We start from the raw sequence: 288358 nt of genomic DNA, 5'->3' as shown, positions 1-288358 counted from the left end.
ACCTGAACTCATAAAACCCCGGGCACACCTCAATAAAATATTCCATTTGCACCTCTACCTTGACTCCGAACCCATCCGTGCTGTGTCACGGCCCCATCCCCCCTCAGACCGTGCCACCAAATCATTCTGTAATTCTATGATCCTATAAGCACTTCTCACTCTGAAGGTGTCTGTATCAATCAGCCCCTGTGCTCTGAGGTGTGGGGAAAGTGAATTTGTATTGAGAATTTATGGTCAGCAGCTTCTATATCAGTGGCTTGTTATTAGAATTCAAGGTTTAATTGGTGAATAGCCTGCCAGTCACATTTACAAAATGCACAGGAGGTACTTTTAAATTCTTGCATTTTTGAAACACTTGTGATCTTTTTCATTTATCTTTTAGCCTCTCTCTCCTATTACTTGAATAAAAGAAGTGGGAGGATGAAAAAGAGAACAGCAAGGGCTCAAGGATTGTGTTATAAATATACAGAGCATCATCTGTAGATGGTGATAAAAAAATTACAAGAGATGTTCCTCTCTCTTACTGTATATAGGTATGCCTGGTCAGGAATATAACCACATTGCTGAACATCATTATCTTTCTTTCTCCAAAAGTTTCATTAATAATGGCTTTCAATTCCTTAAGTCTTTCTGAGTGTTTTTGGTTGTCTCAAGAACTAATTTATCAATTTCTGACTTTTGCAATCACATGCTCATTACAGCTAAAATTGCACTGAAAAGTTGTTGTCTGAGTTACTTTATCTGTATTTTAGTTCTTCTCTCTGCATATCAGTAAATCTGAATTGTGAGCCGTTGTTTGCTTTAAATGCAGCCACCTGAATGGTTTTGGTCTCATTCTTCTCATCTGGTTTTTCAGACCACTGTGAAATTTTCCGACCCTGTTTCTCATTTTTAGGGATTTTTGTCTGTTTTTTTTCATTTGCCTTATCAATTTGGTGACATTTTATGTTCAGGAATAAGCAAAAAAAACTTAGCACTCCAAACAGAATTTCACTAGAACATCAAGTAAGTACCAGAATAAATCCATTAAAGTGTTTTACCAGTACTGAAATGTTCAACTCTCAGTTCAAATACAAGAAACCTTTTTCTATCTCTTTAAGAATATCCAGAAGAATATAGGACTGCCTGGAAAGGCATTTTTGCAATGAGGTATTGATTTTGAGGAAGTTTTTACGATAGGTTTATGAGATCCAAGGCACTCTAGTAACTTCTGATAGCAGATAGGAACAGAGATCTGAAATGAAAACCTGATATTGATCTAAAAAAGACGGTTTTGGTAGGGTGCCATTTTTGAAACCAAGAGGTAGTGTACTGTTCCAATGCAAAATACAAACCAATTTCCAGACCTTAAGAGCTCATGAAATTACCTGACTGTTAGTTGCATGTCAAGAGAGACTCTCATGGTTTTCAAGATTAGATGCTTTTTAATTATTTTTCATATTAGAGTGTGTTCTCTGAAGAGGGGAATCCCTAAATGGCAAGAAGCAGTGGTTTCATCTCTTCACAGTTTTTACACAAGAAGGCTAGGGATGCATTATTCTTATTCTCTAGTCAATGGCACCTTGAAGGCAGTGGAAGATTCAATTATCTACTAAAAGCATTCTGAAGTTCAAGACTGGCTATGAGCCTGGGCAAAATGTGCTTCTCTGCAGGAGAACAGGTTGTTGGGGCATCAGTGTAGCACAGGCACTGCTGCCTATTCTCCCATTTCTGAACCCTGGAAAACCAGGCTGGATGCTACTGCTACCTCTGCAAATGCATGGAATGTGCAAAATAGGCTGTCCTTGGAGGAGGGTGGGGACACAGGATGGGAGCACACTCTTCCAGCAGCACCAGCAGTTGCTGTGTCTACCTCCCTGCCAAGGGTCTGGAAAGGACAGGACCAGCAAGATGGATTTCTCAGGGCTCTCACATTCCCTCTGGCTCCCTCAGCTTTTCCTGTGCCAGGAGCAGAAGCATCAGAGCTTTGTTTTAGGTCAATCAAATTCAACTTTCTGTGCTTTCCTGAGAAGCCATAGGCAGCTCTGATAAATGCCTATCATCATCATTAGAGACAAAAATATTGTGGTGGATTGACCCCAGCTAGCAGGTAAGCTTCCACCCAGTTGCTCACTCACTCCCCCACAGCAGGATGGGGGAGAGAATCACAGGGCCAAAGTGTGGAAAACTCATGGGCTGAGATAAAAAAAGTTTGATAAGTGAAGCAAAAAAAAAAAAAAAGAAAACAAAAGCAAGTGATACAAAGGCAATCACTCACCAGCTCTCACCAGCAGACTGGTGCTCCCCAGTCTCAGGCAATGGCTAAATCCCTGGGCTGTAATGCTGAGCATGATGCTATATGGGATGGAACATCTCTTTTGTCAGTTTGGGTCATCTGTCCTGGATGAGTCCCCTCCCAAACACCTGTGCACCCTCAGCCTACAACAGCTAAACCCCTGGTGTGTTATCTGGTCACAAACCTAAAACACAGTACTCCATGGTCTGTTATGAAGACGGTTAATCCCATCCCAGTACACTTAGGCGCTGCAAGGGGAATTTTCAGGGAGGCATTTATCAAGGCTAGGAAGTAGAAAAAAACAGTAGTTTAGCCCAAAAGCTTAAAATGGGGTTAAAATAAAATTGAAACATGATATGGTCTTAGATTCATGTTTCAATGTGGTTTTCACTACATTTGGCAATACTGAGTGCTTCTTATGGATCAGAATGTCACAAAGTATTTTCTTAAATTTTTTTCTTTGTAAGGTTTGAATGCACTGAAATATACTTCTGTTGACAGTTGGGAATTGGACTAGCAAGGACCAAAATTTGTGAGCTTAATTTAGTGTTCAAAATATTTATGTTTCCTGGTGTGCAAATATTTATTTTGTTTCCCTTACTGACATGGCAGATTTTACAACCTTTATGTCCTGTATATCTAAAAATAAAAAGATAATCAGTAATAAAGATCCTTTTATCTTTTTTCACGTGGTTATTTCAAATTTTTCTTTATATATTTTTGATTAATATGATAAAACATTTGGAAAACTTATTTTTTCTCACTTCTGAGATTTTTTGATGTGTGCTTTTCTTGAGGTTTACATCTTTCTCCAAAACACATAGTGTGGACATACATCATAGCAAATAAATGAACAAACTCTTTGCATCAGGCAATTAACATCACAACCCGCTCACTTGTCTCTTGAAAAATTCACCAACAGCATCACTGACATCATTATTTGCTATTTCCCTTTCCTGGTAAATATTTAAGAAGGGTTCTGAAAAAAGAATTCTGGTTTTTCTTACACAAAGGAAAGGTGTTAAAAAAATTTCCAAGCCCCCAACAGGCATTAGCCCCTTTATTTCAAGCCTGTGTAAGTGGCATTATTCTCAAAGTAAGGCTTTTATTCTTCAAAATATGTTTGAACAGGAGCTCTCTTCAGGGACCATTTTAAAGAGATGAAACCAAGTTAAGTCTTGACAACAACTTAGCTAAGTATGGATGGGCACATCCCAGGGACAAAGGCAATTCTGCTTAGTCTATCTTTTGAAGCTCTCTCTTCTTCTAATCTTCTGGCAATACTCTAGCTGTCGCCCTTGAGTAAATCTTGCAAAGATTTTTCCCCATAATAGAAATAAAACCTGATGTTCCCTAGGAGTGGAGAAATACTATGCAGGTAGGCAGCTAGCAGGAGCTGGCATTGTTCCTGACCGTGCTTTGCCTCAACTGAGGGATGCTGTTGCTCAGAGACTGTCAGTACAACTTCTCCTAGGAGCTTTAAATTGCTTAAGGTCTCTTAAAATCTAATTGGAGGTGCTAATTGTCTTCTGTTTGAGTGTGCAAGCTGAAACAAAGCACATAACCTCTGTTGAAGGCGCAGCTAAGTTCTTAGCTTCAAATCCTAACAATTCTGTGCGGCAGACTTAAACAGAAATGCCACTCAAGATAATTTGTAAAAATTATACCCATTTGAAAAACTTGGATCCTTCCAAATACTTAAATGTAGGATAAAACTTTGTCTGATTAACCTTCTGCTTTATGAGGTTCTGAATCTCATCCCATGTAATTTCATATCTTACCAGTACATAGTTTTGTAGAAATCTCTTGGGGAAAATCCAGCCTGTTATCAAGTCTGTAAGGGTCCATAGAAATTTTTCCTATTTTTGCAATGACTTCAGTAGAAAAGGTATTTCACCTCTCTTTTTATATATAATAAGTAACTATTCTGAGGATGATTAATCTATTTTGCCAATGAAGTTTCAACTGTCTTATTTTAATGAGCATTAATAACATATGTTTGTGTTGTTACTTGAGACCTAAGAAACTTTTTATTATTTGTCATAGAGTCCAATCAAGCTATTTTAGTCATCACGAACAACCGACTTAGCTGTGGAAAAGAGTATGCTTTTAAAAATCTGATGGTGTATTAGCACACGTGGAAGCACACCAAGGATGTTGTATTGAGAAATAACTTTTTCATGCTTTAAAGCAAAGCCAAGATACTATCTATAACATGTACCTAATGGAACAAAGCATGTTTATTTTTTACGTAAATTCTTCCAACTTAAAGTATTTCCTCAAAATGGCTGTTATGGACCACGCAGTAGAAGAAGAAAATGAGCGAAAGGGATCACATTTCTTTTCATAGCTCTGGGAGAAGACATGTAAAGGTAAAAGGTGGAAGTGTCATTTTGGATGACATACCTGAGGAATAAGAGAGGTGAAGGAAATGAACAAATTTGTGCACTCAGCAGTTTTCTTTGTCCTATGAACATTGGACTATCTAAGAATTGCTATATGGTTCATCCATCCCGGTGTCTAGCCACTAAGAGGAGTTGAGTGAAGGGCATAGGAACAAATCTGTGGGAGCCATCCCTTTCCTATTTCTGGTAGTCACTGGTTTAACACTTATTTATGAGACTTAAAATAGTGTCTCCTCTTTATACATGATGTAAAAGGCTTCAAAATTGATAGATGCTTTATAAGTGTTGCTTTTCATATGAAGGCACAAAGTTCATTGCAATTGCAATTCTGGTGCTGGTGGATTTGTTTAATTAGTTTGAAAAAAACTAAACAAAACACAACTATTAACTCTACTCTTTTTTATTTTCTGATAATGGGCTATTTGAGTGAAATATTAGTAATTTTCATCTTCATCAGTATATAATGAACAATTAGGTTTGGGTTTTTTTGCTTTCTTGTTTGCCCCACCTCCCAGTAAATGCCTTACAGAACTTTCCTAATAAGGGAGGCTGAGAATTTAAAATGTCTCTGTAAGCACAAATCTTTCTATATGCTCCCTATTACAGATTTATTTTCTTTTCATTTTTATTCTGATACTAGTTTGACCACTCTGTTCTTGTGCTGTATGATGTTACTGAGTTACCAGTGAGACCTGCAACATCAATGAAATGGGGTAAACGACAAAAAAAATTCTGTTCCTACAGAGAAAAAATTTCATCTGCAAAACATCAGATCCCCAAAGACTCTGAATATACACAAGCTACCCTGGAATGGTGGTTTTGCATGTACAATACAATTACCACACCAGCTTGTCACGTTTCATTTACTATAGCTAGCATTTACGATTTAGACTGTGGCAGTGCTTAGTCTACAGAGGCATTCTGCTAGCACAGGGTAGAGTAATACTGCAAAAAAATTTAAAACAAGTCGAGAAAAACAATCAGTTGTATTATAAATGCAGATGACACACAGCAAATGTAAGTCTGGAACAATATTATTTTTGTTAGGAATTAAAGCAATATTCCATGTCTAAAACATGAATTTCACCCCGGCTACTTCATTTTCCAGAATCACTTGGTATGACTTGAGAGCAATTTTCCATCCAAATGAATGCTTTATTATGTTCTTTTCCATATACCTGTAGGACTTGCTTATCATATCTCTTTTAAAATATCAGTTGCTGTGTCTTACAGGTCTCTGGTCAGATTTGCCAGCTTACTTGGCCCTCAGCACTCATGGTGCTGTAAGAATAGTTGTGGCTCCCACTGTTTCTGCCAAGTGGACTTGCATTTGGGATGACCACAGGTTTTTAGGGATATCTAACCAGCAGTCTAATCAGCCTACAGCCTGCAGGAAGATGGGTGCTGCTGCTGCTTCTTTTTGAAATCAAAACCTTCTTTAGCTTCTTCAAGTTAACATTCTGAAGTGCATTTTTAATTAAAATACATACAAACACTTGCATATTTCAAACAACATTATACTAGGTTGATTTCTTTCCATAACCATTTAATTTATTTTCCTAAATATTCTTCTCTAAATGTTCATATTATAAACATGAAAATTACAACCCCCTAACCACAGCATCACTACCAGCCACTCTGTGTTAAATATTGACTTACTGAAGGTTCACAGAGTGATTTTTCTGAAGCCTTTGCAATGTATCAAAGCTTTTTGCAAAAAATTATCTTATCTGAACAAGACTTTAAATGGGAAGAGAGTAGATTCTTTACAGTGAGGGTGGTGAGGCATAGGAACAGTTTGTCTGGAGAAGTTGTGGATGCCCCATCCCTGGAAGTGTTCAAGGCCAGGTTGGATGGGACTTTGAGCAACCTGGTTTAGTGGAAGGTGTCCCTGTCCATGGCAGGGGAGTTGGAACTAAATGATCTTCAAGGTCCCTTCCAACCTAAACCAATCTATGACTTTATGATTTATTTTTATTGCAATTCTAAAGGACTTGGAGTAAAACAAAGAGAAAAGTTTCTCTTCAATGTGTTGCAAAACTCAATGTTGTGTGGGGTTTTTTTAAATTATTTTGATTATGGAACGGAAGAATATTTTTCAAGATCTCCATATTTACCTGGAGAATTATTTAAGTTTAACATCTATTAGAAATAGAAAAAATGTGATTTCTGAAAATGCACCTTTCTATCTGGTTCATAGGTTTCTAGCCATTATCATTAATATTATTCATGGAATAAGAGTATAATTCATAGAGTAATATTTTTGGAAATATTATTAATGGAATAGGAACAACTGGTGTGCAATTGTTTTTGCTCGTTCAAGGAAAAATGTCTTTCTGATTAGATCCCAAACTCTGTTACATATTTGCATAATGGTGCATAACAAGGCCACATTAGAGACTTGCTGAAAGTAGACAGAAGGCAGTGTCTTATTTACTCTAGCATTTGATTCAGTGGCAGGTTTATCATTTTAAGGTTAAGCTAGAGAGATACACGCAAATATTCTGCGATTCTTAATTCGCTTGCCAAACTATCCTTTTCTCATTTTGTTTAAAATCTGGCAAAGTTGTGCAGGAAAAAACTAGGGGACCTTCTTGGTAACCAGCTGATTATGAGTGAGCAAAGTGCCCTTGCAACAAAAGCCAACAGCCTTTTGGGCTGCATGACAAGGGAAGCATTGCCATCAGGTGGAGGTGATCTTTTTCCTCTACTAAGCACTGGTAAAACACATCTGTCATGCTGAGTCCAGTTCTGACCTCTCAAGTAAAAGAGAAACGTAAACATACTGGAACAAGTCAGTAACAGGTTGGTAAAATGATGGAGTGTTTGAGCAAGAGGAGGCTGAGACCACTGGAACTATTGAACACCTATGGCACTGTGACTCTCAGTTAAGAGAGAATGTGTCTCTTTGGGCTAATTTGGGAATACGCCCTTACATTGATGCTTCTTTCTACAGCTCTCATGACCTTTCTTTTAACCCTTCTAATATTTCCACAAAAAGGATCATATTCAAAGAAGTTACAGAGACTAATGTGTGTGGAGGAAGAATTTTTTTAACAGGGATGCTCCTGATTGCAGTATTGCAACTAATGAACAGATGATCCCTGATTCACTTCTCTGAGACAAGAAGCTGCCTTCTTTCAGCATGAAAATACCTTTGTTTTACATAGAATATAACATTCATTGTGTCCCTACCCTCATAAATTCCCTGATATTCTTCCTAGCTTTCTGAGATTTATTTATATACTTTATCATGTGGAAGTCCTTTTGACTTCTGCTTAATGAACTCATCATCAATGTTCTCTGGCCCTGATGCCAAATTATATAGGCCAAATGTGTCACATTTGTCTCTAGGCCTCTTCTTGGGCCCTTCCAGGCCTACAATGTGTGATCTGACTTTATCAGTTGTGAAGGGAGTTATTTTATTTTATTTTATGTGATGCTAGGATTTTGTTGCAGCCCTTTGTAGAAACGTTGGTTAATGTATTACATCTAGGTCATGGCTGAAGACTGCATGGATCTTTGGTGGTGATAAACTTCCTGGAGTAGTGCTGGAGGACTGTGTAGGGTGGAAAATAGGACAAGAGGCAACGGGCAGAAACTGGCACAGGAACTTCCACCTGAACATGAAGAAGAACATCGGTACTGTGTGGGTGACTGAGCACTGGAACAGGTTGCCTGGAGAAGTTGTAGAGTCTCCTTCTCTGGAGATATTCAGAAGCTGTCTTGACACAATACTGAGTAACATGCTCTAGGGGACCCTAGAGGCAAGGAGGTTGGACTAGATGACCTCCAGTGCTCTCTTCCAAACTTACCCACTGCACCCACTGAAACCCATTGCAGCTCTTGGTGCCTACCGTAAATAGTTCTTGATGCTTTGTGTCCCCCAAACTATGCCTAGCACTGCACAGATATTGCTAGTCAGCCTAGATCAAAACTGCCATGATGCAGGAGAACAAGCCTTCTGGACAATCAGTAATTTGGAGTCACTCCCCAACCTTGTTTTTATTGTCAGCAAAGAAGGTATGTCAATAAATGGAGCTTGTACTGTAGTATGAGAAAAAGGATCTTTTAAAATTAGTGTTTCCAAAGGTCTCCTGTAGTAAAAGGGCCTACCGACTTTTCCCATTGCTTCTTAAAGACTCTGAAGGTTTGACATGTAACTCCTGTGAGCTTCAGATTAATTTCCTATTCAAGCTGTAAACTGAAACAGTCTCAGGCTGATTTTTAGCTGCACTCCAGTGGTGCAGGTAGAACTCGGATGTTGACTGCTGTTGCAATTAAAATTACTTTTTCATCATTTATCACTATGGGTTTTATAATCGATTATACATAAGAATGAAGATAAATAAGTCATGGAAAATTAGTTACATCTGAATAAAAATATAAAAAAATAAAAAAAGAGTAAAACATAGATCTAAACTCAAAACCAGTGACTGGAGATATTTCTAAACTAAAAGGTACTGACAGTACTCAGTATTTATCTCAGCTGAATTTGATTTTCCTATAAAATTGCTCCACTGAGTTTAGAGATTGGCTTTAGACCAAAATCTGAAACCATGTCCATTTTATAGATTTTCCTTTCAAATTGTTGTTTCTGGATAGATTTAATTGTTGAATATTTGATGGACAGGTTTTGCTTCTAGTTTGTGGGTTTTTTTAATATAATTTTAATTTCCTTTTTAACAATTTGAAATGTTATCTGATGTATTTATTGTGATAAAAAATAAGAAACTAGTTATTGAATAAAAAGGGAAAGAAAAGTAAGCATTTACGTAGCACACCTATATAAACTAACTTGCTTTATCATGTTGACTAGCATCTTTGGAATTCAGACGAAAGAAATTAATAAATTTCATGGTTTACATTTGTGATGACAGCTTTATTTTGAAACATAAAGGATCAAATTTGAGGCTCTCTTAGTCATGCCTTCAAAATGAGAGAATCACTTGTTTAGTAAAAAATTTATGGTTACACTCTGATACTCCTGGGCTTAAAACTGCTCTTGGAACACTTTTTCAGCCTGTGTTCTCCTACCAATAAATTGATCTTTGTACAGGAAATTAGGTAGTTTTAAGTGTGATCACCTCATTACACTATGTAAATGTTAGTTTCTTTTCTTGCAAAGAGATGTTATCTGCTCACTCTGCAGTTTCAGCAAGACTGGAGTGGAAAGCTTGTACTGCTGAGTATCAGCAAGGTTGTCCAAATACTGGACTTGGAAAATGCTTTTATTCTGCTTAGAGCTCTGGCAAGCAGTCAAAGCACCTACGGAAAAATCATATCCCAGACTTTAGCTGTTGCATAAAGGGGCTGAGTTCAGATAAGAGTAAGGGAATAACAGACAAGAAAAAGTGATAAGAATTCTACAGGCTTTAATTTCCTTTCAATTTTATTTATTTTTTTTTGTCCAAACTGTTGCTAAATTTAAAGTTCATTGAATTCCAACCTAGAGCAAGGGCCTGGTAGATATGCCTACATTGTATTGTTTGAGTCTTCAAGAACCAATCTGGAACAAGCACTCTAGTAAAGAAGTATAATTTATATTGTCAGAAGGAGGACCAATAGTATGTGTACTGGAGACATCCAGTATGTGTATGTGTACTTGGAGACAAGGTCCAATCCTTGCAAAGCTCTTGTGAAAAAAAAAGATTTGGTGCCAGACTTCTGGAATTCTTTCAGAGTATTCAGAAGGGTGATATTTACTTTATAAACAGATGGGGGGAAATAAGGGAGACATTTCATACTCTGTTGGTTACTGCTCTCCCACAGAGACTGTCTTTGTGACTGTATTTAAGTTGCTGGGTTAGAGCCAGACTGGCAGATCATGCCTAACTTGTCAAAACCCTGATGTGTCTGCCTCTTCAAGATCTGTACAACTCTAGTCACCAGTGTTTAGGAAAGGTGAATTCAGACCAAGACAGTATAGAGACAGGTTATTATGATGCTTGGGTAAATAGGAAGCTTAAGGAAAAATGGTAATAGTAGAAGAGCTTGAATTATGCAATCAAGGAAAAGAAAGACTGAAAGGATGTGCTTTTTTTCCATAAATGCACTGAGAAAGACACTAGGGAAGGAAAAGAGCTACTTAAGGACATTTTCAGACAAGAATATTTATATGTTTAAAAGAACCATGAATAGATTTAAGTGGGAAGTTCAATGGACATTCCTAATTATCAGAGTATTGTGATGCAGGAACAACCTTTCACTTTGAGAAGCTGTGCAAAAAAACTAATCCATTTTAGATTGGAGTTTGATCAGTTTATGAAAAGGATTGTGCAATGTAGTTTCCTGAAAATCTGTCTTCAGGCACTGACAAAAACAGTAGGCAGTTACTTAGCTTATCAGATTTATTTACAGGGATTAGGAAGAAGAAAATTTGGCTCCAGACCTTATGAGGTACTAAACCCCTAATGCATCCTTGTCTTGGCTTTTGGCTTTTTATGGCCTTAAACACTAAACGCTTCCTGACAAACAGAAAAAACAAACTAGTGCTTTAATACCTACCACCAGTTTTGCTCTCAGCGGTGTCTGACAAGACCTCCAGGGTGGATCAGTGTCATATCACAGCATCTCCAACATACACCCCAGCTTCCTCTTCCCTCACTGCCATGATTTTCACACAAAACTCAAAGATATGCACAGTCTTGCCACTCAGACCTCAGAGGGGTCTATTGAGATCAATGGTAAAGTCTGCCTAAGAGAAGCTGTGTGCATATGCACATGCATTTCTTCTTGTTGTCTCAAGTTTAAGGGCATCTTACTTGAGGAATGACAACTCTTCACTTCTCCAGCAAAATCGGTTTATCAGCCTGAGTGACACAATCATGGGATCCAGCAAGGGCCAACTTGAGCTGTAGTTGCCAGTGTGCATGCCCACAGAGCAACAGTTTTGTTGTGAAAGAAGATGACATTAATTAAGCAAATTAGACTGCTGACAAAGATGGAAGATGTTCCTGCCCCCATCACAGATCATTTCTGTTTTCCATTACTTTAATGCAGTCTCATGCGAAGTAGCAACTCAGGCATCACCTCAAGGAGTTCACCACCATCATGACTTGATAACATGAGTTGTTTTTCCAGTCAAGGATTTCCAAATAGTTTGGAAAAAAATTAATTCCCTGTGAGTTTCTCTTCTCCTATAGAATGAATTAAAACCTATTTTGTATTATTTCTGTTGAGGGAAATTCCCCAATAATACTAAAGTATTCCAACATGAAGGGCCATGAGGGGAAGCCATAAGAGGAGGAGCTGAGGTCACTTGGTCTGGTCAGCCTGGAGAAGAGGAGACTGAGGGGAGACCTCATTGCAGTTACAACTTCCTCGTGACAGGAAGAGGAGGGACAGGCACTGATCTCTTCTCTGTGGTTCCCAATGACAGGACCCAAGGGAACGGCCTCCCCTAAGGGGAGGCTTAGGTTGGATACTACAGAAAGGTTCTTCACCCGAAGGGTGGTTGGGTACTGGAACAGGCTCCCCAGGGAATTGGTCAAAGCACAAAGCCCGACAGAGTTTAAGAAGTGTTTGGACAATGCTCTCAGGCACATGGTCTGACTCTTGGAGCTGTCCAGTACAGGCCAGGAGTTGAACTCAATGATCCTTGTGGGTCCCTTCCAACTCAGAATATTCTGTGATTCTGTAATGTGGTAGCATTTGAAATGTGAGTATGAGTACTGAAGGGTGCTTGTCTGTAGGCATTTCTTTTTGGTAGGAGAGCTAGTTTTTGCAAAAGTTTGGTCCTTGGTCTCTAGCTCTTGTTCACATGTTTTCAATTTACACTGGCCTAACTGCTGAGAGGTTGCACAGTGAGTCACACTGGGGTCCGGGCAGGGTCAGAAAGAGCATGCGAAAATGTGAATGCATTTGCTAAACTGTTTCACTGTGTGGCTGCACAAAAAGCTGGAGTAGAAACAAGTGAAAGAAGGAACAATAGCTGCTTAAATGAGACTACTGTTTAAAGAATTGCTTGTTAAGCTACAGCTTGAGGTGTAACTGAACTGTTCTGTAGGAAGATTGTCTGTGGGCTGAGAGAGCAGTAGAGCAGGACAGTCTGCAGAAAAATCCTTATTTATGGGGAAAAGGGTGTGATAGAGGTTAGTTAAGAGCTATGTTGGCAGCAAATGAAGCAAATGGTGCTCTAAACAGTGAGTAAAGAAAATTCCAATGAAATATTAAATTGTTGCCAGAAAATAGGATGCATCAGTGTACACAGTATTTATGGCACAGGTAAATTATATATCCTTCTAGAAAATAGAATGAAAAAGTAGCAATTGAAAGATGCCTTGAGGATTCCAGATACAGATACTGTCAGTAGAATTTGGCTAGTATGTTGTGTATGGATAATTGGCATCAATGCATTTCACACAGAAGCACATTTACTGTTAATCATATAACGAATGTCTCTGGCATTCAGTTGTATCTATTTCTTCATTTGCTTGAGAATTATTTACAAAGTACAGGCTGGTATTTCATGCAGAGGCTGAAGATGACAGGAGTTTCAGTACTGGGCTTGGTATGAGCAAGACACAAGATTTCTTTAAAACAATTAATCAAGAAGCCAGGGAACAGTTATCAGATTCACTGTCCCTTAAAAATAACAATTCTGTGAATAATGCTTAAAATCATCCTTTATAAAACAGTCACTTCTTTTGGGTAAACAGTTCTGTGAGTCCAACTGCATGTAATTCACCAGTAGATACATAATTATAACTATACATCCCACAGTGACTTCATGTGTGGTAAATGTCATGCAGGAAATGAACAAAGAAATAGGATTATATTAGAAATGAAGTGTAACTACAGCATCTTAAAATCACTTCTTGAAATTATGACTCCCTGGTCTGTACATTGCAGAAGTTTGACAGTCCAGGTTATAACTTGGAAAATTATTTCTACGCCTCTGTTTTATGTAAATTACATCCTCTTCTGGGCTCAGTAGTTTTGGCGCATTTTATCACCCTGAGTAGGTTGGAGTTTGTTAGTTTTCTTTGCTTAAACTGGAGGCTGGAGTTTTTTTATGAGTACTCCAGTAGTACATTAGGCATTTTTTTTTCTGCTCATTTTAAAATGATTTTTCATAACGAAGATAGAAGTGAGGTAGGTCTCTTGTAACTGTGCAAGGACCCTGCAGGACTAGAATATTTTATCAAATAGCTTCTGACAGTCTGATACATTGTCAATAACAAAGAAGCAGCATGAACCAGTGCCATATCCAAGGACCTAATTGTTTAGTATTTAGAGGCATTAACTAGTTTGGTGCACTGAGGTTCAATTCATACTACAGGTTCTGGCTTTGAACAGTGGAGAATGTTTTAAATATATACCTTCAGGAAATCAGTGCTTCAGACAGCAAACACCGTAAGCTAGGTAGCCAGGTACAAAATGGTAGTCCCTTTAGAGACAATGTTAGGCTTGTGGGGGAACATTTTGGAAGTCATTTGTAGCCTACTGATAATAGGGAAAGCCTTCAAAAGCACAAGTTAGGAGTTAACATAAAGGAATAACCCTTTTTAGTGGTTACATTATTCATTCGCAAGTCCTTCTTAACCAGTCTTCGCAGAAAGAAGCTGGTTTGGGTGAGGGATGTGTTGTTTCAAGGATGGAATGCAGTTTACATACCCTTCCACTAATTCCTGGAAAGGATGAACTTTGACAGCCTTGTAGAAGTACAAGAACTGCCTGAAAATGTGGTGACGTCTCCAGTAATAAATAAAGCAGGCCAAAGGCTGCTCTCTGTCCCTGAGGCTACCTGGCACTGAGACCACAGGACTGAATTCTCTTACATCCCAAAACAAAGAGGCAGCATCAATACTGCAGGATACGGTCACCTGCTCATTGTAAACCTAAGATCATACCTAGGAGAAATGTCAGCTGGGCTGGGGCAAAGCCACAGAGCATTCTAACAAATTAATGGTGTTAACAACTACATGTCAACATGTAGACAGATCCTCTGGCCCTGTTTGTATATTAGTACAGACTCAGTCAAAGACTACAGTGGAGCAGATGCCTGGGAACAGTAGAAACACAGACCACAAAGAGGGCATCTGAGGCAGTAGAAATATTTAGGTTTGGGCTGGATAAATCACTTCCACATGGAGGTTTAGGCATAAGTTTAAGGTTTGAAAGAAAACAGGGTTCAAACCTTAAATGATGTTCATGAGATCTTAGAAAAGCAGGTAAACTCCAAGTGTTCAGACATATTTTCCTTTTTAATGAGAAGGATTGATTTTGCAAAGTGTTAATGACATTTAAAGTGACAGATGACTGCTACGTTTTCTTTCTTGTCTCCTACTGAATATCTGCTGAGATTTATGGTATATAATTGGCATATATCTTCTAAAAGCAAGGTGATAAACTAATATCTGTGAATCACCAACCCACATACAACCTATCAACAGGATAGTGCTGCATCAGAGCATTTTTCAAAACCTACTGTACTTCACGGACATCAAATGATCATGACACCTTAAGGCTGAAAAAAGGTTTGTCCAAGGTTGTGGCAAGTTTCAAATGTGTCTTTTGCTTCAAAGGTTGTCTTTTCAAGTTTTATTTTACATCCTTATTATAATATTACTGTATGTTACTGTAAATTAATAAAGCCTGTGGAAAGACCAGTCTATAAATGGAATCTTGATATCTATGCTCCAACAAATATTTATGGGGTTTAGCAGGAGAGTCACAGGTGATGGTCTGCTCATATGATGTTCCTAAAGAATTTGACCAGACTTTGTCATAAATAATGAATATTCTGCATGGAATGCTTGAGAGCAAATCTAAGAAATGTTAAACAATTTATTATTAGAGTAGCCAATGTTAGTTTGTATTTAAAGTGCTACTGAACTTCATTACAATGTTGTTAAAAGAGCAGAGTTCAAAAGCAGACATTTTGTGAAAGCCAAAAACTTTCTGTTGTCGCAGAATAAGAAATACATCTCTAGCGGTGAAACAGTTCCTTTAATTAATTAACAGTTCCTTTAATTAACTTTTCTAAAAAAAAAAAAAAAAAGACCACTTGAAGATTATATTTGTTTATTTAAGAATTTATACATTTAAATGTTTGCTGGTCAAAATCAAATCTGAGAGTGGCACGAACTTCTGCAATAGATCAAATCTTAAACTCATCGTGGCATTGAAGTGGGGGTTTGTGCCTTATGCCAGAATGAAATCCAGACTGATGTGTTTAGTTACCCAGAGAAATGTTGTATCTGGAAGACAGTCATTCAGACTTCTTTGCAGTGCCCAAGATATAAATTCTCTTTCTATTGCTTTCATTGAATTACTGCCTTATAAGAAAAGTTCATATGTCTTCCTGTGCTGAGTATCTTAATGGCTCTAGTATGCAAAAATTATGATCATCAATGAATTTTATATAGCTTTCAAAAAAGAGTCTGTTCTATTATCTACATCATTTCCAAATATGATTGATGGATAGAAATAAATCTCCCAGTACACCTCCTCATAAGCATGTGCTATGAGTTGTTTATTGAACAAAGTTCTTTGTATTGCTGAGCTTCAGCTATTAAGAAGGACAACACTACTCAAATTGGCATAGCATCTGTTGGGTTGTGCAAAACCCTACATACTTTTATTTTTGTCATAGAGCTGCCTGCAAAATGTTGATTTTCTTTGCATATAAAACCCTGACAAGTGCTGTTTCATGAAGTGGTCATCTTTTTAATATTGATTTGTATTCTTCTGCCTGTGTGAATTGTGTGTGTGTGAGTAGGTTATTGAAGACATGTTAAATTAAAGGATACATATACTAAATATATATATATATATCACAAAAACACAGAAAGCTGTGGCTAGGTCTGCTAGGACAACAAAGCACTGTGTTCTGTTTTGCTTTAGATGGAAGCTGCCATATTTTTGGTACTTTTTCAACAGAACTATCCAGCAAAATTGCGTTCAGAGACATTCAAAGAGTAAGGCTACCTCCACAAGCTGAGGGCAAATTCCTGGGAGATAGTTTAGCAGCACATACCTGTTTGGTATGTTTGGTCTGCTCACCAGCTGTCCAGCACAAGTAAGAGAGTGCAAGGAAGGTGATGCATCTTAACTTATAAATCAGAGCAAGCAGTAACAGCATACTCTGAACATTGGCTTCACCAGAAACCTTTTATAACTGATCAGATATTTCAAATGTTTTGAGTGTGGAAAGATACAGTTTATTTCTAGAAGATCTAATTTCTTTCTTATTATTATATTTTTAATGTAATTGCTAGTATCTAGTGAATAAAATGAGCCTATTTTAACAATACTTATATTTCAAAGTTATCTCTAAAATAAATAATTCAATCCAGTACGCTAGGTTTTGGGTTGTTTCCAATAGATAGTTTAGACAGATACAGTAAGATTTGTTAATAGCAATTTCCAGCTATGAAAAATTACTAGTTTATAAAATACTATCTTTGAGTTTTGCCAGGTATAAATATTGAACTGCTATCAACTTTACAAAATTACAGATTTTTAAAAAAAATTTATTATTTTAAGCCCAGTACTGTCAAAAAGTGCAGAGAATTTATTTGCTTTCCCAAACACTAAAGAATTTGAAAAACTGTCAGTGGAAGGCCCAGTGCAAGCTTTGCTGTGTACACATCTTTATTTCTTTACAAATGAAAAGAATTCTAAAATTTACTTCTAAGAGAAAGTAATCAGTAACAGTTTCTCATGTACATTATTCAAAATAATGTTACTCCTAACATGCAAGCAAACTCATACTTTGGGAACAGATACAACATGCAGTTCTTTTGGTACATGGATAGGTGACATTCCAGTATTGCAGAATAGAAGGTGATTCCTTTCTGAACTGTTACAGACTGAGCTTTGCAGAGGGATTCCTCTCCAAAAATCCCTGAAGGGAAATGAAATCTCTCAGTCACCTTGAGTCACGTGCTGTTTGTCAGGCCAATAACCTCCCTTTCCCTCAGTGTTAAGGATCATCATGTGACACATTAATGCTCCAACTGTTATACTGATCTGCAAGCCTGATTTGCACAGTCCAGATTTGATTTCAGTCTCAGTGTGGTTTTATGCTGTGTGGTTTTATGCTGTTGAATCTCCTCATTCTCTTGATGACACTGGAATGACTCTGAGCTCACATTAGATTATGCCAGTAAATAAAAACAAATGTTTAGTCATCTTCTGCTCACAGAGGACATGTTGTGAACCTAGGATTGATCCAGTATAACCCTCACTTCATTAAAAGAGTGACCTTGTTATTAATGTTCATACATGTACATATGTGAGACATCTAACAGTCAGTGCTGTAGTTCTATCAATTTTTTAATTGTACTTCTATTCAATTATTATTCTTATACCAGTTGCAAACTGCTAAGGTGTAGGTAGTGTTGTAATCTTGTTAATCTTCCTTGTGCAATATTAATACTCCTTGAATCTTTGAGATTTATCTCTTATTCTGCGATTCATTGTAAATTAATACCAGAGGTCTTTTCAGGTTACTGGATGATTCAACACTTTCAGGGATTTGGCTAATTTTATACTTTTTATCTCCAAAAGATGTTTCTCACTGTTCTTGACAGAAAATATTACATTATCATTCTCTGGCAGAGAAGAATTTAATACAGGGCTTTGGGTCATCACAAAAACCTGACCACACATCAAAACTAGGCATAAGGATTGAATCTGTTGGTGGAGTTGATTGTAGCAGGTTCTGCTTCAGCTGCTGCAGCTTACTGAATGGGTGGAGTCTGTCCAGGAGCCTGAATGGTGGTTTCTTCCACATACGTTGAATAAAAGGGAGTCCCACCAGACATTCTTGCTCTTTTGTGTGTCTCTTAGAACCAGATGTGTGTCTATTAGAGCCACATGTCTGCTCTTCTCTAGGAGTTTCAGTCTGTTTTCTGTCATCAGGTTCATTTTTCTGTCCCTGGAATGTCTGAACACCAGTTTCATGGAGAAAAAGCAAGAGGAAGTAGCAGTATGAACATATTTCAAAGTTATGACTTAATAGACCTAATAAAGACCTGATGGGATGATTCATCTAGCAGAAACAATAGTATAAACAGTAGAATTTGTTCAGGACAGATAGACAAAGATGTAGGTGTTACCTTATGTATTATTGTACGTGCAGGCATCACTTGCTCTGAGGTTAAGAATAAAAAGGGTCACAGACTGCCTCATAATTTCTGAGACCAATATAAAGGAGAAGAAGTGTTGACATTCTGATGGGAGTCAATAGGTAGCCACCTATCAAGAAAATCATATGATGACTCTTTTTTAAGCAAAATTATCCAAACCCCAGTCCTCAGTGCCATCAGCATACTTTGATTTCAAAAATCTTCACATTGGGGAAATAATATAGCTGCCCTCAGGCATTCTGGCTAATTTTCCAAAAGATCTAGTGGAAATTTTCTATATGAAAGTTGGAGAATGCAAAGAGAGGTGGCATTTAATAAATATGATTCTCCTAATTTGGTAGAGCGTAAAGGAAAAAGTAACAGTTAAAAGAAACTCGGGCACTTCATGAGTGATCATGAAGCAGCAGAATTCATGACAAACAGGAAGAGCTGCAACGTGTATCAGCAGAGCAGATTATAGAAATTCAGAGAACTGGTAAGTGAGATCCTGTGGGAGACAATTCTGAGAGAGAGTTAAGCACAGTAGGCAGATCTTTAAAGGAACTATGTTAAATGCAAGTTTATGCAAAACTATGCAAAAGAAAACTATGCAAAATTGCAAGTTATGACAGTGCGGAGGAAGGATAGGAGCTGTAGATCACTCACCAAGGAAAAGAATTTAAAGAAAGATGAATGGATGAAAATATGAGGCCAAAGAGAGAAAGTCAAAAGCAGGGATACCATTGGTGCATAGGTGATGTTTCCTTCTCAGCATGTCAGTGCACCAACAGGTAGAGGAAGCTAAGGAGATTTGGTTCACTTCTCTGCAGAGTGAAGGGCTTGTGAGCAGATGGTATCATGACAAAAAGGGCAAGAACTTAAAAGGAGAAAGAAAACACTTGAAGTTATGCAAGTGAACGAGCTATTTTGTGATCAGCTAGTCCAAAACGTCATTCTGAAAATCTAGAATAGATTATCTTATCTTAAAAAAAAAAAAAAAAAAAAAAAAAGAGAGAGAGGGGTTAAAATTGTGACCCAGAGAGTTAATTTCAATTCCTGAAGAAATAGTGGAAAAAATAACTAACCTACTGGTTGTGAACATTTAGAAAATAGCACAAAAAGAGAAAGGAGTGATCAATAAAGACCATGTCAAGCCAAAATAATACCATTCTGTTACAGGATAATGTTTCATGTGGCTCCATAAAAACAGTTTATGTCACATCTTGATTTTAGTGAGCCTCTGGACATGGTCTCCTAGAAAACTCTCATAAGTAAGCTAGGAACATATGGTCTAAACGAAAAGGCTGAAAAGGAAAGATATTAAACTACAGCAATACATTGAGTGGGTTTTTTTTCAGGAATCTGTCCTTGTTCCAGAATTAGTTGATATTTTCTTCAATGACTTGGTTGATGCAAAAGTAAGGGGGCTTATTATACTTGTAAACGATACCTGGTTAGGAGGAAATGGAGGTAGAGGATTAAAACTCAAAATAGTTGTGATAATTTAGAAAAGAGATCTCAGGAAAACCAGGATGTAATTCAATAAGAAAAAGAATGTGAATCTGTACCTGTACAACAATAGCCATCTATCCAAGCACAGGCACAAGACTGGTCATGTAGCTGTTGTATGCTTTTTCAGAAAAGGAGCGAGGACCTCATAAAAAATTATGAGATGAACGTGAATTGGTAAAACCATGCATCCGTGGAAAAGCACTTGCCATCTGCACTGTGGTGATAACTTTGGAGGAAAGGAAATCAGTTTACAGATCTCTGGCCTCCCTGCCTGCCCTGGTTTTACCCAACCTCCTGCTGCCCCTTGCAGTTTGGTGTTGGGTGGTGGTGAGCTCCTGTGACACCTCAGGCTGCAGGTATCCTCATGAGCAACCTATGCATTACCTCCTTTTGCTTCTGATCTACTAAAGTCCTGAACTTTTTAAATTTAGATCTGTTAATCAATTGGAAAACATGCCATTCTATATTTATGCAGTAGTGTAGTCCTACATACAAGTGGTCGCATCCTGTAATTGTCCTACTGGGTAGCAACATCACTAGTGTGTATTACAAAAAGGGCTTTAGAACTGCATTCAGATTTGCTAAAAAGCCCACAGCATTTTGTAAAAAGTGTATCATTTCACTTTTAGAGCTACTTAAAACTTTTTGTAATGCTCTTTTTTTTCTTTTTAAGACTTGTCCTTGAGCAGTTATTTACCCTCACTTTCCACAGCTATATTCATTATCCAGACCTGCTCTTTATGTAGTTTCAGGGACCACATTCTGGCTTGAAGACTATTTTCAGGCATTTCAATCTCCAAAACACCACCACGGCTCAATGTTATTTTCAGGGAGAGGGTGGGAGAACTGATAATAGAGAGTGTCACAGTGCAATTCAGTAACAGCTGAGCCGTCACTAGGGCAGACTGCTCCAAATTCTAGCAAAGCCTTTCACCAGGTAGATACACTTAAAAAATATGAGAGCTTTTGAAGGATGCTGCCACTGTCATTTCCCATCTATATCATAGTAACAGAAGTGAGATAAGGTTTCACAGTACCGTTGATATCTGAAGGGTTACTGTACCACACCAGATTGGAGCATGTTCTGTTTGTGAAATATAATGTACAGCAAATGTTTTCAGGAAAGTTTTGGAGGTATTTATGAATTAAATTGGAATTATTTTGTATTTCTTTTGCTTCTCTCAAAAATATGGTTTAATAGCAGCACAGCTAAACAAGTCTGTCTCTGAAGGGGAAATAATGTGTTGTAATGGGAGAAAGCACTTCTGCTATGTGAGCAAGTCACTGTATAATGCATTACCTTATCCACCCTGGACCTTAAAACTCAGAGCTAAGGCCTATTACAGAAATGGATTTGGCTTCTAAGTTCTGAGGAAGTAAGGCCTTACAAATGGATTTAGCATTAATAAATCACATTAAATCATTCATTTCAAGTCCTCAAGCTGATGTCATGTCTTTGGAAAAAATCATATATTTGATAAGAAAATGAGAAATACATTTTCTGGCAAATTACTCCTCTATAATTGTTTTATTATTATCATATTAAATCTGAAAGCATTTGGATGCTGCTTAAGAGGTTGAGAAGTTAAATTAATCAGAGATGACAGATTGGTGGGCAGACGAGATCAAGTGCTAACATGAATTGATGTCATGTAACCCTGAAATTTAAGGTACTGTCAAATTGTGTAGTCAGTAGATCGAAAAGACATTTACAAATCAGTATCTCCAAAGGAAGCAGATGTTTTAATACCATTTTCTTCTTTATTTTGATGTTCTGTTTGTAGAATGGGAATCAAAAGCATTCAGTAACTGTATGAAAGACTTAGAGGAAATCTATACATTTTTCATGACTGTGAAAATCTATTTATTATTTCAGCAGGTGCTTGAAAGCAGCACACCCACCAAAACCTTCCTGACTTCCAAGAGTCTACAACCTGCCAGGCTGGTCACTGCATAGTGGAGTCCATATAATGAACTGCCACCTAGGGCCAGCATAAAGATTTGTGCAACAGGCTTGAATCTTCCACTTTTCCCCAGTGTATTTCTCCAACTAGAAGGATAATTAATAAATAGACCTGGTGTATGGGACTGAACTAACTTGCTTAAGGAAAAAGACTACACTGAGATATTTTTACATTTTGAGACAGGTTGCCAATAGCTAAACCCAATAAAAAGTAATATGTTTTTATTCCAGTGATGATAAAAGTTACAACAACAATTTCATTTTTCATGGGAGGTCTGACTATTTTTTTTCCCTTTAGATAAAGATGAATAAGAACTAGAGTTACACGTTTTATTAAATAGAGAAACATAATTGTTTTGTTCTCTGGTTTAGGAGGACAGATGGAATGTAAAACAGGGCAGGTGAAGGAGGCTTGAACACAAATTTGTAACAATAACTTAAAAGTCATATTCCAACCTGTAAGTACGAGCTACGTGATAGAAACAAATGATAGCTGTGTGGCACATTTGAGCTAGATATTGGATATAAAATAGCAATCAAATGTCTGCAGAGCAGCTGCTTGCCTGTCTATAAGACATCTGGCTCTTTTCCTCAGCTCAGGAAGAATTTGCTGCTGCAGCCAACTGTTGTGTTTCAGAGACCTGTTTTATTTTCTAGCATTAAATATAAGTGCAATATGACACAAAGCAATTTCCCCTTTTAAATTGCTTAGAATTTCTAGGTTACTTTTCTGTGGAGCTCGACTGCAGAAACCTCTGCTTCTTCAGCTGCCCTTCCTATTTACCCTGATCTGCTAGTCAGGCATGATTGTTGTAATTGGCACAGGTTTCCTGCCTTTAAAAGGCCTGATACTTTGTCTTAATGGTGCTTTCATTATTTAACACAGGACAGGGAAAGATCACGTTAAATGTTCCTTTATGAGCCAAATACAGCTGCCTGAATGCTGCGGAGTCAGGAGGCTGTAGCTACTGATGTGTGCACTGCTCTGACTGTCAGTGCTGTCCCCTGGTGCCCTCCCTATCGCCTCAAGCTATAGGGCAGTTTTCTTTATACCTTTGCTCATTTCTCACCCTCCCGAGGAATGGTGAAGTGTCGAGAAAGACAACACAGAGGCATCCTTTTTTGAGAGATACACAGAGAAACAAAGCTACAACAAAGCTATAGCTCACAGGTTAAAATCAGATTTTTTCCCCAAGAAAATATAAAATTTGATTTACTTTTTAATATGAGGTGAATGGAATTCACTTCTGTCTTTCTGAAAACCACTGAGCTAGCTAGCTGGAAAGTCAAAAAGCCTTCCACTTCTATTTTCTATTTTCCATTTTCCTTTTCCTGTTTTCAAATGTTTCATGAAGCACCCCTTCAGAGAAAATGAAGTAGGATTGTTCCGGGGTGGTTGGTATATATAGGTTAACTTTTTTTTTTGAAGTTTTAGGAGTTAGCTGAGGTATAATCTGGCATTCTGTGTATCTATGTAAAAATCATAGAGTTTTATGCGTTAGGGCGTGGGTTTTCTTTCTTTTTCTTTCTTTCAGAAAAAGAAGTGGGAACTCATTCATTGTCATCTACTGATGACTTTTTACCTTAAGACATGATCCTTAATACAGTCTTTTACACTTGCTGTCCACTTTTATACATTTTGATTTAAGTACAACATGGATAAGCAGATTATATGTTTGCAAAGCAATACTTTGGGGATATGTCACAGAACATGCACCAAAATCACTTTTAGTACTGCTGAAATGAAGACCTTAGTAAATTCACTCCTAAGTTGCTTTAAATTTTCCACTAAGTTATAATAGCAAATTAATTCAGAAAATGAGGTAACAGACTATATGAGGAGTTACTCAACTCTGTTTTGTTAGTCTATAAGGCTTCCTTTAGTATGAGAGAGAAGCTGTAGCTATAGCAGAAAAAAGTTTCCCCTTTCACAGCATTTGGTCTGAAGCCTGTTTATTTTGGAAATTTTCACCTTGATTGTGGTGCAATGAGAGGAGTTTTCACAGAGGGTAATTAATTTTAATCAAAACCATCATCTATTTTAGCCAAAAAATAGGTATGTTTAAGTAGTTTTGAAGAAAGTGTGTACCCTTTTGTCCTTTAGAAATACATAATTTGATTTGTCAGGGGGCATTTGTGGTGTCTCTGTAGTAGATTTTCTATTAAATTTATTTAAATACTCCCATCCTTGAGAAAATAAGCTAGATGATTTGGTTTGAGACATTCATTAAAACCTACTCCAAAATATGTTTTATATGAAAAATGGCTTTGCTACTGAGAATGATTGGTATGTCAAGAATTTCATTTCAGGCAACATTTTTGTTATTAGAACAAGCTTCTGTTGTCTACACAGGGGTTTTGTTCAGAAAGATATAAGGCAAGATATGAAAAAAGCATTCTTCCAGTGTTCTTATCTACTATGCAATACTTCTATTGTAAGCATAGATAATAACAATTCCAATATTTTTTTCATTTCCTTGGGTACTGCTTCTTACTCACATCTTATAATGGTCCTCCTGATTTTACTGCTGCTTCTCTGGGGGCTAAAAAAATAATCAAAGCTTGTTTTTCAGTGTGCAGTGTACTTGTTTATTGAAACCTTAGAATTGGACAACTTAAAGGTGATCTTTTAAATCCCTTTTTGCCTTTTTGTATTTCCTGTGTAAAATACAAAGACTATCACATTAACACATGTTTTTCTTATTGTTTTCTGCGTCATTAAATCTTGACAGGACCATTTCTCTTCCGCTTCCTTTTGAAAGAATACCAGTTTCTGAAAAGAGTGGAAGGAGGGAGGCTTGAAGTAGGTCACAGTCTTTGGTGACATAATCATACCAGTCCTTTCAAACTATCCCAAGAGCCAAATCATCTATAGATTGGAAGGAATATGAGAATCCAATTAAAGCCAAAATAAACAGACTGATAGTTTGTTCAGTAGGTTTCTGTGGTTTCTGTTGTGTTTTGTTCTTGTTTATAACCTGTCCCACCCTTGCCCTTCTGGAAACTTGATTATTTCTCTTTTTTGTACACTGATAAGCAAGTTTTAAAATTCTCTCAAATCAGTACAACTCTGCAGCAATCAACTGTGTAGGACCATAGGTTTCTCTGGGTAGCAGAAACATGTTTCTCTCCACCTTGGAAGACATCTACCCTACTTCTTTACTACAGTGACTATTTTTACACAACTGTTGCTTCCTGAACAGCAACCACGTTCCCAGAGACTGTTTGCATATGTCAGCAACAGATAAAGTTAACAAAACTGAAGAGACTAAGGAATGCTGGTAATGCACTGGATGGTGCTTGCTCTCTCATTTCTATTTTTGGTTGATTTTTTTAAAGTTGTCCTACCCCATCCTGACAAAAACAAACAAACAAAACCTGACTAAAACCTAAAATAAAAGTGTGTGATGCTTGTTGGGAGATAAAACATCTGATTATTGTATGTTTCGTCCGGCAATGGGCTGAGGAGGCAGTGATCATCAAAACTTCATCACAGCAACTGGAAGAGAAGCACCATGTTTCACCACCTGATCACAGGAACTTTCTGGATCTACTGTGAAACCATCATATGGTAGCCCACAGCAACAAGTGTTTTTCTTAATGCATTTTTTGTCTTGTCTAGTGTAGAATGTATAAAGTACAGTGCAGCCAATAGCAGGCAAAATACCTGGAGCTTCTTCAAACCCAGCAATTGTTTGGACATCGTTAGACAAGGCATCCTAGAAGCAAAGGACACAAAAAAATGATGAAAGGGGAAGCAGGGATGACATTGCAAGGCAGTGTCTCCTCTCAGGTCAATGTTAAACACAGCAGGGAAGGGAATAGAGACCAACTACTGATACTCTGCACGTCAGCTGAGTTGGATATTGTGTTCTGAGGGTACATCTGGGAGCATGTTTTAAATATTCCTCTACCCTATCTCTAACCAACAGGATCCTGTAATTTTCAACCACTTCCCTGCTTGCCTGTCACTGAATGTCAACAGTAAGTACAGTTGGCACACACAGAAGTTGAAGCATTTAAGGGATGTTCTGGAAGTTTATTATAATTTGCAGTTGAACTTGATTATTTAAAGGTCATTTCTCTTCTGTACAAAATCAGTTTTCCTTGCTCCTATTTTTACTTTAACATTTGTCAAACTAAAATAATTAAGGAGGTATTAAGTATGGGGAAAGAAATTATTTTCATGCATCAACAATCACAGATATAGTAGGAATCAGCTGAGGTCAGAAGGGACCTCTGGAAATCATGTGGTCCAACCCTCTTCTCAACCAGGTTCACCTAGAGCAGGTTGCCCAGGACCATGACCAGACAGCTTTTGGATATCTCCGAGGATGGAGACTCAAAAACATCTCAGGGCAACCTGTGCCAGTGATCAGTCACTCTCACAGTGAAAAAGTGTTTCCTGATGTTTAGATGAAATCTTCTTTATTGTAGTTTGTGCCTATTGCCTGTCAGTTAAAGATAATGTAATATCATGCAGTGAACCAAGTAGATGGAAACTAATTCATGTATTTCATTGTAGTGTCCAACTGAAGTATGTAGGACACAAGAGTCTGGCAAAATCACTGGTTCATTTCTGGAAAAGAAATGAAATTGCACAATGAAACCTCCTCAGAACTGTCAGCCACTCCTGGATGCAAGAAATGTTTTGGCGTTGGAAATATCTTTAATTTGAAAACAGTGACATATTACCTTCAGTCAACCTGACAAGCATTGTTATTTCAGCATTCAGTCTTCAAACCCACAAATCTCAGCAGCAAGTACCCCATAAATCTTTAAAAATGAGCAGTAGGTAGGACCTGCTGCTTTTAATTCTCTTTCAACCTTTGCTGAGCTGCTGTCCTTTTCATTGCTGCTACAGCTATTTAATTTTCCTCCATTGCATAACCAGTTGTTCAGGTTTTATTATGATGATTATTCCTCAGTTTTTTCTTCTCTCTTGAAAGGTGGAATATAATAGTCATGTCATAGCGATGCAGCACTAACTCCAGACACCACCCTTTCAATGTCATGACTGAATCACTGCAGGTAGAATGCTGGTGGTGGCTGTGCCACAGGCGGAGTAGGTGACATGGGAAGCCCATGATGGATATAAAAAGGGCTGCAACAGCCTGGGTTGGCAGGGGCTGGTGCCCATGGCAATGGGGAGTGGCCGCTTCTCCTGTCTAACACACCTGGATGCCCGGAAAGGTATTGAACCAGACCATATGAGATTCCTGTCCTCTCCCTCCTCTGCCACTCAGGTGGAGAATGTTGTAAGTTTCTGAAAAAACATGGACATAAGGATAAGAAAAAACAAACAGCCCCAGTCTGTACACTATCAGGGCCCTACAGGGTCTTTACGACCCTGGACAAAGGGAACTTCACACCATTGTCACTCTTTGTACCCATTGTGATCTTACAAGGAGCTGGAAGGTCCCCAGAGCCACAATTAATGAAGCTCCCCAGCACACACCTTTTCTGAGTCAAACTTACTGTAAAGTTTCTGAGTCATGAAACCATTGGGTGCTTTTGGTTTGTGCTGTCTTTTTATGGGAAAACCTCTAAGGCTTTTCCTTTTGCATAGCGATTGCTAAAAGATGCCCCACCATCAGGTTTTTCCATATAGACCAGGTCCTCAAGGGTAAGGACTCCCCTTTCATATCTTTCACCCAATTCCTATTCTCCTTTTTGGTCATATCTCTCCAATTGTAAAGAGCAACTTTATCTGATAGCAAAATTGTCCTTTTTTTTTCCCCCCATAAAGTCAAAGTGTCTTGCCATTCCCTTTGTTACATGCTCTTTGTTAACGAGAAAGGGCAGATTAGGGACTCTGACCTGAGTAATTCAAGGTTAATTTTGGAAAACCTGCTAAGACAGAAAATAGGCAGGCTATTTTGTTCTTCTTGCATGAATCCAGACCAAAAATTGCTTTCTTATATGAGAAAGTACTGTAGTGGAACTGAAGATCACTTAGAATACAGTTGTACCACAGGGAAGTTTTTTCTCATTTGTTAAAGAAGGGTGTTTGATAAATAGCAGGTAGCATAACAGAAAAATGATGCTGTAACAGAGGCAGGGATCCCAGATTTCCTTGGAGATCTAAAGTATGGCATAGTGACTTGACCTTATTGCTATTGTAGTTTAATCATCCTTATTTGTTTTTATGACTATTCCAATAATATCTGGACATTCCAAACAAGGTTAGGGTTTCATAGTTTTTTATATACAAAAAGAATAAAATAAGATTGACCCTTCTCACTCATTGAAAGTTTATATGGTCATTAAACACAGCACTGATATTAATGGTAATATCACAGAAAGGTGTTCACATTCGGTAGTCCTTAAAACCAACACCTACCATAGAACACTACAGTCTTAATTTTGGTGGAAGAAGTTGGCTCTAAAGAATAAACAATCTTTATGCAAACCTATCATTGTACTAAATTAACCAAGATTCCTACCTGTAAACACAGAGGTCTTGGCCTACTTTTTTCTTTGGGAAGCTACCACCAGGAGTAACATATAGTCCAAGATATAGAATTAGAAGAAATACATCAGTAAAAATATTTGAAATATAAGACTTTTATTTCACCAATACTGATAAATCCTTCTGTCTTTATGCATTTATGCGAAGAAAGGTTTATAAAAACAAATCATTCAGTGTTATTCAGATGGTGTTAGGAAGATAATAATTACCTTTTTAGGGAAGAAAATGAATACAGTTAATTTAGATAGACTAAAGCTGCTGTCATCTTTCGCCCTTGTAGCCTTGCTTTTTTGAAACCAAAGCAATAAAAATCTATGCACAAAAAGAAAAGAAAAAATATCTGCAAAGGAAGACAATGTAGCCCAACTTTTCTATTGTCTCAGAGGGAATATCTGTATTGAAAAAATTCTTAGGCTACCTCTAACCAGCCAGCACAGGATGCTGGAAATGCTTTAATTGCATTAGCATGGTACTCACTTAGGTCTGTTCACCTGCCTGAGGAGTACCATTAGCCCAGGAAAAGCACCTTATTAATACAACTGTATTTCTTCAGTGCTTGAGCCAGCCTGTTTACACTTAGCTGATATATTACACAATCTAGGCTTAGACTGACTTTGACTTGCTGTCAGAGAAGAAGTGCAGAGCAGTACAGACATTCATGGATTTTGGCATAGGGTAAATAGGTGGGAAAAACAAAACAAATTTCATAAACAAGCAGGCCGGTTGCAATCTGAGTGATAATGAATCTCTGTTGCAAGGATTCCTCCAGCAGCACCTTTAATTGGATCAAGAGGCACTCTCCAAACTGCTGTTCTGTCCAGTTGTTATAGCTGGCTGAACCATGGTCCTGAGTGGCCTCTCCAGTATATGCACAATCCATCACTATCGAGTACCTTAAACTAAATAAAAAACACATCCTAGATATTCTAAGTATCTGCATAAGATTTTCCTACACATCATTTCAACAGCTGAAGGAACACTTTCTACTGACTATTTTCAAGTACCTTATCTTTTACAGTTTGATCAGTTCTACATCAAGAACCACCTGGGGAGTCTTTGGGATGGGCAGATTCTTCACACAAGATATTAACCTGCACACTAAAGATGTGTGCAGACTAACAAAATGGTTATTACAAATGGCTGCTACCATCTGAGTATTTTAGTTCTCAGTTTGTCTGTTGATCCTCTCATACTACTCTAAGTTTCATCATATCTTATCCAAAATACATCTTGGTCCTACAGGCACTGCCAGAAGCGATATTCTACCCTCTGGATGGCTTTATAAAAATGCTTAAAAAAAAAAAAAGTTTTTAAATCTTAAATTTGGGTAGTACTACATATGTGTCTTTAATTTCTATTGGGTCTGACAATTTTATGTAGCAAGCTGTGCTATGGTCTAAGTTGTCTATGACCATACAGCTCAGGTCTCTGCTTAACAGTATTTACTGTACCTTACCCTGATTCCTGTGTGATAGAAATGATCTATGTATCTGAATATGAACATCTAATTTAGAAAAGTAGTAGTATTTAGTAGTCAAACAAGGAAGTGGGAAAATGGGTCTCAACACTTCCTTTGCTTGAGTGACTGAATAGAGCAACAAGATATCATGTTCAAAAATCAGTTGCCTGTCAACTGTATTCCACTTGCACTCTGGTCAGAGGGAATCTGCTCGGTTGTTAGTTTTTAATTTTCTGTTATGTCTTGCTTTTCATAAACCTATTTAAATTCAGAGATTTACTTCTTAGCTTTGATATGGATTCATGATATCTTCATTGTGGCAAACTTTATAGGAGAATAATTTTCCTCTTACCAATTTAATTGACATATATTTGATGAAAGTGTTTTGACAATCCACAGTGAAACACCTGCACTATATTGAAATGGCCTTGGAAAATATGAAAATAACCTGTAAGGTGCTCTTTCCCCTATGCTTCTACCTGGGACATACTCATAATGTTATTTTAAATAATATATATAATATATAATATATAAATAATATATAATAGCATAGTTAACTCAATTTGAATGACAAATGTATATCACACACTGTCACAGAATGGGCAAGGTTGGAAGGGACCACTGGACATCACCTAGTCAAGCAGGGTCCCCTAGAGCACCTTACTCAGTATTGTATCTAGAGAGCTTTTGACTGTCTCCAGAGAAGGCTCCACAACTTCTCTGGGCAACCTGCTCCAGTGCTCAGTCACCCTCACAGCAAAGAATTTCTTCCTCATGTTTGGGTGGAACTTCCTGTGATCTGGTTTCTACCCGTTGCCTCTCATCCTTATTGCTCAGGACCACTGAGAAGAGCCTGGCTTGACCCTCTTGGCACCTTCCTTTAGATACTTATAGACCTTGATAAGATCCCCTCTCAATCTTCTCCTCTCTAGGTTAAAAGAAAATATGGAACACTTCATGAATTTGCGTGTCATATCATATCACTAATGTTACTTTTTCTTACTCCTGATTTATTGTCACCTTGCCCTGAAAGAACAAGATGGTTACAGGCTCTACATAACTGGCATTTCGGTTGAGAAGTCCCAGCTGGATCCTCCCTAGTCTTTTCATTTTTTCTGTCACATGACAGTAGATGTGGTTGGTGTCCAGCTGAGATTAAAATTACCTTTACTTATACAGTGAATCACTCAGTACCTCTATTTAATGCGCAGAATTGTCGTTAAAGAATATTAACTATGCGATGTGCCTATGCAGAATTTCAGAAGATAATCTACCTCCTGTCAATTCTAAAAATGAAAAGAACATTTGATACTTCCGTGTCCACTGTTTTACTAATCTATGCTAGTAAAACTACTAATATACTACATATCCATATATGGTAGAAATCAGACATGAACAAATATACAGAAGAGCTTTATCTGTAGTTGCCTTTCAAATCTAATCCTAGACAAAATTATATTTAGAATCATTTTAGGACATCCTTCCTACCTTCTTGCTCCAGAAAGACAGAAGTCTCCCACAGGTCTTATATTATCTGGTAAACTATGTGCAGGTGTCTCAGATACTCCAGAATGTCTAAAATGCCACTAAAGGCCTATGAATTCAACTCCAAGTATCCCTTGCACTCTTGGCATCATACTACAACATAATAAAGTTTTAATTGAAATTTAAGTTAAAATAATGACATTGGTTATATTTTTAATTTTTGTCTCCATTTTCACATATTTTGTTATTTTAAATTTCTTGAGAGACAATATTTGGGGGAAAAAAGATTTGTGTATACTGCTGAGGCAGAAGAGACTGGTGTGTAAAGCCCACAAAGCCAGGGTGTCATACTGGCAGCACTTTCAGCAGACCGTGCATGTCTAACCTCTTACAGTAGTCATTGTTGAACTTGGTTTTGTTCAACAAACTTCAAACATCAAGATGTGTTTGAAAAGGCCTATTGCAGTTTTTCAAGAAGCTTTAAACATTTTTTATCATACCCTTTCAGATTTGCTTCCTTGAACTGCTTGTCTTTTTTCCCAAGCAGGTAAATGAGGACATAGGATCTTACTGGCTTATGCTGTACCCAGTCTACTGACTTGGACTCACTCTCTTTACAAAATGACGTCAATACCAAATAGTGAAGTCTTAATAACAACCTCCAATAAGGTTCTGTCCATCCAAATAAGCCAGCAGTTACCTTTCCTTGACTTGCCCATAGTGGGTCAGTGTCTGGAAGAAGAAGGGATATCCAGCTGCTCAGAATTTCTTTAACTCTTTATCATTGTTGAGCAGCTTCCTGTGGTTCTTGAGGAAGAACAAAATGAGACATCTAATTGCAATGTAGAATTCATTATCCACTCTTTCTTCAGAGCACCACAAATTAGCCATGATAGGCCAATGCCAAATCATCTGGGGAACCCAGCAGAACACCAAGAGTAAGAACAATTACCTGACTTAAAGTAATCGGTAAGAACTTTGCTAAATGAGGAATGTGTTACCTTAAATCAATTGCAATACTCTTTTCTGTAGACAGAATTTTAGGTAGTACTGCTGAGTGCATATAGTCCCAAAACAATGATTTCAAATTAATTTCACTTATTTCTATTTGAGGTTCTGCACAAACTGCCAAGAAAAGAGAATTTTCCTGCAGGATTTTTTAGTTGCTCCTAAAATGTGAGTATGCTCTGGTGTGTGCAAGTATTGCATATAAATTAGAAACCACATCTAAAAGCAGTGGAGTGATAGAGGGCCTTTTAAAAAGTGATATTTATTTTATCAGCAAATATTATCTCAATTGTGAATAAGTTCATATTTTTACTAAAAAAATTATCTTTGATGTATTTTTTCATACTTTTTGCAGAGGCAAACCGAAAAAAGATTTTTTTTCATACATCCAAGATGGATCCATTTTAAATAGAAACAAGGCTAAGAGCATACATCTTTTGCCAAAAGCATGTTTCTGTTTTATTGACTTTTTTTTTCCCCAGACAACCACAGAAGCAAAGAAGAGTGCTGGAACTGAACAGATGTAAATGCATTTGGGATTGTCCAGGAGAACAAACTCGCAACTGTGCTTTCGCTGTTGGATTATTTGGCAGATGCTGTTGATATGCTCAAAGTGCTCGGCTACATGGGTGGATGTGGCGTGATCCTGAGCGTGGTGCTGGCCTGCTCAGCACACCCTTATGCAAAACCTGTGTATCCGCATTTACCATTGTGTCTTCTGATAGCACCTCACACGTCTACCTGTGTGTCACACGGACAAGCTCACAACAGCCCAGCTATCAGAGTGGTGGGAAAATGTGAAGGTCTGTCTGGAACAGAGGTTTAACACATGGAGAGAAGGATGGTCTATGGCTTTAGTCTTCTTCACAAGGCTCAGGAGAAAAAAATAGGCACGTGATCAGCAGAGAGTGCAGGCAACCTGAGTTAGTATAGGTCAAGTAACAAATGACAAGACATGAATTTGCCTGTCAGCACGTGCACAGTTTGGGCAGGCCATTCAGCCTTGCTGAACATCACCCTGCTAAGCAAGCACATAGCAGATCAAAATCGTGTCCTGGGATGTGGCATGTAGTAATTGCAAAAGGGTGAATAAAAGGGCTACATTTATGTGTCTTCTATGCCGTACAGATCTGTATATTTACAAGCTGCCCTTTTCTATGGGAATCTTATTTTCAGTTCATATATAAGCACTACATGAGTAAGCAGTAGGCACAGTTAAACTTGTAAATCTATTTAAATTTGAATAACATTGTAAAACATCAAAGGAAATATTTCATGAGTAAAGTTTGTCATGGTTTAAAGCAGGACAAGCACTCTACATTAAGATTTCCAATTTGATTGTTTTGCTTTCAATCATCAGAATACATGAGTTTTTCAACTTGTAGAGCAGTCTTAAAATCAATGTGCTATGAAAGTAAAATGACTTTTTTAAATTTTGCATGCTTTTCTTCCTTATCCAAGAGCCTTCTGACAGCCACCTAATATCAGCTACATTTTCAAGTGTCCCTTCTTCTCCTTATTGCAGATAATTGGAAGCATCTGCTCCCTTGTCAAAATGTGCATTCTTGTGTTTATAGCTGAAAACTGTGATCTCAGCATATACAAACATCTCTTCATCTTCCAAGCTTCAAGACCATTTTCTAGCTCTGATCATGTCCTGGTGTAAGGAGTTGGTTATTTCAAGTAGTCATTCCTTGATTTATATCTATTTGAAGAAATTGCAGAACTGCTGTAATTTTCAAGTCAATTCTTTTGCCTCATGCCACCTGTGAACTAAAAAGGATGTGCTTTCCGAAAGAGATTCAGTGGCTGGTGCTCAGTGGTAGGTTTGTTGTCCTTTCCTGAAATTTTCTAAGTTTTGCATCTTGGCTGATACACCAGCAGCAGTTCTGTGGCACAGAAGGTGCTGAGTGTCAGAGGTCTGGTTATGGAAACTATTAAATAGTCTGGGCATGCCATTCCCTTTGATTTGTAAGGATTCTCTAAGGCTGACTGCCCTATATACAATCAAAGAAAAAGAGATTCTTATGCATTGAACGGATGCAGTAGGTTTATATCTAGTACTTCTTTTTTCAGCTCTTGTTGGTTACAAGGGCCAAGAGTCTGACTGCAGACACTGTCTCCATGAGTATACTCAGCTTGTGACAAGTTTAGTAAAGGTGGGAGAGAGTGAAAGAGGGTCTGCAAGTCTTCAGCAGAGGCTGTTATTCTTGTTTGTCTGTGAAGGAGACTGCATTTGCCCAAAGGTGGTAGTTCCTACAAAAAATATATGGGTTGCTGGTGCATGGCAGCATCGCACAAAGAAGACAGAGATAAAAGAACTTGGAGACTACCATAGCTCTTGCTTTCCTACTTTTGATAAGTGTTGCAGACATTCTAACAGATTTCAACATCCTCCAAGAAATAAATATCTTGCATCTAACCTGATAACGCATTTTTTACATTAAGAATCATTAAGATCTTTATATCTACAAGAAAATTAGGTATTCAGTGTCCCATAGAAAAACCAGTCTCCTAGAAAACCAACTAGTCTAGCTCTCTCCACTGACCCTGAAGAGAACTCAGACACCTGTATCTGAAATCATAATACCTATAAGTAGATGGCTAGGATGGGTTGTCTTGAGTTGCAAACTGAACAACTCCCTGAATCATGGCAGTGAAAGGGATATGCTTTTTTAGGAGTTAATGGTGCTGCACATGAGTGCTTGGAGTACTCTTGTGCAAAGTAGGGAACACTGTAGGACTTCTAAACCCTTCTTTGTGCTACTGGTCACTTATTTATGAAGCAAAGAAGATGAAAATGCCTTTTCCTTTCTCTTTCCCATGATCCTGTTGCAACACACAACTCTTCTTTACCATCCCGTCTTTCTCTTTAAATCACCATCATTTTGAAGCTGCTAGTACACAGTTATTTTCCCTGGTTTGCTTATGAACTTGTGTGTTGTAAATTACAATTTAAAGAGTCAATGGTCCCCAAACAGATGGCAAGCATCCAAGCTTGGCCTCCAATCCCTCTACATTTCTGAAGGTCCTCACCGCTTCCCCAACAGCTTTTGTGCTATCTCCCTTCAACTTTCTCTTTCAGCTTACACACTTCCACCATTCCCTTCATGAGTACCACAAGCCTTTGAATCCCATAACCCTTAACGTCCTTCCCTTGTAGCCAGAATTTACTGACATAATTTTTCTTTTCCTTGAAAATAGCCTGACCCCTTTTGTGAACTTCTTCCTGAAGAGAACAGTTCTGCAAAATATTTGTTAAAAGTTTCAACCAGCTGACAGATCATAGCAAGTAACTTCCTTCTGGGAGATTTTTGCCAACAGTCAGTCATGCCTGGTGCTGGGCACAGCTGACTCAATGACTGCTGTACATAACCAAGAACTGCACAGTTCATGTCAATCGGGCAAGACAAAATGCTTTCTGGTGAGAAAGGATATGTCTATACAAGCAGATGCCTACAGGTGCAGTGCATCTCTAGTCTGAAAGCCTTGTGTCTTAGAAAGGCCTGACATCATATCAGCTTGGCTATTTGATGTCCACTAAAGGAAGGGGTTTCTGTCAAAAGAAACTACATCAGTCTACACAATGAATAGAGAAAATTACATCCATCTATCAGTTTTATTTCATGTTCCCTTTGTATTACCTAAGTGTGCTGTTGTCCATCTCCAACTCTTGCTTTTCTTGCTGGACATACAATAAAATTTTCCATTCTGAATTTTCTCTGCTATTGGATGCTTTTTCTTTGTAAAAAAGAATAAGCAGGTCTAGCAGTCACTCTTCTGAGAAGTAGGCTAGCACTTATTTAAGGTACTTTAAACTTCAGTGCACCAGAGTTTCTAATAGCTTCTGCAATTTGAATATAGAAGTGGTTAAGACAAGATACCAGGCTAATGTGGACCCCCTATCAGATCTGTTCAAATGTGATGAAAAAAAAGTGAAGAGTTAGAAGATCCAGAATTGCAGTCCTTACCTATCTCCAAGCCTGCTAATCACTCCCAGTATCTTTTTTCACAGCCTTTGTCTTCACTAGTGGTTGGCAATATCAGAACACTGGTCTTAGTTTGAAGAAAATGTTAGCATAACTCAAGCAAAGCATTTAATAGCTAAATGGCTTTTCTTGAGTAACAACTCACATTTGTAAATTAATCATGCTGCAACAGTCTTACTCCAGGCTAACTCAACATACCAATTTAACTCATTTTCCTTGTTCTGAATACGGAAACATTAAATCTAGGTCAATATTTTCAGTAAATTCAATAAATTATTCACTGAGTCAATTATTTTCTCGAGATATTTTGTACCACAAATTTTCTACTTTATGCCACAGAACCATTTTAGCATTCAAGAAATAAACCATTCTGATCTGCAAAGGAACTGTGCAGTCATGCATCCTAATTCAGAATTTAACATCACTAGGTATAGCATAGCAGGAGGGAAGTGAATTTCACCCCGCCACACACTTGATTATCTTCAGACTGAGATGTACTTGTGTCTATATCAGCTTATTCATGAAGTCAAGAAGGTGAAAATCCTCCATTAATGCAATGAAAATTGTATATTCCTAGAAGCAAGTCATTAAGCAATTTGTCTAACATGGGCTGGAAAGTGTAACATAGCTTCAGATTACTTGCCTGATCTTGTAAATCAAAATGTACTCATGATTTAACAAATTCCATTTTTTAGCTTACTTCCATTTTGATTTTTTGCACTTTGCATGTAATGTTAGCAAAAACACATCAAAGTAAAAATTGGAAGTAAAAATTAGAAGTAAGAAATCAACAATAGTCACCTGTCTTTATAAGGTTTAGAGGTTTTTGAGAGAACTGAACTGCAAGAAAAAGTTGAATGAAAGATATGGACATCTGACATGCAAAGGTGAATAAGCAGTTCTGAAATAAGGGGTGGGCAGATGAAAGAAAGGCAACAATGCAAGCAGGATGCAAAGACCTGGTTTGCAGGGCACATTGGGAATCCTGCCAACACGGGGAGGGGTGGATTTAGACACACTGTCATAAAAGATTCACAGAACTCAACCGTAGTCGATCAAAAGTTAAAGGAAATCTTCCAGTAAAATCCTGTCAAAACTGACATACTCAGCATTCTACTCTTTACAAAGCCAACCCCCCAGCTGTACTGGTAATGAATGGTTCAAACCGAGATGCTGCCGCAGAAGTTTCTGTCGTGTTGGCCAAATGATGCTCATCGGCGGTGGCAGATGGTGTTGAAACTGGCAAGGGTGTCCCACTGTGTCCGTCAAATTTACCTTCCCTTCTCCCTTAAGAGTTCCTTTGATTTTCATCACTGTCACAGCCATGCTCCAAAACAGGTCCTCTTCCTCAGTTGCATTCTCAGAGAAAACTCAAGAGTGTCAGGCACTGCAGGACCACACAGTCAGAATCTTTGCTCCCACTCACTTCCAAAACTTAAACCTTTCTCCCTCTCTGCAGCCTTGACCTGCTAATTGTGGTGGTGGGAGGAGTAAACTGTTAGTGCTGCTCCACTGAGTTTGGATTTTAAATGTTCAGCATGCCATTCATTAAAGCTGTAATTATTAATAGGTATTTTTTAAAAAGGCATTGGTGTCATGCTTTATTTTTTTCCACAGCTTTAGTTCTGATGACTAAGGAACTGCCAGAAACAGAAAGACTGTTTTCACAGTGGAAAGCATTTCGATGGGTTTGACTAGAACTTTTTATCTTCGAGTTGAACGAGCAATTCCAAAGAACCTTGCATTTAATGGATTTTCCAGTTATATTGACTAATGTACAGAGAAGAGAGGGCAAGTAAGAACTATATCCAAATAAAGTTAAATTCTGATGAAATTGGAATCTATGACTTTTTTAATTCTGAGCCTTTTTCCCCAAGCCATTAACTCTCAGAGGTTATCTAATTATAGAACATTTTACACAATAAATGCAAGCATTGTGCTTTTTTGGTATATGTTATATCTCTACTAGAAGAAGCTAATTAGACTATATTTTTCATGTTCAGGGTGAATATGCACTATCTGAACCCAGATACATGAATGTTATGGTGATCAACAGCAGTTCAATGTACAATTAGATATTTTGGATTTGAATTTCCTTGGTAACAACACTAATGGTGTACAATGTTTTCCATTAACCCATTGAGGTTTTGGGGCAGTGAACCATTATTAACTCAAAGGTATTTCCTTTCTGAGGACCTAAGGGGATGAGTACATCCACAAATCCCAGCGAGGCCTCATTCTTGACGGTCATCCAAGTGTTTCCATAACACAAACATTAATCTCTAAAACTAATCAGCAGATGCATCATGTACCAATTCTTCCTGAAGCATGGACACATCATGAACCACATGGCAAATACTTAATAGAGTTTCAAGCACATTTGCAAAGCAGGCTGTTAAAAGCATTTGTTGCATTTAAATGGCATGAAAGGTTGAGTTTATTCTAAGCTCTATATTATGTGTGACATTTGGAATTTAACGCAAAACAACACGAACAACCTAGAAGATAGCTCTGGTACCTATTTTTAGCTGCAAGAAGTCCTTAATACACTGAAGCTTACATGACAGGGCCATTTCCTGTTGCAGGACACTCCCATCAATAACGAGAAAGAGATTGGGAAAGCCAGGGATGAGAAATTAAATCCCCAAAACACTTCTTCTGGAGAGCAGGACAGGAAGTGGTGAGAACATTTATTTTTATTCTGCGTGTCTCGGTTCTAGGGAAATGAGAAAAAGCAGTGAGAGTTGTATTGGCAAGCGGTGAGTCATTGATCCATTTTGTTGATAAAACTACGGAAAAAGTATCCCTCAAGAAGGAAATAAACTGTTGAATTTGGAGCTTTACCTGCAGCAGGAGCAAAATTCTTTTTCTGCAGCTCTCCTGTTGCACCTGTTCATGTGAAACACTGCAAAAATTACAAATTTAAATACAAAATGGAAAAAACATGGTCAAGGAATGACAGTTAATTCACTCTATTTCCCCTGTAGCCCCTTTTATTTTATCTTTGTGATGCCTGATTTGGTGTTTTTAGTAAATGGCAGTACATGGTGTATCCCAGTTTCACTCGCTCATTCTTCTGAGTGCTGTAAATATTTGCGGAGTACTTTACATTTTAGAAACATATAAAATCTATAGGCACAGTTCCCCACTGGCATGACTGGCACATAAAGAGATGCCTATTACATGTGTTTTCTTGCCATTACTTGAATCTCTTACAGCTCCCTACTATCCTAGTGTAATGCTTCCTACCCAAGAAGCTTAACTGTTGGCCTGCTGATTAAAAAGTTTATGGGCAAAAGAAGGAATATCAGGATGCAATCTACTCCCTAATGCCATGAGTTTGCACCAAGGAGCCCTGGAAAAGGAGAGGTACCGCTGCAGCTGGTGTTTCCTAGAGAACCAGGGAAAGGGGAGTATCAAACTGCACCATTGACTCCCTGACTACCTCTTGGACCTGTGTGGTAATCCCTTCCTCCAGGTGGCTGAAAAGGGAATGTGCTAGCTCTGTCACCACAGCCTAGGGTCCCACTAGCATTTCATTAACCTTATTTACAGCCTTGAAATCCAGACCAGGCCGTTTGATTATCAAATTTAACCTTTCTCAGGTGATCAAAACAAGAGAAAAAAAAAATTGGTTTCTGGCCAAACTCAGGCTGAGTCACGTGTTACTTTTCTACGTCACATCAAAGTTTTCTAAGCAATTCAGGACTCAAAATTTAATATGGGTGTTATGTCTTCTTCAAAAAAGTATTTAATGTTGATGTTTAAGCCTTTGCCACAGAAAAATAGTGAAAGAGTAATTAGAAACAGGCAAAAAGAAAAAAACAAATCCTGGAGAGAATGAGAGAGAGAGAGAGAAGGAGCATATGAGGAAAGGGAAATATCAGTATGAGCACTGCAGAAGTGGAGCTGTTCCAAGCCTGTATCAGGGAAATTGGTCATTCATTTGAACTTGGATTTGTCAGGAGCACAGAGCCTAAACCATCATTCACTGAGAATACACCATTCCTCCTCCACTGACCACATTTTTAGAAAAGTCAGCATTTTCCTTAAGAAAACTTTTACAGATACTCTTGGCTATTAAAGAATATCAGCCTTACCAAAAGAGGAGCCTTAGGTTTCTTGTTATTTCCAGCCTCTGACTCCTCAAAGTGTCATCTTTTATCCTTCAACTAATTTTTTTTTGTCAGAATGTGACTTTTTTATTAGGGTTTTTTCCTCTTCTGTCCAGTTGCTTTTACATTTTTATCCTTCATATTGAAAGAAAAAGTTTTATCTTATAACACCACAGTTCCCTTTATGTTTTGCTTTCTATTTCAGCAGTATGTTGTATTTAATAGGACATATTTCCAAAAGGGCTGTGGGTCAGACTTTCAAGTTTGCACTTAACGGCTGTGTATGTTTGAACTGAACATCCATTCAAATAGCTATAAAGGTTCCCTTCAGCAGTGCATTGCTGCCTTGTAGATTTCTGAAGAAAATCCTAGTGAGCAGGAGCAGCCATTTGAGACTCAAAATCAGGATTTCTGTGTCAGTCTCTGGGCAATATGATCATGTCCCTCCCAGAGCAATTCGGGTCAGTGTTGCACTGACACAGTCGCGTTGTCCCTTCCAGGTGGGGAACTTGACTTATGTCTTGACTTAATGCTGGCATGGAAGGAGCACTTTTTCTTCTAGCTTGCTGCACATTTTGAAAGAGTGTGATTTTTGTAACAAAGTTCACTTTCCAATCTCTCATTCTAGTCTTGAAGGGTCTACGGCAGCTGTGGTCTCTAAACGTGCCTGATCAGCTGTTTAGGCACAGTTTCTCTTAGATGTGACTGGAGTGTCTGTTAAAGGTCACTGTGCTTCAACAGCAGCCTAATTCAAAATTCCCAGTTCATAGTTCTTGGCTACTTTTATTATTACTATCTTGCTTAGGACCGAAACTGAGAAATTCTACTGGCTGACCAGACTCAAACTCACTACCTGTAAAATAAACAGACATTTCGAGCCCAAATTCAATGTCTGAATGAAGTTCTCCTCTGGGAAGTTTTCTTTGCCATTTCCTGAATAATATGCCAAGTCTCTTGTATGTTTTGCAGTGGACACCCTTGTTCATGACAGATTTGTTATCACATATTCTGAATATTTCTGCATTTTTGCTGCCACCCATGTAAAACGATCAACTTATTTTTCACAATGTGTCCACAAATAAAAGCAAAATCTAAGCATTTTATAAATCATCTGATATTCCAACAGTGTGCTGTTTTCCGACTTCAGATGACTCATCGTCATATTCGTTAGCTTGTTCATCTATTAAATGTAACACGCTCTATGAAAAGTGACCCATTTAATTTTCAATTCTAATTATGCCTTTTTGGAGCCTCCTAGTTCAATGTTTTTCTAGTCTGAGTGCCAAAGGTTAATATCTTAAAATTAGATATCTAAACAGAAGTGGGCCATAGTCAATGCTAAATGAGTAAAGCAATTATAATTGTGTAGCTTTGAGCACTTCTTCTACTAACTTTCTATAAATAAAAACTTTCCTCAAAGGTCTCAGCACAGATCAACTATAAAAGTTGTTGCCAGATTCAACTAATTCTGGAGTTATGAGTAACAAGACAATTACCATGGAACTTTATAGAAATGCAAATTCTTTAGATATTTTGCTCCAATTAGAATACCTGACACAGGTATTCTACATATACAGGCACAGAATATAAGCACAAAGCACATTTTTGTATCAGATATTCTTGCTGATTGGTACATCTTGATTAGCACATATTGATGGAATGCGATCACTGATGCTATTACAAAACATACACTTTAATAGTGTTCAAGATTGTTGATGTCTAGCAAGGTCTATAATTGCTTTAATATTTTATAGTAATAGTATTGCACTGATTTATTTTACGTATTTTTCTATTCATTATCAAGCTTGTGGATCTACTACAGGTTCTTTACTATTTCTGCCCAGCACCTTTCAAGATCTATGTGCCTTTCCTCTAATTCTACACATCTGGGTTTCAGCTCTTCCACCTCTCATCCAAGGCCAGTGTAAATAAATGATTTCTGAGGCCATAAAGGCTGTGTAAAATGTCTGAATGACAAAGTAATGAACACTCTTTGTGACTGGAGTCAGCACAAGTATTTATTGCTAAGCAACAAAGACTGATGTCAATGAGTTTTGCCAAATGCAGATGGTGAGTAGGTTTGTTGAAAAAATGAAATCACTCTAACACAACTCTTTACAGCAGATTCTAATATAATAGAAATAAAATGCACTCAACTGGTTGAAGCAAAGGGCTCCACAGAGAGGAATGAGGTTAATTTAATAACAGTTCCTGTTTGCTTGGCCTGTATATTATGGAGTTGCTCACATATGAGAATATTCCTAAACTATCTCAGAAAGACTTAAGGAAAGAAAAACATCTGCAAAACTTTCCTAAAGTGCCTACCCTCTCCAGAGTTGTTGTTCAGAATGTTATTGTAAACAAAGGAAGGACACAATACATCATACCTGGTTGGTGGGGAGGTGGTGTTTGGAATATGCAAATACAACCCTACCGGACGCCTTAGTCCCTCATAGGATAAATTACTTTTGGTCCTGTTCAGCAAATGCCTTTGTGTTGTCTCTCTGAACAACTCACCAGGTGTGACTGATGGGCTGAGATCGATGACTATGTCACTGCAAAGCTGAACCTGTGCCCTGCAGGGAATGTCCACCAAATTCCTTTTATCCTTGTTTGAGACCAGATCTGCCACAGTGGAGAACACACTCATTTATCTGCTTTGAGCACCTTGATGAAAACATGGTAATCTTTATGCACACCCTTTAAGCAGAGCTCAATGTCAAAATCAGATGCAGATTTTTCTTCTTCCCATAGAGAGTGGACAAAAGCAGACCCTAGTCCCAAGCTCTGAGAAGTCCTCCCTCTCTGCCAGGGCAGTGTGCTTGATCTGAAGAACATGAAACCAAATGGGTGTTGCCTAGTACTTAAAGACTATGCAGGGCATTCTGTTCTGGCTTGGTCAAACTGCTAAAATAATTTACCACAACTCACTTCTAGTGTAAGCTGCTCTAGGCAGTTACCTGCTTCCCTGGAAACCTGCATACCCTCCTCACCCTCCTAGAAACAACCTGCTTGTACTCAGAAGAACAGTTCTGCTGCCAGACTCCCAGATGCTACTCATGTTCTGTGTGAAGAGATGCTATGTTCAGCCTAGAATTCCTGCTCCTTTTCCTTAAACTGGATGATACGGAAAGACAAGCACATTCCCATGTTCTCAGCCCCCACGGCAAGTGAGTCACCCTTACTGGTCTGTATCAATTGTTATGTTGGTGCAGAGACTGGAATAGTATCTGGTAGTAGGATACGTACTCCCAACAGTGTGATGGTGGCAATAAAGTAAACACACACACACACACACACAAAACCAACTCTACATGTTGTTATAGAAAGTGGCTTAATTTGCTTCAAAGTAAAGATGTTGCACCTCAGGCAACTCATTAAATAAGTCTCTTGCGTCTGAATGAAAAATGTAATGTGCATGAAAATTACTATCTTAACTTGAGTGAAAGAAAGATCAGCCAGAGCTCATGTGGAACTCAGCTGGGAAAACAATATTTTACTTGAAGCTATTTTTATTTCTTTTAGCTGTGTTAGACAACCAGCCATATTGTATCATACAGCTACAACAGAGAGACATGAGTAGCTGCTTAAAAATAGGTAAATTCACCTAATGAAGACATTAATCCATCTTGAACAGTGATTGCATTTGGGAAAAAAATTAGGAAATGTTGCAATTTTTTTGCCACATGCTTCACTGCTTTTATCTGTTGTCAGTGTCTTGGGCTTTTTGAGGGGTTTGGATCTACTTGTTCAGGGTCAATTGCTCTGCTTGTAAATGTTCATAAGCTAGAGAGAATAAATGACTTTTGAAGACTTGAGTTATTCACAAATTTTTCCCTTTTGCAGTTCACTACTGGTTATTTGCCCACGTGGTATGTTTCTGGTGTCTGATCAGGCAAGCAAAAATGGTGAACTGGTGAAAGTGGTAGTGACAAATGTATACTAACTCAAACAATCTCTGAATTGATTTCTTGTTTTTAGGGGCTTTGAAGATATTTTCAGGAACACTGAGACATTCAAATATTCAGGATATAGTGTGGAATATCAACTGAGCAATGCAAATTTAATTTGAATTTCAGCTGTTTAATTACATATTTCTTTATGAATTTGTTTGGATTGACGAGAAACCCCTGGTTTTTCAAGCAGTCCTAGCCATTGTGCTTTTTCTCTTGATCACCAGGTATGTACATAAAGCCAGAAAATTCTGTTTTCCCCATCTCTAATGCACTGTTGAGACATCTAGCACTCATGTAATTTAGTCTTAAAAGCTATTAATGCACTTGGTAAAGATGAAAAGTGAAATCAGAAATCTTGTCAAGCCTACTGAAAGCTGTAGTCAGTCTTTTTTAATAAATGTTTTTTGGCAGCTCAGTTTTGTCTATGATAAATGTACTTTTCCAAATGTAGCACTGTAGATTTAGTACTTAGAAAAATTTGTTGACAGCTCCTGGATTCTGAACTTTTTATTTATCTGCAAAACATCCAGACTACATGCAAAGGCAGCATAAACTTTTCAAGCCCATCAAAGTTCTTTGCCCTTGAACTGGTCAGACAACCTAGAGATGTGAGAGGACACTGATTTTTCCATGTCCATTCTGCTGAGCCTGGCAACAAGGGCTTGAATTAGTGTCAAAATATGACAGTGGGTATTAAATATTTAGCATTGCTGGTTTGGATGTTGAGTTCCCGCATGCCACCTGAGTGGCTAGACTATAGAGTGTCCTTTGACCCAACAACTGGGTGCTAGTTGTTCATAACTAAAGGAATGACTCCACCAAGCCAGGCCTGGAGACACCCACTGTCCAGCCACCAGCAACCCTCGGTGTCTCCACTTGGTTGGGGTAGGGAACATATCCTCACAACCCTGAAACAGGCAGAACTTCCTTGGCCTGAGCATCCACTTCCTAAACTGCAGACAATTTCTGTAGCCATTGGGCTCCTTGAAATGCTTGGGTTTCTCACCTAGCATATCCAGTGTGGCCTCTGGTTTCAGCTTCCTCTCACTGTGGGGAATGGGGGCTGCAGGCAAATGGGACACCCAGCTTTGCAGCAAAGGGATTATGAAGTCTGTGGTCACACAGGGTGCCCAATAATGTCCCACTGAGTATAGTCCTTCTCTAAAATAAGTTTATTGCAGTAAGTTCAGAGTATTTTACTCTACCTTTTTTCCCAGGCACATTCTCCTATAATTTGAAGCCTGCATCTCATGAATCTTGGTTGTAAGGAACATGAAATTCATCCTCACGTTTAGGAGAACATTATCTAGCCAGTTTGCCCCTTAATTTTGATTGTAGTAACCTGAATTAAAACATTAAAAGACTTTAAGAACTTTATAGAATATAGATATTTGCTGTCGTTGTGCTCTGAATTCTCAAATAATGGGCCTCATTTCAGCTTTTTCGAAGGCAGTCCTCAGGAAAACCTAAAAATTTAAATGACTATATTATTATTATTATATTTTAAATGGACTTCAGAAATCAAGATATAAGTTGAGATTAATAACCAGTCTCAATTTACTAGCTTTCCTGTGGTTATCCAAACCTAGCATAGAATCAAGGTCTATTAAATTGCAACCACCCATAGTGTTAGTTGCAGTTTGAGCTACACCATAGGTCAGGCCATCCTTGTCTAATCAAATCCTTTTATATTTGTGGGACAATATTGCCCCACAGCTATTGATGCCTGAGCAGACAATATAACTCGCTTTCAACCAAAAAGCAAACATTGTAAAGGCCATTTGAAAATCAAATCTCTCCCTCAATGTAAGGGAGAATCTGGAAAATCCCACTGAGTATGGAAAGAGCAAATTGCAGGGAACATCTTTCTTACATGTTAATTGAGAACAATGTTAGTATATTATAGTACCCTTAAAATAATCTAATATATTAAAAGACATTAAAATATTATGAGCTATTAAACTCTGACGCTGATTTGGTGTAAGTACCTTTTGGCTGCCAGCCAGAATTTTTGAAATGCTGTGAAATTATTCTGTTCTGGTGTGAAGATGGAAAAGTTTGAAAGCTTTATTTTATTCTTATTCTTTTTGATGTGTCTTACTCCCTATAACATTAATAAGGGAGTGGAATGCGAACTGTAGGGCCATAAAACGTGAATACATTTCTCCCTTGGAGAAAACAGGAGATCATTTGAGAATAAAACTGTTAGCTGCTCCTGGCTGTGGCCCCAGAAGTCTTCTGGTAAACCTGACTTCAAAATTCAAACTTTCAGCTATGTCGAGATGTATCAAATGAAGTACATTTATTTGGTTCCTTGGATGTGCTGTATATTGTACCGTCTGGTAACTCACTAACAAATTCATATCTTGTCTTTTTAGAGAGATGTAGGAAAATAACGGGCCTCAAAGGAACTACCTCTCAGAACAAACATGTTTTCCCAGTGTTTTCTTAGAGAAGGAAACAAGGAAAATTAAGTAGAAGCAAATGGCATTTTATGTCAGAAAAACATCTCACAGAATCATGTCATCTAAAAACTCAATAACTCAGTTACTTGTCTGCTACGGAATTTATGTTTGCTATTAGGATCACGAGCTCCCATACCTATTGCTGTGAAAGTTTTGAGGGAAATGAAGTCAGAATGTCACACAAAAATCAGTGATATCTAATAATTCATCACAACAAATATTTTCCACCATTTCTTATTGAAATCTTGTTTGATAGAGACCTAGAGATCTTCTTTGACACTCAAGTCAGCTTCTGGAGGAAATAAAATACCATAAACAGAGAAGGACAGCAGTATTGATCTTTATGGTGATGAGAATTAGGATACTGAAATGCCAAATATGCTGAAATGCCAAAATTTTGATTGACTTTAAAAAACAAATTCTGGGACTTTAAAACTTTTTAATTCATTCACATAAAAAGGTCAACAGAATTTAGTTGCTCTTTAAAAAAAAAAAAGGACAAAAAATGTCAATGGCTCTTTTATACCTCCACAATATGCAGCCTTTAAAACTACGCTCCTTGCTTAATAATTAGGCAGCTATATCATACTTTTATAAGTCATCTGTATCCTGAGAGATACAAATGGGCTTAAAGTTGATCTGTGTGTGTGTATGATTTTTCTGTGTCTTCTCTACTTTTTCCATACCCAGAACTTGGTCCCTTTGAAGGCGAGGCACAGGTCCACCCTTGCTGCAAGAAGCAGAGAGTGAAGAGCCAGGAAGGAGGTTCCATGACATCACCACCAGCCCTTCCCTGGTGCAGTAATTGGTGATTTTGCAAAACATAAAGACAGGTGAAAGGGGCAGATGGGCCATGGCTGTTTGGCTAATCTGGCACTGGCTGCTCTGCCTATAGTTGAAGTGGTCCAGGCAGCTTGATTCTGCTAGTTCATGCAGAAATTGCTTCAGTGCTTTGTGAAGAACAAAGACAAATATTCCATTGTTGTGCTACCTACATTGCAAAAGTTGGTAAGACTACAAAGAAACAACCTAAGAAGCTTTGGCTCAGGAAAGATGCAGAGAAAACTGAGGTGATGGTAATTTGTTATCCAAAAAGAGCACATGTGAATACTGATGCACTAGTGTACACAGTTTGTTCGGAAAGGATCTATGTTTTTTCCACTGATGTTAGAAAAAAAATCTGGAGAAAACTCCCAGAATCTTAATATTGCTTTAATAATCTGAACTTCAGTATAAAAATACCACATGGACACCAGAAGAGTACATAGACGATGGTACAAAGCTCTTAACGATGTTACGGAACTACCAGCACAAAAAGCCCGAGCAACTCTATTAACAATAAGCACTATTCAGCGCAATAGTTCCGGTAACACATTTACTCAATTGTATGCCTGCTAATTATGAAAAACATCTCCATATGAAACAAGAATAAGACGTAACATAAAGTACACAGTTTATTCCAAAGATTTTACAGAGGATGCACTGCTTCTATGCATGCCTGAAATTGTCTCAGCTAACAAAGCTTGGCAAGATGCTATAATGCTGGTTTCTTAGACTGGCTATGGCTTACATAATGATATAACCTTATTTCTGATTTTTCTACTCTGTTTATGGTGTCTCAATAGCTAGTTATCTGCCTTCACAGAGTCACCAAAGTACCGAAACCTCTGGAGTCCATTATCACTCTCTATCCTCCTTGGAAGTAACTGTGCAACGGGAGACTGCTACATACGCTTAGTAAGAAGGTTGTTGGGGTCACATCATCCCAAAGTGATTAATCACCATTGTGTCTGCTTTCAGTCCTGAGCCTACTTATCGTGGTTAGATATTTGTTTTGGACATGTTTGACGTATACCTGACGTTAGAGGATATAAAGTAAGTTTACAATAATTTCACCATGTCAGAGTTAAGAAGGGGGGAGGAATAGGGAGAACTTTTCCCACTCAAGGAGTTATTAATTAGCTAGTCAAGGACTTCGCTCTAGCAAGAGACATTTGCAACTCCAAGGAACTGAAGTAAAAATACTTATTTTATTGAGAAGAATGATCAGATTTTCTCTCAGATAATGAAGTAAAAGAATAAGTTTCAGGATGATTAGGTCTATCTGGGCTCCCTATAATATTTCAAAGGAGAAATTTCCTGTAAGAGATAAAACTTTGTCCTAAGGGAGGAAAAATGTAAGTATACACCACAGGACTAGCTCATTCCTCAGGGTATGCTACAGGCCTGCTCTGCTGGGTATGCCCTGGCCATGTTTCAGCTCTAGATACTACCTTGTTCCCCCTGGGAGTTGTGGGCATGTCCCCTTATGCTCAGACAGATTAAGTTGCTTCTGAAGACAGCACAGAAAAGGTCACCAAAAAGGCAATGGCACCAGAGACATTAGAATTCACATGCTTAAGACCATGTAAAACCACCATATTTCTGCCTCTCTTGAGAAAAAGAAATCATTTGTGGCATAAAAAATACTGTTGGGGTGAGAAAAAGCCCATTTCCTGAGCAGCAGTTACCAGCTCCATTCTTCCTGTCCCTCAGCAGTAGGAGCAGCAACAGGAACAAACGCCGGAGCTGTCTTGCTACTGCTGCTCAGGCTCCACTTGACTTTCCCAGTGGAAGAAACCAGGCTTTACGCACTCAGACTTAGGATGCAAAATTAACGTCTGCCTACTCCACTAATGAGCCTTGAGCTGGCGATGCGAAATGTATTGGCATCCCTCGTTTCTCATTAAAAAGGCTGCTTTTGCAGATTTGAAACCATTTATGCAACTATTGAATTTTCTTCAGTTCTCCACCATGCTTTTGAAGAACAGGCAGTCTTCCAGTAGCAGCATCACTAATTCTGCAGGCAAGGTCTTTACTGCCTCTCTGTCCCTTCTCTGATTGTATAACCAAAGAGACTTTGCCTTCACCTTAAAAGAGTATTAACCCCATTTTGTATGGATTCAGACAGGGCAGTCATGCTTATTTTGATAATTTATTCATATCACTTTCTTAAGTGCCACCTCAGTCTGTGTGTGGATATGTCCTATTTAAAAAGTCTTTTGTATTTGTTTTGTTCTTCTGGTGAAGCCAATGCTGCCAATCCCCCCTACCAGAGGGACAAACATTGCAGAAGGAAGACCAAAGCAGTGCAAACACTCAGCAGCTTCAAAGTGGAGCTGGCTGGCTCCACAACATCTATACCTGCTACAGAGATTGTTCCAGAGTCCATTAGAACAACAGTTCTAATGCACTATAGTGCTGCTTACTAGCTACAGTATGGTCAAGAACTGCACCCCATCTAAACAAAAATACAACCATTTATAGTGGAGGCAAGAATATGAACTGCGGCAAGAATTCTCTTTATTTGTAGTTATATAAATAGCTAAGAGATAAAACACTAAGAGGTAGAGCTTGAGAATATGGTTCTTAGGGCTAAGAACCAGCTAATGAAGCTTGTACACCGCAAACAGTGCTGCCTGTGGAGATCTTTGTATCAGCTTCAATGCTTCCTCTGGAAGCTGAGAGGTGCTCCAGAATATCTCAGGAGTCAAAAGCAGAGAAAAGGTAACAAAGCAGGGGGGAGGACAGAGATGGTTAAAAGCAATTAGGAACTTCCCCCCATTCAGGAACTTGACAAGAGTTTCTTGGAGCACAGCAAAACTCCCAGTAGGAACTGCTCTTTTCTAGCTGGGAATGGATTTCTGAAAAGTTGAACAGCTCTGTAAAGGTGGCTTCACAAAGTCAGAGGAATAAGAGATATCTCTAAGTAAAGCCTTGACGTTCTGTCTTATCTTTACTTACCATATTTTGTGCTCAGGCAGTGTTTTCCCAAAACACTGCATGACAATCCTAGAAAAGCATCTCTGAAGCCCATAGGAAGGATGTCCTTTTGGAGCTCTACTGACACATGTTGAATTCAGCATCTGCAGATAGCTTTCCCCCCAGCTAATTATCCATGAATTCTAAATTCACCATCAAATATTTCCATATTCTGATCAGCTCTCCTTCAAAACAATTTAAATTAAAAATGATCCTAAATATGTACACCTGGGACCGGGGCAGGTGTCCTCCTACAGAACTGGCTTAAGAATAACCTTCCTTGGTGATTTAAGCTGACCCAGATGACTTTCTGATGAAATAGTCGCTCACATTGTCCATTCTAGCATCTTGACTTTAGGGGAATCAACTTTACCTGAGGGCAGTACTTCCTATAGTGCTTCAAAAAGATCCCCAATAGAAATGCCTCACTGAGTCTTCTCATACAAGACATAGCCTTTTCACAATCAGCCACTGTTTAAATGAAAAATCACATTTTAAAGAAAAAATCAAGCAAACAAAAAAGTAAACAAAAAGCTCTGAAAAGTCTTGCATCTAGATCCTGAAACACTGGACCTAAGGGCCAAAAGCACACATAGGATCAGACAATCCAGTAATTCAAAATCTGTACTTGTAAAATATTTGGCCTGAAAGATGGGTTCTTCAAGAACAGTATTTTAATCCCTCTAAATCTGGTTTTGTCTTTGTTAAGGATGCTTCAAATATTATCAGCTTCAGCTATAAACTTGGTTTGTTCCAGTGAAACAGACACACAAATACTCTTGTTCCTTTAAATCAGAAACAAGGTTGGACCATTTATATCATTATAGACATGATTCTATGGAGATATGCAGGGAATTGGTTATTACATGGATAACAGATTGATTTAGGATGCCAGTTGCCCTTTGTGGTTTGTGTTGGGTCAGAGTTAATGGAGTATATGAAGTTGGCATCCAGTTTCCAATTCACTTCATTGCTCCTCCTTATGCACTCACAGCACATTTGGACATCAGGCAGGATGCCAGATTGTGTTTAGAAACACTGGCGAAAAAGATGTGCAAGGAATCCCCATAAAGAGTCAAACAAAACAGCAGTCCAGGTTGTAATCCTCCACAGGAACTGTACAGGAATAGGCACCATGTGATGCCCTTTCCATCTTTCTTCAGTCTCCTGATGCTGTGGCCCAGATGATCATGTTGTAGGTCTGTGTTGCCTGTCCCAGTAGATGCAGTTGGCAGGCAATGTAAGCCATCCCCAAAGAGAAAGAATAACAATATGTTCACCTCCTTGGTAGGCAGAAGTTGCAAGAGGAACACCACCTCTTTGTATAGACTCGGGCTGATCAGTCACTAAGCTGTAGATTCCTGTAGCTGTGTTGATTACTTCTAAAGATTTCACAATATTTAAGAATTATTTAAAAAAGACAATCTTGTTGCCAATACATTTAAACTTGGTATACAAAAATCAGAAAAATTGTAGTGTCTCCACTCAAAAAAAAACCCAATAAAAAACCATCTGAGAATCACTGAGCTAGGACTCCTCTCAGGGCAGAAAAGCATTTCATTCTTTCATGACTTCAATTCAAAAAGAAGAAAACGTATTTCAATTTTCCTGACACTACTGAACTTTCTGAACAAGCGATCAATAGGGTTTCAGACAGCTTCCCTGTCAATCTGACGCCACTGGGGAAGGAGGAAGAACTGCTGTTCCCACAGGCCTTTGACCCTCTGCTGAAGTTCAGGAGCATGAGGATTGAGTCTGTTTTTCCCATTCCCAGAGCATTCTCTGCCTCAGAACAAGTTGGTTCCCTTCTGTGCACTGCTCCTCTGTAATCCCTCTGGCTCTCTGCAGAGGAGAGGAATGCACCTTCAGACAGGGAGCAAAGGGAAGCATGGCCAGTTTGCAGCCTTATTAGAGGCCTTGCAGATATGTCCATCACCCATCATTGAGGCCACATCTAGAAGGTGACACTGGTGAAATGATCTAACAGAACATGACAGACTGAATATTTATTTTGAAAAGAACAGTGAAATGTCTTTGTAATTTTTTGAGGCTACTCTGTGCAGATGACAGCACATATGGATACAAGGTAGACCGTTTTTTGAGGTACAAGGTAGATTTTTGGTAGCCTTACTATTAGGTGTATTAAAGCAGTATATAAGATTTCCATTTAAGAGACATACATGCATAAGGAAAGAGACCTTTTCCAAACAAGCATATGTGCAACAGAGACAGGACAGATAAGAAAAAGTGCTGTTGTCTCCATGCTTTAGTCTCTTTCATCTTAGGAAAACTCACTCTTTACTCCAACATTTTCATCTCTAGTGGTCCACATCTTTCAGTGCTGTGTACAATATCTACATGAGATTCCTCCTCCCTGCAAATTAATTTGTGCCTTTTGTATTCCCCTCAAATTCTTTTAAGACAACCTCTAATCATTTTCTTGATCAAATGGCAAAACTAGTGTTTAACCCATCCTATTACTGTCTTCTCAGCAGCAGCAGAATATTCTCACTTAATGTCTATAAACTGATCTTCATCCAGTTAACCTTCTCCCTCTGCAATTGCTCCTGTAGCAGAGCTCTGAAGGAGCTTATTCATCTTCTCCATGACCCCACACTCAGCAGAAACATTACAGTCTTATTCCCTCTATGCTTTTTGCCCATAAATAAGCCATACTGGTAAATAAAAAATCATCTATCATTTTAGGTCAGTCACCAACAGATTTATTACCCATTGACAGATATGTCTCATTTAATTCAAACTAAACTAATAGTCTGCTGTTATGACATTTCCTCTTAGTGCTCTGACTCAAGACTTTAAGCTTAAGTGCAAAATGTTCAAAGCCAAATCCTGTCTTTCTTTCCATTACCTTTAGCTTTACCCACAAAGACTTATGATTGGGAATAATCTTAGATGTGACCTCCTTATCCCTGCCTACTTTTCAGTTCTCACTGCATAACATTTCTTCACAGCTGAAACTTACAACCACATCACTCACTATCTCATTACTTGCTTCCCACAATATTCTTTTCTCTGGCTTTGACAAATACCATCTTGCCTTGCTTCTAGCCTGTCAGCAGCAAAGTTAGTTTTCTTAGCTTATTGTTTTGACTGTACCATTCTTCTCCTTGTATTCTGTAACAACAAACATAAGCTGCTCAGAGTGCTTTCAAGGCTTCGTGACTGATCTATCCTCTCTCATTTACTGCATTATCACATTTAAAGGCCACCTTCATGCTAACAACTTTCCCTCAGATTCCCACCCCGCCACACCTAAATAGATCAATTTCGATTATCCATTGGTAACTGCAGCCAGCTTGCTAGCAACCAAACCCAGCTTGCTTCTTTGGTCTTTACCACCAAAGCGTGAAAACATCTTTTCCATCTGAGCTACAAGACACTTGCTAGCAGACTGGTCAAGCCAAAGGCTGCAATGAGGATTATTAATGAATGATATGAATGCTTCAGTAGGTCAGTCATTGAAAAAAATTGCTTATCTCAAAAAAAAAAAAAAACCAACCAAAAAAACACCCCACACGTGTTCTTGACATTTCCAGCTGTGATATATACTTTCTTGCTGTTGCCCAAAGAAGAGTCAGACATATTCTTACCTGAGAAATCTACTTTGTACCGCGCGAATGAGAGTTTCACCATTTACCCCAATAGGACTACGAAGTGCTTATGTATTTTTTACTTGGTTTATGTATTTTTAACTTGGTTTAAGATTAATATGCATACCACAGAACACTGTGCAAGAAGGGGCAGCCTTTCTGCTAGAATTGGGACTGCCTGACATTGACAAGTCTTGATCACCCTTTTACTGACATTTCCTATTGTGTGACACACGGTAGCTGTCACATTCAATTCCTCGGGGTATAGAGGTCCAGACCTCTCCCAGAGCCAATAACCATCAGACTGTCCAACACTTTAAGTCTTATTATTTGTCTTCATTGGAACAAATTCATTCCAGTCTTCAGAATTCCACTCCTCTCCACCAGCTATCAATTTTCAGTATTTTTCCTGGTTTAAGCACATGGTGTCTTTCCAGTGATACAAATCAAGCCTTCCATTGACTCAGTGGGAACAGCTGTTTCTCTAGCAGATAATCACGAAACCAAATGTTGAATGCAAACATGAGACAAAAAGTTAAAATAGTCTTATTATTAGGTAGAAAAAATATAAGAAAAGCAAGAGTTCAACTGAAACAGGGCTATTTATTAATAAGTATGGTTTAGAACAAAATTGACGTACGGGAAGATTTAATTTAAGGACTGTACAAAGATAGAAAGAAAGGACTGGCTAGGGCTAAATTGAATCAAAGAGACATCAGAGAAAAAAGTAAACCATAGGTATTGATACTAAAAAATAACCCCAACAAAACTGTATAAGCCACCTGTTGCTTGCACCTACTCAGAGTTTGACTCATAGGCAGAAGTACATTCAGGCAAATGTTGTCACTCTTTCCTCTCTGTATCATGCTCTTCTACAACATGAATTCTTCACTACAGATTTCTTAACTTTCATAGAAATTCTATAGTAGTTTTTGAGGGGAGTGTAGCAGCTAGCAAAATCTGAGTGCTATTAATGGTAGCAGCAAACCAAGATGTTTTACTCACTGATAAAGTATTTTCTCTTTGGTTTTGGTGTGTGTCTGCAGTCTGGCTGCAATATGTTGTTGTCCAAGTAATTATTTCAGATAACATCCTGAATGATTTTTAAACTGTCGTTTATTCTTTTTTCCTTACCAAAAGGTATCAAATATCTTCTTTTTTTATTTTTCAACTCTCTTACTCTGCATAGGTTGTTATTAACACTGCTCATCTATCAGTGAAAAGGTAAGGGCCTCTTGACTTCTTTCTGTAGCTCGAGATTAATCAGTTTGTCTCTTTCGAAGAATGCACAGTGTGCACCCAGCTGACAACAGACATGTGGCCATGCAAGTTGTGCAGTCAGGGGGATCTAAATATGATTCTGGCTGTCACTACTCACTGCAAAAACTGGCACACCAGATCAACAACATTTCAATGGATGGACCGTTGACCTTATACTATTGTGGCCCTTAATATCTCCACCTGAAATTCGGTCCCCAGCTGGGGTAATCTCTGTGATAATGTACAGAAGAGGATGGGACACATGAAAAGATTTTGCAGTCATAATAAATAAAGTGTAGGAGAAAAAGAAGACATATAGAGATCAAAGACAACATTGACTTAGAGTATTCTCAAAGGTGAGATGTGGTGCACAGTTAATCCCAAATGCATCATTGCACCAAGGTTACAGATTACTGTCATGTCTGGTCTCAGTTAAAAGCCATTAAGGAGTCCACCAGTCACATTCTTTTTACTGCTGGTCAGAGAAATTCACTTGTCATCATTGGTCCCAAGAAGATATTTCTTCTTCTCCTAAATCTGGTGACAAATTGCCACAGAATATCCACAGGGATTTATCCTACTACTCTTTAGATAAGAGCAACACAATGTACTGGATAACTCAGCAATTTTTAAAGGTGCCCTATGCCACAGTTTTCAGATTTGTAACCAGCTGGGGTAAGAAATGCTTTGCTATATGTTAGATGACTAAGCAGATTTATTGCTAGACATGATTAGAGATAAAAAGTTACTTGAGAAACATAGGGTTTCAGTCATGAAATACAGTCACAGAAGATAAAATTACAATGGCATTGTTACGATTACATTTAACAAAACATTCTCCCTGAGTGAATTCAACAGCAGCTATGCTGTCCCTCGTTTTCTCTTAGGTTTAATTGAAAACTTAGCTGTCGCTATTGAGTTAAGATGGGATGATTTGGTCATGATGGCTCTTGCATCTGCCACAGACCTGCCTTCCCCACATTCACATCCACTTGGACATGAAAGAGCACAGGAAAAAGGCTAAGAATCCCTTTTTGACTCATCTCAAAGCCAAATTGTCTCATCTCTGAACAAAAGTTTTCCTCCTCTTTACTTGTGAGTGATGCCACACAACACTGAGGAACTGGGGATTACTTTACTCTCTCCCCACCTCTTCTCCCAAAGATTCCATGAAGATTGTCACTGTATCTCTTAATTAGCACATTCAGCCTGTCTGTTTAACAGCCATTTTAAAATACATATGTAAACCAATGAATGTAGGAAATATTTATAGATACTATTTATTTTTAGTTCTATTAGTCTTATTCTAAATAAATAAAAGCAGGTAACTTTTAGGTTAGGTAATTTGAGTAACAGATCCAGCTTTATGCTTTAGGTTGCATAAATTTTCTTCTACCATGTGAATGATATTTGTATTGCTATGTACAGTATGATGGTTAACATACATAATTGTTGAAAAAGTAAGGATCAGTGGATGAAAAGGCTTCCTTCTCTAGACTACCCTATTGAATAGGAGTACTCTTAGTGGATTAATGATGGACTAGCAATGTGAACTGTCTTTACTTACCATCAAGACCAAGCAAAGAACTACACCAGCTCAACACCCAAAGGCAAATAATGTTTCCAAAGCCAGAGGGAACAGATAACAGCTTTGTTAGGAATAACACGGGAGTCAGGACTCTTTCTTGGCTGAGTTTAGAATGAAGTAACTGCTGGGAATGACAGGCATTTGCCTAACTCAGACCTGAATGCAGAGTTCAGATCTGTGTCTGGAATACAAAGAAAAAGTGGGACCTGACCCTTCTGGCATTTGACAAAAGACAAGTGGATCCCAGCCCACAGCAAGGATAGTTATGAGTCTGCTGGCTGAAATGTGCAGGGTAAGGAAGAATGTTAAAACCAGTGACAGGGAGCTATAAGTGTGGAGTTATTGCACTTCTGCACACATGCACTTTTGCAAAACTTCTTTCACTCTGTTATCTAATATTGGTATATGTATAAAAATACTTCTGTTAAAATAGAATTGACTCACAGGGTTTAAAATGTAACTTTAATGGTAACACATTTTATGCATCCAGCTTTAACTGGACACATCACACAGCTGGTACAATCCAGACCAGAAGATTCCTAAAAACCCTGGATGGCAACTTAATGGAACAGGTCATAAGGGACTGATTCATAAAGACAGCCTCCTTGATCTGCTGCTTGTCAGCAGAGTGAACCTCATCAGCCAATTGGAGATTGGTGGCTTCTTGGCCACAGCAACCACAAAATGACCAAGTTTAAAATCTCTGTTAACAGGAGGAAAAGTGCCAGCAAAACCTCAACTCTGGACATGAGGAGAGCAGACTTCAGGCTGCTCAGGGAATTAGTAAGTAAGGTCCCCTGGGAAAATGTTTTTGCAAGTGCTGGGGTCCATCAGTGCTGGTTGCTTTTCAAACATCACCTCGTGAGGGTACAGAAGCTGGCAAATGTCGGAATTCAAGCAGGTGAGACAGAAGGTTGGCTTGGCTGAACAGGGATCTCCTCTTGGAAATAAGGCAAAAAAGGAAGGTGTATGCCCAGTGGACGCAAGGTCAGGGTGACACAGGAAGAATTCAGAGATGTTGCTTGCTGCTGTAGGGAGAAAATTTGTGTGGCCAAAGCTCGACTGGAGTTGAAACTGGCCAGAAATGTGGGGCACAATAAAAAGAGTTTTTTCAAATATATAATGGTAATAGGCAGTATAGAAATATCATTGGCCTGTTACAAGATGAGGACGGTCATCTCACAAACAAGGACAGAGACAAGGCAAAGGGGTTTTATGCCTCTGTCTTCAACACGGATGACACACCAAGGTCTCAGTGCCCTGAGCTGGAGGACCATGATTGTGAGAATGATCAACTCCCAGTCCACCCTGAAATTGTGCAGGATCTGCTGATCCAGCTGGATCCCTATAAATCTATGTGGCCTGATGGGATTCATCCCAGAATCCTCAAAGAGCTCTTTGACGTCATCACAAAACCTCTCTCAATGATTTTTTAATGGTCTTGGGAATCTGGAGAGGTCACTGCTGACTGGAAGCTCATGAACATTGTCCCAGTTTTCAAGAAGGGCAAAAAGGAGGACCCTGGAAACTACAGGCCTGTCAGTCTCACTTCAGTGCCTGGTAAAGTTATGGAGAAGATTATTCTGGGAAATACTGAGAAACACCTGAAAGACAATGCAGTCATTGGTCACAGCCAGCACAGCTTCATAAGAGGAAAGTCCTGCTTATCAAACTTGATTTCCTGTTATGATAAGGTAATCCACTTAGTTGATCAAGGGAAGCCAGTTGACATAAGAGTTCTGGATTTCAGTAAAGCATCCTTCTGGACAAAATGTCCAGCACACAGCTGGATAAACACATCACAACACGTGAGCAATTGGCTTATGGGTGGAACACAGAGGGTAATAGGGAATGAGGTAACATCAGACTGGTGACCTGTCACTAGTGGGGTTCCACAGGCCTCCATCTTAGGCTCTGTGCTCTTCAACATCTTCATAAATGACTTGGAGGCAGGACTGGAAAGGATATTAGGGGTGGGGGGAAGGTGTTGCCATTGTTGCCAGATAGCTCCCCAGAAGATAACTCCCCAAGCATAACAAGGCCATTAGTGTAAAACCAAAGCACAGAACTATTGTTTATATTAGCATGTTCCCAAAACTTAGCAAAATAAAGTGACAAGCAGTGCAGCCAGCAAACTCCGTGTCCCACACAGGAGCTTGCTATTCAATAGCTACTATTACTATAGCATGCAACATATATATATAACTGCCTTTATCATGCCCTACGTTGGGCACCAGAAAGGACTGTGGTGGGTTGACCTTGGCTGGATGCCAGGTGTCCACTCAGCTGCTCTATCACTCCTCTTCCCAGTAAAACAGGAGAGAGAGTACGGTGGGGAAAAAAAAAACAACTTGTGCGTTGGGATAAGACAGTTTATTTAAAGCAAAAAGTAAAGCAAAGCTTGCACGCGCAGAAGCGAAAGATAACAGGTTTTATTCTCTACTTCCCATCAGCAGTGATGGTCGGCCACTCCCGAGAAGCAGGGCTTCGGTACGCGTGACGGTTTCTCGGCAGGCAGCCATTGGAGACAGTGAATGCCTGCCTTTCTGCTCCTTGCCTTAGCTTTTATATCTGAGCTAATGTCATGTGGTCTGGAATATCCCTTTGGTCAATTTGGGTCAGCTGGCCTACTTGGGTCCCCTCCCAGGATCTTGCCCTCAACTGAGGAAGGACTGTTACAATGCTGATGCTGTGCTCAGCAGTAGCCAAACCACCGGTGTGTTATCAACACCTTTCTAGCTACCAATGCAAAGCACAGCACTGTGAGGGCCACTGTGGGTAAATGAACTCCAGCTCAGCCAGACCCAATACAGCAAGTTTGCAGATAACACAAAATTGGGAGGAGCTGTTCACTCCTTCAAAGGCAGGGAGGCCCTGCAGAGAGACCTTGACAAGTCCTCCTTAGAGGACTGGGCAAACACCAACCATAGGAAGTTCAACAAGGGAAAGTACTGGATTCTGCACCTGGGATGGGGCAACCCCAGATGCACATACAGACTGGGGAATGAGATGCTGGAAAGCAGTGCCACAGAAAGGGACCTGGGGGTCCTGGTCAACAGCAGGTTAAATATGAGTCAACAGTGCCCTGGCAGCCAGGAGGGCCAACTGTGTCCTGGGGGGCATCAGACAAAGCATCACCAGCCAAGTGAGGGAGGGGATTGTCCTGCTCTGCTCTGCACTGGTGCAGCCTCACCTTGAATATTGTGTGCAGTTTTGGGCACTGCAATATAAGAAAGATATTAAGCACTTAGAGAGCATCCAAAGGAGGGCAGTGAAGGTGATGAAGGGTCTTGAGGGGAAGTTGTATGAGGAGTGGCTGAGGTCACTTGGTCTGTTCAACCTGGAGAAGAGGAGACTGAGGGGAGACCTCATTGCAGTCTACAACTTCCTTGTGAGGGAAAGAGGAGGGGCAGGCACTGATCTCTTCTCTGCGGTGACCAGTGACAGGACTTGAGGGAATGGCCTGAAGTTGTGTCAGGGGAGATTTAGGTTGGATATTAGAAAAAGGTTCTTCAATCAGAGGGTGGATGGGCACTGGAACAGGTTCCCCAGGGAAGCTGCCACAGTGCTAAGTCTGAGAGTTCAAGACGCATTTAGATTACACTCTCAGGCACATGGTGTGACTCTTGGAGATGGTCCTGTGCAGGGCTAAGGGTTAGACTCAATGATCCTTGTGGGTTCCTTCCAACTCAGCATATTCTGTGATTCTGTGATTACTCAAAATCAGGCTTCTGAGATACTTTACGGATGATCTGAGAGCTTATAACAGAGAAAACATAGTTAAGAAAGCTCTGTAGCATCCAAAAAGGTAGAGGAGAATATGCACAGATCCTAGAAGTTCTAAGAAGCATGTGGTACTCACACCTCAAGATCAGGGGCATTGCTGTGGAGTTGCAAGCTAGACGACTAGTGGACTGTTCTGCCTGGCTGAACTTTCCATCCCTTTCTGCATTAAAGACAGATTTCTCTATTCAGGTTTGGGTTTTGATATCACCTGCATTTTGCTATTTCTCTAGTAGATTTTAGGTAAATGACAGCTAGTCTCAGCATCATTTTGCATTGCATGCTGAAACATGGAAAAAGGTAGCTCAGGGCAGAAAAGTGGCTTTGAGGTACAGAGAAGAGGGATGTGACAAGAACTGAAAGGAGCACTGTGGGTTCTGAACCTTTAGGTCTGCCCTGGAATGTGACAGAAAACAACATCATCTGATTAAAAATCTCATCTGTCATCTTATATCACATTTTCTGGAACTGTGGGTGGGGTGGGAGGCTGCATCTCATCATTTTTGTTTCTGAAACACCAAGGGCCAAATCATGTGAGTACTCTGATGAATTCATACTCCTTTGGAAAACAGCTTTCCTAGGACTGACACAAACATGTTCTTTAAAGTATAGGATGACAATAATGCTTATTTCACCAAAGGAAGAAGATTGGTATCATTGGCTCCCTTAAGAGAGGAGATCTAAGGCACAGAGTTACTCAGGGACACTTTGCAGATCAAAACCAACCCAGTCTTTCTTCTGTTTCCATGTTTACTTGAAAGTCATCCCTGGGCAGCACACTGCTACAGGGTCTCAAGGCATCCACAGCATGGTGCAGTACCCATGAGGTGGGTGCTGTGGTGAGTGATGCAGCCTTGGTGCAGGGGAAGAGCCCTGCAAAATACAGCTTGGGCAACAATGGGGCTAGCAAAGACTTGGGTTTCCTTGGGAAGGTGAAGAGTGAAAAAACATGGGGAGCAGAACAAAAATTATTTTCCCTGTGGTACGTGATCTCAGCAGTTATGTTGAGAGATTGCCTCACACTGAATTTCAGCATTTCAAGGAAAAATGAAATTCATTAAGCACCTTCTTATATACAGTGAGGATGGGAAAGTCAACTGTTAAGCTACTCACAGAAGTCAGGCAATACAAAAGTACATATCTATCTATTGTTTCTTTTGATCATAACATCGTTAAGCAAGTGTCCAGACACTCAAATACAACGCTTGTTTGTACTAAACATCAGCTGTCCTTCCGACAGGCCCCCTGCCCTGTCTCTGCCAGATGTCGACTCAATAAATGAAAAAAGCACTTTACCTTCCCTATTCTTGGGCTGCTTGCCAGGTCCTTTTCCAAATCCTTGTGACCGCCTCTCAAGAAATGGGAGCTGGTTGTACCTCTTCCCCAGAAGCAGCAGGAGCCATCTCAGGCACCCCTGTTGACCCAAGACAGGATGCTATGGCAGGGGGCAGGAGGGCAGCCCCCTCAGTCCCAGTCATGCCCCCGCCGGCATCTCATAGGACCTTCCCAACCTTGCACGAGGCTGCCTGACTCTGTGGACCAGATGCTGGACTCCATTAGTCCCGCTCAGCAAAGTGAGGTGCCTGTCTGAGCACCTCCGAAGTGTGTAACGTACAGCCCAAGGGCAGCTGATTGGAGGTATGACTGCATTTACTCCTGAAAGCCCATGGCTTTCTGGACAGAGAGCTGACTGATTTACAGCTGTAATATCACTGTCTACTGGCAGTCAGGGGTCTAAAATCCTTCCCAAGTAGCAATGCTTGGTCACTAATGGGGGCCGTGCTCCCTCAGTCAAAGGGAGTGGTATGTCCTCCATTGACTCCAGCAGCCTTTTATACTGTACATGAAAGTAAAGGTGCAGTACTCTCAGATATTAAAGGAAATAAATATGTGCCAACATGAACTCTACAGCAGTACTGAACAACTGTGCTTTACTAATACAGTGGACCAGAAAATATGAAGTTTTTAGCTAAACGAGCCATTTAGCCCCGAAAGTTTTCCTTGGGACTTAGAAGCACTCATGTTGGTTAATTCAAGTTCTGTAGATAAAGAGCTGCTGTCACATTCAGGTAATCTTTTAGAGAAGATATCATTTTACTCGCCAGTATGGATTCTCCTTTTTGATATTCCTTTCTCATAATTTTCAGTTTTGTAAATAATATTTTTTTTAGGAATACGTAAGACATTTGGAAAGGGAAGGATATGAAGCTTGGGTTTGAAAAAGGTAGGTTCAAAACCACCAACTTTTCAAACAACTGAAAAGAACACACGATCACTTTAAAGATATTAAAAATCTCCACTTTTTTCTTATAAAACTATCTGCAAATATAGAAACCCCAGTGGTGCTCCTCTGTTTAGGAACAGCTGTTTCATTAAACACAAGAGGAAACACTGCATCATTCTTTCTACTGTCTTTTTAATGATGGGTCTGGATTCTTACCTTTTAAGCAGGAGTACTGTCTCCAGCCAATTTCAGGATTTAATCCACATATATTACTCAGGTAAGAATCACATATGTAAAGGAAGTAGAAAGAATGTAAAGAACCTCCTTCTATTAAATGAACTAGTAACCGTGCAGCTTGGAAAAAGCCTGGAGGAATCCCTTTAGGATCTTACCCTATGCCTGATTAAAGGAACTCAATTATGTCTGCTGACGAACCTCTCAGAATATTTTGTGAACTGTAACTGAAGTGTGACTGAAACTTGTCATTCAGGCAGAAATCAATTCACTGTTCCTATGGCAAAATGTAAAACTCCCAGTACTAGTAACTCTGATTTAATTGAAATAAATAACCATGATTTTAAAGACTAGTTGGGCAAGAGTATCCTACAGGGTGTTGACATCCAACTTCCTTCTGTGGAAGCTGAGTTATCGCATTGCCCATTTATGACCTAGTGAGAAAATCTGCAATTTAATTAAAAACAGAAGAGATAAAATCCTTCCTTCATAAATGAAAGCTAATGCCCTCTAATTGTTTATAGATGAGGAAGAATACAGAGGAGCATATGTGAGCCTTCTTTCCTTGCAATACCCTGGAGTCTCCAGTTCTGGGAAATTGCATGATGATTTTTTTTTTCAAATATTTTATTCTTATGTTTATGTAGAGACCCACTTAATAATCCAGAGCATCAGGAACTGGGGCCTGACTTTTCAAAGCAGTCTACCAGTTCCAGAAACCTCATTTGTTGGATGCCCATCCTGAAAAACCTGAGGTGATGCTTCCTTTGAATGAAATCATTATTGTACCATCCAGTGTCCATTTTTAGCTGCAACTTAACATATAATAGAGGAGTCATGCCCAGAAAACTGTCAGAATAGTCAAGCGTCTTAATTCCTCTCCACCTAATGCAGAAGCAAGGTCGGATGGGCTGGGGAATCAGCATTCATCAGTACAACTTGAGACAAGAAAGGCATCAGAAATGCTCCCTGGGGATTTTCAGGCACAGTGGAATCAGACCAAGCAGAATTGCATTTAGAAATTTGTTTCCCATAATAATGGTTGTACTCCGAATGCACTTTCCCTTGCATTGCTGTTGAGTTCTCCTTGTATGGTACAAAGAGGAAGCCTCAAGGACCATCTCAGCTATTTTGGTAGCTAGGGTGCAGGATTGCTCGTGTCCAAATGAGGCTTCAGGCACACGCTGATGATACTGTTTGTTTTCCTAAATGTTTTCTATTCTACTATATTATTTCTGAGGCAGGCTTGACCTTCTTGTAGTATGCAGGATATAGGATGCAAGAATTTACAAGGTGAAGCAATGCTGCCTTCTGCCTTGTTTTCTACATGCAATCTTTGGTTTGCTCTTTTGACTGTAGTTGTTTTCGCAGAAAAGTGCCACCAGAGTGCCTAAAAGAAGTCTTTTCACTGTGCATTCGTAAGTGGAATTTTTTACCCCATATTACATTATTCTGCCCTTCTCAACATTACTCACCTTTGCTCACTGATTTTCCAAGCCTCTCTAGTGAAAATGTTCAATACTGTATGTCTCTTATACATCTGTCGGACTTGGCTGTTGTCAAAATGCAGGACATAGACTCTCCCCAAGGTTCCTTGAGGCCCCAAATCACATATTTAAGAGATCGTCTCTTACTCCTATTTGAAAATGAGGAAGTTCTTGGTGTCTTGATTTAGTTGCATGTAAATATACCGCTCACAAGTATATTTAAGTATGTCAGTACACTGCCCAGGCACCTATATTTGTCCAGTGCCTTACTGGTAATCTCATAAGAAACTGAGGGTAGGTCCTGCTAATATTTTAGCCAAAGCACAAGTATATAAAAATGAAAGAGACTGATTAATATATCATGATGACTACTTCAATTATCTTTTCCATTAGTGTGGAATTCATCAAAGTACATAACGTTTGCACAAATGCACTTCAGATCTAGCTGTCTGATATGTAAGATCTAAACTTGGGATATGAAAAATCTGTTTCTGACCTGACACACAAAGACCATTAGTTTTCAAGATCCCAAAACAAAGACTAGCTATGAAATACTCGTTTGTGAGCTGGCCATCTAAGATTGCTTAGTGGTCATCTAAATAATCACACTTTGCCTATGGTGTCTATACATTCATTCTGCATGAAGACTTCACGAAAGGTTTTTTTTATTTTGGTAGGTAGTTTCTGACATCCTAATTAGTTCAAATTAAATTAGACATTTAGTCTTCCGACATCTGGAACAGTGCCTGCCAGCTATTTTCCTTCTCATTTTTTCCTGAAAGAGATAAAATCTTAGGTTGTGTGCTAAAAAGCTCATCTGCATGCCTACAAAGGAGCATAGAGATGATGGCAGGTGGGGGAAGCCAAATAATACCCTCCCTAAACTCCCCCCAAGACCCATCATGGAGGGGTCAAAGGGCCACAAAAGGCCCATCTCCACATGCCCAGGAGAGCACAGGGGCACAATGGCAGGTGGTTCTGGGGGACACAAGCCCCTGTATCCAGACATAAAGCCCATCACAACGAGTCAACAGGAGTACCTTTAGGACTGGAGCAAATTACCGTCTAAGGATATGGGATGCATTATGAGAGCCAAGGGAAGAGCATTTGGGCATAGCACAAGATTTAGAGTGTGATGTTTGGCAGAGAAACCAAAGGTGGGAAAAGGGAGGGTTCAAAAACATTTGGGGACAAACAAGTGTAGGAACAAATGACATAATGAGTGACAAGAGGATAAAAGGGACTGGCCCTGTGTAAACAAGGGCTGGTTCGTATCCATTGCCTGGTCATACCCTGTTCCTGATCAGTGCAGTCTGGCATGTCTTCTAATGATCTGTTTCTAACTCTTTTCCTACCACAGCATCTCTATCTCACGTGCATGTGCATGGCTGGAGGTCTAAAAGCCAATGGCTCAACTCCTCAGTGGGAGGAGCTGTGTGTCTGCAGTGCAAAAAGTGGCAAGACCAGCAAGAGTGAGTGTGTGATCACTCGCAAAGATCAAGCCAGAGTAGCCGAAGAGTGGGTGAAGTGCCCTGGGAGTCAGGTGCATGTGTGTGTGCCTGAATGCGTGCCCGTGGCATCCTTAATGGGTGTATGTGCACACACACATGTATGTGTGCATGTGTGTGTACATGCAGAGATCTGTACCAACAGCTTGAGTGGGGCTACAGCATGACAGATTCATATGTCCAGGTGAAAAAAACTGGGATCCAGTGTTTTAGTCCAGCTGCTGGAGGGATCCACCTTACATATCTGCATATATATATATATATATATATATATATGCATATAACTATTACTAGTGGACCTCCAACTTGATTAGCCAGAGAGGTGAGGGTCCTCTATGAGGCCATGGGTGCTGTCTGTCTTGGTGTGAGCACTAAGCGCCTCCACCTGTGCTCATGCGTGTGGTTTGCAATGTGTATACATATAGATGTGTTGCACATATATACAAGTATGCATGTAGCTGGGAAACATGCTCAGCCTGATGACTGATTGGACCTAAGACATGGAGCTGTGCAGCTTCGCCTCTACGAGGCTACTGGATTTGGCTCCCCCAACATGGTTCTCGCAGTAGTCTGATCCATGGCCAGGCAGCTCCTGCATCAGAGCTGCCCCGAGCCAGGGCCAAACAGACCCACAGGAGACAGAGCCTGTGGGGCCTCCAGGGAAAACATGTTTCTTCACCGCCTCTCACCTATATACACTACTCCTTAGAATCTTTCTGGACTCAAATAAATGCAGAGTTTTGGTATGTCCCTTGTGGGTCAGAGAGACCCATCCCAATACAAACTTAGCACCGATGCTTTGCTTCTGCTGCCCAAACACCTGGCTGTTCTCTGTATCTGCACTGGTTTATGGTCCAGAGTCTGTCATATCTGCATCCTTCAAATCCACCTTAGGTTTTTCTCGGAACCAAGTTCAAGGAAGGACAGTCCTCTCCTGTAGATAAGAAACAGGAACATTGCTTGCTTTTGTACTAATTCTCCTAAAAGTACTGATCCTAATATTCCCTTTGAATACAATGTTTCTCATAGAGACTGAATTTTAGAGGGCTGGATTCAAATGAGATTTATGTTCTAAACAGAGCACACAAGCAGGAAAGAGCACAAATTGCAATTTGAAATCTACAGGAAAAGAGTGAATGAGCTTGGGAAGTGTATGCCTTAATATAAAAGTGGATGTGAATGTATTAAAAAATGTTAATTTGAACATATTTGGGAATATAAAGATTTTTAGAAACGGTACTATATAACTAATATTAGGATAGTGGGACCCCTGAGGTATATGGATGGAAGGAAACTTCTAATCTAATTTCAACGTCTCTGAATTCTGGAAATGTTTTGGGGGGTTTTTTGCCCCATCTTACACTAAACATGTTCCTGAAATCTGATGTAACATCAATAATGCCTTAATTTTCCAGACTGTGTTTTTTCCTATTGTTCTCATTTTTGCCTTGCTTCTGGATAAGGAAAGAAATACCAAAAAGGGGTTGTTTTACATAATCATCACCTGTTCCCATCTTTCTTCTTTTTCTACGACCGTTCAGCCTAAAAGACAGAACATATGATTACTCAGTGAAAGCCCTGCAGCCGTGAACTCCATCTGATTTGTAGCCTTCAAAGTATTATTTGTATAAAGACAATAAAAAAGTCTTGTTCCTTTATAGGGATGACTGCAAGGAGTTTGATCTCTGAAAGGAACAGCAAAGATTTTCTTTCTCTGGCTCTTGAAAATGACTCAGTAAGAGATTTTGATCTCTATATTGTAAATTCGATATCCTGTGGATCTCCTCTTCACCTCACCTATTGAGTTGCCTGTTATATTACATTTTTCAAGCTTAATACACGATTGATTAAAAATCTTCATTTCTTCTTGCTTTTCTATATTATTCTGCACTTAAATGTTTCAAGGTCATTATCAGTCAGACTCATTGCTGTAGGAGAGTTCACTTAAACTGCTTCTGTGTTCTGTCTTAGCTATTAACTGCTGAAATGTAAAAAAACTCTTAACACAAACCACTAACCTTTCTGTCCTGATGTAGGCAGGTTTTTAAGGATGTATCTCAAATATGTGTAGTCCCCCTAAAGACAAAAGGGTTCCCAACACACGAAGAGGAGTTGGTACCTACTTTATTGCATAAATGCACACCTTTTATTTTCCTACACGCCTCTGGGTATGGTTCTTCTCTCTGAAACTGTCTGCTCACCTATCTACTGGACTCCTGAGACACAGAGTAGTAACTTTGGGTTTTTCTCCTTATACTCTGGTCAAAGCTTGAAGATTTTGGACTATTTCCTTGACCTCTTTCTTTGCTACAGGCTCTCTGGTGGAGAAATCTGTTCTTCAATCTGTGCTACACTTAAAAGGAATTTTACCATTTGCCTACAGAACTGCTCTCAGCCATGCTGCTCAGCCTTAGCTGCTGTTACAAATCGCAATGCTTGTTCTCCAGTGTTACTACTACTTGTCTTTTTCACTTTGCTCCCTGAAAGAATAGCTTTAGACTGAACTGGATTTTCAAGTTAAAGATCTGACAATATCCAATTCTTATGGACCAAGAGAACACAGGAGTAGCACCTTTGACTCAGAAAATGCATGGAGTGCTCTGCTAACGGAAGGCAAATTGGCTTTTTGCAGGAAGCGGCAGAAGAGGGTGGAAATCAGCTGCTCCAAATGGAGTCATCCCTCCTGTACATGGCCCTGCTGGAAGCTGAAGGTCAGGCCAGTTTCCTCAAACACTCTGGCAGTGAATATGGTATAGATGTGCAGACAATTAGTTTAAATCTCTTTTGTCCCATGGAGCCTTGGCACATTAGTCTTTTTTTCTTTCTTATGCATGGAGAAAAGGTAGACCTTTGTAGGCTGCTGCACAGCTGTATGAAGGTTCATTGCAAGTGATTTCCCCTCTCAATTTCTATATTCTATCTCTGTTTTATTAATTGGAAGAGTGAGAAATGCCTCTTAAATAGAATTGAGGAATAGTAGGAAAACAGTGCAGCTATGGGGCTGCAATCAGCTGCTCCCACAATGGCAGCTACAGTTGAGCTGTCATATGCCTCACAGCGCTTGCAGTCAGCAACACTATCACACACGTATCCCTTGCCATGAAACGTGGGAAGCACAAGGCTTGCAAATGTGTGTCCAACTTCAAACCTCAGTGCCTAAGAGACATTTGTCTTAAAAGCATCATCTGACTGTGTGAACTGAAGGCAAGAAATATAAGAGAAAGGCATGCTACTTCTGTAATGAAAGACGAGACAGCATGAGCTTAAGCACCTTTAGAGTTTACCTGCAGGGTCATGAAGAGGTTCCTGTGACAAAACCACGAAGAGGCAGGGTCGTCTGAGCCATTTCCATGGGAAGACATACATGAGGTGGACAGAAAGGATAGCCTCTCCTGCCACCCTTCAAAAGGCAGAGCACTGCACCCAGGCACAGCAAGGGAGCAGAGAACCAGGACAGCAATATCCTCAGACCTTCAGAGAAAGTCTTAACTTTACTGCCAACATCCTGAGCATCTTTTAAAACCTAGGTTCAACCAGGACACACTCTGACAGTCACAGAGAAGTGAAGCACACACAGGACACTCTACCCGCCCTAAAACACTCTATGCGAATCCTGGAACACGTTTTACATATTTATATTTTCTGGCACTGAGCAACATTTGCCCTACATTTCTTCTCCTTCACTGCGAACCGATGCATGTCCTCACTCTACCTATCTCCCTGGGGGAATGGTTTTCTGAACAAGATGCTGCTGCTCCAGTAGCACAAGGCCTTTAACGAGCAGGTATCTCAGCAGGGCTCCACTCAGCCTCCTCTCCTCTGGCCCCAAGTTACTCAGTGCAGCTTCCACACCGTCTTCCCAGCAGTGAGCACGGCTGTCTGAAGTGCTTACTTGTGCACAAAGTTCAGAGCCTCAGCATAAACTTAGAAGGATAATTTCTTGACGAATTAGTTTCTCAGCAAAATCCTTACATCACAACAGAGAGCTGGGAGTATTTGCTGCCAGTTGCTGAAGATGAAGGTATATTAAACAGTGTGAAGAACACAAAGCCCAACTCCTAAACCTCGCTGCTCTCCAAGTCCCATAACTTTGTAAAACTGAGAGAAGACTCGAGCCTCTGGAAATGCTGAAAATATTCATTTTACAGTTTCATTTTCCATTTTTTACACGTACGAGAAGCCTGGTGAGAAGGAACTTGGGGTAAACAAAATTCATTCTACATGACCAGAAAATGACAGATGAAAATAGGTTAAGCACTGTTTTATGTTTTCATCCTATAGATGCAAAAAAAAAATTAAACTTAAAAGGAATACAAGCATTTCAATCAAAGAAGATAGTGTTTTAGAAAATTCCTCTAATCACATCTGTCTTTAATAATTTAAGAGGGTACTTTCTTGAAGCATACTATAGTAGGTCTCTTTTTTGAGGTATGCAATTTTAAGGAAAGTTTTCTGTATTTCTTTAAGTTACTGAAAATGCTTAATTTCCACTGCTTTAATTTGTATCTTAGACACTTCTTTCTGCCCATGACCAGTTCAGAAGCACAGAGGGTCAAGGTTCTTTCTTTACTAGTCAGTTAGGTAAATAAATCCTTATTACTTGAATGACTCTCTGAAGAATAGCAGGTAGACAAATCAGGTAAGATTTTTTCAGTCTTGTAACAGCCCACATTTAGAATATGTACATAGAGTTTTAAAAGAACATTGCCTACAGTATCCACCAAGTGCTAAAATAAGTTTTGTTTGCTTTTAAAGGAGTAAGAAAAATATTGTTTAAAAAATCCTAAAAATTTTATTCTGACACTACATGAAAACAGTAAGTATTATACCTAACTAGTTACAACTAGTACTAGTTACAATTAAAGCTGCCTGTTAAAAAATTAACTACTGATTGAAGATCATAATTTCAACTTCCATCAATTGCTTTCTCGAGTGACTCATCAAATCAGTGTTACCTAAAAAGTCAATACTGAGAAACCAGATAAACCAATAAATACTTCTTTCAATCACACAATTGCTACCACTCTTGAGAACACAGTCAAGCGTTTTATTGTTTATACTCATTTTCATTTACACATAAGAGAAACAATCAATGCAGTTCTATCTCAGCAGGTGGACCATATCCTGAAACTCTGCTGAGTATGTATAGACCTGTCTTAAGGTCCAAGGGGGGGGGGGTAGACAGGGGGGAAAAAAAAAGAAAATAAAAAATGAGGGAAATAGGGAGGAAAGAAATTTCACTAACATCAGTTAATTCATGATTCATGGGTATTTATTTTGCAGGTGAAATTGCTCTTCTGAAAGGGCAAACTGCTTCACTTCTTTACAAAATACACTTAATAATATAAGTACTTAGAGAATTATAAATTTTGCAGTGGTTCATGCGGTAAGGGTGTGCAACCAACACAAAATGGAAAACATGGTTACAACATCAAACTGCTACTTCTATTCCCAGCTGGTTTATGGAAAAAGTCATTGGACTTCTTGATTTCTGCTCTTGAGTAACGGAGTAGAATCAAGAAGCATTTACTTTATAAAGTCAACTATGAGGACAGACTACAGGTATGCAGTGCAATTGAAGAGGTCTACAACTTTTGTTTCTAGAGCATTTGCTATTGTTTTGAAATACAAATATAACTTTTGCACACTGTCACTTCTCACACATCTTCAGCTAAAGGAGTCATTTACAGAATTTACTGCGACGCTCCTATTTCAAAAGCTGTTTTTTATTCCTTTTGGCCTCCTAAGTGAAGGAAGCAACTCTTTCCACTGAAAGAAATTACAGATGTGCAGAAGTACAACTACGCTACCAACACGGACAGAGACAACTGTGCTCTTGTGCACACCCCTACAACCGGTTGGAGAACAAATTAAGAAGTTAAGCCTGCAAAATAAATGGAGTTTACTCTCAAACTTTTTTCTTCATTCCAGATGAATTATAAACCTTGATTCGAGGCTGCCCTCTTTTTTTGCAACTGATCTGCGTGCCTATTGGAACAGCATCTCTGCCAGAGTCATTACACTGAAACGCAGAGCTGAGCAGTTTGGTGGCAGTATGTATTGACGTTTTTGCAGCATCATGAGTCTGGCAACTGGGCTTGGGGAAGTTTCAAGCAGTGGGTCTTTACAATAGCAACTTGATTCTGCAGACAAAAAGCAAAAGATTGGCAGAATTATTAAAGTATCACAATAACGGCATGTATGCATTCTGCAGAACCTGGCGCCCTGTTTAGCGATGAGCTGGCAGCCACTGCTGTCCGAGGCGCGGAAAGGCAGAGCCCCTCCGCGTGTGAAGAGACACACCGAGGTGACGGGTGTCACGGAGGCTAAGGGGCAGCTTTCCCCTCGGGACGCCTGCTCGCGGCCGGCTCCGCTCCCGCAGGAGCAGACGGAGCCGTGAGGAGGCCGGAAAGAAGTAGGGCTCGACTTCGCCAGTAGCCTTCATCTGGGGCCTGTCCTCGCAAAAAAACAAAAAACCCAAAAAGCGACACGCCGCGGGCACCGGGGCTGCACGACTGTTTGCCAAGGGGGCTGCACTCCCAGCTGCCCATCGGCCCGGGAGGCGGCACCGGGAGCGACGCCGCGGGGACCGGCCCGGCCCCGGCGCTCTCCAGGGAGCTCGGCTGCCGGGGGCTCGAAAAGCAAGTACCGTTTAGCACTAATTGGCCCAAACATGGGCATTGGCATGCGAAATGGCGGCAGACTGGTTTAATAGGTGGAGTAAAAAGCAGATTGTCGTTGAGTCACTCCCTACGAGCTGGGGGGCGGGGGGCACACACGACACACACACACACACAGTGAAATGTCAGGAGCGTGCAGCATCCCCGCTGCTCGCCGCCACTAGCAAAGGGTCTGAACACCAGCTATTTGTAGGGTCGCACCCCCTCTCTCCCCCTTCCCGCCCCCCCCAGCTCTTCCCGTCCCGAGCACCGCGGCTCTCCAGGGAGGAGGCGGCGGAGCGCGGACCTACCTGTGGCGCCGGGCGCGGGCGTGCATGGGGGCTGCCCCGGAGAACACATCGCATTCAACATCTCAACCTGTGTATCGGAAACGTATGAGTTTGTGAAAAGCTTGTTTGAAGTCTTCGTTAGACATAGTATAGATGACGGGGTTGATGAGGGAGTTGAGATATCCAAGCCACGTGAAAAAGTCAAAGATGGCCATGTGGAACCAGCAAGCGTCCTTGCAAATAGGCAATACCAGGCTGATGATGAAAAAAGGCAGCCAACAGACGATAAAGGCTCCTAAAATAATCCCTAAAGTCTTTGTAGCTTTCCGCTCTCTAGCGGCCGTCAGCTTCTTTTTCTCCAGCAGGGCATCCGAGACCTTCACCTTCACCTGGTTCATGTACACGGGGGAGCCCGTTTCGCTGGATCCCTCGGGAGCCTTGGAGTTTATGGACGTGACGGAGGAGGTCGACCCCGGGGAGTCCGTGATTAACTGAGCCCGCGTTAGTCTTTTACCTGCTTTCTTTGGCGTCTGCTTCAAAATCCGCGACCTGGCTTCCACGTAGATCCTCCCGTAAAGGGCTATCAGAAGCAGAGTGGGGAAGTAGAAGGCTCCTACCGTGGAGTATACGGTGTAGAGGACGTGGTCTGTGTTCACCACACAGTGAGAGACCTCCTCAGCCTTCGCCTGCCGCCAAAACAAAGGGGGCATGGAGATGCAGATGGAGAAGATCCATACCAGTGCGATCATGCCCGCTGCCCGCTTGGGAGTCCGTTTCGTGGAGTACTCGACGGCGTCGGTGATCGCCCAGTAGCGGTCCAGGGCGATGACACAGAGGTGCAGGATGGACGCCGTGCAACAGGTGATGTCCGAGGACAGCCAGATATCGCAGACTATCTGACCCAGCTTCCACTTGCCGGTCACAGTGTACACGGTGCTGATGGGCATGACGAGGATGGAAACGAGGAGGTCGGTGACGGCCAGCGAGGCGATCAGATAGTTGGCCGGCGTGTGGAGTTTCCTCGTCTGGTAGACCGTGGCGATGACAAAGGCGTTGGAGAGCACCGTGGCCAGGGTGAGCAGCGCCAGGACGACGGCGAGCACGATCTTCCCGGAGAGGGGGGTGGCATCCTGGTAGATCACTTCCTCGGCGCTACAGTTTTGGTAAGAGTCGTTGGCGGACACCAGCTGCGCCCGGCAGGGGCCGGTCGGCTCCATCCCTCCGCGGCCGCCGCCCCCGCAGACGGCGGGATTCGGCGCGGCACGGCGGGGCCGCTACCCCGGCAGGACCCCGTCGGCGCCGGGGGAGGGCTGCAGCATCCCCGCGCCGGCACCACCTCCTGCCCGCTTGCCCGCCCTTCCGGGAGCACCGAGCGGGCTTCGCGGAGCCTCACTCCCCACGGGTGAGGGAGCAGGGCAAAACGGGGGCCAGGCGCGCCCGCTCGCCCCGCCAGCTCATCGCCCCGCCGCCTGCCCGCGGAGCTCGGCGAGCATCAGACATGGGGCTCCCGCCCCGGCCGGCCCTAAGCGCAGCCCCGCCGCCCGCGGCTCCACACCGTGTCTCGACGGGCGCAGCGGCGGCGCCGCATGCCCGCGGGCGGCGGCCTCGTCCCCCGGGCTGCGGGCGCGACGGCGGGGGCTGCGAGGGCAGCGGAGCCGCCCCGCCGGGCTGTGCCTTCACACGCAGCCCGCCGCAGCAAGTTTGCAGCCGCCACCGCGGGTACGGGAGGAGCAGGAGGAGGAGGAAGAGGAGGGTCCGCGGGAGGCAGAGGGGGAGACCACCTCCCATTGCGCCCCGCCGCGGGCCATGCTGCCTGGGCCCGGCCTCCGCCCAGCGCCGGCAGCCGCGGGCAGGGGCGGGTGTGAGGGAGCAGCGAGCAGCCGCCGCCTCTTATATAGCGGGCGGCGCGGCTCCGCCGGCACCGAGCAACCGGTGCCGCTGCCGGTCGGGCTGCCCGCCTGCCCGCGGAGGAGGAGCTGCCGTCGCCTCCCTCCGCCCTCCCTCCCGCACCCACCAGCCGTCCGACCGGGGGGGGGGCCGGCCCGCCCCGGCTCCGCGCACCGCCCCACCGCTGTCCCCCGCCCCTGTCCCTGCAGGCGCCGGGAGGAGCCCGGGTACGCTCCCCGCCGCACCAGGGGGGGCAGCCCCTCTTCTTCCATCCCGGTTCGGAGTGCCATGGCGCTGGGTGTTGCGGGTGCCCCTTGGTCCTGCGGTTGTCCCCATCCCACCTTGCACCGTGCCCTCTACGCCGCGGGGCTGGGCGATGCCAGGCTTCTCGGGGGCTGTACTGCCCGCCGCCGCGTCCCTCGGCGGGTGGCAAGTGTCGCTCGGTGCCGGAGCTGGGCGTGCGGGAGGGGCCGGGGCGACCAAGACGGTGCGGGACAGGGGCACAGCCGGAGCGGGCCGGCAGCTCGGTTTCCTCGCCCTGCCCGGCGGGCGAGGGGCTGCGCAGCGCGGCGAGTTCCGCTGCTATAAGGGTGCGCATCCCACCGCATCACACGCCTGCTTTACAGTTATAGTAATCTCGTGCCTTCTGGGCTCTGGCTTTCTTATCCCCCGCCCCCCTCCCCTCCATTTTTTTTATATATTTTTTCCCTTGGTGTGCTTGGAAAGGCGCGCCCGCGGTTGAGCAGCACTGACGTGCCCCGCAGGTTTCTTCAGCGGTCGGGAGGCGGGGGCAGGAGGAGCACCGGGAGCACACGTTTGTCCAGGTCCCACGGCTCCTGCCAGTGTTTGTTCTCCGCAGCCGCAGAAAAGTTTTGCACACAAAGGGAAGTGCGAGCTTGCTTTTTGCTGGGTCAGGGTAATTCCAAGCTCGGTGAAATGCCTACGGTCCAGCCCGAGTAAATCTCCCAAAGATGCCACGACAAAGCCAGTAAAGTGGAGACAAGACTTTTTAGTCTGCAGGCATGTTTGTTCACATATGCTGTTGCCTGCCTAAGCTCCCTGCAAACTCTCAGCACTTCTGTCTTGGATATCTGCGTCTGGCTGGTTTCCTGTGTCATGGAAAGGCAAACAGTTTCTCTGAGGTCCCATTCTTCCTGGGCTATGGTCGGCACCACACAGGGACAGGCACTGCAGTGTTCTGCTTGGGACACAGAGCTTATGGGCAGGGTGAGAAACCTCAGTGCCCTGTTGGTCATCCTTGAGCAAGAGGAACTGGCACACCTGAGAGGATGCAGATCAAGGAAAGGCAGCGAAAGGAGGCTGGAGAGAATCCATTGTAGCCCAGAGGGTGAGGAAACTGTAGAAAGAGAAGCACTGAACTGAAGAAGAGCCAGGTCTGCACAGTAGTATAGAAAGCCAGAGCCCTGCAGAGACAGCCCCTTCTCTCCCTATTTCAATACAGGGCAAGGTGCCCCGATCTTGGGATGTGCTAAGCACCCACGAGCCTCCTGAGATCAAAAAACCAGTGATGGTTCTTGAGATTTTGTAAAATCAGTTCCAGATCTTTAGTTAGACTTTCTCAAGGAGTGAGGTAGGATTAATGAAAGTGTGGCAGTCAAGGTTTGCCTACATTCACTGAGCCGACAGGAAGATAAAATGTCAGTGAGCTTTTCTGTTTTCCCAAAAGGGCTTTGGAGAGTGTTTGGTCTGTTTCCATGTTTTTATTTGTAGTGCCTCCTTGTATTCAAGCAGGCACCACCTCCTTGGGGTGCCTGATAATTGATTGGAGCCTCTAGGCTTTACTGCATTAAAAATAATAATACAGAGCTATCTACATTCTTCTGATCTCTTTGATAGGCAAAGATTTTATAATCCTGGTTTCTAATACAGTGTGATATTGCTTTCACTTCTACTTGACATTTCTGGCTTAATTTAGTTGTGCTTAAGTTGGCAACTGCCCTCGAGCCTCTGTAGCTCAACATTCTTCCCAAATAGGGCTATGTATCTGAGAGTGATTTAAATTTAAAACACCAATAATAACAAGAGAAAAACCTAGCCCTTGATTCAGTGTTGGAACAGCTTTTCTCTTATGGAAAGGCTCTTATAAAATTATAGAGTCTCCAAGGGCAATGTTCTAGCTTTAACCACTGCTGTCAGCCATGTTGTGTAATGTAGACAAGTATTATGTGAACGAGTGATGAGTTTTGGCCAACCTACTAATGTCACTGTTTATCCTCGTGATAAAATATTTGTGTTCTGTGCACAGCTTTTGCTGTTGCCCTTCTCCATTAATTCTGGATTATTATTCAGCAGTAATCATCATTCATTGCTTCTCTCTTTGTCTTGCCAAGAAGATGCTTTTTTCATCACTCGTTTGTTTTCTTCTCATGCTCACTAGTTTCTTACTTATTTGTGTAGAACTGCTGTGAGCGGTGAGCAAAATGTTCACCCAGGGCATGCCAGCTCTCTCTGTGGTGACTTCACCTGACTTCCCACCTGGTCTTCCTGGGCAGGTTCAGTAAGCATTCCCCATGCTTCTCTCCAGGGCTTCAGTCTCGGGCTAGGAACAGCTGCAGCAAGAAAGTAAAGCCAGCTTCCTCCTATATCGCTGCTGGAGGGGCATGCAGAAGATGTGTCCCCACCCACTGGAACTGCTGCTTTCTTTAGGCTGTGCATGCTGGTTCCCAGGATTTGTGTCAGAACAAGAGGTGCTCAGGTTTTAAAAAATTGCTCTTCCTCTCTGCTCACCAGGCTGCCCATAGCCTCCTGTCACAACTCGACTCCCACAGGCCAAGGCTTCGTGAAAGCAGGACCAGGTTCTACCTAGATTATCAATAAGTACTGCAGTCTTGGAGTGCTAGTCAGACACATATTGTAAATCATATGTATTACCACATGAACGATCATATCACACTGTTGTGCTGGCACCTGGAAGCTTGCATTTCATTGTTTATTTTCCCCTCTCCTAACTGGATCTGAAAAGATGCTTATGAGAAGAGATCCTGTTTCCTGAAGCTTTTGTCTTCTGTGCAGAGGCAGGCATAAAATTAACTTCTTTCTGCTGGCATAAGACTGTTAATACTTCTTATATCCAGATTTTGATGTACTAAAATACCCAAATATAGAAACAGCAATGAAAACTGAGCCTATTACTGGTTTATTGCTTCAAAAACTGCCCATGTATGGCATAAATGTCTTATAAATAAATTAGAGGAGACAAACACATAGAAACAAACCTAAGTACCAGAAAGGAAAAGTCCTCATTATAGAGTCAGATCTGTCCTGGCCACAGGTAATGTTGTGTGGGTTTTGTTCTATTTGCCCATGGGGCTCAGTGCACAATATAAACCTCACCTCTGCTCTTGACTCAGGTGGTAAGTTGTATGTAATGACATCTGTAGCCTCCTGCACTTGTGATGAGATTCATACTCATATTTTAAATAATGAAATTCTGAGTCCTGTTAGCAAAGATAACCTTCACTATGTAAATCAACACAGTGGTATTTTGTTGAGTTTGCCAACAGACAAATAACACTAATTTACGTGTGAAGTTTCTCAATGTTAACTTTGAAATACAGCTAAGGCCATTTAAATGCCATCACTTTTAAGTCACTAGTCAAAATAAAATCACCAAGCTTGAGTTACTGAAATTTAATTGTAATGAACAGCTGGGCCTAGTTCTGATTTTTACTCTAAGGACCCAGAAAAAGAAACACAAGGGTTCAATAGGTGCAAATACACACTGAGTTTCTAAACCCGTATTGGTCAGTTGCTGAAAAATGTACTCAGATATCCTCCAAGGAGTATTCAATTACCCTAACTAGGCAACTGAGGTCAAGAGAAAAAAAAATAACACCTTCAGTCCTCTCTTAAACTGTCTCTAGGATTTTATTTCCAGACACTGCACCCATCTTCACACATTTCAGTTCATGGAGGCAGAAGTTGAAGTTGGTGACTGTCCTCATTCATCTACGTGGCCTTTGCTCTTTAACAGTGTTCCTGGAGGTACTCCACAGGAATCTGCTTCAATACTGCCCCATATCCTCTCCTTCCACGCTGCCCGTAATTCTCATGCTTCTTCATTAAAAAGCAGAAGAATTGACTGCTTGTGTGAAGAGGGCAGTTGGCTTCTTGTTTTTGTGGTTTGTGTCTGAGGCTCCTGGAGCCTCTAATTCACACTAAAATCAGTGCAAATGCCTGTTTTTCTACCATAGGATTTGACTCCATTATCATCCCTTCAGTTCAGGCTGTTTCCAGTTATATACCTGAAAGGATTTTAACTTACCTACTATAATATGGATGGATTATGACCCACCCATATCTGTTATAAAACATATACAGATGACCTGTAGGGAATAGCCATGACAGTATGACATAAAGGTACAGCTGTCTACCAGGACTAAATGTCAGTGGCATAACCTTTAGCACCTGTTCATCATGGAGGCAAAGGACACTGCATTTAGACTCTGTAGGGATTCAAATGAAAAAAGGTTTCATATTCTGTGCTCAGATCTGCCAGAAGATAAATCCTCCACTTTCAGATATGGACCTATATCAGGTTTAAAGCTTTGTCCCACTTCAGAATGTTCAAATCTTTGTCTGCTTTAGAGGATGGAATCTGTAAGGGTCTCCTTTCAGGATCCTGGGTTGATTTCAAAGGGATTCCAACTACCAAGTTTTCAGAAACAAAACACTGAATTTTGTGTTAAAAAAAAATTCTGAAAACATTTTAAAGCAACAAGCTACTAATGCACAAGGCTTGCTGGAAACTTTTGCAATGCAGTGAATCACTGTAAAGAAGTAAAATTGCTGAAAATTAAGAATCAAGTCTTTTCCATGTGAAATCAGTATGTCAACATTGATTCGAGGGGATCTGCAAAGATTTCTTCCTACTAAAGATCTAGTTCTTCGTCATGGCTAATTAATATTTATCTAGGAAAGAAGGTAACATATGCTAAGCCCACTGCCACTATTTATAAGACTAGAGTCTTTGTTCCTGGAGGTAATCAGAAGCTAGGAGCTTTTGCTGGCATGCAGATTTGGGCTGCTAATTTAATAAAATGCATCATCCATTAATTTGATTCCTTTCAGGATGTTTACTAGTTGACAGTTTCTTTTGCAGTATGAGACTTAATTGCAAAATTTAATTGTCTGTTCTGCTTAGCAAGAGGCTTAGATAGAGATGCTTCATACAACATGCAGAAATTGAGGAACAGAAGGAATTTTGAAAGCTACAAAGATCTTTTAGGCCTACTGTCATCAGCAGAATTGGGCAGCAAGACTAAAGCAAAAGTGAATGGCCATGGCATCATGCAAATACCAGAGCTTTGCAAGGTCAGGAAGTCGTTTGAGGGATTTGAGGTACGTACAGTAATTCTCAGCAGCACTTTACAAAGCAGTGCACAGTTGAAGATCTTATTCTGGTGGCAAGGGACAATTTCTGTAAACGAACTAAATCAAACATAATCTGGTCTTGGAGTGAGGCTGTTATGAAACTGTTGGTCTAGATGTTGCTAACTGTGAAGTCCACTCTACTAAAGAATAATTGAGCTGGCACAGGCCATCAGTATCCACCAGTGCTCTATGTGTAGCTCTTTGGGGAAGAAAACAAAGACTCTCAGAGTCAAAAGGCCCTGAAGACGTAGGTAAATAAAATTGTGACACTATAAGCTTCTGCCAAACACAAGGCAGTTGTATGTCCCACTGCTTGGAAGCAGAATATGTCTCGTCTGACTTTTCTCAAAGTAATCAAGTAGAACTAGAGAGGCAGAATCAGCAGCCCAGATCAAAACTGACCCAGCGATTTAGGGTCAGTGCCATTGAAGTATGGCAATTGTCAGTATTTTATTTCTTTTCTTTTTTCCCAATCTTTTCATTATCCAAAGATTGTTTAACTGAGAAGCCTAATAGAAGCTTGTAAAAATGCATGTCTTGATGTCTTGTGTATAAGGTGTTTATTGGAGAAGCGAGTACTTAGCTGTAAAACATAGATGTGATCTCTGTTTAGTAAGGTATGTTTTACTTTTCATTACAGGAAGAAGTCAGTCTTAAAGGATTCAGATCTCAGGTAGAACATGCCCAGATAGAGGTTTTCAGGTGATCTTAAAAATACCTTGGCTTCTGGGTGTAGACTTTAAAATGCTAGTGGATTAAAAAAAAATTGAGATTGAATTTTTGCCAGATGGTCATGTCTGTGTTTGTGGAAACAGAATCAGATAATTTTAATTTGTAGCTTTTATATTTCAGTTGTGAATTTCATGGGTTTTCCTTTCTTTCCTTGGGAAGATCTTGCTATATCCCTTCCTCAATCCTTACTCTCCTCATAGTTCTGTCTCTACGCTCCAGGAGCTCTGCAAAGGTACATGAGTGCACAGTTCACCTCTTTAAGAGGAAGCCAAGGCTTCCAAACCTAAGCAGTCTTCTTACCAACTGCTATAAAAATATGCATCTATTGTTAAAAAAAAAAAAAAAAAAAAAGAATCTGGAGCTCTCTCTGGGTTTCCTTGGCTTTCTCATCACTCTCAAACATTCTTTAGACTTGGCCCAGATCTGTCCCTGCATCCCCTTATTTCATGACTTTTCATCCTAGTGATGAACTTTCTCCCTCTTACTTCCAAGCTGCCTTCTCCATGTCTTGCTCCTGCAGAGAGCACACATCTGCATCGGAGCCTGACCTGTTCTCCTGCACTGCTCACACTCCTGTCCTTGGGAAGGTGGAGGGAGAACATCCTCCAAGACCCACAGCCTCTCTCATGTTTAAAACAGAGCACTAAATCATAAGGGATTTCTACATTCCAAAACCCTAAGCCTCATCTGGTAATCTAAAAAATACAAAGGTGAAAGTTATCCTATTGCCCAAGTTGCCCCTTCTTAAAAGTGGTGTGGAGCTAGGGAGGTTTAGCAGCTAAAACTATCATCCTGGTTTCTATAATGCTTCAGTTACTTTTTTCTGGCCTTGGAAGTTGCACTATACCTACACAAATGCTACCACACAGTTCCGTACCTGCTGCTGTGGCCATGACCCTCTTCTCTCTTCATCCCTTCTTTGTACAGCCCTTTCCTTATCTCACTCCTCCATTAATACCTCACTAGCAAGCACATTTTCTTTACATGACTTTCAAAGCCTTTGGTAGTTTATCCATTTCTTATCACATATTCAGGTTAATTACTGCCTCCCACTAGCCTCTGATGCTGGCCCCTCCCAGAGTATTACTTGATTTTAATCAGGCATCTTCATGCCTTCTCAGGCTTGAGACAAGTTTCCTGTAGCAAGCACAGATACCCTGATTATATTACTTAAAAATCCTCCCGTGGTGTGATGCCTACAAAACACACTTTACAATAGAGTCAGGCTGTTGATGAAACTATGACTGCTGCCTGTTATTCTTCCTGGTAGTATTTTGTTTGCTGATGTTTTCCCACCTGTGTGCCTCTGCCAGTGCTAATGTTAGACTGCAATTCTTTAGAAGAGAGACTTTGTGTCTGCTCTAAGTGCTTATAGAACTGTGAACATAGCTTTGAGGGTCCTGATTCTGGGCTTTGAGTGGCTTGCTATAAAATCTTTGTCTGTCAATAATAACTATTAACAACATCTCTTGCATTGTTTTTCATCATGTACGGTTCAGAAATCACTGTCAAGATCCAAGAATGATAAGAGGCTTCACAACTGGATGCCAAGTGCCCACCAAAACTGCTGTATCACTCCTCTCTTCAGCTGGACAGGGGAGACAAAATACAACTAAATGCTTGTGAGTAGAGATAAAGGCAGGGAGAGATCACTCACCAGTTACCATCACAGCCAAAACGGACTCAGCTTGGGAAAATTAGTTTAATTTATTGCAAATCAAATCAGAGTAGGATAAGGAGAAATAAAAACAAATTTTTGAAAACCTCCACACCACCCCTCCCTTCTTCCTTGGCACAACTTCACTCTTGATTTCTCTACCTCTACCTCCTCTACCTCATCTACCTCTAAACAACTGAGGGGGATAGGGAACAGGGGCTGGAATCTGTTCATCACACATTGCCTCTGCCCCTGCTACCTCCTCAGGGGAGGACTGCTCACACTCTTCCCCTGCTCTGGTGTGAACTCCAACATGAGTCCTTTCTATGGGCTGCAGTTCTTCATGAACTGCTCCAGCCCGGGTCCCTTCCATGGGGTGCAGTCCTTCAAGAACAAACTGCTCCAGTGTGCGTCCCTCACAGGGTCACAAGTTCTGCCAGCAAACCTGTTCCAGCATGGGCTTCTCTCTCCACAGGTCCACAGGTCCTGCCAGGAGCCTCTTCCTGCATGAGCTTCCCATGGGGTCACAGACTGCTTTAGCTGCATCCACCTGCTCCAGCATGGGGTCTTACAGGGGCTGCAGCTGAATATCTGCTCCACAGTGGCACTCCGTGTGTCTCAATCTCTGCTCTGGCACCTGTAGCACCTTCACCCTCTCCTTCTTCACTGACCTGGATGTATGTAGAATTGTTACACATATTCTCAACCCTCTCTTCTGCTACAGTTGCAGGTACAAGAGGTTGTTTTTACTCCCTTCTTAAATAGGGTGTTCTAGAGGCACTACTGCAATCACTGCTGGGCTCCACTTGGCCAGTGGCGGATCTGTCTCAGAGCCAGCTGGCATTGTCTCTGTTGGACATAGAATAAGCTTCTAACAGCTTCTTATAGAAGCCCCCTTTGTAGCCCCCTATGCTACCAAAACCTTGCCATGCAAACCATATACAGCAACATGTGACTGATTCACATAAAATGATCTGATCAGCACAGAAGAGAATTCAAAATATGACCAATCAGAACCTACAAAATGGAATCATTCCTAATTTTCTGTTTGAGAAAAGCAGTTTTACTATATGTTTTGCTATATTTAAAAGATAAGAACTGTCCCTTATTTTCCTTATGCAACTAACCAGAAATAAAAGAAAGTAAAAAAGCAGACTATTAAAATGTAACATGCACGTGGTTGCTTGCTTCTATTACAGCTCTGAATTCTGAGCTGTAGAGATAAAAGGGGATAAAACCCCAAACCTGCTAGAAATTATGTTCTTAAAGACTGGGGGTTCGAGAAGTAGAGAACATGATTACCTTCTCCCTTCTACATCTGCTCCTTATCTGCTCTTGAAGATCAAGTTCTCCAGTCTCCCCAAAGGACAGTCTTGCTTAAAGTTTGATTATAAGAATTGGGGGGGTTCCTCTTAAATCATCCTGCCTAACCTCTGCCTAAAATGTACACACTTAAAATAAAACTTTAGGCACCTGGTCATGGCAGACGGGACCTCTTATACCGGTGACTTTCCAGGACTCTTTCTCTTTCCTTTGGCTGTAGGGCAACTACTGGCATTTATTCTAGATCTCTTGCACTGTGGTAAGTTCCTTACCTCAGCAGACTTTCTTGTTGGCTTAGTACTGTATGTAACATTAGGTGTTAATATACTGTTGTCTTCCACTGTGCTGCCTATCAATGGCCTTGGTGATAAATCCAGTAATGTATATATATTGCTCTTTTACATGATTGAATATGAATCTGATAAGACCTCAGCAGTGCTCTCACTTCCTACATCAGGGACACTTTGTAAATTCCAAAAAAAAAAAAAAAAAAGAATTTTTAGTTTCATGTTCTCAAAGAGACCTGCAAGAGTTCAGTAGTTCCCTTTAAAAAAAGCATTTCAAAAAAGCTTTTTGGTAGCATTGTTCAGTCTTTGACATTTTGATTGCCAGTAAGTACACAAAGTCCTCTGGGACATCATCCTCTGAGGAACCATGAAACATGGGTCAGTCAGTTGATGAAAGCCTAATATTATCTGACTAAAACAGTAGGAGAGGTATTCCTGGAAGCTGATGGTTGTGTGCATTGTATTTCTTGGATTTATTACATAAAAATTATTAGAGCATATTTAGGTACCTTCCTTTCCTTTGCAAAGGAAGCCTTTTAAGCTTGCTTTGGAGATTTTAGGCATACTTTAAAATCATCTACTGTCTTCTCAGTACCTCCCTCCCTTTTCTGTACTCAATTCTGCTTTCATTTAAAAGGGTCAGACTGCTGCTTATCAAAGAGTCATTTAGGCTGGAAAAGGCTGTTAATATCATCGAGTCCAACTGTTAACTGTTTTCAACCCCTCTGACTTCTACTGATGCATCAGCAGTTTCCAGTGAATTACTTATCAGATTTGCAAAAGGCCAGAGAAATGAAGAAACAAATTACTTGCATGTCTAATCACGAGCATGTTTAATATGACCTTGAAATGGGAGGACTGGATGAAATTGTTCTAGGGCTCTTTTGGTGAAATTTCTACATTTGGATATATTTGAAGCTAAAGGGCACAATTTTACTTTCTGTAATTTCAAGAACACTTGGTGGGCACAGCCAGATGAAGGAAAGCAATAGAGAAATTTAAGAATATTTATTCAACAGTTTTAGATAATTTCAGTCTTTGCAGTTTGATAATAGTAGCTTATACAAGCAGTAGCTTCGTTAAATTATACACTATTCAGATGGAGGTGATTTGCAAATGGATGTATCTCTGTAGGAAAAGTTTGTGTGGGTTACTCTAAAAGCCAGAAATGTGATAATATAGAAAATTAACAGCAAATGATCTCAGGGACCAAAACCAAATTTTGACAAAATAAGGACTAAACCCCACTGTCATTTAAATAATGTAACTATGTATATTTACAGTTAAATTCCACCCACACTACTTACATACTGGATAGCATTTTTTGAATATCTGAAACGTGTTAAAGAATTTGAGCATCCACCTATTGCAAGCAGAAAAAAAAGTATCAGGTTTTTAAAGACTCAAGGAGTTGTAGCATAACCACAGGCCACAGAATTTTACCAACCATACTCCAACTCAAGAATTTATGACTGGAGTGAGAATCAGGCCATAAAGGAGGCAGAGGAGCAATGTATTTTATCAGCCCAGCTGAGATAGTTGGAAGAAAAGCAGAAAAATCCTCAGAGGCAGAAGAGAGAGGTCTTCAGCAGGTCACATATTCAAATGCTGACCCACCCCAACTCATTCTCCCATATCTCTTTGTAGTCTGCTTCACTGGTAAAATGCTTCCTCTGGTGAAAATTTCCATCTTTTTTTTAACATGAACTTGTATGCCTTTGGTGTTCAACAGTTGGTCCTTCCATGCTTTTTGTCTGTTAAATTAAAGACTACCTGGTACCAAATGACTTCTGCCAATATAGTTTTTAATAGCCTGCAATAAGATTGCCTGCAATCAAGCTTCATTCTTAACCTCTTTCTACGGGTTAAACAGACTTGCTGTCTCCAAGTCTTTGTATTCCCATTCCTACTTTTTGTGATATTTGACTTCTCAGTCTCATTAGTTCTTCCTACACCATTCACCTAAGTTGTTTCTCTTATGTTACTTGAAGTTTTTGTAAGAAGATTGACAGATACAAATATAGATAAATATGAGGTATATGGTAAGCATTTATATCTTTATATCTAGATACATAGATAACAGAATTATATATCATATGTAAACATGTATGTGTGATATATATAAATATATGTGAAAGGCAATCATGAAAAGGAAGGGAAGAGTCTATTGTTCATGATCATGATGGTTAGTATAAGAAATAATGTGAAATTGCAGTCAGAAAGTTTCTTACAACACATTTGGAAAATTTTCAGATTGGCTGGAGAATAGTAAAGGTCTTAAGCTGTCTTACTTCTTGGACAAAAAAAACCCCTAAATTCATATAAAAACAAAACTGCACGTTTTATTTTAAAATATACATATATAGTATAGCTGCTCGCTAGTAAATTGCAGATGTACTCTATCATTTTATAAACTAATCCATGGAAGCAAGGTGGGGGACAATTTCAAAGAGAAGCTGCATCTACCTTTGCTGCATTGGCAAAGCAAAACCACAGGCTGACCTGACCCAGCACTGGCACAGGTCTGCTCTCCAGAGGATGTCAGGCTGGATGACTTCCAGAGGATCCAGCCAGCATTTCTATACTTCTTTGCATTAATGCAGCAGGATTTCTGGACATAACCACAAGGGATTAATAAATAGTGATGACAGAATTGTGGAAAGGTAACTTTAGCTATCAATGCAATGAAGATATAGACTTGCCCTTTTAAGTATTGTATATAAGCAGGAGCAGGGAGAATCACCATTTGTGTTAAAATCCCAGCAGGATTTGGATCCTGCTTTGTCATGCCACTGGCCAGCACCACATTTTAACAAAGTAAGAGTGACCTGATTCTGGTAGTCTGCTGTTTGATTTTCAGAACAAATTACTGTAAAATCACAGGAATTAGAGAAAATAGGGATTGGACTAATGAAGTAAGAGATATGAGGGAGTGCCAGGAATGTGGAAGAGCTCAGTGGAAACCAGGAAGCAGCAAGCTTCTCACTGATCCAAATGCAGTTAAAGGAGAGATATGATATTCTGGAAAGCAAATTTGATGGACTAAAGCAAATCTACTTAAATTACTGATCAAGGCAAAGTTTTGCCTTAGCAGGTATGAAAACAAAGTGTTATAATTTTGTTGCCATTATTGTTGTTTCTAGTAATTATCCAATACAATTTGATAAAGATTCCTTTTGTACTAGGCAAGCCCTGTGGATCCTGTGATCTTCATAAGAATTTTCATTTAGCAGGAACACTCTGTGCCTTCTTTTCTAACTTTTTTTTTTCATGCTAATACAGTATTTGTATGACAGTACAGCTCTTACTAATCTAAGGATTTAATAAGAGGTTTAATTGCAGAGGCGTTTTTCTGAAAAGCAGAAGGATATTTATTTGCTCCTCAAATAGCCCTGAGGAATGTTAAATGAAGATGTTTATAGCATGAGATTAATATTGGGTTTAAAGGACTTCAAACCCACTTCAGCAGAAGTGGGTTTGTAACACAGTGATGAAGTAAAGAATTGTTTCATTTGTTGCAGACAAGTCAAAAATTTGAGTCTTTGGTAAGCTTGGAAATTAGCTTGAAGTAACACATTCGAGTTTAGCTTTTCTCTGATAACCACCTCCCTGATAGGTGATGTGATCGTATGGTGCAAAATGCACTTTTTCATGGTATGGGAATCTCAGCAAAGTCTCAAACCTGTTCACCCTGTCTTGGCCCTCATTAGTGAGAATAAAAGACTCACAATCTCTCTCTGGTAAGAGAAATGTGGGGGTCAACATTTAGCCACTAATACATGTGGAGAGCCTGGTCTGTGCTGATGAGTGCTGTTAAAAGCATTACAATCTGTGCTGGGGAAGGACAGGATTTGGTGCTACACGTCGGTCTCTGCTGCAGCAGCAAAAAAACCAGGGAGGCAGCCTTAGCCTAGTTGCCTCTGCAACTGAACATTTGCAGCATACATTAGATTTTCCCTATAAAAGTGTCTCTGTCGTCAGAATGGTATAAAGGATCCTAACGTAAGTGAAACTCAAACCCATATTGCTCATTACAATAATGTTAATTTGTTACAAAAGGAAGTACTGCTGTTCAACACTGTGCTAATGAAATGGTGAGGTGTATTCATCTTGAAACGGGGAAAGGACACCAAAGCAATTGATTAGAAAATAAGGAACATTGAAAAGACGTATGTTTTATAAACCAATGTTAAATATGGGCAGTAGGCTTTGGCTTCAGCTCTACAAAATTCAGATTTACTCCTCATTAAGGAAAAGAATATAATTTTTTTGTTGTTGTCACCTGACACCAGAAGAGTCATTTAATGAATCATAATTAGGTTTTCTTAGATGTAAACTGAAAGGGAAAACAAAACTGTACAACCTCAATAGTGTGGGACATAGAAACCTGATATGTTACCCTCCAAATTTTCAAGATTTTGTTCTGTTTGCCAGATGTCATTCTGTTCTCCATTGCTTTTTCAATGTCAATGGCAAAATCCAGCCTTACTTTTATTTAATGTAATACTTGGTGATGGCAACCATGGATGTTACATAGTCAGAACTATGCCTGAAGACCAGCCAAAGGTAGGAAGTCATATTGCACTGGACTTGAGATTTATGTAGGCGACAATAACAGTTACTTTTAAAACAGTGAGTGGAAATAAAGGCATTTCTTATTGTGGTTTGTCTTGGTTTTCTTACACTAGGAAGTCCAGTGATAAAGCTGGTTACCAATAAGGCAGTGATAGCTTTGAGGATCTGGATATTTCTATTCATTTGAAACAGTCAGAAAATATTTCAAATCTTTGAAATAATCTAAAAAAACCTGAACTCCTCTTGTAAGGAAAATTGCAGGGATCATAAATCAGTGCTTTTCTTAATCAAACTATAAATTTGTTTCTCTTGAAATTTATTTTAAGAAAAAGGAACTGGCACATGGCTCAGACATCTTCTGTTTTGTCAATATAGGCTGCTTTGGGATCCTTCTCAGATCAGAAAAATGAGCAGAATTTTTCTCAATGTGATTAGGAACTTCTACAATTCTGCACCCTCTTTCATCTCCTCCATTTAAGCATGTGCCATTTTGCTGAAAACTCCTCCCTCCTCCAGCCATCTCACCAACAGTTTTCTCTAGGCTACAGTCTCCGTGTTGCCCCTTTCAGCTCTTTAATTCTTTCTTCCTTATTGGTTTTTATGAAGTCACTCTTTCACTTTTATGAGAAGTCTCCTTGGCATGTGCCTACCATGTTCTTGAACTTTGTATCTTCTCATGTCACTGTGCCATTCCCCTTCCTGTTCTTCCATCTGCACATTCAGAAATCAATCAGCACCGATTACCCGCTACAGGGGGTTCAGAGCTGCAGTTTTGAAAGAAAAATTGTGGAGGAATTCAGACTTCAAAGGGGGTCACATTCTGTTGGATCAATTTGGACTGAGAACATTGGAGTAACTTACTGTTCATTGAGATTAATGCTCCCACCAGTCAATTGCTGAATAACTCAGAACTTGCACAACACATTTAATTTCAAGCCAGTAAAGTACCCACTCTGACCTCTCTGGAAAAAGCTAAATGGTATCAACAAAAGCAAGGGAAGGCTGTTAATTTTATTATCGTTTTTGCTGGCAAATAAAACACTGGAGAAATCTAAAGGTTTGTGTTCACAATCTGGCATATTCAAATAATGCAGATGCTTGCACAGAAAACTACTTAAATGGTTAATCGGCACGTAGCCCCAAAATAATAAAATATCAAGCCAAGGAATCTTTGGGGTCACATTGATTTGTTTAACAGTTGATGCATTTCATATGATCACAGCAAGCAAACAGAATTGATTTAGAGATGCTATTTATGGAGATCAGCTCACCAGGAGTTGTAACCATTCAGCCTCCTAGAAGACTGTCTCATGCTATATTACTAACGTGCAATGCAGACTGATAGATTTCTGTGATTACTTACCCTGTCCATGGCACCAAGAGATCAGTACCACTATGCCTTTCTGGTAAACTTTATGATCCCGTTTCTTTGCTTACCGTCAGCAGATCATAGAAGAGTTTCTTCTTTTGGGAAGTCCAGCTTGAATCAGGAGAAATCAAAATGCAAGGGCAGGGAGGGAACTGGGGAAAGCAAAGTTTGAGAAAAGTGAAAATAAAGTCTGGAGGAGGTGATAGCAAAGCACTGGAGTGTGGTGTTTTCAGCACAATCATAATGCTTAGGAACTCACATACCATTAGTAACAGACATATTTAAAAAGAAAAGTAAATTTTTAGTGCTTGGCTCTCAGATAATTTTGGGGGTTTCTTGAAAGTTTTGGAAATTGATTTGTCATTAAAACAGATTTGAAAAAAATATTTTGTAAACAACAGAAAAGGTGTGTCTGGTACAGAGTATTATGTTGCCTTTGAAACCTAGATACAGAAGAGATATTTTAATGGGATTCACTGCTTGTGTAGCTTAGGAAAAGAATAACATAGACTTATTCTTGTAAGTTGTGTGCTTCACCAGAAACCTCTCTAACATCCAGAAGAAGCATTTAAAAAACACATTCTTTGAACTGCAGTTTGCAAAAACAACAGTTGGTGGCACTTTGAAACAATTTTTATTTCTAAATGCATTTGCTGATTGTAGGTGTGTAGAAGATTACATTAAAATATTAAATCACTAGTCTGTAGTGATTCAGATTATGGTAACGATACAGAATTTATCAGCCGTCTTCTGCACAGCACACAGACAGCTTGCTTAAATTGAATCTGAAGATCTACATTTGTAAAAACAAGGGAAGGTGCTCAGGAGATTAATTCTTCTTAAAAAATGTCATAGAGAAATTACCAGAAGACAGAGTAATGGCAAATGGAGAGGGGGAAGTCACTGCAAATGGCATAACTTGCTCTAGTCTGCAGAGGCAACATAGCCTGTAGCAGTGTGGTGTTTCTGTGAGCAGCTTGCCTTCACTGAATTTACATTTTGAAGGGTTTTTTGTCATGGCACTGATGTGCATGGTATGTAACATGCATACAGATTTCTTTTTTAACCAACACCCACTAGGTAAACAGATATTTCCCGGAATGTGAGCGTGAAGAGCAGAGAGAGACTGCCATGGCTGTTCCAGAAGAACCAAGTATTTATCCATGGTGTCCCTGTTAATCAAGTGCAATCACACCACCTGCACAGGTACTGCTGCATGTCTGATATCACAAGGGGAAACCTGGGCATTTCTGGGGAAAACTGATGGTTTGAAAGATACACTTTCTATATTATTGCACACCTTGTCTGAATACGTGACATTTAAAGTAATTGAGAAGAAAAACCTCTTTCCTTAGAGATCATATATGAGCCTTTCTTCCACAGGCCAGTTTCTTTTGGGCCATTTCAATTACAAAAGAGAGACATCACCACTTGGTCACAAAGAAAGCCCTGAATACCAGGATGACTTGATGCATTAGCTGCTGCCATTTGTTCAAAGGACTGAAAGACCAGACCACAGCTGGTGCTTGGCAATCTTTACAGCTTGGCCAAAGGCTCTTCAGTGCCTTCTGTTTCCTCTCCAATTCTTGCATATTGGAAATGAGAAGTCTATGTCAACAGAGGGAAATAAATCTGGAACCACTGCTGGGCTTTGCCCCTCCCCATCATATTCCAGATCAATTGCAAATGATTCCTATTTGCCATCTTGGCCCTGAATATGTTGGTTTTGCTAGTTTAATCCATAAGTGATTCTTACTTAGCTTTCTAAATGATGTATTTTGCACTTATTGATAGTTCTTTGTATTGGTCAGTTTGGGTTCTGTGGCAAAACGTTTCTCTCAGCTTCAGACACAGTGCTTGATGCATCTACAAATATGGTCTTGCCTGGGTATATTTTGTTGCTTTCCCATTTGATTCCACAGGGCTGTTTGCACTGAGGGGAGAGCTTGCAATATCCAGTATGCTAAGGCAAATCTCCTTGTTGGGAACAGTGATGCTGCCTGGCATTTTAAATTTTCCATAATGTGTTGCTAGATTTGGTGTAACTGTGAGCTAAATACTGATTTGAAGTGTGCTGGCTTTCATATACTTCCCGTGTACCTCAGCTTTTGCAATGTTCTTGCTTCAGCTGTATTCACATGGTGCTTAGGCAGCCCAGCAGTACCTACAAGTTTTGTGCCTTAGTAACTTTCTGCATGCTTGATACCCCTGCACTCCCTTCCCTGAATCAGTATACTTCTTTCAGTCTGAGAGCACAGCTCTGCTTCAGTTTGAGGTAATGTTTTGAGGCTTTTCAAAGTTCTCTCCATGCCTAAATCAGGAATTTGGACCTGCACCCACAAGACATGGTTTGCCAATGCTAATGTTATTTTCTTGTATGCCTGATCCTGTGCTTGCAGAAGGCTCAGGAAACCTTTGTTTAGGTCTTTGGTATACCTGCCTGGATGGCTAATCAATTTTCACACACTGGTGCTTTCAGTTCAGATATGAATGCAGAAATGCCTATTTCCTCTCTGAATTTTACCTTGCCTGCAAATAGACTTATGACCCGCTCTTTAACTTGGCTGCTCTGCTAGCCAAAGTAGTAATTTTGGGCTCAGCAGTTACTATCCTTCATCACATTTCTGACCTGCAGGCTTAATTGTTTTTATTATGTGAGATATAATTCTTTTGATCACATTCTCTCTCTGAGTGGCTGTATCAGCTGTACAACTGTGTACCTGTTATTAATATTGGCTCTGAAGTGCCTGTTCTGAGTAGGTGTAAATCAGGGGCCCCTCCAGGGCTTTCTGTCATTATATTAAATGGACTGGATCACTCTCATCCTCCTTTATTCCTTCTTTCTCTTTGTCCCTTCCCTTCCTCTCGTTACTTCCTCTCTAGGCCAGGTGCCAAAAATGCTGGAGAGGCAGTATCTCAGCTATCAGCTTAAATTGTCAAACTGGCATCTACCTCTTTCATTTCAGAGAGCACTGTGATTGAAATTCCTTTTATTTTAGGCAGCGGTAGTATTTTAAACTCAGAACTATGTAAAGAATTGGCGATAATGCTGAACTGCTTTGCTGCGAAGGGATGGTTACAGACCAAGTGAGGAAATATTTGCATAAATCCTATGTAGGCAGATTCCCACCTAGAAAAAGCTGTTGTTTCTGCCAAAATATTCATAATCTCTCTGGCATCCACCACAAGACAATTGTCAGACTTTATTGGTCTGATCAGGAAAGGTTTTTGCTTTCATTTGGTGCCAGCATATTTCCCTGACAGTGATGTGAGATATCACCAGATGAGTTCATTGACCCTGGAGATGCCTATGCAGGGAATCTCCTGTCATCTTCTTCAGCAGAGGTGAGTGGAAGTCTGCAGTTGCTCCCGAGGAGGATGGGTTGACAGTGTGCTCAGTTTTTATGAAGTCTCCAGGTTGCATGAGCTGGCATTAATGCTTAAGCATTGCAGGTGGCAGAATGAGTCTGGGCTTTGCTCTGGAGCCAGAGCTCTGAGATGAGAAAGCTGTGCCATGTCCCAGCCGGGGAAGCTCAGCTTGAACTATGCCTTGTGCAACATTTCAATATTTTTATTGACATGGCTAAAAATCAGGGATTTCAGGGACACACGAGTCCCAGCTTTCTGTTTAACATTTTGTTAACCAGGTGGTAAGTAAAACTCTGATTCTGCATTTACTAAACCAGAGAAACTTGCTTCACAGTTGCTGCACACTTCTGTTGTGTCTGTTTCATCAAGCATTAGTGGGCAATAGCAGGAGAGAGGAGAAGATACAGATTCTAACATTTCTATATGGACCTGGCTGTGCTTGTTTGTGGGCAGCTTCCAGACGTGTTAATGTTCAAACTATGGGACTGCAGTGGGAGAGGTGCTTGCTGGAGAATTATAAAAAAAGTAGGACTTTCTTTAAAGAAAGTAGTAAGATATGTTTTCTTTTGTCAGTTGTTATCAACTAATCAAGAATATTCATGAGCGGGAAGCCTAAGGATGAGGCTAAAAGGGAAATGCTGACTGTACAGAAAGATGGAACTTTGCCTCAGGTAATCTAAGTGATGGTTTGCAGTCTGAATTACTGGCAAGGAGAACAGTGAGGCACCACGTTATCTAGTAAGGCTAAGGGAGGTGTTTTCTTAAGGCTCGTTATGGAGTTGCTGACCTTACCAAAGAAGGACTTATCATACTATACTAAATGTGTAAATTGAAATTTATAGGACAACAAAAGGGAAATGTGGTATCTTTTGATTTGTTAATGAGGAAATACTGTACAGCATGTCTCATAAGCAGTATAGCAAGTCTCACTAAGCATTATAATTAAGAGGGAATGCAGAATTATCCTTTGGGAGATGGACCATTTTGGGAAACTGATCATCTCTTGCATGGGAAACCTCTTGCACAGTGTCAGCATTGATTGGTTTGTTTGGTTTCAGTGGGAAAACATTTTCTCAACGTTCATATTTTTTGCAGAACTGATACTTAAATTCTCAGCCATCTCCTTGACTGCTGTATTCTCTGACTGAAAATATCTATTTAAATGCTTTGCTGCATCCTCCCAGCAACCTGTTCTGATGGATAGCTCCCTGCCCAGGTGATACCAGAGATGTGTTTGGCTTTTGCAGATCTAAGAATGAAATACAGAGTTCTTTTTCCATTTTATCACGAATTCAGCTGCCAAGGCCAGCATCTTCATTGCCCCACTTTATCATGCATGGATGCTAAATCTAGTATTTATAGGCAAATTTCTGATGATGAATATTTGTATGTCACTGGCAGAAATCCGCCTAATATGCTCCCTCAGAAATAGATTTGCATTACATAACCTCACCTAATCAGCCATAATACTATCAGTACATGTATGCAGTGCAGCTCAAAAAGAAATGAAACATTTATTTTCAAGTAACAACATAGGTTACAGTTGTGAGTCTGAAATTATTAAAAGCTGACTTACAAGGTGGTATATTTTTATCACTTACTGTTTGGGATCCAATCTTAGTTGTCTGTTAATGTTAAGAAAACAAGCCACAAGTGATGTCCCAGTAAAATAACACAAAGAAATAATAGCTGATTCCTATAGGTGGTCATACATTAAAAAAACTAGAACAGCTTCTTCCAAAATGGAAAATTGTGTATGTAATGTGTAGACCTAGCCTTAGACAACAAGCTCATAGGTCCTGTTGTCTCTTCTGCAAAGGATTTCCTACCTGGCAGAGCCGTGGCCCTGTCACTGAAGGCTACTCATACAAGTAAAGAGCTACATGATATGCAATTGTCTCTTGTCTGTCTAAAACCAAAACAAGCAAACAAACAAATTATTTGCATAGAAGAAGGTTCTTAAATAGAAAAAAACCCACAACCCACAGATGAACAATATTATGATATCTCTTAACCCTGTTGAAACCAAAAGGTCAACAAAAAAAACCCTAAAAAATTTCTCTTGTTGCTGAAAAAGCACAGGCTTTTGCAGACACTGTCAGATTTTTCATTTCACTGGTCTACCTGGGTGAGACAGTCACTCAAAAATGGGATCAATGACTTTCATCAATACCTCACCCAATATTGTAGAAGATCATCTATCATTGTCTCCCAGTGCTAGGGTAATTTGCAAACAGACACTCCTTGTGTCGGAGTCATGCCCAGAGGGTTTTATCAGGAAGGGAATGCCACTCTCTTGGGTAGCCACAAAATAAAATAGTCCATGTGTACTGTTGAAACAGAAACAAGCTGTGACAGGACTAAGACACAGGCAGCAACGACTTGTGAGGGAAAGAGTAAGTGAAAATAATGGCAGAGGAATGGCACAGTAAGGCAGAGCCTTTGAGCCACTGTTCCCCGACGGTGAGAAATAGGGCAACTTATTGGAAGACTGAAGCTGTTTCCAGCACCTAAAGCAATAAGTAGATTTTTCAGAGGAGCTGGTGCCTGAATATTTCTGAAAATCTCCCCATAGCATGACTGTGGGAGCTACGAGCTCCTGACTGCTACTGAAAACTTGGCTTTTGCTTAGCTGTTGACATGGAAGTTAAACCCACCCAAAAGACTGTTTTGGTGTGGCTGTTTGCAATGTGAGTCAGCACACATTCATCCTCCATGTCCAATACCAGACCCCGTTGTGTCCTAGTTGTGAGAATTACCGATGTTGTCAAAGGCTAGTAGCTAAAGAAATTATTTCATTTGTAAGTACCCCCAGCTGACAAGCTGTTAATCGCATCCCTGGAGAGTTTGCCAGCTTGCATTTTTGGGGATGCAAGGAAATAATGTTATTGCCTGGTATTTGTTTTATATCACTGTGTAATGAGAATGGGTATCTTACTATTTTATATTTCAGATATGAAATACAGCAGTGCCTGTTTTGAAGTGTTATTCTGGTTTGGTACAAATTTCAGGAAAATGGCATACATTTATTATATTCCATATATACAGAAAGCTCTGATTTTGATTAGGTTATTGAATTGCCTCACATGCAGAGGGAAAACAAAATATTTGCAAGTGAAGATAAAAATGAAATTAAATTGAGCTTCACTGGATGGCATGGATTTCAGGGGCTGTGAAATCAGAGCTTAAAGTGAAACATTGCATCCTGAATATTTTATTAATAATTATAATTGCTTTAAGTATGGCATAGCTGGAGTAGTGGTATTGTTGTTTTGCCTTAGGAACACATTTAGTTTCTCAATTGTCTACCGATAAACATTGCTTTCAGTGAAGTCAACCTGAGAATACCATCAGGAAGGAATCTAAAATAATACAATCCCTTTCATTGAATGCCATGAAATGTTTATTAGCTGTTTCAGCTACTGTGTGTAAGTACATTCATCTGACTTTCACCAGGATGCAGATACACCACAGGATAGATAATGAAACTGTTTGAGTTGCCCTGTGTCCAAATTCCTCAGCAAACATTTTTTCTGTAAAACTGAAGAAATATTCTGTGATGCTCCTTGTGTGATGGTACCCTGATCCGAATTCAGAATATATTGTAATGAATTATTGACCATTCCTGATGATCCTGAATATTGAAATATAGCTCCTAGAGCTTACATGTGCTCAAATTTCTTCAACTAATGTGAGATGCTATCAAAGCAACACCAACTCCTCTGCACAGATTGCAAGAACTATATCTTTCTTTACATTCATTGTGTGTAAATATAGCCATGATATCCTGCAAATAAAGAATTATGGTAGCAAATCCATCAGCTGAATCCTTGGCTCACAGGCATAACTATATTCCGACAAAATATAAGTTGAGGTGGGCTACTTTCTACTCAAAAGTTACAGATAAAAAATGGATGTAAAAGAAAGCAGATAATGGAAACAGGTTTTGGTTTTGTACAGCTTTTTCTGGTTGAGGATTGCACCATTAAAGTAGTCTAAATAATCCTAATCGAAATTGTATTCATATCTATGAGACCAAAACCCTTCACATTACTGTCTTATGCAGTACAGATTTTACATTAAAAGCCAATCTGAGAAAATTATACTAGATGGATACTAGACTAGATTGGAATTCCCGTATTCACATGGCATATCCTTTTCTTCTTAAATGAAAATGCATTTGATTCACTCTGTTATTGGAAGAGCAAAGTACTTTTTAATGCAATAACAGCTCATCTGAGTGACACTGTGAAGATCCTGGCCCACGTGGAGATGAAGCAGAACGAGGTTTGCTATTCCAGAGAAACTCTTCTGTACTGTGGATGTATTCTGCCACTACTAAAGGTGCTATTACCACATAAACACACAAACCAGACCTTGACAATATTCAGTTGATCGAGAAGGAGAAAAATGTTAATGACTGTAGTGATTGAATGCACAGGGTTTTTTCTAAGAAATGGCCTGACTTCATCTTATTTCAAATGGTTCAGATTTTTATGTAACACCTAGGAGGTCCTTGTGGTGGTGCTTGGCCCCTTTCCCCACCCTCAGGCTGCACTGTGATCACCAAAATGCTCGTTGAGCCTCGGCTTGCACAAAGAGCACCTGGTCTGAGTTCTTCTCGAGCTTATCAGAAACACTGTCTGCTCCCAGGAACTACTGCTGTCTAACAAGGTCTTGTTTTTTAACCAGCAGTCTTGGAAACTTATTTTTCTTATCTGACTGGCAACCCAAATGGAAAAACAGTTTTGTTATTGAACTTTCAAAAAAAAGTTACCAACCCATATTGCATCCAGAATGGAAAATTACCATGACTAAAGCCAACTCTCTTGTGACACTAAACAGCAGTCCTAGGTGAGACACTTTGAGCTCTCCTGGACCACAGAGGGCTTCAATCAGCAATCTCCCTCTGAGTGGGGCCTCTCAGAGCTAACAAACACTCAAATTTGCTATACTTGGAGGACTGCCACCAAACACCATGATACCCCCACTCCCTTTGCACATTGAGAAGATGCAAAGACATTCAGTGTAAGTACTCCACTGAATTTGAGGTAAATTTTTTACAGGTATACCTTGTACAGTCTCCTTTAGGTCTGTGTGAGTGTGAATATGCTATAGCAAATGTACTATAAATGTCACTCTCTTAAATTCATAAATATTAGATTCGTAAGTTAGGCCTATGAGTTAGTTACTGTTTTGTCATAGCAAATTCTATAAGAATCTTTTGTAAATTGTTTAAATTATTTTAATATTATTAATATTATTTTAATAACACATTACATCCTGTTAAAACCTTTAGGCCTATAGCATTGGTCAAGTCTAGGGCTAAGTTTGGCAAGGAAGTCTACTCTGAACCTTGTGACTCAACAGGAGGGTCTCCCTTATTCCTTTTCGTCTTTACCCTTTCCCATCCTTACCCTTTTTCCATCCCCAGCCTCCATGTAAGTCATTTTATGTTGATTTTAGTTTTAGATTGATTGATCTTAGATTTTAGTCTGATTTTTCTCAGTGTGCTTTAACTGTCTATAAATATTAGAGTGAACTTTGCCAACGAACTTTGTCATGCCTTCACTTCTGTATTAAACCTGCTTTTGCTATACCTTAGCTAGTGATTCTTTGAGCAACCTAAAACACTCATTCACAACAGTCTTGAAATCCCACATGGTTCTTCAAAATAGTTCTTTACAATGCAGCTATTAAAGTATTTTCAAAATAAATGAATGGAAGGCTGAATCTACATCCCAGTCTTAGTCCAAGATGCCAGCTCAAGTGAACATTTTTAATCTCTTATTTTGTCAATATGCATCTACTAAAACATGAAGGTCAGTTTTACAAACAAGAATCCAGTTGTTTCCAAAATTTAATAAGTAGCCCCAAATAATTTTGGAGTTTGAATAACTGAGCAACTTTAAAAAGAAACTTATTAAATACTTCCAGATATAGAAAATCTTTATGTGTTGTAAATCTAAATCCCATAAGAAAATCTACCACAAATATAATATCATATAACTCTTAAGAGAATTCTTCCCCATTGCACCAACAGGTTGTCTGAGAGGATTTTGTTTGAGGAAGTTAGAGGTAAGAACTTTTTATTTAATCATGAAAAATTTATTACAGTGTTAACTACAAAGAGCCCACTCCTACTCCATAACCATTAAAATGCAGGAAGTCACCTATTCAATAATGCAGAATTGTTGTGTATTAAAAATTTAAATCTATAAATATTAATAGAACACAGGTCAGTCTCTTAACGAACAGAGGTAGTTTTACACACAGTTATTGTTGTAATCCTTAAGGGTTGCACATTAGTTATGACATAGAGCAAAATAGACATGTTAAAAAGCAGTTGTCCAAAAAAGGAAGTTTTGTTCCTTTTTTTCGGATGAAAGACAGGGATAATAAATCCTATACTAATCCTAGCATCGGTGCTTTTCCTTTGGGAAGAAAAAGTTCCTATTTCAATCTAACAAGTCAGCATGTTGGAGTCAGCTTTACAAGGGCATGGCATAAAGGTGTTTATAAGTAACAGCAGCCAAAGTCACTTTCTGCAGCCTTGCTCCTTCACACCACTTTGGCCATGTCAAGAGGTCAGAAACATGATACTGCTTTTCAAGGGATTGAAAAGATCCAGCCAGAATATGCCAAATGTATCCAATACCAACAGAGATTTGGAAAGCTACATCTAGCTCCTCAGCAGTGAATCCTTTTAAATGTGTGAGCTCTTGTAGTAGATATATGTGACCCTTTGCAACCTAAACCAAATTGACATGACTTGAGCACTCTCCAGCTCAGCCAGGGTAGCTAGTTAGCTACACATGTGAGTGTAGCCTATATCAAAAACACTGATGTGACTTGACAGCAGAGAGGAGCTTGGAGAGCATGCATAGCACAGGTCTGTCCAAGTTGTGTCTAGAGAAGTGTATTTCCTTCTTCACTTGTGCCTCTCCCAGTCTTCCCAGGCCATTCTGGGAAACCATTGGGACATGGCTATGTTGTTATACAGCCTTACTTGTGTTTGCCACACTGATGGATGATTAACTAACTCTGTGTAATACTGCAAATGGAGGCAGAAACAGATGTCTGCTAGGTGCAGCGGAAGGGTGAGTTATGGGTGGCTGAGTGGCCAGCTCCCTGGGACAGGTCAGCTGTCTGAGGTCAGAGATGCTTTACTCTCAATCTTGAATCTCATTCCCCTGAGGTAACAGTAACTTTGAGCCTGTCTTCTGCTTGGATTAGGAGCATGTGAAGGTGCCCCGGGGTGTACACTAGAATAGACTGCAGGAAGGGGTCAGCATCTCATGCTCTTCTTAGACAACCTTCCCTGTTGCCACTGTCGGAAACAGAAGTAGGAATAGATGGAACACTGGTCTGTCCAAGGAGGACACCTTGTATGTTCCTATTTCCATCCCTCATCTCATCCAAGATATCCCTCACCCAGCTTTGTGAGAATACAAATACAAAAAATGGAAGCATCTTGCTGCAGTTGCCTTATTTAGGAAATGTTTCCTGGGTGTCCAGTATCTGTGACTTTCTCAGAAAGTGCACCAACAGAATTGCCTCTGGGTGAAAACGTTGAAAGGAGATAAAGGAAGGGAAAGAATTAAGGCAGCTTTGCCACAGCCGTAGGAAGACTTCAAAGGATCCAAGGGTCTGTCCACATTTGTTTGGGACTGGGTGCTAGGTTGGGCAAGACTACACATCCATTTTGTGAAGGACAGGGAGTGTTCTGAAAATCTTGGAGAAGGAGGAGAGACATCATACCTGTGATATCCTTGTTAAGGAAGGGTATAAGGAGGACACAGACATCCTGGAGAGAGCAATCTGTGCTCTCTGAGCCAAGGCAAACAGCACAGGCCCACTGCAAAAAAAAAACCAAACAAAAAAACCCAAGACAAAAAAAGAACAGTCTCGGGTAGATGAATTTTTCCATGGGTTTTTTTCTTTTTCTAGCAGGCTGTCAGTTCTTCCTCCTATCCCACTCAGGTAGAGCAGTAAGAAACCGTAGGCTAGAGAATAGGAAAAATTCTCCAACACACTACAGAGAAAGCTGATTTCCTCACAAGCATTGGCTTTGGCACCATCAGGAAAGCTCATGTGTTTTCATCATTTGTCAGAATGACAGTTTTGAACCCTTCAAACTGCTCCGCAGGGTGCTCCTCCAGCCCTGCTTCGTGATGAAGGCATCAGCACTTGAGGTCACGCCATGGCCCCTCTGGGCCCTTTGAGAAATGCACCAGGCATAGTCAACATATCCGTATTCAGCAACTTCCATAGGGCTGTACACAGTTCCAGTGCCTCCTAGTATGCTTAATAGCTCACACGAGGCCTTCAAATCTCCACGCTTTGAGAAGCACTGGAATGTTTCCTCTGCGTGAATTTGTTGAACTGCCTTGAATCAAGCCTGGTCCATTTAATATGTTTAGGAATAACTCTAAACCAACTGCATGGAGCTTTTGCACTCTTGTTTTCCTGGCTCGTGTCTTCTTTTAAAACTGTTTTGTTCCTTATCAGTGTCTATAACTGGTGTATAGAATTACCTTGTCCACATCTGCTGAAAGGTGAAAATTCATTGGAGAAATGGGCAAGGGAAAAAAAGTTTGTTTGTCTGTGCTTTTTTAGTGGGTTAGGTTTTTTTCTGTTTGTCTGTTTGTTTATTCTTACAAGGTCCAGAGCTGGTGCATGACCTGTTAGAGAGAAAGCAGCAGAAGAAAAGAACACCAGGGTATCCTCAGGAAAGTCACCACAGATTCTTCAACTAGATGTGCAGATAAGCAGCAAATCACATTGACAGTGATGTGATCACAGTTAGATGTGACTTCCATTCACTGCAAGCTTTCATTCCAAATTGAGGACTCTCTACATGAGAGTCGTGTGCTTCATCCATGTGCATGATTTATTATTAGGGCTTAATTCAATTTTAGACTAATGACAGTCATAAATAATTTCACAAGACCAGAGGAATGAGGAAAATACAAACTTGATGGAGACATTTCAGTTAATGAAATGTTTTGAACTCAAAAACAGTGGTTTGAAATTGAATGTTTGTTAGGCAATCTGGGCCTGTTCAGAAATATTATATTTAGTTATTTGAGCCTGAAAGTGAAAAGCAATTTCCTAGCTGTGTGTTTGTCCTAAACTTCTTCAGCTGCATTTCTAAGGGCTCTTGATATGCTACTTTGTGTAATGCTCCCTGCTTTTAATGATGTGACAGCTCTGCAAAAGATTGATGGCTGCTATTGATATAGCAGAGAACATATAGGTCCCATCTGACTGTTTCAGAATAGAAATGGAATAGATTTGGCCACACAGAAGTAGAATAGATCTGCCACAGCCAGTGCCAGATCTCCAGTCTCCAAATATCCCATCGTGATATTTATCCCATTTCTGATTCCAATTTTTTGAACTCTGCAACACCAAAGCCAAATATGGCACATGAATTGTTCTAACTTGGACCTTGGCAGGAGGAAGAAGTCAGGATGTAGCACTAGTTAATAATTTTGAAGTAAGAGCTTAAGTAGTCAAGGTCAGCAAGGAATAGATCAGCAAGGCACTTCTAATCGATTTGATAAGGGCAAGCCATATCATTTGTAACCAGCATCTGTGCAATAAAAGATATAAAAGCAACATTAAACCCTGTTCTTTTGTATGTTTTAGCCTGGGTTCCTCCCATGGGGCCTGCAGGGCTTCTCAGTTTGTTCCACTTCACTATTCATTTTCACTCACTCAGGTTCATACTATCTCATGTAACTGCATATGATTAACACCACTGCCATTTTTTACTTCTTTGTCATCTCTTTAATTTACTGCTCAACTTTTTGTTCTTTGATCCAGTAATTGGATCCTTTTTTTTTTCCTCAATTTACAGCCTTATCTTTTAGAAACACTGACTTGGTTGTTCCTTATGCCCAGTTCCTTGCCCTCTTTTTCTTTATTTTTTTCTCCCTCCTTCTCCTGTACATGACAGTTATGGTTTTTAGATATTAATAAGTTTATCATATGTCTATTTTTGGACAATTAACATTAATAAATTCAACTTTATGATTCTGTGTGCCCCCACAGGAAGAGTGTGGGCCTGGAAGCAAGGAGGATGTGGCTTTTCATTTATGGGTGGTGCTTTATTGCCAGAGACTCCCTCATCTCTGGAAAGCAGACAGATATGTTTAGTGTTGTCTCCTTAGAGAGACCCTGAGAGTATTATCTGGGGAACCAAATTCCCTGCTAGCAAAACGAGTGGGATTGCTCCAGGGCAAAATGTGACCTAGTATCTCTGTGGTATTTCAGAAGTGCACATTTTTGCATTCTCTCTTAGTATTTCTCCTTTCAGAAGAATACAGGGCATCTAACAAATACCAGACTATCAGTCTGTTGGAGCTAGTTGATGGCTTATGTGATGAAACTACAAAACTTGTGATGGATCTGAGGAGTTTTATTCTTTTTTCCCTTATGAGGGCCTCTGCTTAATTGAGCTATATTGCCTTTTAGCTAAGGGCAAACAGGTTCCTTACAGTATGCCCGCACTAAAACATAGCCTAACACAAGAACATTTAGTAGAGAGATAAGCTCAGTCTCCACATCTATCTAGAATTCTTAGCGCCAGCCACATGTTGACACTTCTGTGTGCCTCTTGCTTCTGAGCTCACATGGTCTCTCCTCTGCACCTGCCCTGTCTTCACAGGGTGACTGGGCATAGTTAAACCATGCCTTGGGTTTAACAAGCTCCAGTTGAGTATTTTACTAGAAAGCAAATCTTCATTAAAAAAGACTGGATTTACAGTGACAAAAAGAAACAAAATGAACACACGTAATGTATTATATAGGGTTATAAATACTAAGACATTTTATTTGGCAGAAGACAAGAGAAGACATGTTTACCTCTGTGTCCTAGATGGCATAAATGCTGAAAGGTTTACATTTGAATATGTGTCACAGAAACAAAGTGGAAATTCTATGTGAGGGACATCAGTAGGTTTACTGTGTAATAACTTTTATTTAAAATTTATCTGCAGTCTTCCATAGCACTCACAGTGATTTAGAGGATTCCATTTATATGCTTTTTACAATTTACACTATTTGTTCTAAGTACTGAAATTTGACTGGAAACTATTAACACCTATTTATCAGAGTATTTTGTGCCAAAGTCTAGAGAGTCAGACTGTAGCTAATGCTGTAGGAAGAGTTTTGTATCTATATACATAGCAATTCCTCACAAAATATTCAGAGTTGATTCAAACAAGAGAGTGAAGTGGTTTCTTCTCTTTGTCATTTACCAAGAACAGAAGACTTGATAGCATAAGATGCAGCTATTGAGGCTTAATAAGAGAGAATGGCTGAAATGTATCAAAAAATGGAATTTAACTAGCACTGGTGTTAATAAATGAGAAGGAAAAAAGAATCGAGGTTGTCACCAATCTGCAAAGGCATTTTTTAATGATTAAATATAAAGCCATCTGAACAATTCTGGCATTAGAAAAAATCTGAAGGAGAAAAAAAGAAAAAAAAAGATATCATGGAAGAAAAAGTGATGTAAAGCAAATTCTCAGGTAAATTTCTTTTTTAATACATTGGACAGAGACAAAGTAGTACGACATTTCAGAAACTATATATTTTGTCCCGGCTTCTAGAACTGGCTGGGTCATACCTTACTAAGCAAGGGACTACTTGATTTTGAGTATATCTTCAATACAGTTTGTTATTTATCCATGTGGGATTGACATCAAATTGTGCTTACTGTAAAACATACTTGTAACAGGCCAAGAAAGTTTAGTTCAACCTGGTGCAACACTGTCCTCAGTGCCCAGGTCTTCTCTCAGCTATACTACTTAAATTGCAGTATGATAACTGTTAGTGTGGTCTGACATTATCCTTGTCAGTATTGTAAATGCTTTGTTTTTCTATGTATTACCACTGAGAAATTCAATGGATAATTAATGGAAATTTAATGAATATTAGATGTTATGCCTCTGGTTCATATAATTCTATATCTCCAGTTCAGCCACAAAGACACTTAAAATTAAGGTTCTGCCTTTTATCATAGATTAAAATGTCACTGTGAAGAATTCTGCCTTTGCCTCAATTATATCTCATGAATGTATTCCTGCTAGTCAATTAAAAAACTCTCTTATAAAAGGTTGTATAAATAACGATTGGCATACATTAACTCAAATTTTTAGGAAGGTATTACCATGAATAAAACCGCTCAGGAACGCATCTCCCTGCTGTTGTCTTCAGCATTCTGTAATTTCAATGACTTCTTATCTCAAAATTCAGGACAAAAAGGCTTGACTGAAGACATTCTAAGAAATCTAACCAACTGCAAAATGCTTAGAACTGGCCTTACTAGTCACCTTAATATTGTCACAGATTCATAGAAAATTAGAGCAGGAAAGTCCTTCATGGGGTCATTTAGTAATTTAAAAAGAATCAGGAGCTGTCACTGAGCTCAGTGACTACAAATCACATCTGAGGAAATATAGTTCCTGGTAGTGAGAAATTACTCATTTTAAATATGTTTTTAGCATTTTAGGGGGTTTTATTCTAAAGAAAGATATATTTTCTCACTTCTCATTTTTTCCACTTCCTGTACTACACAATAGATGCAGTGTTTTTCCAAGTGCCAGGTTCTTCCAGTCAAAACTCCTTTTCCCTTAGCAGCTGTAATCTTTCAGGGTACCCCAGGGTCACAGCAGAGTTCTGCTTCCCAGAGCATTCTTTTACCACCCAAGCTTAGTCCACTCCATGAATGTCCTGTTTTGCTCATGTCTATGCCTGTCTGAGGAGCCTGTCCACTTAACAGATATGCTAACAAGGGAAAAAAATGGGACAATACTGACCAGGGAAAAAAGTGGAAGCTTTGAGTGTCTAGTGATTTCTCTTGGTTTTTTCTGTGTAATTTCTTCAGAGAACAAAAATTTTGTTCTGTGTTGGATAGTCTACCCTGGAGTTTGAGCGTAACGTGAAGCAGACTGGCTTCCAAGTGTACACTGTCATTTGTTTAGCTCCCTCTTGCCATTCCACTGACATGTTTACCTGCCTCTGAAGTATCATTGCTATCTCTCTTGAAGATTTCTGTTAAACCTGTACTCTGCTTATTGCATTGCTATTCCTTGCTCTGGGGTTCAGCTGCTGCTGGACATTTGTTGCTTTGAATTTCTCTAGCTTGGTAAAATTCCACCAACACTTTCAGGTACTGGCTGGGGGGAGAATCAAGAGGAGTGGCTGATCAAGCAGTGAGACCATTCTGTAGTGTGATAAGACACTCTACTCAGGTTTGCAGAAGTCCATGCAAATCCGTATTCATATATATATATTAGAAACTTCTAATCCTGAATTAAGCTAGTAAAGTGTTCCTAGTGGAACAGAAACTAGGAACTCTTCCAGCTCTCACTCAGAGTGCAAAAGATGATGCACGGCAGTGCTGCTCTCCTTTTATGAATTTTTTTTGCCCAGCAAAGGTGGCAGTCTCTCTGCTTGTGCTGGATTTATCGCTAGCTGTGAGTCCATCAGAGAGACTGTGCTGGTAGCTGCTTATGGCACTGTGGTTTCAGGTTTTGATGGACAGTGTACACAGAAGTCTCTTACACCTCATCTTCCAGTCTGGATAAAGTCTCACAGTCAAGCCCAGATGGAATGCGTTTTGTGTCCTCTGAATTAAATTTTAGAGTTTATCTCTAGAAACTTAGGATGATGTGTGATTGACTTCAGGACTTCAATTTCGTTGGAAAGTTCTCCTTGTATATAAGACTCCCTGCATTGGCATAAAGGACATTGACCACCATTAGTTGCTATTTCTTCTAGCATCACTAGTTACACCTTTGCAGCTTCTTCAGCTTACTCTTGGACTCGGTCCACCAAATTCAGGAGCTCATCAGTACATGACATCTGCCTTAAGAAAACATACAGGAAACATTGCTCTGTCAGTTTTTCATTATATAAATGCATCTTTTGGTGATAGCTCAGAAAACCCACATAAAAATTTCAGCCACAGGAATGATCAGAGGGATGGAGCACCTCTCCTATGAAGACAGGCTGAGACAGTTGAGGCTGTTCAGCCTGGAGAAGGGAGGGCTCCAGGGAGACCTCATTGCAGCATTCCAGTACATAAAGGAGGCCTATAAGAGAGCTGGAGAGGGACTTTTTACAAGGGCATGGAGAGATAGAACAAGAAGGAATGACTTTAAACTGAAAGAGGGCAGATTCGCATTAGATATTAGGAAGAAATTATTTACTGTAAGGGTGGTGAGATACTGGAATGGGTTGCCTAGAGAAGTTGTGGATGCCCCATCCCTGGGACTGTTCAAGGCCAGGCTGGATCAGGCTCTGAGCAACTTGGTCTAGTGGGACGTGTCTCTGCCTGCGGCGCGAGGTTTGGAAGTAGAAGATCTTTAAGGTTCCTTCTAAACCAAACCATTCTATGATTCTATGATTCTAATTTATTGTTTCAGAGTTGTATAGTGTTGAAGAAACAAAAGTATGTTTGGCTTGTGATAAATCTTTTGTTATAGTCATCCAGAGCTCATACATTTTTGACTCATGCTACATTTGTTGACATTGTTTCTAGCTTTTAAATAATTTACTTCAGTTTCCAACTATAGCATCATTTGAAGTATATGGTCAAATGAAAATATAAGTATATGCAGTTAGAGCCTGTTAACTGATCAGATTCCTTCAGGAAAGGATAACTTGCATTCTATCACTGCATTTTTTAAGGATAGTATCTGAGTAAGCATTTAGCAGTAGAAAAATGCCACTTTCGTTAGTGCATGGAGTGAAAGGATTTGGGAGGTTTGGTTTATTTTTAGAGGGGTGCAGGCCAGGTGCTGCTGCATATAATGGTTGCCTGGTAACACATCTAGGATTACAAGATAGCGGGGTCATTGATGTAGGCTCATTTCATCAGTAATACAGCAAAGAAAGAAAAAAAACCAAACCCACTCCAACACACTGTTCCTTGGTAAGTTCTGTTTTTCAGTGTTTTGTGAGTAATTCAGTAATGCCAAGCTTTCAGCAATATATACTCTAGAAATGAAAGACCAGAGTAGAGGCTTGTTAGTCATTGCTTTTGTTGTATCAATGAGAAAGCCAGTTTTGCCTTTGGGCTTGGATTAGGTTTATTTTCATTTGCCTTACATGTCCATTTATGAATACACAAGAAGATTTGGATGTTTCTTTGTATGCTCTTCTGCTTTAATAAATATTTGTTGATATTTTGATTGTAATATATTTGGAGCTCATCCTAGGAGTATAATTCATACTGTAAGCAAAAATTATTTAATAAGGTAACTCTTGTATTCAGCTACTACTGCTCATCATTAAGAGTGGCAGAATTAGGTTCTACCTAACTCTAGACTGGTGAAATTTTCTATGCATGTGTATTTAAATCTATATTTAGATGTTCAGTTGCTGAAAAAATACTCCAATTTGCACAGGCATTGAGTACTTACATTAATATTGTTTGTCATGGGCATTTTTGATCCTCAGAATGTCTTGGTTTGGGCAGCATTCAACAATTTTGGCATCAAAATATGTTTGAAATTGTTGGTTAGCAAATACAGTTGTCATTGCCATATCCTTAAGATCACTTTTTTTCTCTCAATGCGTCCTACCGTTCTGCCAAAAACACTTCTCCAGACAAACTGGGAACAGCTACAGAAGTCCCTTTGCAAGTGGTTTTTCAGAGGTACAATGTCTTCCTTTGAAGTCTTTTAACTTTCTCCAAATCTTTTATTTCACTCAGGGACCAGCAACTCATCCTATATCGTGTCTTGTTTGTTGTTAAGTTTCTTTAAAGCTCTGGTGTAAACAGGAACCAATAGTGATTGATGATGAAATACAGTGAGTCTTGAGTTTCTTGTGCAGCAAAATTAATATTCCTGGCTTTTTCGAGTATGGACTCAGCCTGTGACCTCACAGCTGTGATCTGTGCTGAAGCACATCACAATGAATCATAAAGAACCTTGTCAGAGATTTGGGAGGGGAAGGGGGGGCAGGAATTTTTTTTTTTTATCTTCTGGACTCTCTTCATAGGGCACCAAGGGACAATCAAAATGGGGAGTAATACCCTCTAGTGCAACTTAAATAGCCAGAAGCTCAGCCTGCAAAAGACAGGTATTTTGTCCTAGGCACAGGCCTGTTTCCTGATGTATCCTCTTGTTCAATGAATGCTTGTGTCCATCTTTAGTGTTCATAGAATCATTTAGGTTGGAAAAGACCTCCAAGATCATCAAGTTCAACTTTTCACCAAACAGCACCATGTCAATGCTTTGTGAAATGCTTTATTTTGGTTGTATGTTACCCTTTCAACTTTTGCCAAGTTCCCTTATTTTCAAAAGTTTACCAGTAAAAGTACCCTCTGAGAAAATGTGTGCAGCATTTCTCCTGTGTGCTCTCTCTTAAGGTGTTAAAAGAACCGAGGGCTCTTCTAATATATTTGGCTCTTCTGATATATTCTTCTAATATATTCAGATATTGTTGAAGCCTTGTATATTTTTATAGTAAAACCCCTTTGTTGAGCTTGTAGATCAAGACTTGGGGTCTTACAGCTTACCCATACTGAACCCCACTAGTGACCAGCCACCAAGCGGATGTAGCACCGTTCACCAACACTCTCTGGGCCCAGCCATCCAGCCAAGTTTTAACCCAGCAAAGAGTGCAGTTGTCCAAGCTGTGGGCTATCAGCTTTTCCAGGAGAATGCTATAGCAGACAGTATTGAAGGCTTTACTGTAGTCCAGGTAGACCACATCACAGCCTTTCCCTCATCCACTAGATGGGTCACCTGATCATAAAAGGAGATCAGGTTAGTCAGGCAGGATCTTAATTTCCAAAGTCCTTTGAGTCCACTGGAAGATGTTTATATCATCAGTAGTTTGCCACATCTGGTAGGAACACTTTCAACACCATTTATGAAATGTAAATACAGGTTCTTGTGGAAAGGAAAAGGAATAAAATGGGAGAATCACTGATACCCACTATGCCCTAGCACACTAGTCCTTATTCTCTTTCTTCTGTGTAAGTGATGACCTGCATTCTTCTTGAGGAGCAGAACCTCCTTCCACTCATCCTTTCTTCACAAGACAAACCTTGATCTTTACACACCTCTTATGTTTGTGCCATGTTTTGACTTATGAAATTGCAGCTTTTGATAGAAAATATTTTATTGGTATGAATAGGTAAATATAAAAATTCTACCTTCATAATAAAAATGAAGCAATTAAACCATTGCTTCGTCAAGGTATCATCAGTTCATCAGTCCAGGCTTCCTATACCGGAAGCTTTGCATTTCCTAGTGTTGCTAATAAAAAGTCTTTAATTTTTTTAATCTGTTGTTGTTTTTTTTTTTAACCTGCATCCTTTAAGGTGTCATTTCTAATATTGTTTCGTAATTAAAATAGATCAGAGAATCTCTTCCCTGCTTTCTATCTCCACTGAAAATAAAAATAAAAAGGAAGATTTTCTCTTGAGTATTCTGATTCTTTTAATTACTGTCTCAAATTTGATTTAGGTTGTTTGAGGGGTTTTTTTCTGTCGCTGAAAGTAATTTTGCTTGCCAGCAATTAGAGATAGGTGTTGTGCAATAAACACTGGGGGAAACCTCAGCAAAATTGTTTCCATGGTGTTTAGTCAGGCCTGCATAAATGTTGCTTAGTGAGGAAAATAAGACAAGGGTACTCAAGAGCAGCAAAACAGAGGTCACCGGGTTTCAAGCTGCCTGTTCAGCCATACTGGCCACACCTTCCAGCCAGCCTGCTGAGGTGGTGTGCCATGGTGTGGATGCGTTATTTTACCAAAGTGAATTTGTTCAAAATTCTCAGTCTAAAGGCCAGATTATTATAAGATTCTTTTTCCATTTTACTTTGATAGTTATGAAGAATAAAATATGCTGAAAACATGATTTATGAAGGGGTAGATCTACAAAACTCCCTCCTTCAAAGCATACCTTTCTTCTCTTAGCTCACTGCTGGCATGCAAGAGGATTTCATTGTTCCCTGAAAAAGCATCCCTGAGCCTCTTTGGTACTGCTCCAAAGCTGCAGAGTGCCCCAGAAGCTGAAGGCTGGGTACTGGTTGTCCTGGAGCTGCAGCTCAGGGAGTCACAGTTGAAACTCGTGAAATGTGTTGCAATTCCTTAAAGCTAGAAATACTGTTTCTTGCTTCTCCAAGGGAAGAAGGTAAGAGGTAATTACCTTACCTTCTCTCTGCAAGGTAATCTGCATGTCGAACAGGCTCTCATATAAAATTGTGCAAGAACTAAAGAGTTTTGATTTTATTTGGATGAACTTGCAACCTGGCCATTCAAGCTGCCAAAGTGTCATGCAGTCCTGGCTGTCCCCAGGCTATTCTCTGTGTAGCTATGGTTTTATCTATTGCATTACGCTTTGCATTATCAGTCCCTGTTAACTCCATCTCCTGTAGCTACAGTCCTGAATTTCACTGTCAGGCTAGCAAAAAAAACCCTAACCAGTCTGTTATGTATTAAACCAACTTCTGTCTACAAGTGCTTTATTAAATCCATCAAATCTATTTTGGTCTTATTTCTGCCATCAGTTCTGCCACATTTTGTGCCAGCTCCAATAAGCTAAATTATTAAGCCTTGGAGTCTTACTCCGATAATATGGGCACTTTCTGAGCAGTGCAGGACAAGAGGTTAACAGCGGAACGCAGCAGTGGAAAATGAAACACAGAAGGGATGTAGCATAAAGATGTTTTCTAGCCAGTCCTAGCATTATGTATTTACTATATTTTCCATGTCATTTACAGCATCCCCTTCCCAGTTAATTTTGTAATCTTTATCTGAGGACTCAGGCTGATGAGGACTGCTCTTCTGGAAAAGGGGAGGCTATTTTAAGTATTTGAGAATTCAAAGAGAAATAGCAGTTATGGGGAGAGGGAAGACTGGGAAGTTCTCTCAGGGAAAAGGAATGTATTGCATTATACCCTTCTTGCACTATAAAATGACTGTGAAATGAACAAGATTCGGGTAAGCAGCTTTAGTTTAGAGTGATCTCAAAGCTCTACACAACTGCAGCTGGGTTTGTTTTCAGGGGAAGCTTCATTTTCCACTGAAGAATTATATGATGCTAGAAAATAAGAACTAAAGTCTGCATTTGTTCCTTCTATACCAAGATACCATATCATAGCAACAAAGGAGATTTTCATCGCTTTGATGTGCCATTGATGTGCCTTTCCAGCTCCTGACATCCAGGGTAGGGACCCTAACCTCACCTGCCTTCCCCAAGATCTCTTGTATTTGATTGATCCCCCCAATGTGAGGAATATGACCATCTGTATAAAAAAACCTGACCTCATCCTGACCTTTGTGCTTGCTGGGGAAGGAACAAGCAAGAAGGAGTTGAGTGAAATAAAAATTGAGAGGGTTTTTTTAGATGGACAAGTGTGAGGATAAACTAAACTGAAGTGGCTTGGAAGATATTGACTGGTTTTAGGAAGAGAGGTTAAAAAGGAAATCAGCCCAGTATGCATCTCGTTCTCCTCACCCATCCAACCCAGAAACACCTCTTATATCCCCCTCACAGGAGTGGAATTTTCAAGTTGTGACCGGCTCATGTGTGGCCAGGGCATAAACCGAGACCACAATGGTTTATGATACCAGCTCCATGTCAACAACAGCTTTGCTGTTTCTTCTTCTACAGTTCCCACCAGTTAACCAGTTAACCAGTAATTTATTGTTCTTCTTTCCAAGGTTCAGTTCCTGTCCTAATCTAGTGTTTTTCTTTCCAAGGTTCAGTTCCCAACAGTGAAACTATACAATATTTTCCTATGCCACATTGATGAGCACAACCACGGATCAGCTGTGGCAGGGCCTCAGACACAACTCAGGTCTCTGACACATAGACCCTTAGAATGACTATATTTTGAGATAGGCTAACCTAGGGACAGTATTCTTAGTGCAGCAGATGCATCTTGATTTATAATGGGCTTGTGATCTTTTTATTTCTCATACCAGCCTTTTGTAGCCTAGTATTTACTTTCTGATTCTCATCTCTGTTGAGCAGTGATCCTTAGAGCGCTGTGATTAGTAATTTAGAACTGCACCCAGATGAATTGTTGCATTGAATTTCTTATTGTCACCTCACTACACTGCCTGTTTCCCATGTTAGTCCTAGTTTTGCCTGGGTTTGCCTGACCTATATAATTTTGCTGTCTTGCTGTTAAGCACCCTCCCCAGAACACTGCTACAGATACGTAACCGAACAAACCTTATGAGTATATTTGTTGTATCTCAGCAGTCACCTTTTTTAAGCAGTTTCTAGTCCATGGCAACAAATTGCCTCTCACCTTGATCCTTCTGAAGTTCATTATCCATTCAATGTGAGGGATTTTATCAAAGGCAGTTTCAAAATCTAAATAAATAACATCAATTAATTTTCTTTCTCCTATAAAATATTTTCTTGGCTTTTTGAAAGACTGCTAAATAAATAAGAAGACATGAACTTCCTTCTAGCATACTTAATCTCACTGAGCCATATGGTCATGAAGCTTTAGAGGACATACAATTATGGTTATAGTCATCTCCATAAACAATTCACAAAGTACAAATTCATAGAATCACAGAAAGGCTTGGGTTGGAAGGGACCTTAAAGATCATCTAGTTCTAGCCCCCCTGCCATGAGCAGAGATGTCACCCACTAGATCAGGTAGAATTATTCTAAGAAATATATATTTATATATATTTATGAGACACTAACAATGTATTTGAATAAGAATAAATACTTTTGAAAATTTAATGCTTTTTATTCATTTCTCAATAGCAAAAAATGTAGGCATTGAAGAAACGTAAGCTTTCCCTCTGTAAGTCATTTGTGCAGTCATTAAAAGGGATGCCACATGGTGTTATGTTGATCTTCTAGAACAAGATAGCCATATGGAAGAACTCAGTATTACTAATGTTTTCAGTTACATCAATCTTCTTTTGCAGAAAAGTACTTTTAACAGTTAGGTAAGATTTTCTGTGGGACCCCTCAGTTGTTACATGGGTCCCCCATTTTTCTTCATTTATTGGAGAACATGTTAAGGCACACTGGTATATATCAGACACTCTATAGCACGACTCTCTATGCTTTACTGTTGATTTGGTATTAAAGTCCTTTGACATATTTATTCATTTAGAAAAAGTTCCGTTAATTACTATAAACCATGAGTTTGAAAAGTCTTAAAAACTAGCAGAATGGATTGTCAGGCTAAACAAAAATCAAATTGCTAAGTAGCAAATTAAAACATTAGATCACATTTTCCTTCAGTTTACCTCTATAATACTAGGTCATTTTTACAAGGGGTAACAAATGACCATATCCCTTGTTTAACTGGTGTCACCCCAGAATGCTGATCTCTATAGGTCTCTTCTGTATTCCTGTCCAATTACCATTTTCCCCATTTTGAATTGCCAGAACATCTTATTACAAAGAACTCCATCTCATTCTAAGCAATTAATAATTTTTCTGCACATAATTTCCCTTCCTTTCAAATGGGGTAAGCTTTCCCAAGCTTGGAAAAGTCCTGGAGGAACTAGAGTGAAGCACAGTCTTTGAGGGGGTGACTCAACCCGTACTGAGATAAGCATGAAGACAGATAGCGTGCATTGCCTTTGGAAAGCACCTCTCTCCCCACTGACTGCAGAAAGTAAATGAAACATCTACACTGTGTAGTGCTACACATATACCTGAGCCTGGTCTTAAAATCAGAAGCATAGTGTCCACTCTACCCTCACGGATTAGTCGTTCTGGAAAAGCACCAATGTGACTGACCACAGGCTCTCAACTTGCACCTCTGCGTGACACTGCAGTTCAGAACTGCCCAGGGAACTTTCTATGGCAATGCACTGCATTGAGCAGATGACTCACAGAGGCACAGGCAGATGTCAGATGCAGATGGCAAATCCAAGCTTGGAAGCAGCCAGGAATGTGAATGTATTATTTTGTCTTTGACACTACCCTCAGAAACATCAGGGTCTCGCATAGAGGCTGGAGTGATATGGTAATGCTAGAAAGCCTAAAAGGAACCTTCTGGCTTTGAAATTATTAAAACAAGGAATGAAAGAGAGAATAAAATTTCTCTAGCAATTTAAAGATTTTGAGAATTTAACTGATTATAAAGACTTTTCTTTTTTTTTAATTCTCTGGTTTCATTTCTCTCTTATATAACTGAAATCCTTTTCACTTGAATGTGTAGATTTTCTCTGTGTGTATAGAAAGATGATTTAAATCTACTTCCATTTTTTATTCTAAAGGAGATAACCAGATTTTTATGATGGAAAGACACTAGAAGAAAATCTAGTAAAGAACATGACTTTTAGTAAGTTAAGACTGCTACTCGTTTATTAATGTTATTACCTTCATGAATCTCTTGACAGAATTAGGTGCCACAAAAGTGTAAGCTTTTCTAATCTATCCTCATGTGCCATTTTACTCAATTAAAATGTGATTGCCTGGAGCACAGGTTAGATGTTTGCTCAAGCCAATCATAGATACTGGATGTATTCTAAACATGAGTAATGCTTTTAACCAGATGGCTGTACAGATAGCTGTTTTGCAATTTTATTTTTTTTTTAATATTTGCTTCCTGGCTCTTTTATTTATATTTATCATGAGATTCTAGCACCATATGTCCATTTTATATACCTTTTAATTGCTTGGAATTGGTATGCAACATTTTCTTTTTGAATGAGTCCACAAAACAGTAAAATAACCAAATAGTTAAAATTTCTGGGCATTTTCATACTCTTTTATCATAATCTTTTATCTTAATCTTTTATCATCTTTTATAATCTTTTATAATCTTTTATCTTAATCTTTATCATAATCTTTTATCATAGTCTTTTATCATAATCTGTTTAAAATTAATTCTGGTACCTTAATCAACTTATGTTGCATCCTCTGAGAAATTCCAGAGAGATTCTCAGAAAACACAAAGGGGTTGTCCATTCATTGAGCAAAATGTTAATGAAAACTGAGTTCTGCATCTATCTCATTCCTGATTTTAAATATGCCAATCTCATCATTAGATGGCAAAATTAAGTGAGCTTGTTCCTATGTAGAAATATTGTAATTTTCCTTTATAGAGGAAATCTGTGTGAATTAACATTAGATTTTGCAAGTAATTTTGGTGACTGCAAAAATAGGTTCCCAATTTTGGACTGTATTTTGCACTCAGATGTTTAAATTTACTTATGTGAATAATGTAATTTAATTTTTTCAGTTTTATAATTTAAACATACTGCATGCACAGTGTCTCACTAAAGATGTCTATATATAATGGTATTGGCCACAGTCTGTGTACTGAACAAGACTTGCTGAAGCGACCGCCAATAGAAAGAAAAATATTTTTAATGTGTAACCAATTTCTTCAGCAAAAGTTGCAGATTTATTTCGTAACTATTTGTCATTAAATGGCCTGAACTGAACCTAGATGACATTGATTCAGTACATCTTCCTGGATGTTGCATGTGGCAAGTCTTTACATCAGGGAGACTTCTCTGTCTTTGAGTCCTTTGTTCAGTGCCTCATATTCCATGAGCAGAATATTGGCACTCATAGAATCATAGAATCAGCTGGGTTGGAAGGGACCTCCGAGATCACCAAGTCCAACCCTTGATCCAACACCACCATGGTTACTAGACCATGGCACTAAGTGCCACATCCAGTCTCATCTTAAAAACCTCCAGGGATGGAGAATCCACCACTTCCCTGGGCAGCACTCATCCTTGCTCTCATCACCTCCAACCTGCCAGTATGATTATCAGATATATCTAAATTTTTTTCTTTTGTTCAGGCAATTTTCTTTGTGCTGTTTTGAATAAAATTTAAATTGCTTCCCCTTTGGAGGCTAAAGCTCTTAAACTTTTCTCTTAATTTGACGCTATAAAAATAGTACCCACTAAAAAGTCAAAACTGATTGTGCTCATGTAAAAACTGTTAAATCCTTTGAACACAGATAAATAAAGTCTTCAAACTTCTAAAAGACTTTATCGGAAGAGTTTCTTAGAGGAAAAAAACACTCATACCCAGAAAAAACTAATTAATATTGGCAATGGATTCACAGAGGAAACAACATTATTCTCATATAGTCAAATAAACTATACTTTTCTACTCATTAAATCAGAAGCTGTCATCTTGCCAAACAGTATAACAGTATCTGTGGTCCAAATATCAGATTCTAAAAATAAATACAAACAGACTGTGGCACACGTGGTGGACAGTTTGTTCTCAGATTGCCTGTAATGTGATGTGCCTTTCAGCAGAGTGGTGGACTCAGGTCGACCCAGCCTCCAGAGGCTTGGGAGATGGTCACTGGCCCCAGGGGAAGAAAAAGTGTCTGTGGGTGACAGGGACATGGCAAGAAGGCAGGACCTGTAGCCCATGGAGATAGTACTGGAATGAGTAGAGATCTGACTCACCCGTAACTCAACCCCCGCTGTGGCAGAGAAGAACTTTTCAGAGATCAGAGGGAGCTGGCTGTAAATCAAAACCTACTGTGATCACAGCAAGCAAGCAGAGAAGCAAGAACCTGCCTGTGGGTATATGATAGATGGAGCAGATTTGTTTATGTACAGTTTTATTTCTTTTCTGTCTTACTTAGTCACTCTAAGTCTAAACCTTTAAAACATTTATCATTTTGGTTTGTGTTTTAATAAAATCTGGCTTTGAGTTGAGAGAACTTTTTGGTCTTCTGGTCTCCACTATAAGGTAAGGGTTAAGACATACATCTCAGACATTTACCTATCCGTCCTCTCACGCTATTGCACATACATCCTTTGCTTAACACTGTGCAGCATTTGAATTTATCAGAACTGGCTGCAAATTAATACTTACATCATGTGAAATTGCCAGAGTTTCAAAATTTGTGCTGTGTCACTCAAAAGAAACATTGACACTTTCTTTTACATGGCTTCCCATTCTTTTGTTTTCTTTTGTCATTCTAAGCTAAACAACACTTCTTGACATTTTCACTCGGTTCACTGTGATCTTAATTGAAGCCTTTAATTTCATCTTGCTCTAGTTTACTTTCTATTTTGAGATGCCGCACTGACTCCTGAAGAGCTGGTCTTTGTGCCTCCACTCTAACTCAAGTGTAACAGTAAGTTTTTTAAGTGAAACTTAACCATGTCAGTGCTATGTAATGCAGGTCTACAGTAATTATTTAATCACCCAGTGGCAAGGTAAAATATTTGAACCGTTCTGTAGCAGTGAATCTGATGAGAAACTTGTTTAAACATGTCTTAAAATGGCTCTTTGTGGTCCCTTTGCAAACACGTGTTTCTTCTTCCCAACAACCCCCACAGCAACTGTTATCTCCCATGCAGGAATGTCCTGGGAAAGGTGTCCTGAGGTGTCCCATTGGTCCTTTGTTAACCCCTTCCTATTGGCTGTTGACCCTTTACCTGATGGTTTTTTCTGTGTGACCCTGAACTTGTGATTGGTTCCCCTTTGACCCTCCTAAAAGCCTTATAAACCCCTTCCCAACAATAAACGCTCTCTTGCCTCCTCTCCACACCCGGTGTGCTGTCTCTGTGCCTGCCATGGAGCCACGTGGGTGCTGGGGGGAGGGCACCTCTCCCCTCCAGGCTCGGGGCCTGAAAAACCCTGTCGCTGGAGTCCCCTTTCCCCGTCCCTCAAGACGTCGGAATGGTTCTTCAGATGGAGAAGGAACTAGAACTGGGCTCCCCCACGTCGTGGGTGGGGAAAGGGATCCAGACCGTTCCTTTTGGGTTTGGAGTTTGTTATTTGGTTGGTTTTCAGTTTTGAAAAATTCCCAAGCAAGTCTACATATCATTTATAAAAATACTTAGCTTAATTTAGGAAGTTCCAAAGGAAGAAAACCCTCCATTTATTTCATAGTTACTATAATATTTTATCCTGGCACTCTGGGGCACTATTTTGGGGACTGATTTATGTCTTCTCCCATGGGCTGCTCTCCTTAGTCTTAGATCATCCAGAAACTGGGGAAAAATCTCCATGAATTCTAAGAAAGTGATTTTCACTTACTTATCTCCACCTTTAAAGCATTTTCTTTCTTCCCCACTAGCTTTGTATGGTTGTTTCCACTTACCACACAAGTACCCCAAATAAAAGTTCTTGAGAGCTGGGCAGGGTCATCCAAAAAGGCTCCTTGCTACTGTGGGAAAGGCACAAATAATCTTGGGTCATCACATTTTGTTACTTGTTTATTTATTTGTAGGTTGAAATCCTAATTGTGTAGTTGAATTGATTTAAAGTGAGCTAAAGGTCATACTTATTTTGGTCAGGCAGTTGAGATGATTTGTAATTCATGTTTCTCTCATTTTAGCCATACTATGCTAATTTTCTTTTTTTTTTTTTTCATAGTTACAGTGGAATTCTATCATGTCCAAACATATTTTCTAGTTGATTATTTCATGGCTCTTACACCACATTTTCATTTTGTGTGTTTACTGTTTTCCTCAGACACTAATAGTTTCTTTAAGAGTCTACAAGACTCATGCCACTGTTTACTTCCAATTAAAAGGTAAATGAGAAACATCCCATCTCCTCATGCACACACAGAATTATAACTGGGTTGTAATTCTGTGTACCTGTACAGAGACAGACATACATATATAGATCCATCCTAAACCCAGAGCAGAGGATTTCATAACTGTTCCATGGCCATCAGTGAATATTCCGAAACTATTAAATAATGAATTTTTATGCTGGTATTATTTCAAGAAGTCATTATATTTGTAGCATTTTCCATTCTAAGTGTCTACAACTCTATAATCCCTCTATAATTAAATTATTATTTGTGTATAAAATTTTGTGAACACTATTTGCCCACAATAACTCTGCTTAAACCTGGGGAAATGCAGACAAGTAATTAAAAAACCTCTTGTTATAACCCTTTGTTTGAATGCACTGTCAATTTGACTGTAGATTTTTTATGTTATCTTTTGTTTTCACAATATCGAGTTACTATAGATTCCAATTTATTGAATATAAAACTATTTTTTCAGAACCTCTGTTACTGAGATCTCAGATGAAAAATTTTCAGTATTTCTATGGAGAAGAAATTGTATTTTTCAGAATGTGAAGGTCTGGAAACTATTCTAATGCATAAAGTGCCTTTTAGTGGACAGGTACTTCAATTAAAATACAATCTGTCTGCAATGTGACAGGCTTACACTAACTGGATTTCTTGTCTAGTAGTCTAATTTGAAAGCCCAGAGGTAACCACTTAAAACCATAGGAAACAAGGCTCAATTTGACTATGTGACCATGTGCCTTGATCCAGATTAGTTGTTTTATGGTTTCCAAAACCCTAATCAGTTTGTTTAACAGCCACCCTGTAATAAGCACCCAGTAAACAATACTTCTGCCTCAATCTACCTATTTTTATGTTGAAGAAGGTGAGAGTTTTGGAGATACAGAATTAAAACTAAAAAACAGTAAAGCAAATGCACAACTAGATAGGAAATAGCAAACAAATTGTACCCAGATGGGTAGTTTTGATAGCAACTCCTAACTGCTGTCTCTAATTTCAATGCAGAATAACCCTGCAGAACTATACTATTGCTAGTTAGGAACGGTTTTCACAGTTTTACAAGTTTCCTTCATATTTCTTATTTCAAAGAAATAGATCTGTTCCCTTGCAAACAAGTTTGATTTGGGTTGGGTTTTTTTTCTGTTCTTATTCTGATCTAACGCTAAGAATTTTAATATACTTAATCTTCACTTGATTTATTCATCTACTTGATTGGTTAAACAGTGATCACACATATAGGTGTCTCTGGAATGTGCTTGCTTTTTTTTTTTTTTTTTTTGTGAACTTGCAGTCCTGTGTGCTGAATACTTAACAGAAATAGTCATCTTGGTTAGATCTGTATTCAATTACAGGACAGTCGTGTTTCACTTTCCCTATTTGTGTAAGGTGATTTCATCCAGAATGTTATTTGGCTTGTCCATTATCATGCAAAATAATATTTCCAAATAATGTTCTTCCTTTCTTATCTATAATTTGCTTTCTCATGGCCTTTTCTGACTGCTTCAAAATTTCCTTATTCAAACTCCCATGGTCTGACTCTCACTTCAGCATAAGAACAGGACAACCTGGACAATATACCTAAGTATTCTAAGTTCCTGAGGTTGCTGATCCTGGTTTTCTTTCCCCAAACTTGGCTTTCCTCTACCTTCCTCTTTTGCCGTTACTGTCGCAATCTCTTCTTTGGACATCTTGCAGAGCAAGCATCCTGTGAGTAATATGGGGTTTTGTGGTTTTCTAATTCTACTTCTCTTATCCTGTTTCTTATCCTATTTTTTCACCCTGAAAGATTTCCAATAGTACAGCTCTGCCTCTAGCAGCGCAGCTGTCAAGATGTCTAAAGTGTAGAGAAGTTACTTTTTAGCTCTTTACACTTTTAAACGAGACTGTCTTTCTTGTACATCATTGTAGAATTTTTGAAATACAAGAAAACTTTTCCAGCCTCTGGAAATCATTGCACAAAGCAGTAGATGCTACAGGCATCTGCACCATGAGCAGATTGGCTGTGAAAGGCAAGATCTGGGGACACAAAAATGCTAATTGCTACTCATAAATCTCTGTGCTTCAGGAGCTATAATATTAGAAGTTCTTGAACTCCCAGACCTTCTGATAGCTGCAAATAAAGATTTTGGCACTACTTCTATTATCCATTCATAAGAAGGGGCACAAATGAAAATATATGTATATGGGAGCTGTAACTGAAATGTAAAAGTATGAGCATCATTATGGCTGTCTTCCATACTAATTTAAACTGATGCAATCAAATGTATGCAGGGATTATTAAACCAGTCCCAGGCACATTTTGATCTGAGCAAACTAGTACCCTCCTGAGCAGCTCCACAGCACAGGTTGGCCCGTGACAGGCTCCATCCACAACAGACAGCTTGGAGGTGGATATCCCATTTTGGAGGCTGAGAAAAATTATCGGTGTGGGCACAGCCAGACAAAGCCAGCTGGTCTGGGGATTAATGAGTGGACCTTGGTACTAGTATGTTTACTGGTATAGACATAACTATCTTGCCTCCTGAGTGCTTGGGTATGCCTTGCAGAACTTCAGCTAGACAAAATCCCCAGGGAGGGGTGGGGGAGTGGCGTCTGGCAAGCTTACCAACTGCAATTTAACTCTTTCGTGGTAGAAGTGTCTGCAATGGGTATGAGTGGGAAGTGCCTGAAATCCAGGCTTTTTGCACTCTTGCAATCCATAGCAATTAGGATCTGCATGAAAGGGCAGGGAGTGTATATAGAAAGTCCCTGTATTTGGGCAATGAGCACTAGGAATGGAAAAACCTCCACAGCTGGTTCATAAAACATCTGCAGTACTACCCAGAGAGGAAGCTCTTGGGTCAACAGCTGGCTGGTAATAGGCTTAGCCCTGTAAATTTTCTTGCTCCATAAGATTTCTGCTTTCATTTAGAGGAAAAAAAACATTTTATGGACCACTGTAAACATTGATTCAACCAGATTTACTTCTGAACAAAGAAAAGGAGACCGCAAAGATAGCTAAGAAGGTGTGTCATACTGGCTAAGTATACAAGCCAAAAGGGGAAGCACTATTGTTTTAAGGGGTGTTCTACATGGTTATTTCACCTCTGCAGCACTTGGCATTTGTGCAGAACAGGATTTGCCTTCAGTTAAGCAAAACAGACCTTGTGGTCTTGATCATCCATCGTCCTTCCTTTCTTGTATCCTTGGAAATACATATAAAATGCTGCTGATTAGTTTGGATCGCCTGCTTCTTTCCTGTACAACAGCAAGAAGCATAAGGAAAATAAAGTTATTAATGAGTAATAGGTTTACTGTTCAGGAAAGACAAGATTAAACTGGTGGGACTGAGGATCACTGTGGCAGTAACCAGCAGTGAAATAAAGGTTATATCAATGGATTAAGGAGAAGTATCTAGTTTCTGCAGTAAATAAAGTCACCTGTTGGAACAATAGAAAACAAAATTATAACAGGTAGTGATCCTCCAATAGCCTGATGTGATGCAGCCATATGAATAGAAAACATTCTCATGGACAGGGAAGTACTAAACAGTACTTTAGCAAGAGCTTACATGAAGTGTAGTGCACAATTATAGCTGCTTACACAAGAGAATTAAATATGCTGAAAAGTAGAGAAAGCATCTAAGATACTTAGGGAAAAGAAAGTTTTTCAAATGATCAGAGGGATGCAGCACCTTCCTGTGAGATAGTTGGGGTTGTTCAGCCTGGACAAAAGAAAGCTCTTGGGAGACCTTATATGAGAGCCTTTCAATACTTAGAGGGGGCTTATAAGAAGAGACTTTTTACCAGGGTCAGTAGCAATAGGACAAGGGGGAATGGTTTTAAATGAAAAGAGGAGAGATTTAGGTTAGGTGTTAGGGAAGAAATTCTTTACTATCAGGGTGGTGAGGCACTGGAACAGGTTGCCCAGAGAAGTTGTAGATGCCCCATCCCTGGAAGTGTTCAAGGCCAGGCTGGATGGGCCTTAGAGGAACCTGATGTTGCTCTAAAAAGATGTCTCTGGCCATGGCAGGGGGGGTGGACTAAATGACCTTTAAAGTTCCTTTTCAACCCACACCATTCTATGAATCTGTCTTCAGTGAGGAACTTGGCTTTCACAACCTAACAAAATGTTGCATGTCTATAATACTTGTATTAATACACCAGAGAAAAGTTATTTGAACTAATAGCCACTGCTGGCACAAGAAAAAATGGGTATAAAGAGGCCATTAATAAATTTATCCTGAAAAGAAGGTTTATAAGCATCAAAGCAGCACCATTTTGGAACAGCTTTTCTAACTGCATCACAAAATTTAATTTGGTTAAGCAGCACAATCACAACATGGATTAAACTATATGATTGACCAAAATTGCAGAACTCCTATGCTTTCCTAAGGCCTATATTACGAGAAGGAAATATTTTACATGTTTTGGGTAATAAAGGTGTAGATCCTATATTTCTATATAAGATTATGAGTTCAGTACACACATTTGCTGTTGCTGACTTTTCCTTGCTTCACTTAATGTTTATTTTGGGGTGATGTTGATTAATAAGACTTTATGAACTTGATTATATCTAGTTTTGCTACTGTTTAGGTACTTAACTACATCTCCATCACTAAATATACATTAATTCTATTAGATTTTTCCAATATATTGTTAATCTTGTAGTTATAGTATCACATTTCAGCTTGGCGTGCTGATGTGTGATGTCCATTCCCCTCTCCTGTTCGGGTTTTACTTTTTGCTGTAGTTACTGACCATAGCTCCACTCATATCATTTATGTAGGTTAAATTCTTAGTGACCCTAAATCTGTTATCATACACACCTTATTGTTTTTATATTGTGAGATGCCATGGTTCCCAACTTGTTATGAGGGAGACTTCCAAAGAAATTAAGATAGCTTGTCTGTGTGACAGTCTGGACTTGCAGAATACCTCCTTGCATTGTTGTATTTGTTAAATCCACCTTAACAGTAACTCAGCAAGGTCTTGTATGTGCTGTAACACAGTCTATCTTAATATTTATTATTTAATCTATCAAAACATTTGGCTCTCTCCACACACGGGGGAACAATTAAAAGTCCTGAAAAACTATACAAAATTTCTCATGTAATTAGATGTTTCAGGGTACGTTATTAAGGCCATCTGTTCTCCTGGATGACTGAGTATGACTGAGAAATGAGATGTTTCCTTTTCTACTTGAGGTTCCGTCTGTCTTGATTCTATATTTGATTAACACTGTATGGGGGTGGGGGCTTAATTTATTTGTAATGATCTTAACCTGTATAACTGGTTAAGTATGATTAAGGTAGGATGTTGAACTGTTTAGCATTTGAGATGCCCTTTATTGTTTCAGTGTAAATAACTCACTTGAACATTTTTCTAGGAGAATCTCTATTGCTTCTCTGTTGTTTACATTCCCCCACCACCTGCTTTTTTCCTTTTCTACCAGTGATCCAATTTTGCCGTGGAATAAATGGTTACAACTAGAGAAAAATCGCTGCCATGTCATGCTTTTTGAATTTGGCTAGTAAAGCCAAGCAGATCTGAGCAGTGCAGCAAAACATATGCTGTAAACTTATGAGAACTGGCTTGTTTTCCCCTCTGTAACATCTGTGCAGTCCAACCAAAGGCAACTTAGAATATGCCAGAGTGCTGCACAATGTGGAGGTACCCAAATTAACTTTTAATTTAGGTATTTCTGCTGTTCTGCCAGCCGTGATGTGCCAATACCATTAAGAGGAGAATTCAGTCCCTTTTTATTCGAGCAGCTGGTTGTCTGCACTTTTCCCTCTAAGTGCCTCTAAATCCTAACAGAGCAATGACACGCAGCAATACTTTCGTTTAACATTTCTAACAAGTGATTGCTTTAGCTAGATTTTGCATTAGCACACACACATTTAAAAGTTAAACCTGGCTCTGAATTATGCTTCCACTTCTTTATATAAATTTTTGCAAATAAGATCAAAGATCTCTTCTGCTCTGCATATAGAAAAGTATTTACAAATCTGTGCTAAACCAAGACATCTGGTCATTGTGTTTTGGTTACTGCACTGTGTTTTGTTATATCTATTGTGTTGTCTTTGATATTTCATCCACTTTATGTACAGCAGCAAGTACAGTTATAGAAATATTCAAAAAACACATTTATTCATCCATTCACTCAAATGCAATATTGTTTGAAAAATTAAACATGAGATATGAGTTTATAATACATTGTTGCTGCACAATTAGCACTGTTAATGTCATTGGTCTGGCATCACCCTTAGGCATGTAAACCCTGGCACTTGCCCAGACTGCATGGCTTCCTGTTGGTTTTAGGAATGCTTATCAAAATCCATAAACAGTTTAAAAATAGTATTGGAAGATAATTGTAGGCATTTAGAATAGCACATAGCTAGTTATCAAGGAGTGAGTTAGTTAACTTTCACTCTCTTTAGTGTCAGCACAGAATAACAGGAACTTCCAACTTGCAATTATTTTTCCTAACTTGGGGAAGGTATGTAATTAGGTAGCTCATTTGGAGCGAGATATATCACCTAGGAGCCCACATTCCTCATCACTTTAAAGAGCTCAACCTTGACTTCTCTTTTAATCCCCTGAAGTTAACTTCATCCCTCCCCAATGTATGTTTCCCTGGCCTGCAATGAGATGAAGTCAGCATTTTTCAGCTATTTGTAGCTGACTCTAGAGACATTCTTTGTCCCTCTTGAGCAGAAAGGGCATGCATCTTTCTACAAAGGAAACATAAGTGCTGCTACTGTGGCCATGAAGCTACAGATGTACCATGATGTACACCATTGTGAACACAATTCATACAGTCATCTGGAATTTATGATCTACTGTGAAAGAGATGTGGACTTTTTTGTGTAATTGGAAAGAGAATTTAAATTCCTTTTTAAGGAATTCTTCTTGAAATAGTACAATTTTTTATTATTATTTAAAGTGAGAGAAGTTGCTTAAAGAACATCACAATAGCTATTAAAATTTTGACAGATGTTCTGCTCCAGTGAAATGTGCAACTGTTAATTTTAACCCAAGTAACATAGAGATAGGTTGAGCATGTCAGAACTTTTTGTTACAATACTTTTGTAGACTAAAGTATGTCTTCATATTTTTTCCCTTCAGGAATTACACAATGTCATAGTTGTAATAATTCCATAATCAGAAAACTGAAAAAATGAACTTTGATGGATTTTTTTTTTCCAGAATGCCTCTTTCATAAGAGAACTGCATAAGAGATCTGGAAGCACCAAGATTTGGTGAGAAATTAAATCATTCAAGAAGTGGAATTTTCATCCTTATAGGAGCTCTACTTAAAGAGTCATCTCACAAAGGTGTTTTCATCTTGGGAATGGTCATGTCAGCTCTCTGCTCCCTTGACAATAATAATGTACATCAGTTCTCACAGATGGTATAAGTCACTGCAGATTATATCATTACTGGATAGTAAAAATACTGTGTTTATAGATGTCTTTACATCATTTTCTATATATTTTAAGACCTGTATTGTCCAGGTGCTACAGTAGTAGGTTTGTTTTCTCAGAATTTAATAATCATTAGAAATTCTTAGCATGTACGTTATAATTTTTTGTTATAATTTTCATGTGTCATAAAAATACACATTCTGCTACAGGGAACTAAAAAAAAGATATGCACATGAAAGTCAAGGTTTGAAATATATATATATATTTTATTTTTTTTCTCCTGTTATACTATGAGCAGGATATAGAAAGGTGAGTTTTCTGGCCCTTTTGGCTTTTCTAGGCCCTGGCAAAAATATCTGGGCTTCTCAGGCTCCTCCCCTGTCTCAGCAAACTTGTTTATAAATACCTACAAGGGACATGTTTTCTTATAATTGAGACAGTAAAGTCTCTGCTGTTCAGTGGTGAGTGTAATTTTCCATTCCAGTACTTCACCTGGAGACACAGCAGATCCTTTGTCTCTCAGCATCTAAATTAAGATGGGGGTTTTATCTTATGTAAAAATTCCTTTGTGATATCTGCTGTTTTCCGTGCTACAGAGAAGGTTACAGGAGATCACTACAGCCTGATCTGGCTGCAAGGACCTGTGAAAAGTTCAAAGCTGTTATCAGTGACTATCCTGTCCATGGGATTCATCCTCCTGCCCCTTGCCAAGAAGAGGGAATTGCACGTGAAGTCATTTGTCCTCCATCTGGCAGATCCTTGAAGCTTGTATCCCACCTGTCTCAGCCTGTGGAGCCCTGGAGAGCCTGGGTGACTGGTGCCTGGTGCATTTCCCCAGGGGATGGATTGGGGCTGAAGCTGCAGTAGGCACAAAAGAGGTGCACCTGCTTTGGGGAGCTGTTGTCCAAAAGATACTTGTGGAGCTTCTTCAGTGGGGTTAGTAGATTTTTGTTTATTAAATCTTGTTTTTGTAGAGGAACAAACAAGAATGGATATGTGAAAGCTCTCCTGTTAGGCAGAATATTATAGACTCTGTGTTCAAGCTGTACTTTAATTAAGGGTATCAAAAATAGAAAAATTGTCAAACAGACTGAACATTGGGGATGTTTTAACAGGCAGAAAGAAGGATGAGTGAGAGCTTAGCAAACTAATATAGGCTTGGAAAATAAGATTTGATGACCTTTTAATCACTGCTTTCTCAGTATGTAGAGGAAGATCATTTATTTTCCCAGTACTTCAGTTTCTTTCTGTACAGTGGGAATAATAAAACTGCTTGAAATAAGCCTTGCAGGGAGAAATGTTAAATATTGGCAAGTGCTTACAAGTTTTGATCAAAGAATCACACTAGCTATTTACTTTGGGCAAGTAAATGCTATGTGTGGATATGGAATTTCAAAGTAAAATAGGTCATTAAATCATGATATGGTAAGGCATTCCTCTTAAAGTCATGAGCTAAAGAAAAACAACTGAACATTAAAGAGCCTTTGACAATCTTCAGAGGAAAAGACAAGTTATCACCTTTAAATATGAAATTACAGATAAATATTGATTTTGGAACATTTAGGTTGTCCCCCCAAGTTCCTTAAAATGATCATCTCACTCCATGAGGATCAGCACGGCCAAGTCAGATATGGCAACACACTTTCTGAGCCCTTTTTAATTAAGAATGGTGTGAAACAAGGCTGAGTTCTCTCTCCTACCCTATTCACAGTCTTCTTTAGCATGATCCTCCAAAGGGCCACGGCAGATCTCAATGATCAGGACGGTATCTACATTCAATACCGTACTGATGGAAGTCTATTCAATCTAAGGTGACTGAAGGCCCACACCAAGACCTTAAACCATCTTGTCCGGGAGCTGCTTTATGCTGATGACGCCGCCCTTTTTGCCCACACAGAAGCAGCTCTGCAGCGTTTAACATCGTGCTTTGCAGATGCTGCTGAGCTCTTTGGGCTGGAAGTCAGCTTAAAGAAGACAGAGGTCCTCCATCAACCTGCACCTCAGGAAGTCCCCCATCATCCCCACATCACCATTGGCCAATCAGAGCTCAAATCAGTCCAACAGTTTAATTACCTTGGTAGCCTCATCTCCTCAGATGGTAAGATTGATGGAGAGATAGACAACAGGTTAGCAAAGGCATACAGTGCTTTTGGAAAACTCCACAAAAGAGTATGGCGTAATAAACACTTGAAGAAAAGCACCAAGATCAGTGTTTACAAAGCCATAGTGTTGTCTACTCTCTTATACAGATCTGAATCATGGGTCATCTACCGCCACCACCTGCGTCTCCTAGAACGCTTCCATCAACGCTGCCTCCGTACAATCCTAAACATCCACTGGTCAGATTATGTGACCAACACATCTGTTCTAGAGCAAGCAGCTATCACAAGTATAGAAGCCATGTTACTGAGAACACAGCTGCACTGGGCAGGGCACGTCTCCAGGATGAAGGACCACCGCCTCCCTAAGATCTTGCTTTATGGTGAACTTGCCACTGGCTGCCGCAAGAGAGGAGCCCAGAAGAAAAGATACAAGGACTCCCTGAAACAACATCTCAACCTTGGCCATATTGATCACCATAACTGGTCTACTCTGGCCTCCAATCGGGAGGCCTGGAGACACACCATCTATAACGCAGCTGTCTCCTTTGAGAACGCACGCAGGATCACTCTCGAGGAAAAAAGGCAACGCAGAAAGAACCGTGTATTGCAGAATACACCATCTAAGGAGTCTTTCTGCTGTGCCTTTTGCAATCGGATTTGTCTGTCACGTATTGGCCTCATAAGCCACCAGCGTGCCTGCAGCAAATGTGGATAGAGCCTTCCCAAATCTTCGTTCGCGAAGCCTAGCCATGATGACAGATAAATATATTTTCCTTCCTTAACCCCCCCGTAATTCCAATTAGGGATTTTACTTCTCACATCCCTCCCAAACTGTGGCACAATGCCACTATGCATTACTGAACAGCTGCCTTACTTGACCCCAGAAGTGACCACTTCTTGGCAGTGGATGAAGAGTCACACAGGTTCCTTGAGTACTTCACTGAGATATTGTGACTAGATTAATGCTCAAGAAGTGTTGTGAGATACTTGGATTAAAAGCATTATGTAAGGCCAAATTAATTATGAGTATTAATACAATCTTGATCTAAAGAGTAATTTGAATAAGGGATAAAGTAATTACAAGATCTTTTTGAGTCACGTACAGCATGATTTGCTTCTCCATATAAAATATCTCCCACATCATTTAGAATGTTTTTGTGGAGCAGAGCAGGGCAGTGCCACTCAGAAGTGACACAAATATATGCTGCCAGATGTGAGTCATCACTGAACTCCAGCACTTGTTTCTTTGTTCACATTTCAAGCACAAGACAACCTGTTCCCTACAACAGAGTTGCCAGCAGATGCCTTGATGGAACATGTAATCAGGAGGCTGCCAAACAAGGAGGGGTGTTTGATTTTGTTCTGAAATTTCGGGAATTATCTTCATTTCCTGTGAACACCTGTGGTTACATGGCACAACCATCCTTGTCCTTGGGTGAAATCCTGGCATTTCTGAAATAAAAGAAATCCAAGAAATGTCCTGTTTGCCTTCAGTGGAACCAGGATTTCCATCATGTACATGTTTCAGTGCCATCTTCTTTCAGGTAAGGAAACACAGAAATGCTGGAAATTACATGAATTTGGTAGTCATATGTAGTTAATTTCCCTACAAAAGTAGAAAAATAAGACTGAACCTTACTGACTGGTCTCCAAATCTGTCTTGACAGTTGGGTGGACCACATGGGTTTCCACTGCAGCTTTTTGCATGGCAAGCTTTTGTGAATACCTAGAAAGTTTGGTATCAATTTGACTTTAATGAAATCTGAACACATGGAGATCAGATTTGTAAGTCTAAGCCTTGTATATTGCTATGTTAGATTCTTTTGATTAACTACATGTATCCAGAGTATATTTAAGGCATCTGTTCTAGGATGAACTGAGTTGCTCCCTAGATCTGCATTGACTCTAATTGACTTCAGCTAGTCACATGAATTTTATAATTTTATACTTATTTTTGTAAGTACTTTAGGATTTTAATAAAATGGGACTGGAATATTGAATTAATTAATGTTACTGAGTTAGTTACCACAGAAACGTGAACAGATAATTGAATTTTAACTTTAGAAGCAGCATATCTCTGCAAACTTCTCACCACCAAATGAAATATTTGAATTGAATAGCCATTTTCTTTCCAGATATTGGACAAATAACTCTAATGACTATTCACACAAACACCACTTATAAGGCCAGAATTCCACATGCAGACTTCCTTTTCATGTAAAATTTGAGGCAACTGTCTAAAGCCAAGCATACAAATGGCATTCTGAACATTTAGTTCTAGTCCATTTATTTTTGTTTACTTCTGTGCTTCATTATAATGAGATACACACTTTTGTGTATCAGGGATTATAATTACTCATGTCCATAGAGCAGCTCACTGGAGAGTGTAATTATTGCTCACATGTTGGCTCAAGGCAAGAATTAGACTCGAAAGTCTGACATGGTCATGACTCGTACATTTTAATTTGTTCACCTCCTGGTAGCACCTAACAGATCACCTATGCCTGTCCTAATTTTTCAGCACAAAGAGATTAAACTCCTGTCTCTGTATCCTTTTTTGGGAGGGAGATAGTCATACCTGAGAATGGAGTTGGCCTTACTCACAAAGACAGAGCTAACGCAGGGACGGGGCTGGCACACAGGGCAGCTGGCCATGTGTGCGGCACTGCCAACATCATAGACATGTCCGAGGAAGACATGTCTATGGAAGACACTGGACCCTTACTCACCTGAGGAACAGGAGCAGGCAAAGGCTGCTCCAGCTCCATTGCTGTTACGCTGGCCTCTGCACTGCTGACACTTCTGGTCTCTTATGTTTTCTGTCTGGTGCACCATTAAATTTCCTGAGAACTCTCACACTTCAGTAGAACAAAAACCTCCAGGATTTAACACTGTGTATTGGGTAAGGCATTGTGGTTTGGCTACATGTTGGCTAAACCAAACAAGTTATGCCCTATTAAGCAACAAAAAACTTCAAATGTCCCTTCTTTGCCTATTACCAGTAAATCCTGGGTCTCAATCGTTGAAAAATATCTGGTACTCAGGCTTTTCTGGGCTGGCTTATTCTGAGTTTCTGTGAAGACCCCTCCACAGCATGGAGCCATGACCATCTCCTCAGAGCTATATTGCAGGGCATGTATGCATGAGCTTATTGTGGGAATTACAGACAGAGCTATAATGCTATGGTTGGCCAAGATTTCTCCATAAGGCCTTGGTAAGGTAGGTGAGCCTACACAGAGATGGCCATCCTGCTCTCCATGCTATGACCGAGGGAACAGAGGAACCATTTTTTCCTCTATACTCATACAACTAATTACAAAACAATAATAGTCTTTCAGAAAATTGCCTCCATTACAGCAATGTTGGAAGTGGTAAGACGAGACCAAGTGCGCTAGTTGTAAATATGTTTATGTATGTTTATGTAAATAATTATGTTTTAATATCTTTTAATAATAAATGCTCACAAACAAGCACAAATTAAGTTAATTCTGCATATTTTAATTCATTTTACTTTTTTATAAGACTAATGTCTTTCTATATGATTTTAAGTGGTTTTACAAAATCGCTTCAAAAGAGATGATTCTACAGAGTTTGCATACACTTGATATATATCTTTGGAATTATTTGTTCTTGTGCATGCTTTTAGTTACAGAATAAAGACTGCCTAAACTTTTATTGAGATAATTTAAGTAATTTCCTTATAACAAACTGAATGAAAAACACATCATTAAAAAAAAGATTTAAAGACAAGAAAAATGCCATTTCATGAGAGCACAACTCTTGAATGATTACTTCATCTCCAACAGTGAATTCTTAGTTATTTAATGAAATCCTGGTTATTCCATATGTGTCAGGAGTTTTCAGTGAGACAAAATGAACCTTGGTCCTAATGTATGCTCTGGGAGTGAGAGGCACTGGGCAAATATTATAGCAGGTCATTTTAAACTTAATTTGCTCAGTTGTCTTTGAAGGTATCTTGGGTGCTGATAACAGCAATTTCTGATTGTCTGTCAGGCAGTGCATGTATGCAGGAAAAAATGTGTCACTGTCCTTTCCCTCCTCACCCACCGGTTATGGATCTTTCCTGCTGATACACAATCCATCTCCCCAGCTCTTTCATTAACTGTGACTCAGCTGCATACCTTCACCCCCTCCTCCCCCCCCCCCCCATGTTGAAAGTGCACATCCTTCCCTGCTCTGACATCTTGGCACAGGGATTGGTGTCAGGGCAGTCTGGGGTGCTGCTGCAGTGCACAGCAGTGAGCCACCCCCGTCCACCACCTGCTCCTTCCGTGCGGATGCTCAGGCCAGCACCACAGCTGCTGCTGCTCTGAGGTACCACCACATGTTGGCTGCACCTGAACCCCAGCCCGGCAAGGTCTGCAGGAATGCATCAGGCCACCGAGGCTGCAATTCCTCTCACCTAACCTCAGCTTTCTAAAGGTTAGAAATATAGATACTGGTCTATTCCCTTTCCAGCTAATGGAAGGAGACAGGAACAGCTGGCCAAGATTTCTCCAGGTGGACGTCACCACTCTCCAAAGGTGTCTGTCCTGCACCTACAGGGACATCAGTTGGCTAACACTAACTGCATGTGGCATTGCCAGGTCTCAGGAGTTTGCAGAGGCAGAGCTTGACCTTAATGTGCACCAAAATGATTTTAGCATTAACAGAACCTTTTTTGGCAAGCAAGTTGCTCTACATAAGGAAAGATCTGCACATGGTCCTCCCAGCATCTGGTACTAATATTCTTTTGCAGATTATAAGATGCAAGAGCAATACAAACAAAAAGTGTTCTCAGTGATGAAGAAACATCATTAGAAGTTAATGAAATAAATTTCTAAACCATTTAAAACTGGTTTGCCAATAGGCCAACCCCAGACTGAGTTAACTCAAAAGGACTATAAATACTGATTTTTGAAAATTAATAAAATAAAGGAAACCACACTAACATTACCTGAGCAAAATTAAAGGTGGAAACAAGAAAAGCAGAAGGAGATTATGTACATTTCTCAAAGATAATTGCTGGAAGTATATTTACGTCTGTAAGTACAAAGGGGAAATTGAAATTTATAGTATTTATGTCTCAGCACATTTAAAGTAATATTTCATAAGTAATTCCAATGAGTATAGATCCACTTAAAAGCCATATAGCATAGAAGAACAGTGGTCTCATTACATGAAGTACTTTACAATAAATAAGTGAGCCACTGACTAAATTGTTCTCGTTCATAAACTGCACAGAAGAAAATAAGGGCAATCAGTGGGACAAGAAACATCTGTTGATGTTCAAGATGAAGTTCTCGTTTAGTGCTAAATTAAACTTTCTCAAACTTTTTTTCTCATGTCACTATTCTTTGATTCTTTATGTTAAGAGTCAAATCTTTGTTGGCAAAGTCTCACTGGGATTTGCTTGATCTTGCAAAATGCAGTTTCCAGCTCAGCAAACTTATACCAGACATACACAACCCTAAGCAGACCAATAGTTCCATGTTTAAGAGTAAAGGTTTTCAGCACATTGCAAAACTCATCCTTAGTTGTTTCTGTTCCAGTAACGTTTCTGCATTTTACTGTAGAAAGTTTTTGCTAGCTGATACAAAATTCCTTTCTTACACTTTGTTCATCCCAGAAGATGCAAAACAAATTGTCTGAATGTGATTGTGTATATACACACACACATACAAATCCACACTCATGCTCTAATGCATACAACACATCAGCCAGACTCCTAATATCTACACCCAAAATTAAAAAGAGGGACTGACTGACACCAGAGTATGTAAATATCCACACTGAACTCAAAAGATGAGGATATTTTTTTAAATGTTCCCCTCGCTGTGACCACCAACATAGCTGACCGAGCTCTCCTACTATAATTAATTAATTTTTTAATTGCTGTAGGTGAAAGGTATATTTAAATCAAAGCCATGGAGGCATGAAGTTCCATAGTCATGTACCATTTCAGTAAACAGCCAGCTTCGTCAGTTTAGATTTAATTTACTCATGAGGAAAATATCAAAGAATCTGGAGATTTTATTTATAAAATCTATGTATAAAACTTTTGAGATAAATGACAAAAAAATCAAGGTACAAAAATATTACTGATTGATAAAAGCCATTGAAATATCCGAAACTCCAAAAATTCTTAGAAGACCGGATTACTTCTAAAAGACTCTTTGCTCAATGAACTAACTTAGCAGTGTTCAATAAAGCTGAAAAGCTACTAAGCTAAGTTAATAATAAGCTCAGTGAATAAAATTAATAACTGTCAGAAACTATCTGCTGTTTTGTTAGTCGGCTTCTTCACAACCAGTCGTAACCAATAGCCCTGGTGTCAGATTGGGAAAACTCTTGGCTGTAGATAGGTGCTTAGAGGAGAAATTTCAATATCAAAATAACAAATGGTTTCCATGTAGATTTAAATTTTCATTTTGTTTCCTCAAATTATATAAGGAGATGGAATTTTATTCCTCATATACCGATCAGGAGCTAAGAAAATTTAGCAACAACAGTCTGGATAGATGATTACACATACTATATTGAGTATTGCAATAGGATGTGGCATGCTGTGTATTGAAAATGACATAAGTAATTAAATCCTTTAATGTTAAATCCCTTATGTTAATCCCTTTAATCCCTTTAATGTTAATCCCTTAAGTAACTTATGCAATTTACTGGACAGTCCACAAGTCAGTGTTTCAAGATAAATATTATATTGTTATGGGTCGTTGAAAAATTTCAATGGTCAGTTCCCTTCTTTTTCTACTACCTTATTTTGTGGTTGTCATTAGTGATATTACTTAAGCCTTTATTGAACTTCCATTTGCCTGTTTTCACTGTGTACATATATTTCTATTCCCAGCAGCCCAGCACCCACAAAATAATATGAATACTGTTCTCTTTAAAATGTAGTGTCATTATGAATACTTTCTCAAGCACACAAAAATTGCTTGGATTCAGAGGCCAGTAAATATGGAGTCAAGCCAGTCTCAGGCGCTATTATCAAAAATTTCTCATTTTTCTACTTAGGTTTGTACATACATAGAGGTATATGATTGTGTTGTTCATAAAGAGTACTGGGATCACAGCCTGACTTTTTAATTTCTGCTGGTTTTATAACAGCATACACTTCACTTCCTCATCTTAGAAAAATAAGAAAGTAAAAGAAATAGAATTGTATTTTCTGTTCATCATCGTTCAGTGTACAAAGTGCTACTCTGATATATTTGAAGTTCTACCTGAAAATTTAGCACTGAATGGTTATTGAAATATTGAAATAACCACAATAACCACACAGAACACAAAAGAGAATTCTATTAACTCAATTATAATGGAAAGACAGGTGTCAAGCACCAAAAAATCCCACAAATTATTAATTATTCCTTTAACATCATCCTGTTCTATCAGGTAGCTGTTAGAGTAAATTATCTCCTTATCAGAGGAAATACCAAGCCAAATGCTATTACTCTACCTTCTGATTCTAAAATGTCAAAATGTTTTATTCCAATAACTTATCTGAAGTTTTATTTTTCATTATGCTTCTTTGTATGTCTTAAGAGATTTATTTTCATGAAACCAATGGAAAAAAAAGAGGACAGCAGGAATAAAAGCTTGAAGTCAAGGCAAAAATAAACTATCTATAGTCATGCATCCCTCTGTAAAAATGCCAGATATCCTTGACACCAGGAAAATTGACTGCTTTGTGTGACAAAAAGGATATAGAGGAGGCACTAGCTCACTCGCAAACTGTATGGGCTTTCATTGGTGATATCCAGTCTTCTCAGGTCAGTGCAGCAGGAAGTCCAGCTGGACAGAAGCTGCAGTTCCAGCTGCAGATCCACATCTCTGTGTCCTCTGACCTGGTCACTTTTGTCACTGAAACCTTCAAGGATGTGATCAGCATGATGTAACTTGTTCTGCTTGTTTGGAGAGGTAGGACAGGAACAGCATGTCCTACCTGAGGCTGGTGCAAATAGTATTTGTCTCTTTTTTTATATCATGATTCCCTTTCATCACCCACTGATTCAAAGAATGCAATTAGACTAACCCTAAATATGAAATCACTCCATATTACATCTACGAACAGAGGATGGACGTTTTTCAGGTGTACATTCCTCTTATTAATAATATCAATAAGCAAAATCGGTTGTCTTCTTAGGTAGGTTGGGGAATACAAGCAACTGTTCATTATCTCATTTACACAAGTACTCTTTACTCAATAGGCACATATTCTTTTATCCTCACCGCACAAACAAGACAAGATTGATGGAGCTCAAAAGAAACAGAGACACACCCAGAGGGACTGCAGATATTTACCTGATACAATTTACCTGATTTTCTTAAGCTACTTGCTCACTTGAATTCAAACCCATTCATAATAAAGAATAAGCAATTCACCAAACTTTGAGATTTAGACATCAAAACAAGTCCATTTTATCTAAGTAAGCTGAAAGGAAAATTTCACAGTCTGTGGCACTTTAAAAGATAGAAATCCTCCTTTCCTTTGCCCTCCCCCAGACGCTTACACCTTGTCTCCAGGAACGCATTACAGGAGAAAGAAACTTGTCAATTATCAAAACTTTTATCACTAAGATTGGGATTAGATAGAGAATAGAAAAATGTTTCAAAATTAATGCGGTAAAGAAGTATGGGAGTAATAAAAGAAGCCTTATGCTTCATTTTAATATTTCCTCATTTTTGTTATTGGTTTGCAATATCAGCATCCTATTAGAGTCTAAGCTAAAAATAAGACTTCAGGATAATGGATCTTCCTTTAGGCACCAGTTTTTGAAGAGAAAGGGACAATTTAATATTCTAAAGTCAGTGGAAGTGTGTGGGCACTAAGGAAGAGGGGCTTATCTGTAGATTTACTGTGAAACAATTACGCTCCTGTAAGCTCTAAATCCCTCTCCTACTCACAATTAAAGGCATAGATAACTTTCTAATGTACAGCAGCTGACAGATCAGATGATGGAAAGCCAATATCTATCATCCTCTGTTTACTTCTTACTTTGTATGGGGAAAATCAGCCATATGAAGAATCCATCTGGGATAAAAAGAGCTTGGCTAGCAGTGCATAGTATGAAACTGTTTCATCCATCAACTCTCTCCAGAAAGACAGGATTGGATGTTTCATTTGCAGGGCAGAAGAGGAGACACTAAAGGAGGAAGCAATCAGTTCAATAACAAAGGGAAGACTCCTTTCAAGCGGAATTTCAAGCTGCTGAATATCTTTCTGAAAGGCTCTGCATAGCTCCTTAATGGTTCTTTTGTTTGTCTTCAGAAAGGCAATTGCCAGAAAACTTAATTTCAACTTGCAAGCTTTCATTCATAGAGAGAGCAGTGCCAAAGAAAAGGGAGTGAGAGATTAACAGGTACAGTGAATCCAGTGGTGAAGACTTCCTTCAGAGTTTGCATATAGAAACTATAGAAACAGCCTATAGAAAACTCCAACCAGACCTGGCAGAATCTTTAGCACTTCAGGAACCTCAAAATTTGACCTGCTGTGTTTAGCTGTAAAGCTCTTCCATCCAGCTTTTAAACAGTTAAAATATTTCTTTGTACATCTAAATCTCATTTATTTCACTAGTAAAATTAATCCAATTCACCAACAAAGCTTGCTTTTAATGCACATTACTGTTGTCTTCTGGCACAGAAAAGTCCTGCTGAATCTAAAGCATCCTATGACTCTCCTAAAATTCTTTGGAAGCAGAGAGACTTGCCCACTGTAGAAGTGGGAATTTCCTAAAGAATCAAACTGTATGGCACCTGGATTGTCAGCTTAAGTACTTCTATAAATCTCTTCTGTGTCCTTATTTTTCCAATTAAACCCTTATCTCATGGGATGTAAAAGGAAGACTGGGAAACTCTGCAATTAGGAATCCAAATAAGTAGTTTGGCTTACCTCCAAAATACCAGTAAAAAATCCCCCATTTTCATATTACTTTTCAAATTTCTGTATCCTTCCTCCTCCCCTTCTCTGTTAATTTCACAGGAGCTTCCTGGCTGATCCTTACTTGTCGTAAGGATTTTGCAAGTAATTTGCGTAAGGGGAATTTAATTAAGATGACTCGTAATAGCTCACTTTTGCTAACTCAAGCACAGCATCGCTTTTGCTAACTCAAGCACACCTCCCTGGTTGAGGGAGGTGATTGTCCCACTCTGCTCTGCACTGGTACAGCGTCACCTGGAATATTACGTGCAGTTTTGGGCACCACAGTATAAGAAAGATCATTTATGGCACTAAAGAAGAGCTCAACAGTGTCTACAAGCTGAAACAACACACAATGGAGAAAATGCATGCCAGAAAGTAAACTCTAAAAAATATTCTAGCAGTCTTTCCCACTATGCTGTATGAGAGACAAAACTGGGCTAGATGGACCCTTGGTCTCACCTACTGTGGTGTTCATTTTGTTTTCAACTGATGTGTGCTTCCCTCTTTGGTGTTACTCGCTACTTGATTTAGTAGATAGAGAGACCCAGGTGAAATGCATTGATTGACAGTCTAAGGAATGATCTGTGGGACACTGGGATCATCTCTTTGGCTCAGAATTGACTTTAAACTGAACTAAACTCCCAGAGCATTCACACAGTATATCTCATTTGTTTTCCACAAATAAAATATAAGTAGCAAGGACAAGCTCATCTTCATGAATATTGGCAGAACAATTTTTAGCCCTGAGAACAAGTGTAGAAGTAATTACTTAGAAGGAAGAGTGGGTTTCTTAGCATACGAAGGAACACCAGTGGCAGCATAGGTTTCATTGAATTTTGACATTACGTCAAAAACTCTGAGCAGTCTGAAGCACTTAAAGTATTATTCCTTGAAGACATTTAATAGCAAGAAATAGTGTTCTGAGGGGTACCTAAATGAACATTTCAAATGAGGAAACAAAGACGAAAGCATTTGTTTTTTTACTTTTTATAGCACCTCACTTGCAATGACCATAAATGTGATTGAGAAGGTATTTAATTTCTATTATGACATTTAGAGGTTTAAGAACATGATCTGTTGTGCTAATATTGTTCATGTTTGTTCACTACCCAACTATGAATTATTATCAAAGTGTAGTAAAAATCCAGTCTGGCTGTTTCTGAGTTATGGAATATAAGCAGACTTCTGAATAATTTGAAAAATGTTTAGGTTGCCCTTTTACACTCCAATTCATGTAAATTTTAACTTGACATATACCTGCCTTGGGCATGTTTGAAGAAATCTGGTTTTGAAATTATCAAGTTAAGCATCTTAGAACTGTCTAGCTCAATCATAACTGTGCCACATTGCATATTTATTGACAACCACATTTTCTCTTCAGAGAAATATGTTCATATGTGCATGGCTCTCAATGTAATCATGCACATATCTGTGTGTAGGATATGGCAATAAAGCATAAATAAAATAGTAGGGTTGAAGAAGACAAGAAAATTATAAAAGCTATTGGAAAACAACTTCCCTCCAAATGCAAGATGCATGGGAATACAAGAAGATCACCTCCATAAACACATTTCTCGGTCCGTAGATTCTCACAGATCAGTGCAGAGCAAAACTTCTGAATAAACTTCAATTTAACTTTCTTATAGACCTTAAGGAAATTATATATATATATATATATAGCACGTATATCAAGTATCACATGTACTCCACAGACCTCATATTTCTTTATTCTTGGATATGAATTATCTAAGGAACCTACACAAGAATTTCACTCTGTTGACTTGCTGTTTTTTCTTCCATTGCTTCCTAAATTCTTCAGATATCAATTTATACAGTTAATCAAGCTTATAGTAGAGAGCAAATGAATGTTACACCTGAAAAAAAGAACTGTGCATTTATTTTACATAACTAAAAAATCAAACTGTGAATTACTTCAACAAAAGTCTAGAATTTAGTTAGAACTAAACTAAATAGAATTAAGTTAGAAGTGAATTTAGTTCATTTTATGAACTACATTTATACAGTAGTTTTCATGGAATTAAATTAAGTGTCCTCCCCTCTAACAAGGGTTTTAGTGTTGTAAGTCATGACAACTATGTGTAGTTCCAAAAGTGCATATATAATAAAATTTATGTTCACTTTCATTGCAGCCTATTCCTTCTAATCACTTGTTTTCTTAATAATTACAGCATTGGCAATCCTGGTTTGGTTTTTGCGGGGTGAATTTTTTTGTTGTTGTTGTTGGTCTTTTTTTTTTTTAATATTATTTTCTTCTGATGTTTTCTACGCATTCAGTAGAAACATGATTAAAGACAGCACACATTTTGGCAGATGGGTGATTGCCTCTTAAATCCTCCTATGGAATGGGTATTTGTGGAAACTTATGGGCACATGCAATTTTCTCCCCTTAAAATATGCACAGCCCAGCCTTTGTGGTTCTAATCTGTAACCTGAGGCCCACATACAGACCTTTGGATTTCTGGACAGCTGCATCAGGATGTAACTTGTACGGATTAATTTGAATTTTAAATTGTATCACTTGAGTCACACCATGCAACTTTTAAATAGCATCTTCATTTATATCTACTGGTGCTCACATTTGTACATCACCACTATTTTATTTCAGCCATGGGAACCCTGGTAATGTGACCCTCTCCTGCTTTAAGCAGATGCTCTTCTTCTCCGCAGCAGCAGCCCAGCTGCCGAAAGAAAGGATTTATGTCAGGTCCACTGCCCTTCCCTGATGGACTACAGGAGTCACAGGAAGCACAGTATTGATTGGAACTTCTTTGATCTGTTAAAATTATGTTCAACCCTTCAGCTGTAAAGCTGAGTAACCACGGACCTAGGATATGTGATGGGATTTTTCTTAGGGAAGGAAAGTTGTACGTAGAAGAGACAAAGTTTTATCTTTGGAAACCAGTTATTATAGTTAAAATATATTAATCAGGTAACAAAAAATTACTTTCTCTGCCTCTTTACCATAACCTGGTCACTTTGTCACTTTGTATCTAGCTATGTGTCTATTCTATCCATCTGTCTAAATGCATACACATATATATATTTATATATATACATATATTTATATATGTATACTTCTATATATGACCAATTCTATTTACATTGCAAATTGCATTAGAAATTCATTTTACTAGTCTAAAATATCTAAGTTTTTTCGAGGAGAGTTTTTTCGTTCTCCAATCTTCTTTACATAGCTGCTAGATACAAGGAATTCTGGGCTCAAAGAATCTATATTTTTAATAATTTAACCTGAAGCCTACATTTCACACCAGGAAAAATGAATGAATTAATGGTTTAAGCTTGTTAAACTCAGTGGGACATGTTAGAGCAAACTGACAGAACTCTTTTTAAGTCAATGAAATGGTGACAATTTACACAACTTAGCAGATGGCCCTCCCTCTCCTCACCTACAAGAGCAGTACAGTACAGCTGTTTTAAGGGGAGAAGTTAGTGTAACTTTGAAGATCAAACTGGACTGCATATTAAGCACTAGTTATGTGTGCAGACAGCCTGACAGGCCAGTGCATGACCTGGATAGTGCCACAATATAGCACAGGTCCATAAAACAGCATCCCTGTTGCTATGCAGTGCAAAGACTGGATATTTTTTAGCAGGAGACTTCTCAGCACTACTGCCAAGGACCCTGGGAAGGATGAAACCAACTAAGGCAGGTGCCAAGCAAGGAGATTCCTGAATGAGTCAAAATTCTTACCCATGGGTAAGACTGCCAGACCATATGCAATTTTCCACAGTGTAGATAAGAGCATGCGTGTCCACATAGAGGTCACAACCCAGAAAACCTCTCCTGACTTTAGGCCTGGAATAGTAAAAATTTTACAAAATACAGGTAGTAGCTACTCTAACCAGCTTCTGTCCAATAACCCAGTGGTCAGAGGGCTCACCCACAATGTGGCACACATACTCCCCTTGCTTCCAAGTCAGTGTTCAAGCCCACCTCTCTCACCTTGCAGACCAATTCACCAGGTTGCAGTATATCTTCAGGTGGCAGGTCAGAGCAGAACATTCTGAGTTTGGTATGTTTTGTTTTGTTTTGTTTTGGTTTGGTTTGTTTTGGTTTGTTTTGGTTTGGTTTGGTTTGGTTTGGTTTGGTTTGAAGGAACTTCTGGAGGATGTCTAGTCAGTCCTATGTCCCACTTCAAGTAGGACTATCATCAAGACCAACACTGCTATTACAGCTCTTCCATCAAAGGAATGACTCTTTGGCTGAGACAGCATAGAATCATAGAATCATTAAGGTTGGAAAAGACCTCTAAGAACCTCGAGTCCAAACATTAACCCAACACTGCCAACTTCAACACTAAACCATGTCTTGAAGTACCATATCTACACATTATGTGATATCATATATAACCTCTCACATAAAGGTAATTTGGTTTCTTATCTGAAAATAGGGCAAATTTCTGTCTGAAGAAAAATACCTAGTGCCTGGAGCAGGGAATCAAAACTGGAGCCCTCATCTTCCTGCCAGGTAATTGCTCTTTCACCATATTAAAGCTCCCTGTAGCCTAAAGTCTATTTAATGCCATCCAAAGCTGATAATTTTTGGCAAAGGTAACCGAGACAAACCTCTTCCAGAACACCACTGGGATTGCTGGGTGCAATGTTCCTGGGGGAAAAAAGGTGCAAACTTCCCCCAGGAAAAGAATTTACTCTGTATCCTTCAAGCTCTGAACTGGTTAGACAGGTGAGGAGCTAGAAGCAATAGCACAACAAACTGTGCCTTAGGTGGGCATCTGGTACTTTTAGTGTATGAAGGTGAGTGAGTATGCTACAAGAAATGAAACTCATTTCATCAAAACTTAAGCCTGACTCAGCTGAGTCAACAGAAATAAATGAACATTATAACCCATGATGCAGCTGACACCCAATGCCTGCACAGAGGAATGCCAATCAAAATGTCTCAGGATTAAATCAGAATAATGTGGACATTTTAATGCACTCAATTTCCTATATGATGAGGCAGTTAGGGAGAGCTGCTCAGATGTTCTTTGATTAAAGTTCTGTGTTTAGAAGTATAACCTGAATTTTCTGTATCCTAAGTTAGCTATTTCATAGCAATTGCCTGTTCATCTCTCTGCTTTTTTATAAACTTCATGAAGAAAGCCTTGTGGAACTACAATAAAAAGTACTAAATTAAATGAAAACTCTTTCTATATGTCTTTGCTCTAATTTTTCTTTATTCTCAGACATCTGTTGACCTATACAGAGAAATGTCTCACAACACTGTTTTGTTACTCTTAGATAAATGATGAAATGTAAATGCAGAAAATTATCTGCTATATTGTCACATTATTTTTAAACATCATTCTGATTACTTGCTAACATGTTTTTACCCTTTTTCTTACCTGGTGGTGTGGGAATCTTTTCCTATAGATTTCCAGATATGAAATTCTTCGAGGGAAAGGTTTTATCTTTCTTTATGTATACTATAAAGAAAGGAATGGAAACTGTTGTTACTAATTTTATGTAAGTGATGACATTTAAATAAAGCACTGTAAAGTACCTATTCATAACTGATGTATGTTGCCTCTTAACGGTAACAAGTTTTTATTATTTCCCTGTTCTCCTCATCTTATGCCTAACTTTTTATATTGTTTTTGTAGATTGACATTTTCATTGCATCAGGCCCTGAAGTGTGATCCTTTTTTCCTCGTGGTAATACTTTGTTTCCTGAACAGAAACAAAGAATTCATTGCATAACTCCCTCAACATTCTAAATCAGATGACTTGTTTAGAATTGCAGATTATGCTCAAAGGGACTGCTTGAGCCATACTGGTGTCATCAGAATTACATACAAAATTGAGCCATCACGAACACATTATAATCTGTTTTGAAAAGAGCATGATGCTGAGTAATGAAGAATCATGATGCCAAAATTTTTTATTTTTAATTACATATAGCCCTGTAACACATGGAAAAAAGTTCAAATGAGAAGACATTGATGCTCCTGCTCATGATTTTCACGTGCTCTTCTCAAGACACTATTTCTAGCCCCACATCAACTAAACAAAATTGCAACTGCAATAGTTGAGACAGCATATTTTATACGTGTTTTCAGACACTTCCAGCTCTCAGGTAAGTAGACATACATTAAAAAATAAAGATGTCTTATGAATTCTGACAGACTGTAGTTCTCCAAATGAAAAAATATTCTTTCATGCTCAAACTGGTGTTGGTACTGCAGGCATCCAGTAAGAGCAGGGAGTGCATGTCTGACAGTAATGTATTTCATATTACTTTTAACAACTGATTGAAGCCTGTGTTTCTGGAGTTTGTTCTCAGTTGATCACTTAGTTGTTGGAAATTATTCAGCACGTGGATTGGTTAAATACTGAGAATTCATGACCTCTGATGTAATTAAACACCTGCACTGCTTTTATGTTTAATTATTAATAAAACCAGCTAATTATTTTGTATGACCTTTTGCAACAAAGGTGTCTTTTGACTCTTCTTGAGATCAAAAGACATCTTCAGAAACAGAGATCAAAAGAATTCATGTGCAACTAGTAGAATCAGCTTCCTTCATGAAGTGCAAAAAGCTTATTTCAAATCGAAGCTTAATTTCACTGTTGTTTCAATTGGGATTACACACAGTGTTAATCACCTCATGTTTGGACATAAAAATGGGAATAGTATCTTATTTTTTATTTATTGGATATAACATGAATTTGCACATGTGCACAAATACATGTGCACAAACGCTTTGCTCATTTATTAAAAAGTAATGTTAGATTATGTTGGTTGGACATAATGAAGAATTTCTTCCCTGAAAGGATGCTCAGGCATTGGAATGAGGCGGTGGAGTCACCGTCCCGGGAGGTGTTCAAGAAACAACTGGATGTGACACTGCCATGGTCTAGTTAACAGAGTGGTGATCGGTCAAAGGCTGGGCTCAATGATCCTGGAGGTCTTTTCCAACCTTCGTGATTCTATGATTCTATGTAATCACTAGGAATATTCACTGCATAAAGCTAATACAAGTTCTATACATTATTTTTGAAAAGTGTTCTTCAATAAAACAGGAGCACACATCTCAGTGATTCGGCAGTTGATTGTGTTCTGATTTTCCTGCTTTAAGATGAAAAGTCCTTAGAGTTGCTCTGTTAATGGCAAGGGGAGACACCAGATTTTTTTCACCTTGAAAATATTGGGATAGTCAACATATTTTAAAAACAAACCTAAAACCTGTGATAAGGTGTACTTTGGTTGATATTCTGAAAGTTGTACACAATAATTTTGCAAGTTTAAGACACATTCTTTTTAACGACTACTAGTTCCAAATAAAAAAAAATTTAAAAAATTAAAAAATAAAAGGACTTGTCCACCTAAAACTAAATTTACATGACTCTTTTTTTATTTATGCAGTTTAAGTACAAAATAATCAAGTGAAAAACATCCTTCCAGGCAGCTAATAGTAGAAGGCCTTGGGATATTTAGGTGTCTCTCAGTAAGCTTACAATTGCAAGCAGGACTGGGACTCTCAGAAAAAGAAGAGCCACTTTCTTTTTCAGACCAGTAATAATGTTGCCTCTGTCTAATTCTGTTTTTTAGATTCAGCTGTCTGTATACAAACCATAGCTTTTCAGGTAAAAGCACTGATGCCTCTGAATCTTTTATTTCAGTCTCAGTGGAAAAGATTATATGAAAACATGGACATTCCGATCTACAAAATGCCCGTCCACTTTGCAAAGCATCTGCATCACTTACATGCACAGAAGATGCACAGAAAATCATAAAATGTAGCTGCTGCTATGCCACTGTAATGGAAGACTAGAGAATATTTTGTTCTTTTTCCCCCTCTTGGGTTTCACTGAGAAATAAGTAGTGCTGTCAGAATGAAGAGAGTCTCTAAATTATTCAGTCTAATTTATCATTTGAAATCTAAAATGAAAGTTCCAATGTGTTAACAATTTTCAGTAGTTGGGAAGGTAAATTTATAAAAGAAAAGAAAATTAAGTACATTAGTTTAGAGGTTTACAACTATGTATATTGTTTTTGAACAAAAGAGCATGATAAAAATAAAGCTGTTGAGATTATCCAAGAACAAGAAATGGGGGTAAGAATTTTAAAAGTACGTATTGTTTGTCACATCTGAATACTTCTGTGTTTAGAAAGATCGATCCCCCTCTACTTAAGATCTTGACATACTGTGATGAGACTAACTGCACCTAATGCATCTTGCTTCATTACTTTCTTACCTCTCCTCCTGTCTTCCCTCCTCAGTCTCCTCAACATTAGTAAACTAACTAATGTTAATTTACTCAGCCTCCTCAACATTAGCCTCCTCAGCACTAGTAAAAATTTCTTAGGGCTGTCAAGCATTAAAACAGGCTGCCCAGGGAAGTGGTGAAGTCACCACTCCTGGAGGTATTTAAAAGACTATAGATGTGTCACTTAGGCACCTGGTTTAGTGGTGGACTTGGCAGTGCTGGGTTAATGGTTGAACTCAATGACCCTAAAGGTCCTTTTCAGCTGAAATCATTCTCTGATTCTATGACTTTATAGACTCCGTTTCTGGCCAAGAAGCCTTAACACAGCCTTTTCAGCACAGTTTGTGTAGACAATATAATTTTACATACAAAGCTAATTTCTTAACTTATGAGCTTTGATCACAGTGTTTCAGCTAAAAGGCAGCTTCTATTTCCAATGTACTGCTGGAAAAATACTGTTCTGAAGTTTTATGATCTCATTTCCTTTTAAGATATCCAAACAAACAAACAGTTTAAAGAGACCTGTATTGGCCCGCAAAACACTTCGAGAGACCTGCATGCAATTTACAGCAGTAAAAAGTGTTCAAGCGCGGGGGCCCTCTCAGGTGACCCAGGGGACGGTGAGCTCTGACAGACACCTCGCCCCTCAGTAGGCGAAGCCCAAGCGCCCGGCGGGTCCCGGGCTGGGCCCGCACCCTCCTCAGGGCCACACCGCCCAAAGCCTGCCCGCGGCTGCAGCCCCTCCTTCTCTGGCGGCACAAGGGGCCTTCACATGTCTCCTGCGGGGCTCCCTGGCTTCCTCCTCCCTGCACATTCCCGACTGAGGCGGCCTTCGAGCGGGAGGCGAGGCCCAGGCCGTAAGCGCTTCCAACACCCGCACGAAACACCCGTGTGTGGCCGAGATCGACACGAGTGGGACGCAGAGGGCCCGCACCGAGGAGCTCGCACCACAGCGCCTCGGGGCTGGCGCTGTGCCTGATCCCAGATCCCAGCCGGGGCGGTGAGCTCGCATCCCACTGCCCGGGCCAGCAGGCGCTGCCCCCGCCATGGCGCTGGGGGCCGCGGCAGGTGGGTCGGGCCCGAGGCTCTCGGGGCTGCCCGGGAAGGCGGTGAGGGAGGGTGACAGAAGGCTCCGGGATGGAGGCAGCAGCCTGAGGAGGTGCCCCCACTCGCGGTGTCAGCGAGTGCCTCTGGCCTTCGGGGACATCCCCCTGTGTAAACTCCGCGCCCAGGGGTGCGGGTCTGGGGGCTGCCTGGAACACCCCTTGGTACTCCTGGTTCCCCTGGGACAGTTGCCTGGCTCTCCAGGTGGAAGGCCTTGCATGGCAAGCCTCAAATGTTCGAGGAGCAGTTTCCTGAGGAAAGGCTGAGTTTATTTGGTTTATTTGGAAGGAAATGGAAGCCTTCCCATGGAAGTTGCACTGCTTTGGTTATTAATAATGAAGAATATCAGCTATGAGTGTCTTCTCTCAATATTTATTCAGATTCCTAGTTTTTTGATTTGTTACAGGTCTGAATTTTTTTTTGTGTTCATTTCACCCAAATCACAAGTAAGAACACTGTATTGTTGTGTATGGGATAGATTCTGGGATTCAATTAGTGGTGTTAGTGCTCTGCTTGTTAAAAAAAGGTTGCATGAATATGCAAGTATGACAGAATAGTAAAGAGTTATCGAAGTTGCCAGTATTTTTACCTGAAACTGAATATTTCTAATGTCAGTGAATTCAAATGATTGTGTCTGATCACCCCATCCTTTGAAACTGAGAAATCATAGTGCGTCATCTCTTGCATTTTTCTCAGTGGCTGATGGAAGAAAGCAATGATTAATTTTGTCTTACCACTGAATACCCTGGGTTGGAAGGACCTTGGAGATCATCTGGTTCCAACCCCCCTGCCATGGGCAGGGACACCTTACACTAGACTGGGCTGCTCAAAGCCCCATCCAGCCTGGCTTTGAACACTTCCAGTGCAGCTCCTCACTAGCAGAGCATGAGGCACTAAGAAGTCCATGACTTAGGGTAAACAGTCCATAGCAACAGCCAAAACATCAGGGTGTTATCAACATTATTCTCATAATAAATCCAAAAGACACACCACTATACCAGCTATTAATAACTGGTGTATCTATATATATATATATATATATATATATATATATATATATATATATATAAAAATGTCCCAGCTGAAACTAGGACAGGCATCCTCAACTTCTCTGGGCAACACTTTCCAGTATCTCACCACCCTCACAGTAAAGAATTTCTTCCTAATATCTAATATAAATCTACCCTCTTTCAGTTTAAAGCCATTCCCCCTTTTCCTATCACTACATGCTCTTGTAAAAGGTCCCTCTCCAGTTTTCCTGTAGGCCCCCTTTAGGTACTGGAAGGCTGCTATAAGGTCTCCCTGGAGCCTTCTCTTCTCTAGGCTGAACAACCCCAATACTCTCAACCTGTCTTCATAGGAGAGGTGCTCCAGCCCTCTGACCATCTTTGTGACTCAGACGTTTTTTCAATTTGAATAGACTATTAATTGAGCTGAATTAAAGTGTAAAAAGTACTTGTCTATGGACTTGGCTACAAATGCTTGGGCAAGTGCCTTCAGTGGTTCACTATCTTTTACAATCTCTAGTGCTTCATAAATTCTTATTTATGCACTACATATTCAAATGGGGCTATGGTTATGTCAGTATCTGTAGTATATATAAGGCTTCGTTCTTTATTGTGTACTGTATGCTTTTTAGAGAGCTAGATTCCTAGAATCTTTTTCTTGTTTTCTAGTACAAACATTTCCTTTCTTTTGAACAATCTCATCTTTCATTCTGCCAATATTAAATTTCTGTCAGAAACCCAAGAACAAGGTTTTCTAAGTACGATGGATGCTTTCTGGAAGCGTACTTGAATGAAACTTGTTCACTGAAAGATACTGGTCTTTTAAAAATTTAGGGAAACCAACCTTTTCGGGTAAAGGCTGAAAGTGTGAAACTGAAAAGAAAAATGGTGATATTTTAGTCACTAGCCTCTGTATAATCCTCCAAACTCTTGATAATTGTCTTTTTTTTGAACTCTGCTTTGAAATTCTACATTGAAAAGCTAATGCAGTCTTTGTAATAAGAAAATCTTGGAGAGATATGGCTGCTTTCTTGTTGTAACTTAGCATTATATAAAGGCTGTGATTGTTTTCCACAGTCCAAAATGGTAACTGTAAATTTATACTTTATGTAATTATTGCTACCAAATATGAAACTTTGTAAAAGAGTAAGGGTCTGAATTTCATGGTCTGTCTCTTAAAGCTGCAATGAAAAGTATATCCTCAATTCCTAAACGGAGTGGATTTACACTCAGCTGACTAAACGATCGCAATTTTGTTTTGGTAGGGGATGAAATCTGTGCTGACATAAGAATAGATAAATTTGTACCATTGAGTTATACTTTAATTTCTGAACAGTAGGTTTTATAGAATAAATTCCCTTTTCTGGAAATACTTTCATGTCTTTGGTAGTCAAAATAGTAAAGAGATACATGGTAATGGTAGTGTGTGCCAGATCAATTAGATGTTGTTGTAAGTGGCGCATAAAAAAAGCCTGTTGGAGGAGAAAAAAGAGTGCAAAGGGAAGAACTCTCAGCTTCTAGGGAGAACATATACACAATTTTAAACTTCCAGAAAACTCAGGCTTATATTAGAGTTTTTGAATGATCTCACTGAAGAGTGATGCACAGAAACTTTGAGGGGCTGAACTGATTGTTTTATGCTCGTATAATTTTGGGCATACTTGACGTTCCTCCTGTTTTACTTTGCACCTGTCTGCTATTTTGTTTGTGCATTGAAAATGTTTATATGTTTACAAAGTTATTCTTTCAAACTTTTTTCCATGATTTTTGGAGTTTCTTCTAGAAAGCTTTTTTTTTCCCCCAGAAATATTCAAAAGGTGGTGGTTTTGGCCTTGCAGAATTTTTCCTGTTAGTTAGGCACTTAAATAGTTTTTTGAAGGTCTCAGCTTTAGCTGCCTGTGGTGCAGCAACTCATCTCACTGAAGTTAGCTGTCCACAGTGCATGTGTGCATCTGATCTAGTCATCTGAACACTCTGTGTAGTCTGTGAAGAGAAACAAATGGTTCTGGGTCACGACTTAACTTCACCACACAGTAGATGTACAAATAACTTGGCGTATTTTTAATGTTCGAAATCTCTGTTTCTGCCCACTGATAATAAAGGAAGTCTAGGCAGCTGTAGCCTTCTAAATTGTAATCTCTGTTAAGAGAAGATGAATCCTACCTCTAAAATGTTACTGAAATACTGAGGGATTATGCTTGTTTATGTTCTTAAATTCTCTGAAACGGTTATAATTGGGAAATGTTAATAAGCTCTAAAATATTTTTTCAATGCATTCATGTTATTTGGTTTTGGAGAATTTGTAAAACTTTTAGAAACTAAAATTATTTAGAAATTAAATAGTTTGAAGAAAAAATCATGCTACATTTAAATCAAGTTTTCACATGCTTTTAAGTATTTATTATTTTCAATATTATTTCAGCATTTTGAGCCATTAAAAATATGCTGGAGTTATTGTTTAGGCTTGTTTTAGGAAAAGCAAGTTCTTTGCTCAGTGAGTATGTCCACATTACATAACTTTGTGTGTTACGAGAATAGGTTGTTTAAAAATGGCACTGTGTATATTAAACCACAGCTGTGGTTTAATATACATTTTTACAATAAAAGCTGCTTAATTGGAACACAAGGAATACTTTGGTTCATCTTGATTATGCAGCTGTCCCATTATCATTGTTTATTATATACATGGATGACGGTATTATGCTAGACATACCAATTAAATCAAGTTTATTTTATTGTTGCTTAATGTTATGGCCTTATGTGTCTGCAGCTCAGCCCAGTTCCACTGGAGCACTTGCAGGGTTTTGTGCTCCATCATAGTGAGTCAGTATCTTGATTTCTCTTGTGTAAAGCAGAATGAGGTTACAGAGATGTGGGGAATTTTGTCACCTTTGTTTGCACTGTATAATTGACAGACTAGTTAAAGTAAAAATCATGGCAACAAGTCAATTTTTCCTTTTATATTTGTACCTTTAAGGACAGACCAAACACTTAAATTTAGAAGGAAAAGCATTTCTTTTTAATATTTAGGACTGTCTGAAGATTTTTAGCTGTGTAGTAGTGATGAATGACAATTTATTTCTGTCCTGACAAATTCTCTTATTTTCAAATAAAAATTTCAAATGTGAAGAAAACTGAGCCCTTGAATGGCCTGGAAGTTAAGTGAGTTACAGTCCATTTCATGTCTTATACTATTAATTTTTTAAATTATTTTTTAAATTCAGATTATAGTGATCTGTGTCCTCTTGAAAGCAATAAGGTTTTGTCGATAACATTTGCAGCAGTTTCTTCCATTATTAGCCATGAATTTCATGGACAAACTTAGAAATCATGCCTAAGGTCTGCAATTCTTTGACATTAATGAGTATTACTCCAATGTTGAAATATTTCAAACAAGTTTAGGCTTTGGTTTTATGTTGAGGTACCTTATAATTTTAAATCATAACATAATTTAACCATCTCCCCCCTGTTTCTCTGTGACTTGCCTGTTTCCAATATCAGTCAGAAAACTGTGTACCCCTCAGAAAGGTAAATTATCTAAAATTCACCTCTCTTCCCCATAAAGACCCGTGAAAAATTTCTTAAAAGCTCTAGAGCTGAGGATTCACCTGTGCCAACTGAGTAGCTCATCCTTTGATGTCTTGGTGCAGCATATATTGTGGCTCCTCATGGTAGAGAAATCCAGAACTGCTGAGGAGCTCCAGTGGACATAGGCCCAGGAGCTGGGGTAGGCTCATCCCAAGATCACTGGACTGCCATTTTGATCTGACTGCAAACTCAACTGCACCTTTTTCTAGGTTAATCCTTTCTGGGAGACCAATTACTCTAGTTCACATGTGTTAATGCAAAGAAAAATGAAGGGATCATCCCCGCACTTCAGTTAAAGAGAGAAAATTATTCTTATCCTTGTCAGCCTGCGTTGACTCTAGTGCATTCTGGCATGGGGGAAAAAAAAGAAAACAACAAAAAGTGTGCACTCAGGGGCTGAGTTGTTCAGTTTTATGTAGTTAACAGTGGAGAAAAAAAATAGAAACATTGAAGTAAGAGGTGGAAAATCGTCTTCTGACAGCTGGGAGAGTGGAGAGTGCTAGGGGAGGAGTGGATGCCTTTATGCCAGTAGCGGGCTCAGGGAATTGTCCTTGTTTTTTGAAGATGTCACGTGTTTGACCTCAGCTTCCAGACTTTGACAAGAAGTAATTGGTATGAAAGTGGGGACCACTAACTAGCAAGGTGCAGTCCTTTTGCGGCAGTGCAGGTCCTATTTTTGGAAATAGGAGATTTTTAGGTTGTTAAAACTACTCTAATGAATGGCTTAAGTTTAGATGCAAGTTTCACGGCTTTAGTGAATGTTTTCTTTTTTTTTTATAATAATGACTGATTTGAATTCTTTATGTTTTTTAACAATAATGTGAAACCTTTCTCCTTTGGAATGGAGTTAAATATATGAAGTTCACACTGAGAAGAAAACAAACCAAAACTGTGACCATCTGAAACTAGTGGGGTGGGCTTTTTTTTTCTGATTACTTCTTCTTCACATGTTTCAGACCATGTAAAAAACAAGGTGGGACTTACCAGAAGTTTATATCAAAGGTCCTCAAAGAATCTTACACTACATCTCAATTCCCCTTGGTTATGTAACACAGAGCTGTAAAGGACAGTTCATGGCTTATTTTCTAATTATTTCTGCAGGTGAATAGTTGCTCAGCTGCTTTCCATGGTTAGGATCTCAGCAGGGCTGTGGGTCCTACAGGAGGATTAGAAGGCTGGAGACAGGGAGATCTCTCTCTCTGGTGTTGGAAATCTGGGGACCAGGTCCTGTTTGACAGTGATGTCAACCCATCAGGTCCTCTGAGGGCACTTCCAGTTTGTGGACTGGGGGGGTTGCATAGGGAACCTGTCACCAGATGGTATCTGTGCTGTGCCCTGCTTCTGGCAGAGTTTGCAAGGGGTTAATGGTTCTCTCCTTAACCCTCAGTAAGCACACAAATAGAGCTTTGTGTATAAGTACTTATTCCCACTGAGTAACACTCAGTATCAGATATGTTTTGGAGGATAATTCTTGATCCTTTTGATTCCTGTCGTACATATTTTGGCATTAGCAGGACTAGACTAGTGACTTCTTTCTGCTCTTGGCTTGATACTATTCCCAATCAAGGAAGGTTTTTGGTTTGGTCTAAAACTTTTTTTTCTACCTAAGCATTGGTGTAATTTCTATGTTGATAGGAGCAAAAATATTATTGATAAAACTCTGTAGCTGCCAATATGCTTTTAGTGGAATGTATTTACATTTGGTGGTGCAGCACTTCCTGAGAGCAACAGATTGCTGTGCAATTTTTGCTAATGCATGGTTGGCCAGCATCCCTCTATTTCTAACAGCATCATCCGGTGTGTTATTTTCTAGAGGACTTTTACAGTGGTTTCTGAGAGAGCAGTTGTCCTTTTAGGGAACAGTGAAAAACCTGAATCAGCCTGTAGAACTCCTGCTTTTTGTTAAACAAGCTTCTCTTTTCATGATCATAAAGGCAGCAAAGAGAGATGGTGACAGTGACAGAAAGGAGGTGAGAGAGCTGTATGTTCTCCATAAAATCTTTGAGAAATCTACTCTTTCTGGAAATATGCAGGAATATTGCTATTTTTCATTAATTATCTGGTTTTAGACAAGAGATTTTTAAAATTCTGAAAGAATAACTTCTCCAAAAAATGCTTTGATTGTGTCTTGTTTCTAAGGAGAACCAGTTTTGTGATCTGTCCTGCTTTTTTTTTTTTTTTTAACGGCATCTTTACAAGTAATTATTCTAGAAAAGTAGTTATTCTTTTTTTCCAGAGTAAAAATATCTCCTTTAAATCATTCAGTGTAACACACTCATACTGCAGGAGTCTGTATAAGATGTTAGAGGAAAAGGCCTTCCTCAAAATCCAAAGTAATTATTAACTAAATTCTATTAACTAATATTTATTAACTAGTCATTAACTAAATGTATGTCCTGAGTGTTAAGGTGGAGTGCTATTTGAAATTTTAAGGATTGTGATTTAAAGCTAAATTAGGTGGTAAGACACAATGGTTCTTATTTGTGATTTATTAGGAATACATCTCCTTTAGAAAATGGTATTTTAGAATGTTGTGGGTGAAATATCCCTTTGCTTGTCTGTGCTGTGTTATTACCTTGAGCACTAAGGTTTTTTTATGTTTAAAACACAGTAGTCCCTTTTTAAAACAAAGTAAAAAAATGCCTCTCTATATTTTGGTGATAAGTGGTGAAAAAATGCTATCAAAGTAGTATTTCATACTTTTCACTGTAGCATAGTGGTAATATATCAGTGGCCAGACAGCTAACTTCGTGGGTTTGTTTGTTGGGTTTTTTTTGTAATAATATGTAAGTGGAAATAAACAGAGTACCATAGATAAGAAGGTATTGGCGGTGACTTTGATGATAAAAGGCGCCCAGGCACTCATGACATGCTGATATTAAATGCCATTCTCTGTCCCATACTAGAATGTTGGGCCTTCTGCAACTTCCCTAAAGGTAATTTAAAGGAGAATGCCAATACTGACAAAGCATGTTTTGAAGCAGAAAATAAATCTTTATTTGTCCTTAAAAGGAAGATGAATCAGAAAGCTTTTGCAAAGCAGTCTCTGGAGATACCAAAATGTTAAACCACTAGTGAAAGCCTTTTGTAAGACATCTTTCTGTGTGCCCTAATTTATGGCTCTGCTCTGCACAGGAACTTTATAAAAATGGAACTTGCCAGACACTGTTTGAGTAGTATCTGGGTGCAGCTTCTATTTAGAAGATGAGATAAATTGGGAAGCACCTTTGTGGTTCAAAGCTGAATATTTTGAATACCGTACTGTTACTATTTACTCTTCTTTCAGTGTGGTTCCATGTATTTCATTTTATTCACAGCTTTGAAGGCAGTTCAATTAATTGCATGGTTCTGTATTTGTAAACATTTCCTTTGATGTCTAAGGTAAACAAGAGTCCTACACCAGTTAGTTGTCCCACAGGGGTGCTAATCCTTTGAGGATGAGAGAATTCTGCTTTTCCCTGGAATTCTTAGATATCAATTGAAAAGTTTTGTGAAATAAATTTTTTGTAAGAAATTTTGCAAAAGGTACCATTTAATGTATAACTGCTTTAAGTAGTGAGCATATATAGTATAGTTCAGTTTGAGCATTTCAGAAGTATTTGCAAGGTGAAGGAAATATTTAAAAGGCAGCGCTTTCTGTAAGTGCCCCTGATGGATAAATGAATATATGATGATTTATGACTTACTATCCAAAGTTGAGGAGAACCAAAGGGAGAAATCAGCTTAGTGATAGCAGATGATCTGGTGAAAGAACGACCTAAAATACCTTATTCAAACCTGTACTGTGACTATTTCAGAGCTACTCAACACGACATTATAGTGCTAAGCATGCAGTTTTGTTGGATAACAAGAAAAAAATAGTATTTTGATAAATGTTTAGATGTCAAGGCCAGGACAAAAGTGTAGGAAGTGATTTTTATTATTATTATTATTATTATTATTATTATTATTAGTCTGGGAGTAGTATTTTTTCAAGAAAAAATACATTAAACAACTGAATTAAATTGATGTAGAATTAGGAAAAAACAAGCAATTAGATAGGCTGGGTTTTTTTAGTTATTTTTAATTTATTTTTTTTACCTTTTTTGTTCCCAAGTCCTGTGCTGTTGCCCATGACATAATCATCTAGTTAAATATTTTCTTTTTCTGACTCCTAAAGTGCCTTTTGCCCCATCCTCATTGTTTGTACCAGACCTGATGAAACTGTCTTCTTCACTGACCTTACTAGCCACTTACATCACCTTGCAGCTGTCTACATAGACCTTTTTGCAGGCTTGAGGCTTAATGGAGACTTAGAACTTCCAAGGGCAGCGGTACCAGGTGTCCAAAATCAGAGACTGCCTCAAAGCTTTATCTTTTGAGCACTGTAAACTCATGGTAAAAAATTATATGTATTGTGTTTAAGTGTAAATAATCCCCCTGTGATTTCTTTAGTCATGGGCTTAGGGTTTTTTTTGGTAAGGAGGAGGGGGTGTCAAAGGTTTTTTTTGAGGTTAGTCTTTTTAGTGTCTTCATCTTTGTTTTAGTCGAGATAGCATTTGAATTTAAAATTTTGCTAGAATAAGCCTATTTGAAGTGCGTGCTATTTCCACAATTATTTTCAAACATTGCCTCAATTTTATTTTTATAGCCGGAGTGCAGCTCATGTATGTTTTATTCTCACATTGTGCACAGATGCTTGTATTTCTACTCTTCTCCTTGATGATTTAGGAATGCACTAGAAACAAAAGAATTGGTCTCACTGTTAAATAGTTTTCAAAGTCAAGAAAATACTGTGCATAATTTCCTTAAAGGAGTCATAGTGAAGTAATGTTTTTGTTTTCTATTTTTCTAATGCAGTACAAATCAAAGATGGAAGAGAAAATCAAATTTGGTATTTGAAAATATCAAAACTAGCATTGGCTTTTGCAATTATCCACTCGAAACCACCAGGGAAGAGTTCCAAAGAATATACTGAGCATCTTGCCAAAACTGTATCTGAACGAGATTTTGGATGGAAGTGGAAAGTTGAAGTGCTGGAAGCTGAAGTTCTTCGATTAAGACAAGAACTTCTTTTGAACCGGATCTGTCCAAGATTCTGCTTGGAAAATAGTAAGTTTCTCAAATAATTTCTGACAATGTTTCAGTAGCAGGGAACCAAATAGCTTTCATGTTGCCTGTAGCATTTCTTTTGCCTAGATATGAGAGTCTTCAGTGTACAGCTTTCTGTTTTTTCCCAAAGCTCTGAAGTAGTGGAACACTTAATTAATTTTTAATGGGATTGTGCTTGAGAATTTGGTCCTTAAGCAGAATTTACATATTTAACCCTCAGAATCAATATGTATTATACAGAATAATTGCAGCAAAAATTGTCAATACTAAATGTTACTCTATAACCTTGGAGATACTAGTTTGTAAGAATATTGATGTACCCTATTTATATTTGCATCTTGCATATTTTTTAATGACTTTACAGATGTTTAAAATCTGAATTTAAGCCTAATGTGTTGGAAGTGCTAATCCCTAATATGTATAACAGGAAGGTTGGGCAGGCAAAAGACTGTATGTCTGCTGATTCTCTTAATGTATTGAGACTCTGGATGGGTGAATGGGGTTTTTTATGGCATATGATAAAATATTGTGAGTCTGATATTGTAGGAATCAGGAAGGAGGCTGTTAGTTAAAGAAGATGAAAAAAAAAATAAAACTAAAACAGATTGGGTTCAAACAGCACTGTTTCTCTAACTCGTGCATGTGGAGTGAGTCATGCTTGCTCCAAGAGATCAGTGGCACAGAGTGAGCTTGGAAATCAGGCAGTGGAGAATGTCTCCAGGTCCTGGGAAGATGTTTCCCTGGGAGAAGGAGGTCAAAATGCTCTGGGCTGAAAGAGAGAGTTTGCTGTTGAGGGGATCACTAAAATCAAGTTGAATAGTTGATTTATGACTTGAGATTTTTAGAAGTTTCCCTCATAGAAAACTTGATGAGGCTTTACCACGCTGCTTTTGTACTGAAACAGTGACTTCTTTATTGCCTTGTGAGATTTCTAGTTTCTAACTTTGACTGACGGGGGGATGCATTATTAGACTTTAGCTAGAAGCTCTAATGATTTATTTATTTAATTTTTATAATAGGCTTTTCTCTCTAGAGAAGTGATTTAATGACTGTTCATACTTACTTATTGTTTATGTGTCAGTTCTCTGCAACCTGTTCCAAACATGAAGTCTAAGAGTAAAAGTAGCTTTTAGAGAGATTTCAGGAGAGATTTATTAACATCTGATGTCTGATGAGGATATTCTAATTGTGGATTAAGCAGAACATAGTAAACACTAATCGATTAGCAAAACATAGCAAATAAAACCAATTCATCTGCAACTTCTGTGTCCTAAGTCTTGCTTTTGAAAGATTCTTTAAATTTTAGTTGTGAGAAGGATAGAGAAAAGCAACCATCCCAGGCAGATAACACCCCTTGCAAAGGTGGTTAATTTTCATTGCCCTAGTCACAGTGAAGTTTGTTCACAGATATGAAATGTGTTAAATCTTTTGTAATTTTAGATGTCTACAGCTACACTAAATTTCTGCGCTTTCTTCTTTACCTGTACAGGGAAATAGCATGCTTACTCTGCAGTCTATGGTTCACTTGACCCATTGCAATGTTCACTAATATGGATGTGGGGAATTGTCTCGAAAATTCAATCTGCATTCTGCTAGTGGTAGTCTGACTAGCTTAGAAAAAGTGCTATGATTCCCAAATCACTTAAGTAAGCTGCTCTTCATGGATAGCTTTTTTAATTTTTCAAGGTCTCAACATATCTGACCAAGTCTAGTTTTTTAGTGAAGCCAAACTTTAATTTCAGTCTATTTTTAGCTAATGGACTCATAAATAGTAGAGATGAGTATCTGTTGTCCATAATCCTTCTATATTTCTTGATTTCTCTGGAGTTCAAAACCAGCACCTGACTGATCTGAAAGATTAGTGTGTAGCTGCTTTTTCCTTGGAATGTTTATTTTTGTGACTACAGTGTTTATAAACCTGTTAGACAGAAAACCTCTTGACATATGAAATATCTGTGGGAGTTCACATCAACCCCAGCTGTATCACACACTGTCCGAGAAAAGTAGGGCATAGTCTTCCCCTTCAGTTTCTCTTAACCACTTGAGTGTAAGAGCACGAAAATATGTGGAAAATCTGAACTGAATAGATTTCTTCATGCACGTTTTCCTTAGCTTTGAAAGGACACTTTCAGATTCTTGGAGTGTAACTTTGAGATGGCCATTTTTTTTTATGATGTTTTGTTCTTTTGGCTCTTTGGGTTTTTTTCTTCTTTAATTTTGGTATGGCATGTGATCTCTTTTGATAATGGATTTGAGCCATATGTTATTTTGGAAAGAGGATTTTTGTCATCAGATGTAACTGCTTAGTGGGCATTCATGATTACAGTGACATTGGAGACAAATGCCTGGTCTCTTGCTTTTTGAGTAAAGTGAGATTGTTACTGATACCAGATGGGCTATCTGTTGGTGAGATCTATGCATTCCTCTGGTGATCAAGTTGTTGATATATATTAATAGTAGAACACCTGTGGTTATTATATATAGGAAGATGGTCGTAGGAGCAAAGCCTTCCTGAAATAGGGGCCACTACACCACTGACATCTTTTGCTGCAGGGAAAATAAAAAAATCCTTTCTTGTGTGTTGTGCCAGTTTTGAGATTTTTTCAAGCTCATGGAGATTAGAAGCTAGAGGTGGTTACTGCTGAGATATGGAGGCACCAGGAGCTTGAATCTAAGTTGAGAAAAAAAGTGGTAGAAGTACTGTTTCATCCTATTCACTTGAAAGCTACTGTGGATCCATCAAGCCATTTGTATATTTTTTTGTTGATGGTATACATAGCCCGAGTCTACCACCTAATATCACACCAGAGACATGCTCTTTAGGGATGAGGATAGCTCATTCTGAGTACCAAATAATCTGCTGATATCATGGATCCTTTTCCTCCTCTACTCATTTCTCCAGCCTCATTTTTGGAGTTGGTGTTCTGCTTAAAATAACGCAGCCTCTTAAAATGGTTTCAAACCCTCAGCTTTTATGTGGCTTTCTTGCATTTTGTTTAACAACCCTGTAGATAAAAGAATGCCTGGGTTTCACAAAATCCACTAACAGAAAATCTCTTGCAGTAAGGATAACATATTGCGTTTGTTTCTGCTGGTCCCTCTTCAGAATTGAAGAGTTTGAGTCCTTCAGCCAAGGTTCACTTTGCAGCTGTATCTTCCCTGCTCTGCATTCTGAGTGTGAGAGCCTTCCTCTCCCACCTGCTGTTTGTAATAATAATAGTAGGTCTTTTCAGAGGCTTCAGGAATGATTAGAGACTGCCCACGGAGTTTTATTTCCCTGATGTGAGAAATTTGTGAGCTCTTTGAAGCTGTGATACCTGTTTTCCCTCTCCACATAAAGTTGCACACAGCATGGATGTGCAAACACATGAAGGAGAAAGAACAAAGAATGCATTTTTTAAAGATATGTTGTCTAAATTATTTTTGTCCCATCTGAACAGTTCTTCGTTCTCAGAGACCCTTAAAAAGTTAAAGGTGCCTAACTTAGGGGGAGGAGCATGCTTTGCTGCAAGTAAACTGTTCGGTGGTGTGAGCTGTTACAGTTTAATGTGTTTATAAAATTGCTGTAGTGTATATTCAATGACTGTGCTGTGTCTGCAAGTTCCTGTTCCGTTGCCTTTCTGAATACAAGGACTCTATTCCTTGGTGGTGCTTTTGGCTGTACGTCAATCATCATCATCTGAGGAGGAGAAGCAAATCTTTTTGTAATTATCTGTTCATTATTTTTCACCTTGACAGTATTGTCCTGACAGCTATGCCCATGAATAGAAAAAAAGTCAAATTTCATATTAAATCAAAGTTTCCAGCCTTTCTTTGATTCAGATTGAAAGTTCACAGTAAGGAGGATAGAAACTTCTTGGTGTTATTCCAAGAATAAGTATATAAAGTATTTGAGCCTTCTGTTGTCACTTTGCTTTGGGAGCTACATGAAAAGATAAAGGGTCTTACAAAGCACTGATAAATTGATAGATTCATGGATTGAAGCACCTGTCCTCTAAGACAAATTCCTTCACTGTTATCAGCTCATAAAATCAATGATCATATTGTTTCTTGGCAGGCTCTTTTAAAGAGCTCTGAAAAGCCTGCAGCTGTTACTCCAACTTAAGAAGGCATAAATGCAGTACTCTACACTTTTTTTTGCCAAGTACATATTTTAAGACTGACAATTTAAAAGGTAGATATTTATTGCCTTGGTTGGTTTCAGCTGATGCTCTTGAAGGGTTCCAAATCAATTATCCAGGGTATATGTTTGGCAAAACTTGTATCAGTGTGTGTTCTCCCTTCCTTAGCTTCACCTTCAGTCTTGGTTCATGTTATTCCCTTCTTATGCAGTGGGTAGACATAAAATGTCTGAACTGCTTGCTCCTCTAATTGAAATAAAAATCAGATTCTTTCCACACTGTCCCTTTCTAGAATTAGTTTAGTCTTCCTTTTATAGATAATTTACAGCAGAACTTCATCTGCCATGCCCTGAAGTCCCCTCCTGTTCTCAGCCTCAACAGTAGCGTGTGGCTGCCAATCCACCCTACTGTAGCATGTCTGTGTGTTTAGGGAAACTTTGAGTCAGAATGTGATTAATGTGAATGTCTGATATTTAACTGTACCCTGAGGCTGTGTTCGACCTTGCAGGATATTCTATTTCCTGTGTCAAAGAAGCAACTTGTATCTCTTTTGGGAATAAATATAATAAGAACCAGGAAAAAAAAAAAATTGTATCTTCTGCTTCATTCCTTAACTTGGTGTGTTCCTTGAGGCATTTAGTTGTATACATGGAAAAAGGGAGCAACTTCCTTTGCAGATTAGTATGAATGAAGACACTTCAGTCTCCTTTTTTCTTACTTCAGACTTCTCAGACTTCCTGTGTAAGTAGAAGCATACAGAACTGGAACCAACCCACTCAACAGCTGAAGTAAAACTGATTATAAACAATACCCAACTCCAGTTTACCAGCAGCCTTGGTTTGGGTCATAGAATTCAGCCTTCCCTTCCCTTTCTGTTTCCCTGTAAGTCATGGCTTGGGTATTTCTTGCTCAATGGAAAGAGGTGGAAACTCTGGATGCTCATCTTAAAGCCCCAGCATTTCCTTGGTGGGCAAAGACAGGATCAGATAAGTTCTGCTTTGATGGTGGCAGGAAAAGTGATGGCCAAATCTTTTCTGACTAATTTGATTTCAAATTTCTGAAAGGGCAAAACTCTCCATCATGACTTAATGTAATTTGTGATGCTTCCTCTGCCTCCTTACATTAAAAGGAGTGGCGAGAGAACATAATTGATGATAGATTTTGTTTAAGCTCATTTTCAAAGAGAAACCAATCAGATAAATTCAGAAAGGTCAGACCAAAACATGCAGATTCCTTAGTGAATATGTTATCTGCAGCCTCATAAAGAAGTCTTCCTTGTTAGTGGAGATAGCAGCAGTCCAAATCTAGCTGAATAATAATAACACATTAATCTATTAGGAGAAATTATTTCCCCCTCCAGAGGGAAATAGTGTGAAATGTTTATGTCTGCTGTGAGTAGCACTTAGCAACAATTTTAGTTCCTATGGCGTGGTAGTAAGGTGGAGGACTATAGACTGGAATTGCCAAGTTACCATGGTATGTTTACATAAAAGCTATTTCTTCAAGTCAGTATGTTTGAATGAGCTGCTGTTACAGATTGCTGTGTCCTGTCAGCACTTTCTCTCCCCTGGTATTTGGCAGAAAGCAAAAAATTCAAAAGCACGACAGTTGCAGAGGAATTGTCAGCCCCTGAGCGGTACCTTTGACTTCTTCCTTTGTATGCCTTCCAAGGTGAGAGGATTCTCCGTTGGGCAGCAGTCACACTTAGTTTGGTGTTGCCATGGAAAACGGTTCTGATTATTTTTGTCTGGTGCTTAGGGATGTGATGTTTCTGCATAAAGACATTCTTCCTCCCTACATCTGCCTTTCCTCTCCCTCTCCGACAAAAAAAGAGTATCCTTCTCTCCATACAGATCTATAAGGGCAGCCCAGTGTGTCATCTCAACATTTTTTTCTCTAAGGCATCATGGGTGTCAGACAGACAGTACTTAAAAAATGAACTATCATTTGACATCTAAAGTGTACTAATGTACTCCCGTGCTTCTACCAGTGGAAATAATGCAAGTAGGCAGCATTGCAAGGAATGTCTCACAACCTAAAAAGTATTTTATTTTTTATGAGGAGAGCAGAGAATTGCGAACAGATCTGTGAGATGGCAAAAATGAAGTTAAATTGTGTTTAGTACAGATTTATAGGAATATGGCTCTTGCAATATGATGATGAGATAAATCTGTTCTCCATAATTGTAGTGACACAATGGGGAACTTTATGAAAGCTGAGGCCTTTTCAGGATAATTAAATAAGTTAATTTGCAATCTGGAGAAAGCACCAGCTGGAGTGTAATGATTCATTGAAATCTCAGAGTACTGCTCCTTCCATGGATAACAGGTCTGTTTTGGTTGTGGAAACTTTCTCCCTTTGAAAGCAGATGCTTTCTATCTTATCCATTGGCATTGCTACAGCTGTTCTAAGCACATACTTAGGGTAAAGGGACCCAAGAAGCATCCTTTTCTTTCCAGATTTCTGTGTAAGGAACCCATTCAGAGGCAAAACCAACCCAATTGTCCCCACAAGAGGAAATGTTTGTTATTATTTTATTAATTGCCTGTATAGATCAAGTTCCTCATAAGATGAATGGTGATTATTGAGAATAAGGTTCATAAAAGCAAGTGGGTTCATAATATAGTATAGATTAATTTCTTTTCTTCTGGGTAACAATGGTAGTTTTGGGGAAAAATAAACGTATATGGTAAAAACAGGTTAAGAAGTGTGGCCATGGCAATTAGGATCCTCTCGCTGATAAGTCTACTGTAGGAAGCTAAGGATCAGTCAAATTTTTCACTGGAAATACAGAATCACAGAATGATTGACACTGGAAGGGACCACTGAAGTTCATCTTGTCCAAGTCCCTTGTCAAGCATGGCCACCTAGAGCCAGTTGTGCAGGACACAGCTGTGTCCAGGCAGCTTCTGAATGTCCCTGTGAATGGAGGTTTCACAACCTCTTTGGGCAGCCTTAAGCTAACTCAAGCTTAGAATCTCAGTTCCTCAAGCAAATCTTTGTTTGTGTCCTTGTGTATATATGAAGAGAAAAACTAAGTATTTATACCATGTTATGTTCAAGAAAAGAGGGTTTTTTTAGGAAGGAATACTCTAGCTGATTTCTTAAGGAGTCCACCTCATTTCAACCTTCATTTCATCCATGTCATTGGCTGATACTTCATGTCTCTTAGCAAAGCTCAGTTTGTTTTGCAATGTGAAGCATTTTTAATAAGACATAATATTTCCAGTTCAGTACCACCAGTTCAGACCTGCAGTCTATAGGTAACATTAATTCACTTAATATCTTGAAATATCCCCTATCTAGCTTAGAAATCAAATTTCAGTCATGTCATTGAGATGGTCAATATTGTAAAGATTGTCAGATCTTTTGTCATACTGCTTGATAAGCATTAACTGACCCAGACCTGTGTTTGTCTCCTGATTATTTATCCTTTCATATCTTTACTGCAAGTATTCTTTATTTGACTTGAACTACAAAAGACTTGTGCTGTCATCTACAGAAATCCCCTAAAATGAATGTTTATATCCTCAAAATCCTTCTCAGTTCTTACTGAATTCTAAACATTTAGATGCTTTATGTTAGCAAAATCCTTAGCAAATTGAAGTATATGCTTCTAAGCCTTCAGAGAAGCATTTATGCCCTGACATTGAACAATCCATTGAGAATTTTAGATACGCAATCCTATATTCATTTCTGTGAAATTATTCCTAAATGGGATAAAGTATGTCAGCATGCACCTTAGCATAAAAAAGTATAAAAAAGCACCCTAGATTTAAACAGAGGATATTTTTTTTCTAAGGTGGTTATAAAAAAACATGGAAATGCGGATGAAAAGTGTGGGATACATGGCTTCTAAAATTTCTTCTTGGAGAATCCTAGGATCTTTTTATTATTTTTTCATTATTATTTCAGAATAATGAAAACAGAAGTTTGGCTTGGTTCCAGGTCAGGACAACAATGGTGTGCCAAATATATGGCACACCATTGGGTTTGGGTTGGGTTAGGGGGGGCTGTTTTTTTTTTTTCAACCAGCCAGCTCTGTTAGTAATGAAAACAGCAGAATAGAGACGTTTACATATGAAGAAAAGGCATGTGGGTTTTTTAATAAGAGAATAAACCTGATTCATTGTTCATATAAAGTGCACTTCAAACAAACCAATCAATGAAGATTAAATGAGGAGTAACCGATAGTCCTGAAAAATGCAGAAGTGGACATAATTTCACTTAGGTTTTCATTTCCTTTTAGAGGTTATTGACTGAACACCTCCTTGGAAAGCAGAATACAGTATCATCAAAGAGGTTTCCAAGATTGTCTCATTTTTAATTGTCTCTTTCTTTTAGAAATGGAACTGAGCCTATCGAGTTTTAAGAGAACTTTAAATGTCTAATGTCGTTGTTTTTGATTTTCAAGTGATAATCCATGCATATGCTCACACAGTGAGAGAGTATTAACAATGTCTAATGCTTGAAACGGAAGTAATTTTTTCTTTGCAGAATTCAGATAATGTATTCACTTTGTTTCTTGCCTCTGCCACCTTCAAGCCTGTTTTCTGTTCTACAGTCCCTGTTGGTGGTGGAGCTGCAGATATATTAAGTTTTTCAAAAGACTGGAAGACCATTTTATCATTTTACAACAAGTTCATCAGCTGAGGACCCTTCTTCAGTTTTTAAATGTTGAACTACATATGGCATGTGACCTTCCTCATTCAAATGCTGTCTGGTCTGTGGCAGTACACAGGTGTCTAAGAAAGCATCTTTCACCACCCCTGCTCCTGCTACAGGCTGCCTCTCAACCCACATTAGGTATGAGAGAATGCATTTGGGAGATGGGGTTGATTTTGGTGTTTGCCAGAGCTCTGCTTCCTCACAACTAGCTGAAGACTCCCCATTCTCTAATCATAAGGCTGCTTGGCACCTCACTGCCCCGACAAAAGCCTCTGTGTTTTGTGGTCCCACTGCAGAATGTACATGTGAGTTCTAGTGCCTACACACCTTGCTGACAGACCGTACACAGTTTGCAAGTCACTCCCCTGTCCCTTAATGATTTCTGGTTTTCAGACCATAGTCTTTCTGCAGTGGTGAGTATATTTAGAGGGATGTCAGTTCTTCAGCCTTTGCACCCCAAGGCTCTTCTTGTGACCATATCTTGCTTTGCTTCGGGCTCAGGATCTTGCTTGTTTTTTCAGCTCAGAATCTTACAGTAGTAAGGAGCTAAAGTCCTAAACAGGAATTAAGAGTTTAAATATTTCCTTAATCTTATGTGACATATTTAAGAAGGCTGCAAAATTGCTCATGACCAGAGATTTAATTACTTATATAAAGGCATTGTAAAATTTTGTGATCAGTTTACATACACTAAATTTTCACATTTCTTGTTCCAATATATTTTTAGTCAAATGTTCTTGAAATTACTGTTTAAAGATTCTTGTTAGTGTGAGGCAAGCTTAATGCTGTTTGTTGGGGTTTTTTTCTATACTTGATAACCACATGGTGTGAATGTCAAGACTGCTTTCTTCTTTAAATAATAGGTCAGTACAAAGTGATTAGTTTAGCTTCTTTCAAGAAATAAATTATAAGCTATTTCTAGGCATTTTGAGGGAAATAATAAGTATCACCTGGTGGGTTATTTATTTGTCTTTTTTTAAAGATAACTACCATCTCCCCAAATGACTAGAACATATAAACGAGTAAACATTTTTAAAGCATTTTGTCTTACTCATTTAACTGGGAATATGCTGATATTGGGGACTGTAACACGGTTTTCTGGAAGCTCATCATGGGACAGGAGTTTGATATGTCAGTGAATAGAAACCCAAGTGTAAATGCAACATTGTCTCCTGCTGGACGGAGTGTTTCATTGAACATGGTATCTCTTTTATTTGACAGCAGCTCAAGTTTGGTTCCTGTGGATATTGCTGTACTATCCTTCCATTTTTCTTCTCTTTTCTTCTCCTTTCTTTCACCTCTGCTATTTTTTTTCCTTCCACAAGAGAATCAGTGAACATACATATGGATTTTTTGCACGTAGTTCTTGCTTTCTTCTTTTGACTTCTGGCATTATATCCGCATGAGCAATTTTCACGTTGCCCCGTGGGATTAAGAACAGGAATAAAATACCCTCATAGTGGAACTCATAGTAGATGGATTCCCTAGAAGGGCTTATTTTCCTTAAATGACACCAAAACCAACTTTCAGGTTTTTTCTTCTGGAATGTGTTTTGCTCAAAACCCTAGGGAGAGAAGATATGAGAGGTTGGTGCATGTTCATGGGAAGCATGCTTTGCTTCTTTGCTTGCTTTCCAAGTTTGGGCATGCAGGGCATTTGGAAACAGTGTTATTCTGTAAAATGCTAGGCTGGCCTTAAAAGTCCAGCTTTTCCTATGTCCTGGAAAAAGCAGTTGATTTCCCTACAGCTGGCCCTTTCATTTTGAGTCAATTGTTACGAATCCTGTGCAGTTTGAATACGTCTGAATGTTAAAGGCATGAAATTCAACAATAAATAAATAAACCATGTTTCCAGTTTTGATCTTGGTAGCAGTACTGTCATTGGATGATCTGGTATGTTTTCAGGGACTAAAGTAATGGTCAGAGTTCAATTTGAAATTGTAAATTTAGTGAAGTCTGTATAAAAATTTTTGAGTAGTGTTTTATTAGCGCACAGAACACTCTGGATTGCTGTGTTAAAAATGCTTTCTTTAACTTGCTATGAAATGAAACATTTATTTCCTTTTAGGCCAAACCAACTATAAGCTCTTTTATTAATTTAAGAATGCAAAGAGAGAGGAGTATGGTATTGCTTTGGATCCTTGTGGAAAATATGAAGAGTATATAGAAGTTTTTTAAGAGAGGAGAAGCAATTTGTGGCTGTACCCTGGTAAGCAGAGCAGAACCAGATGGGGTTCTAGCTTTGCCTCGTGGCATCAAGATGCTTATGTGCACTGGTCTTCCACTTCACTGCTCTTGCTTGTTTTGTGTGATCTTTTTGCATAGGTTGCATGTAGAACAGGTGTCTGTTGTCACCTAGTACTGTGTTTATGCCAAGAGGTACTGTCTTAAATGTATTTAATGTGAGAAATGGGATGAAAGAGATTCTACAGTAGTACACAAAAGTAATTTATTGGTGTGAATGCAATGCATACCTTCTGTAATATAGTTTGGCTGTCTTTGAAGAAGATGAGATGAGATAGATGGTGACTGGAGAAGCTTTTGATTCTGAATGTTTTTCTCTGTTAAATAATAAAAAAAATCAAGTGTAATGTTCTGTTCAGCTTTGACTCTGTTAGAATTCCTTACCTGACTGGGGAGAAAGAGTACACATAAAGGAGAATATCTTATTTGATGCAATTATAGTAACAGACCTTCACTGTCTTTTAAAAGCAGTCAGAGTTCTTGAGAGTAAAAGTAGTGAAAACGTTTGGGGCACCAGAAATTTACATGCATTTTCTTCCCTGGGAATTAATGGGAGTATAGATATTCACTTAAATTGTTTGTCTTATATCTACCTAAATTATATATGTGAAAACTTAAAATTCCTGATAGTTTGAAACTCAAAATTGCTGTAAGCATAAAACACCTTGTTCACAAATAGACACTACCTTGTGAAAGTTTTGACTTTAATTTAAAAATATCATCTTCTTTGACAGCTAAATTCTAGTCATGGGAAGTTCTTGGGGAGCAAAATACACATGTAATATGTGATTTTTGCCCGAAAGCACCTTCCATAAGCATACATAATGAAACATTGCACAAATGTAACTTTCACCTTTGCGTTTCAGGAAAACCAGGTACCTCTGCTGAAACTCTTCTGAATCAAGAATCTATAAACCCTACGAATTACTCAAGCCAGCTAGAAGACTCTGGATGTGATGTCTCTAATGACTCTGCATTTGATTCTTTAGGCATAGCTTCAGATTTTCACCAATCTGAGCATAATGTCAAAGTTCCCCCATTGAATCTTTGCCATAGTAGCAAGGAGCAATCTCTGACTGCTCCAGTACAGTTTTTGCAACATTTGCTTGAAATAAGAAAACTGTCAGAAGGAGGAATTCTTCAAGCAGATTTCTCAGAGCTTGAGAATGATTCTTTCACCATATGCAATTCAGTGTCTCAGTTACTTGATGGACTGACCATTTTTTACAACAGTCCTAAATTTCCAGTTTCGAATTTTCTTACTGAAGCAGTTTGTGTTTTGGTCAGTTTAATAACTGATACTAAACTATCTAATCATGTTTTAAAAAAGTGTTTCAAGAAGCTGGAAGAATTTAAGAAAAATCTAATTCAAATTATTTTAAGAAACAGCAGTGTCAATAGGGTAAGTTTAAAATATCTTCCATCTTTCCTACCCCACTTCAGTATAATGGAATATTCTCCTAGTTTTATGCACTTCTTAAATATCGGTTTGCCTTATTATATTTCGAAGAATACCACTTTGAGATTTTTGTGATTGTACTTTTTTGTGATAGGGGCAATAAATGCTCTAAAGCATTTGAAACAGTTCTTGTTCATGCATGCAAGAAGTTCTATCCTGTTCCTGAGTATAGGTCTTTTAAGAACGGATAAAAAGGCAGTTAAAAGCAACTTTATAGAAAATATGAGAGAAAACCACATTGTTTCTCTTGCTGAAGATATATTGTAGATATTCACAAAGTAACGAATATACAATTATTTTTATTCTTTTTTGACCACCTAGATAAAATAGGTTGGTTTACTGCAGAAGGTCTGTCACTCTCTAGATATTTGCAAATTTCTGTTTTAAAAATAGATCAGCAAATGAGTGAAGAATTCAGAAATAGCACGTCTCCAGCACAAACAGTAAATAGCACTGCCTTGCATTTTGTTTGTACACATCAGTCAGTGCTGTTCCATGCACCATCTCGTTAGTTTCCTCATTCAGCTGAAATATGCCCGGCCTGTCTTCATAAGATGCCCCATAAGTAGTGGATTCCGTTGCCTGTCTTAGGATTTTTGGTTTTCATTCTGACTTTTAGAGTAACGTGGAACAGACATGATGGTGGTATTGTTTGAGACTTAGATGTACCAATTTAGTGTCCCCATGTATGCAACTGCACTATCATTATACTAAATGAGAATCCTCTATAATCCTTGGAACCTAAAGAACGCTGACGAGGTACTAGGTGCCTATTTTAAGGTGAGCTCCAAAGTTGTCTTTAGACATGTGCTGCATGTGTGGATGGATGTACCCATTTGCCTTAATTTGATATGAATCCCACTATGTATTGACTATTTACCCCAGAACAGAAACATCAAACAAACATTATTACCAAATTAAGAGGGAGTTGGCTGGGAAGGATATACCTGTATTTTGGTTAGAAAGCATTCAGAATTAAATCCTTCCAGGACTACAGCCTTGTGTCTCTAATACCAGAATGCGTTCCATTTCAGTGTCACCACAGTGTGATACTTAGTTTTTAGTTAGAGGTGTCCCTGGCCAGTATTTTGAAAGAATGTGTCTTTACCTTCTATTTGTGTGGCATCAGGAATGGAGTCATACAGGTGTGACTCCTTTTATTTTTTTGTGCGATCACTAGATACAGAACAAAGAGAGTTTGAGCAGTCCTTCATTGAGGACTTCTTCATAGTTGATGATGTCCAGTGTTTCCACCCTTTCCCTTCTTCTGCCCTAATGGGAAGTCAATAAATAATTAAAGCAATGTTAATTGTAGGAGAGCAATCAAGAGGTTATCCGGAGAGGGATTATTTGTTGATTGGAGGAACCTGGCAAAGTTTAAGTTAAGTGAGAGAAAATATCCTGATAGATCAGGGATGTTTCAACTCTGCAAAATGCTTTTTTAAATCATTTGGAGTATGTCCACGTAATTTGAAAGTGGTATATTTTCTCTGAATAACTTCACTAAAACAGATGGCTTTTTATGCGATGCATTATATCTTGCTTCCACCAAAATATTAACAGTCATATTAACAGTCATTACTATGGGCAGCCATTACCTGAATCAAACAGTTGAGTTTAAAATTGTATAAACCAATTAGTAAGGTATAATTGTGGAGGTTCCAGATTTCTAGGGGAACAGGAAAAAAGTTGTGCGTAGTAATTGCAATGTTTATAAAGATTAGTTGAAAAATCCTTTTAGAGGTTTGCTTTTCTTTAAACTGAATTGAATATGGAAATAAATACGCAGAATTCAGAATTAGTAGTATTAGTTGTATAAATAATTCTTCATATGCTGTGTACCAAATATCTCCCAGGGACCCTTTATACTTCAGTTTTAATCATCACTGTTTACTCAAGTGGTGATTGAACTGTCAAGATTATATGTTTAAAATAAAATTACCATTAATTACAAGGCTGTCATCTGGAAAGAGTGGCAAGCTGTGTGAATTTCAGTTCCAGGAAGATGCCTAAATCCCTCCACTATAAAAATATTAAGAATTTTGTTGTATCTAATCTTACTGCCAGAAAGCATTTGTATAGACAGCCATCGATACAGCTGTATAGTATTTGACACAACTTTACCATCCTCACCTATAAAACTGGGACAAAGGGCTGTGAGAAACACCTTCAAAAAGTGAACAAAGAGCAAAGGAGCTGTGGATTACACTTAATGCCTCATCTTCAAAAACAGTCTCAGCATTTTTCAGAGCAAGTTAAATAACTTAAAAAAACTTTGAGAATTGGAAAAGAGATAATTATCTCTGCATTAGATGTAAAGGAGGAAAAACAGTAGCAGAATTACTTGCTGTAATCCTATTGTTTGAGATGTTTCTAATTATAAAGCATTGGAAGCTGTAGGAACAAGCAAAGACATGTACTCAGAAATTTTTTTTCTGGATTCAGTTGCCTAAAGCCGTGCACTTTGGATACAGTTTTTGGCCTGAAACCCCAAATTGACATGAGTATAGGAAGGACAAAACAGTAAGTCTATCAATTAAGGTATGTGAGGTAAAATAAAAGGTAATATTACTTAAAATATAAAAATTATTTAAATCAAAAAACTTCAAGTAGCCTCTTTCCTTTCAAATGGACTCTACTACCTTCAAATGGACTCTACAAAACATGGGAAAACATTTCCCATGGAAAACTCTGGTAGAAGCTATGGTATGTAATTACAGCTCCTAACAAATTACTTTGTCACTTCTCCTTCAGAGAGGAAGCACTAGAACATTTTTTTCCTTAATCTACCCATTTGGAATTTGACAACACCTATCTCCATCCACCTCCACAGGGACATAGCAAATGTGCATTTCTCCTGCTTCTGATTACATCACTCACTCACTGATAGTGAAAGGTGCCTGTTCTGCTGAGGTTTGTCTCTGTTGTCCAGGACGTATTGAACAGGGGATCATTTCTCCTATACCAGAAAAATGCAAGTCAGAGGCATTGGGGATTCCCAACTTGCTGTGCTGCTTAGAATAGCATATGTGGTTTATATTTCTGGTGAAGGTTTTGCACAGCTCGTGACAGTAGGGCACTTCAGAGAGAACATCCTGGAGCCTGCCTGGAAGCCTGCTGTGGTGAATCTGGGCTGGCTGTAGTTTCATAGTGTATAGAATTAGCTTTAGAAGTCAAATCCATACAACAGAAATTAAGGCGTTTCATACATGTCATCTTTGCATCTCTTGTATATACAGCTATATGAAACTTCAAGACAGTTATTGTTAAGGAATCCAGAGTCTCATTTGTTACTTTGGAGATAGAAGAAAAATAGTTTTATCTTTGGCTTCTTTCAGTGCAGTTCAGCTATGTTCAAAGTTGTCATGGTCAAATACAGTCACAGGGTGTTGCATTACGTGGGTTTCTGTGTGTGACCCCTAGTGGTGCCACTCTAGCTTATTAGCATTGAAGACAATTCAATTCACTGATTGTACTTCTTTTAGGTGCAGCTCATGCTGCAATTTGGAGCACGGCTAATGCATCAATTATGTACCAAAAGATCCTGGTCTTCACCCTGGGTTCTGTACAGAGCTCTGTGCCTGTTTCTTGGAGGTCTTGTTTTAAGGACTTAATCAAACCACAAACACTGCCTTTAGGATTCTAGAGTAAGGTTGAGCTGTGTTGGGCTCCTGTTCAACAAACACCTCGTGCCTCTGGCCCATCTCACTCATAATCTCTTTCAAACAAGACCCAGAGGGAAGAGAGATGTGTTTCAGGGATATGTCATTTTTTACTTCTCGTGCTGTTTAAAACATCAATACTGACTTTTAAGAGTCATGAATTGCCTGCTTGATTCAAAGAGCACACACACACAAAAAAAGGATTATTGATATTTCCTTTCTCTTTTTTTAACCCTTTTCACTTTTGGAAATTGGCTACCCTACCTATAGGGTAGTTGTTTTGAAGCTATTTAGCATTAAGAGCATCTGGATGTACACTGAGACATGAACATAGTCTTTAGGAACTTATCCTATTTGGGACTTTACTGCCCATTTTCATTTTTCTCTCCTGTTTCATCTGAAAGTCTTTATGTAGAATTTTGCAAGTGCTCAAAATATTACTGTTGATATATTTAGCAGAAGAGGAAATGCAAGAGTTCTGAGTAGTAGTTTAATGCCTTTACTGGGTATTTATGTGAGAAAGAATTCATAATTCTTTATGAAAATAACAAGTTGAAATGTAGTACAGAGAAAAGCAGAAAGAAAAATGTTTGAATCTCATTGGCAATTATATAATGAAATATATGGAAGTGTGCCTGTGGAGTTGAAAACAGTACACATTAATCAGAACCCTGGCTTTGAATCTTGGTAGTGAAATTTGTATGAATCTTTAATGACTGAATTTGCCTGGAAGACAGTAATCATGAAGTTACTCTGATGCTTTACTATATGCAACAGTATGCATTTAATACATGTTCCAGCTGGTTGTGTGTGACAGTAAATTCCTCCGACTGTGTGTAGTTTGCACAATCTTTTGTCAGCCAGGACTGCCTTAACTCATCAGTTTACAGGAGTTTTGCCTGCTTAGGGACAAATAAGATTTAAAAATAGTTATTCATGTCACTGGTGGTTTTCAACTGTAAAATTAGTGGGCTTCAGTTTTCCTAAATTAGTTGAGTCCCAAGGGGACTGTCATGGGTATATTTTCATCAGTCAAAGAATTTTGCCTATCTAGTGGAAGAACATTTCATTTATATGAATATTAGAACAAGTTGTCTGGATTTTAAGGTCTAGTAAGGGTCAATGTTTGAATCTCTTGACTGTTGAATTAAATTTTCTCAGCAACCTGTTGTCTTACTTAGAGAGCTCTTTAAGTGAAACGTTAAGCAAAATCCATTGTCTTGTGAATCACTGCAGTGAAAGGCAATCGCCAAATTGACTGACTCTCATTTACTTCAGTAAAGTGGATCACAGGAGCAGCTAGACAGGAATGAATTAAAGAAAATTGTGTCCACCTTCCCTCCTCAGCCAGCCTCAGCTGATATACATCACGCACTAAAGCTACAATTACAGAAGAGCTAGAGGATGAAGTTAGCAGAATTTTCTTTTACCACCGAAGGGTGATGAGGGAGCTAGTGGAAGAGCTCCTCAAGCCACTCTCCATCATTTAGCAACAGTCCTGGCTCACTGGGGAGGTCCCAGATGATTGGAAGTTGGCGAATGTCATGCGGATCCACAAAAAGGGCCAGTAGAAGGACCCGGGAAAGTACAGGCCTGTCAACCTGACCTCAGTGCCTGGCAAGCTTATGGAGCAGATCATCCTAAGTGCAATCACACAGCACCCAAAGGGTGGATAAGGATCAGACTCAACCAGCACGGGTTTAGGAAAGGGCAGATCCTGTCTGACCAACCTGATCTCCTTTTATGATCAGGTGACCTGACTGGTGGATGAGGGGAAGGCTGTGGATGTGGTCTGTCTGGACTTCAGCAAAGCCTTTGACACCATCTCCCACAGCATACTCCTGAAAAAGCTGCAACCTATGGCTTGGACAGGGGAACTCTCTGCTGGGTTAGGAACTGGCTGGAGGGCCAGGCCCAGAGAGTGGTGGTGAACGGTGCTGTATCCAGTTGGTGGCCAGTCACTAGTGGTGTCCCCCAGGGATCAGTGTTGGGCCCAGTTCTATTTCATATCTTTATTGATGTTTGGATGAGGGGATTGAGCGTACCATTAGGAAATTTGCAGATGACACTAAGTTAGGGGGAGTGTTGACGAGCTGGAAGGCAGGAGGTCTCCTCAGAGGGACCTGGACAAGCTGGAGAGATGGTCTGATTCCAACAGGATGAGGTTCAACAAGGCCAAGTGCTGGGTCCTCCACTTTGGCCACAACAACCCACTGCAGTGCTGCAGGCTGGGGACAGAGTGGCTGTAGAATAGCCAGACAGAAAGAAACTTGGGAGTTTGGATTGACAGGAAGCTGAACATGAGCCAGCAGTGTGCCCAGGTGGCCAAGAAGGCCAATGGCATCCTGGCCTGGATCAGGAACAGTGTGACCAACAGGAGCAGGGAAGTGGTTCTTCCCCTGTACTCAGCACTAGTGAGGCCACACCTTGAGTCCTGTGTCCAGTTCTGGGCCCTTCAGTTCAGGAAGGATATTGAGGTGCTGGAGCAGGTCCAGAGAAGAGCAGTGAGACTGGTGAAGGGACTTGAGCACAAGTCCTATGAGGAGAGGCTGAGGGAGCGGGGTAGTGTAACGTGGAGAAGAGGAGGCTCAGGGGAGACCTCCTCACTCTCTACAACTTCCTGAAAGGAGGTTGTAGCCAGGTGGGGGTTGGTCTCTTCTCCCAGGCAACTATCAGTAAGACAAGAGGGCATGGTCTTAAGCTGTGCCAGGGGAGGTTTAGGTTAGATATTAGGAAGAAATTTTTTACAGAGAGGGTAGTCAGACATTGAAATGGGCTGCCCAGGGAAGTGGTGGATTCTCCGTCCCTGGAGGTTTTTAAGATGAGACTGGATGTGGCACTGAGTGCAGTGGTCTAGTAACTGTGGTGGTAGTGGATCAAGGGTTGGACTTGATGATCTCGGAGGTCCTTTACAACCCAGCTGATTCTATGATTCTATGACAAAAAAAAAATTTATTCATGGTTTCTAACCTGCCTGTAATGCTGTTTGCTCAGCACCATCTCTTTTCCTAATAACAAATATTGTCATTTCCTGGTTTTGTGCAAGTAATTAATTAGTATTCAGGGTATTATGGATTATTTCCATTTGGAGAAGAAAAAGGATGGAGTAGGCCTTTGCTGTTCTTTTGATTTACAAATGAAATATGTAGGGGCCCTTAGTGCAAGATTACAAAAGTTCTTGTTTTTGTTAAATATGATAGGAAATATGTATCAAAAGCTGTATGTTTCTTTCCTCTGCCCCCAGTCTCTCTCCAGTGAATGCTTTCTGTCAGAGCTCTCTTCCTGTAGCATCTCTCTGATATTTGCAGATGAGACCACGTGGAACTGCAGCATCAAAGCCCATCCCTCAGCCTATCACTTAACATACCTGGGTAAAATAATTTGAATTCTATCTAGGTCTTGTTTTTTGTTATCGTAGACATGTTTTTGAACAAAAGGACCTAAAATTGTTCCATTTTTTGATCTCAGGCATGCCATAGTAGTTTGTTTTTCAAAGGGGCTATAGGACCACCTTAGCTCCAACACATCATTACTTATCCCAGCTCTTAAGTTCCATTCTGGTTACTTTCAGGCCACTTTTAGCACTGTTCCTACTGTAATGATTGTCTTTCTCTTCATGGAAAAATTCAGTTTGTTGATGTTTGTTTTTTTTTTTCCTTAGGGGAAAATTACCTCTTGCATCCTCTAATTTTTGAGGGCAGCTGTATGTCCCAAGGAGGTTTTGATAGTAGTCCTTAAGCATAGCTTTAAATGTATATACATACTTTAATAATTAGAATCTTAGGGTTTTTCTGTTCTTCTGCCTGTTTACTAATGAAACTTTTCTCATAGCTTGAATTTGTCATGCTTCTCTAAGAAATGTGTTTTATGTGCCCAAGTAGGATGTGTGTTTGTGTTATGGCAATAGGATAGAAATTAAAAGTAAGCTCTGTGCTGTATATTATCTACAGACAGTTGCAAAAACAGTTGAGTATTCCTTGCTTGCCTTTTCAGTGCTCAACTCCTGAAGTGAAATCCACAACCCTAAAAAAGGTACTGCTGTACTTTGTAGGCATGCATGACGGATACTTGGCATCTCTAAGTGGTATTCAAAGTAGCTCACACATGGTGGGCAGGAGAAAAAGAGTGAAGGATTGGGAAATAAACATCTGAAATCCGTTTTCATTTGCAGGAACTGGCTGTAAATCTTAGACACTTAAATGAGACATTTATTTATATTCCTGCTTCTTTTTAAGGATGACCCACTCACTCTTTAGTTAAAAAATCTAAAAGCTAAAAAATACCAGTTTTCTTTAATTTATCCAGTGACTTTTTCTAAGAAGATGAAGAATTTGAATCCATATTCTTCTGCTCTGAGCAAACTAACACTGGTTGCATACTGTCTTAAGTATCCATTAATATAGCTTAGCAACTCAGCATCAGCAGACGGATGTGCACTTCTTCAACTCTGCAAGGCTTCTGACTACGACTAGTTAAGAAGGAAGAATCAAGAGTAATATAAATTTTAATCTCTCAGGTCTGGAAGACTGTATCTAGAGCTCCTCCCTGATAATCAGTAGACTATTTACAGTAGTTATTAAAAACATGGGCAGCAGCAGCATTAGAGGTGTCTGAGTGGCAGCTGTTGTGAATACTGTTTGTTTAACTGGGATTGATACTGTCTTTCTGTTGACAATATTTACTGGATCTAACCTCTTGGATGAATTAGATATTTAGATGCCTAATTGATGAATCCCAAGAAGATGCAGATGTTCTTGATCTCTGCCAAGATAGCATTGTTTGAAGTAAATTTATTGTTGAAGACTGATGCCAACAGGATCCTAAATGTCTTTAGTAGTTAGCTTAACTTTTTAATACACCATTTTTTTGTACTTAGTCTTCAGATGAACTGATGACTTATGTGTTTGCGTGGTCACAAAGAAAGTATTGGCTTTTCTGTAAAAGTGATTAAAGCGAGGTGATAGAGCAAGGTTTTAGTGTATGGAAATGGATATTACCATCTTGAGGTAGTCACTACATTAAACATGACAGTGAATTTTATTAATGGACATTCAGGTTGTGCTTTAGTTTTGGGTTGGTAGTTTTTGTTTGCTTGGTTTGCCTTTTTTGTTCTTGTTTAAAAAACACAAATACAGACATGCACAGGATCTGTTATATGTGTTACGTGTGTTTTATCCTATTAACTAGGTGTCATTGTTTTATATATATTAGCCAAGTCAGGAGAATGCAAGGTGCTCAAAATGGGAAAGACAAGTTTTTATCCTATGCAACTGAAAGAAAAAAGTGAATTAAGTTTAGAATCAGAGATAGTATTATTCTAACTGTAGAATTTCTAATATAGCATGCTCAGTGTTAAAAAGTGAAGGTTAAGTGGAAGTTACCAGGGTAGCAGTTTATCTTAAAAGCGTGCAAAGCTTTGTAGCAAAGCTAAAAGAACAATTAAAGATTTAGAGATAAATTATATAAGATGCAACATGAGTTTACCAGAGATAGATTGTGGCAGAACAACATAAGAGCATTCTTTGTAAAATAAACTACGTTTACAGATGTGAAATTTGGTAGCTTTTATCTATCTGGTGTTCAGTAAAGCATTTCTTATGGAGCTCATACTAGAAAAATATTAATAAAACTGTAAAAGATGTTCTTTAATGTTTTACATTTTCTTATTGGATAAAGAAACAGCTAGAGAAGTAGCAGCAAGTTGTGCTCTATACTGAGCATTTATACTTAACAGGAAGAGGAGGGAAAAGGTTTGTGGATGTCAGTCAGAGGGCATATTACTCAAGGGTAGTCCCGTCTCTGCAGGTGTGCTGGATCTGGTCCAAGTCTGTCATCCTTATGTCAACAGTAGCAGCTTTCCCTTGTGCTAGGAGGGAGGGTAAACACCTAGGAAATAGTCTGGGAAATTTGCTTCTGCTGGAGGCCTTTGTGGTGTTAAGAAACAGTAAGGAAAGGAGAGAGTAAGAAGGTTTCTGCAAGCGCATCTGTGCTTCACAGCAGTTTCTGTGGTCTCTCATCGCTCCCCCTTGCCGATGTGGCAGCAGCAGCCGACTTGGCTTAGTTTAGCCTGTGGACAGGAGCAAGCAGATGCACTAATTATTTCCTGTTTCACTAGGGAAGTGATACTGGGTTGGAGCTGGTCAGTGACTTGGAGAGTGACTTTTAGGCAGCCATGAAGAAATAAATTTAAGAAAGATATTTCCAATCTGTAAGTAGAAGAAATTGCACCTTCACATTCCCAGTCTGACGTAAAAGCTTCATGGTCAGTAATGATGACTGTGAGGAGTTTGTGTGGTGCACTTCGTTGGAGATCTTCCCTTCTCATTCCACAAATTCAGCAAGGCTGTACTTAAATCAGTAAGTTGGTTTCTATTGCCTCAGGAGTCCCTGACTCATCTCCTGAAGAATGCAAGTGTGTTTCAGTGTAGCCAGCACATTTCAGAGTCAGCAGCAGAGGACCGTCGTTAGCACCCTGTTCCTCTAACCTTTGGCTCTCACCCCACAGCTTGCCCATGGGGCACAAGCCTCATACTGGCAGCTTGCAGCAGCTTGCAGCAGTGAAGCCAACTGATGGTCCTAGCAGAGAACATCAGGTTTAGAAGAGTGGAGAAAAGCATGAACAAGATTATGAAAGAGGGGATATTTAAGGCTAGGTATGAGGAAAAAATTCTATACTGTGAGTGTGGTGAGATACTGGGACAGGTTGTCCAGGGAGGTTGTGGATGCCCCAACCATGGCAGTGTTGAATGCCAGGCTGGATAAGGCCTTGAACAACCTGGTCTAGTGGGAGGTGTCCCTGCCTATGGCAGGGGAGTTGGGACTAAATTATCTTTAAGGTCCCTTCCAACCCTTGACACTCTATGATTCTTTGAAAAGGGCAGAGCAAGGGCTTAAAATGAGGCTTATGGAGCAAAGAGTTGAATTAATATGTATCGAATCCCAAGACATGAAGATAGGAGAAATAGTGGCACATGAACAGGAGGAGAGATAAATGACAAGCATCAGTTTACAAAGGAAGCAATGTGACAGTAAGATAAGAAAAGAGGTGCTAATGTTCTCTGTATAGAAGTGAAGCTTTTCAATTGGCACTGATGATTACGAATGGAAGTCAGGTTGGACTAAAAGGGCAAAGGGCAAGGGTGATACGAAATCAAAGACAAAAATATTGTTTTGTTTTTAACACCTCACAATTTGAGGATACCTGTAATAATTATTTGCCTTAGTCTTATATTGCCAGATATGCCAGTCACCTGGGGAAGAAAGCTGTTACTTGGCACAAAACCAGTAAATTAGCGAAACAGAAACTGAGGTGCAGTTATCATAGTTGCAAGGTGTAGTGAATTGCACAACTCATGAAAGAATTAAACTCACAAATTTTTGGATATCCATTATTAAAGAAAAGTCTAACACACTGATAAATGAATAATAAAAGAATAATTCATAAGTTTTTTTATCCTGTTTCCTGCGAAACAGGGCTCATAGGAGTGTGCTGTCTTTTCCTCATCAGTCTTTCCCTGTATTAGTAACTTTTGATAGCTACTTTCGAAATCACTTGCAAAAAAGTGGAAGGTCAGTAATACCTTCAGGTAGGCTTTAAAATCAGTAGCTGGCTAGAGGAGATATCAAGTTAGTATGTTTGAGGTAAGCAGAACATTGACATTATATATTCGTTTTGACAACAGCCGGGTCGACAATCCACACATCCTTCCCAGTTACTGTCACAGCATTGCTCTGTCTTGCTCTGCATCCTGAAAGCATGGGAAGACAGCAGAAATGGCAGTGTGGGAGGAGGGTTAGGGACAAATGATGCAGGACCTGAACGGTGAACCAGGCTTCATTATTTTCTTGTTTCTAATAGTATATTTTTTTACAATCTAATTTTCTGACTGCTTTTACCTGAGAATCTCTGAAGCACATAGGTTTTGTTTCATCTACACCATTAAGCAAGTCCAAGGGATTAAAAGATTTTTGTTCTTTTTTTAACGTTGGGTAGATTTGAGAGCTGAAGATACACTTTTATCTTTAATGAAACTGCACACTATTTGAAGTATTTTCAGTTTGAATGTTTCCAGAGTTTAATTAGCAATACATGAGCATTGCTCTACAGCAGTCTTACCTCTGTTTGCTATTTACAGATTTATTGCTTATATGCTATAAATTTGTTCTATATTAATTTAAGGCATACAGACTGTGAGCATTTTTAACCTTCTTTCTTGTCTCTTATTTTCTTAAAATATACTGAGATCCACCAAGATACAATGTAAAATCCATAGTCTTTAATAAATCAGCATTATTTTAAAAAATATTAATAATATTAAATATAATTATAGTACATTTGCTATATTACTCTAAAATATTTGTATAATAAGTATATATTTAATAAGAATATTTATTAAATCTTAATAATTTCACTGGTGGGATTTTTCAGTGGCATTGATATCCTAATCTCAAGTGGCATCCTTACAAAATACGTATTTACTTCTCTTAATAGAGGCTCAGGCTTTAAATTTGAAGATCCCCTGTTATCTAGTCCTAAAAAAATTCCAACTAGAAAATGGCAACTCTTGCCAAACCAGAAAGGATATGGAAATTTTGTGAAAGATCCTATTTTATTTAAATCTCAGCTGCTAACATTAATAACTGCACCAAAAAAAAATTTCATCGTTTCACTATCTGGCAAAAAAAGATGTAAGCAAATAGAAGAGAGCTTAAAAAAGAACAAAAATTATGATGTTTTTGTGTAAATATATACTTTTACTGTGATCTTTGGGAGAGGTAGCATTGAAAAACTACTCTGGATTGTCTAGTTTAATTGCTTGCCAAAGGCAAATTAGCAAGTATACTCAATGTTATATGCTGAAAATGTAGAACTGTAAAATATGTATCCCCCCTTAATTTATATACAAAAAGTAAAAGTCTGATTTTAATTCATATATCTTCACGGCACATGTAGGTGCAAGGATTACATTATCCTTTCATATAATTGTAATTGTTCAGAAATCTATTTTTATCTCACCTTATTTCACATTTCATCCTTATGGGATATTTTGTGTATATGTTTATGGGTGATTTTAATCTCGCAGGTTTTCAAAGCTATATGCGTACAATTTATGAAATCTCTTCAATTTGTAAATTTAATCTCTTTACTTTGTATCTCTAACTGCAGATTTGATTCTGAACATGAGACTTGTTTGTCTTCTGTAGTTTTCTTTTGCTATTTCTTTTGGGATTACATGCAGAAGTGAGATGATTCAGAGAAAAGATTTATTAAAGGTTGATTATTATGGCTGTCTCATGTTGAGTGGATGATAACCAAGCTGGTCCTACTCTTCAACTGCAAGAGGCCAGTAAAAAGGCATTGCATCAGGCAGGAAAACAGTAACTGTAGATGAGAACCTGCCTAATTAACTGGTTTTACAGCAAAAGTTTTCAGTCCACTTCACTGTCCACTTATGTAGACCAAAATTTTGTAAGTTACAATTTTACAGGAGACAGTGTTGAAAACCATGGTAAAATTAAGGTAAATGTTAATAAATTCATGCTGACTGCTACCTGGATCACTTCCCTACTTTTCATGTGTTTGGAAATGTTTTCCAGGAGGATTCATCCCATGCAAATATTTTTATTCATATATATGCATGTGTATGTGTGTACACACAGGTGAGCTGGCTAGAGGTATAATCTACATCATTAATAGGATGCAGTGGTCTGATGTTGAGTGGTTAAGACATGGCAGTTATTCTTAGACATAAAATATTTGGTCAGAATATCCTTTTATTAGTCAAAAATACTCAAAGAGTTATTGAATATTAATTTTGTAAGGGTATGCATTTATATGAAAATGGAATTTATAGTAATTGTATTTAATGTGTCTTTTTTTCTTTGAAAGAGCTTTTATGTACAGAAATGACAGTTTCTTCCAGTAGTGTTTTACAAAAGAATGTCATGTACACTTTGTAGAGCAGTAAGTTTCGTTACATAATATCTATTAATTTCAGAGAACAAAGAAAACAGTTATAATGTTTTCTTAATAGAAAAGACAGTGGCAAAAAAACCCCAAAACTTAATAAAATTCTCATGTAAATTCACATCACTCCTGTGGTTCAGGAGAAATGCATTGTTAAAAAACAATATGAAAATGAATTGTTTGAATTTGAAAATATAGTGTGTCTTCCAGCAGTTAGCATTTAATTAGGTTTATTCCTGATAACTCTGTTGACAGAGTTATCAGAGTTCAAACACTTATGTCTTAGCATAAGTGTTTGAATTTCAAAGAATTTGTTCATTTGTCTACCTGTGACAAACAGAAGTACTGTATGTGCAGGGTAGTCATCAACTTTCTTTGTCAGCAGATGGCCTTGATGATATCTAATGCTGAAAAGGTGTGTCCTGGGGAATTCACACTTTTGGAGGAGTTTGTTCATATGAGAGCTTCCTGTAGCGTTAATGTTTTGAGAACAGATGTCAGTTTGTCATAGATCTCATATGTATGTAACTAATAGATTTTTAAACAGTTGACATTTTTGAATTTGATTTTTTCTTTAAAATTCGAATATGTAAATCGCATTTGTATTTAACATAATTGCAGTAAAAATGACGGAGATGTATTCTGAAAGATTAAATTTACTGTTATTTCTCTTTAGTTTCAGGCACTGCATTCTGTATCAGAAACACTGATTTTGCTAGGAAGGAACAACATATTAAGAAATTCTTTAATATCGCTTCTACTATCAGAAGTACGTCAGTTTGCTGAGCAGCTGTTGCAGGCCCACCAGGTACTGTCGTCTTTTCTTTTGGAGAAGGGCTGAAGAGTGGTGTTGGGGAGTGTTTTGGCTGTATCTGTTTGTTTCATAAAACGTAATAAATGCTTTAGCCTATAGAATATGCAGGTTCAAGAACCCAGAAAATGCTAGGACCTAACTTAAACAGGAAATTCAAAAAAAAAAAAGGAGGTATAAAGTAAAAGAAAATTTCCCTATGGAAAAGTGAAATTATCAGACTGTGTAATAAATAGACTCAATAGGTTTTAAGATTATGCTATATAATTGGAAAAACACTTGAAATAATTAGTTAGAACACTTAGTGTAATGTGTAAATTGTTGATTATGCAGGCAGTACAACTTGGGGACCCACCTGAACAAATTATTTCTGTCTCTTGCTCATGTAAAACTGGAAAGATCATTGCTTCATTTTATTTTATAACTAAATTTCATGTTTCAAATCATAATATTAACTTTCATTATGCAAAAGTTATCCAACACATAATATTGTATTTAGTTTGTTGCAATGAGTAGGAGGTAAGGAGCAGAATACAACTTGTGGTAAAATTTATATTTAGGTTAAGTTTTTTCAGTAAACTATAGAGTTTAAAAAAAGAGAGGAAAAGAGAAAGTGAATGTTGCTTTAACATTTGAAGAAGAGAGGTATGAAATAAATAGGTTTTATAGATTTTTCATGTATTTTTATGTAGTGGGTATGTATTTTATGCAAAGTGTTCAGCCTCACTTGGGATTAGGAGTTGATTGCACACTATCCTAAAACGATCAATAAAAAGAAAGCATGCAGCTTTTTATTTGGTGGCCAATAAATTTATTGATACATACAGAAAACATTCGTCGTAGATATATTCAGCAGTGGTCCAGTTTAACAAATGCCTTAAGTGTTGCTCGAGAACTTTATTATTTTTCTCGCTAGGGTATGATATGATAGTAAGTTCGGACTGCTGTGAGGGAATGTATAATTTCCAACACTGATTTCTACTACTGAAAAGAAAGGCAAATTTTGAAAGAATTAGACAAAGAGCTGTGTCTTACTTTAAGTCACTGTTAGCATGCAAGACATTGATGGCAACCAAAAGTCAACAGACTTCTAACAAATGTAAGAATAGGGAAGTGTAATTAGAAACAATAATTGGTTTTTAAGTTTAAAGAAGTTGTTCGGTTTTAACATTATTAAATCTCACCTGTGTAACAGAATTAGTCATCCTTCCTGGTTTTGCCAGTGGCAGCACAGAACCTTTCAGTGCTCCACAGTGATGTCAAGCTTACACTGAACCTTGCACTTTGCTGACTTGGTTACTGTGGTGCTTAACCTTTCCGTACTGTAATTATTATAAGTATTGCTTTTGTATTTGGTGAAGCCTTAGGAGCTGTGTGTCTGTCTGTAGCTGACACTTTGTAGGACTTTGAAAAGCTGCAGTTCATGTAGGGAAAGTAACTGAAGTTCTTAGCTTGCTGTGAAGTCAGTGTTTTTAAATTTCATGCATTCTTGCATTTAGTCCAAATAGATATATTATGTTCATTTAAAAACTCTTATACATTCTGTATGTGATAATATAATATGGAAATGTATCACAATTGGACTCCAAACTCTGGTATTTCTGATGGCCTGATTTACAGACCTGCTTCTAAATTTCAGACTTTGTGTAGCGTTGTTTTTGGTAGGTACAATTCTAAAAAGGGTTAAAGTATTTTTTTCCTTGTTTTGGAATCAAATCTAATGATACGGTATCAGTTCAAAATACAGAAAATGACAACTTTAAAAAAAATGCTTCTTAAATACTTAAATTAGAAAAGATAATACTTCATTAGCTGACAAGTATCCTAATTGTGGTCTGTTACTTAAGCAACGCTGCTGTTAATTGCAAAGGTGTTTCATGTGTTCCATTGAAAACAGTCAAATTAAGGACTCTGAATTTTAATTCTGATTAGAGATGTGCAAATATGTGGGGTTTGTTTTGCTTTGTTGTTTGTTTGGTTTTTTGTTGGTGTTGGCAGATGGGAGAAATAAAGAAATCATCTGAGGCATGTATTCAGGTTAGCTTGCAATTGACGTTTGAGCATTTGATGAAAACAGAAATTGAAAAAATAACTTATTCATCCAAGCAAATTTCTGTGTATTTATGTTATAGTAATAATTATTTTTTTAAAGTTGAAGATGCTTTTCAACACTGACTTGGACTGAAAACAAAATCCCTTTTAATTTTTCTAAATGAGTAATCTAGATAGCTCAACATTTTCATTTTAACTTCCTCCTTAAGGCTTGAGCTAAGGTCCAAATAGTTTGTCAAATGTATGCATACCAGAATATGCAACTTTATATTCAACCATTTCTTCAATGGGAAGTGTGCTCAGCTCAACCCCTTGTGGGTTTGTGGGTACATCCTTTGATAAATATTGAAAATTTTTTACTTTAGAATTCTGACTGATTTTAGAGAGTTTGAGTCTTCTTGGAGCCAGCTTATCTCTCTATGACCCGCAATTTCAAAAAGCTTCCTATGTCCCTAGCTTTACAATTTAAAAAATCAGGTTGACTATATGAGAGTGTATCGAATAAACTACAACAGAAAAGTACAGAGATTATTATGAATATTTTTATATTCTCTAATTGGCTATATCCATTAATCTTACAATACGAAAAATTAATGTCAAATATATGAATAATATAATGTTGTATATGATATCCCCACATGTTAATATAGAAAATTAGGTAAGAAATATATAAAACAGTATCATTATCCTGATGTTCCACCCGGTTAAAATGAATGTTATGGTTGTAAGCTCTCAGGCCAGTTATTAGTTTGCTTTAATTCATTCAAGTACTTCATCGTGTGCTTAAAGTAAAGCTCCTAGTTCAGCACTTTGCTGAACTTTGCTAAGTCAGGATGCTGACTTCTAGACAAAAGCATATTAATATAAACTCAATTGGATCCCTTAATTTTTACAGATGTTGGATCAGTTTTATCTCTAATAGTAACCTTTCAAGCTTCATAAATACAGTTTATAAGAATACAGTAACTGAACCTTATTGCCCTATGGAATAGAAATCTTCTGATCCCCAATTGGCTTCCTACTACAGACCACAGAAAACTGTAAGATACTAAGATTTCACAGTGATATTGTGGAAGATGGATCATTTTTCAAATGTTGAGCTCCTCACCATGATCTTTCTTTATGATAGCTGTTTCAAAGACAGAGGACCAGAAATGGAAAGCACATATTGGTTTACTGCCCATTTCTAACCCCACAGTGATAATTCCAAGAAATATGAAGAAGAAAATTAAAAACAAGAAAATAGATTTGAAAATAGAAAAAGGAAGATGTACTGTGAGGTTTTGGAAAACTCAGTTATTCAGTAATTGCTGATACATAACTTGTCTAGCATTATGTTTTATATCACATTACTTTCTTTATACTATTTTTCATTTTTTTAAAACTTTAAATATTTTTATCCTGGAGCCATACACTGAATAGTTGTGCGTTGGTTTTGTGGTTTTTGTTTAAACAAAGACACCAAGTTATATGTAATTCTTAATGTTATGTGTAAGTGTTAAGTCCAAATCCAAATGTGGGTGCTGACTTCTAACCTGAAATGATTGGTGCAGTTAGACTTCGACACAAGACATACAGGGTGAGATTCTTCTTCTTTAGATGTTTGTAGTAGACATGGGTGTTTTGATCTGATTTACTTGCTTTAATTTTCCATGATAGCAAAGGGAAGGAAAAAGTCATTTCTTGTCTAACCTATGTTGTTGTACATAACTATTATAATTGTCCCTTGAGTTGTCCGCTTCTCTCATTTGGTTATGAGAAAGGAAACTTACATTGATCAGCTGAAATATAGATATTTGTGTTGAAGGCATCCAAAGTTACGAGATGAAAATCCCATAATATCTCTATGAAATCTCTTTTTGGATTATCTGAGGTGTTATTACCTGAGGTGCCTGATCCTACAGAACAGTTGTAACGGGTAGTCATGCAAAACATACTTCTGTCTGTACACTGACAAATTAAGTAAGTAACGTTATTAGATGTTTGTAGCAAGTTATATTTTAGTTAGGATAATTAATAAGTTAACTTATTTCCCAAGTGTTCAAATTCTCTAAGTGTACACAAGAGGTTGATGATTGATGGTGATTGAATGTGCAGGATGTGTGTATTGAAGCTTCTTTTAAGATGCATTCCAGCTATGGTGTGTGTGACATGTATGCTTCTCCATAGGAAAAGATAAAAGTAGAAAGTTATATAGTTGCCACCCATTGGATCCAGGGATGAGACTTGGTAGTTGTAATTTTGATACCTGTTGGTTGAAGTGATGGTGGCAGTCCTGTCAAAGGGATGGTCTCCTCCCAGCCTTGTTTACTTCTCCTTAAACCTGAGATAGTACCTGAGTACAATAGTACCACCCTTATCTTATCTCAAGTTCCCATAAGGAGGCTTAACTCACAGTCCAATTCCCTGAAATCCAGGAGACATATTCAGGCAGGGAGCAGGCTTCAGTGATCTTAACAATGTTTAAGCCATTAACCATTTCAGTCTCTCACACTTTCTTCTTAAGCCTTTCTCCATGCATCCATTCTGTGTACAGTGGATGTTCTGGGCAGATGTGGTACCTACCTCATGCTTTATTCCATGTGCAAGTGTGTCTGACGTGATGTAGAGAATTCTTCAGATAAGCTCCTCTTTCCAAGAAGTTTACTTCATTTATGGAGTATGGCTTCTCTCTTCAGCCATAAATTTATATATGTTTTCTTACAGGTTAGAAAAAAAAGCTATACATTTTTTTTTTTTTTTTCACAAATAGGGTAGAAAATGGCTAAAATAGTTAATTAAAAAAACAAACAAACAAAACACAACAAAACCCTGAGAATATTATGCAGCTAAAAAAGGTAAATACATTTTGCAGTCTACTGTTGTTTGAGGTACTAAAATGGCTATCAAGCACATTTGGCTCTTTGTAGTTTCTACTGTTGGCTTTACTGACACATCAGGTTACTAATACTTCCCCTAGGTAAAAGAAAAGAGATTGGTGCCAGGTAGATCTTATGAAAATAATTAAACTTGCATCTGGACATCTGTTCATCCTTTCTAAGATGTCATTTCTTTCCTTGTTATGCTGGTAAGCAAATTTCAAATTGTGAATTGTTAAAGATGCTGCAAAATAGTGCTCTGGGTAAATGCAGGATTAATTTTTATTACATGTGACTGCTCATGCTACAGTTAACAAAGGAAATAATGGCTGGATAGAATAATCACTGGATCTGCATTTTTTTTCTTATATACCCAGTTTGGAAATATGGATTTGGGAAAACATAAATCTCTTCCCTGAAAGGCAGGAATGAAAGAATCAGTCAAGACTTGGTATATGCCAAGAGTGCCATACACCTTTGAAATGTATACCTGCTTCTGCTGCATATGTCATCCCCTATTAAAGATTAGATTTTAAGATGCTTACGAGTCAGACAGAACTGGAAAATGACAAATGGTTCGTGCAGTTTTTCTCTTTCCTGTCATACTATCTTAAAATGATAGCATTAAGGAGAAAGGAGTTTGAAAGTGTTCTTACAGAGCTAAAAGGAGCAGGGCTTTGACTACACTTAGGTGCTTGGCAAAATTGAGGGTGACATGTAATCAGAAAACCTCAGGTGTGTTTGGGAACAGAAGCAGCAAATATCAATTACATGAGGAGAACAGTGTCGACTAGAGAATTGTTACTCTTAATATTCATGAATCATGTCATTCATGGAAACATAATACTGGAAAAGGAAAAATGCTTAATTAAAAAAAATCAGAATATATCAAATCTAAAAAGCAAATAAGTAATATTCCTGAAAATCTTCTTAGTTTAAATAGGGCACAAAATCCAGGATTTAAAACTAACAAAACCCCCCCACCAAACAAACCCACAAACAAACAAAAAAAACTCAAACAAACCCAAACCAACAAAGCCTAAAATAACATGATTATAAATTAAATAAAATTACCTAAAAATTACCTGTTTGAATTTCTGATGCTGTCAAGCTTTCTTTGCACTTTTTTTTTTTTATGCTGCTTTTACTTCCTTATTATCAGTGTTAATTCTGTCCTTTTCCTATTGCTTTCTTTACAACTTAGTTAATCCTTTTGCATGCCTGAAAGCAGAACATGAATAAGGAAGAAGCATCAGATTTTTGTGGCATACGTGGTATACCTGTTAGTCTGGCAGGCAGATTTTACTTAACCTGTGTCTTCAAATGCTCCTGTTAATTTACCTTCCTGTTTAATGCTCCTGTTAAGTTACCTTCTTCCTGGAGCATTCTTGCTTACAGACAATGATTTGCAAAATGGAATTTCAAAAAATTAAGCACTGCTTCCTTAATGCTTTTGGATATTGGAGTTACCCATGTGAATAGTATATATACCATATGTGCTCTTAAAAGTTCAGTTTCCAGGCAAGGTAACATTTTGTCACAGATTTGCCTTCTGCTTTTAGTTTTGGATACTTGTTTAAAGTCTTTATTATGCTGCGCTTTTAACACAGTTGCACTAAATGCTTTTTTGGGATACAGTATAAATACACAGTTCTTGTGTCAGTGGCTTTGCAGTCTATTGGCTGCTTGAGTATTTCATATCTTCATGAAATGGAAAAGAGTCGTAGCCCTAGAATTTCCAACAAAGAATTACTGATATAATGAATTTTTGTTTGGAAGAGTAACAACGGCTGATAATTAAAATTGTCTTTAAGAGCTTAGAAAAATACAGTAAAAAGTAAATGGAAACTATAGAATTATATTGGATACCAGTGTGAATCATAACTTCATTTTGCTTTTAAAACATTCTTTTTATTTTACAGGACACGTCAATAGCTTTGAATTTCTTAGCTTTGCACACACTTACCTCTCTCTAAGCACGTGTGACAGTCCTCTACATAATGACTTATCAGCTTGCCCCATTGGGACTCTCTTTTATCGGTTTGGTTTGGTTTGCTAAAAATACATTTAAAGCTGTGTTTATCTACCTATAGAGTTTATGCATAACCATCACTACTTTAAATCACAAGACCAGGAAGATTAACTGGTGTTTGTTCGGTGCTTTCTAATATGTTCAAATGCTTTTAAAAACTCATTATTATGTAGCTCACTGTGAGATGTTATTGCCGCGACCCGCTGGGGTAAAAGGATAGGGTCACAGCACTGCGAATAAGGGTTCTGAGACGGTGGAAGGTCTGGTGAAGCAATGCCAACGTTTATTAGAGGGGTAACAACTTATATAGGGTTGGATGAGGGGTGGAACTTGGGCTAGGGAGGAGCAAGGGATTGACAACCAGGGAAAAATGGTGATTGGGTAGCTGAGTAAAGAGGGGAGGAGTCCAGGCATCACCGGGGGGAAGGACCAATGAGAGCTACCTCTGCACTGCACCAAACTTTGACCAATGGCAGGCAGAGGAGCGGGAAAACAGGGAAAAGGCGGGAAAACTGAGGGAAGAAGAAGGGGACAATATGGTGGACAAATTTTTAAACAACAACTAGGGGTACATATAACATTAGAACAATACAATAGTGAACTGGGGGTAACTGGGGTACGACTGTCACATCCAGAAAGTGTCATAATAACTATCAGAGGTCAAGTCCGGTACATTGGAGTCCATTCAGGGATTATATATTTTTCTCCAAGCTTCATATCTTTCCCAGTCGTCCTTATTTCCTCCAACATCTCCCCCTTCTTTATTTCTTTCAGCGGCGGCTAGGTTGGCTTCTATGGTCTTTAGCAGTATCCTTCGTAGACAAACAATCAGGCATGGTAAAACAACACAAACAGAAACCGAACCGAAAAGAAACAGAGCGCCAAGCATGATAAGTTTCTTCGTCCAAGAGGGAAAATTTGGCAGTTGGATCCAATCAAAGAGGCTATCGAGGCCGCCTCCTTTGTCTTGATGAATTTCCCGGACCAACCCCCTCAGCTGGTTGATACTCTGATGTATAGATTCGGAGTGGTCCGAAAAATTCATGCAACACATGCCCTCAAATTCCTGGCACCCGTGACCGTGTGCCAGGAGAAGGAAATCTATGGCGGCCCGATTTTGTAAAGACACCTCTTTTAACTTCTGGGTGTCTTCGAGCAAGCCCTCCATCGCCTGGGTTGTTGCATTCGCCTCCTTGGTCAACCAGCATCCAAGGTGCGTTAGGAGAGAGAGAGCATGCGCTGTCCCTATCCCGGGGATAGGGAAAGACGCCCAGAAGTTCTTCACCCTGGACCAAATGTGAATGTTGGAATCACAGTCCTCGGGGAAGGGCAGAGGAGTTGGCCAATACTGAGGCCTTCCAAGGTTCATATGAGGTGCAGGGAGAGAATTTTGTATCCGAATCGGTTGGGGTGTGATTTCAAGTTTAGGTATCGGTTTAGGGGCTACAGGCTTAGAAGCAGCGGGTTTGGCGTTGGGGAAGCGAAGGGGAGCGCCCATGGAAAATGAAAGGGACCTTTTGGCTCTTTCTTTTTGGTGCACTAATTGATTTTCAAAATAAAATTTGGCCGGATTGAAAAGGGCAAGTTTTCCTATTGTGCAGGGACCTCCCTCCGGGTAGGCTCTAATCCCAGGCCACGCCCGATCCCCACACAGTAGGAAAAATCCCTTAGGGAGCCTCATGTTACGAGGGATGTGCTCAGTGGGTACGGTGGTGGCCACTGAGCCATTGCACCACGGGGAATGTGTCCCTTTGTAAATGGGCTTATAGGCAGTAACATTAAGGGGAGTGAACAGAATGGGTTGGGTGTAACGGTGGAAAATAATGCAAGCGGTAGATGGGAGCGAACCTAGAAGATCAGTCTCTTGAAAAGGGGTGTCTACGAAGGGAAGTGCTGAAATCGTTTGTGCCAGATTGGGGGAGTTCATTGGTAGGGATCCCTGGACCCGCGTTTGTGATACAAACGCGGTCCAATCAGATGGAGAAATGGGGATCCCTACTAGACATGTCTTAAAAGGGCTACCGGCGCTGGTCAAGGCCAGGCATAGAGTGTCAGTGCCAGTGGCCTTGGCCAGCGTTACCCATAAGTTCTGGGATGGCTGATTCATCCATCCTTGGAGCGGGATGTTGACAGCGCGATGGATGACTCCAGCCAGGAGGAGACACAGGAGGTGACGTATCAGCAGCATTGATGTCTTTCGCTGCGACGTGAACGTCTTCTTTCAGGCTGTAGTTGTCTGTTCCCGGGAGATCTTAACGCGCCGGGCTGGGACCCACTTTGGTCCGTCAGGACCTGCAATACAGGCGTAGCCCTTCCCCCAGGTGATTAAGGGGAAAGGGCCCGTCCATTTCTCTGTAAGTGGGTCCCGGTACATTACTTTTGCTTTTAGGTCTGTCAGGACTGATGATGTTGTCCTGAAGTGGCGATCCACGGGACTTTTGCTTGTGTGAGTATTTGTATCCTCCATCATATTGAGAAAGTTGAGAACATACATGACTTTCTCTAATTTTTCTTGGGGGGAGAGGCCAATACTCCCCCCTTTCTGTTTTTTAAGCATGTTCTTAATGTTTTGATGTGCACGTTCCACAATACCTTGTCCTGTGGGGTTGTGGGGGATCCCTGTGGTATGTTGTATCCCCCACTGTTCAAAAAACCTCTTCGTGTCTGCAGACACATAGGAGGGCCCATTATCTGTTTTTATCTGTTTTGGGACTCCCATCCTCGCGAATGCAGACAGGAAGTGTTTTTTGACATGGCTACTCCTCTCTCCAGGATGCGCGGTGGCTACAATCATTTTTGAAAATGTGTCGATAGACACATGTACATATTTTAGTCTTCCGAATTCGGCCACATGGGTCATGTCTGACTGCCAGATTTCCAGGGGCGACAAACCTCTTGGGTTCGTCCCCTCTGGGACAACAGGTGTAAGCGTTTGGCAGTCAGCGCAAGCCTTTAAAATTTCTTTTGCCTGTGATAATTTAAGGCCAAATTGTTTTTGTAGTGACCGCGCATTCTGGTGAAAAAACTCATGTGAGAGTTTCGCCTGTTGGTATAAATTGGGGGTTACAACCATACCTGCTAGATGATCTGCAAGCTGGTTCCCCTCCGCCACAGGACCAGGTAGAGTGGTGTGCGAGCGGGTGTGGACGATGAAATAGCCGAATTCTCTTCTTTCTATTAAAAACAACAATTTAGTTAATAATTGAAATAAACTCTGATTGGTCACATCCTTTAGATATGAATTTTCGATTCTTTTTACCACACCCACTACATAAGCCGAATCTGAGATTATATTAATTGGCTCACCACTAAAAATTTCGAAGGCACGTACAACTGCCGAGAGTTCCACGATCTGGGGAGAACCCTGTACCTTATGGATGTCTTGCTGCCAATCGTTGTTTTCCTTCCACACTATTACAGCGTTTCCCGTTCTCCCTGAGCCATCGGTAAAAATTGTTTTAGCATTTGGAATTGGTATTTCCGATTGTATAATTTTAAGCCTAATTGGAATGTGAATTAATCTTTGTATGAATGGGCACGCCGGGAGATGTAGCCGAATTTCTCCCGGGTAACCCCCGATGGCTATCTGAAAATCGATGGAGGTCTGCAGCAGTTGATCTAGGTGTTCAGAAGTTAGCGGGAGATAGATGAAATTTGGTTCTTCCCCACTAAGTTCTAAACACCTAGTGCGACCTTTAAATATTATCTTTCCAATCATTTCAATTATAGTGGTGATGGTTTTTCCGAATTGATGAGGGAGGAACATCCACTCCCACAAGCAAAAGTCTCGGTGGTCGCTCGTAAATTGACCCAGAAGGGCCAATGGTTGTCTCTGTTCTTTTATCACCACTAAGGAGGATGGCAGTCCCTCCATCCTCCTACATGCCTGTCTCTCGGAAATTTTCTTTTCAACAGCGGTAAGGGATTTGATGGCATCTGATGTTAAACGACGGGGGGAGGACAGGTCAGCGTCTCCTCTTAGCAGCTCAAATAGGGGGTGCAAATCTCCTGTTGTGATCCCCAACACAGGTCGGATCCAATTGATCGCACCCAGTAGCTTTTGGAGGTCGTTCAAAGTTCGGACATTCTTATCAATTGTTACCGATTGAGGTCTGATATTTTTTGCATTAATTTGGAGTCCGAGGTACCTCCATGGTGCTTCCCTCTGCACTTTTTCAGGGGAGATCTCCAATCCTTTATTTTTTAGGGCCGAGATTGTAGAATTTAGTGTCTCATCAACTGCCAATTGAGTTTTCGCGCAGATCAATACATCATCCATATAATGGAAGATGATTGACTGCGGATATTGCGACCGAATTGGCCTCAACACCTCCGCCACAAACATCTGGCAGAGTGTTGGGGAATTTTTCATCCCCTGGGGAAGCACACGCCACTGGAACCTGCGGTGAGGTTCACAAGAGTTGATTGCAGGGACAGAGAAGGCGAATCGAGCCGAATCAGCCGGATTGAGGAATATATGAAAAAAGCAGTCCTTTATATCAATCACCACTAGGGGCCATTCAGCAGGGAGCATGGATGGTGAAGGCATCCCCTGCTGGAGGGCTCCCATTGGCTCCAGGACTTCATTAACTTTGCGCAGGTCCTGGAGAAATCTCCAGGAACCTGAGGATTTTTGGATCACGAACACTGGAGTGTTCCAGGGACTGGTGGAAGACTCCAAGTGTCCTTTTTCTAGTTCCTGATTGACCAAATTGTTGAGAATTTGCAGCTTTTTGGTAGGTAGGGGCCACTGATCGACCCAGACTGGCGTATCGGTCTTCCAGCTCAGTCTGGGGAGCTGCAGTTCTTCAGTGACCCCTCCTAAAAATTTTCCTCTGGAGTCAGGGTGCCCAATTTGAGCTCCCACTGCTCCATTGCGTCCCGTCCCCACAGTGTGATAGGTATGTTTAATACATACGGTTGAAGGGACGCTGGTCTGCCCTCCGGCCCGTAGATAGTTAGTACCTCACGACTCCTGACGGGGTACTGCGTTCCCCCCACGCCGCTAACTTGAACGTAGGCTGTTTGTGCTGGCCACGCGTGCGGCCAGTCTCTGGAGGCTATTATGGTGACATCCGCCCCCGTGTCGAGAAGGCCTTCCACCTTGACCCGCTGCGGTCTCTTCGGCTGTGAATAATAAATGAGACAAGTTAGGAGAGGGCGCGAGGTTTTAACTGTGGTAGTCCACAGGACTTCCTTGTCTGCCGCCTGCCTCTCCTCCTCGTCTGCCGACAGGACACACAGCAGGTCTTCGGTGGAGACCATCTTCGCCACGGGGAAGCGGTCCTCCAGCTGCACGGGGGGAAGATGAACAGTTAGACATATCGCGATGTTATTATATGTCAAACCCGTCAGGAGAGTGGGCACAACAACAATCCCCTTACCAACTGCTGAAAAGTGTGAAGTAACCAGATATGTTAGGTCAGGGTCTACTGGGCTTGATGGTACAACCCTTGCAAGCTGCTCGTACGAGCTTAAATGAGTGGATGGGTGGATTACTTGTAGAACATTCCAGGCTAAGGGTTTACACTGTTCCCGGGTGGGAACAGGGTCTGCTGGTGGCAGTCGGACTACGGGGTAGCTGGGCGTGGCTGGCGCAAGATGGAGTGGGGGGCAACTTGTGTCATCGCGCCCCCCCGGGCGCTCAGCTCCCCGTTTCCCGACTGCTCACAAGGACACTGTCTAAGATCGGGCATAGATGAAAAAGTTACCCGTTTCCGGAGCCTGGGTGACTGTTTTGGGGAAAGGGGTTCGCCGTTAATGTTTGTTTTGGACCTACAATTAGAGGTCCAATGGCGACCCTTCCCACACCTGCGGCACAGTGTATTGGGCAGGTTGGGCTCCGATCTAACCTTGGGACAGTGCTTGCGGAAGTGTCCCTTTTCCCCACACTCAAAACAGTGTTGGGGCCCCGAAAAAGCAGCAGCCATGATTCTAGCTTTATGGGCATTGGAACCAACGTTCTTACAGGCTTCGATCATCTCCAGCAGAGTGGGATCTTTCAACATTTTCAAAACTCTCTGGCAGTCCTCGTTGGCTTTTTCGATTACCAATTTGTTAAATAGAATTTCCTGACTCTCTTTTTGATGGACTTGCCAAGCTATAGCTTCTTTGAGCCTCGTAATAAAATCTACGAATGGTTCCTTAATTCCCTGATTAATGAGTGTAAAAGAGGGCGCCTGCACGTATGCATCCGCCACTCTTTTCACTGCCTCTAAAGCCAATTCTTTAGTAACGTTCAGTAATTTGGGGTCTAATCTGGTCTGATCCCCTCTGCTGGTGTAGTTCCCCTCCCCATAAAGCATATCAATGGCCTGCCTTATTGGAATCCCTCTTCTCTCCATTTTGTCGTTGACAAAGGCAACGATACGTTTTTTCCATTCAGCCTCGAAAACCGAGGCTTGAATGGTGGTAAAAAGCCCTCCTATGACGGCCCGAATGTCATAGGGGATAAGAGTGTAGGCGAGAAAAAAGGATTCCAAGAGGCCGATAGTAAATGGGGCCCCTAGCCCGTACTCAACAATAGCCTTTTTTATGTCCTTAAGCATCGGATATGAAACCGGCCTCCACTCAGGGGGTTTCCCCTCCTCGTAGTAAACCGGAAACGCTTTAAGAAACTCTACGTCTTGGGCACGCGCGGCTTCCTCCCGGAAGGCCTCCCAAATATCTGGCACCGAGGGTTGCCTTTCCGGGGAACACGGCGCCCACCCATTGTCATAGTCTGGTTCCCGGTGGGCGGGGTAGGCCCTGGCATTATGGGGCCTATGGGCGCGGCCATCTTCCCGGAAGGAAGGTTTGGCCTTTGCCCTTGCCCCGCCCACTGTTTCCTGCCTGCGCCGTAAGGGCAACACATCCGGGGAGGAGACAGGAGTGGCAGAAGTGGGCGTATCCGAAGGTGTGTCGGGGGAGGGACTTATCGCGCCACGAGTGGGAGGAGAGGGAGGCGGTCCACGGGGTGGAGCTACGGGGGCCCGCCTCTTCTTTTCCCGCGCCGATCTTTCGCGCGCTTCACCCTCCCCCCTTCTCTCTGGGCGATCTCGGGGTCCCTCCTCGACGCCATTTTGTGGTCGACGCGACCTTCTTCTACGCTCCCTCCCGCCATCTTGTAGGGTGGTGTCCGTCTCGGTCTCCGTCCCGCCATTTTGTGTGCCCTCAGTGTCCGTGCTTGTTTTAGTGTCCTTGGTTTTGTCCGCTGGGAGGCTGTTGTTCGCGTTCATCATCTGGTGCTGTAGCACCATCAGAACGAGCCTCCATGCAATTAGCGCTTGTTTGGCCAGTCTATCGCCTCGATCTGAATCCCGCCATAGATTGTATCCGAGGGCTTGCCATTTGTCTAAGGAGATGTTATCATTCATGGCACAGCCCTGGCGGTCCAACCACCTCGCTAATGCTTTAGCCGACTTCTTATCAAGCGGGTGGCCGTGTTCGATTACGAAATCTTTGAGGCGACGATATACAAACTTTTGAGAGGTGGAGAGTGTTAAACCCATGATGTTACTCGGGTTACTCTCTCAAGTGTTACTCCTCTCTCTTTAAATTTAGTTGCTTGGGGTGGAGTGGGGTGAAGGTGATTGGAATGTCCCCTGTGGCTCACCTGGTCCGGTGTGCGACCCACGCGACGAGAGCCGTCCGTAGCCGTCAGCTGCACAAGGGAGGGTCGGCGGAGCAGTCTTCTCTCCTGAAGCTGCCTGATCCCAAGTGGAGTCACAGGAGTTCCCTTGATACAAGGGACCTTCAACCGTGCCCCACGTTGGGCGCCACTTGCCGCGACCCGCTGGGGTAAAAGGATAGGGTCACAGCACTGCGAATAAGGGTTCTGAGACGGTGGAAGGTCTGGTGAAGCAATGCCAACGTTTATTAGAGGGGTAACAACTTATATAGGGTTGGATGAGGGGTGGAACTTGGGCTAGGGAGGAGCAAGGGATTGACAACCAGGGAAGTATGGTGATTGGGCAGCTGGGTCAGGAGAGGAGGGGTTTGGACATCTCCGGGGGAAAGGACCAATGGGAGCTACCTCTGCACTGCACCAAAACCTAGCCAATGGCAGGCAGAGGAGCGGGAAAGCAGGGAAAAGGCGGGAAAACTGAGGGAAGAAGAAGGGGACAACATGGAGGACAATTTTTTAAAACAACAACTGGGGTACATATAACATTAGAACAATACAATAGTAAACTGGGGGTAACTGAGGTACGACTGTCACATCCAGAAAGTGTCATAATAACTATCAGAGGTCAAGTCCGGTACATTGGAGTCCATTCAGGGATTATATATTTTTCTCCAAGCTTCATATCTTTCCCAGTCGTCCTTATTTCCTCCAACATGTTATAACCACTAAGCACATGCACAGTGGCCTGTCTTCTGTAGTATGCTGTGATATGCAGTCAAGCATAGAAAAACTGCTTCTGTTCTTTGATAAGCAATGGGTTTGTTTTACATTTTGTTTGCGCTTGAATTCAACTCTTAGCTTGGGTTGTTAATTGGGAAGGATGGCTCTAGTGTATTTAGAGTTATGTTTAGGATTAGAATGGGGTTTAGAATTAAGATGGAAAAATTAGATCCTCACCACAGAGGGAAATGCTTGAAAGACTGGGCCTAGGAGTGTTTGTCATGACTAACAAGACTGTACTTGTTCTACTAGTTTACTCTTGGATTAGAGTTGGTGTTAGAACAAACTGTCTGGTTAACTTCTCAGTTGAAACTGTCATAGGCTACAGTGGTGATGGTGGTGTATATTTGAATACATGTGCTTGTGAGCTGCACTGAATGCTGCCACCACATTCAGAAGGAGCTGCTGTCTCAAGTTTGGCTCTGAAACAAGCAGAATTCATCATTCTAAGATTTAACTGACGTAGAAGTCATTAATAGAGTAGGTTTAAGTCTGGGATGAAAGGGATTGGTTACCTAGAGTTTATTCTGTAGCTAAGGTTATAGTAATGGTTTGCATGGCGGAGACAAGTGCAAGATGAAATCTGGTTCTATAGCTTATTTTAAACTTTGTATAGATTTTGAGTGGCAGCGCTCTACCTGGCTGGTTAAGGCTTGATCTGGCAGCAAACTACTATTAATTCTGTGCCTAGAGGGGAAAGTAGTTTTCAGAACTCCTATGCCTTGCTACATTGACAGGATTTCTGGTGTAGATTTAATTTAGGGAGATAAGTAGTGATGAGCTAAAGTTGAACATCTTTATAGAAGATATCAGAGCTAGATTTAAGGTTTTTGTGCTGAGGGCTTAGGAATCTGGGGTTTCAATTTTCAGTAGGCACTGATGATGTAGCCTTTTCAATCCACAGTGGATTCAGTGAAGAAGATGTATTGGTGGACCTGAGTGTCAGAATAAGAGTGAGTTTATTGAGACTCATAGGGGCTTTGGAGATATAGAAATGAGATAGTGGTCTAGGTTTGTGGTGAGAAAGGAAGGGAGAAGCAGCTGAGTATGTTTAGATCTGAGTGTTAGCTACATGAGTTCCTGAATTGGTTCTAAGATAGAGAGCAAGGCTTAGGTGTCCAGGAATTGAGCAGCAGAATGCTTTGCTGTAGTTGGAGGTGTTCCAGAAAGAGAAGCTGAAGTTTGCTCAGGCAGGATATAATTTCTATGACTTGGTTAGATTAAGGATTAAGACGTTGCTGTTTGCAGTCTTGAACTTGGATGAAATGCAGATAACCAGATACCTTTGCAGGGTTGAACCTCAGCTGTAAACACACACGTACACGGTCACAAAAGAATTTATGATAGCACTGTGTATATAGCACTGTATATATACAATATTGTATATTGTATATTCTAGAATTATTACATTCATGCTGAAGTATACATTTGAAATGCGTGTAGCACCAACATTACAGAATTAAAACTAGTCTTAGAAAATAACCTTCTTGAATCCACTCCAGTTTAGCTTCTTATTGTATAAGAGAGGATTATTTTCACTTGATTCCAATGGCAATTCACGTAGGGAGAACTCGAATGCATTGAGCAAGAAAATGAGAAAAATAGAAACAAAATTTGTGGGTATTTCTCCTTTTTCATAAACAATGGCATCCCAGGTTGCATGATTATAGTGCAGACTTTGAAGATGTAGCTTGTATGTTTTGAATTTCTTGGCATCTCTCATTCCTGGAATTGAGTTGGCAAAGCACAATTAAACCTCTGGGTGTATTGTCTTGAAACAAGATCCTTTTGGCTCTATTTCATCCTTATAATTAATTCTTTCATTAAAAGTTACTACTAGTGTCTCTTGAGTTTTCAGATTATTAAACTTCTAGCTGAAGTTGCAGTTTTAAAGAACTCTTTGTGTAACCTTATCATTTAATCAAAGCTCTTTTACTAAGCCTAGCTACAATATTTAATACAGAATAGTATAGGGAATTGTGTATGATAAATATGAGAGAGAGCTAAAAATTTAAGTAGTATTTCTGCCACTTGGAATAAATTGTAAAAGAACTTAGTTTAGAGTAACTGAATAAGTTAACCATTTTGAGTTCTTCCTACACAATTTGATTATATGGACTATGATTCAATCCTGTTGACTAAATTAAAGAGAGTGAATTCATTGAATGATTGTAGAATTGTGGAATGGAAAAGGTTGGAAACATCCTCTGGAGTTGATGTTTCCTCCTCAAAGCAGGACACCCTGCTCAAAGCATTTTTTGCACTTCCCTTTGTGGCATCTCAGGATTCCTCTTGGCCAGTTTCTCCAGCCTGTCAAGGTCCCTCTGAATAGTATTAAACTCCCTTGGTATGTCCATCACTTCTACTTTTGTATGATCTCTAAAGCTGCTGAATTTGGAGATGCAAAAATCTCGGTGTCCAGGTCATTCACGAAGATGTTAAACAGTACTGAGTGCCAATGTCAGCCTCTGGGGTGCACCACTAGTAAGTGACCTCCAGCTGGATTTTATGCCTCTGATCACAACCCTCTAAGAATGGCAGTTCAGGCAGCTTTCAGTCTTCACCTTCACTCTTCACCTAACAAGCCTGTAAGTCTATGCTGACTATTCTCAATCACCATTTTGTCCATCGTAGGCCTGGAAATGGTTTCTAGGATTATTTGCTCCATCACCTGTCCAGGAATCAAAGTGAAGCTGACTGACCTGCGTTTCCCTGTTTGTTCTTGAAGAAAAAAGTGGCATTTGATTTCTTTCAGTCCTTAAGAACTTCCCCTAATTGCTATGACTGTCCAAAGAAAATTGAGTATCCCTTCCATGACATTGGCCAGCTCCCTCAGCAATCACAGGTGCTTGCTTCCAGGTCTCATGGACTTATGTATGTCCAGTTATTTCAAATGTTCCCTAACCTGTTTTTTCTCCACAGATAAGTTGTTCCTTGCTCCAGACTGTCCTGCTTGTCACAGGGATGTGGAATTCCTCAAGGCTGGTTTTACCAGTAAAGGTCAAGGCAAAGAAAGCACTGCATCCTTTGTTACCAGTTTCCTTGGCACATTTTTCTCATCTTCATTTTGCTACTGATGTACCTGTAAAAATCCTTCTTGATGCACTTCACCTTCCTTGCCAGATTCAACATGAGATGAGCTTTGGCTTTCCTAACCGTCTCCGTGCACACTCAGAGTGCCTTCATATTCTTCCCAATTCACCTGACCCCACTGTATGCTTGTTTTGTGTTTTTTGTCAGGACATCCTTGTGCGTTCACACCTGCCTCCTGCCACCTTTGCAGTTGTGTACATCAGGTATACCATTCTTGAGAGTGAAGGAGGTGATCCTTGAAAATCAACTAACTCTCCCAGATCCTTCTTCTTTCAAAGCATGTTGGATATTCCCAAATAAATTCCTGAAGAGGCCAAAGTCTGCTCTCCTGTAAACCAGGCTGCCAATTCGTCTTTTTGATTTTGATAAATTTTCAAGAATTAAGTGAGATTATAGTTGCAAATTAGGTGAGTTCCTAAGGGAAGTGTTAAGTCATATAAAGACAAGTTATATTTCTACCTACCAAGAAGTAATACTCTTCAGGAAAGTTTATAGGAGCTTCACTAACACTCTGGGAGTTATGAACCAGTGAAGCTAATAATTATCAGTTTATGGGAACATAAGGTGAATATTGAAACATGCTGTGAAGCTCACTTTTCTCGAGTGTCCTATAGAAAACCTTTCATATACCTAAAAAAGTGAAATATCTGTTTTGGAGGATGGCACATAACCCACTAAGGTAGCCCTTAGTCTTCCAGGACTGAAAGATATTTCAGAGCGACCTTAAATAACTGCTAGAAAAAATTATGTTCAAGTATGTCCCATATTTTTGCTGTTGTTACTTTTTAATTATTTTAATGAAGGAAGCAGTTTTTAGGAAACAAGCACATTAGCTTCTCTATCTGTTTAATTTAGAACTTGACTGATTTTCAGAACTTGAATAACTAGAGCAAGCAAGCAAAATTATTTATCTAGAAACCTTAGTACTTGGATCTTTTAGGAGCTGTTTTGTTTTTCATCAGGATGTGTAGTTTAGTTGGGAAGCTTGCAGCTTATACTATAAGCTCGATGAACCTTCTTTGTGTCCTCTCATGTCCAAGAGCATACATCATTTTTGCTTCTGGGGAAGGTTTTGTTGTTTAGCCAATGCACAAGGAACAGGGAAATGACCAACGATTACTGAGATCTCAAAATACATCTAGAGCAATGCTTGCCACTAGCAGGAGTGTCATCAGCATGGTGGTTGGTTCCTTCACTGTGATGAACCTCGCTTCTGTGTCCATCTAGATATCTTGAATGATATCTCTTTGCCTAGTCATTTTCTGTCTGCTGCTGTTGTATTACTGTTAGGTCTTTGATGTTATCTCACCTCCTTTCAGTCACCTAAAGGCCATCACAATTACCTTCCTTTCTCTTCTGTCAGAAGACATACCAAACCTTGTCTGTCTTTCACAGACTCTTGTCTCCTGATAGCCCGGAGAAGGGAACATCAGAAATTTGGGGTTAAAGAGAGGAAGGAGCTTTTAAGCTTGAAAACTCTTTCTTACTAAGTAGTAATTCTAGATAATTGCTAAGTTTTTTGTCAAAAGTAAATGGTGTATATTTCCAGTTGGTATTTCCAATATTGATAGCAAAATTAGCCTAGTGAGTTGTGCTTCTGTCAGAGGAATGCTGTCTGGTTGAAAGTTGTTATTGTACCATCTGCTGAAAACAGAATAAATTTTTGGGTATAAAGTGAAAAGAATACTTTTCTCTCTCAGTAACAAGATGAAAAAAAATCAATTCTCACTCAGCAAAATTCATCCACAGTGTAGATCAGGTAAATGATATTGTTTTCTATCATGAAAGTTTTTTTTCATTTCATAAATTTTGGCAGATGTTTACCATTCAGGCTGAAACTTTTTCTCTGTAGATGTCTGTCTCAGGCCATTTCTGTATGTGCTTTTTACTTTATTTTTCTTTCTGTGAGTGCATGTCTATGAGTTTAAAGAGGAAAACATCAGTATACAGAGTTTTCACAGAAGCCAGTAAGGGTCTTGCTTTGAATTTAGGTATTTCTGTGTGATAGCAGGCATTGTAAAACCATGTCCTAGACAGCGGAGATTGGCATTAGCAGCTACATTAAATATTTAAAAGATTATTTCTTAAAAGGAGGAAAGTGCTACCTCACTCTCTCTAAAATTATTTATGAAGTTAAAGTAATATTTGTGTGTGAGGAATTATAGCAATGACTGTCATTAAAAAAAAAAAAAATCAGTTCTATATTCAGAGCAGAGACTGAATGATACACATTTCATGTCCATGCATATAACAAGGACAGGAAATAGTATTTCTTCTAATTGAGCATCATCCATTCTCTACAGTAACAGAAACAAGTGCAGTTGCAAAAACAAAAAACAGAACAAACCACAACCAAACACAACTGTAGGCATAAAATAGTCAAATTAGGCTTGCAGTGTCATTATATTGATTTAAAACTGCCATTCCTAATAAAAGCAGGCAGCTAGTAGTACATTAAGAAACTATATAAAATAAATAAGATAATTATTTGCAATATTAGAGAACGTAGTCTGAATCATAGACCTTAATTTCTTCAATGTTTCATAATTCTGCTAATGAATCCCTTGACCAACCTTTGGAATGCATCCTGCTAGTTTATTCTACACAGGGGTTGCTCAAGAATCACTCAGTTTTACTTAGCTTAGAGGAAAGTATACTTCCATAAGCATCTGAATTTAATTAAATAGAAGTTTGTACCTATATTTTCTGTCTGTATTGTAGGAGGTGATTCCAGTTTGTGGATTATTAAAGATATGGTTTTTCATGGTCACAGTTTCTTAAAACTAATTGCCATATGAAAGACAGCTATTTATAAACTATGCCTGTCTGGTTCTCTTGAGTGTAGAAAAAGTAGAGGAAGTTAACTTTCAGGGAAAGCATAAAACTGCTGAGATTCTCCTTATACGTGGGTTTAAGACTAACAAAAAGGAAGAGGGTTTCTGCTCCTGTAATGCTTTTAGAGAGTCACATGAGGATTAAACTGCATACAGAATTATCTTTTTTATGTAAGAGGTTTTTTTTATTTGCTATACAGCATTACTAATCACGTTTAAAGTGTGACTTTTGAAATCATGGAAAACTTACTAATATCTTTCTGAAAATTCATCTGTTTTCCATAAATAGTGTTGCTAAATAGGCCAAGCAGTAAAGGCTGCTTTGTGATGAAGAGTATGAAATGTTGCCCAACATTCGTTATCATTATAATGTAACATTCCTTATAATTGTGCTAGTATAGCACAATATATAAGAAACAGTTGGTCAAAATGTCAAGAATATAATGATTACTAAAAAAAAATCATTATTACATAGTGTGTTTTAGATTTGTTTTTAAAGTTTTGCATCTATTTAAAAATACAGTAAATCACAGAATAGGGCATTTCCATGTTTTATAGGTAATCTTCATGGGATTCTTTGTGTGCGTGTTTGACGTATTTTGTGATATTGTGGATGAAATGTCAGTTTCCATAAAATAATCTAGAAAAGTGAGGACTAAGGGGGGAGAGCAATTGTAATAGTCTTGCAGAACATGAAAAGTTGCCATTCAAGGAGTAGTCCTTTTATATTCTGAGCAGAAGAAATGTACTTGGTGATTAAGGTTAGATGGCAAACTTACTTACTGAAGTACTCCAATACATTCAGGATGAGCACCTTTTGGGGGTGACATAAGTATACTTAAATCTGTTTCAGGCAAGGGTTGTGAATAGAACACTTGAGCGCCCTTTCAGCTATAAATCTGAACTCTTGAATTCCTATTTATATGTTATATTAACGTTAATCATTATGGTCAACATTTGCACAGGAAGAGTATAAAACACTGGATTGCTATGTTAGTTATAGCTCGGGCAAACTCAGCTGTGTGTGTGGGAAGAAAGGGCCAGGTTGAATTTCATGAAGGTGAAATGGTGCCCAGTTCCATACCCCAGCCCCTCAGAGCCTCCTTGGTCAGCCCTGGAGTAGCTGTGGGTCACTGGCACACCAGGAGCACTGCCCCACACCCCGCCCTGGAGCCCCAGGCCAGCCCCAGAGTGGCCAGTGGGCCAGAAGTCCCACCCAGGGCCGCAGGGGGGCCAGAGTAGATAAAACTAAAGACGTGGGCTCCACAATGTTGCAGCCCTGCCATTTCCTGGACTCCTGACAGCTGGATCTGTGCTGTATCTAGGGTGATAGCTATAATTCTTCTTTTCTCTCTCTCTCTCTCATTTTTTACTGCTTCTTCTTCTAATCTCATTTCTTGATATTTGGGTAACTTAAAGCTGGATGGGTTGGATTTTGCTAAGTTGTATGGGTTAGCATGTGCTAGGTCAGTGCTTTGTGAAATGCTTTGTTTTGGTTGAATGTTACCCTTTAAACTTTTTCCAAGGTCCCTTATTTTCTAAAGTTTGCCTGTAAAAGTTTAGTTTTCTAAAGTTTGCCAGTTTGTGTTATTTAACCTCCTGAGAAACGTGTGCAATGCCTTCTCCCATACACTCTCTCAAGGTATAAAAGAACTGAAGGCCCTTCTAATAAATCCTGCGTGCAGATTTTTGAAACCTTGTATATTTTTACATAAAACCCCTTTGATGAGCTTGTGGGACGAGCCTGGGATCTAGGGGGAAGTAGGCAAAACTCCACAGCAAATTTCCTCTGCTTCTGAGTTCTGGAAGAAATTGAAATACTATTCTGATTAAATGTGTGGATGTTAGTTTTGGGGAGATGGGTATAATAAGGATGTAATAATTAATGCTAGTAGTGCAGGACAGAGGCTTTACAGAAAATGTACAAAATTTGACTCATTTTATAAAATTACTAACAAATCCTACAATCAGGATTTCAAAATGCAAGAGGTTAAAACTATTCTTCAGGCAGTAATAAAAATTCAGGGTGTAGCTTAGCTGTGTCCTGCCAGACATTTAAACAGGTGATTTTTTTGTGCAGAAGTGACTGGTTTGCAACAGAGGAAACCTTTTGGGGATTTCATTTTTGGATTTCTGTGGATTCTGTGTTTCTCAGAGAGATTACTTTTGATGTCCCTGATTATATTCAGTATTCACTGTAACACCTGTGTATAATATATTTTATCTATAAAGGTGGAGGAAATGGTAATTTTAAGAGAGGGCTTGAAAAATGGTAGAAAAGGCAGCTGAAGACTGGACTGCACCACTGATTGATACCTTGTAGAGTTGTGTGCAGTTACAGTGGTACCATACATATGTGTAAGGAGCTGAGTAATAGTAGACTACAGCTGTGTTCACTTGAATAGCATTTCAAAGAATATGTACTGTTCTGGGTTATTTTATGCTAATGACAAAATTAATAATATTCAAGAGCCTTTTGCTCATTTTTAAATATTTCTATTTATCAAAAGAGCTGTTCTTAAAAATGTATTTTAGCATACATTTCAGTTTCAGAACATACTTCTTAACTTCCTTGCAAACTTTTTCAAATGCATTTGAAAGTTAAATTATATTATTGATTCATGGATTCTGAGGTCAGAAGGAGTAATTTAGTCCAAATATCTTTCTACACAGGCAATAGATTTTTTCAGATGCTGAATTTAAGGATGTGTTATTAATACATCAAATCTGAAAGCTGTTATTGATTCTGTTCATTGTTTAAAATTATTACTCTCCTCATTCTTTAATAATAGCTTATGAGTTTTGGCTTTCTCCATCTTAATTTTATTGCCTAAAATTAAGTGACAGCTTTTAAAAAAATAAAACAAAGCAAAGAAACCCCAACAAAAAGTCCTGATCAAGATTGATAGAATATGCTGAAATGGTATTACAGCTTCATAAAGTTATATAATGCTATATATAAAGTTATATAGTAAGTTAGATAAATTATGAATGAAGTGTAAGGAATTGTCCAACTGGTTTTATGTTGAATCAACTTGAATCAATAGTATTGACTAAATATTGGTTTGTTTTGTTATTTATAATCTATTTGTTAAAATATTTATTTGAGGAAGAAATCCATCTGAGGGAAAAAAAATTTTTAGTAGAATTCATGGTCTAATAGCATTCTGTATGCTGCTTAATTCAAAATTTAAAGACCAGATCCAGAGCCTGTTGCAATCACTAGAGGACTCCATTTTTCAGTCAAATTGCTTGAAATGTTTGGATTTATAATACGATAGCATTATACAGTTGCTGAGTTTGGGTGCTCTTAAAATAATATAATTAAATTAGAATTAATAATTATATAAAACAAGAATTAATAATTTGTTTACATAAGTATAATTGAGGTTTTTATCTGGCAATTTATAATTTTTACTTTTTCTCCTTCACATAACCCTTACTTTGTATCACTAATTTTTATTATGATCCCATGCAAGGCATGCTTTCATCCTTCTTTGTTTTTTATGAAATGAACTCTTACATAATGCTACCTGTACTTAGCAGTAATGTCTGCCTTTGTTGTCTCTCCTACCTGATGCTCTGGAAAACAAATCTCTTCTCTCTCCATATTCACGTTTAGCAAACCTGAAGTACTCTATTTGCATCTTCAGACTGTTTATCGACCACTTCTGTTGTGATTCCTGTGAGAAAGCATCAGCTACAGCAATATGTATTCAGTAAGAAATGCAAATGTTTGGTTTAAAGAGAGGAGAAATCTTAATAGTGTAAGATGTCTGTAGTATTTTATAATTGTTTTCATGTCATCCATATTTTCCTTCTCTTACTGCTCCTGTTTGAACAGCTTTAAATTGCAATGTAATATATTCAAGGAAAAAATTGAGCAGGGATTTTGAGGGGTTATCATGATACAAAAAAAATGGTATTTGAGATTGGTCCAGTCTTATTCATTCTTAACAGTGTTGGAATGGGGAAGAAATTTTATGTTTTTAACCCAACTCCCCCAAAGATATATATAAAATAAGATTTACTAAACATAGAAAAGTACATAGCATAGTTGCCATGGCAAAGCTATTCTTTCTGTTGACAGGCAAAGCAACTGAGAGGGCTTTTGCTTTTCCGTATGACCCTGGTACCCCATCAGTCTCGGGTCCTGTGGGACAGCATCCCAGACAGTTTGCCACCAAACCTGTATGCAGCAGTTCTCCCTTTAGAGCCCTTTAGGATCATTTGCTGACTCAGCACCTTGGCACATCTTTTGTCATCCTGAGGTGTTTACTGATTGATTCTCCTGCTTGAAAAGTAAGGCACAGGAACCAAAGCAGAGCATTTTAAATATCTTTCCTGACAGCTTTAAAGTCACTTTACTGTCACTGTTGCAGGTATGAGAAATTCTGTCAGAATAGCAGACAGCATGCAACATTACTTCTAACTACATACAGCACCACCACCTCTCCACCCAAAAGATCTCAATTTTTCATTGGTTGTATTGTCTTCAAAGCTGCATTCCTCATGCCCACTTCTTTCCTCAACTAAGCAGTGCAGTATTAGGAAAGAATATGACTTTTTTATCTCCTTGATCAGTATCAGTATACAGATGATGTGAATTCCCTGTGAGCAACTGAGAGTAGTTTATGTGTGCAGAAGTGAATTTCTGCACATACAGGAACTAGTATAACATAAACGTGGCAAATTTTATTGTAATTTGTGCACAAGGCACTGATTTTTATTTTTTTTATTGCATTTGACTCATCAGGAGACAGATTTCTAGAATTTCATTCACAAAGATAACATTCCTGTAGCCATTTGATCAGTAATATGTTATTTGTAAAGTATCAGCCTATGCTAAGTTCCAAATTTCAAAGAAGACTTTAAAAAAGTAATAAAAAAATTTAAAGCTGAGTCTAAAAGACCAAGTTATTTCTAAGGAACCTGTTTCCTCTAGTAAGAAGTTAAAGGAGGGAGGATTTTCAATCAAATGCATCATGTGAAATCTCAGGATTTTCAGAAATTTCTTAGCTATCAGTGTAGCTATAAAACTTGGTTGATAGTGCACTGTCTGTGGATTTTTTTATGTATTTAATTATGTTGAAATTGAGGCATATTGGTTTAACTGCCCTTATGGTATATTGAGGGTCTGCAGGAGCAGTAATGGACAATTCTCTTATCAGATTCTAATTGTTTCTATAATTGGCAAATGAAAAAACCACTTTTTTTTTTCTGAAGTCTGAATAGTTAAATGTAAAAGCATTGCATCTAAAAAACAAACTCAGATACAGAAATCCAGTTTCAGTTGACATATTTCTAACAAGGCCTTCAGGACTTTGTCGCTGTAGAGAAATGGTTGCAATTAATATGAAATTTAGCAACTGCACGTCTGTCTGCTAAGTTAATAAATAAGACATAGATGGGTTTTATTACTTGCCAGTTGTATCCAGGAACGCAGGCAGTGAACTGTGATACTTAAAATCTTACAAATACTATTTGAGAAATAATTATAGTCCCTGAAATGATTAGCCATAATAATAAATTTTATTTTCCTGCTTCTTCATGCTATTTAAAAGTAATTAACTATGTAAAAGTAAACTTCTGTTTTTGTAATATAATCAAGTATCAGTTAGTGCGAAGAACTTTCTGCAGTGGAAGAAAGGTCTGCTTCCTTTGATATTCTTTATTTGCAGTCCAAACCATGAAATACTATGTTTGTATTGAACATAACACTTTTTGCACTGGAAACCTTGTATTTTCATAATGTTCAGTGTGAATGTAGGGGCCAGAATTGTGCTCTAGTCAGTTCCTGACTGTACTAGCACAAAGGAAATGTCTTAGTAGACAGGCCCCCCTGCCTTTTTGGCAAAAACATTGTTCTGTTGAAATAGGTCTTCCAAGCAGTGACCTAGGACTTAATATACGTGTTTGATGTTTTAACGTGGGTTTTGACATAAATTCATTGTGAGAAATACTACAAAGGTGCTCTGGAAAGTACCGGAGAGCACCTCTTAATGAAGTGTTAGGCTGTTGCAGATGAGGTTTCGTATCCCCACTTTTTTAGTTCTGTCCACAATATCATAGGGAATAGAAATGTCCTTTTCTTCTTCCACTTCAGAATTCATCAGAAACCATTCTGTACTATTTCTGTGGGGTTTTTTTTTGTAACTGCTTATAATTGTCCTACTTGTATTTAGTAGGGTATCTTTGTTTTCATCTGTGGCTTTACTTTTACTCCTAACCTCTTTTAAAGTTATTTCTTTTGGTTTTGATTTGGTTTGTTGTTGTTCGCAGGCAGTCATTTGTTTGTTTTTACTCTATTACTTATTTATATTCTGTGATCCCTTCAGATTCTCTCATCAGTTACTTGCATTACAATTTTTACCTCACCTTCACTGCCATTCATTGCCATCTCATCTACTTCCTACATATAGATTATTTAGTGTTTTATCAGTGCTTTCACATTTTCCTTTAGTGGGTTTACTTTTACATCAGCATATGTTTCCATTGCTGACGTTGATACTTGGAAAATTCAGCTGACATACTGGCAGGTTACAAGGAAAAACCGTGACTGCTGTAGTTTATCATCTTTAAAATAAAACTACATATCCTTCTGAAAGACAAGTAGATTTGCTTTCTGTGGGGAAAAAAGAAATTATTCTTTTTTTTCCTTGAACTTTCAGATCAAGCAGTGTGGCATTTGTGGTCCTTTCTAGATTTAAAAATAAGGCTGTGTGAAAACTTAATAACATTAAGTAACATTAAATATGTTATTTAATACTTTCAGATACAGAATCACTAGGAACTTGGAATTATTCTTTAAAAGAGGTAGAACTACTACTCTGATTTGGTCTATGTTTGTTTGCTGTAAGAACTTTAAGTAAAAATATTTGTTCTGAAAAATATGAACTTGTTCATTTAGTTTGGTTTTAAATGGTCTTTCCAACATTTCAAGGGCAGTTGTGCTGTAGAAATACCAATGAATGGGTATGAATTGGGAATTATGAAGGGCAGAGTAACTATGTCATAAGATATGAGTACAGCAAAAAGAAAACCTTTGAGAATTGATTTCTAAGTAAGCAAAGCAGCAGCAAAGGAGGATTTTCTTTTTGTTTTGATTTTATGGACTGTAGAATTTCAGCCTTCTGTAGTCTTACATACACACACAAAAATAGAAATAATAATGCGTGTCACAAACGCAAGGAAATGCTACAAATAATATACAAACAAGGAATATCTAGTTGTAAATTCTAAAAATAAATAACTTCTTACCATCTTAGTGTTGTTCTTACCATCTTGTTTCTGGTGCTTAAGTTGTGTGCCTGCTTTTAGATAATATTTGAGCCTGAGCAATAGATGTGATTTCCTAGTAAGCGTGTGCTGCTCAAAGTGGGCTGGTGAGTCAGTGTCATTTCTATTTGGCTTTTTGCTGTCAGCCAATTTTTGCTGTCTTTCTCGAATCTTTTTGCAACTTTGTTAGCTTTGCATTGTTAATTTTTCCCTACTATCTCACTATATGGTTTGCCTTAAGACTGTTGATTTTTCTAGTTACAGAACTTTGTATTTTTTATTGACTACTTTCAGAAGCTAAACTGCTATTCATCTAATTTTTACTAAGTATTCATATTTTTGTTTTGTATGTTTCTTGATTTAAAAAACCCAAAAGATAGTCTTTGTACTGTTAGTTAAAGAAACGTGTGTGTCTTAAATTTTGTTTTTCTGTGCAGCTCACCTGCAGTATTGCAGTTTACAAACCCTAAGTGGTTTCCTTATTGAAGCACCGAAACCTTTTATTTCAAGTTGGAAATTGGAAGGAGGAGATTTGTATGTCCTTTTAAATGAAATCACTACATAAAAGTGCTTCTGATGTCCCATTTTCTTACAGAGAATTACTTTCTTAGGAAGAGATAGATTTGTACCACCTAATTGCTGATTTAGACTTACAGATTGTGCTGTCCTTCACAGCTTACTATATTCTCTACCATACTACTTGACATACTGCTTACATAATATTCATATTTGATAAACAAGCACAGCAAAACCAGTCTGGTAATAAACAGGGAAAACACTTGTATCACCTTCTGCAACGTTTGGACAACATAGAAGGGTTAGCAGCACAGGATGTCTTCTGTCAGACACATTGCATTTTCCCAGTGTCCTGATTCCAGCCAGGACAGGGTTAATTTTTGCAGTAGCCAGGAGGGGGCATGGCTGGGACACAGAGATTATTCTGTACCACCTCACATCATTACTGGAGGTGGGGAGAAGGGGTCCCTTCCCTTCCGTGGAGGGAGCTGTCCAGTGGTGTTGTTTCCATGTGAATCGTTCACCTCTTTCTTGTGCCCTCTGTTATTAGTATTGTTGCTGTTACTGTTCATTTTCCCATCTCATTGCTGTTTCCAGTAAATTGTTCTTATCAGCCTGTTGTGCCTCCAGTTTTCCTCTCCCACTGCCCACTGCAGGAGGAGGGGAGGGAAACAGGGAAGCAAGCAAGGGACAGCCTGGTTTTAGCAGGAACACTAAACTGGAGAATACCATTCCTAAACCATGACACCCAGTCTTGCTATCTCACAGTTTCTCATCAAAACTGTCCTTAAGTATTGTGTTATTCTAATTTTCTTATAGATCATTTGTATTTGTATTGCATTTACTCCTCCTTCCTTTAATTTGATCACACCATGTTATCATCCAGAGCTCATTCTTAAAAGACAGTATCAAATTTGCAGTCATCTTCTACGAATTTGTATCAGTATGTTCTAATACTGTATCTTTCTAAAGTAATTCAGAGCTTTATTGTCTCTGTAGTGAATACTGAAGTTATTGGAGTAATCACTGTACATGAATTAGTTAACTTTTTTTAAAAACAAAGACAAAAAAAAATACTTTCAGACATTCATAAAGTCAAAATAAATCTAAAAAATGTATCTATGTTCCTGCAAAATTATTCCCACCACTCAGTGATTGTCTTCTCAAATGCTTTTAATATAAATGCAAGGAGAGCATTCCAAAAGAACAAGTCATTGACTGCTATTCAAAAATGCTTACAAACACGAATATTATAAAACCAGGAGAATGGCAATTACAGTCTGTGTAGAATAATAATGTGCTACTTAGCATGAAGTAGGCCTTTGTTGCAAGTTCATTTTATAGGTGAGGCAATGTAGATTGTTTTCAATATGAAATATGACAGGCAGTGATATTAATAAAATCTTGTTGTACATATTGCCATCATTTAATATGCAATTAAGCACAGTTTTAAATCCTAAGATAAATCATACTGCATGCAAGAGCAGCAAATTAAAAACTACTCCATATTTTGTCATTATGCTTTCATCAATTAATGTAGCAAGGTGGTGCTAGCTGTTGTAAATTTAAATTTTGAAGATTGCGGTTAGTGTAATTTTTACTCATTAATGTAATAAATGATTATTGTGTTTAACCCTTAAGTGTTAAGTCTTTAATGCCATTAATCAAGTACAGAAGATAGGCTCTTAGCTATTATTTCCATGCAGAGCAACTGTTCTAACATATTATTAAGATTGTGAGATAAGCAGGTGACGATACAGATGATGAGTTATGGCAAAATTGTTCCTGTGATACTGTTTTCTCAGAAAATAGGTAACAGACTAGAGAAGGTTTGGATAAACCCATCAGATTTAGAGACTTGTAAAGTCTTTTATTCTGAGAGAGCAAAGGATTGTGATTTAAAGAGCAAACAAGTGAGGGTTTACAACAGAATATATTAGCCAGTGTATAATGTAAATAAAAGCTGAGAGTTTTTTTTCTGCCCTTTATCATTATGGAAGAACTAGATTGAAATTTGAAGGTAAGAAAAAACCTTGCCTCTGAGAAACAGACACCTATGTTCAAAGGTATATCTAGTGTATCTTCAGATCCTGCGCAAGAACTTTCTAGCTGCATACGCTGTGTGAATAGTCCATGAATATTCTTGTCATGTGCACTAATTCTATGTAATCTTTTTTAATTTTCTACTTCACCTTTTATCTTTGGACTAATGATATCACTGCAGATGTGTTTCTCTCTAGGGCAGAATTTTCAGTCAACACTTTGTGCTTTTCTGAGGATCCACATCTGATGGATCCTAAAGGGTGAGTAAGAAGAGTAAATTCGGCAAGGACTGAGATTGTAACCTATATCTTGTTCTTAGAAACTGCCAGAAGATGCTGCAATTTAAAAAAGGAGTCCTAAATGTACTAAAGAATTAAAAAACTGCAAATTTTCTTTGAAAACTCTCAGTGTTTCTGAATGTTTCCAAAACTGTTTCAGTTTTTCAGAAGGAAAATGCAGCACATGTTGGCAAGGATGAGATGATCAGATATCAGTGTAATAACTATTTCCTTTTCACAGTAGTCTCCCACCTTCGAATGCTGGTTGCTTTCAGAAGCAATGCATGTGGATTACTCACATGAACTGTTAGGCTTTTTTTTTCTGCTACAAATGTGATGAGAAAAATGGTTTAGGATGAATGTTTTATTGACTCTTCCAATTATTAGTCCTGATAATCATCAAATATATTTCACCATTTTTGCTGTTGTGCACTTTTGCTTGACGAAAAGCCAATGTCTTAAGTCAGGCAGTATGAACTCAGTGTACAAACAGAGCTGTGAAAGGAAAGATGTTTGTCCCAAACACTGACAATTTCCAGCTGATGAGTGAAGAAGGCAGAAAGCTGACTTTTCAGGTTCTACTACCTTTTTTCAGCGTTAAGAAAAAATTCGCAAAGCTTTGCACAATTTCTGCTGTTAGTAGTAACTTTGTCAAGTGTCATGGTTTGAGATAGCCCCAACATCCAATTCCCTAGCTCCATTCCCCCTCCCACATCTCAACCTAATGTGAGATGGGTTTTTCCAGACAAAACACACACCAGACTCAAAGTGGGGAAAGGGAATATATTACAATGACTGTACAAATAAATACCATATCACATTATACACATGATCACAAACTATCTCTACCATGACATATGTATTTACAATGGATCAGATCTCTTCTCCCCTCCAAATAAAAGTCCAGGAGGGAAAGAAGGACAGATCCCTTCCAGTCTCTGAACAGCAGCATCTTCTAAGGCAGCAGGTTTCTTCTTCTCATGCATGCAGCAGCTGATAGCTGGATTTCTGCCAGCATCCACAAGGGAGGTATCCAAGCCTCTCTCTTGGCCCCATCGCCTCACAACCGAGGGGTCTTCCGTGGACTTCGTAACCCCAGACAAGGTCGTTTCACCACGTCATATCACGAAGACACAGGGGGGTCTTCGTGACGGTCTGGTATCTCTTGCAGGAGACTCAGCTCCTCCTTGCAGGGCCTCTGTGCCCTGTCTCTCAGGCTGCCACCGTGGCAGCAGTGCAAGGGGGGGAAGCCAAGGTCGCCCCCCCCACATTCCATCTGGCCGTCCCGGTCCAGCTGCGGGACGCTCCGAGCTTCTCAGCTCCTCTCTCTCCGGTGCTGCATGTCTAAAACTGCTCTCCAAAATAGGAGTCCATGTCCCTCTTCTCCAAGAGGGATCTCAAGGGAGTTTTGGGGGAGTGTGGTACAGTCTTACCCCCAAGAACTCTGTAGCTCTCAGCTGCTGGTTCTCTCTCTCTCCCTTTCCAGGAGTCTCCTCTGCAGTGCTGCATGTTGCTTCTGCTGCTTCTTCAGTTCAGGTCTTATCTCTGGCTCTCTGCCACCGTTTCTCTGGTCAGCGTCGGCTGCTGCTCTGCGCCCATGGAGAAAACATCTCCCGGCATAACTACAGGCACCTAGCCCAGCTTTATGCTGTTCCAGGTCCCTGCAGCCCCCAGCCAGGGGCTGGGAGGGGGCCAGAGGCCCCAAGGGGCTCAGAGCCCCTACCTCGTGGCTCTACAACATGGCCACCTCTCCTACAACAACCAAACTACAACTCTTCTTTTCCGGTCTGGTTGTGGTATGTTTACATTTCTGCAGGAGCGTCCATTGGGCAGAATTTCAAAACTTCCAGGGGTTTCCACCCCTTGGGGTCTACCACTTCTCTTAGCCTCTGGGGAAAACACGGTTCAAACCACTACATCAAGTAACTCTAATAAAGCCCAAGAAAGGCAGCAAAAGGCATGGACTTTATCCAGAAGGAAGTCTTCAGTCTCATGTTTCAACACCAGCAGAAGATGCACATACTGTGTCTGGCATCACTTTCATTGTTATTATTCAAAAATCATGGTATAGGAGAATTACCTTTGGAATTACTTGAATTCTTTTAGCCAACCTCCGGATAGACTAGCTGGATTGTGGATTTGGCAGTATTTCGAAGCTTTTTTCTCTTCAGACTTGTTACACTCCTTGTGATGCCACAACTGTGGCATACACAGATCACTGTGCATCCATTTCCAGAATGCTTCCTTTGTCAGCAGATGGTGGCCAGAATATCTCTCTGTTAACAAGGCTATTTTAGATCTGACAAAGCCATTATCAAAGTCTCGAGTTTCAAGCTATGTAATGAATAGATAGATTAAAACAAAACAAAACAAAAAAATGCCCCAAACCAACCAAACAAAACCCAAAAAACCAACCTGGGTTGGTTGACTTTTCATTTGGTTTCATGAAGGAGGTTTCTTGTTACTTCTGTGGCTGCGTGAGTGTGAATATAAGTTAAAGGAAGCAACGGTTGTGCTGATATTCCCTTTCAAGCAAGATGTACGGTTTTCATGAGGAGTACCTCAAGTTTGAGTCTGTGTGTTTACCTAGAGAAATACTTTTCTTGATGGTCGTCTACTTATTGGTAACTTCATTCCTTTCTATGACAGAACAGATGAGGTCTTTCTTTGCATTGAAGATTTTAGAACCACATTAAGATCCCTTGGCTTAACGACAATTACTGTTCAGAGGAATCCAGTTCTGTAGATCATACTTAGTGAGGCCATGCTTTTTCACTGTTCCATGTGTACAGACAGAGTTGGATCCACTGAAATAATGGTTTTAGCACCACTCAGATGACAGCCTAGTTTGAGAAGGGTTTGGTAAGATACCTACCTTCACATTTTAGTAGACAAACCCCAAAGGCCTGATGCATTACTCTTCTTATTTATTACTTTTTCCAGCTTTGACTATAGTCTCCTCTTTAATAAGTTCATTTACTCTATATCTCTGTGTGTACATTTGTTTTACCACAGCCAGAAGCTGTTCCATTTAGTTTTCCGTACTGTCACCTGGAACTGCTGTTAACTTTTCCCCTGTTAAAGGATGATGCTCATGAAGATCTTTCATAACAGGTTAAGTTTTCTTCAGATCTTAAAAACAAGTGCAGGTTCCTGTAAAAGGAAAGAAGGCTCTTCAGCTCATAGGTTCTTGCCTTCCCCCCCACCACCAAAAAAAAAGAGTGGAATTGAAATCAGTCTAGAGGCCAGATAGTAAGTTCTTTCATCCGCACATGAGTATTTGAGTTGGTAACTCCGATACAATTGCAGACATTCAGGAGTTGGGTTGGAAAAAAAACCTGATTTCTTGCTTGTTGCTAAATCCCTGTCACTTGGGGACAAAAGCTTTTGGAACAAATGATGGGGCATATTTTATTCTGGAAAGAGATCATAGGTTTTGGGAACGTTTCATGGGAAAGTAAAGCAACATACAGACTCAAGGTTGACCTTGCTGAGCACTGGACTGAGATGCCACTGAGGGAACAGTAGGTGGAATGAGTCTAATTAACCCTTTTAGGATTAAGGATGTCAAAGTCTTTAAATTCTTATTGTCCAGAGGATTGAGAACTGAAAAGAAATTAAATGAACCATAGTTCTATATGGTGATAATCCCATCTCCTTCCTCTCTAGTAGGGAATATAAAATACACAGTATTAAGGAAGAGAGATGAACCTGTGACAAAACCAAATGAAAAATTGTTACATTTCAGACTGGAAAGCTTAAAAGCTTTACTAAATCAATGACTGTGTGCCCATATAGTATAAAAGAACCTTAATTCAATTTAAATGAGTAAAGTTTGGTCACAGAAACAGTCAGAGCATGTGTTCCCTGTTGGTTAATTTGCTGTCATCAGGGGAATCTTGAAGGAATGTATTGCATGGCTACTTTAAAGCCATAAAAATGTGGCAGTATTCTCTTTCTTATTTGTTCACACTCTGCAAATTGCTGCTATTATTTCAGTTTTCCCTGTGCTATAACACACATATTGTCTACGTGAGCACTAACAGCAATGAACACATAAAAGCTCAGATGGAGAATAGTGATTTTCTTCTAGTAAAATAAGTTGGAGCATGAAAAGAGGAGATTTTCTTCATATTGCAGCTGTTGTCTTTCACTAATTTGTAATGTTATGTTTACTATGCCAGATAGGCCAGACCTTCTAATAACTAGAAATTTGCTAGGAGTCAGTTACAGCATAGCAGAGATGATCTGTGTACCTCAATTCTGATAGTTTGATTTTGTCTCTTCTGTGCTCCTTTAATGAGTCAATTTGTAATGATTTTCTGTGGTATTTTTGTTAATGTATTTCCTGCAGTCATCTGAAATAATTTTGAAGAGCAAGGTGGCCTGTGTGTTTAGTATGATTTGTTAATGTGACCTTTTAATATCTTTCACAGTAATTTAAATCTTGCCTAATAAATTAAACAATTATGTTAAATTGCATTAAATTTACAGCATTATATCTGTAGCAAAGAGAAAAGACGAATGCTATTGTGTTACTGAAGGCATTTAAAGAAGCTTTGCTACATTCTTCTTTGTATTGCCTGCTGGTAATTATTACCTGATTGTAAATATTGTCGTACGTAAAATAACGTAGCAATATTTTGTATTATTACATCTAGTCCACAGTTAGGAATGTACGTTATTTCTTGTTCCAGATGATTTAATTAAAAAAGAAAATCTGTCTCCAACTGAAGCTTAGCTTTTTCTTCAGTTTGAAGATTCGCTCATTTTCTACTCTTCCATTTTATTTTTTTTTTCCCCTCAATACCATGTTCTTGTGGGAAGTTCAAATCAAATAAAAATTGTATTTTGTCCAGATTCAGAATTCAGAGACATAGCCCAGACTCACAGTCATGCCAATGGGACACTTGCCTTCTGTTTTCTGGAGATGGAGGAGAGAAAAAATAGAGAAGAGACAAAAAGATGGTGATGGAAGTACAGCAGGGAAAGGGATGGCAGAGCAAGTTGTAACTGCTAAGGAAGACAGGAGAGGTTTTCAGATGCAATTCACCTTATATTATCATTGGTGCAGGCCATCAGAGGACATCACAACCTTAGCTGAAATGTAGAGTTTAACTCTTTTTTTACAAAAAATTAGAACTAGATGATCTTTAAGGTACCTTCCAACCCAGGCCATTCTAAAATTCAATTCCAACAAGTGCAAGTATGTTCTTGACTTCCAGTGGCATCACTGACACGCTGTTTTTTGCTGCCATTGTGTTATTCTCTGGTTGTTTTTTTCGATATTTTGGCATTTCTTTTATGCAGTTGTCATACCACATTCACATGAATGACAATGTGTTTATGGAAACTTTACCTTGCTAACTGTTGTCAGGGTACCTTATGGGCCCCTACAGGTACATTTATGTCAGCTTTCTGTAACAGGTCCACCAGACAGCTCAGTAATTTGCCTAAAACACTGTCTTTTAGGTTTCTCAAGGCAAATGTTGTTTCATTTGGCCTTTGTTTCTTGACTTTCAACGTACTTCAAACTCCAATTGGATTGTTGTTTCTAATATTTTTCTGGAATTGATGCTTCTGCTTCAAACTTAATTGCTTTAAACTTCTGTGATATCTCTGATTTGGTTGCAATAGTCTCCTTTTGGGTGACTCAATGCAAAAGAGTGCGTGTCTGGTCATTTCTCTCTTTATTGATAAAATATTTATTTTATCTTTATTGATAAAATCGTCTGTATTTTTGCTGGGGTATTCAGCTCTTAAGTATCCAACATCAGAACATTATCCTTCACACAGAGTCTGTGAAAGATAAGTGAGCTGCTTGTCGAGCTCTCCACTGCTTGTCAATTCCACATAGTCTTACTGAGTTGTATTGAAGGTTTGGCATAAATTATACCAGAGTGAAAAATCAAATGCTTCTCTTACCATATGTAAATCTTCCTAGCTTTTCTTTAGCTTTCTTTTAGGTCATTTCATATCCTGGCATTCCCAGATTCATCCTTTCTTGATGGTATCCATTCTAAGCTGCTGCTCTGGAGCTCTTAAAAACCTTTTTACACTACTGTCTTTTTGCACTACTGTGCTGCTGAAGCAGTTGAAACAAACATACAAATTAAAAAATGTGAAAATTTCTGGGAAACTACTGGGTTGGGGCTTTCCAGAAGATTCTACTGGATAATTAATGGAAAAGTAAATTTCGAAAGCAAAAACACATTTGCTCACAGTCGTACCCATTTAGTTTCTGTAAAGCCTAAAAAGATTGTAGGGAGCAATCTATTCTATGTTTTGTCATGCTTTTAGTCAAAAGGTGTATTTGCTTCTAAAATGAAGTTTTAATGCATATATATAAACTTTTAGATACACTGTGGTGTACTCATGATTCCATGACATTTTATATTTTGTATGATTTTCAATTAAATATGTTGATTCTGTAATTTCTCACATATTTAAGGTGAATAATCAATATTTTCTATTGTTAAATTCTATTAATCCACTCAAGATTTATTCTACATACGTATGCCATATAGGTTTTAAATACAATAAATAAAAAAGTGGCACTGCTTGTTAATCCTGTAAAATTTTCATGAAATTATGATATCCTGCCATGTCTCTTGAGTCTTCCTGTTAAAGTTTGGAAAACTGTCTTGGTATTTTCTGAAAGTTCGGAGGTTGCTATGGGATTTAGTGGCATAATTTTAGTGGAAAGCAGATGTTTTAGACAGATGCTGGGATCATTGAAACACCATTGCTGTCTTATTTCAGTCATATCTAAGGGAAATATTAATCCATTTTAGGAAAATAATTTGTAAAAGTATTTTATTTATATGAAATACAAATACTCTCCTGAAGACTTTTTTCTGTACAATAAATGTAAGATTTTTTTCCAAAACAATATTATTGCCTTGAATAGTTAAAGAATATTCAACCTCTAACTATGGAAGAAGAAAAATAACTGCATAATAAGAGAGAAACCTGTCTTCATTAGCAGTATATTTTTTAACTATTAAAAGTATGCAGAGACTTTCATTCATTGGATGAAAGTGGTTCAGAAAGCAGATGTCGCTTTTTTTTTCATACAAAATTATGCTTGTGTTTCAGCCAGCTTTGTCCTTTTCCTCACACAAGGCAGTGCCTAAAATCACTCCTCTTGCTCCTTAGGTGTTTTGTTTTGCCTTTTTTTTTTCATGGCTTTTCTGTTTTCTTTTGCAGCAGATAAATACAAAGTTTGGGCACATGCTGAGTTTTTTAAGTTAGTCCAAAACATCCTAGTTTTGCTTACATTTGGACTTTTTTTCTCTGTGATTCTGAACCTGGAGACTCTGATTGTGTCTCTGGCTTTGGAGGAAGACTGAAGTGTTGGATGTATATAGTAGCAATGGTTGCAAGCTTTCAGAGCTGAAAACAAGCTTTAACTTGGTCTGAAAAGTGGAATATTTTCTTTTCTGAAGTAACCTAACACTGATAGTGGGTAGGGCAGCAAATTAGACTGGGAGATAGGAAAGCATGAGAATGGCCATGCTGTCAGAGAGGTCAAATATTCTGCTTCTGGGAGTGGTTATAGTAGACGTTCAGGTAGGAGTTTGGAAATGTTTCCAGGAACAGTCTCCCAGTATCCAGCAATTTGGGCTATCTAAGGTGAAGGGTGACTGTTTCTTTCATGTGTTTCAATGGATTTCACTCATATGATTGCTTACTTTTCTTTCACCCCATGCAAGCCTTCAGCTTTCACAGTGTCCTGTGGCAAGCAATTTAAGTGCATGTTGTATGATAACCTCGTACCAGCCATCTGCCACTTGCTAGATTCAGCTGATGCTTTCCATTGCTAGTATTGGAAGAGGTAATTTTAGTAAGTCAAGCTGAATGTGAGGCAAAGTTATTATGCTTTTAGAAAAAAAAAAAGCCTTATGAGTTGAAAAGCATGTTGAAAAGCTTTTTTTCAAAAATTAATGAATTACAATTAGGTAGAAATAAATGTGTATCTTGCATTACTGTCAGGATTGTCTGCTCTGCTAGAGCCATTAAAGCAAAGTGATTGCTATTCACTTTCAGTACTTCTCTGCATTTTCTAAAGATAGGTAAACTTCTGTCAATAAACCTTTTGAAACTAATATAGCTGTATTTTTCACCAATCCATTGTTTTCTGATGATTTTAATTAATAGAAGATTTTTTATTGTTGCTATTATTCAAAGCAATTTTCTTACGCTAGTGTCAGTCTTTACCTATAAAAATGTTATGTGTGTGATGTTTATTTTCAAGACTTGCTTAGATTACTGACCTTGCTGTATACTTTATGACGTTTCTTGTAGGATGAGAATATGATTTCTATGTCAACAAACAATATGTATTATTTTAATGATATGGTTATTGCATGTGGTACTCCTACACTTGCAAGTAGGCAAGTCCCCCAAAAACAAAAAACACAACAAAGTCCTTTAATACTGAAGAGTTCATAACTGAGAAATTTCATTAGATTGGTTTTGTTGGTTTCTTTCTCTCGATCGTGTCTTTTTTAAATTAGACTTATGCTTAAGTAGCCCATTTGATTTTGAAGGACCCACATTATAATAGATACATTTACAGTCTTTATTTCAGATTCTTTGCTGGAAAGCAGAACAAAACAACATATTTCACATGCTTCAACTTGTAAATAATTAATTTTTATAATTTTAGAATAGGCTTCAAAAATAACATACATGACATAAGTGAGAGTTGAAGTATATGCCTTGTAGATTGGAGTAAAATATGTTTATAGATTCCCATTATCCCAAGAAGGTTCATACCTTCATATTTTTTGGTTGTTCTTTCTAAATGGTATATGTTAGTGACTTATATTTTAGCTTTCTTTAACAGGATAAAAGGGATCAGAATTTTCTTTTTAAAGTTTTCTGTGTTTTTGTTATGTTACTTGCAAGGCAATAGTTGTGATTCTTACTCCAAAATGGAAATGTCAGTGCTCTACTGCTGGTATATTTAATTTCGTACAATATGTTGTGGAAATTGTATTACTAGATAAGAATAATATTGCTTAAGATGGCTTGGGAATTGCTTGTAATTCTGTGTGTCATAGAAAGGGCTAGTAACGGATGACCCTGCTTAGTGATATATGGAAGAAGCACAGTGCACAGATGCCTCAGGTATAAGTATCTTCCTCTTGGGTGATAGCAAAGAGAACAAGCACTTGAAATTCTATGAAAAGTGTTTTCCAGGGTATGCCAAATTGTTGTGTCTGGGCAGATACTCTTTTCACAAGATTCTTACTGTTTCTTCTGAAACCTCTCTAGCATGAGGCTGGCTGGGACATCTAAAGTGTTGTTGGCAGGATGTTGCTCAGGACCAGTCACTGCACATGCTGTAGATTCTATTGTTTCAAGAGTTTAGCTGATTGTCTCTCCTCTGGAATTTAACTTTCACAAATGTTGATAATTCCTTGACCCTTTCTGCAGTCACATTTGGTCTTGATCTCTAAGCAGAATAGTTGAATCTTAGGGAGCTACTTGAGAATAAAATGATCAGAATGAATAAAGATGACACAATTAGAGTTTCAGAACCCATTGAATAAAAGATCAAAATATTTTGAAAATTTGGGATGGGGGTATAAATTTAAATAAGGAATTTTAGGTTATGTGAATTTTGCTTTAAGTATTGAAAGAGGGGATACATCAGTTTGAACTTACTTGGCAGGTGAATATTGACATGGTTATGCGGACTATGATTACTGGGAGGGATGTTCAGGAAATAGGCTTTTTAAATCACAAAACAAAAAGCAATTAAAGGGAAGTGCTAATCACCTAAAAGCTGAATCCAGTGTCATGGCAATTGTAATTACCTTTTACCAAAACACAATAGTATTAAAAAGAGAACAAAAAGATTCTTAGTAAAATCTTTCATGCCTGCCTGCCTTACATGTTTTAGGGATGCATATCAACATATTATATAAACACTAAAGAGCAATTAGAGATAAGCTTTTATCCTACTGTGCTTTCTTATACTGTGTTTACTGGTTTAGTAAATTTTAATGATCCATGTAGAGGTTATTCACATGACTGTGGAACATCCAGTTAAAAGATTTCTGTGTTATTTTGAAGTAAAATGCCTACTATGCAAATGTGCACATACTGTACTCCAAAAAAAGGTCTTGTGTTTAACACTTGAACACAGCAATGAGTAACCTGGATAGGGATTTCTCAAAAGAAAAATGAAGGGTCAAGAAGAGAATTCCCTGTGAGAATTAATCTTTTTTTATTCATAAAATGAGAATGTACTGACGTTTGAGGAAACCATTTGGTCATTCTTGAAATATATTTCCATTAACCTCTGATTTAGACTGGATGGGTACTGTAAAACAATGTTGATTTTACTGAAAATTTGAGTTGGTCAGCATTCCCTTAGCAAATACAAAATTTACTAGAAAGTGACCGCTTGTTGACAGAGTTTCCAGTCAGTCACTCTTTTCTTATTTTTCATTATGCTACATTAGAAACTTTTTTCCTCAAAAGTGATGCTGTCAAATATTTGTCTATTTAGGAGCTTGGTTTTATAATTACATACTTGTTAGAACTGGGCCCCCTGGTGGTCTAATGGTTAGGATGCGGCGCTCTCACTGTCGCGGCCCGGGTTTGATTCCTGGTCAGGGAACTCCTCCGGGCAGATGGAGCTCGTCAGCCCTGTAAGGCCATCCATCTAAGAGAAGGTCACTCTAAACAAACCTACGTCCTGAGGACCTCGCTGCCACCGTCCGAGCTCGCTCAGCCCCAGCAGATGAACCTTAGGATCAAAGGGTGGGCTCAGTTCAGCTCACACTGTGTCTCACCTAAAAAATTCACTGTGCAGGCTCGAAGGGTAATGACCTTTCCCAAATCTTCGTTCGCGAAGACTGGTCATGATGATGATGACTTGTTAGAACTGCAGTGTTAAAATATGGAAGACAGCTTTAGAGAAACCTCCTCCTGTTTGTAGGCATAGTGAGCACAGAAGTATTTTTTTTATTTCTGTGGACAGCAGTGGCTGCATTTAGTATGTTGTTTAGTACCACATGCCTTCCTCTTAGTTCTAGATGGAGTATCCTTTCTTACCACCAGAAAGCCAAGGCAGCAAATAAAATAAATCAACAACAACAAAAAAGAGCCAGGGTAATTGCCCATTAAGCAACATCTCCAGGATTGTGTGTTTCTAGAAATGTGTAAATCAAGCTCAGACATTTTCTAACAGGCATTCTCCACTTCAAATATTTTCTAGTAGTTTGTGTGAGTCCCGTGTTCTATGTTACCCAAGACATCAGCTTACACTTCCTCTATGGCTCCTAGCCCATGAATTGGAATTTGCTTGCCAAGAATTCAGTCTGCACATGTACGTGCCTGTACTAGCAGCTACCTACAAGGAAGCAAAGGGGCACTGGGACTATTTGCTGAGATGACGTGTTGGTCAGTGGTAGGTACATCAAGAAAAATGTATGCTCTCTGTCTACCTGCTCTGGAAAATTCATGGCAGCTTTGGCTACATTTGCTTCCCTGAGGAGGGGACAGGCCATGGGGAATTTTTCCTGGAAATGGCTAGATGGCAGATTTGATTCTATTCTATCTTCCATCCTCCCTAACTAAGTGGTCACAGCCCAGCAGCTGGTGGTGCTGCAGTTCCTACTGCCTGTGCTTCCATTTGAAGGCAAAACTAGCCAGGCTTTAGCAGATCCTGTTGTTTATTTCAATCTGCCCCTTATGCTTCTCTGAAAAATCTGCATGTAAAAGAGGAGAAATATCAACTTTCAACTTTGTATTGAAACATAGAAAAGACACCTTACTAGCAAAAAAAGTTATATCCTTGCTGCATAGGAAAGGTTTTCCAAGAAATGGGAGAGGCAGAAGTTGCAAGAAAAAATTTACAAGAAGCAAAACTGTTAGAATATGATGGATTGAGAAGATTTGGACAGAATACTTTTCTGCTAAGATGGCTATCTTCTAGAAGTGTTAATTTTATGACTTCCTAAACAGCAGAAGTGTATAAACTCTCATATTTCCAGTTTGATTAAAGTTTGTATCGATATGTCAGTATTTTATATAGCACTATGTTGTATAATTATTTGTTGCAACATACGTTTAAATGTGGTATCATCATGGGACTTTTTTTTAGTCATTAATCATAGTGGTGCTTCTAAATTAATTTTAATTGTTTTAATTTTGTCAGAAATTTCAGCATTTCGGTCTTCCATTCTAAACCAAAGAGAAGTTTTCCCCAGTTAGAGATGCTTGTCTTATTACAGAGAGTGTGCAGGTGTTGATGACACTTTGTCCATTGCTTACATAACTATCTGAGCTGAATGGAAGCAAATACTAGTTGCCATGAACATACCCTCTTTCTTTTCGTCTAATTTTTATTTGCACTGTCAAAGTATTGTCTCTATTCTGTAGGTCCTTTGAAATATAAAAGGAATAAAAGTTACTCGCCTATACTGAGAAAGTAGTATCAGTCTTCTGCATGTGAAAATTCCAGGCTCACAGACTTCATCACTAGAAATATGACTTGTGGCTGCTGAAATGACCTAAGAATTGTAGAGAATTTATTCAAAGCTAAATTTATTTTCCTTTTCTTGTTTTATATTGCTGTTTTTAAGGGCATTTGAATAAATTAAATAAACGTGCATGAACCACTAAGACAAGAAAATAGAAATACTCTAAGTGCAATTTAGAATTGCACTTATCTATTTCATGACTGGTCAGTAAGACTCCGATTCTGTCCAGTAAGAGAGCAGCAGCTTGGAATTTGATCCAGGGCCATCTGATCTGTTGTTTTGCAAAGAGGAAGTATGATGAAGGGCCAGGGACCTGGAACATAGCAGTTTCCTTTAACATATTAGTTCTGGTTCTTGTGATAGCATTGTAAAGAAGACAGGTAAGAGAACTTCCTCCCTGCTTTCAGATTTTGTAGTAAATATGCATTCTATTCCAGGTGGTTTCCATGTAATGTAGGAGAAGCTTGGAGAATTAATTTCAACCAAAAGCTTTGACACTTTCTGCATTTTGAACTTGATGACATAAATACGTTAATTCTGATTAGCAGATCATCAGATCCAGCCAGGAGGTCCTTGTAACCCTTGTTTCCATCTCATGTAATGCTCAATCTTATATAAATAATTTTTTTTAACTTATTTAACTCTGAAAAGTTTGTATTGAGAAATCATAGTAAGAAAATAATTTTTAAAATTAAATTAAAAACTGACGAGCATGAAAATGCATATTACTGCTAGGAAACACATTTCAAAGTACTTGGTGAGGCAAAATTGACAAGGACTGATCTCATAAAAGATAGTGTCCAAAATCCATATTGCACACCCATCTGATCTGTAACAAGAGTGGTTATCTTAAAATTCGCTCTGAAAAACAGAATTAGTGTTACTTAAGGTTGGTATTAATATATTCTGGAATAGCAGCATATATATGAGGCTTGCTAATTTATAACCATACCCTCTGAACTTTCTGGGTGGACTAGCTCTGTGTGTGTGTACATGTACATACACTGCTACCCACTTACAGACACTGGTGGGCAAGATCAGTAGCTCTATTACCTGACTGTGCATTCTGTGGCATAAATGTGCAGTGGTAGTAATTGCATCAATTAGTGCTATGGAAGACATCTAACAGAAGAAATACAGACACATTTTGTTGAGATTATTAAATGGTTTGGAAAGGTTAATAAACCTTGAGCCAGAAAATGTTCTAGACTGATTTTTTTCCCATGGTTTTATAATACAGTATTTCAAAGTGCGTTTGTCTCCAGAAAAGCAATTATCTGAAAAAATACTTCCTCCTTGCCATCAGACTTACCCTTTCTGTTCAAAGTCAGTTCTGTGTGATTAAAATAATCTTCCTTTAATGCAGAGAAAAGCTAATTAGTTAACTTGTAGCTTCTATTATCCATAATAAATTAGATAGCTTACTAAGTTGCAATTAGTTGCAATTTTCAAGACCTACTGAAAGTAACACAATTGCCTAACTGCTTGGAAGAGTTTCTCTGAAACATTTTATATAGATTCCTCACTTAAGAATCAAACAAAGATTTTTGCTTGTAACATCGTACATCTAATATCCAAATTACAGGAACTAAGGTCAAAGTGAGCAATCTCTGAGCCAGAATTTTCCACAGTTTTACCTGAAGAAGGTAAAGTGCTGTATTTTTGTTAGATTCTAATGGAATCAAAACCAGCTTGCATTATTTGTAAAAACAATAATTGTATAATAAATTTCACACTTCAGAAAGTCTATAACAGTATGTAATTTAGTCTGAGTGAAATTATTTCATACTTTTTCATAGACCCATATCAAAGCCTGGACCCGTCTGATTTTGTAGCAGTGGCATAAACAGTATTTTAGACTTGCTAGAGCTATCGGTCCATTTTCTAAAATATATAATTAATTTTCTAGCAGCAGTGATTTTACCTTTCAGTTCTGGTCATCTACCTACTGTAATTGCAACCTTTTTCAGAACAAAGTCATCTCATATTATTGGTAGATTTTTGCTGTTAAGCAGTACACAGAATTTCATTCCGGAGAGACAACTCCCCAAGATTTAAGTTTTTATCTTCCCAGTTATTTCCTATGTACGGAAGGGATTCTGGAAGCTTCTGTTTAAAATTCAAGTTTCCAAATACAGGACAGGTAAATTTATATTGGATTAAGCTGTAAGACTTTTAAAATTTTTTTAATTTGGTCAGTGAGCTAATTTGGCAAACTGACTCTTCCACTTTAACTGACTCAGAACTGGCTTGTGTATTTTCTATTGAGATTGAGAATTTGGACTTTTGTTTTCTAGAGGTGTCAACTAATAGGTGACTGTCTGTTTTTAGGAGTAAAAAATTCTTTTTTGCTTTTTATTTTATTTCTCAGAAAACAGAAATCCACCAATTCTAATTATATGCCTAAAACAAACAAAGCTGTTATTGTTGTTGTTTTTCTGTGCATCACTATTGTATGTCACAGCCTGTGGATAATTAGGTAAAGAAAACTCTCTGACTCATGAAGAGGAGGTTATGATGACTTTTCATAGTATGATGGAGTATTAGTTGTTTGGCTGTTACGATCAGAAAAGGAAGCATTTCTTAGAAACAATCATCCTGAATGTATAACTGTTCTGACTATGTAAATACTACTGCCAATTTTAACGGTATTCCTTACACTGTCATTGAGATGTTGTGCTGCAGAAACATTTTCACACTGTGCTTATGTACTGATTTTATTTTATTCCCAGGTCCAGTCTGTGTATGACATTACCCAGTATGAGAATATTTTTCCTTTGTGCATGATTCTGGAAAAACTTCTTCAAAATAAGACAGAAGAAAACGTTTCGAGTTCAGACTATGAAGGAGAAGAAAAAATCAAATTTCTGAAGAACCTTGATCAAATTATTCTTCATCTCTCAGATGAATTCCCTCTATTTTCTTTATATTTATGGAGAGTGAGTGTTCTTTTAAACTCAGCTCAAATGCAAATTGATTAAAACAAGCAGCCTACTTTTTAGTGCATTTTTTGGGGGGGTATGCATTGGAAGGTTTTCGAGCCAGACAGGAAAATTGTTGTTATTGGAAAACATTTACTTTAAACTACTATTCTATACACCAGTTTCAGAGATAATGCAGTTTATTTCCAAACTTAAATATAGAAAAAAAGTAATAATCCAGGTGCCATTTTGAATAAATGCTGTTTCATGTAATGGAAAACAATATGTTGGTGTTTCTGTACACAGTGAAAATGGAACACAGAAAGTTGTTTCAGGTGCTGTTTAAAATAAACACTATGAATTTTAAAGTTGAGTCATAAAATGTGTGTAGAGATTTCAAGTTAGGAAACTATTGCCTGTCCTTTAAGAGTTGTGTAGCTTCTGTATAATTTAGATACAGTGTCTGGTTGGCAGAAATAGAAATGCTTATTTTTAAACTTTGTAGCTCATCATTACAAATACTTATAGGACATACTTTGTTAACAATTTAATCAAAATAGTCATTACCTGAGCAAAATAAAATCTGGGGCTCAGTTTTACAACTTTCTTACACTCGTATACTGTTTGGCTTTACTTGTGTATGCACAAGTGTAGGTACAGTAGGCCTAATTCATTCTGAGTTGAGTAATGATTTCAGAGATCTAATCTGAATAAATATAACTCATTTAGTGGTTACTTTAAACCTCTCTGTTCAAAATTAATGAATATTGATAAAATCCTCTTTGTGTCTTTTCATTTTATCTGATTTTTAATTTTTGTTTTCCTGTGTGATGGTATTATATTCATAGTAATAATTAAAGTAAAAGATTTTAACAGAAATTATCTTAAACATAAAAGGTCTTTATAGTGTGAGTTCAATAATACCTTAACAGAACCAGAGTACTTAATTTATCTAGAGGATAACTATAATGATAAACAACTTTTTTTTCTAGTAGACAAACAACATTTTAGTTGTATTATGTCTCCTAGAAGTGCATATTTCCTGTAAATATAAAAAATTTTGAGAATTAGTCCATATCCTTCCCCTTGCACTTGTTTCATCACATCAATTTTTATGTCAGGAAAATTTGCTGAAACACCGTTATCTTGTTAATTTGAATGCATTTATTTTGTAATAAACCATTGCTTTATAAATTTGTAAAACACATTGATATTTAGAAAGCAGGTGAATTGGCAGGTGAATTACTGTGATGGTGAATTGGCTTCCCAAAGAGTGTTTCTTAGTTTGACACTGGCCACTGTTCTGTTTCTTCATATTTGATATGTCATATGGTAACAGTTATTTAATGCTTTCTTTCAGCAAAGTTTTTTTCCACAGAAATGTTTGATTTGCAAAGCAAGGATTTCTGAATAGTCACATGACAAAATCAGATGAGTTTAGCCAAACTAAAGAAAAGAAATATGTTTTGTAGTTACTCAGGAACTGCCATGCCCTTTTTATTACTACTTTACTTGCTTGTTTGGTTGTTTCATTAAGATAAGAGAATCAGTTCTCCCTCCACAGCACTGAAAACATGGTTACAAAAAGAGCAAGGAGAGAAGTCAACAAAATGAACTGTTACCTAATTGATATAATTTTCATTTTCATTTTTTCAAAAAAGCTTCATTCAAAAGTAGTTTGTAAACAAAAGACACAAAACACAGGAGGATACTGGCATCTGTATAATAGCAAACTGTGTGTGTTTCAAGACTCTGGTTCCAAACAACAGGTTCAGCACTAGATTGCACACTACTGCACATTTGCTGATCGACTGGCAAAAAATATTTTTGTCACTAGTAAAACAACACGAGCACAAAGGGATGCATATTTTCTTCTTTGCAGATTGTAGCATTTTCTCACCAGCAAACTCTCTAGGCCACTGGAAAAGCAATGGATATTTTGGGAAATATATTCATTGCTGGTAAATTTTGAAGTAACTGCTCACTTGAGACATGATTTTTGACATGTTTTTTCACAGCATAGAGAGAGAGGAGGTTTTGTGTCCAGAGATGGCATAACTACACGGCACTTATGCTCTGATGGGAATTTGAAACTGTTATGCAGCTTTGAAAGCATTGAGGCAGTGAGAGTTCCCCTTGTAATGCCATTGCAGCAATCTAGACACACGCTGGCCTCTCTGCAAAAGGGATGTCACCTGGTCACCTGGGCTCTCTTTATCTGTTTCAGTGGAAAATTAAATAATGCAGTGAACCACATTAATGAGCACCTCAGCTTTGGTGGGAGCAATAACCTCTGCAATCAGAATACTCATTAGATTGTCGTCTCGCATTTCTTGAAGAGATTTTTCACCAAGATGGGACTTGCCTTAAGATGAAGGTGTGCAAAGGTAGACACGTGCATTTAGATGTCTCCCTGTGGTTGAGATGTCTAATCTATGAAACACTTGCAAAGTACCCCAATGTTTTGGCCTGGGTATCCAGCTACTACCACAAAGGACTGCAGATCTTCTCTAAGACCTGCATCACATTTTCTCTCTTTATGTAGATGCGTCTGATACCCTGGAGCATCTTTAGTGGCACTGTCACTTACAGTGTGTGCTTAGACAACTGAATTGAGCAGTGGTGGTAGCGTGAGCATGGATATACAGCTCATGAACATCCATTTAGGTGTCTTAATGTGAAAACTAAATCCTACCTTTGTGATACCTTATCTGTTTTTTAGAGTAGGAAATCCTAGGTTTAAATCCCTGCTCTTCAGACAATTTCTGGTCTTGTCTGATGACTGTTAGATGTAACTTGAGTAAACATCACGAGTTTTGTAATAAAACAGGATGACTGAGACAGTCCCTGGAAGATTTACAACCAGGTTACAAGTCTTGGACTTAAACTAAGTCTTTTAGTTTTACATCCACACATCCAACTTTTACCTATCTGACCTCCAGAGAGGAATACCAAATGCAGAGAAAGTATCTGTGATCTTTGCTGAGTGTAGGATGTCTCAAAAGAACAATCTCAAAATCCCATGTGCTGAGCATAACACATCGTAGAACTAAACAGAAAACACTTAAAAAAATAACTCGGTCTGATCTGTCATTGCTCCCTGGAGTGTGTCACCTGAGTTACACTTATAGTTTTAGAATGAACAGTTCAAGGATATTTCTTTTGTCTTGCAGATTCTTTTTGTAAATAAATGTGCTTTAAAATTTGGCAAAATGATAATGTTTTGCAAATGCAAATTGTTCAGCCTTATAAATACAAATATATATATATATATGTATATACACACAGGGTTAAATTATATATTTATATGGTTGAATTAGCAGTGATTATTTATTAGTAGCCTAATTTCAGTTTATGATTTTGTAATTTGTTTTTCTGCCACATTCTTAGCTTCCTGGATGACTGTCTTCTGTACTTGTCTCCATCTGTTTTAAAAAGAATTTTGTGGTAGAGTCTCTTTTTATGAGAGTAGAAAAACTATGAGACAAGGAAAATAAATTTTTATTCTAGTGCTGTTCATTCACTGTTCTATTCACTGAAGAATTTTACATTAATTTTACATTTACTATTAATGACAGCAGTGGGTGGGATTTTGAAGTGAACTGTCTTAGGATATTTTTGTAAGCCTAATTTGGAATCTTTTCATAATATGCTTGTCATTTACTGATTTTACAGGTTATTGCTTATATATGTTGGTAACAGTGGGGGAAAAAAATGTACCTTGTTTTAATCTTGTAATAATTTTTTTTCATTCAGTACTGATACAGAGTAACACTGTATAGTTTACTGTGGTGCAACATTCAGCTGATGTTCACATGAGCATAGGAAAATTTGGGCTGGAGGGGACCTTACGGCCTCCAGTCCAACCTCATGGTTGAATCAAGTTTAGCTGTGGGGTCAAAACCAGTGTTGGTCAAATCAACATTGTCTATTGCTGTTTTAATATTCAGTCAGGTATTGAAAACTTTCAAGGATGGAGACTGAATAACCTGCTTTTCTACTTGACTGTCTTCATGGTGAAAAAATGTTTCCTTGTATACAGTCTGAATTTGTATATAGTTGCTTCATTTATGACATGTCTTCAGTCTTCCCACCACCCAGAGCCTGGACCTATCTCCTTGATACATTTCCTACAGGCACTGGAGGCTTCTGTTAGGTCCCCTGAAACCATCTCTTTCCCAGGCTGAAGAAGCCCAGCTCCCTTAGCCCACCTCACGGCACAGCTGCTCTGGGCCCAGCCATCTTGGTAACCCTGTGCTGAACACACTTCAGTTTATCAGCATCTTTTTGCTGGGGCCCCAAAATGGGCTGTAGTAGTCTAGATGCAGATTAATGAGTGCTGATTACAGGGAGGTAATCCCTTCCTCAATCTGTGCTCCTTCTGACACAGCACAGGATGCTGTGTGCCCTCATTACTGCCATGGCCACTGCAGGCTCACAGTCAGCTCACTGCCCGCCAGGGCCCCCCAGGACTTTGCCTGCAGAACTGCTCCCTAGCCAGGCACTTCTGTATCACTGCAAAGGACTCTTACTTCCCAGGCTGGACACTTAGCACTTGTCCTTCCTTTCATAGTCTCCTGTCAGCCCATTCTTCCAGCCATCATCAGACCCTCTAATGACATCCATGCCCTCAAGCATATCAACTAGGACTCCCAATTTTGTGTCATCTGCAAATTTGATAAGGGTACACTCCATGACCTCCTCCAGGTCACTGGTAAAGTTGTTAAACAGGACGCATCCCCTGATAGCTCCTTTTGTTTCTCCACTTGTAACAGGCATCCAGGTAAAGTGCAACCTGTTAACCTCTACACTGTGAGCTTGATCATCAAGTAATTTTTTCACCCACCTGGTTTTTAGTCTATCCTTGCTTTGCAAGGACACTGACCAAATCTGTCAGCACCCATGTATCTAAACCACCTGACTCCACAGTGGGAAGTTATAGACATATATGAGCTGAAATATGACAAAACCGCAACTTGATCTTCAGCTACCCCGATAGTCCCTCCTACTGAACATGTTCACCTAAGCAGGAGGGCCCAGGAGACCTTGTTGAAGGCTGAGACTAAAAAGGGCATCAAGTTTCTCAGTCTCGTATGTGCCTGCTATCACAAAAAGTTTCATCCTTTGAGAAATCCTTAATTTGATTGAAAGCCATCTGTGAAATACTATGAGATAAATCACTTTGGAAGTCATCAGTAATGTAATTAAGTTTATCTTTTCACTTCCAAGAAATCTAGCTTTGAACATCAGATTTGTATAAAATTATTTAATCTGAAATTCAGTTTAGCTTAGCTTGTTTTAAAAAGCTATAGGTTTAGAGGTCATTAATATATGTTCATATTTTATGTTCATATGATCTAGACAAGGGAATTTAGTCTTTAGATCTCTTGTTGGTATAGGAACAGAGGACTCAGAATGACTGTTTCATCAAACCAAAAAATTCTTACAGCTTCTGCTTTTTTTTTTAGTTTTGCAACCCATGAGCATGTCTAGCCTGCAGGGGCAACTAAGTGGACCAAAACAACTTCTCAGAGGTGGAAAGCCCTACTCATAACTTGTTTTACACAGTAGAAGTGAAGGATATTCTCCAGAATTCCCGACTTGCAAGGGAACACAGCAGTGATCCTTGTCTGCAAGGTAAAATAGCAGTGACTTCTGAGCAAGCATATTAAAAATACAGTATTGACATGCAGAACCTCTTTTAGCTCCTGCACAATTCCTGTACCTATCTTCAGTATCCCCTTGCCAAGGGGGGAAGCATCTGAACCCAAAAAATAAGACTGTGGAGAAGATGAAAAAGGAGGTGTTTGTGAGCAGGACCCTTTGACAGCACTGGAAGAGCTAAGTGGGATGAGGAGTACGGGACTATCACATGGCTGGGCAACAAAGACAATGTGCAGAGAGATCTGTACTCTAAAAGAACATAATTTAACCTCTTCACAGGAAAAAAGGGAAAATACCAGGGCAAAAGCAGATTGTTTTTGTAGTAAGGTATTGTCACCTCATTCCCTCACAGCCGCAAATCTGATTCCAGCTTCTTCAATTCTAATCCTTTTAAAAAAAAAACAAAACTCTTCATACCTCACTGTTCCATCGGAGATTTCAGCTTAAAAGAGAAACAGTTAAGAACTCCAGTCAGATAATAATCAAAGGACTACATTAACATTAGCATCTTACTCTATTTCAGTTGAATAGTAAAAAAAGGGGCAAGTTTTAAAATATTTTTAATTATTCATAATGCTAAGCACAAAAAAGCATAGGATGTTTGTTTTCATTCTCTGATCAGCTGTCCATATATGTATGTTTCCCTTTAGAGCTGAAAGAAGTTCTGTATACTTATTGTTTCTATAGCTGTATACTTGTAGCTTTCCTGCTTTGTGCTTTTTTTTGCCTGTCACATGCTAGAAAGGGTCTTTTGCTGTTCTGCAGTTCTTAATTGCCTTGAGTTGAGACAGTTTCTGCAATTTCATCCAGATGGTGTGCTTCACTTAGACCTTTATTAGATCACCTCCCCCTTATATAAATTGTTCCACCCTCCTTATATTTTAGTTTTCCCTTTTTGCTTATAAGTAAATTCACTTAGTCTGCACCTGCTTTCTTAATTGAACAAGCAAAGTTAGTTTACAACCTTGCTTTAATTAAGCCATTCTTTCAACGTGGTTTCTTTTCAACTTGCTGATTTCAAATTCGTCTTGAATTCTTTACGGTTATGCCCACCTTTAGAATAGTTATACTAGAGAGGCTCATCCTTAATAATAGCACTGCTTACCAGGCTTGAGTTCATGTTTGAGATACTCTTTTAAATTATACTTAAGGAAACAGTCTCAGCAAACCAGGAATATCCCACAGTGAATAGAAAGACTTCCAAGACAAGTTTGGGGTTGCTCTAAAGAGCAGTCTTTTTCTTTCTTTTCTTATTTCTGCAAATGCCATAGATTCACATGACTTGATGAAGGCCAGTTCTGGCACCTTACAGAATTCAACTCTTCAGTATATGCGGCTTAAAAAGCAGCACACATGCATTCATCAACATTTTCTCTGACACAACAGCATGAGAAACTGTATACTGCAGATTTTAGTAATGTTTGTTACTCCTCTAAGATGTCCTGGTGATTTCTTGCTTTGTCCTATCAGCTGCTCTTTCTGGTGTTTCTTCTGTCAAAGCATAGCTTTTTTTTCAGTTATAATTACTGAATTTAGTTATATTCTTTGAAGATTTTCCAGCCTATGAAGACTGAAATTCATCTTTGTCCTCCAGAGTAACCAACCTCCCCTGACCCCAGCATGATGACACCCACAAATTTCATAAGTATACTCTGAGGTATTCAGCCAAGTTTGTACAGTCTGAGGAATATTATGAAGTAAAAACTCTGGAGAAAACAACAGAAATTGAAACTCCTGTAAATTACTATTATGTACTGAAAGAAAGTAAAGCATAGAAAGGACTTTTAAAAGGCAGATACAAAGTCTAATCTGTTTTCTTGTAGTATAAATCAGCTCCATTGCATTAGTCAAGCATTTACTTTATATTTCTGCTGAATGCAAGTAAAAACTGTGTCAGCCTAATTTTCTATTATCTTTTCAACATACAGAATTATCAAGGGTTTACAACCACTGAAGGCTGTGAACGTACTTATATACTACTCTTTTTGTTACCTGAGGAAGATACTGGGTCATTGCTGAGCTTCACAACCCTTCAGTCTGTCTTCTTCTGGAAAGTTGTTACTTTTGGCCATTGCATATTCTGAGCTTTGTCTTTCATATTAGAGATGAGGAAATATGTCTTGAGCCAGAAAAAGAAAGAATGAGATTAATCTTGTAGCTTACTATTTTTCTTAGTGACTGTACTCTTTTTCTTTTGGGAGGCGTGGGGTGGTGGTGGAGGCAAGAGGGCTAATTATCCCCAGGGGGATTCTCAGTACCTGTTTTCAGGACTTCTGCAGGATATCAAGATGCCTCACTGGTACCTCACTGGGTACTTGTTATTCGTATGGTAATGAGTCCTCTCAAGATCAAGGTTCTTTAGACCTTATAGATAAGAGTGTTTTCCAGCTAATCTTTCAATTTATTTTAGTAGCCATCCATAAAAGCGATTCTAAGAGCTGAGATAATTCCACATTGACCTTACTCTGAGGCTGTCTTGTCCTCCAATACAAGAGAAAGGAGACAGATCAGAAAAACAAAGAAACAAAATGACAAAACCTGATAATGCGTCACAGAAAGTGCCAACTCCACCAAAATTTTCTGAAAGCCTTCAGCAGTGTGTCATCCTTTTAAGAGTCCAAGCAGTAAGACCAAATCATGCCTTTCAGGGTCCTTGCCTAGCTGGAGATAGCACGGGCAGTAGGAAAAATGTTCCCACAGCCTAGTGCTGTGTCCTCAGTACTGTGCACCTCTGGGATCTACAGCACGAACTGGTTTGGATCACTAGGGCAGGCACTCAGACACTTAGCACGTAGTTCACTACAGATCTTCTTTATAAAATTAAGCACAGTCTGCTTCCTAAATAGAGAGCCAGTTGCAGTTTTTCTTTTTTTTTTTTTTTTAAAAAAAGGAGCCCCTCATAACTAGGCAATGTAGATTGCTAATATCCCATTCAGTATTAATTGTTCCTTATTTATCACTTACTTTTTGAGGCAAACAAACGATTTCAAAGGAGACACTTTTTCTCTTTTTGTTTTTGTATAAAAAGCTCTTTTCAGTAGAGACAATTTATAAAAAATTATGCAACACTTTAAATGTTAGGCTGCCACTACTAGAATATAATAGATTTTTTTATAGGTTTTTTTTTGTGCAGCAATTTATTCTATTATTCAGGAAATGGATTGTACTATTTGATCCTTCAAAAGTCTACTCATATATTAGAAGCTAAGAGAAGGATGAAGAAAGCCTGTTCCATATGAATACCACTGGACTCCAAATTCCTTCTTGCGTTAAGCTACTGTTGAAAACTTTTCTGTGTGATATTAATGTATGCTCTTGAGCAGCATACTCTACTTTACTCTTTTTTCTCCTAATGATGATATAAACCAAAATTGACATCTGAAACTGTAACAAGTAAACAGACTATGAACTTAAGGATTCTGTTTGGCATTTCTAGTTTTTTCTCCTAATGAGAAAGAAAATCTACTTAAAATAATTTATGCTGTAGTATGAAAATCACTTAAGGCAACAAGTGAAACAAGTAAGTTGAAGAAATAAGTGCCATTCCTGTATCTCACTAGAATTATTTTTGACACTTTCTGATTTTTTTACTCATTAGTTTCTCGTAAAGTTGAAAAGGGTACTAGAGGCGGGTTGCACTCAAGTCATTTCGCTGCTGAGTTAGTGATCCTATGCCACACAAAATTCCCTTATGGCTCTTATGAAATAAAATAAGGGTTTTGGTTTTTAACAAGGGAAAATGTTGACAGCTGAAAGGCTTTGTTGCATTCTGTGACTGGACCACACAAAAATATCAAATCTACTCTTACTGTTAAGAGTACTCCCCTCTCCTCAGGTCTTCAGCTTTGGTTGGCAGACCATACAATTAGAGTTAATCTGAACCTGTTTGGAAATTAATGAGAAGGGTGAAATACTGAAATTTTGTGATCACCTTTAAAATTAAACAATCCCAAGGTTTTCCTACTTATTTTATTTTTGCAAGATCTTTCAGCCCTGTTTTGGTGGCTGCAAGCACGCAGATATAACGAAGGGTTAGATTCTCTGTTCCTTACTTGGGGTAAATTAGGGTGGGTTTTTTTGTTCCAGTTCCTGATTTATTAATTTATTTTGACTTCAGGATGCACCCATGATGCAGGAATTAACAGAAAAGCAGAGGCATGAATCCTAAGCTCCCATAGCACTCCTGTCCCAAAAAGCAGGAAAGACAAAAACTTTATAGATTACACTGATGAAGAAGCCTGTGCAATTTTGCTTTTTCATTCTGTATTTCTTCCAGATAGATTATTTTCAAAAACATTTGGAAAAAAAAAGGGCTCATCATAACCAGATCATCAAATCCACCTTTAGGCTTAGGGACATAATTCATGTCAACAACACTTCAAAGGAAGATTAGTGAACAAACATCTTACTAATTTCCTGATAAACAGCAGAACATTTTACATGTGCTACCAAGTGTTGATAAACAGGAATACATCCATTTAATATTCCCTGTCCCTGGTCAGATCTTATATTCCTCATTTGCTTTCATTTAACTCTCTAGGCTGTCCCCTGTGATTCAGTCTTTCCAGGCAGCATTATTTGTGTTGATATCCTGAGCTGATTTGATAATAGCTTTCTGATAACATTATTCTGCTTGGAGAATAGTAATTCTAGCTGTGACTCCACCTGGTCTGCTTTGTATGATTGCAATCTTCCTTAAACGTGTTGCAGCTGTTGTAAAAACCACAGTACAGTGTGCTGAATACATTAGTCACTTAAGTCCACTAACACTACTGGACAGGTTTGTGCATTACAATTTAGATATGCATCCTTTTTTATTTTTTTTTCAGTGAAAAAGTAGCTAAGATCTTCTAACCGGTCTCTGATCACACTGAAATAGGTGTTTGGTTAAGATGGGTCAGTCTAGCACGAATGTGCTCTTTTTGGTAGCTCATTTCAGCTGAGATGGGTTTGGGGTGTGAACAAGAGCAGTTCAGTAGGTCATCATGATCCCAGGCAACTGCAGTCATGAGCAACTGGAAGCTGACCTTTTCAGTCAGTTCAGCTGCAGTCAGGAAAAAATGTGTCTGCAATTTTACCAATTTCTGGGTTCTCCTTTCCTCTTTGTGCACTTAACTCCTTTCTCTCTTCCCCCTTCCTCATTTTCTTCTTCTCATAGATACCTGTACTATTTGCACCACTCACCACATAGATGCAAAGAATTATCCTAAGCCAATATGATCTGTAGGGCTTCTCACAAAATGCCTTTGCAGGTATCTTGTTTTGAAAGGTGACCCCAGAAGGCTGTAGTAAGGACATTCATTCATTCTTCTTACACAGTATCCAGGTAGGTCACTCATCCAAGTGCTGAAAATCAGTTGTCCCTGCTCAGTCTTTCTAAGAAAGGCTTCTGGACAAATATTTTCAGAACAGATATAACCTGTGGCTCTCAAGTACTTTATTATCATTTTGCATAAAGGGTAACATTTAAGACACATCCTTCTTGTTATTCACCCAGTAACTAACATTGCACAAGCAGGGCCTTGCTAAGTGTGTTGGCATTGGATGGCTCCCTGCCTGCTGCAGTTCCTGTTCTGAGGTGTGCAAGATGTGTACCACCCTGGTGAGGCCTGAGACTCAAAGGCCACATCTGTACTAGCCGCATCACCATATCTTCCTTTGGACATTAAGCCAGCTTAAATTCATGTAGTTTTCTAATCAGGGTTGCCATGTCCAAAACAGCTGTTGTAGGATGACCTGTACCAACACCTGGGCTGAGTTGTAGGGAATCATACGGGCAAGTGCTAGATGACCAGTCAAAAGAAGGTATCAGGGACTGTTCTGAAATTTCAGCAATAGGTGACTTAACTTCTCTGTCCTGACACTCTCTTGATTCCCCAGTACAAACAAAGTCCTCAGGTTTCAAAGGTCATGCAGAGATGGAAATAAGTTTTTGCACAGATGTGCCTGTTGCCAGAAATTTGTGTGGGTGTATTAGGCTTTGCCTAATATCCAGCTACGTGTATTTAGAAATTCCATCACAAGGCTTGTGCCCTTTGCCTTAAATGTCATCCTACCCACATGGAAATGTCATCAGAGGTTCTCAGAAGCTCTGGACAGGGTGTCAAGAAAAGTCCTAGAGGAAGCAGGGGAGCAGAGCATTAGAGGGGTGGCAAGCCATGAGGACTGAACTCCCAGGAAGGAGAATTACAGGAAGTCAGAGATAAGGATTCCTGAAAAGTAGAGCTAGTATCTGTGCTTCCAAATTAGATGGCATGTGAGAGATCACATTGGATCAGCCGTTGGAACCAAATATCAGCCAAATATAATCAGCCGTTGGAACCAAAATACCATCCTGGGCTGAAATCTCTTCAAGATTATTTTCTTCCTGAAGACATTGATTTCATTTTTTTTCTGTTAACTGAAATTTTCTGTGTTTTAATTATTCCTCTGATTAATTTTTCATATTGATTTCTTTGCTGTGTTTGTGATTTGCAAGTTGTCTCCTTATGGTCTGCTTATATTTGAGACTGTCACTATACAATCTTTACTCCTTCTTGCAGATCACTTAGGACAGTATGAAATACTTTCAGTCTTAACACCCTCTTCTGCAATACGCTTCAGGATAGCTTTCTGCAGTCATTCACCAACATTTGTCACTACTTTTTGCTAATGCTGCTTTTGTCAGTTTTTAGTTTACTCAAGTAGTAGTATGTATGAGCCATGGGTAAACTTTCAAGAGGAAATTTAAATGGCAGTCCACATAAGGTCCCCAAGGCAGAGGAGAACAAGCCAGGCTTAGAGGGGGTAATCATTAAAGCTAGGGGTCCTGTTATATATTCAGATTCCATCTCCAGCACCTGTTTAAATCTTTGATAGCACCACTGATCTTACCTGTATATCAGCTCTGGTGTTTATCATCCTGAAGGAAATGGTAATTGTAAGGGGGAACAGCTTGAAAGTAAAGGAATTAAGACTCAGGGGAAGGGAAATCACTCAGAAAAAGAATATCTTGGCTTGACCTTCTAAAGGACAGCTTTACTGGGAATAGGGCCTCAAAGTATACAATGGAAAAAAAGAAACTTTTATAAAAATTGGTAGCAATTTAAAAAGTTACAATAGGAGATACCTGTTTTTCAGGAGACTGTCTCCTGAAATAGCTGCAGCTGAAATATTAAAGAAGAGAGAAGCTGAGAGTAAAGATGGATTCACTCAGTAGTGTGCAGGAAATAAAGGTAAATAAAAATAATACCAAAAATAAAGAGCAATTAGTACGAGCAATACTGAGTTCAGCTTTAATAACCTCACTAGGAACTATGTTAAAATTGTGATTTTTGTGAAATTTATGTTAATATAGGTTTCTGTTCACAGCATTTTCAAGATTAACCTTTAAGGTGTTGAAATTATCATGAACTCATGGAGAGAAAAATGGCATTTACAGGTGTTGAGAGTAGGGTAAATACACCTCTCTCTATATATAAATATATGTAAGAAATATATCTTGTAATGAAACTATTGTATTCTATACTTTTATTAGAATTATCAGGCATTCAATTTCTATTTTTATTTGGTTTCATAAGATTTTTTTCAAAACCCATTAGCTTCATAAGATTCTTAATGCATAAAAGTAGGCAGATTTTGAAACATTCATTTTAATTTCTAAAATTTGAGGCCTGCTATACCCAGTACCAAGTTTCACGCATTGAAGGCTTCAGATTGCCCAAAATTTTAAGAATAATCCTCCTCTAGTACAGAAACTCTACAAGTTACAAAGACAAAGAGTATAAACACACTAACTTAACTTGTGAATAATTTCAAAGAAAATAGGTGAAGCATAAGATGAATATGGAATTAATTGAAAATGCTCACATATCAAAATTTGCCTTAATTCAGAGTTTTAATGAAATTCTGATAATACTAAGTTTGCATGAAATACAATCTCTGCAACTCTGCAATTTCTCCTTTTGTTCCTATTGGAGTCTTACCTTAGAATTTCACTTTTTTATTATATATTTGTGTTATTTCTGGTTTTAAATATATATGCATATATACTTATACATGTAGTTTATTTACATCTTAGTTGTATATTTACTATTATTTTAGACTTATTGCTTTTATTTGCCATAATTTTGTACATAAAATGCAAACATACCTTGCTATTGATATGTCATAGCAACTTAAACTTCTAGAATTTGAAATGTTACTTTATCTTTGTTTTAAATCTCTTTGTTCCTCAGTTCTGCTTGAAATACGTTGTCATTTTGTCTTTGGTGCCTCAAGTTTGAAACTTGAGGAATTTCTACAGTAATTGTCTCCTAAGAGAAGTCTGTGACGCAGAATAGAAGAAAAGTATGTGTCTCTAAGTTTGATTTTTTTGAGTAGCACTTCTATGTAGGTGTGTTTCACATCCCAGTCAATTTGTCTCATTCAGAAAAAAATTAGATCCAACTTAAATATGCAACCAATTTCAGTACTTCGTAATCAAAAAGGTTTTAGACTACAAGTGGCTCAATAAAGTACTAATAATTAAGGATTTCATTCAGCAGATCAGATTGCATTGAGTTCAGCTCAAAGTTGTTTAGATGTGTCAACAATTAATTCTATAGAAACAAATGGTATTCATTACTGAGCTGGAACCCATTAATATACAAATCTTTGAATAAATAAACTGCAATTATAGCAGAATGTAGTCCTCTGATGGAACAGCTACAAAGTTTTTCTCCTTCTAAAAGCTTTTGCTAATGCCTCACTGATTTCTGTTTCCTACTTGTTAAGTTATGGACTAATTAGTGTAGTGCTTTGTTGTAGAGAAGCAGTTTGCACTTTCTGAAATGTTTATCTTTTCATATTTCAACTTTCAACAGTATTCTGTATAAAAATGATGCTGCTCTATATCAAAGTTGCCACTTCATTTACTGTTATAAAATGCTGAGGTGATGAGGACTGTGGAAATTGCTGTAATTCTGCAAGTATTTGTGTTTGCTTACTGCCTCACAGCTGCCTAGGTGTTATTTGAAGATAGGGCTTATCAGCAAACAAAAATTTCATTTACTGAAATTTTTTTAAGTCATTCACTTTAAACTGCTTCCAGTGCAGTAGAAAAGACAAACTTCAATCAAAATAGCTCTTTCACCTAGACCCAAGTTCAAGCTTTTTGCTCTCCTACAGTGTGGATAAGGCAAGATCTTGAATCTGGTTCTATCACTTTGTCTGCCTTAGCTTACAAATTGACCATCTCTGTCTCTCACAACTCAGGTATTCTTGCTGTGACTAAGATCTCATTTATCTGGTATTTAAATCAGATCAAAACTTCTACCTAAATTTAAGAATATTTTTCCAGCAATTTTTTTTTAATGAAAACTTCCCTTAAAAAACAGCTTGCCTTTCGGGTGGATATTTTTCTACAAAAAAAAATGTTTTCTTGAAAGTTCCTGCTCAGCTCTATTTAGCTGCTGAAGGGGGGAACGTTTTTCTACTATAAATCATCCACAGCACTTAAAGATAATTTGTGGAGCAATTAAAGTAGCTACTAAGATTTTATGGTGTGCAATTATGTTTCCTCCATCAGAACATCATTAGGAGCATACTTGTTTGCCCTTGCAGGTAGAGGTTATTAAATGCAAAGAAAAATGCAACTGGCAAGCAATAAAGGGCAGATTAAGGGACAAATAAGATGTCCAAGGAGTTCTTTGTGAACAGGGCTGTTTTGTGTGCTCAGCTTTTGTTTTTCTAGCCTTCCCTGGAATAAAAATAAGAGCTCAGAAAATCTATTTAAATCCATGTAGTTGGCTAACAGTTTTAAATGCAACTTTCTGTGTCAGTAGTAAATACACTAGATTATAGTCAAGTAAAAAGGCAGTATGTTCTGAACTTGAGAACATCACAACATAGCATTGAATCCACCTGCTTTTTTCAGTTTTAGTCACTCTCCAAAAGGTAGATTTATGGTTTTTAGAACTGTAGGAAAACTCGGGTTAGAAAGTACTCAAAAGGTCTAGTGCAGCCTCCTGCTCAAAGCAGCATTAACTAGAAGGACAAGCCAGGTTGCTCAGTGATTTATACAGCTGAGTTTTGAAAACTTCCAAGGATACTCCATTGGAAGCATGATCAATCCATAGACTGCATGACCTCTCTGGTCAGCGTATTCTGCTATTTGTTTGGCCTCATGATGAAAATGTTTGTCCTTACCCAGTCTTAATGTCATTTGTTTCCATTTATCCTTGTTACCTCGCTTCTTTCCATCACTGTGCAAAGGCTGGCTCCTGCCCCTTGATAATCTCCCTGTAGGCAGAGAATTGGTGGTGGCATTGCTGGTTTTTTAAACTTCTTCATTATTAGACATCTAATAATACTTGGGAGAACACTAGAAAATTAGAATTGTTCAGCCTAATAAAGAGAAGACTTAGGAGAACAATTAATAGTGGCTTTCAAGTACATAAAAGGTATATTTAAATATTGTCTCTGATTCTGAATTTCTGGTTCGTATGTAACACTGAAGTTTACAAGGTTACTTGCGCGAATCAAGGTGGCAGAATGAGAGTTGTCAGATGGAGCATACTCTGGCTGAACCACTGCTCAAAAAGGATTAGTTTAAAGTACGGACAAAACTAAGTCATGCTCTGCTCTCTCTTATAAACTTGAGTTTCAGCTGAAACAAAAAAAAAAAGAAGAAAGCGCAAATTAGTTTGAGATATTTGTTCTGTTTCTTTGATAGTTGTCAGAAAAGATAAAAATTGAATGAGCATAAGGTCAGTTTATCTCATTCGTATTAGACATCGTCAAGTTTTAGGGAGAAAGTAAAGGAAGGAAGAGGAAATCTCTCTGTATACTGCATAGGCTATTCAAGAGTGTCATCATTTATGTCATTTTTTTCTTGCTGCACTCCTGGAGAGAAACAGAAGTAACTCATCTCTGCAGCAGTACACTGGATTCCCAGGTGTCCACGTTGAAGGTATATTTAACTTCTCATTTCAGACTTCAGCCGAATAGTCCACTATTTTGGCTTTCAGACTAAAACACAGCACTTCATGTTTTAACTTCTGCAGCTAGAACAGAAGTAGATATTAAAAAAAACAGGTCAGTAGATACTTCATAACTTCATAATAGATTTCTACACAACTTCACTCAGAATGTCCATTCCTTCTTCTCAATTGTATCACCATCCCTTACTAGATTGTATTAAAAGTGAACACTGAATTTACAGAATAATAAAAATATAAGTTTCTGCCATAAATAATTCTGAATTTAAATTAAATTTAACACAGCAGTAAACCAAAGCTAGAAGAGCAGTTATACTAGCAGTTGACAGAATAAAAAGTGGGGTCTTTTTACAGATCTTTAAATTTAAAAATGGTTTGAAGTCAGGAGTTAATGTCCAGAGGGCAAATATGATACATTAATCCATGTTCAGAATAATAATAAAAAAAATAATCCAGGAGTTTTGTGACAATAAAGTTATTTAAAGTGGCATTTTAAGTTCTGCAGGGTGGACCCTCCACTCTCATTGAATTTCTGGATAATGCATATGCCAGACCATGCCAGACTGAAGTCTTGTTCATATTCATGGTATTTGTAGATCATTTCTCAAACATTCCTTTCTTTAATGCTCTGTGTAAGACTGTCATGCAAAAATGTAGGGTGATTCTCATTTCCTTTTGTCAGCAGTGGCTCAAGACAGATTGAATATTTTCTATCTAACACTTCTGTTCTTGTCGGTATAGCTTCAGTTTCATCACTTAACTGGTTTGCTTTGGCCACAAAATTTTCATTGATTACCTTTCCTTTGTGTGTCACATCATCATCAACCACCAACCTGCACCTAGAGTGGCTGAACACAGTCACCATGTTACGTGTTTGTTTGTCAAAGAACGTCGCTGGAAAATGAGACTAAACTCAAATAATTGCTGCACAAGCAAATCCTGGAGTTGTCCTCTGACTGAAAAGTGCTAGAGGCCATGGGTCTTCAGCTCCTTGTCTGGAATGTGTCATACCTTTGGACACCAGCAAAATTCCAAGTCCTGTAAGCTTCTGAGAGGTCATTCACTTAATGACATTGCATCAGGAATCCCTCCAGTAGTCCTCCAGCAAGGATATTTTCTACACAGTCCCATGAATTCACAAATCCCATGCCTGAGGATACATTATCTATATTGTGCTTTTGCTGTCTGACAGCCTTCCACTTTCTGGGTTTGTTTTCAAGACACAGAGGAGTCTGAGAGCCTGTTTTTCAAGCCCTTGGCAACATTAACATTGCATCTGTTTTTGAAGTGTCTTTCTATTTTTGATAGCATGACCAGGAAGGGAGAAAACATTTGAGTTCTGTTGTTCATCCCCTGTCTGCAAAGACATGGTATATATGGGTGCCATGCACTTTCTGAGATTTATCTAATTCAGAGGACTAATCTACCTGTGTTGTACCAAGAACTTCAAGTGGACTCATTCTTCAACACTTCCTTTGTCAAAAGAGGATTGTTTTTCACCACAGAAAGCAATCCCCAAGATTGTTTCTGCTGGTAATTGGGAAAGCTAAATGTATTATCTCCTGCTAGAGATTCTTAAACTGGATGAATGAGTTGTGTCAAGGTCCAATATGAGACTAGCAGGATGAAGACTATCCTCAGCACTCCCTGGAATTCAATAAAAGCTCTGTTTCCATCAAGAGATAGCTATGGGTAGTTATATTACTGACACATACCAAGCTGCAGCTTCCACCCAAGTGCAATTTATCAGGCATTATAATCTCCGAGGGCCTTGGGTGACCTAGTTTGTACCTGTACTTTCTGCAGTTCTTTTGGTCGGACTTGGAGTCTTATACGTCAGGGACAAGTTGCTTCCAGCAATGACTCAAAGGCATAACAAAAAGGTTATTCAGCACATTCGTGCTCATATGCACTTCTGTGCTTTTCCTTACAGACACTTAAAAAACTAAACTGTGTTTGAGTGAGTATTAATGCACTCACAGTGGAGTCACAGCTATATGTGTCTCTGTGGGCTGCTCCACTAGTAATATAGTTCTTGAGTCTGATTTAAGGGAGCAACAGTTTTGATAGATTATTAGAAGGAAGTCTGAGTGAGGTTATATTTTGCAGTGCCAATTCCTGAGCAATAATTGCAGTAAATTGCTCAGAAAATTTACTACCCACATCTATGAAGCTGTCTGATGCTTTTTTAGACAGTGTATCTCTGAGTTCTGTTCCAGCAATCATGTCTGGTTTTTTGCCCAGTCACTTCCCAATAGAATTTTGGCTGGTAGAAAGTTGGCCAATCTTCATCTTGGCCTTTGAATCCTCGCTTGCCCTGATCCTTAGCCTAGTGCCTTCTTTTCTCACTTTCTTGGCCTTGGTTTGTGCTTGACCATGCAGGTCTTGTGTTGTCTACCTCTTATAGCTCCAGCCCCATCTTGGCCTCTAAGGCTTCCTCCCATTTGTGCTTAACAACCCCCAAGAAGAACAACACTGTTCAAGCAGGATCTCAGACCCTAAACATCTACTTGTCCTGAACTGTTTTTTTATTGTTTTGAGGGTTTTTATAATTTTATTTAGGCTATTATCTAAATACATTTAGTTAAGGTGAAAGAATTGTGCTGGAGTTGTTAATTTTTCAGCAGTTACCTCTACTTTTTAAGACATTTGTTAATTTCTGTGAGGGAAGCAGGGATTTTAGCCACCATGAGATTTTAGCATATGAATGAAGGGAAACTAAATCTCAATATTTCTCTGCAACTGGCAAAATGTGTCTTGCTGCCCTTTTGGATGAACCCCCTGAGTCAAAGTGCTACATTAAGAATGGACATTCAGATTTTTCAGCTGTTAAGTCAGGGCCATGGTAGCAGGCAGGGCATTAGCTACTGGGCAGAAAGGAGATAGATGGATGGGTTTTTGGCTTTTATGTTTTCTGAAGTAATGGATGTAATATATGTTCCAGCAGTATCACTATTTATGAATTGTTGTGGTTTTAAAAAGATATTTTTTCTTATGTCAACCTCATGATTTATTCTCTGTGCTAATTCGGTAACTTGATACTTTCAAAATTCAGGAGAAAATCATTATTGATTTATTGGTTGATTCACTTAGACTTTGATTTGATATATTCATTATTTATTTTTAATTAGCTGAACAATTTACAGTAATTTAGCCCCAGTCATTGTTATTGTTATTCACTTCTTCCTTTAATCATAATCCCTACACTGAGAAAAGAATTGATCATTCAAATTACATTGTTAGCTCCAAGTTTGTCAATAACTTAGCAAATATTTTCAGTTACTTAGCCATTTTTCTCAATTAATACTTTTGTCCCACCCAGAAGAACTATAAAGTCAGTATGAAAAGCAAATAAGAAAGATTCATGTATTTTGAGGGACGGATATAGCATGGTTAACAATCCTAAACATCCACTGGTCAGATTATGTGACCAATACATCTGTTCTAGAACAAGCAGCAGTCACAAGTATTGAGGCCATGTTGCTGAGAACACAGCTGTGTTGGGCAGGGCACGTCTCAAGGAAGAAGGACCACCGCCTCCCTAAGATCCTACTTTATGGTGAACTTGCCACTGGCTGCCGCATGAGAGGAACCCCAGAGAAAAGATACAAGGACTCCCTGAAACAACATCTCAGCCTTGGCCATATTGATCAACATAACTGGTCTACTCTGGCCTCAGATTGGGAGGCCTGGAGACACACCATCTATAACGCTGCTGCTTCCTTTGAGAAAGCACGCAGGGTCACTCTCGAGGAGAAAAGACAAGGCAGAAAGTACCGTGTCTTGCAGAATATACCACCTAAAGAGTCTTTCTGCTGTGCCTTTTGTAACTGGACATGTCTATCTCGTGTTGGCCTTACTAGCCACCAGCGTGCTTGTAACAAATGTGGATAGAGCCTTTCCCAAATCTTTTGTTCACGAAGCCCAGCCATGATGATGATAGCATGGTTAAATATGAAGCAGAGAGGGCATGGCTCTGTGTCAGTCAGGGGTTTCCAGTGCCCTCTGAGTGCTGTGAGATATCTTGAGGAAGTTATGGAAGTAAGATACTCCACTTTTGGATTGTCCTTCAAATTTAGCATGTAAGTCATCACCCATTAATGTCCTGGGCTCTTCTGTGGTGTTTAGCTGGTTAGCTGCATTTTAACACGTTATTCTTAAGTATATAGCTGCCTCTGTTCTGTTTTGGCAATGCTTCCTGATGCTGTGTCTGTTGTCCACTGATTTCATTATCATCCTTCATTATCTATGAAAAATACTTATATGTTAAATAATCATAGAATAGTTTGGGTTGGAAGGGACCTTTAAAGGTCATCTAGTACAGCCTTCAAATAAGACTTGTCCAGAAAGCAACCTTTGGTGGAAATCCTCCTCTGTCCTTTTAGCCCAACTGCTATGATTTGGCTTATTTGCACATAACTGCACCTCGCCTACTATATGTGATTCAAAAACAATTACATCATTCCTAAGTACCATTTTGCAACAGTGATAATTTTGGAAGGGCAACTGTCAATAGGTGTGACTTTACTTTAAAGAATGGTATAGGACCCCAACTTGATTAATACAGTAACTACATTTTTCCTATTATTATGCAGGGACATTTCCTTGTTTATGCTTTTTGAGAAACACTGAATTGGGTTCTTTTCCCCTCTGAGAAAATAAATAAATCTGGAGACCTGATCTGACACAAAATTGAGCATTGAAACAATTCTGTGATGTTCTCTAGGCATATTATTCCTGACTTTATATGACAAGTTTATTGGAAACATTCAGGTAAAATATTCTGATTTATTGCCTTTCCATGGTAGATATACTGAGTGCTTAAAAATGCAGTGAAATTAAATAGGATTTTCATGAAATTACACACGCAATAACATCTTGGTATGAGTGAGAGATCACAATTTTAATTTTATTTTAGTGTGTGCTTTGATTCTTTATTCTTATATCAATTATATATTCTTTTTAACCCCTGGTATTTCCTTGTTAATATTTCAATCATGCTTTTTATGAAAAAAATACCTGAATTTCAAGTACTGAGACTTTTTATAGGTGTTACATCTGGTAGACTGCAAGCTTGTTACAGGAGAGCATACAACTAAAATTAAAATTAGCAATGTATTTCGTGTTCTGTATGAAATAAAAAATGAGGAGTACATCTTGTCTTAACATCACCTGATGATGAGATATTTTAAGTAAAGCTCTGATCATTAACATTAAGAGGGGCCAACTAGTGAGCAGGATGTGTATACAGAGGAAATGTGACAGTGCAACTCCTCAAGGGCCTCAGAAAATAAAATTAAAAAAAATTAATTAATACTAAACACCACAAACGTCCCTGTGATTGAAGAAAAAGATCTCCAATAGGCTGAAACCAAAAGTCTTGCCTTGAGAAAAGAAGGAATGTTCTGGTACAGGGTATTCTGTAAGGATAAGTATAGTTATTTACTTGGAGGAAATAATTAAAAGTGTCCTGGAGACATTGTAAGGCATTTAGTTTCTCTAATAGTGTGGTAGTTGAGGGATTTGGAATAAATTTTACATAAACATTCACTATTGCTTCAAAAGCTTGCAATAGATTACATGGTTTAAACTGTATTTAAATTGTATAAATTTGCTCCTACTAGACTTGGTTTGAAATAACTTTATATGGTTAACTCACATAACAAAGATAACTTGATTTTTTTCTTCAAGTCCCAAAACTAACATCTGAATTTAAAAATAGAATCTAAATGCAAGTTTTAATGATTATTATTGTAGAAGTAGTAACCAACCCATGTGTTCATTTCTAAGTCTCTCCTCTGGTCATTGCTGGGAAACAGATTCTGCACTAAGTTGTGGGCTTCCGTTTTTTTCATGGTAATAATGAAATAGGTTCAGAAAATTCAGTCTGAAGTAAGAAAAAGTTTTTTTCTCTCAAAAACTTTTTTCCTTCTAGTCTTAGAAAAATAAAAAAATACACCCATCAGTATCATCTTACTTCTTAATCTTTTATGCAGTAAACCTGAAGAAAACAGTAATTTTCAAAAGTTTTGCATAACTTTTCATTTCAAACATTTCCAACGTGTTCCACCTGGGATATGTTGTGATTATTGGAGCAAAACTCATTTGTGTAGAAACAGTGGCATATTTTATTTAGCAGACTTTGATAGCAGCAAGTTCAATGGCAGAAATCAGAAAAGCTTAACCAATTTCCCCTTCTTTCTGCAGTAAAAAGGTTTTGTAGTAGAACAAATAGGCTTTTCTAAGTGTTCTGAACATTGTTACGCATGAAGTACTTTAGAATGGTTGCCAAACTGGTGTTAACATTTTACAGGGAAACCATTCTGTTTGTGAAGGCATTGAAATAAGAGACAAAAAAGAACAAACCCCTTGAATTACACTTCATGTAAATGTGCACATTAGGAAACATTGCAAAACAAAAATATTGTTATTCATGTTCCCTACAAGAGTCACATGGATTTTGTGACTGATGTCATAAACCACAGTAACCCAGGAGTACAGAATTGGACAGACTCATATCTGACAAATAAACTCCTCATAAGCTTCAGAAATTAATTCACAACTAATGATACAGCAATATGCGATCTTATAGGAAGTGGTACCTAGAACTCTTGTCACCTGGAAAACTGTCTTGCTGTTGAGTAAGTAGGTTGAATACCACGGGAAGGGGGAAAGCAAACAAGCCCAACCCTCAAACCTTTCCATACAGTGCCAGATCTCAGCATTACTCTTATATATTTTTGCCTGTGTTACATTCCAAGAGTGTATATCTATATCATATGCTATAATTGAAAAAAATCCATGTTCTTCATGATTTCCACTAAGTTAATTAAATGGAATTCCCAAAATTATGAAATTTTCAATAGGGAAGCCCATCTATTAATTTAATTTCATTTACCCTTTCTGTCTCATCACAGGAAACTATAATTTTGCCTTTTTGATTTAAGGTAAAGTATGATCAGCCTTACAAAGGAAAGCAAATAAGCATTATGTCTTTGTTTCAAAACTTTTAGTAGAACTCTTTCAGAATTCGTAATTATTGAAGACCTAGTTCAATGGTCTTAGTTTTCTAGCAACTGTATTTGCAAATTTTAAATGTAAACATTTAATTAAGTCTGTGTTTTGTCTGTGACTTAGTGCCGTGTATCAGTACGTATTTCCTTTTCTGTTTCTCTGTTACCATTAATGACTCTGTGGAAGTTGTGGTTTAAAAATGGAGAAGGGATGATTTTGGAGGTAGTGGAGATGGTAGTGATGCAGCAAATTTGTGGGAAAATTAAAATGGAGATGGCTGTGGCCTATAGCAAACTTGAGGAGACAGCAGCTCTTGCTGCAAACTCCTCTTCCACACCTTGTCAAACCTTAGAAGCTGCAGCGCATCATGAAATCATTTAGACTGGAAAAGACCTTTAAGATCAAGTCCAACCATAAAGTCCATAAAGATCAAGTCCAACCTAACACTGCTAAGTCCACCACTAAACTGTGTCCCTACACACCACAGTCTACACATCTAAATACCTCCAGGGATGGTGACTCAACCACTTCCCTGGGCGGGCTGTTGCAGTGCTTGACATTGCAGCTAATTACCATCTTCTGAGTCAAGAAAAAATGGAAAGAACCAGCTGCTAACGGATTGTAGAGAAAAAGGGGTCACAGACTGTTGCGTACTAATTTGACAGACTGCACGTGCACTCTTCTGCTGCTCTTGCTATGAGCTGTGTTGCCTCTGGCAGAGGAGGGAAGCAAGCAGCTCAGTCCACCAGCTTTCTCTTGAACCAACCGAGTCAGCAAGAGCTGGTCTGCCAGTGTCTGCACACATGGCATCTTGCTGGCAAGGAAGGTGATATTGATTTTTGTAGTCTATGGCTATACAGGCTTTGCAACAGATCTGAATAGACTTTTCTGGAAAGCACCTCCAGAGCCCACTAGTTAGTCACAGTTAGTTCAATTGTATGTGGTTTAACTGAGTCCAATGTTTGTCTGAGCTGGAGCATTTTGTACCTCTGTGACACGTTAATAAATCAACACCAGAGAGAGAAATGCAATCAGGTAATAATTTCACAAAATCAGAGCTATTGGTCACTAATTATTTCTTATCACTCCTATTTTATCCTTAAAACAAAATCAAAGAAACAACAAAAAAAAGAACTTTCCCACAGGATAAACAATTGTATTTTTAAAAATGCTACTAAAATCTGTTTGTCCTTTTAAAACACAGAGTTTAAAACTGGAATACTTTTACCAGCAGGATTATTTTACAACTCAGTTTCCTTGGATAATATTTTTTCCGCTTTTTATTCTAATTGTGTCTGCACAGAAGTCAATAGGTATATAAATGATTCTTATTTTGTATTCTAAATCATAAAAAGATATACTTTAATACAGAAATAGTCCCATGTGGCAATGAAAACTCTGAAATTCAATAGTGAAGCAGGCATGCCAGTTACAGTGAAATGTGCATGCACAAGAACTCACCTGGTTTTGTTTGAGAGTCACTGTCAAATTTTTAAGATACAAAATCACTGTGCTGTGGAAGACCCCACTTTATGTTCACTGCCTGTCCCAAACTCTCACTAAAGGGGCAAATGGATTAAGAAATGACCGTTGGACCCAAAGGACTTTTGTGTTGGCTCTCTAGTGAGTTTTACAATAATACTGGTACACCGTGTAGTGTCTAATCAAGTAAACAGAGCTTGCATTTCTGTAAACTTGAAGGGCTACTACAGAGAAATAGAGAAATTAATTTCCCTGGTCTGAAAACAATGTGGGGTTTTTTTTTTTTTTTGGTCTGAGGAAGTATGTAGAATTAATACAGGTTTGCTATGTGAATGTCACCTGTTCTAGCGTGATGATTTATTCACATCATTTTGGTAGCCACAGTGAGAGTATTTACTATCCCATGCTATGATTTTTCACTCTGGCTAACAAGGAATTGAAAATCAGACAAAAGTATCTAAGCAATAAGAAGAAAGTGTGTGTTTTGTTATTGACATATCTTACATCATGCCCTTGTGTTGTATGTGTACAGCAACATACAATAATGTGCTGCATAGGAGTCCTATGCGAGCAGAAAGGTTCTGGGTATAGGGATACAGCAAGGAGCAGAATAGTAGGACGGAATTTAACAGCTTCTGAGTTAATGGTGGAAACTTTCAGGAACGAGCTAGTGAGAGGGGACTTGCATGATGAGAAACAAAAGGGAAAGTAAAATGTGTTTCAGTGTCAAAGGCTAAATTGTAAAGCAGGTTTCTTATATAAAGCAGAGGTTCAGATAAGGGGAAAAATCTTCAGGATATACGGTATGGTGCAAATAGAAAAGATGGAGGGGAGAGAAAGATCAGAGGTGTAGAATAAGCATGGAGGAGAGTGTAGAAGAGAGGTCAGAGAGTCTACTGCGGATCCTTCAGAGAAGGGGGAAAAGTTTTAATTGAATTTAAAAATACCACAAAGGCTAAGGAAAGTGATTGATAAGGTGCAGCTTCGAGATAAAAAATACACCTGACATGCCATGTACTTACTGGGAAGATTTGAAGAGATGATGAGCAACTGTTGAGACAAGAGGACTTCACATATGAAAGTATTCAGGGAGACAGTTAAAGCAGATGATGGAAATGCAGCAATGAATTGTAGTAAGATTTCAAGGATGGAGTTAGGCTTTCTCATAGCAAAAATTATATGAAATAAAGGCATATGTTAGCTATGAAAGCCTCTCAAGGTTTTCCTAATAATTGGGCTCTAAGGACAAAGTCAGAGTCTGAGATTCAGTGCTAATAAAGGTGCTCAGCAAAAAAGAATAACATCCTATGACTGACTAGCACTGGTTTATCTGGTTGAAATGCATAAATAAGAGCAAAATCTAGTGGAGAAGAAGATACAACAGGGCAGAGCAGCCTCTAAAACATAAAATTAAAGCACTCTTGTGACCTAGATTTAGATAGCTGAATCACACAGGCAGTGGAAAGGGAACATAGTTTTAAAATTATGCAGGTGAGATGTGGAGTCACCAACAGTTGGAGGAAAGAAAGCTGCATAAAACAGGGATATGATGCCAATAAAAATCTGAAAGCCCAGTCCTGTCAGAGACCAGATTCATATCTCACCGAATTGTTTGATTGATGGGTTGAATAAACCATGTTGTCTGGGAGGAGAGAGGAAGGGGAAGGGCTGGGCCTAGGCATGGAGCCAACATGGCTGTGCCCACACAGAGCACAAGGCAGGGAAAACCATGTGGCTGGGCTGTCAAAAAGGCCATGTGGTGGCCCACCCACACCACACCCCCTGGAGCCTCTAAGTGGCTGTGGCACCCCTCACTTTGGCTAGAGGGACAGTGAGTGGCAGTGAACGAAAGGTCCCAATCCAGGGGGACTGGCCAAAGTCTATAAACAGGCACACACATGGCCTCCATCTTCCCTTGGCCTCTGCCTTCCTGACTTCTCAGCATGTGAGAGAGTCGTAAATATGTCTCTCTCCTCTCTTTGTCTTTTTGTTCTTTCTTCTCTTGATCTCTCTTTACTCCTGTGGGCGAGTTAAACACCTACTGTTCTGTATTTCACTTAAATTGTATGGAATTTGTGTTTGCTGAGTGTAACAAAGGTTCCCTTACTGTAACAATGCTTGCTAGTCTCAGTAATCTGTTGTAATGCTTTTAGGAAGTTGCATGTTATTTCTGTAAAACCCTTTTTGCCAAAACCTCTATTTTCTCACCCAATTAAAAGAAATCTCTTATAGAAAAATGTGTAGTTCTTCTCCAGACGTGAACTCAAGGTATCAAAGAATCAAAGACTTTGCAAGCATTCATGTGGGCGAAATCTCTTGAAGTCTAAAATTAAAGTGTACAACTGGTAAAAGCCTGGAGCTTTTGTACTGGAGTATAACAAGTCCTCCTGACTCATTCATCACTTTGGGATCCATGGGTTGAACGCTGTCTTGATCCTATATGCCCCTTATTTAAAGAACTGAGGAGCGACCCCTCGGGTGTATGACAGATGTTCTACACCAATGCTTGCAAGACACCAGGTAAACTTTTGCCATACTAGATAAGTCTGTCTCAAATGAGGAGTTTAAGATTTCCTTTTTCTTATCTTTTAGGTTTCATTCGGAGTAATTGGAACAGAACAGGAATTCAGATTTTCCCACAGGATGTTTAATTTGTCCAACCCTTTTCACTACCTCTCTCCACTGTACTAGTTGCTAAGAGTTCTTGCAGTCTCAGCAGCATGAGTAATTTGTATTACCTTTCCCTTTGCATGTTAAAGAGAGTGTTTCCTTCATGTATCTGGAGTAGCTACTAAGTGCAAAGGCACACAACTATCACAGCTGTTTCTTCTTTCATCATCTGATCTGAGATGACAAAAGGATCTAGGAATTATACAGCTATATAAGAAAAATTTGAAGATGACTAGAATAAAATGGAACAGCTGCTCTCTGAGGAAGCCGATAGCATTATAGCAGAAGTAGAATCATCTCCCTTTAAGCCAGATGTCTCTAAATTAGGAACAGACCAAATAAAATACTTAAATATTTATGAACTATATTGAGATCCATAGTTTGGATTTCGTTCCTGACAAATGAACCCAAAGCCCAGTTAGGTACACAATTATAGTAATCATTGTGTGAGGACTATCCAACATGTCAAAATGAGATCCAAATGGCTAAAGCACTGAACAAGTGGTTGTTAAAAGCTGGATATCCAGCAAGATTGGGAAGAGGGCTGACTGTATTTTGAAGTCCCATCTTGATATTCCAGAGCAGACTCCTTACAAATACCTATATAGAAGCCCTTCTTTCTGGTCTGGTTATCCTATATGTAGCCATCTTCTCAAAGCATGTGTCTGTGTTTATTCATTAGTAGCAGGACAAGTCTTAGTCTTTTAAAGGGTAGTCTTTGGTGATATTGCTTACTTCTTATGTACATTCAAAAAGTTTAATATGCAAAGAAAGAAGTTTTGGTTTCAAGATTATTCTTAGTCATAGAATCATAGAATCAACTGGGTTGGAAAAGACCTCCGAGATCATCAAGTCCAACCCTTGATCCAACACCGCCGTGGTTACTAGACCATGGCACTAAGTGCCACATCCAGTCTCATCTTAAAAACTTCCAGGGATGGTGAACCCACCACTTCCCTGGGCAGCCCATTCCAATGTCTGATTATTCTCTCTGTAAATACTTCTTCCTAATATCCAAACTAAACCTCCCCTGACACAGCTTAAGACTGTACCCTCTTGTCCTACTGCTGGTTGCCTGGGAGAAGAGACCAACCCCCACCTGTCTACAACCTCCTTTCAGGGAGTTGTAGAGAGTGAGGAGGTCTCCCCTGAACCTTCCCTTCTCCAGGCTGAACAAGCCCAGCTCCCTCAGCCTCTCCTCACAGGACTTGTGCTCAAGTCCCTTCACCAGTCTTGTTACCCTTCTCTGGACCTGCTCCAGCACCTCAATATCCTTCCTGAACTGAGGGGCCCAGAACTGGACACAGGACTCCCGGTATGGCCTCACCAGCACTGAGTACAGGGGAAGGATCACTTCCCTGGTCCTGTTGGCTACACTGTTCCTGATCCAGGCCCGGATGCCATTGGCCTTCTTGGCCACCTGGGCACACTGCTGGCTCATGTTCAGCTTTCTGTCAATCCAAACTCCCAGGTCCCTTTCTACCTGGCTACTCTCCAGACACTCTTTGCCCAGTCTGTACCACTGCAGGGGGTTGTTGTGGCCAAAGTGCAGGACCCAGCACTCGGCCTTGTTGAACCTCATCCCATTGGAATCAGACCATCTCTCCAGCTTGTCCAGGTCCCTCTGAAGAGCCATCCTGCCTTCCAGCAGATCAATGGTGGACTCAATCCCCTCATCCAGATCATTGATAAAGATATTAAACAAGACTGGTCCCAACACTGATCCCTGGGGGACACCACTAGTGACCGGCCACCAACTGGGTGCAGCACCGTTCACCACCACTCTCTGGTCTCAGCTCTCCAGCCAGCTCTTAACCCAGCAGAGAGTTCCCCTGCCCAAGCTGTGGGCTGCCAGCTTTTTCAGGAGTATGCTGTGGGAGACGGTGTCCCTGTATTTCTGGCTATAGACCTTCTGAAGATTATTATAAGAACAAATTTAGAGGTTACAGTAGACAGGGTAGAGGGGTACTTCTTTAAAACTGAGAGGAGTAGGAAGTTCATTGTCTAACACCACAATGGTTATCATGGTAGCTAAGGTAGTCTCCCTTTTTTTTGGGAGAAGCACCATTCTGTGGGGTGTATCAGGTGCAATCCCAGCAGAGCAGCTCTGCTGACTCCAAACCCTCTTTACTGGGAGTGTATAATATTAAAAAGTTAAGCCAAAATGGTGAATACAGATTGATGATAATAAGGTAGTTTATGAGATGTTAATTGGCATATGGCTTACATCAAAAAAGTACATTAGAAAATTAGTGGAATACCAGCACTGTGGTTAATACTGATACAAAACAAGCAGCATCTGACCAGGTAACAGCCACAGCTGGGTAACTCTGAAGGAGTGGCTGCACTGTGCTGCTGCAAGGAGTCTGGGCAAATGAAATACAATCCATGTTTCCTGTACTGAGTATAATCAGTTGTCACTGGTTATTCATTTCACCAGCTATTCTGATTATATGTATAATACTGTTATTCACGTAACATCTCTACTAATCCGTATTAGTAAAGATGTTATGTTCTTTGGACAATACCATTTCTCTAAAAAATAAGTTCAGCTAAGAGGCACATCAGTGTTTATACAGCAAGAATGGACACAGTAAAAAGACTAGTTTACTTGATGAATTCAGAATGATCATCTTGTGAATACCAGTACAGGTGTCACATAATGCTAATGAAAAATACCGGTGCTTCAGTTTTTTCAGAAATAAATCTTTGCTTTCAAAATGCAATAGACACCTCCTTGATAAAAGTGATCACACACCAGCTATACACTGTCTCTGACAGTGCAATTTGACATACCAATCAGGATTTTCAGGCAACACATTCTAATCAAGATAGAATAATAAAAATAGTTAAAATCTTTTAAAAGAAGAATGAAAGAATATTTAATAAAAAAGAGTCACATGGTCAGAATTTGGAACTTCTGGGCAGCAGAACCATAGATTACATTTTTTTACCCTAAATCTCTTTTCCCCTGTAACCTAGTATGGTTATTATCAAAGGAAAAAAATGAATAAAATAGCAGCAAGGAATGTGTCTAATATTGAATGTCATCCTTTGTTATAGATACATACAAAATTATTAGAAGTGCTTTCTCATTGTTAGGGTTTTCAGCTGGAAGGTCTCTGAAAATGCAGCTCATTGAAAAAAGTACGTGAAAAAGTTAGTTTTGTAAACTTTATATGTACACATACACTGTTTGTTTATTTTGTTGTGGAGGTTGGTGCATTATGTTCTAGGGCTTGTTATCCATGGGTCAGATGGTACTGTCACTTGCACCAGGTGAAGAGCCAATTCAGGATCCTTCTAAATGAAGCAATCAATGTAATATTGAAATTCATCTTGGTAGTGTTTGTCATGCAAATTCATCAGAGAAGCTATGATACAAAGAGCAGATAGTTGTGACTGTCTGTTTTTCATGAAGAAAATGAACATATATTTAATAGCAGCATGTAGACTCCATTCCCCTCTAGTGCTGGTTTTATCAGGACAGCTAAAACTTTCTTGTACACGGAGTTCATACAGGCTACATAGGATTTATGGACCAAAACTCATCTAATAAGGCTTCAAAAACATGAGGCTTACACAATTATTTGGTTTTCTGACGTGAAGAGGACTGAAGGGAGATGTAAGGATAATTTGCCTTACACATAGCAGAGAGCATTCCAGAGGATCTCAGTCAGACCAGCTGCTATTTATGTGAAGAACTGTCACTGAGATATGTTTCCTCCTTCTCTCCCTCATAATCTTTTTTCTGTTAGCTTGGTTAGCCTATTTATTATTTTATTAATGATTGTCAGTTACTCATTCTGATCCTGATTTTCTTATCTACAGACTTACAGGTAAGATTTGTATTCTGATCTTGATCAAAAGGGACAATCAGACTCTCACTGCAGTCCCTGTCAACTGGTAATGAAGGATCTGTTTTAGGGCGTGTAACTGTTAATTTGACAGAAGCAAGAGGGAATAAATGGTAATATAGAGGTGTTTTTATGTTGCAAGTTGTGTTCAAATATTGCAAGATGTCATTGAAGGTCTCATACAGGGGACACATGAAGGTTGTTTATGTTTGTTACCAGATTAGTGATTGGTGTATCAGCTTTAATGTTGCTCATCAAGAAGTTGTAAATAAAATGTTAAAAATCATGTCCAAAGACTTGTGATTCTGATCGCTTTGTCTTGTACAAGATTCGAAAGACATCTTGTGTCCCTGTGGAGAGACATAGCCAGTGTGTAATTTTGAAGAAGTACATTTTCTTTTCTCCGGTAAGAAAGCAAATATCTAAAAAAACACTAAGAAACCAGGAATGGATTTTTTTGTTTCAGTTATCTACCATCCAGGATCAAAGCTCTGACTCCTGAACAAGGAGAAGCTGCTCAAAGGTTAATTCATAATTCATCTAATTGAAACTTGCAGGGTAGACGTGATCAGGATGTGGACCAGAAGCAGTACTGCTATATAGGGGTTTTGACTGAAGACCTGAGAGGAGGTTGAAAAGATCTGGCAGAGATCCAGGAAAATCAACTAGGATAGTCTGAGTCCTTCTTGGAGGGATGCATCCACAAAACAAATTCTGTGTGAATTAAAACACAACTGAAATGAAACATGTCAAGTTGTGTACATTTAGATTATAAAGGTTATAGGAGCTTCATAGAAAATCTGTGGGATTTGTTTTTCCTTCTTTTTTCCTCCTCTTGTTTTCTGACATATTTATAACTCAACCATTCCACTTTTCCTGGAAGAAAAAGAAAAATCATTTTATTAATTCAAGTGTGTGTTAGTCCAGTTCTATTTTTTTTTTTTTATAGACTATGTTTCTTAGTTTCATTCTCTTGTAATATTCTGGCCTGCACTGCTTTAATATGGTCTTTTTGTTTGTAATCATCTTACTGTATCCTTTGTAAGGGCTAGAAGAATTTCTTACGATGTGCCAAATTTTTAAGTACATTCATAAGATGATGAAGCATTGAAAAGATTCCCCAAAAGTCATTTAATCCCACCTGTGCAAGCTCAGCAGATACCTTATGATTATTTCATTAAACTGTTCCTAAAAATCTTCTGAGCTTTGCTGTGATCCAATTCTTTCTAAAATAAATAATGAAATAAATAAAACCACATAAATAAATAAATAAATAAATGGCAGTGTACTAGAAAAGCTGCGTTGAATTAATGAGAATTTTTTCACTATAAATTTTTAATAGACATTTCAGCTTCAAAAGCATGTTTCAGTCCCTTCACTTTAGTATTATTAGATAAAAATTGTATTCTGTCATCTTTGTTCACCATAAACTAGTGCTTACTTCTATATAATGAATTAATAAATCAAATGGATGAAATCCCTGGATAAAGAAAGGAATTTTTAGCACATATTTAGGAAATTATTTGATCTCATTGGTGATGAATGACTTCCTAGATGACAGCAACTACTTTGAGCTGAAGAACTTGTAACTATTCCCTATCCTCGAGAAGAAGTTGTGGGAGGCATGTCTGAGGCACAAGAGACGTGCCGGGACAGTGGAGCCCAAAAGAGCATGCACCATCATAGGTAACTCCATTGGCTAAAGAAGTCACATGGTATGTAAGGATAAAAGAGCGCGGATTTTGAAATAAAGCCTCTTTGTTCACCCCACCACGAGGAGCAGTGTTCTTTCCTTGTTATACAAGGACTTGCGCCCCCAACAAGAAGTTATACAAAACATTGCTTGCTCACAACTGTGGCACTCAAAGCTTATCTCTTTTGTACTGAAGTCATTTCACTGAAAGACAGACAAGCCTAACAGCCCCATTTTAGTCTGTAACAGCTGAACCCCCCCGAGACAGTATGTCTGTACCCCTAAGCTTCAGGTGGCCCTTTGGGTGCAGATGTGCCCCAGGCTAAATTCTGTTAGCAGGGATCTCATAAGCACACCTTGAGGTAGGACAAGTGATGGACTTCTTGGCTGGAAAGAAATTGCCTGATATTTCCTGAAATTGCATTACATTGCAGTTTCTGGGGTTTAAAATCAACTGGTCTTGTAGCTGAGCTTCTGCACCAAAGTTGTGTTAAATGGCGAATATAATTTGAATGCTGGAGTAGAACTCCATCAGTTTGGTATGCTTATTATTCAAAATGCTTTACAGTTTGTTTTAGACTGTGTATTGTGATCTAGGTATGCATTGTTTGTAGAAACCAGGGAAATTCCTTTCCTGCTGTTTTTTTGGTGGCACCAGTGGATTTCTTCACATTTAGTTAAAACATCTAAGTAACAATCTGGAAATTATCAATATTTTAAACAGGAAGCAAAGGATTAGGAGGAAATGTGATTTCTCCAAAACAGAGTAAAACAATCAAGCCTTATTACTTCTGCTGGAAACCTAATCTCAACGTTTAGGACATTTTTTTCTATTCCAAATACCTGTTTAAGCATTCACTTTAAAACAAACAATAGAAACATCTTGCTGGGGTCATCTAGACACAGAATTGGCACTTACTCAAACTCAGAATTTAATATCAAGATCTGTTCTTGTAAAATCATGCGTATGTAAAGCTTAAGGATTTATTTTGAGGCTTTGAAAAAATATTTTCTTGTCTTTTCTTTACAAATTTTGTATCTTAGCCACCATAAAAACCATACCAATAAGTTGCATCTGAGTGTGTGTGTTATCTTTTTCCTGGGGTTATTTATTTAATTTGAATGTAATTTGATCAGTGTGAAATCCCATCTTTTACATGTTAATCTTATAATAAATCAATATACCTAATAGCAAAAGAATGTATGAAAGGAATATGTTAACACTGTCCATTGGACATTGCTCATTTTGGGGTTTGGTTTTCTTTTTGGTATGGACCGTATCACTTGCTCTGTTTCTAAATAACAGCCCACTGATGAGCCAAATGATCCTTTGTATCTATAGTTACACTCTAGTCAAGCAACACTAATCTTGTTACTGCTTGCCACCGTTCTGCAGAGGGAAATAATGGCCTGGGCAAGCTGGAAGTGAGGAGGGGCAGGAGGAAACTGCAGAGCTTGGGAACTGAGCACTGTAATAGCGGCTGCTGAAACTGCTGTACAATTGGAGGATTGCTTTGTGTAGTATTTCTAGAGGCATCCTTGAGATCAAGACTTTCATGTGTTGATTCTGGGGATGAGATGCAGCTTAGCTGTCAGTGAGTTCTGAACATGAAGTTAAATGCACAAAATTATTAGTGCTTTCCAGTGTTTAAGTTACAGTGGAAAAAACCAGTGTGTGTCTCCCCATGGAACAGCAAACATCTCTCATTGAAAGTTCAGCCTGAAGGATATTTTGACCCTCTGAGGCTATTTGCTGTGTGTAAGTGATTGCTCCTAAATGCCAGCCCTCACCAACCTGGAGGGATCTGGAAGCCCACAGACTTCAGAGGCTGGTTTACTTCAGAGGATAATCTGGCTTATCATAGTGGTCCTTTTCGAAGACAAGAGTAATAAACTAGTTTATAAAGTGTCGTTTCTCCAGTGTTAGAAGTTGTACCCATGAGAAAAGCCCCCTCCAGGTTTCTGATGGGGCTCAGCCTGACAGTGGTGCTGCCTGGGAGAGGTGACTGCCATCTCTCGGTATGAGCAATGCCCAGGGCAGATCTCGGGACTTTCAGGTACTCTGCCCCTGCTCTGTGTCATAAAGGTAGCTCTGTAAGTGAGATTTCTTGTCTTTTGGCACAAATTAATTTTCTTTAGAGGATACTATTTTTTATGTCTGTTTATTAACAATCGTGTACTGGGAGCAGGCTGTAGGCAAGGGAATGTACCTTCCTCTGTGCAATAGTGAAGACCCAATTTTGCCGTTCAGCTCCAAAAAACTATTACTGACTGCTCCTAGCTCCAGAATAGATCTCTGATTGTCTGAATAATCTTCACTTCCATTGTAGTTCCACACATCCTCCAAGATCTTAACAATGGAGGATGTTGAAATTTCCTTCCCTTTGCAGCTCAGATCTCACAAATACAAAGATGAAGTCTCAAATATGAAACAAATAAACAGAAGATCTCTCTAATTAGAGTTTACTGATTGGTGGTTGTCTTCCCCTTTATGATTGGGATTCATAGACTGGGACAACATCAAGTTTTCTGGTCAACCTGAGTTTTCTAGAGCACTAGGTAATGCGTACATCTGCAGGGAAGTATGTCTGGTGTGTTTTACATGTTTCCACTTGTTATGTCTTTCCACTGACTGCAAAAGATCGAACTGCTGGCAGAGTCTTACATAACTACTAATTTGAATGTCTAAATTAGGTAATATGGGTTCCACCAGAGATGTTTGTCTAGTTTCTGCCATTTGTAAGGGATTTATGCCTGTGTGGATGGGAGCCCACGTCAAGTTCATTCGTCAGTGGATTTCTGGCACATTGCAATGCTGATTTCTGTGGTGGGTTTGTTCCTGTTGAAATAACTTTTATGTATGAGTTCTTAATTCACTAAGAAAAAATGACACATTTTTATTTGAAAACAGATTGTAGAAGAGTAATAAGAGAGATAAATAAAGTACCAAAGAGTAATAAAGAGAGATAAGTGGAAAATAACATGTATTTGTTTGTGAAAGGCAGAAAAAAAGTCAGTATTAGTCAAGGTGCTCAACAATCATCTTAAAATATCTACCACCTCCCATAGGAAATCATTCTTCTTGCTCTACAATGAATCCATCTATGCAACTGCTACGCCAGTGCTGACAGGCACTCATGTGTCTCTGGGTCCTCCCACTTCCCAAACCAGTTCTGCCCCTGCTCTCTTGTGGCCTCCTTAGCCCCAGTCCCTGCCCTGCCTGCTGCCATCTGCCAATTAGACCTGAGAAAAGCTGAAGAAAGAGTGATTGAGAGAAATTGTCAATAGGCAGGCTGTGAATGGAGGAAGCTAAGCCTTAGATCTGAACCTTCACCTCCTGTTCTCTCCTCTTTCCCTGTGAATGGTGCTGGGTTTCTGAGAAGAGATAGGAAATTACACATCCTCCCTGTTGTAAACTCCTCTCTTGGTTTTTTATATAGAGAGACCACTGTGGGACTGGATTCAACCAGCCTGGGTATAGAAAGAGTTCTGTGGCCCCATTTACTGCTGAACTGTGGAGATTATGAAGATTTTATATTTTTTTTCTACCAGTCATTTGAAGCCACTATAACTAAACAGGCTGAGAAGGAAACTCAAGACTCATAAATGTTCCTGATTCCCTCTCCCACTGTGCTTCTACAAGGTGCTTGGAAAGGTGGTTGTTCAAAGGTTATGTCTAGAACTAAATACTCACAAAAGATCCCAATGGAGTGAATAAGACTTGTTAAACCTGTGGGTGACAGCAACAGGGCTGAGTCCTAGTGAGCATCTACCAGGCAGCTTTATGAACCGAGGTTGCTACAACTGAACTCATAAAAGCATAAGATTGGGCAGTTTCTCAGGAGAAATGCAAAACAAGGTAGATAGGGCAATACCCACTGACACTAGAGCTGTTAGTGAATGGGACATGGTTGGAGAGAAGGAAGGAAAATGAGCAGTAAAAGAATATTTACTTAACAAGTACATTTACAGCTGGGTGGGGAACTGGAGAGGTGGACTGCTTACTGTCAACATTTGCAAGAGGAAAATTTGAATTTGCCATTTAGAGTAATGTTTTGTTTTCCCCGAGCTGATGCTGAGTTTTCATGTAGCCTCACACTTTACAGAAATGTAAATGTGAAAACATGGCCTAGTACTCAAGGTAGTTTTCCAGAAATTTAGAGTTGAGATTGCAGCTGATGTTTCTTTACTTTGCAACTCCTTGGTTTTCCTGATACAAGACGTACATTTCTTTTAGGGCTTTCTAGATGGTCTAAAGGCGATTAGTACTACTTGTGTCTTTGCCATGTTGTAGAGATTAGCAGATTTGAGGGGATAGGTTTTCAGGGATTTGTAGGAAGCTTGGTTAATAAAACAATAGGAACATAAAAATTCATAAAAGGACCTTTCCTTAAGTCTTGTTAGTTCCTCTAACAATTTTTCCATGAGAACCTTGTCAGTTTTAGAGAATCCAAATAAATTGTATCTGCTGGATCACCTTTATCTACTCACTCATTGATATCCTACTCAAGCACCAGCTTGTTAGTGCAGCAGGTGCTGACACCATGCTGACACATTCCCAGCAGACTATCTCTACCATGTCCTTCTTGTTCTTAATTACAGACTCTACTGTCTCATCAGAGCTGAAAGTCAGTCTCAAGAGTCTGTGGTGGCTCCCCTCCAGAGTCCTTTCCATTGATGTGAGGCTGTATTAGCAGTCCTCTGGCATAATCCTTGTTTGCATGACAGGTTACTCATAAGGGGACAGTGGGGAGAGGAGGAAACCTCAGGCTGACTGCTCTGGTGTGCTGAGGAGCTGCTGTTGCCTGTGCTCAGAAAAGAAAAAAAGAACTGAGCATTAATTATTAGCAAATACTATGTTAAATAATAGCAAAATATTTGATTGAAGTTGTCAGTAATTAGAAACAAGATGAATCATTCATAATCTGCTACTTAAGTGTCTTAGCTATTATAATAACACACAATAAAAAAGAAATTATCAGAGGGTTTCACATGCATGCATAGAGGGCAGGGCATGTAAGTCATTCTCACTGAATTGTCAGTTCTGTGACTTTTGCCCATTCTCTTTTATTCAGGCCACTCATCCTCTCATGGTCTTTCTAATAATGTGGCTTTGCTTTCAAGTTTGGCGTACACAGGCTTTGAAATTTTGAATGTGTCTGAGGCATCTTTAACAATAAAAGACATTTATTTGGGATTCTTCATTAAGGCCTTTACTACTGCCCACAGAAGCAATGGATGAAATCACTGTTATGACAAATGTGCTTCTTCATCCCTTTTGGAAATATTCACCCTTGAAGCAGTACCCCCTCAAATCTGTCAACTATTTAAGCAAATATATAAAAGCTCTTTAATTTTATTTTTTATTTATTACTATTTCACTCCTCTATCTCTGATTTAATCACTTGACTGATGCTCTCAGAATATTCTGCTTTTGGGGGGCTTTTTTAATATTCCATTTGGAATAGCTTTTATTTCTGCAGTGTTCCTAAGGAGAAATTTGTCCTTTCAGGTAGTTGGGGCATCTCTGGAGTGACAAAGCAAGCAGTCTGGAATGGGTCAGAGCAGGAGGGGGAAGTTACCCACTGCCCAAAGCAGCTCCTTACTTATTTCTGCTCTTAAAATGACCTGGAGGTGGGATTGTCTGCTACAACATTTTGTTCTCCTTAGCAATTTAAAGATCATACTAATCTTTAACTCCAATCATTAGTGCTGCACATTAGGCCACTGCTTTTTGCCATCATGGACAGAAGGGTCAAACTGTTTCTTTGTGTTTTGCACAACCTTCAGAAACTGTCCTGCTTTGATCTTCTTTCCCGTAAAACAACCTTTGTGTCTTCCCATATATTTTCCTTTCCAGTCCTTTCATGTGGTTGATTTTTTTTCATCTAAATAAATTATTCATGTGCAATTTTACCCACTTTTTCCAGCCCTTTTTGCCAGGTGGTCAAGATCACTTGTTTTGCACGTCTTTTTCTGTTACTTCCTCACAAAAATCAGAACTTGTCACTATTATTCTGTGGTTTTATATAGACCTCATGGTAATTTAGGGTAGGGAATGAGAGGCCAAGAACAAATTTAAGAAAGAAAGGATGAAGAGAATGAGAAGACAGGTTTTTTTATATATTATTGGATCAAAATGCCTGCTTCTCTATAACTGTCCTATAGAACTGTGCAGCACTAATATAGTGGAAACACAAAAGAAGTACAGAAAATTTTTGAATAGTACATATTATGTACTGTCAAGAAGTATAATTATTGGTCCAACTTATTTTCTCCTTTGAATTATATTATTTAAACAGTCATAGTTGAGCTATTTTGAGGGGAAGGAAGTGTGATGGTTGTGTATTAGCTGATCTCACAGAACTTTTTAATTTCCTGAGCAACAGTTTCAGATATCCTTGCCTGGACACCACAAAGGCTACAAAGACTGAGTCAGACCTTTGTAACCCCTCCTTCCATTCCACTTCCTTGTAAAATTTTCTTCATCCTGGGTGGACCTAGTCCTGGAGTGGCTTTGTTATCTGTCTCTTTTCTTTCCCCAGACTTCCATGACTGGCCCCTATATCTGCTCTTGCACGAAAAGCTCTGTACAAAGCACAAATGTTGGGCAGTGGGAGTGGGAGGAGAAGGATACCTTTCTGGATGCCTTTGCTCTTGTGACATTCAGCTTCTGTGTCCTTTCCGAAGTCACTGGTATGATTTAGTTATCACTGTGTTGCTCATAATAAAACACCCTCAGATAATCAATGCTCCCCTTCTAGTTTAAAAAGCTCACCCCTGCATACCTTGAAAGCCTATGGTGATTTTGCTAGGTTAATAAGAGATAAAACTGTTTTCTGGGAGGTTTATAAGTGCTGCATTGCTCGCTCACCTCCTTAAAGTTTATTTAACAGATAATCTCTATTGATTTGAAATATCAAACCATGAGTAACCCTGAGATAAATTAATAGCTGACATAATGCATAAATAAAGCATTTAATCAGCCTCCAAAGCCATTAATGTGCTATGTAATAAAATAATATTTTTTATTCTGTAGCAAGTCATAAAAAGAGAAGAAAAAGTACTGAATGCCCTTCTGTGTGGTGACATCAAAGTGCTGAGGTGACCACAGTGTTTTGAGCTCTCTGCTCTGCAACTCAGTTGTTCAATATCTGCTGTTTGTTGCACCCATGTTTGACAGACACCCTAAAATGAAGTCTGACCTGTAAATATGCAATTCCCATGAAAGGCAGAAGACTGACCCAAGATCTCTTTAGCCTGGTGATATATTTGTCCTTTTACAATACTGAACTTAGTGTTGATTTGGGTTTCCCTCCCATCAAGCTCATTTGGGCTTCCCTGCCATCAAGCTCATTGTCTTCTCTAATTGATAAATTATTGTTTCCAGAATAGCTGAATTTCTCTTATGTTTTACAAAACTTTTAAGAACTGACTTAATTACACTGTAGTGACATCACCCTGCTTCAAAAGAAAAGGAAATATGGGTGACTGTAAGGGTCAGCTTGTGTTACTGGATAAGGACCCTTGGCTAGAACAGAAAGTCTGAAGTTGTTCTTCAGCACCTGATAGCTGCCTCTTCAGACCCCACACCTGAGCAGAGGCTGTGTCTCTTTGTGGGTCAAGCTTATTTGCTAAGACAGGCTCTTCCCAAGCTTGTCCTCAGAAAGCTTGTATGTGCTGTCAATGGTCTTGCTGGCTTGCACAAGAATGGGGAAGCCTCTTATTGACCTGAAAGACTGTAGTGTATTTGGAAAATCCCATCACAAATGGGACAATTTTCTCTCAGCTAACAAGAAGTACAGTCCTCCCTAATCTTTCCACAGTCCCCTCAAGAATTTGAACTCTGTGTGCAATGAGAAATACAGATGGTTTACTTATTAGTTCTTAAGTTATGGCCTATGGCAATGTTAAATTATTCTCCAGATTACTCCCTTGTATTTAAAAAGGGAAAAAAGAAGCACACACACATACACCAAAAAAAATCCAAAAAAATCCAGTACTAGGGCAGAGTCCCTGCTGAACAAACTGTAAAGATGGCAAGTTGGAAAAGGGTTCAGTGTCACTTAACAAAATAAGAATGTTTTTTAACTACTTTGCTTGCTATTTTTTTCAGAATTAGTGTGCTCTTACTGGAGTAATTTTGTAAATATAATATTGAATAGATTAAATACATTCTTAAAAAAGAAAGGCATAAAGTATAATCAGGACATGTTTCCCCAATTCACCTTTGGACTCAGTGGTGAGTGATTAAATCGCTTTCCTGAAACCTTTGCCCTACAACCCATGTTTCCAGCTTGTGTCTCCGCTTATGTCCCTAGAGCAAGTCTTACTGTTCACTTTTATGAACTAGATTTCCTAAATTTTGTATTTATGTCATGTGAATGGAAAACAACAGACTAAAGATTGAGATCCATATTTCTTCAGGAGTAGTTCTATCAGGGCAGTCAGATGTCCCTGGCATCTCAAAAAAGGCAAATTTCATGTCCATTTTCAAGAAGGGGAAGTGAGAGTCCAGAGAACCACAGAACATTCAGCTTCATATTACTCCATGGGAAGATTATGGAGAAAATCCCTCTGAAAGTCCTTCCTAGGCAAATGAAAGACAGGATAACTGGGAACTGCCAGATCAGGTCTACCAAGGGTAGTTTATATGTAACTAACCCCATTACCATTAGTGATGAAATGACCAATACAGTGGATGAGGATAGAGCAGTGAATGTTATTTTACTGTACTTTAGCAAGACTTTGATAGTATCTCATAACTTCTTTGCAGCCAAAATGAGGAGACATGGACTGGACTTGTGGACTATAAGTTGCAGAAAAAATTCTGGGACCATTTGTCTGAAAGAATAGCAGTCAAGGGATTGAAACCTAATGGATAGGTGATAGAAATAGTATTTCTTGAGGGTCAGTCCTAGAGGTTGCACTTTTAAGCATCTTTATCAGTGACCTGAACAACAGCAAGGAATGCATTCTCATCCATTTGATGCACAACACCAGAAGAGTGCAAGTCAGAAGAGTGCAACATGCTGAAGGACAGAGCTGAAATTCAGAGGGATCTGAACAAGAGGAAGGAACTGGTCAATGAGAACATCATGATACTTGGCAAAGACAAATGCAAAGTCATCCTCTTGCAACAGAACAATCCCATACAAGAGTACAGTCTGGGAACCTGTTGGGGACCAGCTCTGCAGAAAAGGGCACAGGGATCCAGGCCTTCCTTATTCAGAGATTCACAAAGAAATGGCAAAAGGCAGCCAAACTACAACTAAACATAAGGAAAAAATTTCACAGCAAGGTTGGCTAAACACAGGAACACATTCCTTAGGGACATCGTAGTTCCTCCACCCCCAGAAATTTTCCAAACTTCAAAAGGCCTTGAACAGGCTGATCTAACACTGAAGTTAGCCTTGCTTTCAGCTGGGCATTACACTAAATGCCTGTGAAGGTCCTTTCCAACCTGAAATATTTTATGATTATTTTTATAACTTGCCCAAAAGGAGCTGGCATATTTCTATCTAGCTATAGGATCCTGAACTGTCAGGATTCAAAATATCCCTCCTAACCATTTTTCAACAATGCACCTCTGCCACACCTTTTTTCTTCAAAGAAACTGTTTGTGACACTAATTTCCTCTTCTGAACAGCAAGGCAAATGTCCAGGCTGCCCTTGGAGACCTGGTGCACAGCATAAATGAAACAATTTGGGAACAAGGATGACTCTGTGTGTCTGTTGAGCTGCGTTCAAAACCAGAAGTGTTAGACCTTGCAGACTCTTCTCATATGACATCAGACAGATGTGACAGGAAGAAGTTAAATTGGGAGGTCCTATTAACCTTCTGCAGAAAACAAATAACTGCAGAAGTCAGTAAGATTTACTTATTCTGTAGAGAAAAAAAAAAAAGTAAAACCTTGGGCAGGGGCAGAGAAGTGATTTTTAAGTATTAATATGTCTCAGCAGTGGGAAATGAAGAATGTTTTGATGTCCATCCATCTGCTTTTTCTTGTGAAGGTCCTTGTCTTTCCTAACACTCTTTTCCCCATCACATGAAGGTACTCAACAGAATTGGCAGTGAGAGATTTTTCAAATGACAGTCTCAATTCTTACTGCTCCGAGCATTTTCTTGTGGGTGTGTATTGAAATATTTCTGCTAGAGTTGAAACTATTAAAAAATTCTCTGCAGCTGAACTGTGTGCAAGTTTGCATTCTGGTTACATTCTTTAAAATTTCAGCCTTGTGGGAAAAGGGAAAACTTACAGCTACAGTTTTTATAGAGTTTTAATATCTGAACAGCACATCTGCTCCTGGTCTTTGTCAGCATTCTAGCACGCCACCTTTTCCACTCCTTTGAAATTCTTCAAGTTTTGTGTACCCTGTTAATTTGGTTGGGGGAATGTGCCTGTTCAACAGCAGTACACATCTCCAAAGCAGTTCCAATCCTTGCCACTCTGAATGCTGTCCACTTATTCCTGCTGTGTTTCCATTGATTAGTTTCCAGTCTGTAGCAATGCCCCATCCCGTTACCGCATGGTAACACTCTGTGGAGGTTCCATTATGAAGGTACCACTCTGTGGATGTTCCACTATGAAGACACCTCTCTATGGCTCTAGCTCTAACCATAGAGTTAACTTGGGTAGAAGCAGGTCAGTCTCTGCCCACATGAGAACATAGTGTTCAATCAATTTTACTGCAATGGGATTAGCAGGACAAGCAGCTGCATCCCATGGCATGAGCAGGAGTCAAGCTCCATCCCTGCCTCCTATAGCTTCTGGCTGAAACCCTGATTAACTCAGTCCATAGCTCAGCATGCTGGTGCAGGCTGAGCAGTGACAAGTGTCTGAATTGTCCCCTGACCTAGCTCTACTAAAGAGATAAATTTGACTTATTTTCTCGTGTTTGGAAGAAACACAAGTTTAATCACCCTCACTAAATAATCCTTTCATTTTTTTCCTTCTTCTTTTTCTTCTTCTTGTGTTTACTCCCAGGAGACAATGCTGTATGGTTTAGCTGAAGGCAAGGACACTTTTTGTTACAAATATTGTGTGTTAGCAGCGGCACCAAGCTGCTCTTCTGATAACAGCCCACAGAGCTGTGCCATCTTATAGGAGAATCTCTACAAATCTTTGACCCGTCTCCAAATCCTCCAAAAAAAAGAATGCAAAAAAACTAGTTTGCCACATAAAGACCCAGGCTGTTCCTCAAATGATGGCTTTGAGGACACTGTTGTGTCAAGTAGCTGTCCTGCAGTGTCCTTGTTCTCATTCAACCTTCCAGAAGGAAAGAAGTATGGGTTAGACTGGAAGGTGAGTAGTAGTGAGATGAAAGGTTTGATAAAAGCTGTAGAGACAAACTAGGTAAGTAGATATCGAGGATATGATCATTAATACAGTGACACAGATGCATCTCCCAAGGAAGTACTTGCTCTGCCTTTCCTGTTGGGTAGTTCAAACTTCAACCTAGCTAATCAGGCATGACCATCTAATCAGAAACTTATTGTGGTAAAGGCATCTTACAGCTCACAGCAGCTGCACAGGGTTAATATCACTGTAGCAAAACATGAACAACTGCAGTTGTGGAGGCATATGTTAGACTACACTTCCTTGTGATTTTGCTGAGTAGGAGCAAAACGAACATCTCTGTAATTAGTGCCTGGTGACAGCAGCAGCTGAGGCAAACCTGAACCAAACTACCCCAAAAAGGCTAGTGAACACCTAGATAAAGACAAAAATAAGCACCTAATTTGATTTTCTGTCTTTTGTACCTTCTTTTGAAGCTGCTTGAGTTTTGTTGAAGATGTATCTTTTTGAACTGTGGTTTAGAGCCACTGTTACCACTTTTCTGTTATACCTAACTCCCCAACTGTGCGATCACTTTTAAACATGGACCAAACAGCTAAAGCACAGTTTATATTTTCTTTTTATTGGCAATATTTATCCTCATTTTCTCAGAAAAGACTAGTTTGATTCAGTATAGTAACTGCAACTAACAGTCCATCTTGGCACAGTTCACTTTTGTGCCAGTAATCCTCACATGAGGATTTTGTTCCATTTAAGGCTTTTAAAATCATTTCATGAAACTGGAATTGTCTCTTCATTACAAAGCAAAGCTCAAAAAACCTTTCATTCGGAAAAAGTAAGATCAAACACTACAATGATTTCCTATGAATTTAAGGAAGAATCTGTTGGTCCCTAACAGAACAATGTCTGCTTCAACTCTAACCTGGAAGACTTGAATTTAGCTCATTAGATCACAGAATGCAGGGAGAGAATGAAAATTACTCCCATGTCATATGGGGAACTAAGGCATAATGTTTTGTGGTTTATTCATATTTTTTTATGTAGGACACGGATAACATGGTGACAATTAAAAAGTCCACACCTCCTTGGGAGCTTTATCTTGCACCCTTATTATTCATGTATCCGTAGCTCAACAGCACTGGTGTGTAATTTGATGTGCTTGCTCTTTGGAGATTACTGTGAAGATCTACTGAATGTAGAAATGATAGAACCATGCCCGATCTCAAATTTGAAAGCTGAGAGGTTTGAAAGTATACACTGCTATTTTTCTTCAGCTTCAGCTTCTCATGGATAATTCTTGAAACATGAGTTGCTGGGAGTTTGTATCACTGCTTTACTGTCATCAAACTGTGAATGTTGAAGCTGTGCTCTCACTAAACAGGAGTGCTGAAAAATTAATGTTGACCTAATTGCAATCAAATAATATATTAGCATGCGTGTCTTTGCCTTATCACCTAATCACAGATCTAAAGAAGGAAGCCAGAAGTGAATGTATTTCTTTCTGAACTGGTAGATATTTTCAAGGTTTGAAGAAATGTGTTCCTTCAAAAAGGAACGTGAAATGGCTTTTCATTCACTCCGAGACAAAAAAGGAAACAATAATACTTCTTATCAGGACTGACCAGGTTTATAGCATCAGTAGTGTTTGTAATGTATTTTTCCAAGTACAGCATCATATCTAATATTACAAAGATACAGAAGTGATTACATAGTACCAAAGGGCATATTGCTAGCTGACTTCTTTGATCTAAGATAAATTATTGGGTACAAAAATATGAATTCAAAACACTTGTACTGCCCTTAAGCTGTAGAAAGACATCATGTATCTTCCAAGTTAAAGCACTATCCTATTAGACTTTGACTACTGGCAGCTGCTTTCTTGAAAGAAATTCCTTTAAGGAATTTAATAATCCTGGTACTTAGTTGGAAAAGCTTCATATTGCAAATGTAGAGGCTAAAAATTACCTCTTAATCTTGCATTTCCATTACAAAAGTGCTTTTCAGTCTTCCCGTATATGGTGCTGTGACAAGTGTAGTATGATGCCAATATTTTATATAACAAATTAACGGCTGGAGTCTGCACTATGGAAAAGGTCAGAATCCATTTGATTTGATATTTTTCATTCACACACAATTCCCTTCTTTCCAGTAGCATGACTTAACACCCCAAGCAGACAAGCTCTTGTGTGTGAGCACCTCTCTTGTTCAAGCTGGGACAATGCTGAGAGCACGATTCACTCTGAGCATGTGTGTGTGTGTGGAAGAGAAAGAGAAAAGAAGTGAGGAGACAGTAGGGCAGTGGCGTAGGTGTTCGAACAGCAGTGGGGACATTCCCATGGCTGCAGCTCCCTGGACACTTTCTGTTTTTTAGCCAACGGCTACTGAGAAGTGACTATTTAGAAGCTTCAGTTTAAATGTTATGTTATTAAGAATGTAGGCACTGTTTACTCTTGTCTGTGCATGTTCAGAATCTTAAGGGCATATCTCCTTGGTTGTACCTTTGGGTCAATTCTTGTCCTAGAGAAGAAAGAGAAGGTTAAATAGCTTCACACATGCTAAGGTGGCCAATGTGCTTTTGTGATTCTAAGGTATAGTTAAAATCAATTTTCCTTCTCTTCTGTCCAACAGATACTTTTTTAACTGTCTGTTCATCATGGCTTATTTATAAACTGAGGGCAAGGGTTGTTTTCTTGTCCTACCGCATGTTCCGTATAAGTCCAAGGACAAAAAAAAACAAGTAGTCAGCTTATAGTGTTTTCGACTTGCCACACAATGCCAGTATTCCATTGAAATTCTCTCATTTGGGGTTGCAGGTACAGCAGATGCAAATCAGCTTTATGTATTTATTTAAATGTTACACCATTGTTCCTATCACTGTCGTGCCGCTGCTTGCATTGCCTTTCTGCAAACCTTGTGCAGGAAGGTTTTTCCAGCAGAACCTCTGCAGAAAGCAAATGTGAAATTTTGCAATGCAGTCCTTGTGAGACATGCATTTTCAATTCAATTTCTATGAGCACTGGCACCTGCACATTAGGCACATCCTTCAACCTAGCCCACGTCAACAAAACACTTAAGGATTTGACTGAGTGCTTTCCTCAACTGGGGCCTTCAATTCTGAGCTCACTGCAGTTGGTGTAAGCTTTGATGAGAGCTGCAAGTTGAGAAGCCCCAGCCTTCCAGCTTCAGTGAATATGTGAAATGCCCTTAAAAGTTTTTATTCTACTTTTCTAACCTGGATCATTAATATCTCCTCCTACTGCAACTCTCCTTAAAATGCTGCAATTTGCCATGCCTTGTTTTTACCTCTTGATGTGTTAAGTTGAGGACTAATGTAGTGCTGTGGGAGAGCATTTTGTTTGTTTTCTCATTACAGTGTTTGTTTGGTAGCTGATTCCCATCCAGATGGATGCAGAGGCCCTGCAGCTGCCTCAGCAGAGCACTGCACAGCCCTGCAGTCCTCACACCTAGTATTTTAGAAAGCATGTAACTTCAGCAATTTATACATCACTGCTTTCTATCACACCTTAAACAACAAGGAACAGGAGCTGCTCCCTTTCTCTCCCCTCCTCCACTGTCTTACACTGTTTTCATCAACTCCTGCAAATCCTAATCACCAAAAATCTTCAGAGAAAAAGACGTAGGGTTTATACAGATATACCCTGTTTTCTCTATTTCTTTTAAATATGAAATAGTTACTTCTAGAGTTCTTTTATTATTGAAGACTGAGGATGACTCATGAAAGGAAGTAAACATAGACTCAGCCTGAAGCAAAGCACTCAGCCCTCACTGCTTTAAATGAGAATTGAGCACGTGCTCAAATACCTTTATTAATTAAAGCTTAAATAATGCCCCAGCAATTGAGTTAAACTGTACCTCTGGATCTACAAGCAAGGATCTTTGTAAAAATTAGGGAAGAAGAGTACCATGACCTTAAATATTAAAGATAACAGCATTTTCAACTTGCATATTTCTAAATCTGCATTTAAATTTAGTTCTGGGAATGTTAGTTCTTTCAAAAATAAGACTTTCAAAAGCAACTACTGTTTGAATTAATTGTCTACTGTATATATTTAATATGTGAGTCAGATCAAGTGCAAATTACCTTTTAGAAGCTGCCAGATCAAAAACTTGTTTTATCTAGGGCTGACTTTTCCCTTCAGGTTTAATAGCTTCTACTAAAGAAAAGGTGTCAAGGTTCCCCTTTTCCAGTGCAACTATGGCAAGAAAAGCCATCATTTTGTCTTTCTTACACTCACAGGTTACATAGCATTTAATAACATTATAAAAAGATGCCATTTCATGACAATTATTGAATTATTCTCCCACTTTCAAGTTCTGTATCACAACTGAAGTAGGTTTGTTAACATGCAAGTTGCATCCTCAGCAACATATTTCAGTCAATTTATATTGATATTCTGGGGGTACTTTCATTCTACATGTGTCTGTTTTTATTCTAATTTAGAAGCAGCAAGAGGTTAACCAGGATTTAAAGGAAATACAATAGACAATAATTCATTCCATTGCATGCCTGAACCATTTGCAATTATGAGTGGTATTGAATTTTTGTAAACTGAATTTCTAATTGAACTTCAGGAAATATTTGCCATCATTACATTTCATAAAAGATAAGAAGCATTGTAGAAGGTTCAATTTTTTTAATTAACTGTTAAGCAAGGTAGACAGTGTTGCCTTTCAATTGTCAGGAGAAAAAGCAGTAAGAAGGAGAGATTAGCAAAGTTAATACCAGTAACAAATCCTCTGCCTCAGTTAAAGGTAAATAAGATAGATAGATAAGACAGCTATTCCAGACCTGATGAACTTCATTTTTTGACAAAAAAAACCACTTACTAAAAAGGTGTCAGAGCCAGCAGCAACCAGCTCTGGAAATTCAAAAATGGAATGGATGAAGGGTCATATATTGATATCATCATTGTTGTTTTCCCCCTTTCTTTGGATGGAACAAGGAAACAAGGATGAGGAGAAGTAAAGGAGCTGCATACCACTCAGCATAACTTTAATACCCCGAAGAAATCTGGAACAAATAACTCAGCAACACATTCATAAGTAACTGGAAAATTATAATGATAAGAGTTGCCATCAACTCTCTTCTCATCTAACTTGTAGCATGTACTCTAATCTTTTCAGATTCAAGTAACTGTTTTTACAGTGGGCTAATGGCATTTGTGGGTAGAATGGGAGCGTGAATACTTTATACCTTGGTTCTTAGTAAGGCTTTTCACAATGATATTCACAAGCCAGCTAAAGAATCATAGTTTAGATGAAAGAACTATAACCTGTAAGCTAAATTGTGCTCAAGAAATACTTCTCAGCAGTTTCTTGACAAAAGGGGAAGATATATTTATGCAGCTCTACAGGGTTTTGCCTTCACTCTATTCTAGTTTGTTTTCATGAGCGATTTGGGTGAAGGAACACGTAGAGTGCTTATATTGAAAAAAAAACCAAAAACAAATAGAAGAACTACAGTTATGCTGCAAGGCAGAAAATAGATAAAAAGGGAGAAATAATATCAAAAAAATCTGCACATTCAGTAGGAACAACTAGAAAGTGCTACACATAATCAGATATAATAGGGATGACAGAGAATGGGGAGCACTGGACTCCCATCTCCAATCTAGATAGATTGGAGCCCTGGGCAATCATTAGTGGCATGATATTTAAGTCCAAATATTGGATTCTGCACCTGGAATGGAATAACACTGGGCACAAGTATAAATTTGGAGAGAAGTGGCTGAAGATCAGCCCTGCAGAAAGGAACCTGGCGGTGCTGGTCAGCAGAAGTCTCAGTATGAATCAACAGTGTGCCCTGGAAGCCCAGAGGGCAACTCATGTCCTGGGGTGCATTAAGCACAGCATCACCAGCAGATCAAGAGAGGAGATTATCCTCCTGGATTCAGCGTTGGTGCAGTCTCACCTCAAGAACTGAGTTTGGAGCCCTACAAGTTTAAGAAGGATGAAGGTCTTTGTGTCCAAAGGAGGACAACAAAGCAGGTGATAGACCTGGAAGGAATGTCCTATAAGGAGCAACTGAGGACATGAGGTTTGCTTAGTTTGAAGAAAAGGAGGCTGAAAGGTGACCTCATGACTCTCTACAGCTTTCTGAAGTGGAGATGTGAAGAGGCAGATGCAGAGATAGGAGGTATGGGAATGGTTCAAAAGTGTACCAGGGGAGGTTTTAGACTACACATTAGGTAGCATTTCTTTATGGAGAGATTGGTCAGTCACTGGAACAGGCTTCCTAGGGCTTCCTTGATGCCCCAAACATGTCAGTGTTTTAGAGACACTTGGACAGTGCCATTATTACCATGCTTTAACTTTTGGTCAGACCTGAGTTGGTCAGGCAGTTAGACTGGATAATCATTGTAGGTCCCTGCCAACTGAACTACTCTATTCTACAGAGCGGTTCTCCGGGCATTATAATGTGGGACTGAAAAAGGGAAATACCATTCTGGGATGAAAAAAGGGAAATACCATTCTGGGATGCATAAACTACAAGTACAACCAGCACACAGAGCAATCCTTTAGTTCTGCTTAGTAATGCCCAGTCCCTTGTTGCAATCCTCAATTGAGTTTTCTGTGACATTTCCAGGAAAGAGTGGAAATGTTTTGGAACAAGCTGGAAAAGCACGTCTCCAGAGTAACCGTGGGGCAGGCAAATGTGCATTTCAGATCCTATCCAGCAATACTTCTCCAGGCTTTTCTGAACAAGACCAAAGCACATGAGATGGTATAAAATATTCACATGTGATTAGTTTTGTTTGTGTTTGTTTTGAGTTGCTGCTGTAAAATTTAACTTGCCATTCAGTTTGACCCATGTCCTCATGAAGTTCAGGTGTTAATGCAATACAAGGAAAAAAATGCTTTTTTTCCTTGTTCTTTCATTTTTGTAGATGAGGCTTTTCCAGATGGTGTTTGTGAACAAGGAAATCAAATATATATGCATAGTGGTTACACTAACATTATTTCTGCTTTGGTTTTGTTGTTGTTGCTGTGGTAGTTTCTGCAAAAAATACAGGTTTATTCTTCATAACATACTGCCATCAATTTGAAGGGTCAAAACAGATGATGCTGGATACTAAGAACTTTGAGGATAATCCTCTTTATCATAGGACTCTTGCTATGAGACAGCAAATTACTGTTTTCTTCTGTTTATAAAGTTTTGCTGTGAAAATTTTTCTTAATAATCTGTTCTCTTGAAAACTCCTATTGCTCACATTGGCTACCTCAAAATTTTGGTTTTACTTGAAGTATTTTCTGATTCTATTTCTAACTAAATTAGATTCCAGCCTAATTTTAGATAATTGACAATGTCTGAAGTGAATATGTATTTATTTTGTCCACACATGGAATTTGTTTATAACTTTTTCTCAAGTAAATGCCAATGGGTCCCATTTGTTCAGAATGCTGAAATTAATATCTTTTAGCGCTAAAAATACATGCTTCATTTCTATCGAGTTTGAGATCATGCAAAAAATGCTACTCTTTAGGTGTCAAATTTCTTATGTCACTTAGTCACATATTTATACCTCTCTTCTTATATCTCTTCTGAAATGAGACATGATATTTAGAATACTGCAGATGGCAGCAATCCTTGAATCAGTTATGCAAACCACTAGCTGTTTTCTCATATAAGACATAGATATGAGACTTTTGCAAATACTCTTTTACATGTTAACAAAGAAATTGGCCTTTAAAAAAGTGATAAGGAAATGAAGTGAGTTCAAAAATATCTGAAAATCGTCAACTGGGTGGTGTCATTTTAGCAGGATTCCTGGATCCTTCTATGGTGTGGGATGCTTGAAATCTTAACAGGCTTTACTTATCTGAAATCTTACTCATTCTTCCGTCAGCGTCCACGCTGCTTTAGCAATCACCACCTGGCTTTCTGCAATGGGGGAAGAGTTGGTTGCCTCTCGTGATTTGCCAAGTCTTGTGCTAGGAATTAGGGCAGACCCAAAAAGAGGGCTTGCACCGGGTGTTTAGGACCACCTGAGCTGGCTGAACATTTACTTGTGCCACACTGGGAACACTCTCCCTGACACTATTCCAGAAGAAAATGTGAAGCTGAAGTGGCTGTTACTATAAAGTATTTCAAAATTTTTACATTGAACAACACACTGGACAAAAAATGTTTGTTGAAACTGGAAAGTGGGAAGCCTACCTCTTAGATCTTCTTTTTATTCTTCATGCCCATGGTGACAACGCATGATGGTGCTCTAGGCTCAGCGGATATTTACTCGTGTCCAGGATGGGCTGCAAAGTGAACTGTCAGTGTGGCAGACTGTCTCTCACAAGGAGAAAGGGAAGAGAGCTCTCCCAAGAGGAGAAAGAGGATTTGGAACCCAAGTTTAGAAGGTATTTAGGAATCTGAGGATGTAAGGAAGTATTTGGTGGTTTACCCAGGGCACGTGAGGGATTAGTTCAGTGTCTGACAGCCCCAACTGAGTCCTAGAATTAAATACTGAATGTGGATGAGATGTTGGCATGTCGTATATGGCTCACGGGGAAATCAGCTGTCTTGGGAACACCCCCTCTGGCATAGCTATTCTTACTGGATATCCAGGGAACTCAGCTTGACTGTTCTGTTGTCAGTTTGAAGCTTTCCAATGGTTGCCATGAGGTCAGACGGGCCCCACTTGGGACCACGTTGCCCAGACCCTCCCTGTTATCTTAGGTCGTGGCAAGGCATCCCACTTCTCAGGAAGAGGTATGTGGGTCGAGAAGAGGCTGGTTTGATATTGTGGCTATGCAGCAGTGAATAGCACCGTGTTAAACAGGTGTAGCTGTGCAGCTCACATCAGTCCGGGTTAAAGCTTTGATAGAAATGCTTGGGCCTCGTTTGGAGATGGGCTTACTGCCTATAACTCTATCCAGCAAAATTACACCTCCTACCCAAACCAGTCCCTCTCCAAGACCTGTGTTACTGACATCAATGCCTAGAAACATTCATCACCAGAAGAGTAGGACCATGATTCAGATTTTTCACTCATTAGTTGAGGATCTTGTTGCCAACTGCTAAGAACCTTGTCTTCTTTCTCTCTCACTCATGCAGCCCACATGTGTCAAAATGAAGGTTTTATTAGGGTGCTTTACATTAAAATGGAGATAAGCAGTGTGTTTACTTGAAGCAGTACAAGATAGAATCAGCTGATATACTCTGTCACAGCTCTATAAAGATAATGAAGCTACACTAATCTGCATTAGGTAAGCAGCAGAGCTGCTCTCTCTCATACAGGCTCCTCTGCAGGTCTCCCGGTAAGACACTGGTGATAACAATGTATTGATTCTGGCTGAGATGGAGTTAATTTTCCCCGTTGCAGCCCTCATAGTGCTGTGCATTGTATGAGTATCTAGAAAGGTGTTGATAATACACCAATGGTTTGGTCCAGCTGAGCAGTGCTTTCACAGTACCAAGGCTGTCTCCCCAGCTTACTCCTAGCATCTGTAGGCTCAGGGTGGGCAAGATCTTGAAAGAGGACATAGCCAGGACAGCTGACCCAAACTAAGCAAAGGGATATTCCATACCATACGGTATGTGTTCAACAATAAAAGCTAAGGGAAAGGAGGAGGAGGGGACATTGGGTTATTATGACATTTTTCTTCCAGAGCGATTGCTACAGCTGCTGAAGCCCTACTTCCCAGGAAGTAGCTGGACATCATCTGCTGATGGGAAGTATAGGATAAATCTTTTGGGTTTCCTTTTTTTCTGCACATGGCCTTTGCTTTTGATTTAATAAACTGCCTTTATCTTGACCCATGAGAGTTTTTTCCCTTCTTATTTTCTCCACTCCCTGTCCTGCCAAAGAGGGGAGTGATAGAGCCTCTGGGTAGGCATCTGTAATCCAGCCAGGTCAACCCACAACAGACATGCAGCCCTAACAGTTTCTAGCACATGAGTCAGGTAAGAAACAGTCTGAATCATGCCCCTGCTGAAGCCAGCTGATAGGCAAGATTTAGTTGTAAGTAAAAGGTGGAATTCTTAGTATTTTTCCAAAATTGGCTTTTGGTACTATTAGGAAGAGCTGTTCTATTTTACCTTTGCCTTTAGGATAAGGGATTTGCAATTTTCATGACTGCTTGGAATTTATCATGTGCAGCTAAGAATCACATGTTTCTCCAAATCTAGCTGAGGACACACTCCATGCTCTCTGTTTTTCACCTCTTCACTCTCCTCTTTCTTCTCAATTCTCAGTCAGTGGGGACGGTTTTCTTACCTTTTCTACCTCTTTTAACAATCTTTTGTTCCCTATCTCACTCACTTGACTCAAATTTTCTTGTAAGGCCACCTGCTCAGAAGGAATAAAACACTATTTACCTTATCTACATACATTTCTAGCTGATATAGCGCTGCCTTTTTAAGTGACAAAAGAAAATAAATTTCAATAATTTTAATTTTGAGTAAATAATAAAGGTTGAAGGGATTCCATATCGTTGTATTATTCTGAAAACAGACATCCTTTAGCCTTCATGAGCCTGCAAACTCAATCAGAAGTATGCAAGTCCTACTTAAACACCCGCTGAAGGTCTCAAGTCCTTTTGCAGACATCACTGTTTAATTCATGCAAACTGGAAGCAAATGTGATGATAACCAAAGAGAAGTTTCCCTCCTGTTTCCCATCACTGGGAAGTTAATACAGTTTTCATGTCTTGTAACAGTCTTTAGTGTTCCCATGGATGGCTGCATAACCACAGCATGACAGCCGGGGGGACTGGGAACAGAGACACTCCTAGCCTCTTAACTGCAAACCTCTGGGACAAGTGATAT

General features: G+C 38.9%; 2 protein-coding genes and 1 long non-coding RNA gene across 6 annotated transcripts; 1 reads left to right on the top strand and 2 right to left on the bottom strand.

The window, feature by feature from the left end:
- Nucleotides 1-71704: 71704 nt before the first annotated feature.
- On the bottom strand, nucleotides 71705-75471 carry HTR1B (5-hydroxytryptamine receptor 1B). Its single transcript, XM_027711502.2, has 2 exons — nucleotides 73649-75471; nucleotides 71705-72821 (listed from the first exon to the last, which is right to left on the bottom strand). The coding sequence occupies exon 1, from the start codon at nucleotides 74842-74844 to the stop codon at nucleotides 73711-73713; it is 1134 nt and encodes a 377-aa protein (XP_027567303.1). The 5' UTR covers nucleotides 74845-75471; the 3' UTR covers nucleotides 71705-72821; nucleotides 73649-73710.
- Nucleotides 75472-93823: 18352 nt separating this feature from the next.
- MEI4 (meiotic double-stranded break formation protein 4) lies at nucleotides 93824-239155 on the top strand. 4 transcript variants are annotated; one of them, XM_039379137.1, is made up of 9 exons: nucleotides 93824-94196; nucleotides 127916-127968; nucleotides 128730-129069; nucleotides 131498-131779; nucleotides 158961-159212; nucleotides 171111-171646; nucleotides 186009-186140; nucleotides 232749-232955; nucleotides 238406-239155. In XM_039379137.1, the coding sequence occupies exons 4-9, from the start codon at nucleotides 131749-131751 to the stop codon at nucleotides 238418-238420; spliced, it is 1173 nt and encodes a 390-aa protein (XP_039235071.1). In that variant the 5' UTR covers nucleotides 93824-94196; nucleotides 127916-127968; nucleotides 128730-129069; nucleotides 131498-131748; the 3' UTR covers nucleotides 238421-239155. The 4 variants fall into 4 exon arrangements, with proteins under 4 accessions (XP_039235071.1, XP_039235069.1, XP_039235070.1 ...); XM_039379135.1 differs by lacking the exon at nucleotides 238406-239155 and having other exon boundaries at nucleotides 232749-236456; XM_039379136.1 differs by lacking the exons at nucleotides 93824-94196; nucleotides 127916-127968; nucleotides 238406-239155 and having other exon boundaries at nucleotides 127984-129069; nucleotides 232749-236456.
- On the bottom strand, nucleotides 169392-170877 carry LOC120322815. The gene is made up of 2 exons (XR_005562741.1): nucleotides 170475-170877; nucleotides 169392-169565 (listed from the first exon to the last, which is right to left on the bottom strand). It is a non-coding gene; the product is annotated as an uncharacterized LOC120322815 (long non-coding RNA).
- Nucleotides 239156-288358: the final 49203 nt, after the last annotated feature.

The sequence above is a fragment of the Pipra filicauda genome, unplaced genomic scaffold (genome assembly GCF_003945595.2).
Source record: "Pipra filicauda isolate LSUMZ 115617 unplaced genomic scaffold, ASM394559v2 scaffold157_size4220110_pilon, whole genome shotgun sequence".
Classification (NCBI taxonomy): Eukaryota; Metazoa; Chordata; class Aves; order Passeriformes; family Pipridae; genus Pipra; species Pipra filicauda.
Note: the sequence above shows the minus strand (reverse complement) of the source record. Positions and strands in the feature narration are given on the sequence as shown.

Excerpts from the sequence above, each read along its gene's own strand:
- HTR1B (XM_027711502.2), bottom strand. The coding sequence starts at position 74,844 with ATGGAGCCGACCGGCCCCTGCCGGGCGCAGCTGGTGTCCGCCAACGAC.
- MEI4 (XM_039379135.1), top strand. The coding sequence starts at position 131,749 with ATGTACATGTTTCAGTGCCATCTTCTTTCAG. Across the intron at positions 159,213-171,110 it reads AAGATTCTGCTTGGAAAATA|GAAAACCAGGTACCTCTGCT; the intron begins GTAAGTTTCTCA and ends TTTGCGTTTCAG. Across the intron at positions 186,141-232,748 it reads AGCTGTTGCAGGCCCACCAG|GTCCAGTCTGTGTATGACAT; the intron begins GTACTGTCGTCT and ends TTTTATTCCCAG.